This window comes from Astyanax mexicanus, unplaced genomic scaffold (assembly GCF_023375975.1).
Source record: "Astyanax mexicanus isolate ESR-SI-001 unplaced genomic scaffold, AstMex3_surface scaffold_35, whole genome shotgun sequence".
Taxonomy (NCBI): Eukaryota; Metazoa; Chordata; class Actinopteri; order Characiformes; family Acestrorhamphidae; genus Astyanax; species Astyanax mexicanus.
The window spans coordinates 2,866,379-3,154,736 of NW_026040045.1; the positions used below are offsets into that span (position 1 = coordinate 2,866,379).

At 39.0% G+C, this 288,358-nt stretch overlaps 1 protein-coding gene and 1 long non-coding RNA gene across 2 annotated transcripts; both read right to left on the reverse strand.

The window, feature by feature from the left end:
* Positions 1-20,641: 20,641 nt before the first annotated feature.
* On the reverse strand, positions 20,642-21,370 carry LOC125790234 (uncharacterized). Its single transcript, XR_007430033.1, has 2 exons — positions 21,051-21,370; positions 20,642-20,964 (listed from the first exon to the last, which is right to left on the reverse strand). It is a non-coding gene; the product is annotated as an uncharacterized LOC125790234 (long non-coding RNA).
* A 74,195-nt stretch (positions 21,371-95,565) lies between these two features.
* LOC125790260 (uncharacterized) lies at positions 95,566-96,957 on the reverse strand. The gene is made up of 2 exons (XM_049473243.1): positions 96,698-96,957; positions 95,566-96,611 (listed from the first exon to the last, which is right to left on the reverse strand). The coding sequence occupies exons 1-2, from the start codon at positions 96,954-96,956 to the stop codon at positions 95,923-95,925; spliced, it is 948 nt and encodes a 315-aa protein (XP_049329200.1). The 5' UTR covers position 96,957; the 3' UTR covers positions 95,566-95,922.
* Between the last annotated feature and the right edge of the window lie 191,401 nt (positions 96,958-288,358).

The following is a 288,358-nucleotide window of genomic DNA, read 5'->3' on the forward strand; positions in this document are numbered from 1 at the left end:
TATGTTACAATAAACGTAGTAATAAACTATGTTGTAACATATTTGCCTTTGCAAGGGTGTGAGCAATCTACCACACCAAATTAAAAAGGTAAACAGGTAATCATATTTTGCATTATGTATAGGATAAAAATATAAAAATATACATTGCAAACTTGTCAGTGTTAAATCACAATGTGAGTTTTAAATGTTACTTGATTTACATGTTGAATACAGAACCCCACGGAAAATGTCAGGGCACAGCATTTACCACAAATAGTTCTTTTCCACCATTGCGGAACGGGCTTTGTTCGTGTTCACGTGAGTGCGGAGGCAAGGAAAAACTCCCTCAGAGCTGCAGGAGGAGGAAGAAACCTTGGGAGGACCAAGACTCGCATTTAAGGGCGGGGGGCATCCTACCACTGGTCAAACGGCTTTTAAATTAATTTTAAAAAGTCTTTATACATCCACACAGGAGAGAGTATAGCAGTGCCACTAATGGAAGCAGTTAGAGTACATGTAAGCTTGGATGTAATCAGTAGTGGAGAGTAAGATGGATGATGAAGAGCTGATCTGTGGTGGGTGATGGAAAAGAGCTGACTTCAGAACTTCCATCAGTCTGGCCGGACAGAGGACATGAGAGCCTGGGGGTCCAACATCCATCGGTATCAGGTAAGACAGGTAGACAGTCAGTAACTCGGATGAAGGCAGAGAGATGGAATTAGTTTTAACTGGATTTATGCAAAAAAGAGAGTATAAAACATTATCAGAGTGTGGCTAATGACTCCGGCAGATCTAAATAAAACAGCCTAACTAAAGGGAGAGAGCCAAAAGACACAAAGGCTCCCTGAAACACCGTCATCCACCCACTCCACAAACCTGAGTGACCGTGTGCAGTGGGAGAACAACAGCACCAGCATCTCAGTTTACCCACAAATCCCTGTGTCCCTGAACCCCTGGATCTGCATCACTACTACATAACTACTAAGAAACCAGCCCTAGGGTTGGGCGGTATTGAAGTTTTTCATACCGACATACCGTCCTAAGATTATTTGGCAGTATAAGGTATTACAGGGGGGAAGGGGGGGGGGGGGATACAAAAAAATAAAATAAAATAAAATAATTATTCTTTATTTTTGTACCCGTGTGTACACTATTTCATTTCGCTCTTTTAGATTTCGTTAGATTATATTTCTTTTTGCATTTTGAGCTTAGCTTAGTTGGATATTTTCCTATTTTGTATCTATGTTTCTGTTTTTATTTAATGGTTTTGTAAGCTTCTAGCTTGTTGCTGCCTTCTTTGTTATGTAGCATACAGAACGTCTCACTGATCTTTTCAATGAATGTTTATTTAATCATTTAATAGCTGTATCAACATATTTTAAGACAGACAGACACTGTGTGAACTTTTAATCAGGTGCGGAGAGCTCATCTGCATGTTTGAATAGTGTGTCCTGTAGGAAAATGCACACAATATATATGCTGACATTAATCCACCTGTGGAGCTTTAAACGAGCGGATGAGGTGTAACCTTTTGATCAGCACAAAAATCCCAGTGTGATTTGTTCCATTAAACATAGTTCCATGTCACGCCACAGACCATTTTGTTCAGCCGAACCGACAGGGCGCCAGGAAAGCGGTGAGAATTGTCGCCGGCCCAAATTCAGGCATTGGGTCAGTAAAGCTGCGTTCAGGCTCGGGTTCGGGCAGACAATCTAATTTTCGTGTTTGTTAATTTATTTCTAAGCGCTGTTTCCACTACAGCAGTATAACAGCGTGTTGTGCCGTTTCTGCTGGTAAAGGGGAGCCGGTGTTCTCCGGGGGTCAGATTGCGACAACGTGCTGCAGCGCGCAGAGCACCTCATGGTCCACGGAATTACATATTTTTACAGCGCTGGAGTTTTTGCTGTATGATCTCCTCAGTGAGAATCCCTACCCCATAACCAGAGAGAGAGCTCCAACTTTTTACCCCTCCCACTGCTCTTTCATTGTGGATGCGCAGAATGTCTTAAATGTCCTGGCACGTCACGTCACGTGGTTAATATACCGTCACCATTTTACAATACCGTGGTATAACGAAATACCGTCATACCGCCCAACCCTAACCAGCACCCCGAGGTCTAAGTAATCGCAGGGGTTCATAATAGGAGGTCTTGCAAATACTCAGGAGGGAGCTCGTGTTGGGCTTTTTATGTTAATAGGAGAATTTTAAAGTCTATGCGGAATTTGACTGGAAGCCAGTGCAGTGCTGATAGTACTGGACTAATACGCTCAAATTTTCTAGTTTTAGTAAGGACCCTGGCTGCAGCATTTTGAACTAGCTGAAGTTTATTAAAGTTACTGCAGGAACATCCTGACAGTAGCACATTACAATAATCTAGCCTTGAGGTAATGAAGGCATGTACTAATTTTTCTGTGTCATGCAGGAATAGGGCATTTCTTAGCTTGGCAATATTATGTAGAGTAGAAAAGCTTTTTCTAGTAACATTAGATATGTGTTTATCGAATGCTAGATCTGAATCTATAATAACTGCTGAACCAGGTGGGATGGAGAAGTCGGACAGATTTAGCATTGAGTCTGATGATTTACTTCTAGCAGCTTTGGGGCCTAGTAGGAGTACTTCTGTTTTATCACTATTTAATAGGAGGAAGTTGTGCGACATCCATGATTTTACATCTTTTACACAATCCTCGATTTTATTAATTCTCACTCTGTCATTGAGAATCAATTGAGGCTCATATGAAGAGCTGCGTGTCATCCGCATAACAATGAAAATTTACGTCATGTTTTCTAACACAGCTGATCTATAATGTAGGGGAACCGCAATATAGGCCTGAGCAAAAAGGTGATGTAATTAGGAAGCACTGATGACCAACAAGTAACCTGATGAAGGTAATAATCATAACTTTGGGAAAATCCCAGAGAACTACACAGGAAGCAACAAGATGCCATAAACCTAGAGTAATGAAAATGTTTGCAGTATAATTTGATAAATGCCAGGATAACAAGTTTTTAAAAGATGGTTAACACAGTATTATACTATTTATTTATAATATATATTTATATTACATTTTTTATAAAACAGTTAAAAAAAAGCCAAAGCTACGTTAATGTAGATATAAGCTGCAAAAATAAGAATAATAAACCACACCACTTACTTTAAATTGTCCAGGATTGCATCATAGGTGGGAGTATATAAATACAATTTAGCATAATATAAAAACAAACATAATATTATAATAATAAATTATGTCAGACTTTATTATGTCTTTGAATCAGAAAATTGTGTGAGAAATACCTTTCTTGTAGCCGATTCCTTCTGTAAGGCATTCGGTTCAGGTCTTGAGTTCACAAATTCGAGCACCTGAAAAAATACAGTTCTAAAATAAATACTGATTTCTTTATATCAACTTTTAATTAAAAGGTACTTTTAAAATTACATAATCTTCTTGTTCATAATTTAGTTGTAGTGGAATAAATAGGAGGTCTCTATATTAAATGAATGACTCTGTAGTCAAAATTGTAGTCAACCTTTGCTGTTTTCTTTGGGTTATCACGAAGTGCAGTAGGTGTGATGTTTGATTGTGAATGTGATGTCTGAGTTCTAAATGTAACCTGTAAACATAAAACAGACTTCAAAGGTCCAAGGTGCATTTAATTCTCAACAATTTGTTAACAACTGTATGAGGCAAAATCAAAAGGGTGCAAAAATACCTTTCATTTAGGCTCGTATGTATGTGAAGACTTGCGTTCAGGTGCTAAAGCTAAAGGGAAGAATCAATAGAGCTCAGAAAAAGTGAGCTTACAACAAAAAAATAAAAGAAATGGGTGCCTGATGTCTAAGCAGAGCACACAGTATAATTTACTTTAACACTTGGCTGTAAGTACTGATCCACTTACTGCTCATGGCAATCAACAGACACATTTAGACAGCCACCTAAACAGTATCAAAGCTCAGGTTACGTCCCATTCAGATAATCTTGTGACCCTTTTGGAAATTCTTCAAACTTTTTGCACTACTTCAGCAAATCTGTGCACGTGTAAACAATAATACTTTTTAACTAGTAATTACAAATAAACCTTAACATGTGACTAACCTTTCCTTTCCTTTTGATGTTCTGCATTTATTCTTTATATTCAAAAAGATTTTATTTCCGTGTATTATTACATATATAATAAAATTACAATATTACAATGTTTTTATTAGTCCAAATAATGTAAGATACGTGTCACTATTGGAGAAATGTGTATAATTTTACCAAGGTATACTGTTTTCAGGAAATGTATAAATATATATCTTGTTTTGGACTATACAATATATACACATAAAAAATATACATCATTTATCTTACCATTGTTGTACATAAACAGTTCTTTTAAATAATGTATTGCACCTTGGAACTGCTATATTCATTACATACTACTTAAAACAAAAAGACACTGAGAATTTAAACTAAGGAAGCTTTGCACTGCTCTGATAGCTTGCTATCTAGGTTATCTTACTAGCTAGTTAGTTAGTTAGTTAGTTAGCAAACAAACGTTCGCAGTGGTCAGCTAGCTAACTAATGTTGACAGTGTTTAGTAAGCTAGCTAGTTAAAAAACAATCACATTCCTAGCTTAACGTTAAACATGTGGTCTTTTATCGGCATTTGCATTAAGATAACATCTTCTGAACTCTGTGCTACTTATTTACTAGTCCAGCATCAGATAACGTTTTCAAAAGCCGTTTACCAACACTTACTCAGCCACAGCATCCTACTGATAAGAGCCCAGCATATCCAGCGCAGCTCCCCGCAGCCTTCAGCTGCTCTGTCTCACCCAGGCCGAGGATGCGCTCTAATTAAATTAAAACTGCGAGCGCGAAGCGTTCAACCAGAAGCGCCAAAACTGCAGTTTCTCCTGTCCTGTACAATCCACAGCCAGAGGCACATGTTTTTATGATACTGGAAAAAAAGACAATACAAGACATACCTGCCATGTACAGTAAATATAAATACTGATGATTTTTTGCCCATATAATAAACAGATTAATATTCTGTTCGATTTTGTTTAGACAGTAAATTAAAAAAAGTGAAATATAAAAACTTTATAGAAGAGGACATTCAAGTTGTTTGAGGAGTTGCTTCATGAAGGTAAGAACTCTCCATCCATCCATCCATCTCAAACATATGAAATGTACACATAAGTAATATTGCAAAAATGTATAAACATGTTAAATGTGAAAACAGTTTAGCTTATCTTTACACGTCCTCTAATTGGAAAGCTGCATATTTAAACACAAATTTGCTGCTTTATTTCCAAATAGTGTAAATAATATATTGGTAACTAAATAAAGCATAAATATGCCCTGTGAAGATGTATTATCACATTTGTTAATTTAATTTAATTTTCTTTCTGTTTATTTTTAAAGTTGGAAGTGTAAAACTGCAACATACAGTACTACAAAACACTTACTTTTTTTGTATATATGTGAAGATGAATGTAAGAATGTTTTTACTAATACACCGATATTACATTACAGTAATGTACATTTCATTACCTGAATGTGAGGAGAACTTAACTAATGTGATTTTATGTGACACTTGATGACAATTTGCTTCAAAATGTGAATAAAGTTCATTCATTTTTTAAAATTGGATTAAAGTATAATATAAAATGCAAATCTTTCCATTTTTTTTATATTTAAAGTAATAACCTAAGAATGGTTTCACATTTAAATATACATTAAGTAAGTTTACTTAATTCATGACAAAAACAACACAGGACATTTATTTTCCAAATTGTACCAAAGCATACCGTGAAAGGTATTTTTTTTTATAAAATATACTTTTTTAAATAATATACTTAAATTAAATTGATATGTAAAACACTTTTGGTTAAATGTGATTCAGTATGTGACAAGAGTTCAAAGTGCATGTCTACAAAATATTTTTTTCAAATAATACACTTTAGCTGACATAATAATTAATTATACTTTTTTAAAGACATGTTTTATTACATGAGGAAATACATGATTTTAAGTATACTTCCTAAGTTGCACTAAAGCACACTTTAAAATACATTTCTTAAGGGTACACTGGTAGTACTTACCATACACTTGTTGTCACAATTTGATTTATGAGCCCTGATTGATGGCTTGATTTATGATCTTTTGATTTATGGTTTACTTTATGGCATGCTGACTGACAAGGCTTGGGACATGTCTGATTGACAGGCTGACATGTTTATTACCCCACCAGCAACCCCCCTCACCAGACGACCCCCGTCCACATTCACCCACTCCTAAGAACACCTGGCTTGTTACAGCGCGTTGGTGTGACAGTGGGTGGGGTTCTTGTTTGGGGGGCGGTGACATCAGTATATGTAGTATTTAAGCATTTTCTTTACCAAGTTAAGTGTGTTTTAACTACAGAAAATAAATCATGTCTTCTACATTCACTCCAGCCTTTAGAGCACATAGCTCTGATAACTTTATGTGTTTTGCGCCAAGAAAGAGAATCTACAACCAAGCGTTTACTAGCGACTCTCAAAAACAGTATAAGAGTGTTAAAATTAACCTCTACAATTCTCAGGCCTATGACGTTTGTGGGGAGGTGCATACAGAACAACCACCTTCTTCTGAAAACCTGTTCAAAGGAAATCATTCTACACTTCGGGTATTTGGTGACAAGACAGCCCTTAACACTCAAGGTGAAATGTATAAGAAGTTTTCTCCAGCAGACACTGCCAAAACTGACGGTGGCATCGCGGTCTACAACCACGAAGAGACGCCGATGTGTGACACGAGGTCTGTGGACAGCACTAGGACCATCACTGGTCATGATGTTAACACAGACGATGCAATGGTCTACGACGACGAGCGGTCGATGCCATTTACAACAATATCGGACAACAGCTGGTTGGATCGGCTTTGTGAGGATTTTGGGGGTATGAATTTGACATACCTACCACCAAACTATTATTCGCCAGAGCTGCCAGTGGAGTCTAGATACCAGACATTGCCAGCCGGCATTGAAGATGACGAAACATTGGTTGAAGCTCCTGAAGTCAAAACTGTACCTACAAAACCGGACGACGTGGATGGTCAAGTATGCGCCACGGGTTTAAAGCTTATAAAGTCTGCTGTCGTAGTGATTCTACAGCACATTATACACAACAAACTCAAGGAAACGTGTCTTGGATGTGAAGTGGATCACCCCAGTCAGCTTCGGCAGTTTGTTTGAGCCGGACATCTTCTTTTTCGAAAAGTACTACAATGATATAACACGTTTATTGTTCACGCCTGAGTTGAAACATGCCATAGCAGGACTTTTGAAGTGTTTTGGGATACAGCTACCTTTTCTAAAAATTCAAGGATGTGCTGAAACCCTTGTCTGTGAACTACAGAATGAGCCGTATATTGTGGAAAAACTGCAGGAAATGAGGGAAAGTCTACGTGATCACATATCCGATCAGTTTGTTTCTGATGCTGTTGACTGTTGGAAATCTGGTCCAATCACTGATTAAGACAGAATGGGTAATGTTTGCGGGGTTCAACGTCTGTCAGACATTGTGCTGAAATATCGCGTAAAGTTTGAAATGACAAATTTGTTGTATAAATGTATTGAGGACAGCGATGTTGATTTAACACATTTCAGTAGTGCACATGTTGTTAATGCTAAACGTTTGCAAAATTTTAAGAAACAGATGGGTATTGTGAAATCAGTATCAGATGACTGGTACAATTTGATACAAATATGTATAGAAAATAATGAGCCATTCCATGTGACAATCGGTAAGATTCTGTCCCTTATGCCTAAGACAGTGCGAGTCGGTCATGTACTATGTTTGTGTACATACATACTAGATATTTGTGTGATGCAACTTTTAACAAAGAAACCGATTAATGTTTGTAAAGGGGTTGAAACACTTGTTGAATATTTGCTTGAAAGAAATGTTGATGTATGTGTACAATTTCTGGATTACATTGATGCACAGTGAGTTGTGAATAAAATAGAGTGTCAAACATTTCCAGGGTCATTCTTTTCAGCAAACACCGTCTATCAACATGTCGGATCTTCTGAAAAAGGCTTATTACACGCCTTCTAGCGCTGGCTCATTAGGCGGTAAAAATCGTTTGAAACGATGTGTTTTCGAGGATACTGGTATGCGTTTATCTGATCAAGAGGTTTCAGACTGGTTAGCAGGCGAGGATGCATGCACACTTCACAAACCCATACGTCACAATTACAAAAGAAACCGAGTAATAGTGTACGGTATTGACTCACAATTCCAAGCTGATCTTGTTGATATGAGCGCGTATTCTAAGGAGAATGATGGATACAAATTTATGTTGACATGTATAGACGTATTAATTAAATATGCATGGGTCCGTTTGTTAAAAAATAAATCAGGTTTGGAGGTTGCTAATGCTTTTGCATCCATTCTAACGGAAGGTAGAATTCCTAAAAAGTTGCAGACTGACAGGGGTAAAGAGTTTTTCAACAAACATATTCAAAATATTATTTCAAAACATAGAATTACACATTTTGCCACGGGTAGCGAGCTAAAAGCAAGCGTCATAGAGCGCTTTAATAGAACTCTAAAAAGTTGGATGTGGCGCTATCTAACAGCAACGAATTCAAAAAGGTACGTCAATGTTTTACAAGACTTGATGAGTATCAAAATGAAACCTGGCGATGTAACCAAAGAAAATGAATCTACGGTTTTTAAAACATTGTATGGTGTGAAAAACAAACTAGAACAGAAACCTGTCTTTAGGTATAGGCTTGGTGATGTTGTGCGGATTTCTAAAGTCAGGGGTCCGTTTACAAAGGGATACGAGGAAAATTACACACATGAATTTTTTACCATATCAGAGTGCATCCATAGACAACCACCAGTTTATAGGTTAAAAGATTATGATGGTGATATTATACAAGGGTGTTTTTATGAAGAAGAGCTGCAAAAAATACACTTGCCTAAAGATAAAACATTTAAAGTTGAATAGATTTTAGATAAAAAGAAACAGGGTAAAAAATTAGTTTTAGTAAAATGGTTAGGTTGGCCTTCAAAATTCAACAGTTGGATTCCTGAAAATGATGTCGTGGACATACAAACGCCTTAAAATCTGTGCGCTTTGTGAAACTGTTCATTCGCACAAAACAACAATATGGGTGAGAGTGGTTTTTGTGTCACGTTGCCGTGTAATTCGTCAACATCTGTGTACCCTAATAATCAAATTTCTAACTATAGAACCAAACTAAGCAAGCCGTTAGATTTAAAAGGTGACTGGGAAGTAGGTATTATAGAGATTCAATACCCACGAACATGGACCACCTTTGGTGATGCAGATGCTACGTTTGTCGTGTTTGATAAAAAATCTGGAAAAAACAACCAAATAACGCTGCCTACCGGGTATTATAACAACATACCGACCCTGATTGGTGAGATTAATACACACTTAGTCGAACTATCAACAGCTCTTGGTTATGACCAAATAAGACACAGGGTTTTTATTAAGACACAAGCCGCTGTGGGGGTGACATTTTATGGGAAACTTGCTATCATCTTAGGTTTTAAACCAGGGGTGATTCTAGAATGTGGCGTTGCAGACATCTATGGGGGTTTCTACTCATTGTTTGTTTACACAGACATCATTGATTACCAGTCAGTTGGAGACTGTTTTGTACCCCTGTTAAGATGTGTACATATAACAGGGAACCATCACGACATTGTCACTATTAGATACAACAAGCCACACTACGTGTCAACAACTAAGACACACATTAATGATATAGCTATTGAGGTTAAAACTGATCCGAACCAGCATATTGATTTTTCCTACGGTAAAGTGGTTGTGAAACTACACTTTAGGCCTGTAAAACAAGCAATAGTATTTTAAATGGAATCTTTTAACATACACGCCATGGATCCTGAGCGCTATGTATCTTACTACCAAAATCAAGCCGGCGGGGGCATGCCGGGGTATGCCGGGAGCCCTGCAATGTATGGGGCTGGATTTGGTGGGGTTTTTAGAAATTTATTCAGAATGGCTATTCCGTTTTTTAAGAAGGGGATTAGTATAGCCAAACCGCATCTAAAAACTGCTGCTAAACATATTGTCAGTGATATTGTGAGCAATGGTCTGTCCCATGCCATGGGGAACAACCAAGATGGTTCAGGCATGTTAGTGATGGCTCGAAAATCTGTGAAACGTCCCCCTGGTAGGAGGCGTGGTCCATCTGCTAAGAAAACCAAGCGTGCCCCCAAAAAATATATAGTTTCAAAAAAGAAGAGAAAGGGGAAACAGACGAGGAGGCCGTCCTGTAAAAAAGCAGCTAACACTATTTTCTGATCATGGCACTGCTGCATCGCATGTCTGAGGAGTGTGTTAAGTCGGAGCTAGACTTGTTCACTGTACCATTGACACAAACTGCTATTGAAAAAAACACTTATGTGGAAATTCCACCGGTTTCGGCGATATCTGACACAGGCCCTTTGGAGTTTTTCATAGCCGGACATGGTGAAGATTATACGGATCTGAATAACACTTTGTTGTATCTACGTCTTAAAATCACAAATCCAGACGAAAGCAACATTGATGACGGTGCTGCTGTGGGTTTGATAAACTATCCGTGGGCCACCATATTTTCACAGGTCGATGTGTCTCTCGGTGACAGACTTATATCACAGAGTTCAAGTACCTATCCATACTGTAGTATCATAGAGTGCTTGGCCAACTATGGTCTAGATACCTTGGAAACTGTTTTTTCTGCGGGGCTCTTTTACCAGGATACGGCTGGACATATGGATGAGACAAACCCTGCAAGGAACAATAGTGGATTGAGAAAGAGGGCTACGTACACAAACGCTAGCAATGTAGTTGAATTATTGGCCCCCATTCATAGCGATATATTTTTTCAGCAGAAATTGATGCTCAACGGTGTTGATATAAAAGTTCGTATGACTCGTAGTAAAGACGATTTCTGTCTAATGCGTAATGATGCGGTAGCATACAAAATTAACATACTCACAGCATCTTTATTTGTGAAAAAGGTGACAGTATCACTGCCTGTAAGACTGGGTCATGCACAGGCGTTGTTGTCAACAACAGCAAAATACCCAATTGACAGAGTATGTATAAAAAATTTCTCTATACCTGGAGGAACACGGAGGTACGCTGCCAAAGTCTATGATTATAACGATGGTGGATAATGACGCTTTTACTGGCTCGTACACCAGAAATCCATTTGCTTTTAAACATTATGACTTGGAATTTCTTGCTGTCTATGTGGACGGTCAACAATACCCGGCTAAACCACATCAACCCAATTTTCACACTGGTTCCGCTGTTCGAGAGTTTTATCAGATGGCTTTAGCATCTGGAAGGCATCTGAAGAACCAAGCATTGCCTTTTGACAGGGAGGAATTTCTACAGGGCTACACTCTGTACGCATTTAACCTCACACCTGATGAAGAATGTGGTCAACATGTATCTTTGGTCAAATCAGGCAATATAAGACTGGAGGCTCGTTTCAGACAACCCCTTCCACACACAATAAATTTGTTTGTGTACGCTGTTTTTGACAGTATCATTGAAGTGTCTAACCGAAGACAAGTTTTGGTGTATTTTTTTACTAATGAACACTTTGGAGTTGACCGCAGTCATGGACAAAGTGTCCAATAACAAACATTTTCTTGGTGTGTTAGCATGTGATCAACTACCTACAAATGTTGTGTGGAATTTACCAACAATGGTAATTATTAACACACACATCTGATCTCCCTGGCGAACACTGGCTGGCCGTGTATATTAGTAAAGACCGTGTCGGATGTTTTTTTGATAGTTTTGGAAACAAACCCGACTATGACAGATTCCCTACGTCGATTAGAGACTTTCTTAACACATCATGCGTAGCCCAACAGTATTCGACCAGACAAGTACAAGATTTCACCTCGACTACGTGTGGACAACACTGTGTTTTTTTTCTATATCATATGGCTAAAGGTTGTAGCTATGAAGAAGTGATTTCTAAATATAGTTTTAATTTAATAAAAAATGATAATATGGTTTCAGCTTTTGTGAAAAAATTTTATCCGTGTGTTTGTAAAAATGTATAAATGTTAAAATGTGTGCAGCATGTTCAAACAGGACAAATGTTTGTGTAATATGTAACCTGCGTAATGTTTGATAAATAAAACAAACAAAATAAGAATTTCAACTCAAGAGTCATTTATTTACAAAATACAACATTTCAATCACTGTGAAACAATATTTACATAATTGACATTTTGTAAACAATACATACAAAAAAATACATAAAAAAGAAAACTAAAATAAACAAAAACAAACAACAATACATTAGAAGTTTAACCATTTACTAATGGTTTAGCGTTTTGAAAACACTCCATGAAAAACTTTGTGTTGCCTGGGTACATCTGTCTACCTAACACACCAACCTGGTTGTTGTCTCTAGGGTTTTTAAATAATATGAGGTAATTTGTGTTTAAACTAATTGTCCTACTAGACTTTCCTTGAAAAAACAAATTTTGGATAAGGTAGATAGCGCTTACATTTCGATGATGTACATACTGTGTGAAAACCTTTTCTACCTCAGAGTTATTACTGGCATCTTTCATAACGTCGTCAATAATTAACAAATTATTTCTGTTAAGCGGTAGAATAGTGTCGTCATTTAGTGTTGCCGGTATCCCTTGAACAAAATTAATATTTCTTATTTGTAACATTTCGTCATAAAGAGGTTGCCAACAATCGTAAATGTATACAATGTTTTCTATTTTGTTTGAAACCAGCTCATCAGTACGTTCAAGCAGTTGTTTAACAAAAAAGGTCTTTCCAGAATTTGACGGCCCGCTTATTACACAAGAAAAAGGGTGTTGTAATCTGAAATCAAACCCATCAACCTCTCGCACACCACGAAATTCGTGGGCATCTTTAGTAGCCATATGGAAGTGTTGAAAAATCAGACAACAGAACCCGTTTCTTGTAGACGACTTTAAAACGCTTCACCACGGACTTGTTTTTCAGTGTAAGGTTCTTTTTATTTCTAACAATGCCGTCTGCGCGAGCGAGTATGTGACGGGAACTATCGCAATGTACAACGTAATGATCAACAAGATCAACCAATGTGTCGAGCCGAATGACTTTTGAATTGTCAGAATTTAGTGTGATACCTTTAGCTTTCATACGTGTTTTTCCATCTGATGTACGATAACCATAGGTTTTGGGGCCGCCTGAACAGAACCTAGAGGTGGTTCCCAATCACCTTCACGAGAAACAAAAATTACGCTGTCAGTATCACTGTACAAAAGTCTGTCACCTACTCGGTCCATTAGATCAAACAGTTCTAGGCGTGCATGGGCTGTTGTAAATGCGCCTAAAAACACATTAATGTCACGGGTCGGGGAACTGTCTCCGGCAGAGTAACACCACTGGATCAACGCTGTTGTATCAGAAACAAATGAGAAGTGTTAAACATCGTACCCGTCACCAAATATGTGTTGTGAAAACTGTTAGGGATCTGTCAACATCTCTGACACAGGCAAATTTTCCCTCATAGAAAAACAACCCCACAAGCTATTCAACAACAATTTGTTAATAGATCGACGTGCTTGGTTGAGACATATTTTGTCTGGATTCAGTTTAATTTTCTCCTTTTCAAAATAATCCCTGATGTACTCTGCCCTTTCCTCCTCTGTGACGGCATTTGCGGGATACCCGCTTGCCTCCTGTTTGTACTGCAGAAAGGTTTTTACATATTCACAAAACAATGTTTCTGAACTGCCTGGAAAATGACATAGGTATAGCACCTTTGACATAGGATGGGCTTGGTTTGGTCTGTAACGACACTCATGACCATGGTGCATGCAACCATTAAATTCCAAAGCCTTACGTATACCATCCTTTTCATAATAACCATCCACATAATATGCACCAAACTTCACTTCTCCGTGAGTTAGGCCATGGTGCACATCAACATCTCTTGTACTCCTTACATACTCAAGCCATTCAATGGAGACATTAGAGAATGTCTTGTGTTGGGTGACATATGCATTGTTGTGTGTGAGTGCTAGCGTGTCCTTTGGTAAGAAATGTGTCTTGTACACGGCCATACAACATGATGCTAGTGTTGTGTAATTAAATGGATCTAGTTGTGTGCATTGAATGAACTCGTCACGGTACTTAATACATGCCTCACGTAGCAAAACAACATCATTTCTACCATAAACATAGAGTTCCTTTTTGAAATCAAACACACCACCAGAGACTGTGTTGTACCACTCGTCAAACTGTTGTTTGTCTTTGTCACTCATTGTGTCATAGCCGTAAATGATGTTATGTAATAACAAAAGTTTGGGAGAAGGACCACGCCCGAATTCTACGTTCTAACTCCACCCCGTATCAATCAACCGTCCTATAAATACCTCCCCTAACTAACTATCTCTCGTGACGAAAGTTCGCGTCAGTCGAATCTGCCGCATCCGCCTGCTGGCATTAGCTTGTTCTCCGTCATGGACCTTTAACTCACCGCCTCCGACGAGGACCTCTTCCCTCCTAGCCAGCCTGTCTCCACTCCTGCTCCACCTCGCCGGGCTCGTCGTCTGAATTCCGTAATCTCCATTCCGGCTACTCCTGGTTCTACTCCGGCTACTGCTTATTCTTCCTCCCGGGTCGGTCGTCCTCGCCAGTGCACCCCCGGATCTCAGCACTCCCGCCGCTCTTCTCCCCCTTCCCCTGCTCCTCCTGCGCGGGCTGGCCGCTCCGGACGCCCGTCTTCCTCGGCCGGCCTCGCCGGCCCTGGGCCCCTCTCTCCTAGTAAGTCCCAGCCTCCTCGCATGTCCGATTGGACTGTTGTTAAGCTGCAGCGGGTTTTTGAAGGACCGCGGCGTCCCTTTCCCCCGTTCTGCTCCAAAAGCGGAACTTTTCACTGAACCTCTGAACAGCGCACATGAGCCGCACCGGCGTCGCGGCCTGATGACGTCACCCGCTCTCTCGTCCCTCTTCCCCTCAGTCGTCCAACTCCCCCTCCCTCAGTCGTCCAACTCCCCCTCCCTCAGTCGTCCAACTCCCCCTCCCTCTGTCGTCCAACTCCCCCTCCCTCTGTCGTCCAACTCCCCCTCCCTCAGTTGTCCAAACCCCCTCGCCGCTGCTGCAGCTCTCGCACCCCTGGCGCGGCTCCAACTTCGCCTCAGCGCCTCGTCTCTCTCGTTTCCCTCTTCCCCTCAGTCGTTCAAACCCCCTCTCTCAGTCATCCTCCTTCTCCATTTCTGCGTTCCTCCTGCTGTTCTCCAACAGTGTTGCCAACTTGCCAACTTAGTTTTTGTTTGTTATTGAGGGTTTAAATAACACACATGCTCTTCAGTTTCTCCTCAGCGAGCAGCAGGTGCTGCCGCGAGCCCCGCCCACGACACTCACAGCGCAGTCTCAGTCAGACCACACACTCACACCGCCCTTCAAACACGCTGCAACGAACTGCGCATACCTAAAGCCGCCGCTGACTGTCAAAAAAAAAAAAAACTTAATCATGTAATTTACGTTAAAATTGAGTTATTTTCAGAAGTCTCTGCCTATTTATAAAAGCAACAGATGTAGTTCATTTGTTAGAGTTCATTTGTAACATTTCTAACATTTAAGGGGTTTTAATCACAAATTGCAGCCAATGGCTACTTTCCTTACTGAGCAGTTGGCAAGACTATTCTCCAACCCGTCCCTTCCAGCCAGCCTTTCTCCTTCCTTTACTCCGTCAATTCTCTCCCCGCCTCCTCTCTCGCCGTTTCTCACCGGGCTGCAGCACCCGCTCAGCTCCTTGCTGGAGCTTCATAACCTTCATTCTCCATCTACAGCGCCGCCCCCTCTCAGCTCGCGCTGCGGTTCATCTCCAACACTGGAACCCTGCTACATTCCAAGACGCCCCGGATCTGGAACTTCATTGACGTGTGTTTGCGGGACGAAGCTCCCCATCCCGCGATGGGCCTGGCTGTCTAAGGCTGACGTGGTTTCGGCTTTCAAAATCCTCCCTCTCCATCCTGACTCCTGGCGCCTTTTCAGAGTCCGTTTTTCAGTTCACCTTGCTTTCGGGCGCAAAGTAACCCCAAGCTTCGACTCCTTTGCTAAGGCGCTCTGCTGGATTTGCTTAACACGGGCCCCAGTTCGTGCTCCACCTCCTGGGTAACTTCGTCATCGGTCCTCCTTCCTCGCCCCTCTCGATGGGTCTTGAAGCCATGACCAGCGCTTTCACTCGCCTCCGTGCCCCGCCGTCGGAGAACTCCGTTGGTCCCTCCACATCTCTCGAGTTTCTTGGGATCTTTCTGGACTATGCCTCCTTTCAAGTCTCCCCGCCCGTACCTAGCACCGTCTTTCCCCCCTCGGCCACTTTATTCACAACCCAAAATCGAACCCAGGGTCGTTCTTTCATTTCCCGCCTCCTCCGCTTGGCTTTTTCGTCCGAGCCCTCCACCATTCGTTATGCTCAACTGATACTGCACGTCAGAGCTCCATTTCTGGCTGTGCCTCCTCTGCAATCGAACGGGTTTTTCTTCTACGCCAACGCAGCTTCTAGCTCTTTTGATATTAAGCTATTCACAGATGCCGCTCCTTCCTCTGGTCGCTTCTGCTTGGCCGGAGAACTTCATCTGCTCCGCCGCGCGATTCTTCTGCGCTCTCTGGACTTATATGCGGTCCTCGTCGCTGCCCTCCTTTGGGGACATGAATGGTCAAAATCTATTCTACTCCACTCTGATCAATCTCGCCGCAGTCCACATCAAAAAAAAAAATAAAAAGTTGCTCCAAATCGCTAGAAATCTTGCCTTTTATCCGTCGTCTCACTTGGCACTCCATTAAGCATCAGTTCACCACTAAAGCTGTTCACACCTCAGGTCCATTTAATTCTATCGCTGATAGAATTTAATTCTGTTCTTTTTCGTTTTCAGTTACAGAAATTCAGATCCTTGGCTCCGCATGCAAATGCAACCCAACCTCGGTACCTTCATTTTCACAAACTACACTTCACCTAACCCCCGTGTAAACGAACTGATCTTCCAAGCTCAACAAACCATCCTTTCAGCCGTCCTTCTACTTAGATTCCACAGATGCTCAGAATTTACTTCCCTTAAAATCTCCCACAACTCCTTCTCAGCCCCTAATTTCAGATCTCATCATCCTTGACTCAGATACCCTTACCTTCAAGAATGAAGCAAACGGACCAAATTGGCAAAAACCACGATCCTCTATCTATTCAAACTTGACTCACCCCTCAGCCCGTATGAACCACTCGTCCACCACTTAATCTCCGCCTCTTTCAACAAGCATCACCTTTAGATCCTCTGTTCACAACGGAATCTAGTAGTATAATCTCAAAGCACTGGTTACAACACATCTCCGTCGCATCCTTTCTCCCAGTAGTTACTCACCAGATCAATTCTCCGCCCACTCAGTTTACATCGTGCAGCATCCAACGCCTCCAGACAAGGAATCTCCGAGCACATGATCAAGCTCCCCGGCCGGTGGTCTTCCCAAGCTTATAACCTATACATCCGTTCCCAACCAGACGGTTTGAGACAGGCTCATTCCAAACTAGCTTCCACACAAGCTCCAATTTTGGGGATATAACTGCCCAAATTTCCCTGAGTTCCCTCCCCTTTTTCCTTCTTCTTTCTCTACTTCTTTAGGCGTGGTCCGCACTTAGCAAAATGATGTTATGTAATAACAAAAGTTTGGGAGAAGGACCACGCCCGAACTCTACGTTCTAACCCCACCCCGTATCAATCAACCGTCCTATAAATACCTCCCCTAACTAACTATCTCTCGTGACGAAAGTTCGCAACCCACCTCCTCCCCAACAACCCCCTTTTTCTACTCTTCCACTTCTCATTAAATAAAAAGGGGGGGATATAACTGCACGCTTCTTCAAGCACGCAGTTCAGAACTCCAGCCCAAATTTCCCTGAGTTCCCTCCCCTTTTTCCTTCTTCTTTCTCTACTTCTTTAGGCGTGGTCCGCACTTAGCAAAAAACTCTTGTCGGGGTATGGACCCACATAATTTTCGTTTTGTCTTAAATTAAATTTGTGTGGAAAATGCCCTTTCTCATCACATGTCAGGTTTAAAGCTGATGCTGTTTTAGCCAATCGCATTGGAATGAACGAGTAGGAGTAGCGCTGTCTGTATACATCGTCATACATGCATATCAACCTACACCCCATCATTGTGATTTTGACTGCTATGCCTACTTTAAAAAAATATTCCAATAATAGGAAGTTGTCAAACCCCGCAGCGTTGTGCGCCAACCCTTATATTTGGGTCGTCTAAACTCTTTGATGAGTTGTTCTACACAATCAGGACCCTCAGCCGTGAACTCTCTACCGTCAAATGTGATTGCACAGACAAAATTTGCTTCATGCTTGCCGTTTTCAAACCGAGTCTCAAAAAATATGTATGAACTACTTGGTTCTTTTAATTTGATTGGTTTTATGTAACATTCGTGTGTGGTGTCTGATATCAATTCCTCCTGACAGTGAAAACAACGCCCTGAGAAACACTTGTGTGGTTTTGGCTTTGCTAAACAAATATTATAACGACGACCACATTTTTTACAGAATTTGGTCAGATCACACGGGGCGGCCATCAAACCTGTGGTCGGCTGTTGTTTCTGTTCCTTATGCTTGTCATAACAGTAATCAGACTTACAATAGCGCAAACAATCGTCACAGTATTTGGGTCGGCGGGTTTTCTTGTGGCAGGAGACATCATGACACACATCACAGCTGTATTTACAGCTGTGATCTCTGGCACTAGTGTAACCCTTATAGCAAAACATGCAAACATACGGTGTGCCAATGAACGCTTTCAAATTTTTGATCATGTAATAATGGTTGTCGTGAAACACAGAAACACAGAAACACAGTCTTTGGGTGTGGTTTGTCTTTTGTTTGATATTTCTCTAGATTGCCAGAACAGCCTTTGTGGAAAACAACTACTTTAACGCCGTACTTGTATTCAAAACTACTGATGTCATTAAAACCAACTTTATGGTGACTCGTGTAGCCAACATCTGTCTGAATCTGTTCTGCTATGGTTTCTAATGCGTTGTGTGGCGTAGATGGATTTAAAAAATGTGCGATACAGATTGCAAAACACAGTTTGTTTGAGGTGTTTGTTGGACAAAAAAGGTTCATTCTGTTCCAGTCAATCACCTGATTGTGTGCAAGGTCACGCACCCTACGTCGTGCACCTCCATTTTTAACCATGGCTATCGAGACAGTCAACACCAAACTATTGTCTGTTTTAATACTATTGTTACTTTGCACAACCCTTTCAATAGCATCCAAAAACCTGTTCACATTATAACCGTCTCTGGAAGACAACACAGCGTTCACATCAGATGTTAAACTATGGCCTCTAAGGGTAATGTCAATAACACCGCCATTACCAGCCAACACTCTGGAGAATGACACTATTTGCGATAACACATTGTGCACATAAGTAGCGTACGAACCCATGTCTGTAGATGGCGCATGACGTAAATTCAATGACCTGTGTAACACAATACTATTAAACCGCGATCTCGGAACTATAGTGTAATCACCCACAACACCACCATTTCTCACTAACCCCGCAATATCGCTGTCAGATAAACCAAAGTTGGATGCTGTCGGATCGAGTGGCGGATGTCTATTTTCATGTGTACCACCACCTGCCTGATCTGTATGAATAGTTTGTAGACAGTTTTGTGTATCCCTCTCTACAGATTCTAAAACAAGGTTGACATTGTCCTGTAGAAAAGACAACTGCTCACTGTGCGACATCTGTTCCAAAACATCTGTCTGCCAACTATCACCAAACCTACAACGCTTTGATGCCGGGGCTTGTGTGGTACAATTTCTAAACAAGTCAACATCTGCATTACCCTGTGTGAATGTTACTTGTCGGTTATTACTTGGACCGCTAATAGGTGTATCATACGTATTACTTAGATACCGCATTTGTTCGTCAATGGTTAAATGATTAGACAAAACATAATGGTAGCCAAAGTGTTGTGTATCAATGTTTTGCTGAACATTAGGGTTAACATTCGTCTCATACATTTCGCTTAGACGCTGCAATTGTTCATCAATAGACAACTGGTTCAATGAATCATATTCATCTGTAACACACGGGTTGTTGTCTGACCCCCAAAATCTTTTAGATGCCATATTTGTCTGATTACTTGTTTTAGATGTAAATATACATTTGAAAATATGTGAAAATGTTGATTTCTGTAACAATGTGGAAAAACACTAGCCTCTAACTATTGGCAACACTAAACACGAGAGGATGGCCCCGCAACAGGCAGAAATGGCGATAATTTGATCTCTAACGCCTTTTGCATTTTAAACATTATTTGTATTAAAGATTTGAATTGATCTTTTGACACATTACCCGACATATCAAATTTTCTAAATTCTTCCAGATATATATTTAGTTGTTTGTGTATCTCTTGAATACCTTTTTCATGTCTACGGTTAACGGCAGATTGTCTACGTAGCTCAATTAAATTGTTCAAATTTTCTTGAGATATCTTTGCATTTAACTGTGACAACCTTTCGTTGTCTTGGGAAGATTTAATACAAGCTTCTGTTAGTTTTCTGTTTGATTCTGTGATTGTTTTGTTATCTAGCAATATTTTTCTGTTTTCTTCAGAAAGCTGTCTTAGAACAGTTAAAACCTCGCCAATACTGTTTAAATCACCATCGGGTCCTACCTGATCTTGATGCTCATGCTCTTGGTTTGATCGTAACTCATTTGCGTCAGTGTCTCTGTGTTTGTCCGAAGCGTTTATTCCAACATTCGGTGGTGCGGCAGCAACAGTTTTTTCGACTGGTTCGCTGAAACTGTTCTGATCCCAGATGTCCGTCAAATCCTCCGACCATTCGTCCTTGTTTAAAACATCCTGGACATCATTGTGCAACACATTTTCTCCATTCGTAGACTGTCCAGCGTTGTTCAAATCTGTGAATAGAGCACATTACATATGAGTCGCTAATCTTAAAGACAAAAGACAAATTGAAATATAAAGTATGTCGAAATGTATGTACCTGTATCTAACAGTATGCAGCTGTCTTCCAGCCTGATGCGTTTTCTGCTTGAAGATGGTTCCCTGTTGCAACGTTTACCAAGCAACACCTCCGGACTGCTCGTTAAGTTCGGCTTAAAGGCTCTCCTGTATCCGCTGTTGTTGGTTATATCCTGTAGTTGAGGATTTTTTGGCTGTTTGTACAAATTGTCGAATCCGGGTGGCATGATACTTTCCACTAAGCGTTTTAGACCTGCTATAGAAATAATATAAGTAACCATCAAGCAACAAACAACACAAATTAGAAAATTTGAAAAATTTGAAAATTAGAAATACTTACCAAGAGGGTCCACATGCGCCGATGTGTTCACAGACTCTGTGGAAATGTAAGAAAATGTTTCTAGTGAATGTCTAGATCTAAACAAAATGAATGAAAAGACATATATAATTTATACACACGTACCCTCACAAAGTTGAGATAAACCATCAATATTTTGAACGGCTTGGATTGTTTCCAGCTCACAGGTTCCTAGACCAAGAAAATACCTGTTAAGCAAGAATACATTTGTAACACTTTTAAATGACAAACAACAGAATGTATGTAAAACTTTGTTGTAAAAGTCATGCTTACCAAGAAAGCTTGCGTCCATCGTGGTTTTTTCAGGCTAGCGTCTGAATGGGTACCTCCAACAGAGTTGTGAGCCATCTATATACAAGGCCACATAGACCACTCCTACCGCTATTAACATATTTAAAACATTTAGCCTGTGATTGGTGTAGCTTTTGAAACGTAACTACCATGTAAATAGGTTTAGTAGATGTTGTATTATGTGTCGATACAGATTCTTAAAATTGTTAAACTGAAAATTAGATTATTTTTATTCACAGGTTTAGAATTTACACTTAAGAGATTACATTAAACATGTATCTTACTTTTAATGTGTTTAGGTAAAAGTGTGTTGTTTTACACAAATAACAATCCAAACATTTAACATCAACCACATTTAAAACATAACAAGTAAAAATGAAAATGTAGACCTTAAAAAAAAAAAAAACATCTTAATGTGGACAGACTAAAACTAAAAGGATTCCATACATTTACTTTACATTTAAAACATAATGTTCTGAAATGTATGCCTTAAAGACATCTCAAAATGAACAGACTAAACGTAAAAGACTGCTATACATTTAGCCTACATTTAAAACATAAGATCCTGAAATGTATGCCTTAAAGGCCTCTGAGTGTTCTCTCAAATGAAAAGAATCAAAGTAAAGTCTGACTTTCCATTTAGCATACATTTAAACCATGTGTGCCTAAAATGTAGACCTTAAAGACATCTCAAAAAGACAAAAAAGTAAAAGACCTGCGTAGATTGGTTAGGTGGTAAATGCGACCACACAATAGCTTTAAAAAACATTGAACAGTCCGATCATTTACAATGATTTAATTAACACCCATAATATAAAACATATATTTTAAATGTCTTCAAATTAAACAAAGCTTAAAGTCTCACACACCAAACCACAAGATCTGATACATAGTAGACAGCATGGCTACAGCATTGTTTTTGCATACAATTAACACTGAGGGGGACTCTTATCAAACAACTGTGAGATAATTTACATAGTGTTGGATGGTGTTTGTTAAGGGGTGCCTGTGTAGGTCGTAAAACAAGTTACATCCGGGTGGGTGTGAGGTGGCATCTGTGGCAGAAGACAAGGGTGGGGGTTGCTGGTGGGGTAATAAACATGTCAGCCTGTCAATCAGACATGTCCCAAGCCTTGTCAGTCAGCATGCCATAAAGTAAACCATAAATCAAAAGATCATAAATCAAGCCATCAATCAGGGGTCATAAATCAAATTGTGACAACAAGTGTATGGTAAGTACTACTTACACTTTTCAATTAATACATTTTAGTTTACATAACCATTAAGTACACTTTTGGTTAAACAGTATGTTTAGATTTAAATGTATTCTCTATCAACACAAGTGTAGTTTAAGATGTATTACTTTAAAAATGAACTGAGTTAAAATGTGACTGAGTTAGGCTCAATCACATTTTCTGACTACCTGAAACTAAATCAACTTCAGTCTGCATTCAAGACCACAGAATCCAAGCGAAGTGGCCAAAATCCTGCAGCACGAAAGAGTGGACTCCAATCAACACAGACCTCATGAACATCTTGAATAACCTAAGAGGAGCAGTTGACAAGAGACTGGAGAAAATGTGTGATCTTATCCACTCCTATGGAGTAGAAAGATTTGGACTAAAACAGCCAACAAGCCTGCGATGAGCCAAATACCTTAGAACTCAACGCAGGAGAAAGGAGAAGGCAGGAGCTTTATTCTAAGAAAAGTGGGTCTCTGAAGGTGGCAACAGAATCTGAAAGAAACCTATACAGACATTCACAGACTTAAACAAAGGAAAATACCCTCAGACATGCCAACAGTACGTCAGCCAGAATATCTTTTCAATGACAGTCCCCCACAGTGGAGTGAGGTTAAGAAGGCAAGGGCAGTGTCAGCTTCTGGACCAAATGGAGTCCCATACCAGCTGTGCAAAAATGCTCCAGATGTTCTGTAGTTTCTCTGGAAGCAGAAAAAGGTAGTTTTGAAAACGCAAACCACACCAAAAGCTTGGCATAGGGCAAGGGATATAATAGTATCTAGGGAAAGAGATGCCTGTAACATCAACCAATTTTGGCAGACCAGTCGGAAAACCTGTTATAAGTGTGGAAAATGCATCATGTTTTCAACATGTGTTTGGGTTCATTTGTGTGTTGAATGTAGTAAAGGATGTTTTTTGACATTTCTCTAAAGCCAAGCATTTTGTGCATAGAGCTGAGCTGCTGTCTCACTCCTCAGAAATATAAACTGCTTCAAGTGTTGTTTTAAACTGAAAACTTCTCTTTCGGTTGGAAATGAGTTTTCAAAACCTAAAATCTATTATTATAGTATATGGTAAAGGATGTTTTTGGAAAGTTCTCGTTGAGAGAAATATTTTGTGAATAGTGCTGAGCTCCTCTGTCACTCTCTAGATTGATCAACTGCTTCAAGTGTAGTTTTAAACAAAAAAAATCTCTTTCATTCAGATTTGACTTTTCAAGAGCTAAAACATATTAAAAAAATTGGGAAATACACTAACATTTAGTTTTTAAGTGAAAGTACAGCTGACAACAGGGGAAAGACTCTGTCACTGCATTGAAAGACAGCTGACCACAGTTAAATCCCTCAACGGGGCTAGCTACCCATGACGGCAGACTTCGTCACCTTAATGAATGAAATGAAGTCACCCTTGTTGCTACAGAATGTCCAAAGAGGAAGTCTGCAAAAGCAGATTATCAGGTTAGGCACCCTCAGTTTTACCCCTGTGATAATGCACCCTCCCACCCTCTTTTGATCCACAACCAGTTGCTGCTTTCTGAAAGTGATTTCACTGCTTGGCGGAGAGCCTGGACTTTGACAACCATTCTGTTCAGGAGCCTTGTTCTTGGCAACAAACTCTCTACACACCTTGGTATGCCAGCTGGGCTGTTCTTTTCTGGGCTGCTATTTCGGCCTTTCTGTTCATAAGCCTCTTCAATAGCAGCTTCCCATGGTACCATTAAGTTTGTATCTGCTTTTACGAAGGGAGTGAGCTTGATAATCCAGGTATTGGAGAGCATTAATGGTGGTTCTCCTTTCTTCAATTTAAAGGATGACTGCCACCTGCCGCAAGAACCGGTTGTGCCTCCAGGTATAGCGACCTTGGGACAGGCTGTTTCTAATGCCAATAAGGATATGTTGCAGGTGTTTGGCAAAGGGCACCTGTAGGTCATCTCCTACCTCAGTGCTGTAAGGTTTTAGGGGTAGGAAGAACATCGTAGATGGCTCTACTGCCTTCCATTTCTGCATTTGTAAATCATTCTGCTTCCTCCTGCCATCAAACCTGCTCAACCATCAGCTTTCTTCTCTCTGTGGATGAGGCCTTATGCCACACTGCTCGACTTTCACCAAAAACTGTTTTTCTCCGCTGGAAATGTTGCATGCAAGCTTGCGCTTGCTGCCCAGATGGTGTCCATTTCCTACCAGTTGTGAGGGCAGCTGCTCTTACTTCTGCATTGTGAGACTTTTAATTATGCATTGTGAGACTTTTTTAATTTTCAGTCTCATTTTAGCAGATTTGTACTCTTCAGTTAGGCTGGAGACGGGCAGTTCCAGAGCTCCACGTCCATACAACCTGATATTGCTGAGACAACCGTGGGAGACCAAGCCACTTATTTATGTAAGAACTCACTATTCTCTCCAATTTTTTTATGTTGGTGTTATGTGGTGGCCTTTATTCAAGTGTCTGATTGTCTTTATAGGTTTCTTTCAGATTGGTCTTTCTGTTCCATCTTTGTCATGTTCAGAGACCAATTCTACTATTTTACACACCTAATGGGATCCTTGTAGAATAAAGCTCTTGCCTTCTCCATTCTCTTGCGTTGAGTTCTAAGGTATTCGGTTATTCACAAGCTTGTTAACCGACCGTTAGGTTCCTCACGAAGGAGGTCAATGGCTACTCTCTCTCCTCCACTGGAGCATTCCTCGACCTCAGCTGTCGTCGTTCTTTGACAAGTTGACACAACTCATGCCTTCTGGACATGAGGGGGATTGGTGTTTCCTTATGTTTTTGGCTGTTTTAGTCCAAATCTTTTTAGTCGGATGAGATCACCCATTTTCTCCAGTCTGTTGTCAACTGCTATTCTTAGGTTTTTCAAGATATTCATGAGGTCTATGTTGATTGTCGCCCACTATTTCTTACTGCAGGAATTTGGCCATTTTGCATGGATTATGTGATCTTGGATGTTCTCCAATGCAGGCTGCAGTTGATTTGATATCAGCTTATCACAAAATGTGTTTGAACTCAGTCACTGGGTAGTGATGCTCGGTGGACTCTGGGTTGCATCCTACCGCTGAGCTTCACACGCATTAGACCTTTTCCATAACAGGAATGGTCAATGCAAGCGCCCGACCTTTGTTTTCTTCAAGACCTTCATTCGCCATTTCAGGCTTGGATGTGACCTTGCACCATTCGCAGATACATGTTTGGAGTTCTTGACCTGCAGCTGAGGTAGTAACCGTGCTGTTTCTTCTTTTGTGTAGTTTCCATGCGTAGGTTTGTTATCTCATGTCGCGTAGGTTCGACTCTTGCCACTTTTCAGACTTTTTGGCCAGTTTTTATGCGCTTCAACTGAGAACTCTTTTAGACTCTTTGGCTTGATTCTGACATCTAGCGGTCAAACTTTGAATCTCACATTATAAAAACCTGATTAACAGCGGGCCAACTTTCAATTTATTTGTAATATACCTCACGGGCCGCTCCAAAAACGGAAACGCGTTTACAGCGTTTATTTGTATAACACATAAATGAACCCAATCACCTTAACAAATGTTGAAAAAAAAAAACTTTTAGTGCTTTTCTATAGTAGATATTCGTTTTAGGTATAGAAAAGTCATTTCTAAAAGAAGTTCAATGTAAGTACTCAAAACTATGCGGAAAACACTTTACCCAGCCTAAATCACCATAAAACAGCGTTTACAACGTTTAACACACAAATGAACCCAATCTCTTAACAAATCTTGAGAACACAGTTTTAGTGCGTTTTCTTCGGTAGAAGTTTTCAGTTCGAAAAAACATTTGCCGCAGGTTATATCTCAAAGAAGTGAGTGAGTAGCTGAAAACTATGCAAAAACGCTTTACTCACCCTTCAGCGCCCAAAAACAGCGTTTACTGTGTTTAGCACACAAATTAACCCAATCTGTTAATAAATCTTGAGAACACAGTTTTAGAGCTTTTTCTTCGGTAGAAATACATTTTAGGTCTCGAAAAGTCATTTCTGAAGGAAAGAGAAGTTTTCAGTCGGAAAAAACATTTGCTGCAGGTTTTCTCTCTAAGCAGTTGGAGAGGAGCTGAAAACTATGAGAAAAACGCTTTTCCCAGCCTAAAGCGCCCCAAAACAGCGTTTACTTTGTTCAACACACAAATAAACCTAATCACTTAACAAATGTTGAGAACACAGTTTTAGTGCGTTTTCTTCGGTAGAAATACATTTTAGGTCTCGAAATGTCATTTCTGAAAGAAAGAGAAGTTTTCAGTTCGAAAAAACATTTGCTGCAGGTTTTCTCTCTAAGCAGTGAGTGAGGAGCTGAAAACTAGGCGGAAAACGCTTTACTCAGCCTAAAGCGCCCCAAAACAGCGTTTACTTTGTTCAACACACAAATAAATCCAATCACTTAACAAATGTTGAGAACACAGTTTTAGAGCTTTTTCTTCGGTAGAAATACATTTTAGGTCTCGAAATGTCATTTCTGAAAGAAAGAGAAGTTTTCAGTTCGAAAAAACACTTGCTGCAGGTTTTCTCTCTAAGCAGTTGGAGAGGAGCTGAAAACTATGAGAAAAAACGCTTTTCCCAGCCTAAAGCGCCCCAAAACAGCGTTTACTGTGTTCAACACACAAATAAACCCAATCACTTAACAAATGTTGAGAACACAGTTTTAGTGCGTTTTCTTCGGTAGAAATACATTTTAGGTCTCGAAATGTCATTTCTGAAAGAAAGAGAAGTTTTCAGTTCGAAAAAACACTTGCTGCAGGTTTTCTCTCTAAGCAGTTGGAGAGGAGCTGAAAACTATGAGAAAAAACGCTTTTCCTAGCCTAAAGCGCCCCAAAACAGCGTTTACTGTGTTCAACACACAAATAAACCTAATCACTTAACAAATGTTGAGAACACAGTTTTAGTGCGTTTTCTTCGGTAGAAATACATTTTAGGTCTCGAAATGTCATTTCTGAAAGAAAGAGAAGTTTTCAGTTGGAAAAAACATTTGCTGCAGGTTATCTCTCTAAGCAGTGAGTGAGGAGCTGAAAACTATGAGAAAAAACGCTTTCCCCAGCCTAAAGCGCCCCAAAATAGCGTTTACTGTGTTTTAACACACAAATAAACGCAATCGCTTAACAAATGTTGAGAACACAGTTTTAGTGCGTTTTCTTAGGTAGAAATACATTTTAGGTCTCGAAATGTCATTTCTGAAAGAAAGAGAAGTTTTCAGTTCGAAAAAACACTTGCTGCAGGTTTTCTCTCTAAGCAGTTGGAGAGGAGCTGAAAACTATGAGAAAAAACGCTTTTCCCAGCCTAAATCGCCCCAAAACAGCGTTTACTGTGTTCAACACACAAATAAACCTAATCACTTAACAAATGTTGAGAACACAGTTTTAGTGCGTTTTCTTCGGTAGAAATACATTTTAGGTCTCGAAATGTCATTTCTGAAAGAAAGAGAAGTTTTCAGTTCGAAAAAACATTTGCTGCAGGTTATCTCTCTAAGCAGTGAGTGAGGAGCTGAAAACTAGGCGGAAAACGCTTTACTCAGCCTAAAGCGCCCCAAAACAGCGTTTACTTTGTTCAACACACAAATAAACCCAATCACTTAACAAATGTTGAGAACACAGTTTTAGAGCTTTTTCTTCGGTAGAAATACATTTTAGGTCTCGAAATGTCATTTCTGAAAGAAAGAGAAGTTTTCAGTTCGAAAAAACACTTGCTGCAGGTTATCTCTCTAAGCAGTTGGAGAGGAGCTGAAAACTATGAGAAAAAACGCTTTTCCCAGCCTAAAGCGCCCCAAAACAGCGTTTACTTTGTTCAACACACAAATAAACCCAATCACTTAACAAATGTTGAGAACACAGTTTTAGAGCTTTTTCTTCGGTAGAAATACATTTTAGGTCTCGAAATGTCATTTATGAAAGAAAGAGAAGTTTTCAGTTCGAAAAAACACTTGCTGCAGGTTTTCTCTCTAAGCAGTTGGAGAGGAGCTGAAAACTATGAGAAAAAACGCTTTTCCCAGCCTAAATCGCCCCAAAACAGCGTTTACTGTGTTCAACACACAAATAAACCCAATCACTTAACAAATGTTGAGAACACAGTTTTAGTGCGTTTTCTTCGGTAGAAATACATTTTAGGTCTCGAAATGTCATTTCTGAAAGAAAGAGAAGTTTTCAGTTCGAAAAAACATTTGCTGCAGGTTATCTCTCTAAGCAGTGAGTGAGGAGCTGAAAACTAGGCGGAAAACGCTTTACTCAGCCTAAAGCGCCCAAAACAGCGTTTACTTTGTTCAACACACAAATAAACCCAATCACTTAACAAATGTTGAGAACACAGTTTTAGAGCTTTTTCTTCGGTAGAAATACATTTTAGGTCTCGAAATGTCATTTCTGAAAGAAAGAGAAGTTTTCAGTTCGAAAAAACACTTGCTGCAGGTTTTCTCTCTAAGCAGTTGGAGAGGAGCTGAAAACTATGAGAAAAAACGCTTTTTCCAGCCTAAAGCGCCCCAAAACAGCGTTTACTGTGTTCAACACACAAATAAACCTAATCACTTAACAAATGCTGAGAACACAGTTTTAGTGCGTTTTCTTCGGTAGAAATACATTTTAGGTCTCGAAATGTCATTTCTGAAAGAAAGAGAAGTTTTCAGTTGGAAAAAACATTTGCTGCAGGTTATCGCTCTAAGCAGTGAGTGAGGAGCTGAAAACTAGGCGGAAAACGTTTTACTCAGCCTAAAGCGCCCCAAAACAGCGTTTACTTTGTTCAACACACAAATAAACCCAATCACTTAACAAATGTTGAGAACACAGTTTTAGAGCTTTTTCTTCGGTAGAAATACATTTTAGGTCTCGAAATGTCATTTCTGAAAGAAAGAGAAGTTTTCAGTTCGAAAAAACATTTGCTGCAGGTTATCTCTCTAAGCAGTGAGTGAGGAGCTGAAAACTAGGCGGAAAACGCTTTACTCAGCCTAAAGCGCCCCAAAACAGCGTTTACTTTGTTCAACACACAAATAAATCCAATCACTTAACAAATGTTGAGAACACAGTTTTAGAGCTTTTTCTTCGGTAGAAATACATTTTAGGTCTCGAAATGTCATTTCTGAAAGAAAGAGAAGTTTTCAGTTCGAAAAAACATTTGCTGCAGGTTTTCTCTCTAAGCAGTTGGAGAGGAGCTGAAAACTATGAGAAAAAACGCTTTTCCCAGCCTAAAGCGCCCCAAAACAGCGTTTACTGTGTTCAACACACAAATAAACCCAATCACTTAACAAATGTTGAGAACACAGTTTTAGAGCTTTTTCTTCGGTAGAAATACATTTTATAGGTCTCGAAATGTCATTTCTGAAAGAAAGAGAAGTTTTCAGTTCGAAAAAACATTTGCTGCAGGTTATCTCTCTAAGCAGTGAACAAAGTAAACGCTGTTTTGGGGCGCTTTAGGCTGAGTAAAGCGTTTTCCGCCTAGTTTTCAGCTCCTCACTCACTGCTTAGAGAGATAACCTGCAGCAAATGTTTTTTCGAACTGAAAACTTCTCTTTCTTTCAGAAATGACATTTCGAGACCTAAAATGTATTTCTACCGAAGAAAAAGCTCTAAAACTGTGTTCTCAACATTTGTTAAGTGATTGGGTTTATTTGTGTGTTGAAGGAGCTGAAAACTAGGCGGAAAACGCTTTACTCAGCCTAAAGCGCCCCAAAACAGCGTTTACTTTGTTCAACACACAAATAAACCCAATCACTTAACAAATGTTGAGAACACAGTTTTAGAGCTTTTTCTTCGGTAGAAATACATTTTAGGTCTCGAAATGTCATTTCTGAAAGAAAGAGAAGTTTTCAGTTCGAAAAAACATTTGCTGCAGGTTATCTCTCTAAGCAGTGAGTGAGGAGCTGAAAACTAGGCGGAAAACGCTTTACTCAGCCTAAAGCGCCCCAAAACAGCGTTTACTTTGTTCAACACACAAATAAATCCAATCACTTAACAAATGTTGAGAACACAGTTTTAGTGCGTTTTCTTCGGTAGAAATACATTTTAGGTCTCGAAATGTCATTTCTGAAAGAAAGAGAAGTTTTCAGTTGGAAAAAACATTTGCTGCAGGTTATCTCTCTAAGCAGTGAGTGAGGAGCTGAAAACTAGGCGGAAAACGCTTTACTCAGCCTAAAGCGCCCCAAAACAGCGTTTACTTTGTTCAACACACAAATAAATCCAATCACTTAACAAATGTTGAGAACACAGTTTTAGAGCTTTTTCTTCGGTAGAAATACATTTTAGGTCTCGAAATGTCATTTCTGAAAGAAAGAGAACTTTTCAGTTCGAAAAAACACTTGCTGCAGGTTTTCTCTCTAAGCAGTTGGAGAGGAGCTGAAAACTATGAGAAAAAACGCTTTTCCCAGCCTGAAGCGCCCCAAAACAGCGTTTACTGTGTTTTAACACACAAATAAACGCAATCGCTTAACAAATGTTGAGAACACAGTTTTAGTGCGTTTTCTTAGGTAGAAATACATTTTAGGTCTCGAAATGTCATTTCTGAAAGAAATGACTGGTTTTCTGGTTTTCAGTTCGAAAAAACACTTGCTGCAGGTTTTCTCTCTAAGCAGTTGGAGAGGAGCTGAAAACTATGAGAAAAAACGCTTTTCCTAGCCTAAAGCGCCCCAAAACAGCGTTTACTGTGTTCAACACACAAATAAACCTAATCACTTAACAAATGTTGAGAACACAGTTTTAGTGCGTTTTCTTCGGTAGAAATACATTTTAGGTCTCGAAATGTCATTTCTGAAAGAAAGAGAAGTTTTCAGTTGGAAAAAACATTTGCTGCAGGTTATCTCTCTAAGCAGTGAGTGAGGAGCTGAAAACTATGAGAAAAAACGCTTTCCCCAGCCTAAAGCGCCCCAAAATAGCGTTTACTGTGTTTTAACACACAAATAAACGCAATCGCTTAACAAATGTTGAGAACACAGTTTTAGTGCGTTTTCTTAGGTAGAAATACATTTTAGGTCTCGAAATGTCATTTCTGAAAGAAAGAGAAGTTTTCAGTTCGAAAAAACACTTGCTGCAGGTTTTCTCTCTAAGCAGTTGGAGAGGAGCTGAAAACTATGAGAAAAAACGCTTTTCCCAGCCTAAATCGCCCCAAAACAGCGTTTACTGTGTTCAACACACAAATAAACCTAATCACTTAACAAATGTTGAGAACACAGTTTTAGTGCGTTTTCTTCGGTAGAAATACATTTTAGGTCTCGAAATGTCATTTCTGAAAGAAAGAGAAGTTTTCAGTTCGAAAAAACATTTGCTGCAGGTTATCTCTCTAAGCAGTGAGTGAGGAGCTGAAAACTAGGTGGAAAACGCTTTACTCAGCCTAAAGCGCCCCAAAACAGCGTTTACTTTGTTCAACACACAAATAAACCCAATCACTTAACAAATGTTGAGAACACAGTTTTAGAGCTTTTTCTTCGGTAGAAATACATTTTAGGTCTCGAAATGTCATTTCTGAAAGAAAGAGAAGTTTTCAGTTCGAAAAAACACTTGCTGCAGGTTATCTCTCTAAGCAGTTGGAGAGGAGCTGAAAACTATGAGAAAAAACGCTTTTCCCAGCCTAAAGCGCCCCAAAACAGCGTTTACTTTGTTCAACACACAAATAAACCCAATCACTTAACAAATGTTGAGAACACAGTTTTAGAGCTTTTTCTTCGGTAGAAATACATTTTAGGTCTCGAAATGTCATTTCTGAAAGAAAGAGAAGTTTTCAGTTCGAAAAAACACTTGCTGCAGGTTATCTCTCTAAGCAGTTGGAGAGGAGCTGAAAACTATGAGAAAAAACGCTTTTCCCAGCCTAAAGCGCCCCAAAACAGCGTTTACTGTGTTCAACACACAAATAAACCTAATCACTTAACAAATGTTCAGAACACAGTTTTAGTGCGTTTTCTTCGGTAGAAATACATTTTAGGTCTCGAAATGTCATTTCTGAAAGAAAGAGAAGTTTTCAGTTCGAAAAAACATTTGCTGCAGGTTATCTCTCTAAGCAGTGAGTGAGGAGCTGAAAACTAGGCGGAAAACGCTTTACTCAGCCTAAAGCGCCCCAAAACAGCGTTTACTTTGTTCAACACACAAATAAACCCAATCACTTAACAAATGTTGAGAACACAGTTTTAGAGCTTTTTCTTCGGTAGAAATACATTTTAGATCTCGAAATGTCATTTCTGAAAGAAAGAGAAGTTTTCAGTTCGAAAAAACACTTGCTGCAGGTTTTCTCTCTAAGCAGTTGGAGAGGAGCTGAAAACTATGAGAAAAAACGCTTTTCCCAGCCTAAAGCGCCCCAAAACAGCGTTTACTGTGTTCAACACACAAATAAACCTAATCACTTAACAAATGTTGAGAACACAGTTTTAGTGCGTTTTCTTCGGTAGAAACACATTTTAGGTCTCGAAATGTCATTTCTGAAAGAAAGAGAAGTTTTCAGTTCGAAAAAACACTTGCTGCAGGTTTTCTCTCTAAGCAGTTGGAGAGGAGCTGAAAACTATGAGAAAAAACGCTTTTCCCAGCCTAAAGCGCCCCAAAACAGCGTTTACTGTGTTCAACACACAAATAAACCCAATCACTTAACAAATGTTGAGAACACAGTTTTAGTGCGTTTTCTTCGGTAGAAATACATTTTAGGTCTCGAAATGTCATTTCTGAAAGAAAGAGAAGTTTTCAGTTCGAAAAAACACTTGCTGCAGGTTATCTCTCTGAGGGATTATAGGGATTATAGATGATCTAAGTAATAACTGATTATTAAAAGTATCTGTCTAAAACAGATAGATACAGATAGATGCAGGCAAAGACACTATTACAGCCAACAGTGCCAAACATCAGGGAATGTGTTTTATCAGTTCCTAATACTCCTGCCTGGATATCCAACTTTATAATCTTTTTTAAAAGCACCGTGTATGTAGTCAGCCTGTATGCTCTGTTTCAGTCACTATAGCTGCACACTGCACTTTTTGTTAAAATTATGAGATTTTATATTTGGATAAATAAACCTTTAATATATATAACTGTTTGTTTATTTAAATGTGTTATCAGTATTTCTTTTTTTCCCCAAAGGTACAAAGAGCCTTATAAGAGGCCGTGTGATGCTTTAGCTTGTGCTCTGCTTACTTCGACACATACCAGGGTGCAAAAATGTTTTCTCAAACTATAACATATTTTCAATGCACACTGCCTCTGACCCTACTATTTCAACTGGGGCTGATGAAGCAGGCTGAAGATCACTGCATGATTTAGAGCATGAGGGTGCCGGTGAGAGAAGAGGAACCTTTATTGCTGACACAACCTCCTTCAGTAAGAAAAACAAGAACATGATTAAATCATTTGCAGGATGTCAAATAAATTATTTTTTGTTGAAAAACAAATAATATGTACTCTGACATGTTACATACCTTTAGGTGCTGACACTATCTCCTCAATGAGCACAGATCTCTTTTTCAGAGGCTCCACAAAACTCTATTCACTTTCAGCATCTATCAGACTCTTTAACACAACAAACATTTTTATGTTACAATAAACGTAGTAATAAACTATGTTGTAACATATTTGCCTTTGCAAGGGTGTGAGCAATCTACCACACCAAATTAAAAAGGTAAACAGGTAATCATATTTTGCATTATGTATAGGATAAAAATATAAAAATATACATTGCAAACTTGTCAGTGTTAAATCACAATGTGAGTTTTAAATGTTACTTGATTTACATGTTGAATACAGAACCCCACGGAAAATGTCAGGGCACAGCATTTACCACAAATAGTTCTTTTCCACCATTGCGGAACGGGCTTTGTTCGTGTTCACGTGAGTGCGGAGGCAAGGAAAAACTCCCTCAGAGCTGCAGGAGGAGGAAGAAACCTTGGGAGGACCAAGACTCGCATTTAAGGGCGGGGGGCATCCTACCACTGGTCAAACGGCTTTTAAATTAATTTTAAAAAGTCTTTATACATCCACACAGGAGAGAGTATAGCAGTGCCACTAATGGAAGCAGTTAGAGTACATGTAAGCTTGGATGTAATCAGTAGTGGAGAGTAAGATGGATGATGAAGAGCTGATCTGTGGTGGGTGATGGAAAAGAGCTGACTTCAGAACTTCCATCAGTCTGGCCGGACAGAGGACATGAGAGCCTGGGGGTCCAACATCCATCGGTATCAGGTAAGACAGGTAGACAGTCAGTAACTCGGATGAAGGCAGAGAGATGGAATTAGTTTTAACTGGATTTATGCAAAAAAGAGAGTATAAAACATTATCAGAGTGTGGCTAATGACTCCGGCAGATCTAAATAAAACAGCCTAACTAAAGGGAGAGAGCCAAAAGACACAAAGGCTCCCTGAAACACCGTCATCCACCCACTCCACAAACCTGAGTGACCGTGTGCAGTGGGAGAACAACAGCACCAGCATCTCAGTTTACCCACAAATCCCTGTGTCCCTGAACCCCTGGATCTGCATCACTACTAAGAAACCAGCCCTAGGGTTGGGCGGTATTGAAGTTTTTCATACCGACATACCGTCCTAAGATTATTTGGCAGTATAAGGTATTACAGGGGGGAAGGGGGGGGGGATACAAAAAAATAAAATAAAATAAAATAATTATTCTTTATTTTTGTACCCGTGTGTACACTATTTCATTTCGCTCTTTTAGATTTCGTTAGATTATATTTCTTTTTGCATTTTGAGCTTAGCTTAGTTGGATATTTTCCTATTTTGTATCTATGTTTCTGTTTTTATTTAATGGTTTTGTAAGCTTCTAGCTTGTTGCTGCCTTCTTTGTTATGTAGCATACAGAACGTCTCACTGATCTTTTCAATGAATGTTGATTTAATCATTTAATAGCTGTATCAACATATTTTAAGACAGACAGACACTGTGTGATTTTTTAATCAGGTGCGGAGAGCTCATCCACATGTTTGAATGGTGTGTCCTGTAGGAAAATGCACACAATATATATGCTGACATTAATCCACCTGCGGAGCTTTAAACGAGCGGATGAGGTGTAACTTTTTGATCAGCACAAAAATCCCAGTGTGATTTGTTCCATTAAACATAGTTCCACGTCACGCCACAGACCATTTTGTTCAGCCGAACCGACAGGGTGCCAGGAAAGCGGTGAGAATTGTCGCCGGCCCAAATTCAGGCATTGGGTCAGTAAAGCTGCGTTCAGGCTCGGGTTCGGGCAGACAATCTAATTTTCGTGTTTGTTAATTTATTTCTAAGCGCTGTTTCCACTACAGCAGTATAACAGCGTGTTGTGCCGTTTCTGCTGGTAAAGGGGAGCCGGTGTTCTCCGGGGGTCAGATTGCGACAACGTGCTGCAGCGCGCAGAGCACCTCATGGTCCACGGAATTTTTTTTTTTTTTTTTTTTTTTACAGCGCTGGAGTTTTTGCTGTATGATCTCCTCAGTGAGAATCCCTACCCCATAACCAGAGAGAGAGCTCCAACTTTTTACCCCTCCCACTGCTCTTTCATTGTGGATGCGCAGAATGTCTTAAATGTCCTGGCACGTCACGTCACGTGGTTAATATACCGTCACCATTTTACAATACCGTGGTATAACGAAATACCGTCATACCGCCCAACCCTAACCAGCACCCCGAGGTCTAAGTAATCGCAGGGGTTCATAATAGGAGGTCTTGCAAATACTCAGGAGGGAGCTCGTGTTGGGCTTTTTATGTTAATAGGAGAATTTTAAAGTCTATGCGGAATTTGACTGGAAGCCAGTGCAGTGCTGATAGTACTGGACTAATACACTCAAATTTTCTAGTTTTAGTAAGGACCCTGGCTGCAGCATTTTGAACTAGCTGAAGTTTATTAAAGTTACTGCAGGAACATCCTGACAGTAGCACATTACAATAATCTAGCCTTGAGGTAATGAAGGCATGTACTAATTTTTCTGTGTCATGCAGGAATAGGGCATTTCTTAGCTTGGCAATATTATGTAGAGTAGAAAAGCTTTTTCTAGTAACATTAGATATGTGTTTATCGAATGCTAGATGTGAATCTGTAATAACTGCTGAACCAGGTGTGATGGAGAAGTAGGACAGATTTAGCATTGAGTCTGATGATTTACTTCTAGCAGCTTTGGGGCCTAGTAGAAGTACTTCTGTTTTATCACTATTTAATAGGAGGAAGTTGTGCGACATCCATGATTTTACATCTTTTACACAATCCTCGATTTTCTTAATTCTCACTCTGTGATTGAGAATCAATTGAGGCTCATATGAAGAGCTGCGTGTCATCTGCATAACAATAAAAATTTACGTCATGTTTTCTAACACAGCTGATATATAATGTAGGGGAACCGCAATGTAGGCCTGAGCAAAAAGGTGATGTAATTAGGAAGCACTGATGACCAACAAGTAACCTGATGAAGGTAATAATCATAACTTTGGGAAAATCCCAGAGAACTACACAGGAAGCAACAAGATGCCATAAACCTAGAGTAATGAAAATGTTTGCAGTATAATTTGATAAATGCCAGGATAAGTTTTTAAAAGATGGTTAACACAGTATTAGACTATTTATTTATAATATATATTTATATTACATTTTTTATAAAACAGTTAAAAAAAAGCCAAAGCTACGTTAATGTAGATATAAGCTGCAAAAATAAGAATAATAAACCTGAAACACCAGACAGATAGGGGTGACGCTTGCCGAATAAAAGGTAAAGACTGGTTTATTTACAGAGCCGTAAACAGGATAACACAACCAGATAACAGATTGAACAGAACTCACAGTATAAACAGAAGACGTAGTACAGGAAACAGTCCAAGAATCGAAGCCAGAGAGACAGTCCGATAATACAACAAATCCGATAAGGGCAAAGACAAAAGGCAAAATCCGTAATACAGGAAAAAGGGTCATAACAAAAGGGCAGTCAGAAAAGGGTTTGGAAAAACGCTCAGTACGCAACATGAGTCGGCAATACCTCGCAAGGAACCTATGCTAACAGAACCCTATATATACAAAACATAGAATTACTATGAACCGGAACAACTTAGAACACAGGTGAGTCTGAACGAGGGAGCGTGACGCGATTGGGTGAAGGTGAGCGGCTGACAGTGACGTCATCACCAGTGGGTTCATGGGAAATGGAGTTCGGGAGTGTGAAAGGAGAGAGGACCTGAAGCGGGGATAGCCTGGACAGGGACCCTGGTCCTGGGACGGCCCCTGGTCCTGGAGCCACGGACAGAACTGAGAGACCGAGTAGCAGCCGACCTACAGCGCCTACCCCTTCCAGGGTCAGGAGACCTCCTCCTCGGACGACCCCTAGGGCGTGGTGCTGGACGGGACGGGTGAGACCTGTGGAACTCTTCCACCAACAACGGGTCAAGGATGTCGGCTGCAGTAACCCAGCTTCTCTCCTCAGGTCCGTAACCTTCCCAATCCACCAGGTACTCTAGGGCACCCCTTCTCCTTCTGGAGTCTAACAGGCGCTCTACCGCGTAGACAGGTCCCCCATCCATGAGCACCGTCGGAGGAGGCAGCACAACATGCGAGGTTTCATCCAGCGGACCAGGGATAACCGGCTTAAGAAGAGAGACATGGAACTAAGAACAGATACGGTAATTAGAGGGCAGCTCAAGGCGATAAGTGACTTCATTGATGGATTTAATAATTTTAAAAGGACCAATAAACTTAACTGAGAGTTTTTTGTTTCCCTCAGGGAGCCGTAAATCCCTGGTAGATAGCCAAACACGATCCCCAGGGGAGTAGAGAGGAGCCTCACGGCAATGGCGATCAGCCTGTTGTTTATGTTGGGCTAGCACAGCCTCGATACGTCTGTAAGTTTCCTCCCACACTTCCTCACTACGGCGCATCCACTGATCCACAGCAGGGATGTCAGATGGTTCAGCTGACCATGGCATGAGAGGAGGTTGGTAGCCTAGAAAGCACTGGAAGGGAGTTAGTTTAGTAGAAGAACTGACTAGTGAGTTTTGTGCTAATTCTGCCCAGGGGAGATATTGAGCCCAGTCATGGATGTTATTAGAACAATAAATACGTAAAAAATTTCCTAGTTCCTGATTCATTCTTTCGCACTGCCCATTACTCTGGGGGTGATAACCAGAAGTCAAACTAACAGAAATGCCCAACCTATTCATAAAAGCTGACCAAACTTGTGATATGAACTGAGGACCACGATCGGAAACTATATGTTTGGGGATACCAAAAGCTCAAAAAACGTTATTAAAAAGAGTCTCTGCAGCTTCAAATGCTGTGGGTAATTTAGCAAAGGGGATGAACTTAACTCCACGCGAAAAACGATCTACAACCGTCATTATTACAGTGTTACCCAATAGTAGTTTACCAGCGGGTAAAGTACATGGAGTTTTACTTTGAGCGCACACGGTGCATGATGAAACAAATTCATGAATATCAGCGCGCATAGTTTCCCACCAAAAACGACTCTCTATTAATTGATGGGTGCGAGTCTCACCAGGATGCCCAGAAGTTAAAGAAATATGGGCCCATGTTATTAATTTACCCCTGCATTGATTAGGTACATACGTCTTGTCTGGAGGACATTCAGCAAGAGGGGGTGTGACTTCATTAATCTGACCGATCTCTTCTGAGATCTCCCACCTGATTGGGGCCAAGACTACCTCAGGTTTCAGAATTGTAGAGGGTTCAGAAGTAATAGAATTATTCTCATCATACATACGAGAAAGAGCGTCAGCTTTGGTATTTCTGGAACCTGGACGGTAGGTCACAGTAAAATTGAACCGGGAGAAAAACAGGGACCACCTAGCCTGACGGGAGTTCATGCATTTCATTGACTTCAAGAACTCTAAATTTCTATGATCAGTAATAACTACAAACGGATGCAAGGCCCCCTCCAACCAATGACGCCATTCATCTAGGGCTAATTTTATGGCCAGGAGTTCACGATCACCGATTCCGTAATTTTGTTCAGCTGGTGTGAGTTTGTGAGAGTAGTAGGCTACAGGATGCATTTTACACGGTGAGCCGAATCTTTGGGACAGAACGGCACCTACCCCAACACTAGAAGCGTCTACCTCTACTACAAAAGGTTCCTTAGGATCTGGATGTTTTAGCAGGGGAGCGGAGGTGAATTTCCCTTTAAGGGTAGCAAAAGCATCAGTAGCTTGCTCAGACCAAACCAGAGTTTTAGTTTTATGTCGCAGCTATAATCCCTCAGTGCAGAAAGATGTCTTTGCAAATACAGGTGTTTTTTCTTAGTCTTGATTTTTGTGAATTCAGATGATGTTTCCCATGCTGAAATCTGCCTGTATTTAAAAAAAAAAACATGAAACAACGTTTTATTTTGTTAATCTATGACCTATAGTCTATGACCAAGGACATTGAAACAAAATAAAATAATGTGATTTTTGTTCCCTTTTTCTTCAATACAATTACCCTGACTGCCATTAGGTACTGGGATGAAATCCTCAGACCCATTGTGATACCATATGCTGTGGGCCCTGGATTCCTTCATTTGTGTGTTGAATGCAGTAAAGGCTGTTTTTGGAAGTTTCAGGCTACAAGAAGCATTTTCCTCCTCTCTCGCTCAGCATTTTGAACTTAAAAGTTCTCTTCTATTCAGAAGCTGCTAGAAATAAATTATCAGACGTAATGTTAAATCTGGCCAACTTTTCAGTCACACCTGGATCATCATCTTAAAAATGTTGGCGTTAATCATGAATTTAAAAATTTGCTAAACACATATCTAATTTTACTAGAACAGCTTCATTACCGCAAGGCTAGACTATTGCGGAACTGCAGAACTGTCAGGATGTTAAAGAAACTTCAGTTCAAAATGTCGGGTATCGGGTAAGACAGGTAGACAGTCAGTAACTCGGATGAAGGCGATGGAATTAGTTTTAACTGGATTTATGCAAAAAAGAGAGTATAAAACATTATCAGAGTGTAGCTAATGACTCCGGCAGATCTAAATAAAACAGCCTAACTAAAGGGAGAGAGCCAAAAGACACAAAGGCTCCCTGAAACACCGTCATCCACCCACTCCACCGTCCACAAACCTGAGTGACCGTGTGCAGTGGGAGAACAACAGCACCAGCATCTCAGTTTACCCACAAATCCCTGTGTCCCTGAACCCCTGGATCCCTGGGGGGGATACAAAAAAATAAAATAAAATAATTATTTTTTATTTTTGTACTCGTGTGTACACTATTTCATTTCGCTCTTTTAGATTTCGTTAGATTATATTTCTTTTTGCATTTTGAGCTTAGTTTATTTTCCTATTTTGTATCTATGTTTCTGTTTTTATTTAATGGTTTTATAAGCTTCTAGCTTGTTGCTGCCTTCTTCGTTATGTAGCATACAGAACGTCTCACTGATCTTTTCAATGAATGTTTATTTAATCATTTAATAGCTGTATCAACATATTTTAAGACAGACAGACACTGTGTGAACTTTTAATCAGGTGCGGAGAGCTCATCTGCATGTTTGAATAGTGTGTCCTGTAGGAAAATGCACACAATATATATGCTGACATTAATCCACCTGTGGAGCTTTAAACGAGCGGATGAGGTGTAACCTTTTGATCAGCACAAAAATCCCAGTGTGATTTGTTCCATTAAACATAGTTCCATGTCACGCCACAGACCATTTTGTTCAGCCGAACCGACAGGGCGCCAGGAAAGCGGTGAGAATTGTCGCCGGCCCAAATTCAGGCATTGGGTCAGTAAAGCTGCGTTCAGGCTCGGGTTCGGGCAGACAATCTAATTTTCGTGTTTGTTAATTTATTTCTAAGCGCTGTTTCCACTACAGCAGTATAACAGCGTGTTGTGCCGTTTCTGCTGGTAAAGGGGAGCCGGTGTTCTCCGGGGGTCAGATTGCGACAACGTGCTGCAGCGCGCAGAGCACCTCATGGTCCACGGAATTACATATTTTTACAGCGCTGGAGTTTTTGCTGTATGATCTCCTCAGTGAGAATCCCTACCCCATAACCAGAGAGAGAGCTCCAACTTTTTACCCCTCCCACTGCTCTTTCATTGTGGATGCGCAGAATGTCTTAAATGTCCTGGCACGTCACGTCACGTGGTTAATATACCGTCACCATTTTACAATACCGTGGTATAACGAAATACCGTCATACCGCCCAACCCTAACCAGCACCCCGAGGTCTAAGTAATCGCAGGGGTTCATAATAGGAGGTCTGGCAAATACTCAGGAGGGAGCTCGTGTTGGGCTTTTTATGTTAATAGGAGAATTTTAAAGTCTATGCGGAATTTGACTGGAAGCCAGTGCAGTGCTGATAGTACTGGACTAATACACTCAAATTTTCTAGTTTTAGTAAGGACCCTGGCTGCAGCATTTTGAACTAGCTGAAGTTTATTAAAGTTACTGCAGGAACATCCTGACAGTAGCACATTACAATAATCTAGCCTTGAGGTAATGAAGGCATGTACTAATTTTTCTGTGTCATGCAGGAATAGGGCATTTCTTAGCTTGGCAATATTATGTAGAGTAGAAAAGCTTTTTCTAGTAACATTAGATATGTGTTTATCGGATGCTAGATCTGAATCTATAATAACTGCTGAACCAGGTGGGATGGAGAAGTCGGACAGATTTAGCATTGAGTCTGATGATTTACTTCTAGCAGCTTTGGGGCCTAGTAGGAGTACTTCTGTTTTATCACTATTTAATAGGAGGAAGTTGTGCGACATCCATGATTTTACATCTTTTACACAATCCTCGATTTTATTAATTCTCACTCTGTCATTGAGAATCAATTGAGGCTCATATGAAGAGCTGCGTGTCATCCGCATAACAATGAAAATTTACGTCATGTTTTCTAACACAGCTGATCTATAATGTAGGGGAACCGCAATATAGGCCTGAGCAAAAAGGTGATGTAATTAGGAAGCACTGATGACCAACAAGTAACCTGATGAAGGTAATAATCATAACTTTGGGAAAATCCCAGAGAACTACACAGGAAGCAACAAGATGCCATAAACCTAGAGTAATGAAAATGTTTGCAGTATAATTTGATAAATGCCAGGATAACAAGTTTTTAAAAGATGGTTAACACAGTATTATACTATTTATTTATAATATATATTTATATTACATTTTTTATAAAACAGTTAAAAAAAAGCCAAAGCTACGTTAATGTAGATATAAGCTGCAAAAATAAGAATAATAAACCACACCACTTACTTTAAATTGTCCAGGATTGCATCATAGGTGGGAGTATATAAATACAATTTAGCATAATATAAAAACAAACATAATATTATAATAATAAATTATGTCAGACTTTATTATGTCTTTGAATCAGAAAATTGTGTGAGAAATACCTTTCTTGTAGCCGATTCCTTCTGTAAGGCATTCGGTTCAGGTCTTGAGTTCACAAATTCGAGCACCTGAAAAAATACAGTTCTAAAATAAATACTGATTTCTTTATATCAACTTTTAATTAAAAGGTACTTTTAAAATTACATAATCTTCTTGTTCATAATTTAGTTGTAGTGGAATAAATAGGAGGTCTCTATATTAAATGAATGACTCTGTAGTCAAAATTGTAGTCAACCTTTGCTGTTTTCTTTGGGTTATCACGAAGTGCAGTAGGTGTGATGTTTGATTGTGAATGTGATGTCTGAGTTCTAAATGTAACCTGTAAACATAAAACAGACTTCAAAGGTCCAAGGTGCATTTAATTCTCAACAATTTGTTAACAACTGTATGAGGCAAAATCAAAAGGGTGCAAAAATACCTTTCATTTAGGCTCGTATGTATGTGAAGACTTGCGTTCAGGTGCTAAAGCTAAAGGGAAGAATCAATAGAGCTCAGAAAAAGTGAGCTTACAACAAAAAAATAAAAGAAATGGGTGCCTGATGTCTAAGCAGAGCACACAGTATAATTTACTTTAACACTTGGCTGTAAGTACTGATCCACTTACTGCTCATGGCAATCAACAGACACATTTAGACAGCCACCTAAACAGTATCAAAGCTCAGGTTACGTCCCATTCAGATAATCTTGTGACCCTTTTGGAAATTCTTCAAACTTCTTGCACTACTTCAGCAAATCTGTGCACGTGTAAACAATAATACTTTTTAACTAGTAATTACAAATAAAACTTAACATGTGACTAACCTTTCCTTTCCTTTTGATGTTCTGCATTTATTCTTTATATTCAAAAAGATTTTATTTCCGTGTATTATTACATATATAATAAAATTACAATATTACAATGTTTTTATTAGTCCAAATAATGTAAGATACGTGTCACTATTGGAGATATGTGTATAATTTTACCAAGGTATACTGTTTTCAGGAAATGTATAAATATATATCTTGTTTTGGACTATACAATATATACACATAAAAAATATACATCATTTATCTTACCATTGTTGTACATAAACAGTTCTTTTAAATAATGTATTGCACCTTGGAACTGCTATATTCATTACATACTACTTAAAACAAAAAGACACTGAGAATTTAAACTAAGGAAGCTTTGCACTGCTCTGATAGCTTGCTATCTAGGTTATCTTACTAGCTAGTTAGTTAGCAAACAAACGTTCGCAGTGGTCAGCTAGCTAACTAATGTTGACAGTGTTTAGTAAGCTAGCTAGTTAAAAAACAATCACATTCCTAGCTTAACGTTAAACATGTGGTCTTTTATCGGCATTTGCATTAAGATAACATCTTCTGAACTCTGTGCTACTTATTTACTAGTCCAGCATCAGATAACGTTTTCAAAAGCCGTTTACCAACACTTACTCAGCCACAGCATCCTACTGATAAGAGCCCAGCATATCCAGCGCAGCTCCCCGCAGCCTTCAGCTGCTCTGTCTCACCCAGGCCGAGGATGCGCTCTAATTAAATTAAAACTGCGAGCGCGAAGCGTTCAACCAGAAGCGCCAAAACTGCAGTTTCTCCTGTCCTGTACAATCCACAGCCAGAGGCACATGTTTTTATGATACTGGAAAAAAAGACAATACAAGACATACCTGCCATGTACAGTAAATATAAATACTGATGATTTTTTGCCCATATAATAAACAGATTAATATTCTGTTCGATTTTGTTTAGACAGTAAATTAAAAAAAGTGAAATATAAAAACTTTATAGAAGAGGACATTCAAGTTGTTTGAGGAGTTGCTTCATGAAGGTAAGAACTCTCCATCCATCCATCCATCTCAAACATATGAAATGTACACATAAGTAATATTGCAAAAATGTATAAACATGTTAAATGTGAAAACAGTTTAGCTTATCTTTACACGTCCTCTAATTGGAAAGCTGCATATTTAAACACAAATTTGCTGCTTTATTTCCAAATAGTGTAAATAATATATTGGTAACTAAATAAAGCATAAATATGCCCTGTGAAGATGTATTATCACATTTGTTAATTTAATTTAATTTTCTTTCTGTTTATTTTTAAAGTTGGAAGTGTAAAACTGCAACATACAGTACTACAAAACACTTACTTTTTTTGTATATATGTGAAGATGAATGTAAGAATGTTTTTACTAATACACCGATATTACATTACAGTAATGTACATTTCATTACCTGAATGTGAGGAGAACTTAACTAATGTGATTTTATGTGACACTTGATGACAATTTGCTTCAAAATGTGAATAAAGTTCATTCATTTTTTAAAATTGGATTAAAGTATAATATAAAATGCAAATCTTTCCATTTTTTTTATATTTAAAGTAATAACCTAAGAATGGTTTCACATTTAAATATACATTAAGTAAGTTTACTTAATTCATGACAAAAACAACACAGGACATTTATTTTCCAAATTGTACCAAAGCATACCGTGAAAGGTATTTTTTTTTATAAAATATACTTTTTTAAATAATATACTTAAATTAAATTGATATGTAAAACACTTTTGGTTAAATGTGATTCAGTATGTGACAAGAGTTCAAAGTGCATGTCTACAAAATATTTTTTTCAAATAATACACTTTAGCTGACATAATAATTAATTATACTTTTTTAAAGACATGTTTTATTACATGAGGAAATACATGATTTTAAGTATACTTCCTAAGTTGCACTAAAGCACACTTTAAAATACATTTCTTAAGGGTACACTGGTAGTACTTACCATACACTTGTTGTCACAATTTGATTTATGAGCCCTGATTGATGGCTTGATTTATGATCTTTTGATTTATGGTTTACTTTATGGCATGCTGACTGACAAGGCTTGGGACATGTCTGATTGACAGGCTGACATGTTTATTACCCCACCAGCAACCCCCCTCACCAGACGACCCCCGTCCACATTCACCCACTCCTAAGAACACCTGGCTTGTTACAGCGCGTTGGTGTGACAGTGGGTGGGGTTCTTGTTTGGGGGGCGGTGACATCAGTATATGTAGTATTTAAGCATTTTCTTTACCAAGTTAAGTGTGTTTTAACTACAGAAAATAAATCATGTCTTCTACATTCACTCCAGCCTTTAGAGCACATAGCTCTGATAACTTTATGTGTTTTGCGCCAAGAAAGAGAATCTACAACCAAGCGTTTACTAGCGACTCTCAAAAACAGTATAAGAGTGTTAAAATTAACCTCTACAATTCTCAGGCCTATGACGTTTGTGGGGAGGTGCATACAGAACAACCACCTTCTTCTGAAAACCTGTTCAAAGGAAATCATTCTACACTTCGGGTATTTGGTGACAAGACAGCCCTTAACACTCAAGGTGAAATGTATAAGAAGTTTTCTCCAGCAGACACTGCCAAAACTGACGGTGGCATCGCGGTCTACAACCACGAAGAGACGCCGATGTGTGACACGAGGTCTGTGGACAGCACTAGGACCATCACTGGTCATGATGTTAACACAGACGATGCAATGGTCTACGACGACGAGCGGTCGATGCCATTTACAACAATATCGGACAACAGCTGGTTGGATCGGCTTTGTGAGGATTTTGGGGGTATGAATTTGACATACCTACCACCAAACTATTATTCGCCAGAGCTGCCAGTGGAGTCTAGATACCAGACATTGCCAGCCGGCATTGAAGATGACGAAACATTGGTTGAAGCTCCTGAAGTCAAAACTGTACCTAAAAAACCGGACGACGTGGATGGTCAAGTATGCGCCACGGGTTTAAAGCTTATAAAGTCTGCTGTCGTAGTGATTCTACAGCACATTATACACAACAAACTCAAGGAAACGTGTCTTGGATGTGAAGTGGATCACCCCAGTCAGCTTCGGCAGTTTGTTTGAGCCGGACATCTTCTTTTTCGAAAAGTACTACAATGATATAACACGTTTATTGTTCACGCCTGAGTTGAAACATGCCATAGCAGGACTTTTGAAGTGTTTTGGGATACAGCTACCTTTTCTAAAAATTCAAGGATGTGCTGAAACCCTTGTCTGTGAACTACAGAATGAGCCGTATATTGTGGAAAAACTGCAGGAAATGAGGGAAAGTCTACGTGATCACATATCCGATCAGTTTGTTTCTGATGCTGTTGACTGTTGGAAATCTGGTCCAATCACTGATTAAGACAGAATGGGTAATGTTTGCGGGGTTCGGGATTCAAAACCCTGACGCTGGCCTACAAGGCAAAAAACGGACCAGCACCTTCATACCTGATGGCGATGGTCAAAGCCAGATCTGCACCAAGAGCTCTTAGAGCTTCCAGTACAGCTCGGCTCGAACCTCCATCACTCAAAACACACAGAAAACAGACATCCAGACTCTTCTCTATGCTGGCACCAAGGTGGTGGAATGAACTTCCACTGAATGTCAGAACAGCAGAGTCACTCACGGTCTTCAAACGTCGACTGAAGACACATCTTTTCAAAGAGTTCCTAAACTAATAAAAAAAAAAAAAAAAAAAAAAGGTTCCTAGGGTTCTTAACATGATTAAGCTCTATGTATCTCTTGATCCTAGTCTACAAACTAGCTTTGGATATCTTAAGTAACTTTGAAGCACTGTTGTAAGTCGCTCTGGATAAGGGCGTCTGCTAAATACCGTAAATGTAAATGTAAATGTAAATGTTCGACGTCTGTCAGACATTGTGCTGAAATATCGCGTAAAGTTTGAAATGACAAATTTGTTGTATAAATGTATTGAGGACAGCGATGTTGATTTAACACATTTCAGTAGTGCACATGTTGTTAATGCTAAACGTTTGCAAAATTTTAAGAAACAGATGGGTATTGTGAAATCAGTATCAGATGACTGGTACAATTTGATACAAATATGTATAGAAAATAATGAGCCATTCCATGTGACAATCGGTAAGATTCTGTCCCTTATGCCTAAGACAGTGCGAGTCGGTCATGTACTATGTTTGTGTACATACATACTAGATATTTGTGTGATGCAACTTTTAACAAAGAAACCGATTAATGTTTGTAAAGTGGTTGAAACACTTGTTGAATATTTGCTTGAAAGAAATGTTGATGTATGTGTACAATTTCTGGATTACATTGATGCACAGTGAGTTGTGAATAAAATAGCGTGTCAAACATTTCCAGGGTCATTCTTTTCAGCAAACACCGTCTATCAACATGTCGGATCTTCTGAAAAAGGCTTATTACACGCCTTCTAGCGCTGGCTCATTAGGCGGTAAAAATCGTTTGAAACGATGTGTTTTCGAGGATACTGGTATGCGTTTATCTGATCAAGAGGTTTCAGACTGGTTAGCAGGCGAGGATGCATGCACACTTCACAAACCCATACGTCACAATTACAAAAGAAACCGAGTAATAGTGTACGGTATTGACTCACAATTCCAAGCTGATCTTGTTGATATGAGCGCGTATTCTAAGGAGAATGATGGATACAAATTTATGTTGACATGTATGGACGTATTAATTAAATATGCATGGGTCCGTTTGTTAAAAAATAAATCAGGTTTGGAGGTTGCTAATGCTTTTGCATCCATTCTAACGGAAGGTAGAATTCCTAAAAAGTTGCAGACTGACAGGGGTAAAGAGTTTTTCAACAAACATTTTCAAAATATTATTTCAAAACATAGAATTACACATTTTGCCACGGCAACAGCAACTAACAGCAACGAATTCAAAAAGGTACGTCAATGTTTTACAAGACTTGATGAGTGGGTACAACAATAGTTACCACCATAGTATCAAAATGAAATCTGGCGATGTAACCAAAGAAAATGAATCTACGGTTTTTAAAACATTGTATGGTGTGAAAAACAAACTAGAACAGAAACCTGTCTTTAGGTATAGGCTTGGTGATGTTGTGCGGATTTCTAAAGTCAGGGGTCCGTTTACAAAGGGATACGAGGAAAATTACACACATGAATTTTTTACCATATCAGAGTGCATCCATAGACAACCACCAGTTTATAGGTTAAAAGATTATGATGGTGATATTATACAAGGGTGTTTTTATGAAGAAGAGCTGCAAAAAATACACTTGCCTAAAGATAAAACATTTAAAGTTGAAAAGATTTTAGATAAAAAGAAACAGGGTAAAAAATATTAGTTTTAGTAAAATGGTTAGGTTGGCCTTCAAAATTCAACAGTTGGATTCCTGAAAATGATGTCGTGGACATACAAACGCCTTAAAATCTGTGCGCTTTGTGAAACTGTTCATTCGCACAAAACAACAATATGGGTGAGAGTGTTTTTTGTGTCACGTTGCCGTGTAATTCGTCAACATCTGTGTACCCTAATAATCAAATTTCTAACTATAGAACCAAACTAAGCAAGCCGTTAGATTTAAAAGGTGACTGGGAAGTAGGTATTATAGAGATTCAATACCCACGAACATGGAACACCTTTGGTGATGCAGATGCTACGTTTGTCGTGTTTGATAAAAAATCTGGAAAAAACAACCAAATAACGCTGCCTACCGGGTATTATAACAACATACCGACCCTGATTGGTGAGATTAATACACACTTAGACGAACTATCAACAGCTCTTGGTTATGACCAAATAAGACACAGGGTTTTTATTAAGACACAAGCCGCTGTGGGGGTGACATTTTATGGGAAACTTGCTATCATCTTAGGTTTTAAACCAGGGGTGATTCTAGAATGTGGCGTTAAAGGAAATGATCTGGATGTTGTGCAGAGACAGTATGCACCACACCCTGCAGACATCTATGGGGGTTTCTACTCATTGTTTGTTTACACAGACATCATTGATTACCAGTCAGTTGGAGACTGTTTTGTACCCCTGTTAAGATGTGTACATATAACAGGGAACCATCATGACATTGTCACTATTAGATACAACAAGCCACACTACGTGTCAACAACTAAGACACACATTAATGATATAGCTATTGAGGTTAAAACTGATCCGAACCAGCATATTGATTTTTCCTACGGTAAAGTGGTTGTGAAACTACACTTTAGGCCTGTAAAACAAGCAATAGTATTTTAAATGGAATCTTTTAACATACACACCATGGACCCTGAGCGCTATGTATCTTACTACCAAAATCAAGCCGGCGGGGGCATGCCGGGGTATGCCGGGAGCCCTGCAATGTATGGGGCTGAATTTGGTGAGGTTTTTAGAAATTTATTCAGAATGGCTATTCCGTTTTTTAAGAAGGGGATTAGTATAGCCAAACCGCATCTAAAAACTGCTGCTAAACATATTGTCAGTGATATTGTGAGCAATGGTCTGTCCCATGCCATGGGGAACAACCAAGATGGTTCAGGCATGTTAGTGATGGCTCGAAAATCTGTGAAACGTCCCCCTGGTAGGAGGCGTGGTCCATCTGCTAAGAAAACCAAGCGTGCCCCCAAAAAACATATAGTTTCAAAAAAGAAGAGAAAGGGGAAACAGACGAGGAGGCCGTCCTGTAAAAAAGCAGCTAACACTATTTTCTGATCATGGCACTGCTGCATCGCATGTCTGAGGAGTGTGTTAAGTCGGAGCTAGACTTGTTCACTGTACCATTGACACAAACTGCTATTGAAAAAAACACTTATGTGGAAATTCCACCAGTTTCGGCGATATCTGACACAGGCCCTTTGGAGTTTTTCATAGCCGGACATGGTGAAGATTATACGGATCTGAATAACACTTTGTTGTATCTACGTCTTAAAATCACAAATCCAGACGAAAGCAACATTGATGACGGTGCTGCTGTGGGTTTGATAAACTATCCGGGGGCCACCATATTTTCACAGGTCGATGTGTCTCTCGGTGACAGACTTATATCACAGAGTTCAAGTACCTATCCATACTGTAGTATCATAGAGTGCTTGGCCAACTATGGTCTAGATACCTTGGAAACTGTTTTTTCTGCGGGGCTCTTTTACCAGGATACGGCTGGACATATGGATGAGACAAACCCTGCAAGGAACAATAGTGGATTGAGAAAGAGGGCTACGTACACAAATGCTAGCAATGTAGTTGAATTATTGGCGCCCATTCATAGCGATATATTTTTTCAGCAGAAATTGATGCTTAACGGTGTTGATATAAAAGTTCGTATGACTCGTAGTAAAGACGATTTCTGTCTAATGTGTAATGATGCGGTAGCATACAAAATTAACATACTCACAGCATCTTTATTTGTGAAAAAGGTGACAGTATCACTGCCTGTAAGACTGGGTCATGCACAGGCGTTGTTGTCAACAACAGCAAAATACCCAATTGACAGAGTATGTATAAAAAAATTCTCTATACCTGGAGGAACACGGAGGTACGCTGCCAAAGTCTATGATTATAACGATGGTGGATAATGACGCTTTTACTGGCTCGTACACCAGAAATCCATTTGCTTAAACATTATGACTTGGAATTTCTTGCTGTCTATGTGGACGGTCAACAATACCCGGCTAAACCACATCAACCCAATTTTCACACTGGTTCCGCTGTTCGAGAGTTTTATCAGATGGCTTTAGCATCTGGAAGGCATCTGAAGAACCAAGCATTGCCTTTTGACAGGGAGGAATTTCTACAGGGCTACACTCTGTACGCATTTAACCTCACACCTGATGAAGAATGTGGTCAACATGTATCTTTGGTCAAATCAGGCAATATAAGACTGGAGGCTCGTTTCAGACAACCCCTTCCACACACAATAAATTTGGTTGTGTACGCTGTTTTTGACAGTATCATTGAAGTGTCTAACCGAAGACAAGTTTTGGTGGATTTTTACTAATGAACACTTTGGAGTTGACCGCAGTCATGGACAAAGTGTCCAATAACAAACATTTTCTTGGTGTGTTAGCATGTGATCAACTACCTACAAATGTTGTGTGGAATTTACCAACAATGGTAATTATTAACACACACATCTGATCTCCCTGGCGAACACTGGCTGGCCGTGTATATTAGTAAAGACCGTGTCGGATGTTTTTTTGATAGTTTTGGAAACAAACCCGACTATGACAGATTCCCTACGTCGATTAGAGACTTTCTTAACACATCATGCGTAGCCCAACAGTATTCGACCAGACAAGTACAAGATTTCACCTCGACTACGTGTGGACAACACTGTGTTTTTTTTCTATATCATATGGCTAAAGGTTGTAGCTATGAAGAAGTGATTTCTAAATATAGTTTTAATTTAATAAAAAATGATAATATGGTTTCAGCTTTTGTGAAAAAATTTTATCCGTGTGTTTGTAAAAATGTATAAATGTTTAAATGTGTGCAGCATGTTCAAACAGGACAAATGTTTGTGTAATATGTAACCTGCGTAATGTTTGATAAATAAAACAAACAAAATAAGAATTTCAACTCAAGAGTCATTTATTTACAAAATACAACATTTCAATCACTGTGAAACAATATTTACATAATTGACATTTTGTAAACAATACATACAAAAAAATACATAAAAAAGAAAACTAAAATAAACAAAAACAAACAACAATACATTAGAAGTTTAACCATTTACTTCTGTCTATAACTGGTGAGATAAACACAGGGGTCTCACGATTCGTGCTTACTGTTTGATCTTTCACCGGTGAGGCATTATCAATAGATTTGTTATTTTTCAACAATACAATCTGTTGCCTAACATGTTTATTTGGAATGGTGGAAAGAGGTATATTTAGAACAGCAAACGCTTCTAGAAACTCAGCCCAACCCCGAGGTCTACGGTCATCACCAACCTTGTGCGGTGCTGTGACACTTTTTACCAAGTCCAGAATGTGTGACCCTGCAACAGTTTGCCCAAAGACAAATTCTCCCGACTCATTCCATGAAGACACATCTTTTGATTTAGACATTTTATCTAAAACATATTCAACATTCCTCTTACTTTGTATGGGTACATTCCTGAGTATATCTTTAACTACATCGTTTTTGTCATCAGACTTGTCTATAACACTTGTTTCCTTATTAACATTATCTCTGGGTGGTAATGACAATGTTAAAGCGTTGGTCTCCATATCCCCCTGTTTAGCGATAGTTAAATATCGTTGTAAAACTATTGTGTAAAGTTTTACTTTCTCGTGAGCATCAAGATCGACCCGGCCCAAAACATTTCTAATAGACCAATGTCCAAATCATTTTCTACAAGCTGTCTGATGGGGCCTCTCGAGGTTTCGTTCTTTAACTTGTCCAGCTGGTGTTGCGGTACCAAAAACATTTTTTCAGCGTGCTCCATCTCTTCAGTTTACTTTGGCGTTATCAAGCTTGTTATAAACAGTAAAGCTATACTTAACAACGGTAAAAGAAAACCGCCTTTCTGATTAATGACCTTCTTTTATTTTTCGGGAAACACCGATCTTTTTGTCTGCAATAAATTTAATTTCAGACTTCTTATTCTTTAACATGCGATATTGTGTTGGTGTGAGAGGTATGGTACCATTAAGCACATTAAGGGCCACCTCACACAGAGTTAAAACAAACTCGTTGGATGCTGTTTGTAAAATAACACGTCTCTGCGCTGGTTTAGCTTTAAATAAAAGTTTAAGAAGTGGTAGGTTTCTATACAGTCTGTCAGACATGGTAACCTATCGTCGTTTCTTCTGAACGTAAACAACAGGACTGCTTGAAAGCAGATCAGTTCTGAGACGAAAGTCTTCAGGTGTCTTTGCTTTATAATCAATCATAAGGTGCCCAAATGGTTTACTTACAGCGTTTTGAAAACACTCCATGAAAAACTTTGTGTTGCCTGGGTACATCTGTCTACCTAACACACCAACCTGGTTGTTGTCTCTAGGGTTTTTAAATAATATGAGGTAATTTGTGTTTAAACTAATTTGTCCTACTAGACTTTCCTTGAAAAAACAAATTTTGGATAAGGTAGATAGCGCTTACATTTCGATGATGTACATACTGTGTGAAAACCTTTTCTACCTCAGAGTTATTACTGGCATCTTTCATAACGTCGTCAATAATTAACAAATTATTTCTGTTAAGCGGTAGAATAGTGTCGTCATTTAGTGTTGCCGGTATCCCTTGAACAAAATTAATATTTCTTATTTGTAACATTTCGTCATAAAGAGGTTGCCAACAATCGTAAATGTATACAATGTTTTCTATTTTGTTTGAAACCAGCTCATCAGTACGTTCAAGCAGTTGTTTAACAAAAAAGGTCTTTCCAGAATTTGACGGCCCGCTTATTACACAAGAAAAAGGGTGTTGTAATCTGAAATCAAACCCATCAACCTCTCGCACACCACGAAATTCGTGGGCATCTTTAGTAGCCATATGGAAGTGTTGAAAAATCAGACAACAGAACCCGTTTCTTGTAGACGACTTTAAAACGCTTCACCACGGACTTGTTTTTCAGTGTAAGGTTCTTTTTATTTCTAACAATGCCGTCTGCGCGAGCGAGTATGTGACGGGAACTATCGCAATGTACAACGTAATGATCAACAAGATCAACCAATGTGTCGAGCCGAATGACTTTTGAATTGTCAGAATTTAGTGTGATACCTTTAGCTTTCATACGTGTTTTTCCATCTGATGTACGATAACCATAGGTTTTGGGACAGCCTGAACAGAACTCTGTAATGTAGCCACCGTCTCCAATCTCGTCTGTCAAAAGTAAGGCCCTAGAGGTGGTTCCCAATCACCTTCACGAGAAACAAAAATTACGCTGTCAGTATCACTGTACAAAAGTCTGTCACCTAATCGGTCCATTAGATCAATCAGTTCTAGGCGTGCATGCGCTGTTGTAAATGCACCTAAAAACACATTAATGTCACGGGTCGGGCAACTGTCTCCGGCAGAGTAACACCACTGGATCAACGCTGTTGTATCAGAAACAAATGAGAAGTGTTAAACATCATACCCGTCACCAAATATGTGTTGTGAAAACTGTTCGGGATCTGTCAACATCTCTGACATATTTTCCCTCATAGAAAAACGACCCCACAAGCTATTCAACAACAATTTGTTAATAGATCGACGTGCTTGGTTGAGACATATTTTGTCTGGATTCAGCTTAATTTTCTTCTTTTCAAAATAATCCCTGATGTACTCTGCCCTTTCCTCCTCTGTGACGGCATTTGCGGGATAACCGCTTGCCTCCTGTTTGTACTGCAGAAAGGTTTTTACATATTCACAAAACAATGTTTCTGAACTGCCTGGAAAATGACATAGGTATAGCACCTTTGACATAGGATGGGCTTGGTTTGGTCTGTAACGACACTCATGACCATGGTGCATGCAACCATTAAATTCCAAAGCCTTACGTATACCATCCTTTTCATAATAACCATCCACATAATATGCACCCAACTTCACTTCTCCGTGAGTTAGGCCATGGTGCACATCAACATCTCTTGTACTCCTGACATACTCAAGCCATTCAATGGAGACATTAGAGAATGTCTTGTGTTGGGTGACATATGCATTGTTGTGTGTGAGTGCTAGTGTGTCCTTTGGTAAGAAATGTGTCTTGTACACAGCCATACAACATGATGCTAGTGTTGTGTAATTAAATGGATCTAGTTGTGTGCATTGAATGAACTCGTCACGGTACTTAATACATGCCTCACGTAGCAAAACAACATCATTTCTACCATAAACATAGAGTTCCTTTTTGAAGTCAAACACACCACCAGAGACTGTGTTGTACCACTCGTCAAACTGTTGTTTGTCTTTGTCACTCATTGTGTCATAGCCGTAAAAACTCTTGTCGGGGTATGGACCCACATAATTTTCGTTTTGTCTTAAATTAAATTTGTGTGGAAAATGCCCTTTCTCATCACATATCAGGTTTAAAGCTGATGCTGTTTTAGCCAATCGCATTGGAATGAACGAGTAGGAGTCTATGTAGCGCTGTCTGTATACATCGTCATACATGCATATCAACCTACACCCCATCATTGTGATTTTGACTGCTATGCCTACTTTAAAAAAATATTCCAATAATAGGAAGTTGTCAAACCCCGCAGCGTTGTGCACCAACCATGTGTACCCCTTATATTTGGGTCGTCTAAACTCTTTGATGAGTTGTTCTACACAATCAGGACCCTCAGCCGTGAACTCTCTACCGTCAAATGTGATTGCACAGACAAAATTTCCTTCATGCTTGCCGTTTTCAAACCGAGTCTCAAAATCAAAAAATATGTATGAACTACTTGGTTCTTTTAATTTGATTGGTTGTATGTAACATTCGTGTGTGGTGTCTGATATCAATTCCTCCTGACAGTGAAAACAACGCCCTGAGAAACACTTGTGTGGTTTTGGCTTTGCTAAACAAATATTATAACGACGACCACATTTTTTACAGAATTTGGTCAGATCACACGGGGCGGCCATCAAACCTGTGGTCGGCTGTTGTTTCTGTTCCTTATGCTTGTCATAACAGTAATCAGACTTACAATAGCGCAAACAATCGTCACAGTATTTGGGTCGGCGGGTTTTCTTGTGGCAGGAGACATCATGACACACATCACAGCTGTATTTACAGCTGTGATCTCTGGCACTAGTGTAACCCTTATAGCAAAACACGCAAACATACGGTGTGCCAATGAACGCTTTCAAATTTTTGATCATGTAATAATGGTTGTCGTGAAACAGAGAAACACAGAAACACAGTCTTTGGGTGTGGTTTGTCTTTTGTTTGATATTTCTCTAGATTGCCAGAACAGCCTTTGTGGAAAACAACTACTTTTACGCCGTACTTGTATTCAAAACTACTGATGTCATTAAAACCAACTTTATGGTGACTCGTGTAGCCAACATCTGTCTGAATCTGTTCTGCTATGGTTTCTAATGCGTTGTGTGGCGTAGATGGATTTAAAAAATGTGCGATACAGATTGCAAAACACAGTTTGTTTGAGGTGTTTGTTGGACAAAAAAGGTTCATTCTGTTCCAGTCAATCACCTGATTGTGTGCAAGGTCACGCACCCTACGTCGTGCACCTCCATTTTTAACCATGGCTATCGAGACAGTCAACACCAAACTATTGTCTGTTTTAATACTATTGTTACTTTGCACAACCCTTTCAATAGCATCCAAAAACCTGTTCACATTATAACCGTCTCTGGAAGACAACACAGCGTTCACATCAGATGTTAAACTATGGCCTCTAAGGGTAATGTCAATAACACCGCCATTACCAGCCAACACTCTGGAGAATGACACTATTTGCGATAACACATTGTGCACATAAGTAGCATACGAACCCATGTCTGTAGATGGCGCATGACGTAAATTCAATGACCTGTGTAGCACAATACTATTAAACCGCGATCTCGGAACTATAGTGTAATCACCCACAACACCACCATTTCTCACTAACCCCGCAATATCGCTGTCAGATAAACCAAAGTTGGATGCTGTCGGATCGAGTGGCGGATGTCTATTTTCATGTGTACCACCACCTGCCTGATCTGTATGAATAGTTTGTAGACAGTTTTGTGTATCCCTCTCTACAGATTCTAAAACAAGGTTGACATTGTCCTGTAGAAAAGACGACTGCTCACTGTGCGACATCTGTTCCAAAACATCTGTCTGCCAACTATCACCAAACCTACAACGCTTTGATGCCGGGGCTTGTGTGGTACGATTTCTAAACAAGTCAACATCTGCATTACCCTGTGTGAATGTTACTTGTCGGTTATTACTTGGACCGCTAATAGGTGTATCATACGTATTACTTAGATACCGCATTTGTTCGTCAATGGTTAAATGATTAGACAAAACATAATGGTAGCCAAAGTGTTGTGTATCAATGTTTTGCTGAACATTAGGGTTAACATTCGTCTCATACATTTCGCTTAGACGCTGCAATTGTTCATCAATAGACAACTGGTTCAATGAATCATATTCATCTGTAACACACGGGTTGTTGTCTGACCCCCAAAATCTTTTAGATGCCATATTTGTCTGATTGCTTGTTTTAGATGTAAATATACATTTGAAAATATGTGAAAATGTTGATTTCTGTAACAATGTGGAAAAACACTAGCCTCTAACTATTGGCAACACTAAACACGAGAGGATGGCCCCGCAACAGGCAGAAATGGCGATAATTTGATCTCTAACGCCTTTTGCATTTTAAACATTATTTGTATTAAAGATTTGAATTGATCTTTTGACACATTAACCGACATATCAAATTTTCTAAATTCTTCCAGATATATATTTAGTTGTTTGTATATCTCTTGAATACCTTTTTCATGTCTACGGTTAACGGCAGATTGTCTACGTAGCTCAATTAAATTGTTCAAATTTTCTTGAGATATCTTTGCATTTAACTGTGACAACCTTTCGTTGTCTTGGGAAGATTTAATACAAGCTTCTGTTAGTTTTCTGTTTGATTCTGTGATTGTTTTGTTATCTAGCAATATTTTTCTGTTTTCTTCAGAAAGCTGTCCTAGAACAGTTAAAACCTCGCCAATACTGTTTAAATCACCATCGGTTCCTACCTGATCTTGATGCTCTTGGTTTGATCGTAACTCATTTGCGTCAGTGTCTCTGTGTTTGTCCGAAGCGTTTATTCCAACATTCGGTGGTGCGGCAGCAACAGTTTTTTCGACTGGTTCGCTGAAACTGTTCTGATCCCAAATGTCCGTCAAATCCTCCGACCATTCGTCCTTGTTTAAAACATCCTGGACATCATTGTGCAACACATTTTCTCCATTCGTAGACTGTCCAGCGTTGTTCAAATCTGTGAATAGAGCACATTACATATGAGTCGCTAATCTTAAAGACAAAAGACAAATTGAAATATAGAGTATGTCGAAATGTATGTACCTGTATCTAACAGTATGCAGCTGTCTTCCAGCCTGATGCGTTTTCTGCTTGAAGATGGTTCCCTGTTGCAACGTTTACCAAGCAACACCTCCGGACTGCTCGTTAAGTTCGGCTTAAAGGCTCTCCTGTATCCGCTGTTGTTGGTTATATCCTGTAGTTGAGGATTTTTTGGCTGTTTGTACAAATTGTCGAATCCGGGTGGCATGATACTTTCCACTAAGCGTTTTAGACCTGCTATAGAAATAATATAAGTAACCATCAAGCAACAAACAACACAAATTAGAAAATTAGAAAAATTTGAAAATTAGAAATACTTACCAAGAGGGTCCACATGCGCCGATGTGTTCACAGACTCTGTGGAAATGTAAGAAAATGTTTCTAGTGAATGTCTAGATCTAAACAAAAAGAATGAAAAGACATATATAATTTATACACACATACCCTCACAAAGTTGAGATAAACCATCAATATTTTGAACGGCTTGGATTGTTTCCAGCTCACAGGTTCCTAGACCAAGAAAATACCTGTTAAGCAAGAATACATTTGTAACACTTTTAAATGACAAACAACAGAATGTATGTAAAACTTTGTTGTAAAAGTCATGCTTACCAAGAAAGCTTGCGTCCATCGTGGTTTTTTCAGGCTAGCGTCTGAATGGGTACCTCCAACAGAGTTGTGAGCCATCTATATACAAGGCCACATAGACCACTCCTACCGCTATTAACATATTTAAAACATTTAGCCTGTGATTGGTGTAGCTTTTGAAACGTAACTACCATGTAAATAGGTTTAGTAGATGTTGTATTATGTGTCGATACAGATTCTTAAAATTGTTAAACTGAAAATTAGATTATTTTTATTCACAGGTTTAGAATTTACACTTAAGAGATTACATTAAACATGTATCTTACTTTTAATGTGTTTAGGTAAAAGTGTGTTGTTTTACACAAATAACAATCCAAACATTTAACATCAACCACATTTAAAACATAACAAGTAAAAATTAAAATGTAGACCTTAAAAAAACAAAAAAAAACATCTTAATGTGGACAGACTAAAACTAAAAGGATTCCATACATTTACTTTACATTTAAAACAATGTTCTGAAATGTATGCCTTAAAGACATCTCAAAATGAACAGACTAAACGTAAAAGACTGCTATACATTTAGCCTACATTTAAAACATAAGATCCTGAAATGTATGCCTTAAAGGCCTCTGAGTGTTCTCTCAAATGAAAAGAATCAAAGTAAAGTCTGACTTTCCATTTAGCGTACATTTAAACCATGTGTGCCTAAAATGTAGACCTTAAAGACATCTCAAAAAGACAAAAAAGTAAAAGACCTGCGTAGATTGGTTAGGTGGTAAATGCGACCACACAATAGCTTTAAAAAACATTGAACATTGATCATTTACAATGATTTAATTAACACCCATAATATAAAACATATATTTTAAATGTCTTCAAATTAAACAAAGCTTAAAGTCTCACACACCAAACCACAAGATCTGATACATAGTAGACAGCATGGCTACAGCATTGTTTTTGCATACAATTAACACTGAGGGGGACTCTTATCAAACAACTGTGAGATAATTTACATAGTGTTGGATGGTGTTTGTTAAGGGGTGCCTGTGTAGGTCGTAAAACAAGTTACATCCGGGTGGGTGTGAGGTGACATCTGTGGCAGAAGACAAGGGTGGGGGTTGCTGGTGGGGTAATAAACATGTCAGCCTGTCAATCAGACATGTCCCAAGCCTTGTCAGTCAGCATGCCATAAAGTAAACCATAAATCAAAAGATCATAAATCAAGCCATCAATCAGGGGTCATAAATCAAATTGTGACAACAAGTGTATGGTAAGTACTACTTACACTTTTCAATTAATACATTTTAGTTTACATAACCATTAAGTACACTTTTGGTTAAACAGTATGTTTAGATTTAAATGTATTCTCTATCAACACAAGTGTAGTTTAAGATGTATTACTTTAAAAATGAACTGAGTTAAAATGTGACTGAGTTAGGCTCAATCACATTTTCTGACTACCTGAAACTAAATCAACTTCAGTCTGCATTCAAGACCACAGAATCCAAGCGAAGTGGCCAAAATCCTGCAGCACGAAAGAGTGGACTCCAATCAACACAGACCTCATGAACATCTTGAATAACCTAAGAGGAGCAGTTGACAAGAGACTGGAGAAAATGTGTGATCTTATCCACTCCTATGGAGTAGAAAGATTTGGACTAAAACAGCCAACAAGCCTGCGATGAGCCAAATACCTTAGAACTCAACGCAGGAGAAAGGAGAAGGCAGGAGCTTTATTCTAAGAAAAGTGGGTCTCTGAAGGTGGCAACAGAATCTGAAAGAAACCTATACAGACATTCACAGACTTAAACAAAGGAAAATACCCTCAGACATGCCAACAGTACGTCAGCCAGAATATCTTTTCAATGACAGTCCCCCACAGTGGAGTGAGGTTAAGAAGGCAAGGGCAGTGTCAGCTTCTGGACCAAATGGAGTCCCATACCAGCTGTGCAAAAATGCTCCAGATGTTCTGTAGTTTCTCTGGAAGCAGAAAAAGGTAGTTTTGAAAACGCAAACCACACCAAAAGCTTGGCGTAGGGCAAGGGATATAATAGTATCTAGGGAAAGAGATGCCTGTAACATCAACCAATTTTGGCAGACCAGTCGGAAAACCTGTTATAAGTGTGGAAAATGCATCATTTTTTCAACATGTGTTTGGGTTCATTTGTGTGTTGAATGTAGTAAAGGATGTTTTTTGACATTTCTCTAAAGCCAAGCATTTTGTGCATAGAGCTGAGCTGCTGTCTCACTCCTCAGAAATATAAACTGCTTCAAGTGTTGTTTTAAACTGAAAACTTCTCTTTCGGTTGGAATTGAGTTTTCAAAACCTAAAAGCTATTATTATAGTATATAGTAAAAGATGTTTTTGGAAAGTTCTCGTTGAGAGAAATATTTTGTGAATAGTGCTGAGCTCCTCTGTCACTCTCTAGATTGATCAACTGCTTCAAGTGTAGTTTTAAACAAAAAAAATCTCTTTCATTCAGATTTGACTTTTCAAGAGCTAAAACATGTAAAAAAAATTGGGAAATACACTAACATTTAGTTTTTAAGTGAAAGTACAGCTGACAACAGGGGAAAGACTCTGTCACTGCATTGAAATACAGCTGACCACAGTTAAATCCCTCAACGGGGCTAGCTACCCATGACGGCAGACTTCGTCACCTTAATGAATGAAATGAAGTCACCCTTGTTGCTACAGAATGTCCAAAGAGGAAGTCTGCAAAAGCAGATTATCAGGTTAGGCACCCTCAGTTTTACCCCTGTGATAATGCACCCTCCCACCCTCTTTTGATCCACAACCAGTTGCTGCTTTCTGAAAGTGATTTCACTGCTTGGCAGAGAGCCTGGACTTTGACAACCATTCTGTTCAGGAGCCTTGTTCTTGGCAACAAACTCTCTACACACCTTGGTATGCCAGCTGGGCTGTTCTTTTCTGGGCTGCTATTTCGGCCTTTCCGTTCATAAGCCTCTTCAATAGCAGCTTCCCATGGTACCGTTAAGTTTGTACCTGCTTTTACGAAGGGAGTGAGCTTGATAATCCAGGTATTGGAGAGCATTAATGGTGGTTCTCCTTTCTTCAATTTAAAGGATGACTGCCACCTGCCGCAAGAACCGGTTGTGCCTCCAGGTATAGCGACCTTGGGACAGGCTGTTTCTAACGCCAATAAGGATATGTTGCAGGTGTTTGGCAAAGGACACCTGTAGGTCATCTCCTACCTCAGTGCTGTAAGGTTTTAGGGGTAGGAAGAACATCGTAGATGGCTCTACTGCCTTCCATTTCTGCATTTGTAAATCATTCTGCTTCCTCCTGCCATCAAACCATCAGCTTTCTTCTCTCTGTGGATGAGGCCTTATGCCACACTGCTCGACTTTCACCAAAAACTGTTTTTCTCCGCTGGAAATGTTGCATGATGTCTCCAAGCTTGCGCTTGCTGCCCAGATGGTGTCCATTTCCTACCAGTTGTGAGGGCAGCTGCTCTTACTTCTGCATTGTGAGACTTTTAATTATGCATTGTGAGACTTTTTTAATTTTCAGTCTCATTTTAGCAGATTTGTACTCTTCAGTTAGGCTGGAGACGGGCAGTTCCAGAGCTCCACGTCCATACAACCTGATATTGCTGAGACAACCGTGGGAGACCAAGCCACTTATTTATGTAAGAACTCACTATTCTCTCCAATTTTTTTATGTTGGTGTTATGTGGTGGCCTTTATTCAAGTGTCTGATTGTCTTTATAGGTTTCTTTCAGATTGGTCTTTCTGTTCCATCTTTGTCATGTTCAGAGACCAATTCTACTATTTTACACACCTAATGGGATCCTTGTAGAATAAAGCTCTTGCCTTCTCCATTCTCTTGCGTTGAGTTCTAAGGTATTCGGTTATTCACAAGCTTGTTAACCGACCGTTAGGTTCCTCACGAAGGAGGTCAATGGCTACTCTCTCTCCTCCACTGGAGCATTCCTCGACCTCAGCTGTCGTCGTTCTTTGACAAGTTGACACAACTCATGCCTTCTGGACATGAGGGGGATTGGTGTTTCCTTATGTTTTTGGCTGTTTTAGTCCAAATCTTTTTAGTCGGATGAGATCACCCATTTTCTCCAGTCTGTTGTCAACTGCTATTCTTAGGTTTTTCAAGATATTCATGAGGTCTATGTTGATTGTCGCCCACTATTTCTTACTGCAGGAATTTGGCCATTTTGCATGGATTATGTGATCTTGGATGTTCTCCAATGCAGGCTGCAGTTGATTTGATATCAGCTTATCACAAAATGTGTTTGAACTCAGTCACTGGGTAGTGATGCTCGGTGGACTCTGGGTTGCATCCTACCGCTGAGCTTCACACGCATTAGACCTTTTCCATAACAGGAATGGTCAATGCAAGCGCCCGACCTTTGTTTTCTTCAAGACCTTCATTCGCCATTTCAGGCTTGGATGTGACCTTGCACCATTCGCAGATACATGTTTGGAGTTCTTGACCTGCAGCTGAGGTAGTAACCGTGCTGTTTCTTCTTTTGTGTAGTTTCCATGCGTAGGTTTGTTATCTCATGTCGCGTAGGTTCGACTCTTGCCACTTTTCAGACTTTTTGGCCAGTTTTTATGCGCTTCAACTGAGAACTCTTTTAGACTCTTTGGCTTGATTCTGACATCTAGCGGTCAAACTTTGAATCTCACATTATAAAAACCTGATTAACAGCGGGCCAACTTTCAATTTATTTGTAATATACCTCACGGGCCGCTCCAAAAACGGAAACCAAAAACAGCGTTTACAGCGTTTATTTGTATAACACATAAATGAACCCAATCACCTTAACAAATGTTGAAAAAAAAAACTTTTAGTGCTTTTCTATAGTAGATATTCGTTTTAGGTATAGAAAAGTCATTTCTAAAAGAAGTTCAATGTAAGTACTCAAAACTATGCGGAAAACACTTTACCCAGCCTAAATCACCATAAAACAGCGTTTACAACGTTTAACACACAAATGAACCCAATCTCTTAACAAATCTTGAGAACACAGTTTTAGTGCGTTTTCTTCGGTAGAAGTTTTCAGTTCGAAAAAACATGTGCCGCAGGTTATATCTCAAAGAAGTGAGTGAGTAGCTGAAAACTATGCAAAAACGCTTTACTCACCCTTCAGCGCCCAAAAACAGCGTTTACTGTGTTTAGCACACAAATTAACCCAATCTGTTAATAAATCTTGAGAACACAGTTTTAGAGCTTTTTCTTCGGTAGAAATACATTTTAGGTCTCGAAAAGTCATTTCTGAAGGAAAGAGAAGTTTTCAGTCGGAAAAAACATTTGCTGCAGGTTATCTCTCTAAGCAGTGAGTGAGGAGCTGAAAACTAGGCGGAAAACGCTTTACTCAGCGTAAAGCGCCCCAAAACAGCGTTTACTGTGTTCAAAACACAAATAAACCCAATCACTTAACAAATGTTGAGAACACAGTTTTAGAGCTTTTTCTTCGGTAGAAATACATTTTAGGTCTCGAAATGTCATTTCTGAAAGAAAGAGAAGTTTTCAGTTCGAAAAAACATTTGCTGCAGGTTATCTCTCTAAGCAGTGAGTGAGGAGCTGAAAACTAGGCGGAAAACGCTTTACTCAGCCTAAAGCGCCCCAAAACAGCGTTTACTTTGTTCAACACACAAATGAACGCAATCACTTAACAAATGTTGAGAACACAGTTTTAGAGCTTTTTCTTCGGTAGATATACATTTTAGGTCTCGAAATGTCATTTCTGAAAGAAAGAGAAGTTTTCAGTTCGAAAAAACACTTGCTGCAGGTTTTCTCTCTAAGCAGTTGGAGAGGAGCTGAAAACTATGAGAAAAAACGCTTTTCCCAGCCTAAAGCGCCCCAAAACAGCGTTTACTGTGTTAAACACACAAATAAACCTAATCACTTAACAAATGTTGAGAACACAGTTTTAGTGCGTTTTCTTCGGTAGAAATACATTTTAGGTCTCGAAATGTCATTTCTGAAAGAAAGAGAAGTTTTCAGTTCGAAAAAACACTTGCTGCAGGTTTTCTCTCTAAGCAGTTGGAGAGGAGCTGAAAACTATGAGAAAAAACGCTTTCCCCAGCCTAAAGCGCCCCAAAACAGCGTTTACTGTGTTTTAACACACAAATAAACGCAATCGCTTAACAAATGTTGAGAACACAGTTTTAGTGCGTTTTCTTAGGTAGAAATACATTTTAGGTCTCGAAATGTCATTTCTGAAAGAAATGACTGGTTTTCTGGTTTTCAGTTCGAAAAAACACTTGCTGCAGGTTTTCTCTCTAAGCAGTTGGAGAGGAGCTGAAAACTATGAGAAAAAACGCTTTTCCCAGCCTAAAGCGCCCCAAAACAGCGTTTACTGTGTTCAACACACAAATAACCCTAATCACTTAACAAATGTTGAGAACACAGTTTTAGTGCGTTTTCTTCGGTAGAAATACATTTTAGGTCTCGAAATGTCATTTCTGAAAGAAAGAGAAGTTTTCAGTTGGAAAAAACATTTGCTGCAGGTTATCTCTCTAAGCAGTGAGTGAGGAGCTGAAAACTATGAGAAAAAACGCTTTCCCCAGCCTAAAGCGCCCCAAAATAGCGTTTACTGTGTTTTAACACACAAATAAACGCAATCGCTTAACAAATGTTGAGAACACAGTTTTAGTGCGTTTTCTTAGGTAGAAATACATTTTAGGTCTCGAAATGTCATTTCTGAAAGAAAGAGAAGTTTTCAGTTCGAAAAAACACTTGCTGCAGGTTTTCTCTCTAAGCAGTTGGAGAGGAGCTGAAAACTATGAGAAAAAACGCTTTTCCCAGCCTAAATCGCCCCAAAACAGCGTTTACTGTGTTCAACACACAAATAAACCCAATCACTTAACAAATGTTGAGAACACAGTTTTAGTGCGTTTTCTTCGGTAGAAATACATTTTAGGTCTCGAAATGTCATTTCTGAAAGAAAGAGAAGTTTTCAGTTCGAAAAAACATTTGCTGCAGGTTATCTCTCTAAGCAGTGAGTGAGGAGCTGAAAACTAGGCGGAAAACGCTTTACTCACCCTAAAGCGCCCCAAAACAGCGTTTACTTTGTTCAACACACAAATAAACCCAATCACTTAACAAATGTTGAGAACACAGTTTTAGAGCTTTTTCTTCGGTAGAAATACATTTTAGGTCTCGAAATGTCATTTCTGAAAGAAAGAGAAGTTTTCAGTTCGAAAAAACACTTGCTGCAGGTTATCTCTCTAAGCAGTTGGAGAGGAGCTGAAAACTATGAGAAAAAACGCTTTTCCCAGCCTAAAGCGCCCCAAAACAGCGTTTACTTTGTTCAACACACAAATAAACCCAATCACTTAACAAATGTTGAGAACACAGTTTTAGAGCTTTTTCTTCGGTAGAAATACATTTTAGGTCTCGAAATGTCATTTCTGAAAGAAAGAGAAGTTTTCAGTTCGAAAAAACACTTGCTGCAGGTTTTCTCTCTAAGCAGTTGGAGAGGAGCTGAAAACTATGAGAAAAAACGCTTTTCCCAGCCTAAAGCGCCCCAAAACAGCGTTTACTGTGTTAAACACACAAATAAACCTAATCACTTAACAAATGTTGAGAACACAGTTTTAGTGCGTTTTCTTCGGTAGAAATACATTTTAGGTCTCGAAATGTCATTTCTGAAAGAAAGAGAAGTTTTCAGTTCGAAAAAACACTTGCTGCAGGTTTTCTCTCTAAGCAGTTGGAGAGGAGCTGAAAACTATGAGAAAAAACGCTTTCCCCAGCCTAAAGCGCCCCAAAACAGCGTTTACTGTGTTTTAACACACAAATAAACGCAATCGCTTAACAAATGTTGAGAACACAGTTTTAGTGCGTTTTCTTAGGTAGAAATACATTTTAGGTCTCGAAATGTCATTTCTGAAAGAAATGACTGGTTTTCTGGTTTTCAGTTCGAAAAAACACTTGCTGCAGGTTTTCTCTCTAAGCAGTTGGAGAGGAGCTGAAAACTATGAGAAAAAACGCTTTTCCCAGCCTAAAGCGCCCCAAAACAGCGTTTACTGTGTTCAACACACAAATAAACCTAATCACTTAACAAATGTTGAGAACACAGTTTTAGAGCTTTTTCTTCGGTAGAAATACATTTTAGGTCTCGAAATGTCATTTCTGAAAGAAAGAGAAGTTTTCAGTTCGAAAAAACACTTGCTGCAGGTTTTCTCTCTAAGCAGTTGGAGAGGAGCTGAAAACTATGAGAAAAAACGCTTTTCCCGGCCTAAATCGCCCCAAAACAGCGTTTACTGTGTTCAACACACAAATAAACCCAATCACTTAACAAATGTTGAGAACACAGTTTTAGTGCGTTTTCTTCGGTAGAAATACATTTTAGGTCTCGAAATGTCATTTCTGAAAGAAAGAGAAGTTTTCAGTTCGAAAAAACATTTGCTGCAGGTTATCTCTCTAAGCAGTGAGTGAGGAGCTGAAAACTAGGCGGAAAACGCTTTACTCAGCCTAAAGCGCCCCAAAACAGCGTTTACTTTGTTCAACACACAAATAAACCCAATCACTTAACAAATGTTGAGAACACAGTTTTAGAGCTTTTTCTTCGGTAGAAATACATTTTAGGTCTCGAAATGTCATTTCTGAAAGAAAGAGAAGTTTTCAGTTCGAAAAAACACTTGCTGCAGGTTTTCTCTCTAAGCAGTTGGAGAGGAGCTGAAAACTATGAGAAAAAACGCTTTTCCCAGCCTAAAGCGCCCCAAAACAGCGTTTACTTTGTTCAACACACAAATAAACCCAATCACTTAACAAATGTTGAGAACACAGTTTTAGAGCTTTTTCTTCGGTAGAAATACATTTTAGGTCTCGAAATGTCATTTCTGAAAGAAAGAGAAGTTTTCAGTTCGAAAAAACACTTGCTGCAGGTTTTCTCTCTAAGCAGTTGGAGAGGAGCTGAAAACTATGAGAAAAAACGCTTTTCCCAGCCTAAAGCGCCCCAAAACAGCGTTTACTGTGTTCAACACATAAATAAACCCAATCACTTAACAAATGTTGAGAACACAGTTTTAGAGCTTTTTCTTCGGTAGAAATACATTTTAGGTCTCGAAATGTCATTTCTGAAAGAAAGAGAAGTTTTCAGTTAGAAAAAACACTTGCTGCAGGTTTTCTCTCTAAGCAGTTGGAGAGGAGCTGAAAACTATGAGAAAAAACGCTTTTCCCAGCCTAAAGCGCCCCAAAACAGCGTTTACTGTGTTCAACACACAAATAAACCTAATCACTTAACAAATGTTGAGAACACAGTTTTAGTGCGTTTTCTTCGGTAGAAATACATTTTAGGTCTCGAAATGTCATTTCTGAAAGAAAGAGAACTTTTCAGTTCGAAAAAACACTTGCTGCAGGTTTTCTCTCTAAGCAGTTGGAGAGGAGCTGAAAACTATGAGAAAAAACGCTTTTCCCAGCCTAAAGCGCCCCAAAACAGCGTTTACTGTGTTCAACACACAAATAAACCTAATCACTTAACAAATGTTGAGAACACAGTTTTAGTGCGTTTTCTTCGGTAGAAATACATTTTAGGTCTCGAAATGTCATTTCTGAAAGAAAGAGAAGTTTTCAGTTCGAAAAAACATTTGCTGCAGGTTATCTCTCTAAGCAGTGAGTGAGGAGCTGAAAACTAGGCGGAAAACGCTTTACTCAGCCTAAAGCGCCCCAAAACAGCGTTTACTTTGTTCAACACACAAATAAACCCAATCACTTAACAAATGTTGAGAACACAGTTTTAGAGCTTTTTCTTCGGTAGAAATACATTTTAGGTCTCGAAATGTCATTTCTGAAAGAAAGAGAAGTTTTCAGTTCGAAAAAACACTTGCTGCAGGTTTTCTCTCTAAGCAGTTGGAGAGGAGCTGAAAACTATGAGAAAAAACGCTTTTCCCAGCCTAAATCGCCCCAAAACAGCGTTTACTGTGTTCAACACACAAATAAACCCAATCACTTAACAAATGTTGAGAACACAGTTTTAGTGCGTTTTCTTCGGTAGAAATACATTTTAGGTCTCGAAAGGTCATTTCTGAAAGAAAGAGAAGTTTTCAGTTCGAAAAAACATTTGCTGCAGGTTTTCTCTCTAAGCAGTTGGAGAGGAGCTGAAAACTATGAGAAAAAACGCTTTTTCCAGCCTAAAGCGCCCCAAAACAGCGTTTACTGTGTTCAACACACAAATAAACCTAATCACTTAACAAATGTTGAGAACACAGTTTTAGTGCGTTTTCTTCGGTAGAAATACATTTTAGGTCTCGAAATGTCATTTCTGAAAGAAAGAGAAGTTTTCAGTTCGAAAAAACACTTGCTGCAGGTTTTCTCTCTAAGCAGTTGGAGAGGAGCTGAAAACTATGAGAAAAAACACTTTTCCCAGCCTAAAGCGCCCAAAACAGCGTTTACTTTGTTCAACACACAAATAAACCCAATCACTTAACAAATGTTGAGAACACAGTTTTAGAGCTTTTTCTTCGGTAGAAATACATTTTAGGTCTCGAAATGTCATTTCTGAAAGAAAGAGAAGTTTTCAGTTCGAAAAAACACTTGCTGCAGGTTTTCTCTCTAAGCAGTTGGAGAGGAGCTGAAAACTATGAGAAAAAACGCTTTTTCCAGCCTAAAGCGCCCCAAAACAGCGTTTACTGTGTTCAACACACAAATAAACCTAATCACTTAACAAATGTTGAGAACACAGTTTTAGTGCGTTTTCTTCGGTAGAAATACATTTTAGGTCTCGAAATGTCATTTCTGAAAGAAAGAGAAGTTTTCAGTTGGAAAAAACATTTGCTGCAGGTTATCTCTCTAAGCAGTGAGTGAGGAGCTGAAAACTAGGCGGAAAACGCTTTACTCAGCCTAAAGCGCCCCAAAACAGCGTTTACTTTGTTCAACACACAAATAAATCCAATCACTTAACAAATGTTGAGAACACAGTTTTAGAGCTTTTTCTTCGGTAGAAATACATTTTAGGTCTCGAAATGTCATTTCTGAAAGAAAGAGAACTTTTCAGTTCGAAAAAACACTTGCTGCAGGTTTTCTCTCTAAGCAGTTGGAGAGGAGCTGAAAACTATGAGAAAAAACGCTTTCCCCAGCCTAAAGCGCCCCAAAACAGCGTTTACTGTGTTTTAACACACAAATAAACGCAATCGCTTAACAAATGTTGAGAACACAGTTTTAGTGCGTTTTCTTAGGTAGAAATACATTTTAGGTCTCGAAATGTCATTTCTGAAAGAAATGACTGGTTTTCTGGTTTTCAGTTCGAAAAAACACTTGCTGCAGGTTTTCTCTCTAAGCAGTTGGAGAGGAGCTGAAAACTATGAGAAAAAACGCTTTTCCTAGCCTAAAGCGCCCCAAAACAGCGTTTACTGTGTTCAACACACAAATAAACCTAATCACTTAACAAATGTTGAGAACACAGTTTTAGTGCGTTTTCTTCGGTAGAAATACATTTTAGGTCTCGAAATGTCATTTCTGAAAGAAAGAGAAGTTTTCAGTTGGAAAAAACATTTGCTGCAGGTTATCTCTCTAAGCAGTGAGTGAGGAGCTGAAAACTATGAGAAAAAACGCTTTCCCCAGCCTAAAGCGCCCCAAAATAGCGTTTACTGTGTTTTAACACACAAATAAACGCAATCGCTTAACAAATGTTGAGAACACAGTTTTAGTGCGTTTTCTTAGGTAGAAATACATTTTAGGTCTCGAAATGTCATTTCTGAAAGAAAGAGAAGTTTTCAGTTCGAAAAAACACTTGCTGCAGGTTTTCTCTCTAAGCAGTTGGAGAGGAGCTGAAAACTATGAGAAAAAACGCTTTTCCCAGCCTAAAGCGCCCCAAAACAGCGTTTACTGTGTTCAACACACAAATAAACCTAATCACTTAACAAATGTTGAGAACACAGTTTTAGTGCGTTTTCTTCGGTAGAAATACATTTTAGGTCTCGAAATGTCATTTCTGAAAGAAAGAGAAGTTTTCAGTTGGAAAAAACATTTGCTGCAGGTTATCTCTCTAAGCAGTGAGTGAGGAGCTGAAAACTATGAGAAAAAACGCTTTCCCCAGCCTAAAGCGCCCCAAAATAGCGTTTACTGTGTTCAACACACAAATAAATCCAATCACTTAACAAATGTTGAGAACACAGTTTTAGAGCTTTTTCTTCGGTAGAAATACATTTTAGGTCTCGAAATGTCATTTCTGAAAGAAAGAGAAGTTTTCAGTTCGAAAAAACATTTGCTGCAGGTTATCTCTCTAAGCAGTTGGAGAGGAGCTGAAAACTATGAGAAAAAACGCTTTTCCCAGCCTAAAGCGCCCCAAAACAGCGTTTACTGTGTTCAACACACAAATAAACCCAATCACTTAACAAATGTTGAGAACACAGTTTTAGTGCGTTTTCTTCGGTAGAAATACATTTTATAGGTCTCGAAATGTCATTTCTGAAAGAAAGAGAAGTTTTCAGTTCGAAAAAACATTTGCTGCAGGTTATCTCTCTAAGCAGTGAACAAAGTAAACGCTGTTTTGGGGCGCTTTAGGCTGAGTAAAGCGTTTTCCGCCTAGTTTTCAGCTCCTCACTCACTGCTTAGAGAGATAACCTGCAGCAAATGTTTTTTCGAACTGAAAACTTCTCTTTCTTTCAGAAATGACATTTCGAGACCTAAAATGTATTTCTACCGAAGAAAAAGCTCTAAAACTGTGTTCTCAACATTTGTTAAGTGATTGGGTTTATTTGTGTGTTGAAGGAGCTGAAAACTAGGCGGAAAACGCTTTACTCAGCCTAAAGCGCCCCAAAACAGCGTTTACTGTGTTCAACACACAAATAAACCTAATCACTTAACAAATGTTGAGAACACAGTTTTAGTGCGTTTTCTTCGGTAGAAATACATTTTAGGTCTCGAAATGTCATTTCTGAAAGAAAGAGAAGTTTTCAGTTCGAAAAAACACTTGCTGCAGGTTTTCTCTCTAAGCAGTTGGAGAGGAGCTGAAAACTATGAGAAAAAACACTTTTCCCAGCCTAAAGCGCCCAAAACAGCGTTTACTTTGTTCAACACACAAATAAACCCAATCACTTAACAAATGTTGAGAACACAGTTTTAGTGCGTTTTCTTCGGTAGAAATACATTTTAGGTCTCGAAATGTCATTTCTGAAAGAAAGAGAAGTTTTCAGTTGGAAAAAACATTTGCTGCAGGTTATCTCTCTAAGCAGTGAGTGAGGAGCTGAAAACTAGGCGGAAAACGCTTTACTCAGCCTAAAGCGCCCCAAAACAGCGTTTACTTTGTTCAACACACAAATAAATCCAATCACTTAACAAATGTTGAGAACACAGTTTTAGAGCTTTTTCTTCGGTAGAAATACATTTTAGGTCTCGAAATGTCATTTCTGAAAGAAAGAGAACTTTTCAGTTCGAAAAAACACTTGCTGCAGGTTTTCTCTCTAAGCAGTTGGAGAGGAGCTGAAAACTATGAGAAAAAACGCTTTCCCCAGCCTAAAGCGCCCCAAAACAGCGTTTACTGTGTTTTAACACACAAATAAACGCAATCGCTTAACAAATGTTGAGAACACAGTTTTAGTGCGTTTTCTTAGGTAGAAATACATTTTAGGTCTCGAAATGTCATTTCTGAAAGAAATGACTGGTTTTCTGGTTTTCAGTTCGAAAAAACACTTGCTGCAGGTTTTCTCTCTAAGCAGTTGGAGAGGAGCTGAAAACTATGAGAAAAAACGCTTTTCCTAGCCTAAAGCGCCCCAAAACAGCGTTTACTGTGTTCAACACACAAATAAACCCAATCACTTAACAAATGTTGAGAACACAGTTTTAGTGCGTTTTCTTCGGTAGAAATACATTTTAGGTCTCGAAATGTCATTTCTGAAAGAAAGAGAAGTTTTCAGTTCGAAAAAACACTTGCTGCAGGTTATCTCTCTAAGCAGTTGGAGAGGAGCTGAAAACTATGAGAAAAAACGCTTTTCCCAGCCTAAAGCGCCCCAAAACAGCGTTTACTGTGTTCAACACACAAATAAACCTAATCACTTAACAAATGTTCAGAACACAGTTTTAGTGCGTTTTCTTCGGTAGAAATACATTTTAGGTCTCGAAATGTCATTTCTGAAAGAAAGAGAAGTTTTCAGTTCGAAAAAACATTTGCTGCAGGTTATCTCTCTAAGCAGTGAGTGAGGAGCTGAAAACTAGGCGGAAAACGCTTTACTCAGCCTAAAGCGCCCCAAAACAGCGTTTACTTTGTTCAACACACAAATAAACCTAATCACTTAACAAATGTTGAGAACACAGTTTTAGTGCGTTTTCTTCGGTAGAAATACATTTTAGGTCTCGAAATGTCATTTCTGAAAGAAAGAGAAGTTTTCAGTTCGAAAAAACACTTGCTGCAGGTTTTCTCTCTAAGCAGTTGGAGAGGAGCTGAAAACTATGAGAAAAAACACTTTTCCCAGCCTAAAGCGCCCCAAAACAGCGTTTACTGTGTTCAACACACAAATAAACCCAATCACTTAACAAATGTTGAGAACACAGTTTTAGTGCGTTTTCTTCGGTAGAAATACATTTTAGGTCTCGAAATGTCATTTCTGAAAGAAAGAGAAGTTTTCAGTTCGAAAAAACACTTGCTGCAGGTTATCTCTCTAAGCAGTTGGAGAGGAGCTGAAAACTATGAGAAAAAACGCTTTTCCCAGCCTAAAGCGCCCCAAAACAGCGTTTACTGTGTTCAACACACAAATAAACCTAATCACTTAACAAATGTTCAGAACACAGTTTTAGTGCGTTTTCTTCGGTAGAAATACATTTTAGGTCTCGAAATGTCATTTCTGAAAGAAAGAGAAGTTTTCAGTTCGAAAAAACATTTGCTGCAGGTTATCTCTCTAAGCAGTGAGTGAGGAGCTGAAAACTAGGCGGAAAACGCTTTACTCAGCCTAAAGCGCCCCAAAACAGCGTTTACTTTGTTCAACACACAAATAAACCCAATCACTTAACAAATGTTGAGAACACAGTTTTAGAGCTTTTTCTTCGGTAGAAATACATTTTAGATCTCGAAATGTCATTTCTGAAAGAAAGAGAAGTTTTCAGTTAGAAAAAACACTTGCTGCAGGTTTTCTCTCTAAGCAGTTGGAGAGGAGCTGAAAACTATGAGAAAAAACGCTTTTCCCAGCCTAAAGCGCCCCAAAACAGCGTTTACTGTGTTCAACACACAAATAAACCTAATCACTTAACAAATGTTGAGAACACAGTTTTAGTGCGTTTTCTTCGGTAGAAATACATTTTAGGTCTCGAAATGTCATTTCTGAAAGAAAGAGAAGTTTTCAGTTCGAAAAAACACTTGCTGCAGGTTATCTCTCTGAGGGATTATAGGGATTATAGATGATCTAAGTAATAACTGATTATTAAAAGTATCTGTCTAAAACAGATAGATACAGATAGATGCAGGCAAAGACACTATTACAGCCAACAGTGCCAAACATCAGGGAATGTGTTTTATCAGTTCCTAATACTCCTGCCTGGATATCCAACTTTATAATCTTTTTTAAAAGCACCGTGTATGTAGTCAGCCTGTATGCTCTGTTTCAGTCACTATAGCTGCACACTGCACTTTTTGTTAAAATTATGAGATTTTATATTTGGATAAATAAACCTTTAATATATATAACTGTTTGTTTATTTAAATGTGTTATCAGTATTTCTTTTTTTCCCCAAAGGTACAAAGAGCCTTATAAGAGGCCGTGTGATGCTTTAGCTTGTGCTCTGCTTACTTCGACACATACCAGGGTGCAAAAATGTTTTCTCAAACTATAACATATTTTCAATGCACACTGCCTCTGACCCTACTATTTCAACTGGGGCTGATGAAGCAGGCTGAAGATCACTGCATGATTTAGAGCATGAGGGTGCCGGTGAGAGAAGAGGAACCTTTATTGCTGACACAACCTCCTTCAGTAAGAAAAACAAGAACATGATTAAATCATTTGCAGGATGTCAAATAAATTATTTTTTGTTGAAAAACAAATAATATGTACTCTGACATGTTACATACCTTTAGGTGCTGACACTATCTCCTCAATGAGCACAGATCTCTTTTTCAGAGGCTCCACAAAACTCTATTCACTTTCAGCATCTATCAGACTCTTTAACACAACAAACATTTTTATGTTACAATAAACGTAGTAATAAACTATGTTGTAACATATTTGCCTTTGCAAGGGTGTGAGCAATCTACCACACCAAATTAAAAAGGTAAACAGGTAATCATATTTTGCATTATGTATAGGATAAAAATATAAAAATATACATTGCAAACTTGTCAGTGTTAAATCACAATGTGAGTTTTAAATGTTACTTGATTTACATGTTGAATACAGAACCCCACGGAAAATGTCAGGGCACAGCATTTACCACAAATAGTTCTTTTCCACCATTGCGGAACGGGCTTTGTTCGTGTTCACGTGAGTGCGGAGGCAAGGAAAAACTCCCTCAGAGCTGCAGGAGGAGGAAGAAACCTTGGGAGGACCAAGACTCGCATTTAAGGGCGGGGGGCATCCTACCACTGGTCAAACGGCTTTTAAATTAATTTTAAAAAGTCTTTATACATCCACACAGGAGAGAGTATAGCAGTGCCACTAATGGAAGCAGTTAGAGTACATGTAAGCTTGGATGTAATCAGTAGTGGAGAGTAAGATGGATGATGAAGAGCTGATCTGTGGTGGGTGATGGAAAAGAGCTGACTTCAGAACTTCCATCAGTCTGGCCGGACAGAGGACATGAGAGCCTGGGGGTCCAACATCCATCGGTATCAGGTAAGACAGGTAGACAGTCAGTAACTCGGATGAAGGCAGAGAGATGGAATTAGTTTTAACTGGATTTATGCAAAAAAGAGAGTATAAAACATTATCAGAGTGTGGCTAATGACTCCGGCAGATCTAAATAAAACAGCCTAACTAAAGGGAGAGAGCCAAAAGACACAAAGGCTCCCTGAAACACCGTCATCCACCCACTCCACAAACCTGAGTGACCGTGTGCAGTGGGAGAACAACAGCACCAGCATCTCAGTTTACCCACAAATCCCTGTGTCCCTGAACCCCTGGATCTGCATCACTACTACATAACTACTAAGAAACCAGCCCTAGGGTTGGGCGGTATTGAAGTTTTTCATACCGACATACCGTCCTAAGATTATTTGGCAGTATAAGGTATTACAGGGGGGAAGGGGGGGGGGGGGGATACAAAAAAATAAAATAAAATAAAATAATTATTCTTTATTTTTGTACCCGTGTGTACACTATTTCATTTCGCTCTTTTAGATTTCGTTAGATTATATTTCTTTTTGCATTTTGAGCTTAGCTTAGTTGGATATTTTCCTATTTTGTATCTATGTTTCTGTTTTTATTTAATGGTTTTGTAAGCTTCTAGCTTGTTGCTGCCTTCTTTGTTATGTAGCATACAGAACGTCTCACTGATCTTTTCAATGAATGTTTATTTAATCATTTAATAGCTGTATCAACATATTTTAAGACAGACAGACACTGTGTGAACTTTTAATCAGGTGCGGAGAGCTCATCTGCATGTTTGAATAGTGTGTCCTGTAGGAAAATGCACACAATATATATGCTGACATTAATCCACCTGTGGAGCTTTAAACGAGCGGATGAGGTGTAACCTTTTGATCAGCACAAAAATCCCAGTGTGATTTGTTCCATTAAACATAGTTCCATGTCACGCCACAGACCATTTTGTTCAGCCGAACCGACAGGGCGCCAGGAAAGCGGTGAGAATTGTCGCCGGCCCAAATTCAGGCATTGGGTCAGTAAAGCTGCGTTCAGGCTCGGGTTCGGGCAGACAATCTAATTTTCGTGTTTGTTAATTTATTTCTAAGCGCTGTTTCCACTACAGCAGTATAACAGCGTGTTGTGCCGTTTCTGCTGGTAAAGGGGAGCCGGTGTTCTCCGGGGGTCAGATTGCGACAACGTGCTGCAGCGCGCAGAGCACCTCATGGTCCACGGAATTACATATTTTTACAGCGCTGGAGTTTTTGCTGTATGATCTCCTCAGTGAGAATCCCTACCCCATAACCAGAGAGAGAGCTCCAACTTTTTACCCCTCCCACTGCTCTTTCATTGTGGATGCGCAGAATGTCTTAAATGTCCTGGCACGTCACGTCACGTGGTTAATATACCGTCACCATTTTACAATACCGTGGTATAACGAAATACCGTCATACCGCCCAACCCTAACCAGCACCCCGAGGTCTAAGTAATCGCAGGGGTTCATAATAGGAGGTCTTGCAAATACTCAGGAGGGAGCTCGTGTTGGGCTTTTTATGTTAATAGGAGAATTTTAAAGTCTATGCGGAATTTGACTGGAAGCCAGTGCAGTGCTGATAGTACTGGACTAATACGCTCAAATTTTCTAGTTTTAGTAAGGACCCTGGCTGCAGCATTTTGAACTAGCTGAAGTTTATTAAAGTTACTGCAGGAACATCCTGACAGTAGCACATTACAATAATCTAGCCTTGAGGTAATGAAGGCATGTACTAATTTTTCTGTGTCATGCAGGAATAGGGCATTTCTTAGCTTGGCAATATTATGTAGAGTAGAAAAGCTTTTTCTAGTAACATTAGATATGTGTTTATCGAATGCTAGATCTGAATCTATAATAACTGCTGAACCAGGTGGGATGGAGAAGTCGGACAGATTTAGCATTGAGTCTGATGATTTACTTCTAGCAGCTTTGGGGCCTAGTAGGAGTACTTCTGTTTTATCACTATTTAATAGGAGGAAGTTGTGCGACATCCATGATTTTACATCTTTTACACAATCCTCGATTTTATTAATTCTCACTCTGTCATTGAGAATCAATTGAGGCTCATATGAAGAGCTGCGTGTCATCCGCATAACAATGAAAATTTACGTCATGTTTTCTAACACAGCTGATCTATAATGTAGGGGAACCGCAATATAGGCCTGAGCAAAAAGGTGATGTAATTAGGAAGCACTGATGACCAACAAGTAACCTGATGAAGGTAATAATCATAACTTTGGGAAAATCCCAGAGAACTACACAGGAAGCAACAAGATGCCATAAACCTAGAGTAATGAAAATGTTTGCAGTATAATTTGATAAATGCCAGGATAACAAGTTTTTAAAAGATGGTTAACACAGTATTATACTATTTATTTATAATATATATTTATATTACATTTTTTATAAAACAGTTAAAAAAAAGCCAAAGCTACGTTAATGTAGATATAAGCTGCAAAAATAAGAATAATAAACCACACCACTTACTTTAAATTGTCCAGGATTGCATCATAGGTGGGAGTATATAAATACAATTTAGCATAATATAAAAACAAACATAATATTATAATAATAAATTATGTCAGACTTTATTATGTCTTTGAATCAGAAAATTGTGTGAGAAATACCTTTCTTGTAGCCGATTCCTTCTGTAAGGCATTCGGTTCAGGTCTTGAGTTCACAAATTCGAGCACCTGAAAAAATACAGTTCTAAAATAAATACTGATTTCTTTATATCAACTTTTAATTAAAAGGTACTTTTAAAATTACATAATCTTCTTGTTCATAATTTAGTTGTAGTGGAATAAATAGGAGGTCTCTATATTAAATGAATGACTCTGTAGTCAAAATTGTAGTCAACCTTTGCTGTTTTCTTTGGGTTATCACGAAGTGCAGTAGGTGTGATGTTTGATTGTGAATGTGATGTCTGAGTTCTAAATGTAACCTGTAAACATAAAACAGACTTCAAAGGTCCAAGGTGCATTTAATTCTCAACAATTTGTTAACAACTGTATGAGGCAAAATCAAAAGGGTGCAAAAATACCTTTCATTTAGGCTCGTATGTATGTGAAGACTTGCGTTCAGGTGCTAAAGCTAAAGGGAAGAATCAATAGAGCTCAGAAAAAGTGAGCTTACAACAAAAAAATAAAAGAAATGGGTGCCTGATGTCTAAGCAGAGCACACAGTATAATTTACTTTAACACTTGGCTGTAAGTACTGATCCACTTACTGCTCATGGCAATCAACAGACACATTTAGACAGCCACCTAAACAGTATCAAAGCTCAGGTTACGTCCCATTCAGATAATCTTGTGACCCTTTTGGAAATTCTTCAAACTTTTTGCACTACTTCAGCAAATCTGTGCACGTGTAAACAATAATACTTTTTAACTAGTAATTACAAATAAACCTTAACATGTGACTAACCTTTCCTTTCCTTTTGATGTTCTGCATTTATTCTTTATATTCAAAAAGATTTTATTTCCGTGTATTATTACATATATAATAAAATTACAATATTACAATGTTTTTATTAGTCCAAATAATGTAAGATACGTGTCACTATTGGAGAAATGTGTATAATTTTACCAAGGTATACTGTTTTCAGGAAATGTATAAATATATATCTTGTTTTGGACTATACAATATATACACATAAAAAATATACATCATTTATCTTACCATTGTTGTACATAAACAGTTCTTTTAAATAATGTATTGCACCTTGGAACTGCTATATTCATTACATACTACTTAAAACAAAAAGACACTGAGAATTTAAACTAAGGAAGCTTTGCACTGCTCTGATAGCTTGCTATCTAGGTTATCTTACTAGCTAGTTAGTTAGCAAACAAACGTTCGCAGTGGTCAGCTAGCTAACTAATGTTGACAGTGTTTAGTAAGCTAGCTAGTTAAAAAACAATCACATTCCTAGCTTAACGTTAAACATGTGGTCTTTTATCGGCATTTGCATTAAGATAACATCTTCTGAACTCTGTGCTACTTATTTACTAGTCCAGCATCAGATAACGTTTTCAAAAGCCGTTTACCAACACTTACTCAGCCACAGCATCCTACTGATAAGAGCCCAGCATATCCAGCGCAGCTCCCCGCAGCCTTCAGCTGCTCTGTCTCACCCAGGCCGAGGATGCGCTCTAATTAAATTAAAACTGCGAGCGCGAAGCGTTCAACCAGAAGCGCCAAAACTGCAGTTTCTCCTGTCCTGTACAATCCACAGCCAGAGGCACATGTTTTTATGATACTGGAAAAAAAGACAATACAAGACATACCTGCCATGTACAGTAAATATAAATACTGATGATTTTTTGCCCATATAATAAACAGATTAATATTCTGTTCGATTTTGTTTAGACAGTAAATTAAAAAAAGTGAAATATAAAAACTTTATAGAAGAGGACATTCAAGTTGTTTGAGGAGTTGCTTCATGAAGGTAAGAACTCTCCATCCATCCATCCATCTCAAACATATGAAATGTACACATAAGTAATATTGCAAAAATGTATAAACATGTTAAATGTGAAAACAGTTTAGCTTATCTTTACACGTCCTCTAATTGGAAAGCTGCATATTTAAACACAAATTTGCTGCTTTATTTCCAAATAGTGTAAATAATATATTGGTAACTAAATAAAGCATAAATATGCCCTGTGAAGATGTATTATCACATTTGTTAATTTAATTTAATTTTCTTTCTGTTTATTTTTAAAGTTGGAAGTGTAAAACTGCAACATACAGTACTACAAAACACTTACTTTTTTTGTATATATGTGAAGATGAATGTAAGAATGTTTTTACTAATACACCGATATTACATTACAGTAATGTACATTTCATTACCTGAATGTGAGGAGAACTTAACTAATGTGATTTTATGTGACACTTGATGACAATTTGCTTCAAAATGTGAATAAAGTTCATTCATTTTTTAAAATTGGATTAAAGTATAATATAAAATGCAAATCTTTCCATTTTTTTTATATTTAAAGTAATAACCTAAGAATGGTTTCACATTTAAATATACATTAAGTAAGTTTACTTAATTCATGACAAAAACAACACAGGACATTTATTTTCCAAATTGTACCAAAGCATACCGTGAAAGGTATTTTTTTTTATAAAATATACTTTTTTAAATAATATACTTAAATTAAATTGATATGTAAAACACTTTTGGTTAAATGTGATTCAGTATGTGACAAGAGTTCAAAGTGCATGTCTACAAAATATTTTTTTCAAATAATACACTTTAGCTGACATAATAATTAATTATACTTTTTTAAAGACATGTTTTATTACATGAGGAAATACATGATTTTAAGTATACTTCCTAAGTTGCACTAAAGCACACTTTAAAATACATTTCTTAAGGGTACACTGGTAGTACTTACCATACACTTGTCACAATTTGATTTATGAGCCCTGATTGATGGCTTGATTTATGATCTTTTGATTTATGGTTTACTTTATGGCATGCTGACTGACAAGGCTTGGGACATGTCTGATTGACAGGCTGACATGTTTATTACCCCACCAGCAACCCCCCTCACCAGACGACCCCCGTCCACATTCACCCACTCCTAAGAACACCTGGCTTGTTACAGCGCGTTGGTGTGACAGTGGGTGGGGTTCTTGTTTGGGGGGCGGTGACATCAGTATATGTAGTATTTAAGCATTTTCTTTACCAAGTTAAGTGTGTTTTAACTACAGAAAATAAATCATGTCTTCTACATTCACTCCAGCCTTTAGAGCACATAGCTCTGATAACTTTATGTGTTTTGCGCCAAGAAAGAGAATCTACAACCAAGCGTTTACTAGCGACTCTCAAAAACAGTATAAGAGTGTTAAAATTAACCTCTACAATTCTCAGGCCTATGACGTTTGTGGGGAGGTGCATACAGAACAACCACCTTCTTCTGAAAACCTGTTCAAAGGAAATCATTCTACACTTCGGGTATTTGGTGACAAGACAGCCCTTAACACTCAAGGTGAAATGTATAAGAAGTTTTCTCCAGCAGACACTGCCAAAACTGACGGTGGCATCGCGGTCTACAACCACGAAGAGACGCCGATGTGTGACACGAGGTCTGTGGACAGCACTAGGACCATCACTGGTCATGATGTTAACACAGACGATGCAATGGTCTACGACGACGAGCGGTCGATGCCATTTACAACAATATCGGACAACAGCTGGTTGGATCGGCTTTGTGAGGATTTTGGGGGTATGAATTTGACATACCTACCACCAAACTATTATTCGCCAGAGCTGCCAGTGGAGTCTAGATACCAGACATTGCCAGCCGGCATTGAAGATGACGAAACATTGGTTGAAGCTCCTGAAGTCAAAACTGTACCTACAAAACCGGACGACGTGGATGGTCAAGTATGCGCCACGGGTTTAAAGCTTATAAAGTCTGCTGTCGTAGTGATTCTACAGCACATTATACACAACAAACTCAAGGAAACGTGTCTTGGATGTGAAGTGGATCACCCCAGTCAGCTTCGGCAGTTTGTTTGAGCCGGACATCTTCTTTTTCGAAAAGTACTACAATGATATAACACGTTTATTGTTCACGCCTGAGTTGAAACATGCCATAGCAGGACTTTTGAAGTGTTTTGGGATACAGCTACCTTTTCTAAAAATTCAAGGATGTGCTGAAACCCTTGTCTGTGAACTACAGAATGAGCCGTATATTGTGGAAAAACTGCAGGAAATGAGGGAAAGTCTACGTGATCACATATCCGATCAGTTTGTTTCTGATGCTGTTGACTGTTGGAAATCTGGTCCAATCACTGATTAAGACAGAATGGGTAATGTTTGCGGGGTTCAACGTCTGTCAGACATTGTGCTGAAATATCGCGTAAAGTTTGAAATGACAAATTTGTTGTATAAATGTATTGAGGACAGCGATGTTGATTTAACACATTTCAGTAGTGCACATGTTGTTAATGCTAAACGTTTGCAAAATTTTAAGAAACAGATGGGTATTGTGAAATCAGTATCAGATGACTGGTACAATTTGATACAAATATGTATAGAAAATAATGAGCCATTCCATGTGACAATCGGTAAGATTCTGTCCCTTATGCCTAAGACAGTGCGAGTCGGTCATGTACTATGTTTGTGTACATACATACTAGATATTTGTGTGATGCAACTTTTAACAAAGAAACCGATTAATGTTTGTAAAGGGGTTGAAACACTTGTTGAATATTTGCTTGAAAGAAATGTTGATGTATGTGTACAATTTCTGGATTACATTGATGCACAGTGAGTTGTGAATAAAATAGCGTGTCAAACATTTCCAGGGTCATTCTTTTCAGCAAACACCGTCTATCAACATGTCGGATCTTCTGAAAAAGGCTTATTACACGCCTTCTAGCGCTGGCTCATTAGGCGGTAAAAATCGTTTGAAACGATGTGTTTTCGAGGATACTGGTATGCGTTTATCTGATCAAGAGGTTTCAGACTGGTTAGCAGGCGAGGATGCATGCACACTTCACAAACCCATACGTCACAATTACAAAAGAAACCGAGTAATAGTGTACGGTATTGACTCACAATTCCAAGCTGATCTTGTTGATATGAGCGCGTATTCTAAGGAGAATGATGGATACAAATTTATGTTGACATGTATAGACGTATTAATTAAATATGCATGGGTCCGTTTGTTAAAAAATAAATCAGGTTTGGAGGTTGCTAATGCTTTTGCATCCATTCTAACGGAAGGTAGAATTCCTAAAAAGTTGCAGACTGACAGGGGTAAAGAGTTTTTCAACAAACATATTCAAAATATTATTTCAAAACATAGAATTACACATTTTGCCACGGGTAGCGAGCTAAAAGCAAGCGTCATAGAGCGCTTTAATAGAACTCTAAAAAGTTGGATGTGGCGCTATCTAACAGCAACGAATTCAAAAAGGTACGTCAATGTTTTACAAGACTTGATGAGTATCAAAATGAAACCTGGCGATGTAACCAAAGAAAATGAATCTACGGTTTTTAAAACATTGTATGGTGTGAAAAACAAACTAGAACAGAAACCTGTCTTTAGGTATAGGCTTGGTGATGTTGTGCGGATTTCTAAAGTCAGGGGTCCGTTTACAAAGGGATACGAGGAAAATTACACACATGAATTTTTTACCATATCAGAGTGCATCCATAGACAACCACCAGTTTATAGGTTAAAAGATTATGATGGTGATATTATACAAGGGTGTTTTTATGAAGAAGAGCTGCAAAAAATACACTTGCCTAAAGATAAAACATTTAAAGTTGAATAGATTTTAGATAAAAAGAAACAGGGTAAAAAATTAGTTTTAGTAAAATGGTTAGGTTGGCCTTCAAAATTCAACAGTTGGATTCCTGAAAATGATGTCGTGGACATACAAACGCCTTAAAATCTGTGCGCTTTGTGAAACTGTTCATTCGCACAAAACAACAATATGGGTGAGAGTGGTTTTTGTGTCACGTTGCCGTGTAATTCGTCAACATCTGTGTACCCTAATAATCAAATTTCTAACTATAGAACCAAACTAAGCAAGCCGTTAGATTTAAAAGGTGACTGGGAAGTAGGTATTATAGAGATTCAATACCCACGAACATGGACCACCTTTGGTGATGCAGATGCTACGTTTGTCGTGTTTGATAAAAAATCTGGAAAAAACAACCAAATAACGCTGCCTACCGGGTATTATAACAACATACCGACCCTGATTGGTGAGATTAATACACACTTAGTCGAACTATCAACAGCTCTTGGTTATGACCAAATAAGACACAGGGTTTTTATTAAGACACAAGCCGCTGTGGGGGTGACATTTTATGGGAAACTTGCTATCATCTTAGGTTTTAAACCAGGGGTGATTCTAGAATGTGGCGTTGCAGACATCTATGGGGGTTTCTACTCATTGTTTGTTTACACAGACATCATTGATTACCAGTCAGTTGGAGACTGTTTTGTACCCCTGTTAAGATGTGTACATATAACAGGGAACCATCACGACATTGTCACTATTAGATACAACAAGCCACACTATGTGTCAACAACTAAGACACACATTAATGATATAGCTATTGAGGTTAAAACTGATCCGAACCAGCATATTGATTTTTCCTACGGTAAAGTGGTTGTGAAACTACACTTTAGGCCTGTAAAACAAGCAATAGTATTTTAAATGGAATCTTTTAACATACACGCCATGGATCCTGAGCGCTATGTATCTTACTACCAAAATCAAGCCGGCGGGGGCATGCCGGGGTATGCCGGGAGCCCTGCAATGTATGGGGCTGGATTTGGTGGGGTTTTTAGAAATTTATTCAGAATGGCTATTCCGTTTTTTAAGAAGGGGATTAGTATAGCCAAACCGCATCTAAAAACTGCTGCTAAACATATTGTCAGTGATATTGTGAGCAATGGTCTGTCCCATGCCATGGGGAACAACCAAGATGGTTCAGGCATGTTAGTGATGGCTCGAAAATCTGTGAAACGTCCCCCTGGTAGGAGGCGTGGTCCATCTGCTAAGAAAACCAAGCGTGCCCCCAAAAAATATATAGTTTCAAAAAAGAAGAGAAAGGGGAAACAGACGAGGAGGCCGTCCTGTAAAAAAGCAGCTAACACTATTTTCTGATCATGGCACTGCTGCATCGCATGTCTGAGGAGTGTGTTAAGTCGGAGCTAGACTTGTTCACTGTACCATTGACACAAACTGCTATTGAAAAAAACACTTATGTGGAAATTCCACCGGTTTCGGCGATATCTGACACAGGCCCTTTGGAGTTTTTCATAGCCGGACATGGTGAAGATTATACGGATCTGAATAACACTTTGTTGTATCTACGTCTTAAAATCACAAATCCAGACGAAAGCAACATTGATGACGGTGCTGCTGTGGGTTTGATAAACTATCCGTGGGCCACCATATTTTCACAGGTCGATGTGTCTCTCGGTGACAGACTTATATCACAGAGTTCAAGTACCTATCCATACTGTAGTATCATAGAGTGCTTGGCCAACTATGGTCTAGATACCTTGGAAACTGTTTTTTCTGCGGGGCTCTTTTACCAGGATACGGCTGGACATATGGATGAGACAAACCCTGCAAGGAACAATAGTGGATTGAGAAAGAGGGCTACGTACACAAACGCTAGCAATGTAGTTGAATTATTGGCCCCCATTCATAGCGATATATTTTTTCAGCAGAAATTGATGCTCAACGGTGTTGATATAAAAGTTCGTATGACTCGTAGTAAAGACGATTTCTGTCTAATGCGTAATGATGCGGTAGCATACAAAATTAACATACTCACAGCATCTTTATTTGTGAAAAAGGTGACAGTATCACTGCCTGTAAGACTGGGTCATGCACAGGCGTTGTTGTCAACAACAGCAAAATACCCAATTGACAGAGTATGTATAAAAAATTTCTCTATACCTGGAGGAACACGGAGGTACGCTGCCAAAGTCTATGATTATAACGATGGTGGATAATGACGCTTTTACTGGCTCGTACACCAGAAATCCATTTGCTTTTAAACATTATGACTTGGAATTTCTTGCTGTCTATGTGGACGGTCAACAATACCCGGCTAAACCACATCAACCCAATTTTCACACTGGTTCCGCTGTTCGAGAGTTTTATCAGATGGCTTTAGCATCTGGAAGGCATCTGAAGAACCAAGCATTGCCTTTTGACAGGGAGGAATTTCTACAGGGCTACACTCTGTACGCATTTAACCTCACACCTGATGAAGAATGTGGTCAACATGTATCTTTGGTCAAATCAGGCAATATAAGACTGGAGGCTCGTTTCAGACAACCCCTTCCACACACAATAAATTTGTTTGTGTACGCTGTTTTTGACAGTATCATTGAAGTGTCTAACCGAAGACAAGTTTTGGTGTATTTTTTTACTAATGAACACTTTGGAGTTGACCGCAGTCATGGACAAAGTGTCCAATAACAAACATTTTCTTGGTGTGTTAGCATGTGATCAACTACCTACAAATGTTGTGTGGAATTTACCAACAATGGTAATTATTAACACACACATCTGATCTCCCTGGCGAACACTGGCTGGCCGTGTATATTAGTAAAGACCGTGTCGGATGTTTTTTTGATAGTTTTGGAAACAAACCCGACTATGACAGATTCCCTACGTCGATTAGAGACTTTCTTAACACATCATGCGTAGCCCAACAGTATTCGACCAGACAAGTACAAGATTTCACCTCGACTACGTGTGGACAACACTGTGTTTTTTTTCTATATCATATGGCTAAAGGTTGTAGCTATGAAGAAGTGATTTCTAAATATAGTTTTAATTTAATAAAAAATGATAATATGGTTTCAGCTTTTGTGAAAAAATTTTATCCGTGTGTTTGTAAAAATGTATAAATGTTAAAATGTGTGCAGCATGTTCAAACAGGACAAATGTTTGTGTAATATGTAACCTGCGTAATGTTTGATAAATAAAACAAACAAAATAAGAATTTCAACTCAAGAGTCATTTATTTACAAAATACAACATTTCAATCACTGTGAAACAATATTTACATAATTGACATTTTGTAAACAATACATACAAAAAAATACATAAAAAAGAAAACTAAAATAAACAAAAACAAACAACAATACATTAGAAGTTTAACCATTTACTAATGGTTTAGCGTTTTGAAAACACTCCATGAAAAACTTTGTGTTGCCTGGGTACATCTGTCTACCTAACACACCAACCTGGTTGTTGTCTCTAGGGTTTTTAAATAATATGAGGTAATTTGTGTTTAAACTAATTGTCCTACTAGACTTTCCTTGAAAAAACAAATTTTGGATAAGGTAGATAGCGCTTACATTTCGATGATGTACATACTGTGTGAAAACCTTTTCTACCTCAGAGTTATTACTGGCATCTTTCATAACGTCGTCAATAATTAACAAATTATTTCTGTTAAGCGGTAGAATAGTGTCGTCATTTAGTGTTGCCGGTATCCCTTGAACAAAATTAATATTTCTTATTTGTAACATTTCGTCATAAAGAGGTTGCCAACAATCGTAAATGTATACAATGTTTTCTATTTTGTTTGAAACCAGCTCATCAGTACGTTCAAGCAGTTGTTTAACAAAAAAGGTCTTTCCAGAATTTGACGGCCCGCTTATTACACAAGAAAAAGGGTGTTGTAATCTGAAATCAAACCCATCAACCTCTCGCACACCACGAAATTCGTGGGCATCTTTAGTAGCCATATGGAAGTGTTGAAAAATCAGACAACAGAACCCGTTTCTTGTAGACGACTTTAAAACGCTTCACCACGGACTTGTTTTTCAGTGTAAGGTTCTTTTTATTTCTAACAATGCCGTCTGCGCGAGCGAGTATGTGACGGGAACTATCGCAATGTACAACGTAATGATCAACAAGATCAACCAATGTGTCGAGCCGAATGACTTTTGAATTGTCAGAATTTAGTGTGATACCTTTAGCTTTCATACGTGTTTTTCCATCTGATGTACGATAACCATAGGTTTTGGGGCCGCCTGAACAGAACCTAGAGGTGGTTCCCAATCACCTTCACGAGAAACAAAAATTACGCTGTCAGTATCACTGTACAAAAGTCTGTCACCTACTCGGTCCATTAGATCAAACAGTTCTAGGCGTGCATGGGCTGTTGTAAATGCGCCTAAAAACACATTAATGTCACGGGTCGGGGAACTGTCTCCGGCAGAGTAACACCACTGGATCAACGCTGTTGTATCAGAAACAAATGAGAAGTGTTAAACATCGTACCCGTCACCAAATATGTGTTGTGAAAACTGTTAGGGATCTGTCAACATCTCTGACACAGGCAAATTTTCCCTCATAGAAAAACAACCCCACAAGCTATTCAACAACAATTTGTTAATAGATCGACGTGCTTGGTTGAGACATATTTTGTCTGGATTCAGTTTAATTTTCTCCTTTTCAAAATAATCCCTGATGTACTCTGCCCTTTCCTCCTCTGTGACGGCATTTGCGGGATACCCGCTTGCCTCCTGTTTGTACTGCAGAAAGGTTTTTACATATTCACAAAACAATGTTTCTGAACTGCCTGGAAAATGACATAGGTATAGCACCTTTGACATAGGATGGGCTTGGTTTGGTCTGTAACGACACTCATGACCATGGTGCATGCAACCATTAAATTCCAAAGCCTTACGTATACCATCCTTTTCATAATAACCATCCACATAATATGCACCAAACTTCACTTCTCCGTGAGTTAGGCCATGGTGCACATCAACATCTCTTGTACTCCTTACATACTCAAGCCATTCAATGGAGACATTAGAGAATGTCTTGTGTTGGGTGACATATGCATTGTTGTGTGTGAGTGCTAGCGTGTCCTTTGGTAAGAAATGTGTCTTGTACACGGCCATACAACATGATGCTAGTGTTGTGTAATTAAATGGATCTAGTTGTGTGCATTGAATGAACTCGTCACGGTACTTAATACATGCCTCACGTAGCAAAACAACATCATTTCTACCATAAACATAGAGTTCCTTTTTGAAATCAAACACACCACCAGAGACTGTGTTGTACCACTCGTCAAACTGTTGTTTGTCTTTGTCACTCATTGTGTCATAGCCGTAAATGATGTTATGTAATAACAAAAGTTTGGGAGAAGGACCACGCCCGAATTCTACGTTCTAACTCCACCCCGTATCAATCAACCGTCCTATAAATACCTCCCCTAACTAACTATCTCTCGTGACGAAAGTTCGCGTCAGTCGAATCTGCCGCATCCGCCTGCTGGCATTAGCTTGTTCTCCGTCATGGACCTTTAACTCACCGCCTCCGACGAGGACCTCTTCCCTCCTAGCCAGCCTGTCTCCACTCCTGCTCCACCTCGCCGGGCTCGTCGTCTGAATTCCGTAATCTCCATTCCGGCTACTCCTGGTTCTACTCCGGCTACTGCTTATTCTTCCTCCCGGGTCGGTCGTCCTCGCCAGTGCACCCCCGGATCTCAGCACTCCCGCCGCTCTTCTCCCCCTTCCCCTGCTCCTCCTGCGCGGGCTGGCCGCTCCGGACGCCCGTCTTCCTCGGCCGGCCTCGCCGGCCCTGGGCCCCTCTCTCCTAGTAAGTCCCAGCCTCCTCGCATGTCCGATTGGACTGTTGTTAAGCTGCAGCGGGTTTTTGAAGGACCGCGGCGTCCCTTTCCCCCGTTCTGCTCCAAAAGCGGAACTTTTCACTGAACCTCTGAACAGCGCACATGAGCCGCACCGGCGTCGCGGCCTGATGACGTCACCCGCTCTCTCGTCCCTCTTCCCCTCAGTCGTCCAACTCCCCCTCCCTCAGTCGTCCAACTCCCCCTCCCTCAGTCGTCCAACTCCCCCTCCCTCTGTCGTCCAACTCCCCCTCCCTCTGTCGTCCAACTCCCCCTCCCTCAGTTGTCCAAACCCCCTCGCCGCTGCTGCAGCTCTCGCACCCCTGGCGCGGCTCCAACTTCGCCTCAGCGCCTCGTCTCTCTCGTTTCCCTCTTCCCCTCAGTCGTTCAAACCCCCTCTCTCAGTCATCCTCCTTCTCCATTTCTGCGTTCCTCCTGCTGTTCTCCAACAGTGTTGCCAACTTGCCAACTTAGTTTTTGTTTGTTATTGAGGGTTTAAATAACACACATGCTCTTCAGTTTCTCCTCAGCGAGCAGCAGGTGCTGCCGCGAGCCCCGCCCACGACACTCACAGCGCAGTCTCAGTCAGACCACACACTCACACCGCCCTTCAAACACGCTGCAACGAACTGCGCATACCTAAAGCCGCCGCTGACTGTCAAAAAAAAAAAAAACTTAATCATGTAATTTACGTTAAAATTGAGTTATTTTCAGAAGTCTCTGCCTATTTATAAAAGCAACAGATGTAGTTCATTTGTTAGAGTTCATTTGTAACATTTCTAACATTTAAGGGGTTTTAATCACAAATTGCAGCCAATGGCTACTTTCCTTACTGAGCAGTTGGCAAGACTATTCTCCAACCCGTCCCTTCCAGCCAGCCTTTCTCCTTCCTTTACTCCGTCAATTCTCTCCCCGCCTCCTCTCTCGCCGTTTCTCACCGGGCTGCAGCACCCGCTCAGCTCCTTGCTGGAGCTTCATAACCTTCATTCTCCATCTACAGCGCCGCCCCCTCTCAGCTCGCGCTGCGGTTCATCTCCAACACTGGAACCCTGCTACATTCCAAGACGCCCCGGATCTGGAACTTCATTGACGTGTGTTTGCGGGACGAAGCTCCCCATCCCGCGATGGGCCTGGCTGTCTAAGGCTGACGTGGTTTCGGCTTTCAAAATCCTCCCTCTCCATCCTGACTCCTGGCGCCTTTTCAGAGTCCGTTTTTCAGTTCACCTTGCTTTCGGGCGCAAAGTAACCCCAAGCTTCGACTCCTTTGCTAAGGCGCTCTGCTGGATTTGCTTAACACGGGCCCCAGTTCGTGCTCCACCTCCTGGGTAACTTCGTCATCGGTCCTCCTTCCTCGCCCCTCTCGATGGGTCTTGAAGCCATGACCAGCGCTTTCACTCGCCTCCGTGCCCCGCCGTCGGAGAACTCCGTTGGTCCCTCCACATCTCTCGAGTTTCTTGGGATCTTTCTGGACTATGCCTCCTTTCAAGTCTCCCCGCCCGTACCTAGCACCGTCTTTCCCCCCTCGGCCACTTTATTCACAACCCAAAATCGAACCCAGGGTCGTTCTTTCATTTCCCGCCTCCTCCGCTTGGCTTTTTCGTCCGAGCCCTCCACCATTCGTTATGCTCAACTGATACTGCACGTCAGAGCTCCATTTCTGGCTGTGCCTCCTCTGCAATCGAACGGGTTTTTCTTCTACGCCAACGCAGCTTCTAGCTCTTTTGATATTAAGCTATTCACAGATGCCGCTCCTTCCTCTGGTCGCTTCTGCTTGGCCGGAGAACTTCATCTGCTCCGCCGCGCGATTCTTCTGCGCTCTCTGGACTTATATGCGGTCCTCGTCGCTGCCCTCCTTTGGGGACATGAATGGTCAAAATCTATTCTACTCCACTCTGATCAATCTCGCCGCAGTCCACATCAAAAAAAAAAATAAAAAGTTGCTCCAAATCGCTAGAAATCTTGCCTTTTATCCGTCGTCTCACTTGGCACTCCATTAAGCATCAGTTCACCACTAAAGCTGTTCACACCTCAGGTCCATTTAATTCTATCGCTGATAGAATTTAATTCTGTTCTTTTTCGTTTTCAGTTACAGAAATTCAGATCCTTGGCTCCGCATGCAAATGCAACCCAACCTCGGTACCTTCATTTTCACAAACTACACTTCACCTAACCCCCGTGTAAACGAACTGATCTTCCAAGCTCAACAAACCATCCTTTCAGCCGTCCTTCTACTTAGATTCCACAGATGCTCAGAATTTACTTCCCTTAAAATCTCCCACAACTCCTTCTCAGCCCCTAATTTCAGATCTCATCATCCTTGACTCAGATACCCTTACCTTCAAGAATGAAGCAAACGGACCAAATTGGCAAAAACCACGATCCTCTATCTATTCAAACTTGACTCACCCCTCAGCCCGTATGAACCACTCGTCCACCACTTAATCTCCGCCTCTTTCAACAAGCATCACCTTTAGATCCTCTGTTCACAACGGAATCTAGTAGTATAATCTCAAAGCACTGGTTACAACACATCTCCGTCGCATCCTTTCTCCCAGTAGTTACTCACCAGATCAATTCTCCGCCCACTCAGTTTACATCGTGCAGCATCCAACGCCTCCAGACAAGGAATCTCCGAGCACATGATCAAGCTCCCCGGCCGGTGGTCTTCCCAAGCTTATAACCTATACATCCGTTCCCAACCAGACGGTTTGAGACAGGCTCATTCCAAACTAGCTTCCACACAAGCTCCAATTTTGGGGATATAACTGCCCAAATTTCCCTGAGTTCCCTCCCCTTTTTCCTTCTTCTTTCTCTACTTCTTTAGGCGTGGTCCGCACTTAGCAAAATGATGTTATGTAATAACAAAAGTTTGGGAGAAGGACCACGCCCGAACTCTACGTTCTAACCCCACCCCGTATCAATCAACCGTCCTATAAATACCTCCCCTAACTAACTATCTCTCGTGACGAAAGTTCGCAACCCACCTCCTCCCCAACAACCCCCTTTTTCTACTCTTCCACTTCTCATTAAATAAAAAGGGGGGGATATAACTGCACGCTTCTTCAAGCACGCAGTTCAGAACTCCAGCCCAAATTTCCCTGAGTTCCCTCCCCTTTTTCCTTCTTCTTTCTCTACTTCTTTAGGCGTGGTCCGCACTTAGCAAAAAACTCTTGTCGGGGTATGGACCCACATAATTTTCGTTTTGTCTTAAATTAAATTTGTGTGGAAAATGCCCTTTCTCATCACATGTCAGGTTTAAAGCTGATGCTGTTTTAGCCAATCGCATTGGAATGAACGAGTAGGAGTAGCGCTGTCTGTATACATCGTCATACATGCATATCAACCTACACCCCATCATTGTGATTTTGACTGCTATGCCTACTTTAAAAAAATATTCCAATAATAGGAAGTTGTCAAACCCCGCAGCGTTGTGCGCCAACCCTTATATTTGGGTCGTCTAAACTCTTTGATGAGTTGTTCTACACAATCAGGACCCTCAGCCGTGAACTCTCTACCGTCAAATGTGATTGCACAGACAAAATTTGCTTCATGCTTGCCGTTTTCAAACCGAGTCTCAAAAAATATGTATGAACTACTTGGTTCTTTTAATTTGATTGGTTTTATGTAACATTCGTGTGTGGTGTCTGATATCAATTCCTCCTGACAGTGAAAACAACGCCCTGAGAAACACTTGTGTGGTTTTGGCTTTGCTAAACAAATATTATAACGACGACCACATTTTTTACAGAATTTGGTCAGATCACACGGGGCGGCCATCAAACCTGTGGTCGGCTGTTGTTTCTGTTCCTTATGCTTGTCATAACAGTAATCAGACTTACAATAGCGCAAACAATCGTCACAGTATTTGGGTCGGCGGGTTTTCTTGTGGCAGGAGACATCATGACATACATCACAGCTGTATTTACAGCTGTGATCTCTGGCACTAGTGTAACCCTTATAGCAAAACATGCAAACATACGGTGTGCCAATGAACGCTTTCAAATTTTTGATCATGTAATAATGGTTGTCGTGAAACACAGAAACACAGAAACACAGTCTTTGGGTGTGGTTTGTCTTTTGTTTGATATTTCTCTAGATTGCCAGAACAGCCTTTGTGGAAAACAACTACTTTAACGCCGTACTTGTATTCAAAACTACTGATGTCATTAAAACCAACTTTATGGTGACTCGTGTAGCCAACATCTGTCTGAATCTGTTCTGCTATGGTTTCTAATGCGTTGTGTGGCGTAGATGGATTTAAAAAATGTGCGATACAGATTGCAAAACACAGTTTGTTTGAGGTGTTTGTTGGACAAAAAAGGTTCATTCTGTTCCAGTCAATCACCTGATTGTGTGCAAGGTCACGCACCCTACGTCGTGCACCTCCATTTTTAACCATGGCTATCGAGACAGTCAACACCAAACTATTGTCTGTTTTAATACTATTGTTACTTTGCACAACCCTTTCAATAGCATCCAAAAACCTGTTCACATTATAACCGTCTCTGGAAGACAACACAGCGTTCACATCAGATGTTAAACTATGGCCTCTAAGGGTAATGTCAATAACACCGCCATTACCAGCCAACACTCTGGAGAATGACACTATTTGCGATAACACATTGTGCACATAAGTAGCGTACGAACCCATGTCTGTAGATGGCGCATGACGTAAATTCAATGACCTGTGTAACACAATACTATTAAACCGCGATCTCGGAACTATAGTGTAATCACCCACAACACCACCATTTCTCACTAACCCCGCAATATCGCTGTCAGATAAACCAAAGTTGGATGCTGTCGGATCGAGTGGCGGATGTCTATTTTCATGTGTACCACCACCTGCCTGATCTGTATGAATAGTTTGTAGACAGTTTTGTGTATCCCTCTCTACAGATTCTAAAACAAGGTTGACATTGTCCTGTAGAAAAGACAACTGCTCACTGTGCGACATCTGTTCCAAAACATCTGTCTGCCAACTATCACCAAACCTACAACGCTTTGATGCCGGGGCTTGTGTGGTACAATTTCTAAACAAGTCAACATCTGCATTACCCTGTGTGAATGTTACTTGTCGGTTATTACTTGGACCGCTAATAGGTGTATCATACGTATTACTTAGATACCGCATTTGTTCGTCAATGGTTAAATGATTAGACAAAACATAATGGTAGCCAAAGTGTTGTGTATCAATGTTTTGCTGAACATTAGGGTTAACATTCGTCTCATACATTTCGCTTAGACGCTGCAATTGTTCATCAATAGACAACTGGTTCAATGAATCATATTCATCTGTAACACACGGGTTGTTGTCTGACCCCCAAAATCTTTTAGATGCCATATTTGTCTGATTGCTTGTTTTAGATGTAAATATACATTTGAAAATATGTGAAAATGTTGATTTCTGTAACAATGTGGAAAAACACTAGCCTCTAACTATTGGCAACACTAAACACGAGAGGATGGCCCCGCAACAGGCAGAAATGGCGATAATTTGATCTCTAACGCCTTTTGCATTTTAAACATTATTTGTATTAAAGATTTGAATTGATCTTTTGACACATTACCCGACATATCAAATTTTCTAAATTCTTCCAGATATATATTTAGTTGTTTGTGTATCTCTTGAATACCTTTTTCATGTCTACGGTTAACGGCAGATTGTCTACGTAGCTCAATTAAATTGTTCAAATTTTCTTGAGATATCTTTGCATTTAACTGTGACAACCTTTCGTTGTCTTGGGAAGATTTAATACAAGCTTCTGTTAGTTTTCTGTTTGATTCTGTGATTGTTTTGTTATCTAGCAATATTTTTCTGTTTTCTTCAGAAAGCTGTCTTAGAACAGTTAAAACCTCGCCAATACTGTTTAAATCACCATCGGGTCCTACCTGATCTTGATGCTCATGCTCTTGGTTTGATCGTAACTCATTTGCGTCAGTGTCTCTGTGTTTGTCCGAAGCGTTTATTCCAACATTCGGTGGTGCGGCAGCAACAGTTTTTTCGACTGGTTCGCTGAAACTGTTCTGATCCCAGATGTCCGTCAAATCCTCCGACCATTCGTCCTTGTTTAAAACATCCTGGACATCATTGTGCAACACATTTTCTCCATTCGTAGACTGTCCAGCGTTGTTCAAATCTGTGAATAGAGCACATTACATATGAGTCGCTAATCTTAAAGACAAAAGACAAATTGAAATATAGAGTATGTCGAAATGTATGTACCTGTATCTAACAGTATGCAGCTGTCTTCCAGCCTGATGCGTTTTCTGCTTGAAGATGGTTCCCTGTTGCAACGTTTACCAAGCAACACCTCCGGACTGCTCGTTAAGTTCGGCTTAAAGGCTCTCCTGTATCCGCTGTTGTTGGTTATATCCTGTAGTTGAGGATTTTTTGGCTGTTTGTACAAATTGTCGAATCCGGGTGGCATGATACTTTCCACTAAGCGTTTTAGACCTGCTATAGAAATAATATAAGTAACCATCAAGCAACAAACAACACAAATTAGAAAATTTGAAAAATTTGAAAATTAGAAATACTTACCAAGAGGGTCCACATGCGCCGATGTGTTCACAGACTCTGTGGAAATGTAAGAAAATGTTTCTAGTGAATGTCTAGATCTAAACAAAATGAATGAAAAGACATATATAATTTATACACACGTACCCTCACAAAGTTGAGATAAACCATCAATATTTTGAACGGCTTGGATTGTTTCCAGCTCACAGGTTCCTAGACCAAGAAAATACCTGTTAAGCAAGAATACATTTGTAACACTTTTAAATGACAAACAACAGAATGTATGTAAAACTTTGTTGTAAAAGTCATGCTTACCAAGAAAGCTTGCGTCCATCGTGGTTTTTTCAGGCTAGCGTCTGAATGGGTACCTCCAACAGAGTTGTGAGCCATCTATATACAAGGCCACATAGACCACTCCTACCGCTATTAACATATTTAAAACATTTAGCCTGTGATTGGTGTAGCTTTTGAAACGTAACTACCATGTAAATAGGTTTAGTAGATGTTGTATTATGTGTCGATACAGATTCTTAAAATTGTTAAACTGAAAATTAGATTATTTTTATTCACAGGTTTAGAATTTACACTTAAGAGATTACATTAAACATGTATCTTACTTTTAATGTGTTTAGGTAAAAGTGTGTTGTTTTACACAAATAACAATCCAAACATTTAACATCAACCACATTTAAAACATAACAAGTAAAAATGAAAATGTAGACCTTAAAAAAAAAAAAAACATCTTAATGTGGACAGACTAAAACTAAAAGGATTCCATACATTTACTTTACATTTAAAACATAATGTTCTGAAATGTATGCCTTAAAGACATCTCAAAATGAACAGACTAAACGTAAAAGACTGCTATACATTTAGCCTACATTTAAAACATAAGATCCTGAAATGTATGCCTTAAAGGCCTCTGAGTGTTCTCTCAAATGAAAAGAATCAAAGTAAAGTCTGACTTTCCATTTAGCATACATTTAAACCATGTGTGCCTAAAATGTAGACCTTAAAGACATCTCAAAAAGACAAAAAAGTAAAAGACCTGCGTAGATTGGTTAGGTGGTAAATGCGACCACACAATAGCTTTAAAAAACATTGAACAGTCCGATCATTTACAATGATTTAATTAACACCCATAATATAAAACATATATTTTAAATGTCTTCAAATTAAACAAAGCTTAAAGTCTCACACACCAAACCACAAGATCTGATACATAGTAGACAGCATGGCTACAGCATTGTTTTTGCATACAATTAACACTGAGGGGGACTCTTATCAAACAACTGTGAGATAATTTACATAGTGTTGGATGGTGTTTGTTAAGGGGTGCCTGTGTAGGTCGTAAAACAAGTTACATCCGGGTGGGTGTGAGGTGGCATCTGTGGCAGAAGACAAGGGTGGGGGTTGCTGGTGGGGTAATAAACATGTCAGCCTGTCAATCAGACATGTCCCAAGCCTTGTCAGTCAGCATGCCATAAAGTAAACCATAAATCAAAAGATCATAAATCAAGCCATCAATCAGGGGTCATAAATCAAATTGTGACAACAAGTGTATGGTAAGTACTACTTACACTTTTCAATTAATACATTTTAGTTTACATAACCATTAAGTACACTTTTGGTTAAACAGTATGTTTAGATTTAAATGTATTCTCTATCAACACAAGTGTAGTTTAAGATGTATTACTTTAAAAATGAACTGAGTTAAAATGTGACTGAGTTAGGCTCAATCACATTTTCTGACTACCTGAAACTAAATCAACTTCAGTCTGCATTCAAGACCACAGAATCCAAGCGAAGTGGCCAAAATCCTGCAGCACGAAAGAGTGGACTCCAATCAACACAGACCTCATGAACATCTTGAATAACCTAAGAGGAGCAGTTGACAAGAGACTGGAGAAAATGTGTGATCTTATCCACTCCTATGGAGTAGAAAGATTTGGACTAAAACAGCCAACAAGCCTGCGATGAGCCAAATACCTTAGAACTCAACGCAGGAGAAAGGAGAAGGCAGGAGCTTTATTCTAAGAAAAGTGGGTCTCTGAAGGTGGCAACAGAATCTGAAAGAAACCTATACAGACATTCACAGACTTAAACAAAGGAAAATACCCTCAGACATGCCAACAGTACGTCAGCCAGAATATCTTTTCAATGACAGTCCCCCACAGTGGAGTGAGGTTAAGAAGGCAAGGGCAGTGTCAGCTTCTGGACCAAATGGAGTCCCATACCAGCTGTGCAAAAATGCTCCAGATGTTCTGTAGTTTCTCTGGAAGCAGAAAAAGGTAGTTTTGAAAACGCAAACCACACCAAAAGCTTGGCATAGGGCAAGGGATATAATAGTATCTAGGGAAAGAGATGCCTGTAACATCAACCAATTTTGGCAGACCAGTCGGAAAACCTGTTATAAGTGTGGAAAATGCATCATGTTTTCAACATGTGTTTGGGTTCATTTGTGTGTTGAATGTAGTAAAGGATGTTTTTTGACATTTCTCTAAAGCCAAGCATTTTGTGCATAGAGCTGAGCTGCTGTCTCACTCCTCAGAAATATAAACTGCTTCAAGTGTTGTTTTAAACTGAAAACTTCTCTTTCGGTTGGAAATGAGTTTTCAAAACCTAAAATCTATTATTATAGTATATGGTAAAGGATGTTTTTGGAAAGTTCTCGTTGAGAGAAATATTTTGTGAATAGTGCTGAGCTCCTCTGTCACTCTCTAGATTGATCAACTGCTTCAAGTGTAGTTTTAAACAAAAAAAATCTCTTTCATTCAGATTTGACTTTTCAAGAGCTAAAACATATTAAAAAAATTGGGAAATACACTAACATTTAGTTTTTAAGTGAAAGTACAGCTGACAACAGGGGAAAGACTCTGTCACTGCATTGAAAGACAGCTGACCACAGTTAAATCCCTCAACGGGGCTAGCTACCCATGACGGCAGACTTCGTCACCTTAATGAATGAAATGAAGTCACCCTTGTTGCTACAGAATGTCCAAAGAGGAAGTCTGCAAAAGCAGATTATCAGGTTAGGCACCCTCAGTTTTACCCCTGTGATAATGCACCCTCCCACCCTCTTTTGATCCACAACCAGTTGCTGCTTTCTGAAAGTGATTTCACTGCTTGGCGGAGAGCCTGGACTTTGACAACCATTCTGTTCAGGAGCCTTGTTCTTGGCAACAAACTCTCTACACACCTTGGTATGCCAGCTGGGCTGTTCTTTTCTGGGCTGCTATTTCGGCCTTTCTGTTCATAAGCCTCTTCAATAGCAGCTTCCCATGGTACCATTAAGTTTGTATCTGCTTTTACGAAGGGAGTGAGCTTGATAATCCAGGTATTGGAGAGCATTAATGGTGGTTCTCCTTTCTTCAATTTAAAGGATGACTGCCACCTGCCGCAAGAACCGGTTGTGCCTCCAGGTATAGCGACCTTGGGACAGGCTGTTTCTAATGCCAATAAGGATATGTTGCAGGTGTTTGGCAAAGGGCACCTGTAGGTCATCTCCTACCTCAGTGCTGTAAGGTTTTAGGGGTAGGAAGAACATCGTAGATGGCTCTACTGCCTTCCATTTCTGCATTTGTAAATCATTCTGCTTCCTCCTGCCATCAAACCTGCTCAACCATCAGCTTTCTTCTCTCTGTGGATGAGGCCTTATGCCACACTGCTCGACTTTCACCAAAAACTGTTTTTCTCCGCTGGAAATGTTGCATGCAAGCTTGCGCTTGCTGCCCAGATGGTGTCCATTTCCTACCAGTTGTGAGGGCAGCTGCTCTTACTTCTGCATTGTGAGACTTTTAATTATGCATTGTGAGACTTTTTTAATTTTCAGTCTCATTTTAGCAGATTTGTACTCTTCAGTTAGGCTGGAGACGGGCAGTTCCAGAGCTCCACGTCCATACAACCTGATATTGCTGAGACAACCGTGGGAGACCAAGCCACTTATTTATGTAAGAACTCACTATTCTCTCCAATTTTTTTATGTTGGTGTTATGTGGTGGCCTTTATTCAAGTGTCTGATTGTCTTTATAGGTTTCTTTCAGATTGGTCTTTCTGTTCCATCTTTGTCATGTTCAGAGACCAATTCTACTATTTTACACACCTAATGGGATCCTTGTAGAATAAAGCTCTTGCCTTCTCCATTCTCTTGCGTTGAGTTCTAAGGTATTCGGTTATTCACAAGCTTGTTAACCGACCGTTAGGTTCCTCACGAAGGAGGTCAATGGCTACTCTCTCTCCTCCACTGGAGCATTCCTCGACCTCAGCTGTCGTCGTTCTTTGACAAGTTGACACAACTCATGCCTTCTGGACATGAGGGGGATTGGTGTTTCCTTGTGTTTTTGGCTGTTTTAGTCCAAATCTTTTTAGTCGGATGAGATCACCCATTTTCTCCAGTCTGTTGTCAACTGCTATTCTTAGGTTTTTCAAGATATTCATGAGGTCTATGTTGATTGTCGCCCACTATTTCTTACTGCAGGAATTTGGCCATTTTGCATGGATTATGTGATCTTGGATGTTCTCCAATGCAGGCTGCAGTTGATTTGATATCAGCTTATCACAAAATGTGTTTGAACTCAGTCACTGGGTAGTGATGCTCGGTGGACTCTGGGTTGCATCCTACCGCTGAGCTTCACACGCATTAGACCTTTTCCATAACAGGAATGGTCAATGCAAGCGCCCGACCTTTGTTTTCTTCAAGACCTTCATTCGCCATTTCAGGCTTGGATGTGACCTTGCACCATTCGCAGATACATGTTTGGAGTTCTTGACCTGCAGCTGAGGTAGTAACCGTGCTGTTTCTTCTTTTGTGTAGTTTCCATGCGTAGGTTTGTTATCTCATGTCGCGTAGGTTCGACTCTTGCCACTTTTCAGACTTTTTGGCCAGTTTTTATGCGCTTCAACTGAGAACTCTTTTAGACTCTTTGGCTTGATTCTGACATCTAGCGGTCAAACTTTGAATCTCACATTATAAAAACCTGATTAACAGCGGGCCAACTTTCAATTTATTTGTAATATACCTCACGGGCCGCTCCAAAAACGGAAACGCGTTTACAGCGTTTATTTGTATAACACATAAATGAACCCAATCACCTTAACAAATGTTGAAAAAAAAAAACTTTTAGTGCTTTTCTATAGTAGATATTCGTTTTAGGTATAGAAAAGTCATTTCTAAAAGAAGTTCAATGTAAGTACTCAAAACTATGCGGAAAACACTTTACCCAGCCTAAATCACCATAAAACAGCGTTTACAACGTTTAACACACAAATGAACCCAATCTCTTAACAAATCTTGAGAACACAGTTTTAGTGCGTTTTCTTCGGTAGAAGTTTTCAGTTCGAAAAAACATTTGCCGCAGGTTATATCTCAAAGAAGTGAGTGAGTAGCTGAAAACTATGCAAAAACGCTTTACTCACCCTTCAGCGCCCAAAAACAGCGTTTACTGTGTTTAGCACACAAATTAACCCAATCTGTTAATAAATCTTGAGAACACAGTTTTAGAGCTTTTTCTTCGGTAGAAATACATTTTAGGTCTCGAAAAGTCATTTCTGAAGGAAAGAGAAGTTTTCAGTCGGAAAAAACATTTGCTGCAGGTTTTCTCTCTAAGCAGTTGGAGAGGAGCTGAAAACTATGAGAAAAACGCTTTTCCCAGCCTAAAGCGCCCCAAAACAGCGTTTACTTTGTTCAACACACAAATAAACCTAATCACTTAACAAATGTTGAGAACACAGTTTTAGTGCGTTTTCTTCGGTAGAAATACATTTTAGGTCTCGAAATGTCATTTCTGAAAGAAAGAGAAGTTTTCAGTTCGAAAAAACATTTGCTGCAGGTTTTCTCTCTAAGCAGTGAGTGAGGAGCTGAAAACTAGGCGGAAAACGCTTTACTCAGCCTAAAGCGCCCCAAAACAGCGTTTACTTTGTTCAACACACAAATAAATCCAATCACTTAACAAATGTTGAGAACACAGTTTTAGAGCTTTTTCTTCGGTAGAAATACATTTTAGGTCTCGAAATGTCATTTCTGAAAGAAAGAGAAGTTTTCAGTTCGAAAAAACACTTGCTGCAGGTTTTCTCTCTAAGCAGTTGGAGAGGAGCTGAAAACTATGAGAAAAAACGCTTTTCCTAGCCTAAAGCGCCCCAAAACAGCGTTTACTGTGTTCAACACACAAATAAACCTAATCACTTAACAAATGTTGAGAACACAGTTTTAGTGCGTTTTCTTCGGTAGAAATACATTTTAGGTCTCGAAATGTCATTTCTGAAAGAAAGAGAAGTTTTCAGTTGGAAAAAACATTTGCTGCAGGTTATCTCTCTAAGCAGTGAGTGAGGAGCTGAAAACTATGAGAAAAAACGCTTTCCCCAGCCTAAAGCGCCCCAAAATAGCGTTTACTGTGTTTTAACACACAAATAAACGCAATCGCTTAACAAATGTTGAGAACACAGTTTTAGTGCGTTTTCTTAGGTAGAAATACATTTTAGGTCTCGAAATGTCATTTCTGAAAGAAAGAGAAGTTTTCAGTTCGAAAAAACACTTGCTGCAGGTTTTCTCTCTAAGCAGTTGGAGAGGAGCTGAAAACTATGAGAAAAAACGCTTTTCCCAGCCTAAATCGCCCCAAAACAGCGTTTACTGTGTTCAACACACAAATAAACCTAATCACTTAACAAATGTTGAGAACACAGTTTTAGTGCGTTTTCTTCGGTAGAAATACATTTTAGGTCTCGAAATGTCATTTCTGAAAGAAAGAGAAGTTTTCAGTTCGAAAAAACATTTGCTGCAGGTTATCTCTCTAAGCAGTGAGTGAGGAGCTGAAAACTAGGCGGAAAACGCTTTACTCAGCCTAAAGCGCCCCAAAACAGCGTTTACTTTGTTCAACACACAAATAAACCCAATCACTTAACAAATGTTGAGAACACAGTTTTAGAGCTTTTTCTTCGGTAGAAATACATTTTAGGTCTCGAAATGTCATTTCTGAAAGAAAGAGAAGTTTTCAGTTCGAAAAAACACTTGCTGCAGGTTATCTCTCTAAGCAGTTGGAGAGGAGCTGAAAACTATGAGAAAAAACGCTTTTCCCAGCCTAAAGCGCCCCAAAACAGCGTTTACTGTGTTCAACACACAAATAAACCCAATCACTTAACAAATGTTGAGAACACAGTTTTAGAGCTTTTTCTTCGGTAGAAATACATTTTAGGTCTCGAAATGTCATTTCTGAAAGAAAGAGAAGTTTTCAGTTCGAAAAAACACTTGCTGCAGGTTTTCTCTCTAAGCAGTTGGAGAGGAGCTGAAAACTATGAGAAAAAACGCTTTCCCCAGCCTAAAGCGCCCCAAAACAGCGTTTACTGTGTTTTAACACACAAATAAACGCAATCGCTTAACAAATGTTGAGAACACAGTTTTAGTGCGTTTTCTTAGGTAGAAATACATTTTAGGTCTCGAAATGTCATTTCTGAAAGAAATGACTGGTTTTCTGGTTTTCAGTTCGAAAAAACACTTGCTGCAGGTTTTCTCTCTAAGCAGTTGGAGAGGAGCTGAAAACTATGAGAAAAAACGCTTTTCCTAGCCTAAAGCGCCCCAAAACAGCGTTTACTGTGTTCAACACACAAATAAACCCAATCACTTAACAAATGTTGAGAACACAGTTTTAGTGCGTTTTCTTCGGTAGAAATACATTTTAGGTCTCGAAATGTCATTTCTGAAAGAAAGAGAAGTTTTCAGTTGGAAAAAACATTTGCTGCAGGTTATCTCTCTAAGCAGTGAGTGAGGAGCTGAAAACTATGAGAAAAAACGCTTTCCCCAGCCTAAAGCGCCCCAAAATAGCGTTTACTGTGTTTTAACACACAAATAAACGCAATCGCTTAACAAATGTTGAGAACACAGTTTTAGTGCGTTTTCTTAGGTAGAAATACATTTTAGGTCTCGAAATGTCATTTCTGAAAGAAAGAGAAGTTTTCAGTTCGAAAAAACACTTGCTGCAGGTTTTCTCTCTAAGCAGTTGGAGAGGAGCTGAAAACTATGAGAAAAAACGCTTTTCCCAGCCTAAATCGCCCCAAAACAGCGTTTACTGTGTTCAACACACAAATAAACCTAATCACTTAACAAATGTTGAGAACACAGTTTTAGTGCGTTTTCTTCGGTAGAAATACATTTTAGGTCTCGAAATGTCATTTCTGAAAGAAAGAGAAGTTTTCAGTTCGAAAAAACATTTGCTGCAGGTTATCTCTCTAAGCAGTGAGTGAGGAGCTGAAAACTAGGCGGAAAACGCTTTACTCAGCCTAAAGCGCCCCAAAACAGCGTTTACTTTGTTCAACACACAAATAAACCCAATCACTTAACAAATGTTGAGAACACAGTTTTAGAGCTTTTTCTTCGGTAGAAATACATTTTAGGTCTCGAAATGTCATTTATGAAAGAAAGAGAAGTTTTCAGTTCGAAAAAACACTTGCTGCAGGTTTTCTCTCTAAGCAGTTGGAGAGGAGCTGAAAACTATGAGAAAAAACGCTTTTCCCAGCCTAAATCGCCCCAAAACAGCGTTTACTGTGTTCAACACACAAATAAACCCAATCACTTAACAAATGTTGAGAACACAGTTTTAGTGCGTTTTCTTCGGTAGAAATACATTTTAGGTCTCGAAATGTCATTTCTGAAAGAAAGAGAAGTTTTCAGTTCGAAAAAACATTTGCTGCAGGTTATCTCTCTAAGCAGTGAGTGAGGAGCTGAAAACTAGGCGGAAAACGCTTTACTCAGCCTAAAGCGCCCAAAACAGCGTTTACTTTGTTCAACACACAAATAAACCCAATCACTTAACAAATGTTGAGAACACAGTTTTAGAGCTTTTTCTTCGGTAGAAATACATTTTAGGTCTCGAAATGTCATTTCTGAAAGAAAGAGAAGTTTTCAGTTCGAAAAAACACTTGCTGCAGGTTTTCTCTCTAAGCAGTTGGAGAGGAGCTGAAAACTATGAGAAAAAACGCTTTTTCCAGCCTAAAGCGCCCCAAAACAGCGTTTACTGTGTTCAACACACAAATAAACCTAATCACTTAACAAATGCTGAGAACACAGTTTTAGTGCGTTTTCTTCGGTAGAAATACATTTTAGGTCTCGAAATGTCATTTCTGAAAGAAAGAGAAGTTTTCAGTTGGAAAAAACATTTGCTGCAGGTTATCGCTCTAAGCAGTGAGTGAGGAGCTGAAAACTAGGCGGAAAACGTTTTACTCAGCCTAAAGCGCCCCAAAACAGCGTTTACTTTGTTCAACACACAAATAAACCCAATCACTTAACAAATGTTGAGAACACAGTTTTAGAGCTTTTTCTTCGGTAGAAATACATTTTAGGTCTCGAAATGTCATTTCTGAAAGAAAGAGAAGTTTTCAGTTCGAAAAAACATTTGCTGCAGGTTATCTCTCTAAGCAGTGAGTGAGGAGCTGAAAACTAGGCGGAAAACGCTTTACTCAGCCTAAAGCGCCCCAAAACAGCGTTTACTTTGTTCAACACACAAATAAATCCAATCACTTAACAAATGTTGAGAACACAGTTTTAGAGCTTTTTCTTCGGTAGAAATACATTTTAGGTCTCGAAATGTCATTTCTGAAAGAAAGAGAAGTTTTCAGTTCGAAAAAACATTTGCTGCAGGTTTTCTCTCTAAGCAGTTGGAGAGGAGCTGAAAACTATGAGAAAAAACGCTTTTCCCAGCCTAAAGCGCCCCAAAACAGCGTTTACTGTGTTCAACACACAAATAAACCCAATCACTTAACAAATGTTGAGAACACAGTTTTAGTGCGTTTTCTTCGGTAGAAATACATTTTATAGGTCTCGAAATGTCATTTCTGAAAGAAAGAGAAGTTTTCAGTTCGAAAAAACATTTGCTGCAGGTTATCTCTCTAAGCAGTGAACAAAGTAAACGCTGTTTTGGGGCGCTTTAGGCTGAGTAAAGCGTTTTCCGCCTAGTTTTCAGCTCCTCACTCACTGCTTAGAGAGATAACCTGCAGCAAATGTTTTTTCGAACTGAAAACTTCTCTTTCTTTCAGAAATGACATTTCGAGACCTAAAATGTATTTCTACCGAAGAAAAAGCTCTAAAACTGTGTTCTCAACATTTGTTAAGTGATTGGGTTTATTTGTGTGTTGAAGGAGCTGAAAACTAGGCGGAAAACGCTTTACTCAGCCTAAAGCGCCCCAAAACAGCGTTTACTTTGTTCAACACACAAATAAACCCAATCACTTAACAAATGTTGAGAACACAGTTTTAGAGCTTTTTCTTCGGTAGAAATACATTTTAGGTCTCGAAATGTCATTTCTGAAAGAAAGAGAAGTTTTCAGTTCGAAAAAACATTTGCTGCAGGTTATCTCTCTAAGCAGTGAGTGAGGAGCTGAAAACTAGGCGGAAAACGCTTTACTCAGCCTAAAGCGCCCCAAAACAGCGTTTACTTTGTTCAACACACAAATAAATCCAATCACTTAACAAATGTTGAGAACACAGTTTTAGTGCGTTTTCTTCGGTAGAAATACATTTTAGGTCTCGAAATGTCATTTCTGAAAGAAAGAGAAGTTTTCAGTTGGAAAAAACATTTGCTGCAGGTTATCTCTCTAAGCAGTGAGTGAGGAGCTGAAAACTAGGCGGAAAACGCTTTACTCAGCCTAAAGCGCCCCAAAACAGCGTTTACTTTGTTCAACACACAAATAAATCCAATCACTTAACAAATGTTGAGAACACAGTTTTAGAGCTTTTTCTTCGGTAGAAATACATTTTAGGTCTCGAAATGTCATTTCTGAAAGAAAGAGAACTTTTCAGTTCGAAAAAACACTTGCTGCAGGTTTTCTCTCTAAGCAGTTGGAGAGGAGCTGAAAACTATGAGAAAAAACGCTTTCCCCAGCCTGAAGCGCCCCAAAACAGCGTTTACTGTGTTTTAACACACAAATAAACGCAATCGCTTAACAAATGTTGAGAACACAGTTTTAGTGCGTTTTCTTAGGTAGAAATACATTTTAGGTCTCGAAATGTCATTTCTGAAAGAAAGAGAAGTTTTCAGTTCGAAAAAACACTTGCTGCAGGTTTTCTCTCTAAGCAGTTGGAGAGGAGCTGAAAACTATGAGAAAAAACGCTTTTCCCAGCCTAAATCGCCCCAAAACAGCGTTTACTGTGTTCAACACACAAATAAACCTAATCACTTAACAAATGTTGAGAACACAGTTTTAGTGCGTTTTCTTCGGTAGAAATACATTTTAGGTCTCGAAATGTCATTTCTGAAAGAAAGAGAAGTTTTCAGTTCGAAAAAACATTTGCTGCAGGTTATCTCTCTAAGCAGTGAGTGAGGAGCTGAAAACTAGGCGGAAAACGCTTTACTCAGCCTAAAGCGCCCCAAAACAGCGTTTACTTTGTTCAACACACAAATAAACCCAATCACTTAACAAATGTTGAGAACACAGTTTTAGTGCGTTTTCTTCGGTAGAAATACATTTTAGGTCTCGAAATGTCATTTCTGAAAGAAAGAGAAGTTTTCAGTTCGAAAAAACACTTGCTGCAGGTTATCTCTCTAAGCAGTTGGAGAGGAGCTGAAAACTATGAGAAAAAACGCTTTTCCCAGCCTAAAGCGCCCCAAAACAGCGTTTACTTTGTTCAACACACAAATAAACCCAATCACTTAACAAATGTTGAGAACACAGTTTTAGAGCTTTTTCTTCGGTAGAAATACATTTTAGGTCTCGAAATGTCATTTCTGAAAGAAAGAGAAGTTTTCAGTTCGAAAAAACACTTGCTGCAGGTTATCTCTCTAAGCAGTTGGAGAGGAGCTGAAAACTATGAGAAAAAACGCTTTTCCCAGCCTAAAGCGCCCCAAAACAGCGTTTACTGTGTTCAACACACAAATAAACCTAATCACTTAACAAATGTTGAGAACACAGTTTTAGTGCGTTTTCTTCGGTAGAAATACATTTTAGGTCTCGAAATGTCATTTCTGAAAGAAAGAGAAGTTTTCAGTTCGAAAAAACATTTGCTGCAGGTTATCTCTCTAAGCAGTGAGTGAGGAGCTGAAAACTAGGCGGAAAACGCTTTACTCAGCCTAAAGCGCCCCAAAACAGCGTTTACTTTGTTCAACACACAAATAAACCCAATCACTTAACAAATGTTGAGAACACAGTTTTAGAGCTTTTTCTTCGGTAGAAATACATTTTAGATCTCGAAATGTCATTTCTGAAAGAAAGAGAAGTTTTCAGTTAGAAAAAACACTTGCTGCAGGTTTTCTCTCTAAGCAGTTGGAGAGGAGCTGAAAACTATGAGAAAAAACGCTTTTCCCAGCCTAAAGCGCCCCAAAACAGCGTTTACTGTGTTCAACACACAAATAAACCTAATCACTTAACAAATGTTGAGAACACAGTTTTAGTGCGTTTTCTTCGGTAGAAACACATTTTAGGTCTCGAAATGTCATTTCTGAAAGAAAGAGAAGTTTTCAGTTCGAAAAAACACTTGCTGCAGGTTTTCTCTCTAAGCAGTTGGAGAGGAGCTGAAAACTATGAGAAAAAACACTTTTCCCAGCCTAAAGCGCCCCAAAACAGCGTTTACTGTGTTCAACACACAAATAAACCCAATCACTTAACAAATGTTGAGAACACAGTTTTAGTGCGTTTTCTTCGGTAGAAATACATTTTAGGTCTCGAAATGTCATTTCTGAAAGAAAGAGAAGTTTTCAGTTAGAAAAAACACTTGCTGCAGGTTTTCTCTCTAAGCAGTTGGAGAGGAGCTGAAAACTATGAGAAAAAACGCTTTTCCCAGCCTAAAGCGCCCCAAAACAGCGTTTACTGTGTTAAACACACAAATAAACCTAATCACTTAACAAATGTTGAGAACACAGTTTTAGTGCGTTTTCTTCGGTAGAAATACATTTTAGGTCTCGAAATGTCATTTCTGAAAGAAAGAGAAGTTTTCAGTTCGAAAAAACACTTGCTGCAGGTTATCTCTCTGAGGGATTATAGGGATTATAGATGATCTAAGTAATAACTGATTATTAAAAGTATCTGTCTAAAACAGATAGATACAGATAGATGCAGGCAAAGACACTATTACAGCCAACAGTGCCAAACATCAGGGAATGTGTTTTATCAGTTCCTAATACTCCTGCCTGGATATCCAACTTTATAATCTTTTTTAAAAGCACCGTGTATGTAGTCAGCCTGTATGCTCTGTTTCAGTCACTATAGCTGCACACTGCACTTTTTGTTAAAATTATGAGATTTTATATTTGGATAAATAAACCTTTAATATATATAACTGTTTGTTTATTTAAATGTGTTATCAGTATTTCTTTTTTTCCCCAAAGGTACAAAGAGCCTTATAAGAGGCCGTGTGATGCTTTAGCTTGTGCTCTGCTTACTTCGACACATACCAGGGTGCAAAAATGTTTTCTCAAACTATAACATATTTTCAATGCACACTGCCTCTGACCCTACTATTTCAACTGGGGCTGATGAAGCAGGCTGAAGATCACTGCATGATTTAGAGCATGAGGGTGCCGGTGAGAGAAGAGGAACCTTTATTGCTGACACAACCTCCTTCAGTAAGAAAAACAAGAACATGATTAAATCATTTGCAGGATGTCAAATAAATTATTTTTTGTTGAAAAACAAATAATATGTACTCTGACATGTTACATACCTTTAGGTGCTGACACTATCTCCTCAATGAGCACAGATCTCTTTTTCAGAGGCTCCACAAAACTCTATTCACTTTCAGCATCTATCAGACTCTTTAACACAACAAACATTTTTATGTTACAATAAACGTAGTAATAAACTATGTTGTAACATATTTGCCTTTGCAAGGGTGTGAGCAATCTACCACACCAAATTAAAAAGGTAAACAGGTAATCATATTTTGCATTATGTATAGGATAAAAATATAAAAATATACATTGCAAACTTGTCAGTGTTAAATCACAATGTGAGTTTTAAATGTTACTTGATTTACATGTTGAATACAGAACCCCACGGAAAATGTCAGGGCACAGCATTTACCACAAATAGTTCTTTTCCACCATTGCGGAACGGGCTTTGTTCGTGTTCACGTGAGTGCGGAGGCAAGGAAAAACTCCCTCAGAGCTGCAGGAGGAGGAAGAAACCTTGGGAGGACCAAGACTCGCATTTAAGGGCGGGGGGCATCCTACCACTGGTCAAACGGCTTTTAAATTAATTTTAAAAAGTCTTTATACATCCACACAGGAGAGAGTATAGCAGTGCCACTAATGGAAGCAGTTAGAGTACATGTAAGCTTGGATGTAATCAGTAGTGGAGAGTAAGATGGATGATGAAGAGCTGATCTGTGGTGGGTGATGGAAAAGAGCTGACTTCAGAACTTCCATCAGTCTGGCCGGACAGAGGACATGAGAGCCTGGGGGTCCAACATCCATCGGTATCAGGTAAGACAGGTAGACAGTCAGTAACTCGGATGAAGGCAGAGAGATGGAATTAGTTTTAACTGGATTTATGCAAAAAAGAGAGTATAAAACATTATCAGAGTGTGGCTAATGACTCCGGCAGATCTAAATAAAACAGCCTAACTAAAGGGAGAGAGCCAAAAGACACAAAGGCTCCCTGAAACACCGTCATCCACCCACTCCACAAACCTGAGTGACCGTGTGCAGTGGGAGAACAACAGCACCAGCATCTCAGTTTACCCACAAATCCCTGTGTCCCTGAACCCCTGGATCTGCATCACTACTAAGAAACCAGCCCTAGGGTTGGGCGGTATTGAAGTTTTTCATACCGACATACCGTCCTAAGATTATTTGGCAGTATAAGGTATTACAGGGGGGAAGGGGGGGGGGATACAAAAAAATAAAATAAAATAAAATAATTATTCTTTATTTTTGTACCCGTGTGTACACTATTTCATTTCGCTCTTTTAGATTTCGTTAGATTATATTTCTTTTTGCATTTTGAGCTTAGCTTAGTTGGATATTTTCCTATTTTGTATCTATGTTTCTGTTTTTATTTAATGGTTTTGTAAGCTTCTAGCTTGTTGCTGCCTTCTTTGTTATGTAGCATACAGAACGTCTCACTGATCTTTTCAATGAATGTTGATTTAATCATTTAATAGCTGTATCAACATATTTTAAGACAGACAGACACTGTGTGATTTTTTAATCAGGTGCGGAGAGCTCATCCACATGTTTGAATGGTGTGTCCTGTAGGAAAATGCACACAATATATATGCTGACATTAATCCACCTGCGGAGCTTTAAACGAGCGGATGAGGTGTAACTTTTTGATCAGCACAAAAATCCCAGTGTGATTTGTTCCATTAAACATAGTTCCACGTCACGCCACAGACCATTTTGTTCAGCCGAACCGACAGGGTGCCAGGAAAGCGGTGAGAATTCTCGCCGGCCCAAATTCAGGCATTGGGTCAGTAAAGCTGCGTTCAGGCTCGGGTTCGGGCAGACAATCTAATTTTCGTGTTTGTTAATTTATTTCTAAGCGCTGTTTCCACTACAGCAGTATAACAGCGTGTTGTGCCGTTTCTGCTGGTAAAGGGGAGCCGGTGTTCTCCGGGGGTCAGATTGCGACAACGTGCTGCAGCGCGCAGAGCACCTCATGGTCCACGGAATTTTTTTTTTTTTTTTTTTTTTTACAGCGCTGGAGTTTTTGCTGTATGATCTCCTCAGTGAGAATCCCTACCCCATAACCAGAGAGAGAGCTCCAACTTTTTACCCCTCCCACTGCTCTTTCATTGTGGATGCGCAGAATGTCTTAAATGTCCTGGCACGTCACGTCACGTGGTTAATATACCGTCACCATTTTACAATACCGTGGTATAACGAAATACCGTCATACCGCCCAACCCTAACCAGCACCCCGAGGTCTAAGTAATCGCAGGGGTTCATAATAGGAGGTCTTGCAAATACTCAGGAGGGAGCTCGTGTTGGGCTTTTTATGTTAATAGGAGAATTTTAAAGTCTATGCGGAATTTGACTGGAAGCCAGTGCAGTGCTGATAGTACTGGACTAATACACTCAAATTTTCTAGTTTTAGTAAGGACCCTGGCTGCAGCATTTTGAACTAGCTGAAGTTTATTAAAGTTACTGCAGGAACATCCTGACAGTAGCACATTACAATAATCTAGCCTTGAGGTAATGAAGGCATGTACTAATTTTTCTGTGTCATGCAGGAATAGGGCATTTCTTAGCTTGGCAATATTATGTAGAGTAGAAAAGCTTTTTCTAGTAACATTAGATATGTGTTTATCGAATGCTAGATGTGAATCTGTAATAACTGCTGAACCAGGTGTGATGGAGAAGTAGGACAGATTTAGCATTGAGTCTGATGATTTACTTCTAGCAGCTTTGGGGCCTAGTAGAAGTACTTCTGTTTTATCACTATTTAATAGGAGGAAGTTGTGCGACATCCATGATTTTACATCTTTTACACAATCCTCGATTTTCTTAATTCTCACTCTGTGATTGAGAATCAATTGAGGCTCATATGAAGAGCTGCGTGTCATCTGCATAACAATAAAAATTTACGTCATGTTTTCTAACACAGCTGATATATAATGTAGGGGAACCGCAATGTAGGCCTGAGCAAAAAGGTGATGTAATTAGGAAGCACTGATGACCAACAAGTAACCTGATGAAGGTAATAATCATAACTTTGGGAAAATCCCAGAGAACTACACAGGAAGCAACAAGATGCCATAAACCTAGAGTAATGAAAATGTTTGCAGTATAATTTGATAAATGCCAGGATAAGTTTTTAAAAGATGGTTAACACAGTATTAGACTATTTATTTATAATATATATTTATATTACATTTTTTATAAAACAGTTAAAAAAAAGCCAAAGCTACGTTAATGTAGATATAAGCTGCAAAAATAAGAATAATAAACCTGAAACACCAGACAGATAGGGGTGACGCTTGCCGAATAAAAGGTAAAGACTGGTTTATTTACAGAGCCGTAAACAGGATAACACAACCAGATAACAGATTGAACAGAACTCACAGTATAAACAGAAGACGTAGTACAGGAAACAGTCCAAGAATCGAAGCCAGAGAGACAGTCCGATAATACAACAAATCCGATAAGGGCAAAGACAAAAGGCAAAATCCGTAATACAGGAAAAAGGGTCATAACAAAAGGGCAGTCAGAAAAGGGTTTGGAAAAACGCTCAGTACGCAACATGAGTCGGCAATACCTCGCAAGGAACCTATGCTAACAGAACCCTATATATACAAAACATAGAATTACTATGAACCGGAACAACTTAGAACACAGGTGAGTCTGAACGAGGGAGCGTGACGCGATTGGGTGAAGGTGAGCGGCTGACAGTGACGTCATCACCAGTGGGTTCATGGGAAATGGAGTTCGGGAGTGTGAAAGGAGAGAGGACCTGAAGCGGGGATAGCCTGGACAGGGACCCTGGTCCTGGGACGGCCCCTGGTCCTGGAGCCACGGACAGAACTGAGAGACCGAGTAGCAGCCGACCTACAGCGCCTACCCCTTCCAGGGTCAGGAGACCTCCTCCTCGGACGACCCCTAGGGCGTGGTGCTGGACGGGACGGGTGAGACCTGTGGAACTCTTCCACCAACAACGGGTCAAGGATGTCGGCTGCAGTAACCCAGCTTCTCTCCTCAGGTCCGTAACCTTCCCAATCCACCAGGTACTCTAGGGCACCCCTTCTCCTTCTGGAGTCTAACAGGCGCTCTACCGCGTAGACAGGTCCCCCATCCATGAGCACCGTCGGAGGAGGCAGCACAACATGCGAGGTTTCATCCAGCGGACCAGGGATAACCGGCTTAAGAAGAGAGACATGGAACTAAGAACAGATACGGTAATTAGAGGGCAGCTCAAGGCGATAAGTGACTTCATTGATGGATTTAATAATTTTAAAAGGACCAATAAACTTAACTGAGAGTTTTTTGTTTCCCTCAGGGAGCCGTAAATCCCTGGTAGATAGCCAAACACGATCCCCAGGGGAGTAGAGAGGAGCCTCACGGCAATGGCGATCAGCCTGTTGTTTATGTTGGGCTAGCACAGCCTCGATACGTCTGTAAGTTTCCTCCCACACTTCCTCACTACGGCGCATCCACTGATCCACAGCAGGGATGTCAGATGGTTCAGCTGACCATGGCATGAGAGGAGGTTGGTAGCCTAGAAAGCACTGGAAGGGAGTTAGTTTAGTAGAAGAACTGACTAGTGAGTTTTGTGCTAATTCTGCCCAGGGGAGATATTGAGCCCAGTCATGGATGTTATTAGAACAATAAATACGTAAAAAATTTCCTAGTTCCTGATTCATTCTTTCGCACTGCCCATTACTCTGGGGGTGATAACCAGAAGTCAAACTAACAGAAATGCCCAACCTATTCATAAAAGCTGACCAAACTTGTGATATGAACTGAGGACCACGATCGGAAACTATATGTTTGGGGATACCAAAAGCTCAAAAAACGTTATTAAAAAGAGTCTCTGCAGCTTCAAATGCTGTGGGTAATTTAGCAAAGGGGATGAACTTAACTCCACGCGAAAAACGATCTACAACCGTCATTATTACAGTGTTACCCAATAGTAGTTTACCAGCGGGTAAAGTACATGGAGTTTTACTTTGAGCGCACACGGTGCATGATGAAACAAATTCATGAATATCAGCGCGCATAGTTTCCCACCAAAAACGACTCTCTATTAATTGATGGGTGCGAGTCTCACCAGGATGCCCAGAAGTTAAAGAAATATGGGCCCATGTTATTAATTTACCCCTGCATTGATTAGGTACATACGTCTTGTCTGGAGGACATTCAGCAAGAGGGGGTGTGACTTCATTAATCTGACCGATCTCTTCTGAGATCTCCCACCTGATTGGGGCCAAGACTACCTCAGGTTTCAGAATTGTAGAGGGTTCAGAAGTAATAGAATTATTCTCATCATACATACGAGAAAGAGCGTCAGCTTTGGTATTTCTGGAACCTGGACGGTAGGTCACAGTAAAATTGAACCGGGAGAAAAACAGGGACCACCTAGCCTGACGGGAGTTCATGCATTTCATTGACTTCAAGAACTCTAAATTTCTATGATCAGTAATAACTACAAACGGATGCAAGGCCCCCTCCAACCAATGACGCCATTCATCTAGGGCTAATTTTATGGCCAGGAGTTCACGATCACCGATTCCGTAATTTTGTTCAGCTGGTGTGAGTTTGTGAGAGTAGTAGGCTACAGGATGCATTTTACACGGTGAGCCGAATCTTTGGGACAGAACGGCACCTACCCCAACACTAGAAGCGTCTACCTCTACTACAAAAGGTTCCTTAGGATCTGGATGTTTTAGCAGGGGAGCGGAGGTGAATTTCCCTTTAAGGGTAGCAAAAGCATCAGTAGCTTGCTCAGACCAAACCAGAGTTTTAGTTTTATGTCGCAGCTATAATCCCTCAGTGCAGAAAGATGTCTTTGCAAATACAGGTGTTTTTTCTTAGTCTTGATTTTTGTGAATTCAGATGATGTTTCCCATGCTGAAATCTGCCTGTATTTAAAAAAAAAAACATGAAACAACGTTTTATTTTGTTAATCTATGACCTATAGTCTATGACCAAGGACATTGAAACAAAATAAAATAATGTGATTTTTGTTCCCTTTTTCTTCAATACAATTACCCTGACTGCCATTAGGTACTGGGATGAAATCCTCAGACCCATTGTGATACCATATGCTGTGGGCCCTGGATTCCTTCATTTGTGTGTTGAATGCAGTAAAGGCTGTTTTTGGAAGTTTCAGGCTACAAGAAGCATTTTCCTCCTCTCTCGCTCAGCATTTTGAACTTAAAAGTTCTCTTCTATTCAGAAGCTGCTAGAAATAAATTATCAGACGTAATGTTAAATCTGGCCAACTTTTCAGTCACACCTGGATCATCATCTTAAAAATGTTGGCGTTAATCATGAATTTAAAAATTTGCTAAACACATATCTAATTTTACTAGAACAGCTTCATTACCGCAAGGCTAGACTATTGCGGAACTGCAGAACTGTCAGGATGTTAAAGAAACTTCAGTTCAAAATGTCGGGTATCGGGTAAGACAGGTAGACAGTCAGTAACTCGGATGAAGGCGATGGAATTAGTTTTAACTGGATTTATGCAAAAAAGAGAGTATAAAACATTATCAGAGTGTAGCTAATGACTCCGGCAGATCTAAATAAAACAGCCTAACTAAAGGGAGAGAGCCAAAAGACACAAAGGCTCCCTGAAACACCGTCATCCACCCACTCCACCGTCCACAAACCTGAGTGACCGTGTGCAGTGGGAGAACAACAGCACCAGCATCTCAGTTTACCCACAAATCCCTGTGTCCCTGAACCCCTGGATCCCTGGGGGGGATACAAAAAAATAAAATAAAATAATTATTTTTTATTTTTGTACTCGTGTGTACACTATTTCATTTCGCTCTTTTAGATTTCGTTAGATTATATTTCTTTTTGCATTTTGAGCTTAGTTTATTTTCCTATTTTGTATCTATGTTTCTGTTTTTATTTAATGGTTTTATAAGCTTCTAGCTTGTTGCTGCCTTCTTCGTTATGTAGCATACAGAACGTCTCACTGATCTTTTCAATGAATGTTTATTTAATCATTTAATAGCTGTATCAACATATTTTAAGACAGACAGACACTGTGTGAACTTTTAATCAGGTGCGGAGAGCTCATCTGCATGTTTGAATAGTGTGTCCTGTAGGAAAATGCACACAATATATATGCTGACATTAATCCACCTGTGGAGCTTTAAACGAGCGGATGAGGTGTAACCTTTTGATCAGCACAAAAATCCCAGTGTGATTTGTTCCATTAAACATAGTTCCATGTCACGCCACAGACCATTTTGTTCAGCCGAACCGACAGGGCGCCAGGAAAGCGGTGAGAATTGTCGCCGGCCCAAATTCAGGCATTGGGTCAGTAAAGCTGCGTTCAGGCTCGGGTTCGGGCAGACAATCTAATTTTCGTGTTTGTTAATTTATTTCTAAGCGCTGTTTCCACTACAGCAGTATAACAGCGTGTTGTGCCGTTTCTGCTGGTAAAGGGGAGCCGGTGTTCTCCGGGGGTCAGATTGCGACAACGTGCTGCAGCGCGCAGAGCACCTCATGGTCCACGGAATTACATATTTTTACAGCGCTGGAGTTTTTGCTGTATGATCTCCTCAGTGAGAATCCCTACCCCATAACCAGAGAGAGAGCTCCAACTTTTTACCCCTCCCACTGCTCTTTCATTGTGGATGCGCAGAATGTCTTAAATGTCCTGGCACGTCACGTCACGTGGTTAATATACCGTCACCATTTTACAATACCGTGGTATAACGAAATACCGTCATACCGCCCAACCCTAACCAGCACCCCGAGGTCTAAGTAATCGCAGGGGTTCATAATAGGAGGTCTGGCAAATACTCAGGAGGGAGCTCGTGTTGGGCTTTTTATGTTAATAGGAGAATTTTAAAGTCTATGCGGAATTTGACTGGAAGCCAGTGCAGTGCTGATAGTACTGGACTAATACGCTCAAATTTTCTAGTTTTAGTAAGGACCCTGGCTGCAGCATTTTGAACTAGCTGAAGTTTATTAAAGTTACTGCAGGAACATCCTGACAGTAGCACATTACAATAATCTAGCCTTGAGGTAATGAAGGCATGTACTAATTTTTCTGTGTCATGCAGGAATAGGGCATTTCTTAGCTTGGCAATATTATGTAGAGTAGAAAAGCTTTTTCTAGTAACATTAGATATGTGTTTATCGGATGCTAGATCTGAATCTATAATAACTGCTGAACCAGGTGGGATGGAGAAGTCGGACAGATTTAGCATTGAGTCTGATGATTTACTTCTAGCAGCTTTGGGGCCTAGTAGGAGTACTTCTGTTTTATCACTATTTAATAGGAGGAAGTTGTGCGACATCCATGATTTTACATCTTTTACACAATCCTCGATTTTATTAATTCTCACTCTGTCATTGAGAATCAATTGAGGCTCATATGAAGAGCTGCGTGTCATCCGCATAACAATGAAAATTTACGTCATGTTTTCTAACACAGCTGATCTATAATGTAGGGGAACCGCAATATAGGCCTGAGCAAAAAGGTGATGTAATTAGGAAGCACTGATGACCAACAAGTAACCTGATGAAGGTAATAATCATAACTTTGGGAAAATCCCAGAGAACTACACAGGAAGCAACAAGATGCCATAAACCTAGAGTAATGAAAATGTTTGCAGTATAATTTGATAAATGCCAGGATAACAAGTTTTTAAAAGATGGTTAACACAGTATTATACTATTTATTTATAATATATATTTATATTACATTTTTTATAAAACAGTTAAAAAAAAGCCAAAGCTACGTTAATGTAGATATAAGCTGCAAAAATAAGAATAATAAACCACACCACTTACTTTAAATTGTCCAGGATTGCATCATAGGTGGGAGTATATAAATACAATTTAGCATAATATAAAAACAAACATAATATTATAATAATAAATTATGTCAGACTTTATTATGTCTTTGAATCAGAAAATTGTGTGAGAAATACCTTTCTTGTAGCCGATTCCTTCTGTAAGGCATTCGGTTCAGGTCTTGAGTTCACAAATTCGAGCACCTGAAAAAATACAGTTCTAAAATAAATACTGATTTCTTTATATCAACTTTTAATTAAAAGGTACTTTTAAAATTACATAATCTTCTTGTTCATAATTTAGTTGTAGTGGAATAAATAGGAGGTCTCTATATTAAATGAATGACTCTGTAGTCAAAATTGTAGTCAACCTTTGCTGTTTTCTTTGGGTTATCACGAAGTGCAGTAGGTGTGATGTTTGATTGTGAATGTGATGTCTGAGTTCTAAATGTAACCTGTAAACATAAAACAGACTTCAAAGGTCCAAGGTGCATTTAATTCTCAACAATTTGTTAACAACTGTATGAGGCAAAATCAAAAGGGTGCAAAAATACCTTTCATTTAGGCTCGTATGTATGTGAAGACTTGCGTTCAGGTGCTAAAGCTAAAGGGAAGAATCAATAGAGCTCAGAAAAAGTGAGCTTACAACAAAAAAATAAAAGAAATGGGTGCCTGATGTCTAAGCAGAGCACACAGTATAATTTACTTTAACACTTGGCTGTAAGTACTGATCCACTTACTGCTCATGGCAATCAACAGACACATTTAGACAGCCACCTAAACAGTATCAAAGCTCAGGTTACGTCCCATTCAGATAATCTTGTGACCCTTTTGGAAATTCTTCAAACTTTTTGCACTACTTCAGCAAATCTGTGCACGTGTAAACAATAATACTTTTTAACTAGTAATTACAAATAAAACTTAACATGTGACTAACCTTTCCTTTCCTTTTGATGTTCTGCATTTATTCTTTATATTCAAAAAGATTTTATTTCCGTGTATTATTACATATATAATAAAATTACAATATTACAATGTTTTTATTAGTCCAAATAATGTAAGATACGTGTCACTATTGGAGATATGTGTATAATTTTACCAAGGTATACTGTTTTCAGGAAATGTATAAATATATATCTTGTTTTGGACTATACAATATATACACATAAAAAATATACATCATTTATCTTACCATTGTTGTACATAAACAGTTCTTTTAAATAATGTATTGCACCTTGGAACTGCTATATTCATTACATACTACTTAAAACAAAAAGACACTGAGAATTTAAACTAAGGAAGCTTTGCACTGCTCTGATAGCTTGCTATCTAGGTTATCTTACTAGCTAGTTAGTTAGCAAACAAACGTTCGCAGTGGTCAGCTAGCTAACTAATGTTGACAGTGTTTAGTAAGCTAGCTAGTTAAAAAACAATCACATTCCTAGCTTAACGTTAAACATGTGGTCTTTTATCGGCATTTGCATTAAGATAACATCTTCTGAACTCTGTGCTACTTATTTACTAGTCCAGCATCAGATAACGTTTTCAAAAGCCGTTTACCAACACTTACTCAGCCACAGCATCCTACTGATAAGAGCCCAGCATATCCAGCGCAGCTCCCCGCAGCCTTCAGCTGCTCTGTCTCACCCAGGCCGAGGATGCGCTCTAATTAAATTAAAACTGCGAGCGCGAAGCGTTCAACCAGAAGCGCCAAAACTGCAGTTTCTCCTGTCCTGTACAATCCACAGCCAGAGGCACATGTTTTTATGATACTGGAAAAAAAGACAATACAAGACATACCTGCCATGTACAGTAAATATAAATACTGATGATTTTTTGCCCATATAATAAACAGATTAATATTCTGTTCGATTTTGTTTAGACAGTAAATTAAAAAAAGTGAAATATAAAAACTTTATAGAAGAGGACATTCAAGTTGTTTGAGGAGTTGCTTCATGAAGGTAAGAACTCTCCATCCATCCATCCATCTCAAACATATGAAATGTACACATAAGTAATATTGCAAAAATGTATAAACATGTTAAATGTGAAAACAGTTTAGCTTATCTTTACACGTCCTCTAATTGGAAAGCTGCATATTTAAACACAAATTTGCTGCTTTATTTCCAAATAGTGTAAATAATATATTGGTAACTAAATAAAGCATAAATATGCCCTGTGAAGATGTATTATCACATTTGTTAATTTAATTTAATTTTCTTTCTGTTTATTTTTAAAGTTGGAAGTGTAAAACTGCAACATACAGTACTACAAAACACTTACTTTTTTTGTATATATGTGAAGATGAATGTAAGAATGTTTTTACTAATACACCGATATTACATTACAGTAATGTACATTTCATTACCTGAATGTGAGGAGAACTTAACTAATGTGATTTTATGTGACACTTGATGACAATTTGCTTCAAAATGTGAATAAAGTTCATTCATTTTTTAAAATTGGATTAAAGTATAATATAAAATGCAAATCTTTCCATTTTTTTTATATTTAAAGTAATAACCTAAGAATGGTTTCACATTTAAATATACATTAAGTAAGTTTACTTAATTCATGACAAAAACAACACAGGACATTTATTTTCCAAATTGTACCAAAGCATACCGTGAAAGGTATTTTTTTTTATAAAATATACTTTTTTAAATAATATACTTAAATTAAATTGATATGTAAAACACTTTTGGTTAAATGTGATTCAGTATGTGACAAGAGTTCAAAGTGCATGTCTACAAAATATTTTTTTCAAATAATACACTTTAGCTGACATAATAATTAATTATACTTTTTTAAAGACATGTTTTATTACATGAGGAAATACATGATTTTAAGTATACTTCCTAAGTTGCACTAAAGCACACTTTAAAATACATTTCTTAAGGGTACACTGGTAGTACTTACCATACACTTGTTGTCACAATTTGATTTATGAGCCCTGATTGATGGCTTGATTTATGATCTTTTGATTTATGGTTTACTTTATGGCATGCTGACTGACAAGGCTTGGGACATGTCTGATTGACAGGCTGACATGTTTATTACCCCACCAGCAACCCCCCTCACCAGACGACCCCCGTCCACATTCACCCACTCCTAAGAACACCTGGCTTGTTACAGCGCGTTGGTGTGACAGTGGGTGGGGTTCTTGTTTGGGGGGCGGTGACATCAGTATATGTAGTATTTAAGCATTTTCTTTACCAAGTTAAGTGTGTTTTAACTACAGAAAATAAATCATGTCTTCTACATTCACTCCAGCCTTTAGAGCACATAGCTCTGATAACTTTATGTGTTTTGCGCCAAGAAAGAGAATCTACAACCAAGCGTTTACTAGCGACTCTCAAAAACAGTATAAGAGTGTTAAAATTAACCTCTACAATTCTCAGGCCTATGACGTTTGTGGGGAGGTGCATACAGAACAACCACCTTCTTCTGAAAACCTGTTCAAAGGAAATCATTCTACACTTCGGGTATTTGGTGACAAGACAGCCCTTAACACTCAAGGTGAAATGTATAAGAAGTTTTCTCCAGCAGACACTGCCAAAACTGACGGTGGCATCGCGGTCTACAACCACGAAGAGACGCCGATGTGTGACACGAGGTCTGTGGACAGCACTAGGACCATCACTGGTCATGATGTTAACACAGACGATGCAATGGTCTACGACGACGAGCGGTCGATGCCATTTACAACAATATCGGACAACAGCTGGTTGGATCGGCTTTGTGAGGATTTTGGGGGTATGAATTTGACATACCTACCACCAAACTATTATTCGCCAGAGCTGCCAGTGGAGTCTAGATACCAGACATTGCCAGCCGGCATTGAAGATGACGAAACATTGGTTGAAGCTCCTGAAGTCAAAACTGTACCTAAAAAACCGGACGACGTGGATGGTCAAGTATGCGCCACGGGTTTAAAGCTTATAAAGTCTGCTGTCGTAGTGATTCTACAGCACATTATACACAACAAACTCAAGGAAACGTGTCTTGGATGTGAAGTGGATCACCCCAGTCAGCTTCGGCAGTTTGTTTGAGCCGGACATCTTCTTTTTCGAAAAGTACTACAATGATATAACACGTTTATTGTTCACGCCTGAGTTGAAACATGCCATAGCAGGACTTTTGAAGTGTTTTGGGATACAGCTACCTTTTCTAAAAATTCAAGGATGTGCTGAAACCCTTGTCTGTGAACTACAGAATGAGCCGTATATTGTGGAAAAACTGCAGGAAATGAGGGAAAGTCTACGTGATCACATATCCGATCAGTTTGTTTCTGATGCTGTTGACTGTTGGAAATCTGGTCCAATCACTGATTAAGACAGAATGGGTAATGTTTGCGGGGTTCGGGATTCAAAACCCTGACGCTGGCCTACAAGGCAAAAAACGGACCAGCACCTTCATACCTGATGGCGATGGTCAAAGCCAGATCTGCACCAAGAGCTCTTAGAGCTTCCAGTACAGCTCGGCTCGAACCTCCATCACTCAAAACACACAGAAAACAGACATCCAGACTCTTCTCTATGCTGGCACCAAGGTGGTGGAATGAACTTCCACTGAATGTCAGAACAGCAGAGTCACTCACGGTCTTCAAACGTCGACTGAAGACACATCTTTTCAAAGAGTTCCTAAACTAATAAAAAAAAAAAAAAAAAAAAAAGGTTCCTAGGGTTCTTAACATGATTAAGCTCTATGTATCTCTTGATCCTAGTCTACAAACTAGCTTTGGATATCTTAAGTAACTTTGAAGCACTGTTGTAAGTCGCTCTGGATAAGGGCGTCTGCTAAATACCGTAAATGTAAATGTAAATGTAAATGTTCGACGTCTGTCAGACATTGTGCTGAAATATCGCGTAAAGTTTGAAATGACAAATTTGTTGTATAAATGTATTGAGGACAGCGATGTTGATTTAACACATTTCAGTAGTGCACATGTTGTTAATGCTAAACGTTTGCAAAATTTTAAGAAACAGATGGGTATTGTGAAATCAGTATCAGATGACTGGTACAATTTGATACAAATATGTATAGAAAATAATGAGCCATTCCATGTGACAATCGGTAAGATTCTGTCCCTTATGCCTAAGACAGTGCGAGTCGGTCATGTACTATGTTTGTGTACATACATACTAGATATTTGTGTGATGCAACTTTTAACAAAGAAACCGATTAATGTTTGTAAAGTGGTTGAAACACTTGTTGAATATTTGCTTGAAAGAAATGTTGATGTATGTGTACAATTTCTGGATTACATTGATGCACAGTGAGTTGTGAATAAAATAGCGTGTCAAACATTTCCAGGGTCATTCTTTTCAGCAAACACCGTCTATCAACATGTCGGATCTTCTGAAAAAGGCTTATTACACGCCTTCTAGCGCTGGCTCATTAGGCGGTAAAAATCGTTTGAAACGATGTGTTTTCGAGGATACTGGTATGCGTTTATCTGATCAAGAGGTTTCAGACTGGTTAGCAGGCGAGGATGCATGCACACTTCACAAACCCATACGTCACAATTACAAAAGAAACCGAGTAATAGTGTACGGTATTGACTCACAATTCCAAGCTGATCTTGTTGATATGAGCGCGTATTCTAAGGAGAATGATGGATACAAATTTATGTTGACATGTATGGACGTATTAATTAAATATGCATGGGTCCGTTTGTTAAAAAATAAATCAGGTTTGGAGGTTGCTAATGCTTTTGCATCCATTCTAACGGAAGGTAGAATTCCTAAAAAGTTGCAGACTGACAGGGGTAAAGAGTTTTTCAACAAACATTTTCAAAATATTATTTCAAAACATAGAATTACACATTTTGCCACGGCAACAGCAACTAACAGCAACGAATTCAAAAAGGTACGTCAATGTTTTACAAGACTTGATGAGTGGGTACAACAATAGTTACCACCATAGTATCAAAATGAAATCTGGCGATGTAACCAAAGAAAATGAATCTACGGTTTTTAAAACATTGTATGGTGTGAAAAACAAACTAGAACAGAAACCTGTCTTTAGGTATAGGCTTGGTGATGTTGTGCGGATTTCTAAAGTCAGGGGTCCGTTTACAAAGGGATACGAGGAAAATTACACACATGAATTTTTTACCATATCAGAGTGCATCCATAGACAACCACCAGTTTATAGGTTAAAAGATTATGATGGTGATATTATACAAGGGTGTTTTTATGAAGAAGAGCTGCAAAAAATACACTTGCCTAAAGATAAAACATTTAAAGTTGAAAAGATTTTAGATAAAAAGAAACAGGGTAAAAAATATTAGTTTTAGTAAAATGGTTAGGTTGGCCTTCAAAATTCAACAGTTGGATTCCTGAAAATGATGTCGTGGACATACAAACGCCTTAAAATCTGTGCGCTTTGTGAAACTGTTCATTCGCACAAAACAACAATATGGGTGAGAGTGTTTTTTGTGTCACGTTGCCGTGTAATTCGTCAACATCTGTGTACCCTAATAATCAAATTTCTAACTATAGAACCAAACTAAGCAAGCCGTTAGATTTAAAAGGTGACTGGGAAGTAGGTATTATAGAGATTCAATACCCACGAACATGGAACACCTTTGGTGATGCAGATGCTACGTTTGTCGTGTTTGATAAAAAATCTGGAAAAAACAACCAAATAACGCTGCCTACCGGGTATTATAACAACATACCGACCCTGATTGGTGAGATTAATACACACTTAGACGAACTATCAACAGCTCTTGGTTATGACCAAATAAGACACAGGGTTTTTATTAAGACACAAGCCGCTGTGGGGGTGACATTTTATGGGAAACTTGCTATCATCTTAGGTTTTAAACCAGGGGTGATTCTAGAATGTGGCGTTAAAGGAAATGATCTGGATGTTGTGCAGAGACAGTATGCACCACACCCTGCAGACATCTATGGGGGTTTCTACTCATTGTTTGTTTACACAGACATCATTGATTACCAGTCAGTTGGAGACTGTTTTGTACCCCTGTTAAGATGTGTACATATAACAGGGAACCATCATGACATTGTCACTATTAGATACAACAAGCCACACTACGTGTCAACAACTAAGACACACATTAATGATATAGCTATTGAGGTTAAAACTGATCCGAACCAGCATATTGATTTTTCCTACGGTAAAGTGGTTGTGAAACTACACTTTAGGCCTGTAAAACAAGCAATAGTATTTTAAATGGAATCTTTTAACATACACACCATGGACCCTGAGCGCTATGTATCTTACTACCAAAATCAAGCCGGCGGGGGCATGCCGGGGTATGCCGGGAGCCCTGCAATGTATGGGGCTGAATTTGGTGAGGTTTTTAGAAATTTATTCAGAATGGCTATTCCGTTTTTTAAGAAGGGGATTAGTATAGCCAAACCGCATCTAAAAACTGCTGCTAAACATATTGTCAGTGATATTGTGAGCAATGGTCTGTCCCATGCCATGGGGAACAACCAAGATGGTTCAGGCATGTTAGTGATGGCTCGGAAATCTGTGAAACGTCCCCCTGGTAGGAGGCGTGGTCCATCTGCTAAGAAAACCAAGCGTGCCCCCAAAAAACATATAGTTTCAAAAAAGAAGAGAAAGGGGAAACAGACGAGGAGGCCGTCCTGTAAAAAAGCAGCTAACACTATTTTCTGATCATGGCACTGCTGCATCGCATGTCTGAGGAGTGTGTTAAGTCGGAGCTAGACTTGTTCACTGTACCATTGACACAAACTGCTATTGAAAAAAACACTTATGTGGAAATTCCACCAGTTTCGGCGATATCTGACACAGGCCCTTTGGAGTTTTTCATAGCCGGACATGGTGAAGATTATACGGATCTGAATAACACTTTGTTGTATCTACGTCTTAAAATCACAAATCCAGACGAAAGCAACATTGATGACGGTGCTGCTGTGGGTTTGATAAACTATCCGGGGGCCACCATATTTTCACAGGTCGATGTGTCTCTCGGTGACAGACTTATATCACAGAGTTCAAGTACCTATCCATACTGTAGTATCATAGAGTGCTTGGCCAACTATGGTCTAGATACCTTGGAAACTGTTTTTTCTGCGGGGCTCTTTTACCAGGATACGGCTGGACATATGGATGAGACAAACCCTGCAAGGAACAATAGTGGATTGAGAAAGAGGGCTACGTACACAAATGCTAGCAATGTAGTTGAATTATTGGCGCCCATTCATAGCGATATATTTTTTCAGCAGAAATTGATGCTTAACGGTGTTGATATAAAAGTTCGTATGACTCGTAGTAAAGACGATTTCTGTCTAATGTGTAATGATGCGGTAGCATACAAAATTAACATACTCACAGCATCTTTATTTGTGAAAAAGGTGACAGTATCACTGCCTGTAAGACTGGGTCATGCACAGGCGTTGTTGTCAACAACAGCAAAATACCCAATTGACAGAGTATGTATAAAAAAATTCTCTATACCTGGAGGAACACGGAGGTACGCTGCCAAAGTCTATGATTATAACGATGGTGGATAATGACGCTTTTACTGGCTCGTACACCAGAAATCCATTTGCTTAAACATTATGACTTGGAATTTCTTGCTGTCTATGTGGACGGTCAACAATACCCGGCTAAACCACATCAACCCAATTTTCACACTGGTTCCGCTGTTCGAGAGTTTTATCAGATGGCTTTAGCATCTGGAAGGCATCTGAAGAACCAAGCATTGCCTTTTGACAGGGAGGAATTTCTACAGGGCTACACTCTGTACGCATTTAACCTCACACCTGATGAAGAATGTGGTCAACATGTATCTTTGGTCAAATCAGGCAATATAAGACTGGAGGCTCGTTTCAGACAACCCCTTCCACACACAATAAATTTGGTTGTGTACGCTGTTTTTGACAGTATCATTGAAGTGTCTAACCGAAGACAAGTTTTGGTGGATTTTTACTAATGAACACTTTGGAGTTGACCGCAGTCATGGACAAAGTGTCCAATAACAAACATTTTCTTGGTGTGTTAGCATGTGATCAACTACCTACAAATGTTGTGTGGAATTTACCAACAATGGTAATTATTAACACACACATCTGATCTCCCTGGCGAACACTGGCTGGCCGTGTATATTAGTAAAGACCGTGTCGGATGTTTTTTTGATAGTTTTGGAAACAAACCCGACTATGACAGATTCCCTACGTCGATTAGAGACTTTCTTAACACATCATGCGTAGCCCAACAGTATTCGACCAGACAAGTACAAGATTTCACCTCGACTACGTGTGGACAACACTGTGTTTTTTTTCTATATCATATGGCTAAAGGTTGTAGCTATGAAGAAGTGATTTCTAAATATAGTTTTAATTTAATAAAAAATGATAATATGGTTTCAGCTTTTGTGAAAAAATTTTATCCGTGTGTTTGTAAAAATGTATAAATGTTTAAATGTGTGCAGCATGTTCAAACAGGACAAATGTTTGTGTAATATGTAACCTGCGTAATGTTTGATAAATAAAACAAACAAAATAAGAATTTCAACTCAAGAGTCATTTATTTACAAAATACAACATTTCAATCACTGTGAAACAATATTTACATAATTGACATTTTGTAAACAATACATACAAAAAAATACATAAAAAAGAAAACTAAAATAAACAAAAACAAACAACAATACATTAGAAGTTTAACCATTTACTTCTGTCTATAACTGGTGAGATAAACACAGGGGTCTCACGATTCGTGCTTACTGTTTGATCTTTCACCGGTGAGGCATTATCAATAGATTTGTTATTTTTCAACAATACAATCTGTTGCCTAACATGTTTATTTGGAATGGTGGAAAGAGGTATATTTAGAACAGCAAACGCTTCTAGAAACTCAGCCCAACCCCGAGGTCTACGGTCATCACCAACCTTGTGCGGTGCTGTGACACTTTTTACCAAGTCCAGAATGTGTGACCCTGCAACAGTTTGCCCAAAGACAAATTCTCCCGACTCATTCCATGAAGACACATCTTTTGATTTAGACATTTTATCTAAAACATATTCAACATTCCTCTTACTTTGTATGGGTACATTCCTGAGTATATCTTTAACTACATCGTTTTTGTCATCAGACTTGTCTATAACACTTGTTTCCTTATTAACATTATCTCTGGGTGGTAATGACAATGTTAAAGCGTTGGTCTCCATATCCCCCTGTTTAGCGATAGTTAAATATCGTTGTAAAACTATTGTGTAAAGTTTTACTTTCTCGTGAGCATCAAGATCGACCCGGCCCAAAACATTTCTAATAGACCAATGTCCAAATCATTTTCTACAAGCTGTCTGATGGGGCCTCTCGAGGTTTCGTTCTTTAACTTGTCCAGCTGGTGTTGCGGTACCAAAAACATTTTTTCAGCGTGCTCCATCTCTTCAGTTTACTTTGGCGTTATCAAGCTTGTTATAAACAGTAAAGCTATACTTAACAACGGTAAAAGAAAACCGCCTTTCTGATTAATGACCTTCTTTTATTTTTCGGGAAACACCGATCTTTTTGTCTGCAATAAATTTAATTTCAGACTTCTTATTCTTTAACATGCGATATTGTGTTGGTGTGAGAGGTATGGTACCATTAAGCACATTAAGGGCCACCTCACACAGAGTTAAAACAAACTCGTTGGATGCTGTTTGTAAAATAACACGTCTCTGCGCTGGTTTAGCTTTAAATAAAAGTTTAAGAAGTGGTAGGTTTCTATACAGTCTGTCAGACATGGTAACCTATCGTCGTTTCTTCTGAACGTAAACAACAGGACTGCTTGAAAGCAGATCAGTTCTGAGACGAAAGTCTTCAGGTGTCTTTGCTTTATAATCAATCATAAGGTGCCCAAATGGTTTACTTACAGCGTTTTGAAAACACTCCATGAAAAACTTTGTGTTGCCTGGGTACATCTGTCTACCTAACACACCAACCTGGTTGTTGTCTCTAGGGTTTTTAAATAATATGAGGTAATTTGTGTTTAAACTAATTTGTCCTACTAGACTTTCCTTGAAAAAACAAATTTTGGATAAGGTAGATAGCGCTTACATTTCGATGATGTACATACTGTGTGAAAACCTTTTCTACCTCAGAGTTATTACTGGCATCTTTCATAACGTCGTCAATAATTAACAAATTATTTCTGTTAAGCGGTAGAATAGTGTCGTCATTTAGTGTTGCCGGTATCCCTTGAACAAAATTAATATTTCTTATTTGTAACATTTCGTCATAAAGAGGTTGCCAACAATCGTAAATGTATACAATGTTTTCTATTTTGTTTGAAACCAGCTCATCAGTACGTTCAAGCAGTTGTTTAACAAAAAAGGTCTTTCCAGAATTTGACGGCCCGCTTATTACACAAGAAAAAGGGTGTTGTAATCTGAAATCAAACCCATCAACCTCTCGCACACCACGAAATTCGTGGGCATCTTTAGTAGCCATATGGAAGTGTTGAAAAATCAGACAACAGAACCCGTTTCTTGTAGACGACTTTAAAACGCTTCACCACGGACTTGTTTTTCAGTGTAAGGTTCTTTTTATTTCTAACAATGCCGTCTGCGCGAGCGAGTATGTGACGGGAACTATCGCAATGTACAACGTAATGATCAACAAGATCAACCAATGTGTCGAGCCGAATGACTTTTGAATTGTCAGAATTTAGTGTGATACCTTTAGCTTTCATACGTGTTTTTCCATCTGATGTACGATAACCATAGGTTTTGGGACAGCCTGAACAGAACTCTGTAATGTAGCCACCGTCTCCAATCTCGTCTGTCAAAAGTAAGGCCCTAGAGGTGGTTCCCAATCACCTTCACGAGAAACAAAAATTACGCTGTCAGTATCACTGTACAAAAGTCTGTCACCTAATCGGTCCATTAGATCAATCAGTTCTAGGCGTGCATGCGCTGTTGTAAATGCACCTAAAAACACATTAATGTCACGGGTCGGGCAACTGTCTCCGGCAGAGTAACACCACTGGATCAACGCTGTTGTATCAGAAACAAATGAGAAGTGTTAAACATCATACCCGTCACCAAATATGTGTTGTGAAAACTGTTCGGGATCTGTCAACATCTCTGACATATTTTCCCTCATAGAAAAACGACCCCACAAGCTATTCAACAACAATTTGTTAATAGATCGACGTGCTTGGTTGAGACATATTTTGTCTGGATTCAGCTTAATTTTCTTCTTTTCAAAATAATCCCTGATGTACTCTGCCCTTTCCTCCTCTGTGACGGCATTTGCGGGATAACCGCTTGCCTCCTGTTTGTACTGCAGAAAGGTTTTTACATATTCACAAAACAATGTTTCTGAACTGCCTGGAAAATGACATAGGTATAGCACCTTTGACATAGGATGGGCTTGGTTTGGTCTGTAACGACACTCATGACCATGGTGCATGCAACCATTAAATTCCAAAGCCTTACGTATACCATCCTTTTCATAATAACCATCCACATAATATGCACCCAACTTCACTTCTCCGTGAGTTAGGCCATGGTGCACATCAACATCTCTTGTACTCCTGACATACTCAAGCCATTCAATGGAGACATTAGAGAATGTCTTGTGTTGGGTGACATATGCATTGTTGTGTGTGAGTGCTAGTGTGTCCTTTGGTAAGAAATGTGTCTTGTACACAGCCATACAACATGATGCTAGTGTTGTGTAATTAAATGGATCTAGTTGTGTGCATTGAATGAACTCGTCACGGTACTTAATACATGCCTCACGTAGCAAAACAACATCATTTCTACCATAAACATAGAGTTCCTTTTTGAAGTCAAACACACCACCAGAGACTGTGTTGTACCACTCGTCAAACTGTTGTTTGTCTTTGTCACTCATTGTGTCATAGCCGTAAAAACTCTTGTCGGGGTATGGACCCACATAATTTTCGTTTTGTCTTAAATTAAATTTGTGTGGAAAATGCCCTTTCTCATCACATATCAGGTTTAAAGCTGATGCTGTTTTAGCCAATCGCATTGGAATGAACGAGTAGGAGTCTATGTAGCGCTGTCTGTATACATCGTCATACATGCATATCAACCTACACCCCATCATTGTGATTTTGACTGCTATGCCTACTTTAAAAAAATATTCCAATAATAGGAAGTTGTCAAACCCCGCAGCGTTGTGCACCAACCATGTGTACCCCTTATATTTGGGTCGTCTAAACTCTTTGATGAGTTGTTCTACACAATCAGGACCCTCAGCCGTGAACTCTCTACCGTCAAATGTGATTGCACAGACAAAATTTCCTTCATGCTTGCCGTTTTCAAACCGAGTCTCAAAATCAAAAAATATGTATGAACTACTTGGTTCTTTTAATTTGATTGGTTGTATGTAACATTCGTGTGTGGTGTCTGATATCAATTCCTCCTGACAGTGAAAACAACGCCCTGAGAAACACTTGTGTGGTTTTGGCTTTGCTAAACAAATATTATAACGACGACCACATTTTTTACAGAATTTGGTCAGATCACACGGGGCGGCCATCAAACCTGTGGTCGGCTGTTGTTTCTGTTCCTTATGCTTGTCATAACAGTAATCAGACTTACAATAGCGCAAACAATCGTCACAGTATTTGGGTCGGCGGGTTTTCTTGTGGCAGGAGACATCATGACACACATCACAGCTGTATTTACAGCTGTGATCTCTGGCACTAGTGTAACCCTTATAGCAAAACACGCAAACATACGGTGTGCCAATGAACGCTTTCAAATTTTTGATCATGTAATAATGGTTGTCGTGAAACAGAGAAACACAGAAACACAGTCTTTGGGTGTGGTTTGTCTTTTGTTTGATATTTCTCTAGATTGCCAGAACAGCCTTTGTGGAAAACAACTACTTTTACGCCGTACTTGTATTCAAAACTACTGATGTCATTAAAACCAACTTTATGGTGACTCGTGTAGCCAACATCTGTCTGAATCTGTTCTGCTATGGTTTCTAATGCGTTGTGTGGCGTAGATGGATTTAAAAAATGTGCGATACAGATTGCAAAACACAGTTTGTTTGAGGTGTTTGTTGGACAAAAAAGGTTCATTCTGTTCCAGTCAATCACCTGATTGTGTGCAAGGTCACGCACCCTACGTCGTGCACCTCCATTTTTAACCATGGCTATCGAGACAGTCAACACCAAACTATTGTCTGTTTTAATACTATTGTTACTTTGCACAACCCTTTCAATAGCATCCAAAAACCTGTTCACATTATAACCGTCTCTGGAAGACAACACAGCGTTCACATCAGATGTTAAACTATGGCCTCTAAGGGTAATGTCAATAACACCGCCATTACCAGCCAACACTCTGGAGAATGACACTATTTGCGATAACACATTGTGCACATAAGTAGCATACGAACCCATGTCTGTAGATGGCGCATGACGTAAATTCAATGACCTGTGTAGCACAATACTATTAAACCGCGATCTCGGAACTATAGTGTAATCACCCACAACACCACCATTTCTCACTAACCCCGCAATATCGCTGTCAGATAAACCAAAGTTGGATGCTGTCGGATCGAGTGGCGGATGTCTATTTTCATGTGTACCACCACCTGCCTGATCTGTATGAATAGTTTGTAGACAGTTTTGTGTATCCCTCTCTACAGATTCTAAAACAAGGTTGACATTGTCCTGTAGAAAAGACGACTGCTCACTGTGCGACATCTGTTCCAAAACATCTGTCTGCCAACTATCACCAAACCTACAACGCTTTGATGCCGGGGCTTGTGTGGTACGATTTCTAAACAAGTCAACATCTGCATTACCCTGTGTGAATGTTACTTGTCGGTTATTACTTGGACCGCTAATAGGTGTATCATACGTATTACTTAGATACCGCATTTGTTCGTCAATGGTTAAATGATTAGACAAAACATAATGGTAGCCAAAGTGTTGTGTATCAATGTTTTGCTGAACATTAGGGTTAACATTCGTCTCATACATTTCGCTTAGACGCTGCAATTGTTCATCAATAGACAACTGGTTCAATGAATCATATTCATCTGTAACACACGGGTTGTTGTCTGACCCCCAAAATCTTTTAGATGCCATATTTGTCTGATTGCTTGTTTTAGATGTAAATATACATTTGAAAATATGTGAAAATGTTGATTTCTGTAACAATGTGGAAAAACACTAGCCTCTAACTATTGGCAACACTAAACACGAGAGGATGGCCCCGCAACAGGCAGAAATGGCGATAATTTGATCTCTAACGCCTTTTGCATTTTAAACATTATTTGTATTAAAGATTTGAATTGATCTTTTGACACATTAACCGACATATCAAATTTTCTAAATTCTTCCAGATATATATTTAGTTGTTTGTATATCTCTTGAATACCTTTTTCATGTCTACGGTTAACGGCAGATTGTCTACGTAGCTCAATTAAATTGTTCAAATTTTCTTGAGATATCTTTGCATTTAACTGTGACAACCTTTCGTTGTCTTGGGAAGATTTAATACAAGCTTCTGTTAGTTTTCTGTTTGATTCTGTGATTGTTTTGTTATCTAGCAATATTTTTCTGTTTTCTTCAGAAAGCTGTCCTAGAACAGTTAAAACCTCGCCAATACTGTTTAAATCACCATCGGTTCCTACCTGATCTTGATGCTCTTGGTTTGATCGTAACTCATTTGCGTCAGTGTCTCTGTGTTTGTCCGAAGCGTTTATTCCAACATTCGGTGGTGCGGCAGCAACAGTTTTTTCGACTGGTTCGCTGAAACTGTTCTGATCCCAAATGTCCGTCAAATCCTCCGACCATTCGTCCTTGTTTAAAACATCCTGGACATCATTGTGCAACACATTTTCTCCATTCGTAGACTGTCCAGCGTTGTTCAAATCTGTGAATAGAGCACATTACATATGAGTCGCTAATCTTAAAGACAAAAGACAAATTGAAATATAGAGTATGTCGAAATGTATGTACCTGTATCTAACAGTATGCAGCTGTCTTCCAGCCTGATGCGTTTTCTGCTTGAAGATGGTTCCCTGTTGCAACGTTTACCAAGCAACACCTCCGGACTGCTCGTTAAGTTCGGCTTAAAGGCTCTCCTGTATCCGCTGTTGTTGGTTATATCCTGTAGTTGAGGATTTTTTGGCTGTTTGTACAAATTGTCGAATCCGGGTGGCATGATACTTTCCACTAAGCGTTTTAGACCTGCTATAGAAATAATATAAGTAACCATCAAGCAACAAACAACACAAATTAGAAAATTAGAAAAATTTGAAAATTAGAAATACTTACCAAGAGGGTCCACATGCGCCGATGTGTTCACAGACTCTGTGGAAATGTAAGAAAATGTTTCTAGTGAATGTCTAGATCTAAACAAAAAGAATGAAAAGACATATATAATTTATACACACATACCCTCACAAAGTTGAGATAAACCATCAATATTTTGAACGGCTTGGATTGTTTCCAGCTCACAGGTTCCTAGACCAAGAAAATACCTGTTAAGCAAGAATACATTTGTAACACTTTTAAATGACAAACAACAGAATGTATGTAAAACTTTGTTGTAAAAGTCATGCTTACCAAGAAAGCTTGCGTCCATCGTGGTTTTTTCAGGCTAGCGTCTGAATGGGTACCTCCAACAGAGTTGTGAGCCATCTATATACAAGGCCACATAGACCACTCCTACCGCTATTAACATATTTAAAACATTTAGCCTGTGATTGGTGTAGCTTTTGAAACGTAACTACCATGTAAATAGGTTTAGTAGATGTTGTATTATGTGTCGATACAGATTCTTAAAATTGTTAAACTGAAAATTAGATTATTTTTATTCACAGGTTTAGAATTTACACTTAAGAGATTACATTAAACATGTATCTTACTTTTAATGTGTTTAGGTAAAAGTGTGTTGTTTTACACAAATAACAATCCAAACATTTAACATCAACCACATTTAAAACATAACAAGTAAAAATTAAAATGTAGACCTTAAAAAAACAAAAAAAAACATCTTAATGTGGACAGACTAAAACTAAAAGGATTCCATACATTTACTTTACATTTAAAACAATGTTCTGAAATGTATGCCTTAAAGACATCTCAAAATGAACAGACTAAACGTAAAAGACTGCTATACATTTAGCCTACATTTAAAACATAAGATCCTGAAATGTATGCCTTAAAGGCCTCTGAGTGTTCTCTCAAATGAAAAGAATCAAAGTAAAGTCTGACTTTCCATTTAGCGTACATTTAAACCATGTGTGCCTAAAATGTAGACCTTAAAGACATCTCAAAAAGACAAAAAAGTAAAAGACCTGCGTAGATTGGTTAGGTGGTAAATGCGACCACACAATAGCTTTAAAAAACATTGAACATTGATCATTTACAATGATTTAATTAACACCCATAATATAAAACATATATTTTAAATGTCTTCAAATTAAACAAAGCTTAAAGTCTCACACACCAAACCACAAGATCTGATACATAGTAGACAGCATGGCTACAGCATTGTTTTTGCATACAATTAACACTGAGGGGGACTCTTATCAAACAACTGTGAGATAATTTACATAGTGTTGGATGGTGTTTGTTAAGGGGTGCCTGTGTAGGTCGTAAAACAAGTTACATCCGGGTGGGTGTGAGGTGACATCTGTGGCAGAAGACAAGGGTGGGGGTTGCTGGTGGGGTAATAAACATGTCAGCCTGTCAATCAGACATGTCCCAAGCCTTGTCAGTCAGCATGCCATAAAGTAAACCATAAATCAAAAGATCATAAATCAAGCCATCAATCAGGGGTCATAAATCAAATTGTGACAACAAGTGTATGGTAAGTACTACTTACACTTTTCAATTAATACATTTTAGTTTACATAACCATTAAGTACACTTTTGGTTAAACAGTATGTTTAGATTTAAATGTATTCTCTATCAACACAAGTGTAGTTTAAGATGTATTACTTTAAAAATGAACTGAGTTAAAATGTGACTGAGTTAGGCTCAATCACATTTTCTGACTACCTGAAACTAAATCAACTTCAGTCTGCATTCAAGACCACAGAATCCAAGCGAAGTGGCCAAAATCCTGCAGCACGAAAGAGTGGACTCCAATCAACACAGACCTCATGAACATCTTGAATAACCTAAGAGGAGCAGTTGACAAGAGACTGGAGAAAATGTGTGATCTTATCCACTCCTATGGAGTAGAAAGATTTGGACTAAAACAGCCAACAAGCCTGCGATGAGCCAAATACCTTAGAACTCAACGCAGGAGAAAGGAGAAGGCAGGAGCTTTATTCTAAGAAAAGTGGGTCTCTGAAGGTGGCAACAGAATCTGAAAGAAACCTATACAGACATTCACAGACTTAAACAAAGGAAAATACCCTCAGACATGCCAACAGTACGTCAGCCAGAATATCTTTTCAATGACAGTCCCCCACAGTGGAGTGAGGTTAAGAAGGCAAGGGCAGTGTCAGCTTCTGGACCAAATGGAGTCCCATACCAGCTGTGCAAAAATGCTCCAGATGTTCTGTAGTTTCTCTGGAAGCAGAAAAAGGTAGTTTTGAAAACGCAAACCACACCAAAAGCTTGGCGTAGGGCAAGGGATATAATAGTATCTAGGGAAAGAGATGCCTGTAACATCAACCAATTTTGGCAGACCAGTCGGAAAACCTGTTATAAGTGTGGAAAATGCATCATTTTTTCAACATGTGTTTGGGTTCATTTGTGTGTTGAATGTAGTAAAGGATGTTTTTTGACATTTCTCTAAAGCCAAGCATTTTGTGCATAGAGCTGAGCTGCTGTCTCACTCCTCAGAAATATAAACTGCTTCAAGTGTTGTTTTAAACTGAAAACTTCTCTTTCGGTTGGAATTGAGTTTTCAAAACCTAAAAGCTATTATTATAGTATATAGTAAAAGATGTTTTTGGAAAGTTCTCGTTGAGAGAAATATTTTGTGAATAGTGCTGAGCTCCTCTGTCACTCTCTAGATTGATCAACTGCTTCAAGTGTAGTTTTAAACAAAAAAAATCTCTTTCATTCAGATTTGACTTTTCAAGAGCTAAAACATGTAAAAAAAATTGGGAAATACACTAACATTTAGTTTTTAAGTGAAAGTACAGCTGACAACAGGGGAAAGACTCTGTCACTGCATTGAAATACAGCTGACCACAGTTAAATCCCTCAACGGGGCTAGCTACCCATGACGGCAGACTTCGTCACCTTAATGAATGAAATGAAGTCACCCTTGTTGCTACAGAATGTCCAAAGAGGAAGTCTGCAAAAGCAGATTATCAGGTTAGGCACCCTCAGTTTTACCCCTGTGATAATGCACCCTCCCACCCTCTTTTGATCCACAACCAGTTGCTGCTTTCTGAAAGTGATTTCACTGCTTGGCAGAGAGCCTGGACTTTGACAACCATTCTGTTCAGGAGCCTTGTTCTTGGCAACAAACTCTCTACACACCTTGGTATGCCAGCTGGGCTGTTCTTTTCTGGGCTGCTATTTCGGCCTTTCCGTTCATAAGCCTCTTCAATAGCAGCTTCCCATGGTACCGTTAAGTTTGTACCTGCTTTTACGAAGGGAGTGAGCTTGATAATCCAGGTATTGGAGAGCATTAATGGTGGTTCTCCTTTCTTCAATTTAAAGGATGACTGCCACCTGCCGCAAGAACCGGTTGTGCCTCCAGGTATAGCGACCTTGGGACAGGCTGTTTCTAACGCCAATAAGGATATGTTGCAGGTGTTTGGCAAAGGACACCTGTAGGTCATCTCCTACCTCAGTGCTGTAAGGTTTTAGGGGTAGGAAGAACATCGTAGATGGCTCTACTGCCTTCCATTTCTGCATTTGTAAATCATTCTGCTTCCTCCTGCCATCAAACCATCAGCTTTCTTCTCTCTGTGGATGAGGCCTTATGCCACACTGCTCGACTTTCACCAAAAACTGTTTTTCTCCGCTGGAAATGTTGCATGATGTCTCCAAGCTTGCGCTTGCTGCCCAGATGGTGTCCATTTCCTACCAGTTGTGAGGGCAGCTGCTCTTACTTCTGCATTGTGAGACTTTTAATTATGCATTGTGAGACTTTTTTAATTTTCAGTCTCATTTTAGCAGATTTGTACTCTTCAGTTAGGCTGGAGACGGGCAGTTCCAGAGCTCCACGTCCATACAACCTGATATTGCTGAGACAACCGTGGGAGACCAAGCCACTTATTTATGTAAGAACTCACTATTCTCTCCAATTTTTTTATGTTGGTGTTATGTGGTGGCCTTTATTCAAGTGTCTGATTGTCTTTATAGGTTTCTTTCAGATTGGTCTTTCTGTTCCATCTTTGTCATGTTCAGAGACCAATTCTACTATTTTACACACCTAATGGGATCCTTGTAGAATAAAGCTCTTGCCTTCTCCATTCTCTTGCGTTGAGTTCTAAGGTATTCGGTTATTCACAAGCTTGTTAACCGACCGTTAGGTTCCTCACGAAGGAGGTCAATGGCTACTCTCTCTCCTCCACTGGAGCATTCCTCGACCTCAGCTGTCGTCGTTCTTTGACAAGTTGACACAACTCATGCCTTCTGGACATGAGGGGGATTGGTGTTTCCTTATGTTTTTGGCTGTTTTAGTCCAAATCTTTTTAGTCGGATGAGATCACCCATTTTCTCCAGTCTGTTGTCAACTGCTATTCTTAGGTTTTTCAAGATATTCATGAGGTCTATGTTGATTGTCGCCCACTATTTCTTACTGCAGGAATTTGGCCATTTTGCATGGATTATGTGATCTTGGATGTTCTCCAATGCAGGCTGCAGTTGATTTGATATCAGCTTATCACAAAATGTGTTTGAACTCAGTCACTGGGTAGTGATGCTCGGTGGACTCTGGGTTGCATCCTACCGCTGAGCTTCACACGCATTAGACCTTTTCCATAACAGGAATGGTCAATGCAAGCGCCCGACCTTTGTTTTCTTCAAGACCTTCATTCGCCATTTCAGGCTTGGATGTGACCTTGCACCATTCGCAGATACATGTTTGGAGTTCTTGACCTGCAGCTGAGGTAGTAACCGTGCTGTTTCTTCTTTTGTGTAGTTTCCATGCGTAGGTTTGTTATCTCATGTCGCGTAGGTTCGACTCTTGCCACTTTTCAGACTTTTTGGCCAGTTTTTATGCGCTTCAACTGAGAACTCTTTTAGACTCTTTGGCTTGATTCTGACATCTAGCGGTCAAACTTTGAATCTCACATTATAAAAACCTGATTAACAGCGGGCCAACTTTCAATTTATTTGTAATATACCTCACGGGCCGCTCCAAAAACGGAAACCAAAAACAGCGTTTACAGCGTTTATTTGTATAACACATAAATGAACCCAATCACCTTAACAAATGTTGAAAAAAAAAACTTTTAGTGCTTTTCTATAGTAGATATTCGTTTTAGGTATAGAAAAGTCATTTCTAAAAGAAGTTCAATGTAAGTACTCAAAACTATGCGGAAAACACTTTACCCAGCCTAAATCACCATAAAACAGCGTTTACAACGTTTAACACACAAATGAACCCAATCTCTTAACAAATCTTGAGAACACAGTTTTAGTGCGTTTTCTTCGGTAGAAGTTTTCAGTTCGAAAAAACATGTGCCGCAGGTTATATCTCAAAGAAGTGAGTGAGTAGCTGAAAACTATGCAAAAACGCTTTACTCACCCTTCAGCGCCCAAAAACAGCGTTTACTGTGTTTAGCACACAAATTAACCCAATCTGTTAATAAATCTTGAGAACACAGTTTTAGAGCTTTTTCTTCGGTAGAAATACATTTTAGGTCTCGAAAAGTCATTTCTGAAGGAAAGAGAAGTTTTCAGTCGGAAAAAACATTTGCTGCAGGTTATCTCTCTAAGCAGTGAGTGAGGAGCTGAAAACTAGGCGGAAAACGCTTTACTCAGCGTAAAGCGCCCCAAAACAGCGTTTACTGTGTTCAAAACACAAATAAACCCAATCACTTAACAAATGTTGAGAACACAGTTTTAGAGCTTTTTCTTCGGTAGAAATACATTTTAGGTCTCGAAATGTCATTTCTGAAAGAAAGAGAAGTTTTCAGTTCGAAAAAACATTTGCTGCAGGTTATCTCTCTAAGCAGTGAGTGAGGAGCTGAAAACTAGGCGGAAAACGCTTTACTCAGCCTAAAGCGCCCCAAAACAGCGTTTACTTTGTTCAACACACAAATAAACCCAATCACTTAACAAATGTTGAGAACACAGTTTTAGAGCTTTTTCTTCGGTAGAAATACATTTTAGGTCTCGAAATGTCATTTCTGAAAGAAAGAGAAGTTTTCAGTTCGAAAAAACATTTGCTGCAGGTTATCTCTCTAAGCAGTGAGTGAGGAGCTGAAAACTAGGCGGAAAACGCTTTACTCACCCTAAAGCGCCCCAAAACAGCGTTTACTTTGTTCAACACACAAATAAACGCAATCACTTAACAAATGTTGAGAACACAGTTTTAGAGCTTTTTCTTCGGTAGAAATACATTTTAGGTCTCGAAATGTCATTTCTGAAAGAAAGAGAAGTTTTCAGTTCGAAAAAACACTTGCTGCAGGTTTTCTCTCTAAGCAGTTGGAGAGGAGCTGAAAACTATGAGAAAAAACGCTTTTCCCAGCCTAAAGCGCCCCAAAACAGCGTTTACTGTGTTAAACACACAAATAAACCTAATCACTTAACAAATGTTGAGAACACAGTTTTAGTGCGTTTTCTTCGGTAGAAATACATTTTAGGTCTCGAAATGTCATTTCTGAAAGAAAGAGAAGTTTTCAGTTCGAAAAAACACTTGCTGCAGGTTTTCTCTCTAAGCAGTTGGAGAGGAGCTGAAAACTATGAGAAAAAACGCTTTCCCCAGCCTAAAGCGCCCCAAAACAGCGTTTACTGTGTTTTAACACACAAATAAACGCAATCGCTTAACAAATGTTGAGAACACAGTTTTAGTGCGTTTTCTTAGGTAGAAATACATTTTAGGTCTCGAAATGTCATTTCTGAAAGAAATGACTGGTTTTCTGGTTTTCAGTTCGAAAAAACACTTGCTGCAGGTTTTCTCTCTAAGCAGTTGGAGAGGAGCTGAAAACTATGAGAAAAAACGCTTTTCCCAGCCTAAAGCGCCCCAAAACAGCGTTTACTGTGTTCAACACACAAATAACCCTAATCACTTAACAAATGTTGAGAACACAGTTTTAGTGCGTTTTCTTCGGTAGAAATACATTTTAGGTCTCGAAATGTCATTTCTGAAAGAAAGAGAAGTTTTCAGTTCGAAAAAACATTTGCTGCAGGTTATCTCTCTAAGCAGTGAGTGAGGAGCTGAAAACTAGGCGGAAAACGCTTTACTCACCCTAAAGCGCCCCAAAACAGCGTTTACTTTGTTCAACACACAAATAAACCCAATCACTTAACAAATGTTGAGAACACAGTTTTAGAGCTTTTTCTTCGGTAGAAATACATTTTAGGTCTCGAAATGTCATTTCTGAAAGAAAGAGAAGTTTTCAGTTCGAAAAAACACTTGCTGCAGGTTATCTCTCTAAGCAGTTGGAGAGGAGCTGAAAACTATGAGAAAAAACGCTTTTCCCAGCCTAAAGCGCCCCAAAACAGCGTTTACTTTGTTCAACACACAAATAAACCCAATCACTTAACAAATGTTGAGAACACAGTTTTAGAGCTTTTTCTTCGGTAGAAATACATTTTAGGTCTCGAAATGTCATTTCTGAAAGAAAGAGAAGTTTTCAGTTCGAAAAAACACTTGCTGCAGGTTATCTCTCTAAGCAGTTGGAGAGGAGCTGAAAACTATGAGAAAAAACGCTTTTCCCAGCCTAAAGCGCCCCAAAACAGCGTTTACTTTGTTCAACACACAAATAAACCCAATCACTTAACAAATGTTGAGAACACAGTTTTAGAGCTTTTTCTTCGGTAGAAATACATTTTAGGTCTCGAAATGTCATTTCTGAAAGAAAGAGAAGTTTTCAGTTCGAAAAAACACTTGCTGCAGGTTTTCTCTCTAAGCAGTTGGAGAGGAGCTGAAAACTATGAGAAAAAACGCTTTTCCCAGCCTAAAGCGCCCCAAAACAGCGTTTACTGTGTTCAACACATAAATAAACCCAATCACTTAACAAATGTTGAGAACACAGTTTTAGAGCTTTTTCTTCGGTAGAAATACATTTTAGATCTCGAAATGTCATTTCTGAAAGAAAGAGAAGTTTTCAGTTAGAAAAAACACTTGCTGCAGGTTTTCTCTCTAAGCAGTTGGAGAGGAGCTGAAAACTATGAGAAAAAACGCTTTTCCCAGCCTAAAGCGCCCCAAAACAGCGTTTACTGTGTTCAACACACAAATAAACCTAATCACTTAACAAATGTTGAGAACACAGTTTTAGTGCGTTTTCTTCGGTAGAAATACATTTTAGGTCTCGAAATGTCATTTCTGAAAGAAAGAGAACTTTTCAGTTCGAAAAAACACTTGCTGCAGGTTTTCTCTCTAAGCAGTTGGAGAGGAGCTGAAAACTATGAGAAAAAACGCTTTTCCCAGCCTAAAGCGCCCCAAAACAGCGTTTACTGTGTTCAACACACAAATAAACCTAATCACTTAACAAATGTTGAGAACACAGTTTTAGTGCGTTTTCTTCGGTAGAAATACATTTTAGGTCTCGAAATGTCATTTCTGAAAGAAAGAGAAGTTTTCAGTTCGAAAAAACACTTGCTGCAGGTTTTCTCTCTAAGCAGTTGGAGAGGAGCTGAAAACTATGAGAAAAAACGCTTTTCCCAGCCTAAAGCGCCCCAAAACAGCGTTTACTGTGTTCAACACACAAATAAACCTAATCACTTAACAAATGTTGAGAACAGAGTTTTAGTGCGTTTTCTTCGGTAGAAATACATTTTAGGTCTCGAAATGTCATTTCTGAAAGAAAGAGAAGTTTTCAGTTCGAAAAAACATTTGCTGCAGGTTATCTCTCTAAGCAGTGAGTGAGGAGCTGAAAACTAGGCGGAAAACGCTTTACTCAGCCTAAAGCGCCCCAAAACAGCGTTTACTTTGTTCAACACACAAATAAACCCAATCACTTAACAAATGTTGAGAACACAGTTTTAGAGCTTTTTCTTCGGTAGAAATACATTTTAGGTCTCGAAATGTCATTTCTGAAAGAAAGAGAAGTTTTCAGTTCGAAAAAACACTTGCTGCAGGTTTTCTCTCTAAGCAGTTGGAGAGGAGCTGAAAACTAGGCGGAAAACGCTTTACTCAGCCTAAAGCGCCCCAAAACAGCGTTTACTGTGTTCAACATACAAATGACCCCAATCACTTATCAAATTTTGAAAAAAAAAATATCTTGGTTCGTTTTCTTCGGTAGAAATTCGTTTTAGGTCTCGAAAAGTCATTTCTGAAGGAAAGAGAAGTTTTCAGTTCGAAAAAACATTTCCTGAATGTTATATCTCGAAGCCTTGAATAAGAAGTTGAAAACTATGCGGAAAACGCTTTCCCCAGCCTAAAAGCGCCCCAAAACAGCGTTTACTGTTTAACACACAAATGAACCCAGTCACTTATCCCATTTTGAAAAAAATGATCTTGCTTCGTTTTCTACGGTAGAAATACATTTTAGGTCTCGAAAGGTCATTTCTGAAAGAAAGAGAAGTTTTCAGTTCGAAAAAACACTTGCTGCAGGTTATCTCTCTAAGCAGTTGGAGAGGAGCTGAAAACTATGAGAAAAAACGCTTTTCCCAGCCTAAAGCGATTAAAAACAGCGTTTACTAAGTTTAACACACAAATGAACCCAATCACTTAACAAATGTTTAGAACACAGTTTTAGTGCGTTTTCTTCGGTAGAAATACGTTTTAGGTCTCGAAAAGTCATTTCTGAAGGAAAGAGAAGTTTTCAGTTCGAAAAAACATTTGCTGCATGTTATATCTCGAAGCCTTGAGTGAGAAGTTGAAAACTATGCGGAAAACGCTTTCCCCAGCCTAAAGCGCCCCAAAACAGCGACTCGTTTTACACAGTCATAATACGTGTTTGGTTTAAAAAAATAATTTATGAACGAAAGAGATTTAAAACAACACTTGATGCAGGTTATCTCTCTACGCAGAACCCAGAAACCCAGAGAATGCTCAAACCCTTGGCAAAACACTTTCCTCAGGCTGAATCGTTTAAAAAACAGACTTCACACAAAAAAACCCAAACACTTAAGACATGTTTAATACACAATGTCAGAAAATATATATACAGTCAAATTAAATGTATTTACACAGGTTTAATACATCCATGTGTATAGCAATATGAGTAATGAAAAGAGTTCTTGTAAACTTCGATGCGGTCTCGCAAAAACTCATGTAGGACCCGTGTAAGGCTGTATACTTTAACAGGACAATTTTATAGTCTATGCGGACTGTAAACCAGTGCAGTGCTGATAGGACTGCACTAATATGCTCAATTTATTTTGGGTTGAGGAACAACCTTGGCAGCGACATTTTGAACTGAAGTTTCTTTAACATCCTTACAGTTCTGCATTATAATAGTCTAGCCTTGGGGTAATGAAGCTGTTCTAGTAAAATTAGATATGTGTTTAGAAAATTTTTAAATTCATGATTAACGCCAACATTTTCTGAATAGAAGAGAACTTTTAAGTTCAAAATGCTGAGCGAGAGAGGAGGAAAATGCTTCTTGTAGCCTGAAACTTCCAAAAACAGCCTTTATTGCTTTCAACACACAAATGAAGGAATCAAGGGCCCACAGCATATGGTATCACAATGGGTCTGAGGATTTCATCCCAGTGCAGTCAGGGTAATTGTATTGAAGAAAAAGGGAACAAAAATCACATTATTTTATTTCATGTTTTTTTTTAAATACAGGCAGATTTCAGCATGGGAAACATCATCTGAATTCACAAAAATCAAGACTAAGAAAAAACACCTTTATTTGCAAAGACATCTTTCTGTACTGAGGGATTATAGGGATTATAGATGATCTAAGTAATAACTGATTATTAAAAGTATCTGTCTAAAACAGATAGATACAGATAGATGCAGGCAAAGACACTATTACAGCCAACAGTGCCAAACATCAGGGAATGTGTTTTATCAGTTCCTAATACTCCTGCCTGGATATCCAACTTTATAATCTTTTTTAAAAGCACCGTGTATGTAGTCAGCCTGTATGCTCTGTTTCAGTCACTATAGCTGCACACTGCACTTTTTGTTAAAATTATGAGATTTTATATTTGGATAAATAAACCTTTAATATATATAACTGTTTGTTTATTTAAATGTGTTATCAGTATTTCTTTTTTTCCCCAAAGGTACAAAGAGCCTTATAAGAGGCCGTGTGATGCTTTAGCTTGTGCTCTGCTTTTCCAGCCATTCTCATAAATGTTACTTCGACACATACCAGGGTGCAAAAATGTTTTCTCAAACTATAACATATTTTCAATGCACACTGCCTCTGACCCTACTATTTCAACTGGGGCTGATGAAGCAGGCTGAAGATCACTGCATGATTTAGAGCATGAGGGTGCCGGTGAGAGAAGAGGAACCTTTATTGCTGACACAACCTCCTTCAGTAAGAAAAACAAGAACATGATTAAATCATTTGCAGGATGTCAAATAAATTATTTTTTGTTGAAAAACAAATAATATGTACTCTGACATGTTACATACCTTTAGGTGCTGACACTATCTCCTCAATGAGCACAGATCTCTTTTTCAGAGGCTCCACAAAACTCTATTCACTTTCAGCATCTATCAGACTCTTTAACACAACAAACATTTTTATGTTACAATAAACGTAGTAATAAACTATGTTGTAACATATTTGCCTTTGCAAGGGTGTGAGCAATCTACCACACCAAATTAAAAAGGTAAACAGGTAATCATATTTTGCATTATGTATAGGATAAAAATATAAAAATATACATTGCAAACTTGTCAGTGTTAAATCACAATGTGAGTTTTAAATGTTACTTGATTTACATGTTGAATACAGAACCCCACGGAAAATGTCAGGGCACAGCATTTACCACAAATAGTTCTTTTCCACCATTGCGGAACGGGCTTTGTTCGTGTTCACGTGAGTGCGGAGGCAAGGAAAAACTCCCTCAGAGCTGCAGGAGGAGGAAGAAACCTTGGGAGGACCAAGACTCGCATTTAAGGGCGGGGGGCATCCTACCACTGGTCAAACGGCTTTTAAATTAATTTTAAAAAGTCTTTATACATCCACACAGGAGAGAGTATAGCAGTGCCACTAATGGAAGCAGTTAGAGTACATGTAAGCTTGGATGTAATCAGTAGTGGAGAGTAAGATGGATGATGAAGAGCTGATCTGTGGTGGGTGATGGAAAAGAGCTGACTTCAGAACTTCCATCAGTCTGGCCGGACAGAGGACATGAGAGCCTGGGGGTCCAACATCCATCGGTATCAGGTAAGACAGGTAGACAGTCAGTAACTCGGATGAAGGCAGAGAGATGGAATTAGTTTTAACTGGATTTATGCAAAAAAGAGAGTATAAAACATTATCAGAGTGTGGCTAATGACTCCGGCAGATCTAAATAAAACAGCCTAACTAAAGGGAGAGAGCCAAAAGACACAAAGGCTCCCTGAAACACCGTCATCCACCCACTCCACAAACCTGAGTGACCGTGTGCAGTGGGAGAACAACAGCACCAGCATCTCAGTTTACCCACAAATCCCTGTGTCCCTGAACCCCTGGATCTGCATCACTACTACATATTAAGAAACCAGCCCTAGGGTTGGGCGGTATTGAAGTTTTTCATACCGACATACCGTCCTAAGATTATTTGGCAGTATAAGGTATTACAGGGGGGAAGGGGGGGGGGATACAAAAAAATAAAATAAAATAAAATAATTATTCTTTATTTTTGTACCCGTGTGTACACTATTTAATTTCGCTCTTTTAGATTTCGTTAGATTATATTTCTTTTTGCATTTTGAGCTTAGTTGGATATTTTCCTATTTTGTATCTATGTTTCTGTTTTTATTTAATGGTTTTGTAAGCTTCTAGCTTGTTGCTGCCTTCTTTGTTATGTAGCATACAGAACGTCTCACTGATCTTTTCAATGAATGTTGATTTAATCATTTAATAGCTGTATCAACATATTTTAAGACAGACAGACACTGTGTGATTTTTTAATCAGGTGCGGAGAGCTCATCCACATGTTTGAATGGTGTGTCCTGTAGGAAAATGCACACAATATATATGCTGACATTAATCCACCTGCGGAGCTTTAAACGAGCGGATGAGGTGTAACTTTTTGATCAGCACAAAAATCCCAGTGTGATTTGTTCCATTAAACATAGTTCCACGTCACGCCACAGACCATTTTGTTCAGCCGAACCGACAGGGTGCCAGGAAAGCGGTGAGAATTGTCGCCGGCCCAAATTCAGGCATTGGGTCAGTAAAGCTGCGTTCAGGCTCGGGTTCGGGCAGACAATCTAATTTTCGTGTTTGTTAATTTATTTCTAAGCGCTGTTTCCACTACAGCAGTATAACAGCGTGTTGTGCCGTTTCTGCTGGTAAAGGGGAGCCGGTGTTCTCCGGGGGTCAGATTGCGACAACGTGCTGCAGCGCGCAGAGCACCTCATGGTCCACGGAATTTTTTTTTTTTTTTTTTTTTTTTACAGCGCTGGAGTTTTTGCTGTATGATCTCCTCAGTGAGAATCCCTACCCCATAACCAATGAGTGAGCTCCAACTTTTTACCCCTCCCACTGCTCTTTCATTGTGGATGCGCAGAATGTCTTAAATGTCCTGGCACGTCACGTCACGTGGTTAATATACCGTCACCATTTTACAATACCGTGGTATAACGAAATACCGTCATACCGCCCAACCCTAACCAGCACCCCGAGGTCTAAGTAATCGCAGGGGTTCATAATAGGAGGTCTTGCAAATACTCAGGAGGGAGCTCGTGTTGGGCTTTTTATGTTAATAGGAGATTTTTAAAGTCTATGCGGAATTTGACTGGAAGCCAGTGCAGTGCTGATAGTACTGGACTAATACACTCAAATTTTCTAGTTTTAGTAAGGACCCTGGCTGCAGCATTTTGAACTAGCTGAAGTTTATTAAAGTTACTGCAGGAACATCCTGACAGTAGCACATTACAATAATCTAGCCTTGAGGTAATGAAGGCATGTACTAATTTTTCTGTGTCATGCAGGAATAGGGCATTTCTTAGCTTGGCAATATTATGTAGAGTAGAAAAGCTTTTTCTAGTAACATTAGATATGTGTTTATCGAATGCTAGATGTGAATCTGTAATAACTGCTGAACCAGGTGTGATGGAGAAGTAGGACAGATTTAGCATTGAGTCTGATGATTTACTTCTAGCAGCTTTGGGGCCTAGTAGAAGTACTTCTGTTTTATCACTATTTAATAGGAGGAAGTTGTGCGACATCCATGATTTTACATCTTTTACACAATCCTCGATTTTCTTAATTCTCACTCTGTGATTGAGAATCAATTGAGGCTCATATGAAGAGCTGCGTGTCATCTGCATAACAATAAAAATTTACGTCATGTTTTCTAACACAGCTGATATATAATGTAGGGGAACCGCAATGTAGGCCTGAGCAAAAAGGTGATGTAATTAGGAAGCACTGATGACCAACAAGTAACCTGATGAAGGTAATAATCATAACTTTGGGAAAATCCCAGAGAACTACACAGGAAGCAACAAGATGCCATAAACCTAGAGTAATGAAAATGTTTGCAGTATAATTTGATAAATGCCAGGATAAGTTTTTAAAAGATGGTTAACACAGTATTAGACTATTTATTTATAATATATATTTATATTACATTTTTTATAAAACAGTTAAAAAAAAGCCAAAGCTACGTTAATGTAGATATAAGCTGCAAAAATAAGAATAATAAACCTGAAACACCAGACAGATAGGGGTGACGCTTGCCGAATAAAAGGTAAAGACTGGTTTATTTACAGAGCCGTAAACAGGATAACACAACCAGATAACAGATTGAACAGAACTCACAGTATAAACAGAAGACGTAGTACAGGAAACAGTCCAAGAATCGAAGCCAGAGAGACAGTCCGATAATACAACAAATCCGATAAGGGCAAAGACAAAAGGCAAAATCCGTAATACAGGAAAAAGGGTCATAACAAAAGGGCAGTCAGAAAAGGGTTTGGAAAAACGCTCAGTACGCAACATGAGTCGGCAATACCTCGCAAGGAACCTATGCTAACAGAACCCTATATATACAAAACATAGAATTACTATGAACCGGAACAACTTAGAACACAGGTGAGTCTGAACGAGGGAGCGTGACGCGATTGGGTGAAGGTGAGCGGCTGACAGTGACGTCATCACCAGTGGGTTCATGGGAAATGGAGTTCGGGAGTGTGAAAGGAGAGAGGACCTGAAGCGGGGATAGCCTGGACAGGGACCCTGGTCCTGGGACGGCCCCTGGTCCTGGAGCCACGGACAGAACTGAGAGACCGAGTAGCAGCCGACCTACAGCGCCTACCCCTTCCAGGGTCAGGAGACCTCCTCCTCGGACGACCCCTAGGGCGTGGTGCTGGACGGGACGGGTGAGACCTGTGGAACTCTTCCACCAACAACGGGTCAAGGATGTCGGCTGCAGTAACCCAGCTTCTCTCCTCAGGTCCGTAACCTTCCCAATCCACCAGGTACTCTAGGGCACCCCTTCTCCTTCTGGAGTCTAACAGGCGCTCTACCGCGTAGACAGGTCCCCCATCCATGAGCACCGTCGGAGGAGGCAGCACAGCATGCGAGGTTTCATCCAGCGGACCAGGGATAACCGGCTTAAGAAGAGAGACATGGAACTAAGAACAGATACGGTAATTAGAGGGCAGCTCAAGGCGATAAGTGACTTCATTGATGGATTTAATAATTTTAAAAGGACCAATAAACTTAACTGAGAGTTTTTTGTTTCCCTCAGGGAGCCGGAAATCCCTGGTAGATAGCCAAACACGATCCCCAGGGGAGTAGAGAGGAGCCTCACGGCAATGGCGATCAGCCTGTTGTTTATGTTGGGCTAGCACAGCCTCGATACGTCTGTAAGTTTCCTCCCACACTTCCTCACTACGGCGCATCCACTGATCCACAGCAGGGATGTCAGATGGTTCAGCTGACCATGGCATGAGAGGAGGTTGGTAGCCTAGAAAGCACTGGAAGGGAGTTAGTTTAGTAGAAGAACTGACTAGTGAGTTTTGTGCTAATTCTGCCCAGGGGAGATATTGAGCCCAGTCATGGATGTTATTAGAACAATAAATACGTAAAAAATTTCCTAGTTCCTGATTCATTCTTTCGCACTGCCCATTACTCTGGGGGTGATAACCAGAAGTCAAACTAACAGAAATGCCCAACCTATTCATAAAAGCTGACCAAACTTGTGATATGAACTGAGGACCACGATCGGAAACTATATGTTTGGGGATACCAAAAGCTCAAAAAACGTTATTAAAAAGAGTCTCTGCAGCTTCAAATGCTGTGGGTAATTTAGCAAAGGGGATGAACTTAACTCCACGCGAAAAACGATCTACAACCGTCATTATTACAGTGTTACCCAATAGTAGTTTACCAGCGGGTAAAGTACATGGAGTTTTACTTTGAGCGCACACGGTGCATGATGAAACAAATTCATGAATATCAGCGCGCATAGTTTCCCACCAAAAACGACTCTCTATTAATTGATGGGTGCGAGTCTCACCAGGATGCCCAGAAGTTAAAGAAGTATGGGCCCATGTTATTAATTTACCCCTGCATTGATTAGGTACATACGTCTTGTCTGGAGGACATTCAGCAGGAGGGGGTGTGACTTCATTAATCTGACCGATCTCTTCTGAGATCTCCCACCTGATTGGGGCCAAGACTACCTCAGGTTTCAGAATTGTAGAGGGTTCAGAAGTAATAGAATTATTCTCATCATACATACGAGAAAGAGCGTCAGCTTTGGTATTTCTGGAACCTGGACGGTAGGTCACAGTAAAATTGAACCGGGAGAAAAACAGGGACCACCTAGCCTGACGGGAGTTCATGCATTTCATTGACTTCAAGAACTCTAAATTTCTATGATCAGTAATAACTACAAACGGATGCAAGGCCCCCTCCAACCAATGACGCCATTCATCTAGGGCTAATTTTATGGCCAGGAGTTCACGATCACCGATTCCGTAATTTTGTTCAGCTGGTGTGAGTTTGTGAGAGTAGTAGGCTACAGGATGCATTTTACACGGTGAGCCGAATCTTTGGGACAGAACGGCACCTACCCCAACACTAGAAGCGTCTACCTCTACTACAAAAGGTTCCTTAGGATCTGGATGTTTTAGCAGGGGAGCGGAGGTGAATTTCCCTTTAAGGGTAGCAAAAGCATCAGTAGCTTGCTCAGACCAAACCAGAGTTTTAGTTTTATGTCGCAGCTATAATCCCTCAGTGCAGAAAGATGTCTTTGCAAATACAGGTGTTTTTTCTTAGTCTTGATTTTTGTGAATTCAGATGATGTTTCCCATGCTGAAATCTGCCTGTATTTAAAAAAAAAACATGAAACAACGTTTTATTTTGTTAATCTATGACCTATAGTCTATGACCAAGGACATTGAAACAAAATAAAATAATGTGATTTTTGTTCCCTTTTTCTTCAATACAATTACCCTGACTGCCATTAGGTACTGGGATGAAATCCTCAGACCCATTGTGATACCATATGCTGTGGGCCCTGGATTCCTTCATTTGTGTGTTGAATGCAGTAAAGGCTGTTTTTGGAAGTTTCAGGCTACAAGAAGCATTTTCCTCCTCTCTCGCTCAGCATTTTGAACTTAAAAGTTCTCTTCTATTCAGAAGCTGCTAGAAATAAATTATCAGACGTAATGTTAAATCTGGCCAACTTTTCAGTCACACCTGGATCATCATCTTAAAAATGTTGGCGTTAATCATGAATTTAAAAATTTGCTAAACACATATCTAATTTTACTAGAACAGCTTCATTACCGCAAGGCTAGACTATTGCGGAACTGCAGAACTGTCAGGATGTTAAAGAAACTTCAGTTCAAAATGTCGGGTATCGGGTAAGACAGGTAGACAGTCAGTAACTCGGATGAAGGCGATGGAATTAGTTTTAACTGGATTTATGCAAAAAAGAGAGTATAAAACATTATCAGAGTGTAGCTAATGACTCCGGCAGATCTAAATAAAACAGCCTAACTAAAGGGAGAGAGCCAAAAGACACAAAGGCTCCCTGAAACACCGTCATCCACCCACTCCACCGTCCACAAACCTGAGTGACCGTGTGCAGTGGGAGAACAACAGCACCAGCATCTCAGTTTACCCACAAATCCCTGTGTCCCTGAACCCCTGGATCCCTGGGGGGGATACAAAAAAATAAAATAAAATAATTATTTTTTATTTTTGTACTCGTGTGTACACTATTTCATTTCGCTCTTTTAGATTTCGTTAGATTATATTTCTTTTTGCATTTTGAGCTTAGTTTATTTTCCTATTTTGTATCTATGTTTCTGTTTTTATTTAATGGTTTTATAAGCTTCTAGCTTGTTGCTGCCTTCTTCGTTATGTAGCATACAGAACGTCTCACTGATCTTTTCAATGAATGTTTATTTAATCATTTAATAGCTGTATCAACATATTTTAAGACAGACAGACACTGTGTGAACTTTTAATCAGGTGCGGAGAGCTCATCTGCATGTTTGAATAGTGTGTCCTGTAGGAAAATGCACACAATATATATGCTGACATTAATCCACCTGTGGAGCTTTAAACGAGCGGATGAGGTGTAACCTTTTGATCAGCACAAAAATCCCAGTGTGATTTGTTCCATTAAACATAGTTCCATGTCACGCCACAGACCATTTTGTTCAGCCGAACCGACAGGGCGCCAGGAAAGCGGTGAGAATTGTCGCCGGCCCAAATTCAGGCATTGGGTCAGTAAAGCTGCGTTCAGGCTCGGGTTCGGGCAGACAATCTAATTTTCGTGTTTGTTAATTTATTTCTAAGCGCTGTTTCCACTACAGCAGTATAACAGCGTGTTGTGCCGTTTCTGCTGGTAAAGGGGAGCCGGTGTTCTCCGGGGGTCAGATTGCGACAACGTGCTGCAGCGCGCAGAGCACCTCATGGTCCACGGAATTACATATTTTTACAGCGCTGGAGTTTTTGCTGTATGATCTCCTCAGTGAGAATCCCTACCCCATAACCAGAGAGAGAGCTCCAACTTTTTACCCCTCCCACTGCTCTTTCATTGTGGATGCGCAGAATGTCTTAAATGTCCTGGCACGTCACGTCACGTGGTTAATATACCGTCACCATTTTACAATACCGTGGTATAACGAAATACCGTCATACCGCCCAACCCTAACCAGCACCCCGAGGTCTAAGTAATCGCAGGGGTTCATAATAGGAGGTCTGGCAAATACTCAGGAGGGAGCTCGTGTTGGGCTTTTTATGTTAATAGGAGAATTTTAAAGTCTATGCGGAATTTGACTGGAAGCCAGTGCAGTGCTGATAGTACTGGACTAATACGCTCAAATTTTCTAGTTTTAGTAAGGACCCTGGCTGCAGCATTTTGAACTAGCTGAAGTTTATTAAAGTTACTGCAGGAACATCCTGACAGTAGCACATTACAATAATCTAGCCTTGAGGTAATGAAGGCATGTACTAATTTTTCTGTGTCATGCAGGAATAGGGCATTTCTTAGCTTGGCAATATTATGTAGAGTAGAAAAGCTTTTTCTAGTAACATTAGATATGTGTTTATCGGATGCTAGATCTGAATCTATAATAACTGCTGAACCAGGTGGGATGGAGAAGTCGGACAGATTTAGCATTGAGTCTGATGATTTACTTCTAGCAGCTTTGGGGCCTAGTAGGAGTACTTCTGTTTTATCACTATTTAATAGGAGGAAGTTGTGCGACATCCATGATTTTACATCTTTTACACAATCCTCGATTTTATTAATTCTCACTCTGTCATTGAGAATCAATTGAGGCTCATATGAAGAGCTGCGTGTCATCCGCATAACAATGAAAATTTACGTCATGTTTTCTATCACAGCTGATCTATAATGTAGGGGAACCGCAATATAGGCCTGAGCAAAAAGGTGATGTAATTAGGAAGCACTGATGACCAACAAGTAACCTGATGAAGGTAATAATCATAACTTTGGGAAAATCCCAGAGAACTACACAGGAAGCAACAAGATGCCATAAACCTAGAGTAATGAAAATGTTTGCAGTATAATTTGATAAATGCCAGGATAACAAGTTTTTAAAAGATGGTTAACACAGTATTATACTATTTATTTATAATATATATTTATATTACATTTTTTATAAAACAGTTAAAAAAAAGCCAAAGCTACGTTAATGTAGATATAAGCTGCAAAAATAAGAATAATAAACCACACCACTTACTTTAAATTGTCCAGGATTGCATCATAGGTGGGAGTATATAAATACAATTTAGCATAATATAAAAACAAACATAATATTATAATAATAAATTATGTCAGACTTTATTATGTCTTTGAATCAGAAAATTGTGTGAGAAATACCTTTCTTGTAGCCGATTCCTTCTGTAAGGCATTCGGTTCAGGTCTTGAGTTCACAAATTCGAGCACCTGAAAAAATACAGTTCTAAAATAAATACTGATTTCTTTATATCAACTTTTAATTAAAAGGTACTTTTAAAATTACATAATCTTCTTGTTCATAATTTAGTTGTAGTGGAATAAATAGGAGGTCTCTATATTAAATGAATGACTCTGTAGTCAAAATTGTAGTCAACCTTTGCTGTTTTCTTTGGGTTATCACGAAGTGCAGTAGGTGTGATGTTTGATTGTGAATGTGATGTCTGAGTTCTAAATGTAACCTGTAAACATAAAACAGACTTCAAAGGTCCAAGGTGCATTTAATTCTCAACAATTTGTTAACAACTGTATGAGGCAAAATCAAAAGGGTGCAAAAATACCTTTCATTTAGGCTCGTATGTATGTGAAGACTTGCGTTCAGGTGCTAAAGCTAAAGGGAAGAATCAATAGAGCTCAGAAAAAGTGAGCTTACAACAAAAAAATAAAAGAAATGGGTGCCTGATGTCTAAGCAGAGCACACAGTATAATTTACTTTAACACTTGGCTGTAAGTACTGATCCACTTACTGCTCATGGCAATCAACAGACACATTTAGACAGCCACCTAAACAGTATCAAAGCTCAGGTTACGTCCCATTCAGATAATCTTGTGACCCTTTTGGAAATTCTTCAAACTTTTTGCACTACTTCAGCAAATCTGTGCACGTGTAAACAATAATACTTTTTAACTAGTAATTACAAATAAAACTTAACATGTGACTAACCTTTCCTTTCCTTTTGATGTTCTGCATTTATTCTTTATATTCAAAAAGATTTTATTTCCGTGTATTATTACATATATAATAAAATTACAATATTACAATGTTTTTATTAGTCCAAATAATGTAAGATACGTGTCACTATTGGAGATATGTGTATAATTTTACCAAGGTATACTGTTTTCAGGAAATGTATAAATATATATCTTGTTTTGGACTATACAATATATACACATAAAAAATATACATCATTTATCTTACCATTGTTGTACATAAACAGTTCTTTTAAATAATGTATTGCACCTTGGAACTGCTATATTCATTACATACTACTTAAAACAAAAAGACACTGAGAATTTAAACTAAGGAAGCTTTGCACTGCTCTGATAGCTTGCTATCTAGGTTATCTTACTAGCTAGTTAGTTAGTTAGTTAGCAAACAAACGTTCGCAGTGGTCAGCTAGCTAACTAATGTTGACAGTGTTTAGTAAGCTAGCTAGTTAAAAAACAATCACATTCCTAGCTTAACGTTAAACATGTGGTCTTTTATCGGCATTTGCATTAAGATAACATCTTCTGAATTCTGTGCTACTTATTTACTAGTCCAGCATCAGATAACGTTTTCAAAAGCCGTTTACCAACACTTACTCAGCCACAGCATCCTACTGATAAGAGCCCAGCATATCCAGCGCAGCTCCCCGCAGCCTTCAGCTGCTCTGTCTCACCCAGGCCGAGGATGCGCTCTAATTAAATTAAAACTGCGAGCGCGAAGCGTTCAACCAGAAGCGCCAAAACTGCAGTTTCTCCTGTCCTGTACAATCCACAGCCAGAGGCACATGTTTTTATGATACTGGAAAAAAAGACAATACAAGACATACCTGCCATGTACAGTAAATATAAATACTGATGATTTTTTGCCCATATAATAAACAGATTAATATTCTGTTCGATTTTGTTTAGACAGTAAATTAAAAAAAGTGAAATATAAAAACTTTATAGAAGAGGACATTCAAGTTGTTTGAGGAGTTGCTTCATGAAGGTAAGAACTCTCCATCCATCCATCCATCTCAAACATATGAAATGTACACATAAGTAATATTGCAAAAATGTATAAACATGTTAAATGTGAAAACAGTTTAGCTTATCTTTACACGTCCTCTAATTGGAAAGCTGCATATTTAAACACAAATTTGCTGCTTTATTTCCAAATAGTGTAAATAATATATTGGTAACTAAATAAAGCATAAATATGCCCTGTGAAGATGTATTATCACATTTGTTAATTTAATTTAATTTTCTTTCTGTTTATTTTTAAAGTTGGAAGTGTAAAACTGCAACATACAGTACTACAAAACACTTACTTTTTTTGTATATATGTGAAGATGAATGTAAGAATGTTTTTACTAATACACCGATATTACATTACAGTAATGTACATTTCATTACCTGAATGTGAGGAGAACTTAACTAATGTGATTTTATGTGACACTTGATGACAATTTGCTTCAAAATGTGAATAAAGTTCATTCATTTTTTAAAATTGGATTAAAGTATAATATAAAATGCAAATCTTTCCATTTTTTTTATATTTAAAGTAATAACCTAAGAATGGTTTCACATTTAAATATACATTAAGTAAGTTTACTTAATTCATGACAAAAACAACACAGGACATTTATTTTCCAAATTGTACCAAAGCATACCGTGAAAGGTATTTTTTTTTATAAAATATACTTTTTTAAATAATATACTTAAATTAAATTGATATGTAAAACACTTTTGGTTAAATGTGATTCAGTATGTGACAAGAGTTCAAAGTGCATGTCTACAAAATATTTTTTTCAAATAATACACTTTAGCTGACATAATAATTAATTATACTTTTTTAAAGACATGTTTTATTACATGAGGAAATACATGATTTTAAGTATACTTCCTAAGTTGCACTAAAGCACACTTTAAAATACATTTCTTAAGGGTACACTGGTAGTACTTACCATACACTTGTTGTCACAATTTGATTTATGAGCCCTGATTGATGGCTTGATTTATGATCTTTTGATTTATGGTTTACTTTATGGCATGCTGACTGACAAGGCTTGGGACATGTCTGATTGACAGGCTGACATGTTTATTACCCCACCAGCAACCCCCCTCACCAGACGACCCCCGTCCACATTCACCCACTCCTAAGAACACCTGGCTTGTTACAGCGCGTTGGTGTGACAGTGGGTGGGGTTCTTGTTTGGGGGGCGGTGACATCAGTATATGTAGTATTTAAGCATTTTCTTTACCAAGTTAAGTGTGTTTTAACTACAGAAAATAAATCATGTCTTCTACATTCACTCCAGCCTTTAGAGCACATAGCTCTGATAACTTTATGTGTTTTGCGCCAAGAAAGAGAATCTACAACCAAGCGTTTACTAGCGACTCTCAAAAACAGTATAAGAGTGTTAAAATTAACCTCTACAATTCTCAGGCCTATGACGTTTGTGGGGAGGTGCATACAGAACAACCACCTTCTTCTGAAAACCTGTTCAAAGGAAATCATTCTACACTTCGGGTATTTGGTGACAAGACAGCCCTTAACACTCAAGGTGAAATGTATAAGAAGTTTTCTCCAGCAGACACTGCCAAAACTGACGGTGGCATCGCGGTCTACAACCACGAAGAGACGCCGATGTGTGACACGAGGTCTGTGGACAGCACTAGGACCATCACTGGTCATGATGTTAACACAGACGATGCAATGGTCTACGACGACGAGCGGTCGATGCCATTTACAACAATATCGGACAACAGCTGGTTGGATCGGCTTTGTGAGGATTTTGGGGGTATGAATTTGACATACCTACCACCAAACTATTATTCGCCAGAGCTGCCAGTGGAGTCTAGATACCAGACATTGCCAGCCGGCATTGAAGATGACGAAACATTGGTTGAAGCTCCTGAAGTCAAAACTGTACCTAAAAAACCGGACGACGTGGATGGTCAAGTATGCGCCACGGGTTTAAAGCTTATAAAGTCTGCTGTCGTAGTGATTCTACAGCACATTATACACAACAAACTCAAGGAAACGTGTCTTGGATGTGAAGTGGATCACCCCAGTCAGCTTCGGCAGTTTGTTTGAGCCGGACATCTTCTTTTTCGAAAAGTACTACAATGATATAACACGTTTATTGTTCACGCCTGAGTTGAAACATGCCATAGCAGGACTTTTGAAGTGTTTTGGGATACAGCTACCTTTTCTAAAAATTCAAGGATGTGCTGAAACCCTTGTCTGTGAACTACAGAATGAGCCGTATATTGTGGAAAAACTGCAGGAAATGAGGGAAAGTCTACGTGATCACATATCCGATCAGTTTGTTTCTGATGCTGTTGACTGTTGGAAATCTGGTCCAATCACTGATTAAGACAGAATGGGTAATGTTTGCGGGGTTCGGGATTCAAAACCCTGACGCTGGCCTACAAGGCAAAAAACGGACCAGCACCTTCATACCTGATGGCGATGGTCAAAGCCAGATCTGCACCAAGAGCTCTTAGAGCTTCCAGTACAGCTCGGCTCGAACCTCCATCACTCAAAACACACAGAAAACAGACATCCAGACTCTTCTCTATGCTGGCACCAAGGTGGTGGAATGAACTTCCACTGAATGTCAGAACAGCAGAGTCACTCACGGTCTTCAAACGTCGACTGAAGACACATCTTTTCAAAGAGTTCCTAAACTAATAAAAAAAAAAAAAAAAAAAAAAGGTTCCTAGGGTTCTTAACATGATTAAGCTCTATGTATCTCTTGATCCTAGTCTACAAACTAGCTTTGGATATCTTAAGTAACTTTGAAGCACTGTTGTAAGTCGCTCTGGATAAGGGCGTCTGCTAAATACCGTAAATGTAAATGTAAATGTAAATGTTCGACGTCTGTCAGACATTGTGCTGAAATATCGCGTAAAGTTTGAAATGACAAATTTGTTGTATAAATGTATTGAGGACAGCGATGTTGATTTAACACATTTCAGTAGTGCACATGTTGTTAATGCTAAACGTTTGCAAAATTTCAAGAAACAGATGGGTATTGTGAAATCAGTATCAGATGACTGGTACAATTTGATACAAATATGTATAGAAAATAATGAGCCATTCCATGTGACAATCGGTAAGATTCTGTCCCTTATGCCTAAGACAGTGCGAGTCGGTCATGTACTATGTTTGTGTACATACATACTAGATATTTGTGTGATGCAACTTTTAACAAAGAAACCGATTAATGTTTGTAAAGTGGTTGAAACACTTGTTGAATATTTGCTTGAAAGAAATGTTGATGTATGTGTACAATTTCTGGATTACATTGATGCACAGTGAGTTGTGAATAAAATAGCGTGTCAAACATTTCCAGGGTCATTCTTTTCAGCAAACACCGTCTATCAACATGTCGGATCTTCTGAAAAAGGCTTATTACACGCCTTCTAGCGCTGGCTCATTAGGCGGTAAAAATCGTTTGAAACGATGTGTTTTCGAGGATACTGGTATGCGTTTATCTGATCAAGAGGTTTCAGACTGGTTAGCAGGCGAGGATGCATGCACACTTCACAAACCCATACGTCACAATTACAAAAGAAACCGAGTAATAGTGTACGGTATTGACTCACAATTCCAAGCTGATCTTGTTGATATGAGCGCGTATTCTAAGGAGAATGATGGATACAAATTTATGTTGACATGTATGGACGTATTAATTAAATATGCATGGGTCCGTTTGTTAAAAAATAAATCAGGTTTGGAGGTTGCTAATGCTTTTGCATCCATTCTAACGGAAGGTAGAATTCCTAAAAAGTTGCAGACTGACAGGGGTAAAGAGTTTTTCAACAAACATTTTCAAAATATTATTTCAAAACATAGAATTACACATTTTGCCACGGCAACAGCAACTAACAGCAACGAATTCAAAAAGGTACGTCAATGTTTTACAAGACTTGATGAGTGGGTACAACAATAGTTACCACCATAGTATCAAAATGAAACCTGGCGATGTAACCAAAGAAAATGAATCTACGGTTTTTAAAACATTGTATGGTGTGAAAAACAAACTAGAACAGAAACCTGTCTTTAGGTATAGGCTTGGTGATGTTGTGCGGATTTCTAAAGTCAGGGGTCCGTTTACAAAGGGATACGAGGAAAATTACACACATGAATTTTTTACCATATCAGAGTGCATCCATAGACAACCACCAGTTTATAGGTTAAAAGATTATGATGGTGATATTATACAAGGGTGTTTTTATGAAGAAGAGCTGCAAAAAATACACTTGCCTAAAGATAAAACATTTAAAGTTGAAAAGATTTTAGATAAAAAGAAACAGGGTAAAAAATATTAGTTTTAGTAAAATGGTTAGGTTGGCCTTCAAAATTCAACAGTTGGATTCCTGAAAATGATGTCGTGGACATACAAACGCCTTAAAATCTGTGCGCTTTGTGAAACTGTTCATTCGCACAAAACAACAATATGGGTGAGAGTGTTTTTTGTGTCACGTTGCCGTGTAATTCGTCAACATCTGTGTACCCTAATAATCAAATTTCTAACTATAGAACCAAACTAAGCAAGCCGTTAGATTTAAAAGGTGACTGGGAAGTAGGTATTATAGAGATTCAATACCCACGAACATGGAACACCTTTGGTGATGCAGATGCTACGTTTGTCGTGTTTGATAAAAAATCTGGAAAAAACAACCAAATAACGCTGCCTACCGGGTATTATAACAACATACCGACCCTGATTGGTGAGATTAATACACACTTAGACGAACTATCAACAGCTCTTGGTTATGACCAAATAAGACACAGGGTTTTTATTAAGACACAAGCCGCTGTGGGGGTGACATTTTATGGGAAACTTGCTATCATCTTAGGTTTTAAACCAGGGGTGATTCTAGAATGTGGCGTTAAAGGAAATGATCTGGATGTTGTGCAGAGACAGTATGCACCACACCCTGCAGACATCTATGGGGGTTTCTACTCATTGTTTGTTTACACAGACATCATTGATTACCAGTCAGTTGGAGACTGTTTTGTACCCCTGTTAAGATGTGTACATATAACAGGGAACCATCACGACATTGTCACTATTAGATACAACAAGCCACACTACGTGTCAACAACTAAGACACACATTAATGATATAGCTATTGAGGTTAAAACTGATCCGAACCAGCATATTGATTTTTCCTACGGTAAAGTGGTTGTGAAACTACACTTTAGGCCTGTAAAACAAGCAATAGTATTTTAAATGGAATCTTTTAACATACACACCATGGACCCTGAGCGCTATGTATCTTACTACCAAAATCAAGCCGGCGGGGGCATGCCGGGGTATGCCGGGAGCCCTGCAATGTATGGGGCTGAATTTGGTGAGGTTTTTAGAAATTTATTCAGAATGGCTATTCCGTTTTTTAAGAAGGGGATTAGTATAGCCAAACCGCATCTAAAAACTGCTGCTAAACATATTGTCAGTGATATTGTGAGCAATGGTCTGTCCCATGCCATGGGGAACAACCAAGATGGTTCAGGCATGTTAGTGATGGCTCGAAAATCTGTGAAACGTCCCCCTGGTAGGAGGCGTGGTCCATCTGCTAAGAAAACCAAGCGTGCCCCCAAAAAACATATAGTTTCAAAAAAGAAGAGAAAGGGGAAACAGACGAGGAGGCCGTCCTGTAAAAAAGCAGCTAACACTATTTTCTGATCATGGCACTGCTGCATCGCATGTCTGAGGAGTGTGTTAAGTCGGAGCTAGACTTGTTCACTGTACCATTGACACAAACTGCTATTGAAAAAAACACTTATGTGGAAATTCCACCAGTTTCGGCGATATCTGACACAGGCCCTTTGGAGTTTTTCATAGCCGGACATGGTGAAGATTATACGGATCTGAATAACACTTTGTTGTATCTACGTCTTAAAATCACAAATCCAGACGAAAGCAACATTGATGACGGTGCTGCTGTGGGTTTGATAAACTATCCGGGGGCCACCATATTTTCACAGGTCGATGTGTCTCTCGGTGACAGACTTATATCACAGAGTTCAAGTACCTATCCATACTGTAGTATCATAGAGTGCTTGGCCAACTATGGTCTAGATACCTTGGAAACTGTTTTTTCTGCAGGGCTCTTTTACCAGGATACGGCTGGACATATGGATGAGACAAACCCTGCAAGGAACAATAGTGGATTGAGAAAGAGGGCTACGTACACAAATGCTAGCAATGTAGTTGAATTATTGGCGCCCATTCATAGCGATATATTTTTTCAGCAGAAATTGATGCTTAACGGTGTTGATATAAAAGTTCGTATGACTCGTAGTAAAGACGATTTCTGTCTAATGCGTAATGATGCGGTAGCATACAAAATTAACATACTCACAGCATCTTTATTTGTGAAAAAGGTGACAGTATCACTGCCTGTAAGACTGGGTCATGCACAGGCGTTGTTGTCAACAACAGCAAAATACCCAATTGACAGAGTATGTATAAAAAATTTCTCTATACCTGGAGGAACACGGAGGTACGCTGCCAAAGTCTATGATTATAACGATGGTGGATAATGACGCTTTTACTGGCTCGTACACCAGAAATCCATTTGCTTAAACATTATGACTTGGAATTTCTTGCTGTCTATGTGGACGGTCAACAATACCCGGCTAAACCACATCAACCCAATTTTCACACTGGTTCCGCTGTTCGAGAGTTTTATCAGATGGCTTTAGCATCTGGAAGGCATCTGAAGAACCAAGCATTGCCTTTTGACAGGGAGGAATTTCTACAGGGCTACACTCTGTACGCATTTAACCTCACACCTGATGAAGAATGTGGTCAACATGTATCTTTGGTCAAATCAGGCAATATAAGACTGGAGGCTCGTTTCAGACAACCCCTTCCACACACAATAAATTTGGTTGTGTACGCTGTTTTTGACAGTATCATTGAAGTGTCTAACCGAAGACAAGTTTTGGTGGATTTTTACTAATGAACACTTTGGAGTTGACCGCAGTCATGGACAAAGTGTCCAATAACAAACATTTTCTTGGTGTGTTAGCATGTGATCAACTACCTACAAATGTTGTGTGGAATTTACCAACAATGGTAATTATTAACACACACATCTGATCTCCCTGGCGAACACTGGCTGGCCGTGTATATTAGTAAAGACCGTGTCGGATGTTTTTTTGATAGTTTTGGAAACAAACCCGACTATGACAGATTCCCTACGTCGATTAGAGACTTTCTTAACACATCATGCGTAGCCCAACAGTATTCGACCAGACAAGTACAAGATTTCACCTCGACTACGTGTGGACAACACTGTGTTTTTTTTCTATATCATATGGCTAAAGGTTGTAGCTATGAAGAAGTGATTTCTAAATATAGTTTTAATTTAATAAAAAATGATAATATGGTTTCAGCTTTTGTGAAAAAATTTTATCCGTGTGTTTGTAAAAATGTATAAATGTTTAAATGTGTGCAGCATGTTCAAACAGGACAAATGTTTGTGTAATATGTAACCTGCGTAATGTTTGATAAATAAAACAAACAAAATAAGAATTTCAACTCAAGAGTCATTTATTTACAAAATACAACATTTCAATCACTGTGAAACAATATTTACATAATTGACATTTTGTAAACAATACATACAAAAAAATACATAAAAAAGAAAACTAAAATAAACAAAAACAAACAACAATACATTAGAAGTTTAACCATTTACTTCTGTCTATAACTGGTGAGATAAACACAGGGGTCTCACGATTCGTGCTTACTGTTTGATCTTTCACCGGTGAGGCATTATCAATAGATTTGTTATTTTTCAACAATACAATCTGTTGCCTAACATGTTTATTTGGAATGGTGGAAAGAGGTATATTTAGAACAGCAAACGCTTCTAGAAACTCAGCCCAACCCCGAGGTCTACGGTCATCACCAACCTTGTGCGGTGCTGTGACACTTTTTACCAAGTCCAGAATGTGTGACCCTGCAACAGTTTGCCCAAAGACAAATTCTCCCGACTCATTCCATGAAGACACATCTTTTGATTTAGACATTTTATCTAAAACATATTCAACATTCCTCTTACTTCGTATGGGTACATTCCTGAGTATATCTTTAACTACATCGTTTTTGTCATCAGACTTGTCTATAACACTTGTTTCCTTATTAACATTATCTCTGGGTGGTAATGACAATGTTAAAGCGTTGGTCTCCATATCCCCCTGTTTAGCGATAGTTAAATATCGTTGTAAAACTATTGTGTAAAGTTTTACTTTCTCGTGAGCATCAAGATCGACCCGGCCCAAAACATTTCTAATAGACCAATGTCCAAATCATTTTCTACAAGCTGTCTGATGGGGCCTCTCGAGGTTTCGTTCTTTAACTTGTCCAGCTGGTGTTGCGGTACCAAAAACATTTTTTCAGCGTGCTCCATCTCTTCAGTTTACTTTGGCGTTATCAAGCTTGTTATAAACAGTAAAGCTATACTTAACAACGGTAAAAGAAAACCGCCTTTCTGATTAATGACCTTCTTTTATTTTTCGGGAAACACCGATCTTTTTGTCTGCAATAAATTTAATTTCAGACTTCTTATTCTTTAACATGCGATATTGTGTTGGTGTGAGAGGTATGGTACCATTAAGCACATTAAGGGCCACCTCACACAGAGTTAAAACAAACTCGTTGGATGCTGTTTGTAAAATAACACGTCTCTGCGCTGGTTTAGCTTTAAATAAAAGTTTAAGAAGTGGTAGGTTTCTATACAGTCTGTCAGACATGGTAACCTATCGTCGTTTCTTCTGAACGTAAACAACAGGACTGCTTGAAAGCAGATCAGTTCTGAGACGAAAGTCTTCAGGTGTCTTTGCTTTATAATCAATCATAAGGTGCCCAAATGGTTTACTTACAGCGTTTTGAAAACACTCCATGAAAAACTTTGTGTTGCCTGGGTACATCTGTCTACCTAACACACCAACCTGGTTGTTGTCTCTAGGGTTTTTAAATAATATGAGGTAATTTGTGTTTAAACTAATTTGTCCTACTAGACTTTCCTTGAAAAAACAAATTTTGGATAAGGTAGATAGCGCTTACATTTCGATGATGTACATACTGTGTGAAAACCTTTTCTACCTCAGAGTTATTACTGGCATCTTTCATAACGTCGTCAATAATTAACAAATTATTTCTGTTAAGCGGTAGAATAGTGTCGTCATTTAGTGTTGCCGGTATCCCTTGAACAAAATTAATATTTCTTATTTGTAACATTTCGTCATAAAGAGGTTGCCAACAATCGTAAATGTATACAATGTTTTCTATTTTGTTTGAAACCAGCTCATCAGTACGTTCAAGCAGTTGTTTAACAAAAAAGGTCTTTCCAGAATTTGACGGCCCGCTTATTACACAAGAAAAAGGGTGTTGTAATCTGAAATCAAACCCATCAACCTCTCGCACACCACGAAATTCGTGGGCATCTTTAGTAGCCATATGGAAGTGTTGAAAAATCAGACAACAGAACCCGTTTCTTGTAGACGACTTTAAAACGCTTCACCACGGACTTGTTTTTCAGTGTAAGGTTCTTTTTATTTCTAACAATGCCGTCTGCGCGAGCGAGTATGTGACGGGAACTATCGCAATGTACAACGTAATGATCAACAAGATCAACCAATGTGTCGAGCCGAATGACTTTTGAATTGTCAGAATTTAGTGTGATACCTTTAGCTTTCATACGTGTTTTTCCATCTGATGTACGATAACCATAGGTTTTGGGACAGCCTGAACAGAACTCTGTAATGTAGCCACCGTCTCCAATCTCGTCTGTCAAAAGTAAGGCCCTAGAGGTGGTTCCCAATCACCTTCACGAGAAACAAAAATTACGCTGTCAGTATCACTGTACAAAAGTCTGTCACCTAATCGGTCCATTAGATCAATCAGTTCTAGGCGTGCATGCGCTGTTGTAAATGCGCCTAAAAACACATTAATGTCACGGGTCGGGCAACTGTCTCCGGCAGAGTAACACCACTGGATCAACGCTGTTGTATCAGAAACAAATGAGAAGTGTTAAACATCATACCCGTCACCAAATATGTGTTGTGAAAACTGTTCGGGATCTGTCAACATCTCTGACATATTTTCCCTCATAGAAAAACGACCCCACAAGCTATTCAACAACAATTTGTTAATAGATCGACGTGCTTGGTTGAGACATATTTTGTCTGGATTCAGCTTAATTTTCTTCTTTTCAAAATAATCCCTGATGTACTCTGCCCTTTCCTCCTCTGTGACGGCATTTGCGGGATAACCGCTTGCCTCCTGTTTGTACTGCAGAAAGGTTTTTACATATTCACAAAACAATGTTTCTGAACTGCCTGGAAAATGACATAGGTATAGCACCTTTGACATAGGATGGGCTTGGTTTGGTCTGTAACGACACTCATGACCATGGTGCATGCAACCATTAAATTCCAAAGCCTTACGTATACCATCCTTTTCATAATAACCATCCACATAATATGCACCCAACTTCACTTCTCCGTGTCTTGTGTTGGGTGACATATGCATTGTTGTGTGTGAGTGCTAGTGTGTCCTTTGGTAAGAAATGTGTCTTGTACACAGCCATACAACATGATGCTAGTGTTGTGTAATTAAATGGATCTAGTTGTGTGCATTGAATGAACTCGTCACGGTACTTAATACATGCCTCACGTAGCAAAACAACATCATTTCTACCATAAACATAGAGTTCCTTTTTGAAGTCAAACACACCACCAGAGACTGTGTTGTACCACTCGTCAAACTGTTGTTTGTCTTTGTCACTCATTGTGTCATAGCCGTAAAAACTCTTGTCGGGGTATGGACCCACATAATTTTCGTTTTGTCTTAAATTAAATTTGTGTGGAAAATGCCCTTTCTCATCACATATCAGGTTTAAAGCTGATGCTGTTTTAGCCAATCGCATTGGAATGAACGAGTAGGAGTCTATGTAGCGCTGTCTGTATACATCGTCATACATGCATATCAACCTACACCCCATCATTGTGATTTTGACTGCTATGCCTACTTTAAAAAAATATTCCAATAATAGGAAGTTGTCAAACCCCGCAGCGTTGTGCACCAACCATGTGTACCCCTTATATTTGGGTCGTCTAAACTCTTTGATGAGTTGTTCTACACAATCAGGACCCTCAGCCGTGAACTCTCTACCGTCAAATGTGATTGCACAGACAAAATTTCCTTCATGCTTGCCGTTTTCAAACCGAGTCTCAAAATCAAAAAATATGTATGAACTACTTGGTTCTTTTAATTTGATTGGTTGTATGTAACATTCGTGTGTGGTGTCTGATATCAATTCCTCCTGACAGTGAAAACAACGCCCTGAGAAACACTTGTGTGGTTTTGGCTTTGCTAAACAAATATTATAACGACGACCACATTTTTTACAGAATTTGGTCAGATCACACGGGGCGGCCATCAAACCTGTGGTCGGCTGTTGTTTCTGTTCCTTATGCTTGTCATAACAGTAATCAGACTTACAATAGCGCAAACAATCGTCACAGTATTTGGGTCGGCGGGTTTTCTTGTGGCAGGAGACATCATGACACACATCACAGCTGTATTTACAGCTGTGATCTCTGGCACTAGTGTAACCCTTATAGCAAAACACGCAAACATACGGTGTGCCAATGAACGCTTTCAAATTTTTGATCATGTAATAATGGTTGTCGTGAAACAGAGAAACACAGAAACACAGTCTTTGGGTGTGGTTTGTCTTTTGTTTGATATTTCTCTAGATTGCCAGAACAGCCTTTGTGGAAAACAACTACTTTTACGCCGTACTTGTATTCAAAACTACTGATGTCATTAAAACCAACTTTATGGTGACTCGTGTAGCCAACATCTGTCTGAATCTGTTCTGCTATGGTTTCTAATGCGTTGTGTGGCGTAGATGGATTTAAAAAATGTGCGATACAGATTGCAAAACACAGTTTGTTTGAGGTGTTTGTTGGACAAAAAAGGTTCATTCTGTTCCAGTCAATCACCTGATTGTGTGCAAGGTCACGCACCCTACGTCGTGCACCTCCATTTTTAACCATGGCTATCGAGACAGTCAACACCAAACTATTGTCTGTTTTAATACTATTGTTACTTTGCACAACCCTTTCAATAGCATCCAAAAACCTGTTCACATTATAACCGTCTCTGGAAGACAACACAGCGTTCACATCAGATGTTAAACTATGGCCTCTAAGGGTAATGTCAATAACACCGCCATTACCAGCCAACACTCTGGAGAATGACACTATTTGCGATAACACATTGTGCACATAAGTAGCATACGAACCCATGTCTGTAGATGGCGCATGACGTAAATTCAATGACCTGTGTAGCACAATACTATTAAACCGCGATCTCGGAACTATAGTGTAATCACCCACAACACCACCATTTCTCACTAACCCCGCAATATCGCTGTCAGATAAACCAAAGTTGGATGCTGTCGGATCGAGTGGCGGATGTCTATTTTCATGTGTACCACCACCTGCCTGATCTGTATGAATAGTTTGTAGACAGTTTTGTGTATCCCTCTCTACAGATTCTAAAACAAGGTTGACATTGTCCTGTAGAAAAGACGACTGCTCACTGTGCGACATCTGTTCCAAAACATCTGTCTGCCAACTATCACCAAACCTACAACGCTTTGATGCCGGGGCTTGTGTGGTACGATTTCTAAACAAGTCAACATCTGCATTACCCTGTGTGAATGTTACTTGTCGGTTATTACTTGGACCGCTAATAGGTGTATCATACGTATTACTTAGATACCGCATTTGTTCGTCAATGGTTAAATGATTAGACAAAACATAATGGTAGCCAAAGTGTTGTGTATCAATGTTTTGCTGAACATTAGGGTTAACATTCGTCTCATACATTTCGCTTAGACGCTGCAATTGTTCATCAATAGACAACTGGTTCAATGAATCATATTCATCTGTAACACACGGGTTGTTGTCTGACCCCCAAAATCTTTTAGATGCCATATTTGTCTGATTGCTTGTTTTAGATGTAAATATACATTTGAAAATATGTGAAAATGTTGATTTCTGTAACAATGTGGAAAAACACTAGCCTCTAACTATTGGCAACACTAAACACGAGAGGATGGCCCCGCAACAGGCAGAAATGGCGATAATTTGATCTCTAACGCCTTTTGCATTTTAAACATTATTTGTATTAAAGATTTGAATTGATCTTTTGACACATTACCCGACATATCAAATTTTCTAAATTCTTCCAGATATATATTTAGTTGTTTGTATATCTCTTGAATACCTTTTTCATGTCTACGGTTAACGGCAGATTGTCTACGTAGCTCAATTAAATTGTTCAAATTTTCTTGAGATATCTTTGCATTTAACTGTGACAACCTTTCGTTGTCTTGGGAAGATTTAATACAAGCTTCTGTTAGTTTTCTGTTTGATTCTGTGATTGTTTTGTTATCTAGCAATATTTTTCTGTTTTCTTCAGAAAGCTGTCCTAGAACAGTTAAAACCTCGCCAATACTGTTTAAATCACCATCGGTTCCTACCTGATCTTGATGCTCTTGGTTTGATCGTAACTCATTTGCGTCAGTGTCTCTGTGTTTGTCCGAAGCGTTTATTCCAACATTCGGTGGTGCGGCAGCAACAGTTTTTTCGACTGGTTCGCTGAAACTGTTCTGATCCCAAATGTCCGTCAAATCCTCCGACCATTCGTCCTTGTTTAAAACATCCTGGACATCATTGTGCAACACATTTTCTCCATTCGTAGACTGTCCAGCGTTGTTCAAATCTGTGAATAGAGCACATTACATATGAGTCGCTAATCTTAAAGACAAAAGACAAATTGAAATATAGAGTATGTCGAAATGTATGTACCTGTATCTAACAGTATGCAGCTGTCTTCCAGCCTGATGCGTTTTCTGCTTGAAGATGGTTCCCTGTTGCAACGTTTACCAAGCAACACCTCCGGACTGCTCGTTAAGTTCGGCTTAAAGGCTCTCCTGTATCCGCTGTTGTTGGTTATATCCTGTAGTTGAGGATTTTTTGGCTGTTTGTACAAATTGTCGAATCCGGGTGGCATGATACTTTCCACTAAGCGTTTTAGACCTGCTATAGAAATAATATAAGTAACCATCAAGCAACAAACAACACAAATTAGAAAATTAGAAAAATTTGAAAATTAGAAATACTTACCAAGAGGGTCCACATGCGCCGATGTGTTCACAGACTCTGTGGAAATGTAAGAAAATGTTTCTAGTGAATGTCTAGATCTAAACAAAAAGAATGAAAAGACATATATAATTTATACACACATACCCTCACAAAGTTGAGATAAACCATCAATATTTTGAACGGCTTGGATTGTTTCCAGCTCACAGGTTCCTAGACCAAGAAAATACCTGTTAAGCAAGAATACATTTGTAACACTTTTAAATGACAAACAACAGAATGTATGTAAAACTTTGTTGTAAAAGTCATGCTTACCAAGAAAGCTTGCGTCCATCGTGTTTTTTTCAGGCTAGCGTCTGAATGGGTACCTCCAACAGAGTTGTGAGCCATCTATATACAAGGCCACATAGACCACTCCTACCGCTATTAACATATTTAAAACATTTAGCCTGTGATTGGTGTAGCTTTTGAAACGTAACTACCATGTAAATAGGTTTAGTAGATGTTGTATTATGTGTCGATACAGATTCTTAAAATTGTTAAACTGAAAATTAGATTATTTTTATTCACAGGTTTAGAATTTACACTTAAGAGATTACATTAAACATGTATCTTACTTTTAATGTGTTTAGGTAAAAGTGTGTTGTTTTACACAAATAACAATCCAAACATTTAACATCAACCACATTTAAAACATAACAAGTAAAAATTAAAATGTAGACCTTAAAAAAACAAAAAAAAACATCTTAATGTGGACAGACTAAAACTAAAAGGATTCCATACATTTACTTTACATTTAAAACAATGTTCTGAAATGTATGCCTTAAAGACATCTCAAAATGAACAGACTAAACGTAAAAGACTGCTATACATTTAGCCTACATTTAAAACATAAGATCCTGAAATGTATGCCTTAAAGGCCTCTGAGTGTTCTCTCAAATGAAAAGAATCAAAGTAAAGTCTGACTTTCCATTTAGCGTACATTTAAACCATGTGTGCCTAAAATGTAGACCTTAAAGACATCTCAAAAAGACAAAAAAGTAAAAGACCTGCGTAGATTGGTTAGGTGGTAAATGCGACCACACAATAGCTTTAAAAAACATTGAACATTGATCATTTACAATGATTTAATTAACACCCATAATATAAAACATATATTTTAAATGTCTTCAAATTAAACAAAGCTTAAAGTCTCACACACCAAACCACAAGATCTGATACATAGTAGACAGCATGGCTACAGCATTGTTTTTGCATACAATTAACACTGAGGGGGACTCTTATCAAACAACTGTGAGATAATTTACATAGTGTTGGATGGTGTTTGTTAAGGGGTGCCTGTGTAGGTCGTAAAACAAGTTACATCCGGGTGGGTGTGAGGTGACATCTGTGGCAGAAGACAAGGGTGGGGGTTGCTGGTGGGGTAATAAACATGTCAGCCTGTCAATCAGACATGTCCCAAGCCTTGTCAGTCAGCATGCCATAAAGTAAACCATAAATCAAAAGATCATAAATCAAGCCATCAATCAGGGGTCATAAATCAAATTGTGACAACAAGTGTATGGTAAGTACTACTTACACTTTTCAATTAATACATTTTAGTTTACATAACCATTAAGTACACTTTTGGTTAAACAGTATGTTTAGATTTAAATGTATTCTCTATCAACACAAGTGTAGTTTAAGATGTATTACTTTAAAAATGAACTGAGTTAAAATGTGACTGAGTTAGGCTCAATCACATTTTCTGACTACCTGAAACTAAATCAACTTCAGTCTGCATTCAAGACCACAGAATCCAAGCGAAGTGGCCAAAATCCTGCAGCACGAAAGAGTGGACTCCAATCAACACAGACCTCATGAACATCTTGAATAACCTAAGAGGAGCAGTTGACAAGAGACTGGAGAAAATGTGTGATCTTATCCACTCCTATGGAGTAGAAAGATTTGGACTAAAACAGCCAACAAGCCTGCGATGAGCCAAATACCTTAGAACTCAACGCAGGAGAAAGGAGAAGGCAGGAGCTTTATTCTAAGAAAAGTGGGTCTCTGAAGGTGGCAACAGAATCTGAAAGAAACCTATACAGACATTCACAGACTTAAACAAAGGAAAATACCCTCAGACATGCCAACAGTACGTCAGCCAGAATATCTTTTCAATGACAGTCCCCCACAGTGGAGTGAGGTTAAGAAGGCAAGGGCAGTGTCAGCTTCTGGACCAAATGGAGTCCCATACCAGCTGTGCAAAAATGCTCCAGATGTTCTGTAGTTTCTCTGGAAGCAGAAAAAGGTAGTTTTGAAAACGCAAACCACACCAAAAGCTTGGCGTAGGGCAAGGGATATAATAGTATCTAGGGAAAGAGATGCCTGTAACATCAACCAATTTTGGCAGACCAGTCGGAAAACCTGTTATAAGTGTGGAAAATGCATCATTTTTTCAACATGTGTTTGGGTTCATTTGTGTGTTGAATGTAGTAAAGGATGTTTTTTGACATTTCTCTAAAGCCAAGCATTTTGTGCATAGAGCTGAGCTGCTGTCTCACTCCTCAGAAATATAAACTGCTTCAAGTGTTGTTTTAAACTGAAAACTTCTCTTTCGGTTGGAATTGAGTTTTCAAAACCTAAAAGCTATTATTATAGTATATAGTAAAAGATGTTTTTGGAAAGTTCTCGTTGAGAGAAATATTTTGTGAATAGTGCTGAGCTCCTCTGTCACTCTCTAGATTGATCAACTGCTTCAAGTGTAGTTTTAAACAAAAAAAATCTCTTTCATTCAGATTTGACTTTTCAAGAGCTAAAACATATAAAAAAAATTGGGAAATACACTAACATTTAGTTTTTAAGTGAAAGTACAGCTGACAACAGGGGAAAGACTCTGTCACTGCATTGAAAGACAGCTGACCACAGTTAAATCCCTCAACGGGGCTAGCTACCCATGACGGCAGACTTCGTCACCTTAATGAATGAAATGAAGTCACCCTTGTTGCTACAGAATGTCCAAAGAGGAAGTCTGCACACACACAAATGAACCCAATCTCTTAACAAATCTTGAGAACACAGTTTTAGTGCGTTTTCTTCGGTAGAAGTTTTCAGTTCGAAAAAACATTTGCCGCAGGTTATATCTCAAAGAAGTGAGTGAGTAGCTGAAAACTATGCAAAAACGCTTTACTCACCCTTCAGCGCCCCAAAACAACGTTTACTGTGTTCAAAACACAAATAAACCCAATCACTTAACAAATGTTGAGAACACAGTTTTAGAGCTTTTTCTTCGGTAGAAATACATTTTAGGTCTCGAAATGTCATTTCTGAAAGAAAGAGAAGTTTTCAGTTCGAAAAAACATTTGCTGCAGGTTATCTCTCTAAGCAGTGAGTGAGGAGCTGAAAACTAGGCGGAAAACGCTTTACTCAGCCTAAAGCGCCCCAAAACAGCGTTTACTTTGTTCAACACACAAATAAACCCAATCACTTAACAAATGTTGAGAACACAGTTTTAGAGCTTTTTCTTCGGTAGAAATACATTTTAGGTCTCGAAATGTCATTTCTGAAAGAAAGAGAAGTTTTCAGTTCGAAAAAACACTTGCTGCAGGTTTTCTCTCTAAGCAGTTGGAGAGGAGCTGAAAACTATGAGAAAAAACGCTTTTCCCGGCCTAAATCGCCCCAAAACAGCGTTTACTGTGTTCAACACACAAATAAACTCAATCACTTAACAAATGTTGAGAACACAGTTTTAGTGCGTTTTCTTCGGTAGAAATACATTTTAGGTCTCGAAATGTCATTTCTGAAAGAAAGAGAAGTTGTCAGTTCGAAAAAACATTTGCTGCAGGTTATCTCTCTAAGCAGTGAGTGAGGAGCTGAAAACTAGGCGGAAAACGCTTTACTCAGCCTAAAGCGCCCCAAAACAGCGTTTACTTTGTTCAACACACAAATAAACGCAATCACTTAACAAATGTTGAGAACACAGTTTTAGAGCTTTTTCTTCGGTAGATATACATTTTAGGTCTCGAAATGTCATTTCTGAAAGAAAGAGAAGTTTTCAGTTCGAAAAAACACTTGCTGCAGGTTTTCTCTCTAAGCAGTTGGAGAGGAGCTGAAAACTATGAGAAAAAACGCTTTTCCCAGCCTAAAGCGCCCCAAAACAGCGTTTACTGTGTTAAACACACAAATAAACCTAATCACTTAACAAATGTTGAGAACACAGTTTTAGTGCGTTTTCTTCGGTAGAAATACATTTTAGGTCTCGAAATGTCATTTCTGAAAGAAAGAGAAGTTTTCAGTTCGAAAAAACACTTGCTGCAGGTTTTCTCTCTAAGCAGTTGGAGAGGAGCTGAAAACTATGAGAAAAAACGCTTTCCCCAGCCTAAAGCGCCCCAAAACAGCGTTTACTGTGTTTTAACACACAAATAAACGCAATCGCTTAACAAATGTTGAGAACACAGTTTTAGTGCGTTTTCTTAGGTAGAAATACATTTTAGGTCTCGAAATGTCATTTCTGAAAGAAATGACTGGTTTTCTGGTTTTCAGTTCGAAAAAACACTTGCTGCAGGTTTTCTCTCTAAGCAGTTGGAGAGGAGCTGAAAACTATGAGAAAAAACGCTTTTCCTAGCCTAAATCGCCCCAAAACAGCGTTTACTGTGTTCAACACACAAATAAACCTAATCACTTAACAAATGTTGAGAACACAGTTTTAGTGCGTTTTCTTCGGTAGAAATACATTTTAGGTCTCGAAATGTCATTTCTGAAAGAAAGAGAAGTTTTCAGTTCGAAAAAACATTTGCTGCAGGTTATCTCTCTAAGCAGTGAGTGAGGAGCTGAAAACTAGGCGGAAAACGCTTTACTCAGCCTAAAGCGCCCCAAAACAGCGTTTACTTTGTTCAACACACAAATAAACCCAATCACTTAACAAATGTTGAGAACACAGTTTTAGAGCTTTTTCTTCGGTAGAAATACATTTTAGGTCTCGAAATGTCATTTCTGAAAGAAAGAGAAGTTTTCAGTTCGAAAAAACACTTGCTGCAGGTTTTCTCTCTAAGTAGTTGGAGAGGAGCTGAAATCTATGAGAAAAAACGCTTTTCCCAGCCTAAAGCGCCCCAAAACAGCGTTTACTTTGTTCAACACACAAATAAACCCAATCACTTAACAAATGTTGAGAACACAGTTTTAGAGCTTTTTCTTCGGTAGAAATACATTTTAGGTCTCGAAATGTCATTTCTGAAAGAAAGAGAAGTTTTCAGTTCGAAAAAACACTTGCTGCAGGTTTTCTCTCTAAGCAGTTGGAGAGGAGCTGAAAACTATGAGAAAAAACGCTTTTCCCGGCCTAAATCGCCCCAAAACAGCGTTTACTGTGTTCAACACACAAATAAACTCAATCACTTAACAAATGTTGAGAACACAGTTTTAGTGCGTTTTCTTCGGTAGAAATACATTTTAGGTCTCGAAATGTCATTTCTGAAAGAAAGAGAAGTTTTCAGTTCGAAAAAACATTTGCTGCAGGTTATCTCTCTAAGCAGTGAGTGAGGAGCTGAAAACTAGGCGGAAAACGCTTTACTCAGCCTAAAGCGCCCCAAAACAGCGTTTACTTTGTTCAACACACAAATAAACGCAATCACTTAACAAATGTTGAGAACACAGTTTTAGAGCTTTTTCTTCGGTAGATATACATTTTAGGTCTCGAAATGTCATTTCTGAAAGAAAGAGAAGTTTTCAGTTCGAAAAAACACTTGCTGCAGGTTTTCTCTCTAAGCAGTTGGAGAGGAGCTGAAAACTATGAGAAAAAACGCTTTTCCCAGCCTAAAGCGCCCCAAAACAGCGTTTACTGTGTTAAACACACAAATAAACCTAATCACTTAACAAATGTTGAGAACACAGTTTTAGTGCGTTTTCTTCGGTAGAAATACATTTTAGGTCTCGAAATGTCATTTCTGAAAGAAAGAGAAGTTTTCAGTTCGAAAAAACACTTGCTGCAGGTTTTCTCTCTAAGCAGTTGGAGAGGAGCTGAAAACTATGAGAAAAAACGCTTTCCCCAGCCTAAAGCGCCCCAAAACAGCGTTTACTGTGTTTTAACACACAAATAAACGCAATCGCTTAACAAATGTTGAGAACACAGTTTTAGTGCGTTTTCTTAGGTAGAAATACATTTTAGGTCTCGAAATGTCATTTCTGAAAGAAATGACTGGTTTTCTGGTTTTCAGTTCGAAAAAACACTTGCTGCAGGTTTTCTCTCTAAGCAGTTGGAGAGGAGCTGAAAACTATGAGAAAAAACGCTTTTCCCAGCCTAAAGCGCCCCAAAACAGCGTTTACTGTGTTCAACACACAAATAAACCTAATCACTTAACAAATGTTGAGAACACAGTTTTAGTGCGTTTTCTTCGGTAGAAATACATTTTAGGTCTCGAAATGTCATTTCTGAAAGAAAGAGAAGTTTTCAGTTGGAAAAAACATTTGCTGCAGGTTATCTCTCTAAGCAGTGAGTGAGGAGCTGAAAACTATGAGAAAAAACGCTTTCCCCAGCCTAAAGCGCCCCAAAATAGCGTTTACTGTGTTTTAACACACAAATAAACGCAATCGCTTAACAAATGTTGAGAACACAGTTTTAGTGCGTTTTCTTAGGTAGAAATACATTTTAGGTCGCGAAATGTCATTTCTGAAAGAAAGAGAACTCTTCAGTTCGAAAAAACACTTGCTGCAGGTTTTCTCTCTAAGCAGTTGGAGAGGAGCTGAAAACTAGGAGAAAAAACGCTTTTCCTAGCCTAAATCGCCCCAAAACAGCGTTTACTGTGTTCAACACACAAATAAACCTAATCACTTAACAAATGTTGAGAACACAGTTTTAGTGCGTTTTCTTCGGTAGAAATACATTTTAGGTCTCGAAATGTCATTTCTGAAAGAAAGAGAAGTTTTCAGTTCGAAAAAACATTTGCTGCAGGTTATCTCTCTAAGCAGTGAGTGAGGAGCTGAAAACTAGGCGGAAAACGCTTTACTCAGCCTAAAGCGCCCCAAAACAGCGTTTACTTTGTTCAACACACAAATAAACGCAATCACTTAACAAATGTTGAGAACACAGTTTTAGAGCTTTTTCTTCGGTAGAAATACATTTTAGGTCTCGAAATGTCATTTCTGAAAGAAAGAGAAGTTTTCAGTTCGAAAAAACATTTGCTGCAGGTTATCTCTCTAAGCAGTGAGTGAGGAGCTGAAAACTAGGCGGAAAACGCTTTACTCAGCCTAAAGCGCCCCAAAACAGCGTTTACTTTGTTCAACACACAAATAAACGCAATCACTTAACAAATGTTGAGAACACAGTTTTAGAGCTTTTTCTTCGGTAGATATACATTTTAGGTCTCGAAATGTCATTTCTGAAAGAAAGAGAAGTTTTCAGTTCGAAAAAACACTTGCTGCAGGTTTTCTCTCTAAGCAGTTGGAGAGGAGCTGAAAACTATGAGAAAAAACGCTTTTCCCGGCCTAAATCGCGCCAAAACAGCGTTTACTGTGTTCAACACACAAATAAACCTAATCACTTAACAAATGTTGAGAACACAGTTTTAGTGCGTTTTCTTCGGTAGAAATACATTTTAGGTCTCGAAATGTCATTTCTGAAAGAAAGAGAAGTTTTCAGTTCGAAAAAACATTTGCTGCAGGTTATCTCTCTAAGCAGTGAGTGAGGAGCTGAAAACTAGGCGGAAAACGCTTTACTCAGCCTAAAGCGCCCCAAAACAGCGTTTACTTTGTTCAACACACAAATAAACCCAATCACTTAACAAATGTTGAGAACACAGTTTTAGAGCTTTTTCTTCGGTAGAAATACATTTTAGGTCTCGAAATGTCATTTCTGAAAGAAAGAGAAGTTTTCAGTTCGAAAAAACACTTGCTGCAGGTTATCTCTCTAAGCAGTTGGAGAGGAGCTGAAAACTATGAGAAAAAACGCTTTTCCCAGCCTAAAGCGCCCCAAAACAGCGTTTACTTTGTTCAACACACAAATAAACCCAATCACTTAACAAATGTTGAGAACACAGTTTTAGAGCTTTTTCTTCGGTAGAAATACATTTTAGGTCTCGAAATGTCATTTCTGAAAGAAAGAGAAGTTTTCAGTTCGAAAAAACATTTGCTGCAGGTTATCTCTCTAAGCAGTGAGTGAGGAGCTGAAAACTAGGCGGAAAACGCTTTACTCAGCCTAAAGCGCCCCAAAACAGCGTTTACTTTGTTCAACACACAAATAAACCCAATCACTTAACAAATGTTGAGAACACAGTTTTAGAGCTTTTTCTTCGGTAGAAATACATTTTAGATCTCGAAATGTCATTTCTGAAAGAAAGAGAAGTTTTCAGTTAGAAAAAACACTTGCTGCAGGTTTTCTCTCTAAGCAGTTGGAGAGGAGCTGAAAACTATGAGAAAAAAACGCTTTTCCCAGCCTAAAGCGCCCCAAAACAGCGTTTACTTTGTTCAACACACAAATAAACCCAATCACTTAACAAATGTTGAGAACACAGTTTTAGAGCTTTTTCTTCGGTAGAAATACATTTTAGATCTCGAAATGTCATTTCTGAAAGAAAGAGAAGTTTTCAGTTAGAAAAAACACTTGCTGCAGGTTTTCTCTCTAAGCAGTTGGAGAGGAGCTGAAAACTATGAGAAAAAACGCTTTTCCCAGCCTAAAGCGCCCCAAAACAGCGTTTACTGTGTTCAACACACAAATAAACCTAATCACTTAACAAATGTTGAGAACACAGTTTTAGTGCGTTTTCTTCGGTAGAAATACATTTTAGGTCTCGAAATGTCATTTCTGAAAGAAAGAGAAGTTTTCAGTTCGAAAAAACACTTGCTGCAGGTTTTCTCTCTAAGCAGTTGGAGAGGAGCTGAAAACTATGAGAAAAAACGCTTTTCCCAGCCTAAAGCGCCCCAAAACAGCGTTTACTGTGTTCAACACACAAATAAACCTAATCACTTAACAAATGTTGAGAACACAGTTTTAGTGCGTTTTCTTCGGTAGAAATACATTTTAGGTCTCGAAATGTCATTTCTGAAAGAAAGAGAAGTTTTCAGTTCGAAAAAACACTTGCTGCAGGTTTTCTCTCTAAGCAGTTGGAGAGGAGCTGAAAACTATGAGAAAAAACGCTTTTCCCAGCCTAAAGCGCCCCAAAACAGCGTTTACTGTGTTCAACACACAAATAAACCCAATCACTTAACAAATGTTGAGAACACAGTTTTAGTGCGTTTTCTTCGGTAGAAATACATTTTATAGGTCTCGAAATGTCATTTCTGAAAGAAAGAGAAGTTTTCAGTTCGAAAAAACATTTGCTGCAGGTTATCTCTCTAAACAGTGAGTGAGGAGCTGAAAACTAGGCGGAAAACGCTTTACTCAGCCTAAAGCACCCCAAAACAGCGTTTACTTTGTTCAACACACAAATAAACCCAATCACTTAACAAATGTTGAGAACACAGTTTTAGAGCTTTTTCTTCTGTAGAAATACATTTTAGGTCTCGAAATGTCATTTCTGAAAGAAAGAGAAGTTTTCAGTTCGAAAAAACACTTGCTGCAGGTTTTCTCTCTAAGCAGTTGGAGAGGAGCTGAAAACTATGAGAAAAAACGCTTTTCCCAGCCTAAAGCGCCCCAAAACAGCGTTTACTGTGTTCAACACACAAATAAACCCAATCACTTAACAAATGTTGAGAACACAGTTTTAGAGCTTTTTCTTCGGTAGAAATACATTTTAGGTCTCGAAATGTCATTTCTGAAAGAAAGAGAAGTTTTCAGTTCGAAAAAACATTTGCTGCAGGTTATCTCTCTAAGCAGTGAGTGAGGAGCTGAAAACTAGGCGGAAAACGCTTTACTCAGCCTAAAGCGCCCCAAAACAGCGTTTACTTTGTTCAACACACAAATAAACCCAATCACTTAACAAATGTTGAGAACACAGTTTTAGAGCTTTTTCTTCGGTAGAAATACATTTTAGATCTCGAAATGTCATTTCTGAAAGAAAGAGAAGTTTTCAGTTAGAAAAAACACTTGCTGCAGGTTTTCTCTCTAAGCAGTTGGAGAGGAGCTGAAAACTATGAGAAAAAACGCTTTTCCCAGCCTAAAGCGCCCCAAAACAGCGTTTACTTTGTTCAACACACAAATAAACCCAATCACTTAACAAATGTTGAGAACACAGTTTTAGAGCTTTTTCTTCGGTAGAAATACATTTTAGATCTCGAAATGTCATTTCTGAAAGAAAGAGAAGTTTTCAGTTAGAAAAAACACTTGCTGCAGGTTTTCTCTCTAAGCAGTTGGAGAGGAGCTGAAAACTATGAGAAAAAACGCTTTTCCCAGCCTAAAGCGCCCCAAAACAGCGTTTACTGTGTTCAACACACAAATAAACCTAATCACTTAACAAATGTTGAGAACACAGTTTTAGTGCGTTTTCTTCGGTAGAAATACATTTTAGGTCTCGAAATGTCATTTCTGAAAGAAAGAGAAGTTTTCAGTTCGAAAAAACACTTGCTGCAGGTTTTCTCTCTAAGCAGTTGGAGAGGAGCTGAAAACTATGAGAAAAAACGCTTTTCCCAGCCTAAAGCGCCCCAAAACAGCGTTTACTGTGTTCAACACACAAATAAACCTAATCACTTAACAAATGTTGAGAACACAGTTTTAGTGCGTTTTCTTCGGTAGAAATACATTTTAGGTCTCGAAATGTCATTTCTGAAAGAAAGAGAAGTTTTCAGTTCGAAAAAACACTTGCTGCAGGTTTTCTCTCTAAGCAGTTGGAGAGGAGCTGAAAACTATGAGAAAAAACGCTTTTCCCAGCCTAAAGCGCCCCAAAACAGCGTTTACTGTGTTCAACACACAAATAAACCCAATCACTTAACAAATGTTGAGAACACAGTTTTAGTGCGTTTTCTTCGGTAGAAATACATTTTATAGGTCTCGAAATGTCATTTCTGAAAGAAAGAGAAGTTTTCAGTTCGAAAAAACATTTGCTGCAGGTTATCTCTCTAAACAGTGAGTGAGGAGCTGAAAACTAGGCGGAAAACGCTTTACTCAGCCTAAAGCGCCCCAAAACAGCGTTTACTTTGTTCAACACACAAATAAACCCAATCACTTAACAAATGTTGAGAACACAGTTTTAGAGCTTTTTCTTCTGTAGAAATACATTTTAGGTCTCGAAATGTCATTTCTGAAAGAAAGAGAAGTTTTCAGTTCGAAAAAACACTTGCTGCAGGTTTTCTCTCTAAGCAGTTGGAGAGGAGCTGAAAACTATGAGAAAAAACGCTTTTCCCAGCCTAAAGCGCCCCAAAACAGCGTTTACTGTGTTCAACACACAAATAAACCAAATCACTTAACAAATGTTGAGAACACAGTTTTAGAGCTTTTTCTTCGGTAGAAATACATTTTAGATCTCGAAATGTCATTTCTGAAAGAAAGAGAAGTTTTCAGTTAGAAAAAACACTTGCTGCAGGTTTTCTCTCTAAGCAGTTGGAGAGGAGCTGAAATCTATGAGAAAAAACGCTTTTCCCAGCCTAAAGCGCCCCAAAACAGCGTTTACTTTGTTCAACACACAAATAAACCCAATCACTTAACAAATGTTGAGAACACAGTTTTAGTGCGTTTTCTTCGGTAGAAATACATTTTAGGTCTCGAAATGTCATTTCTGAAAGAAAGAGAAGTTTTCAGTTCGAAAAAACACTTGCTGCAGGTTTTCTCTCTAAGCAGTTGGAGAGGAGCTGAAAACTATGAGAAAAAACGCTTTTCCCGGCCTAAATCGCCCCAAAACAGCGTTTACTGTGTTCAACACACAAATAAACTCAATCACTTAACAAATGTTGAGAACACAGTTTTAGTGCGTTTTCTTCGGTAGAAATACATTTTAGGTCTCGAAATGTCATTTCTGAAAGAAAGAGAAGTTTTCAGTTCGAAAAAACATTTGCTGCAGGTTATCTCTCTAAGCAGTGAGTGAGGAGCTGAAAACTAGGCGGAAAACGCTTTACTCAGCCTAAAGCGCCCCAAAACAGCGTTTACTTTGTTCAACACACAAATAAACGCAATCACTTAACAAATGTTGAGAACACAGTTTTAGAGCTTTTTCTTCGGTAGATATACATTTTAGGTCTCGAAATGTCATTTCTGAAAGAAAGAGAAGTTTTCAGTTCGAAAAAACACTTGCTGCAGGTTTTCTCTCTAAGCAGTTGGAGAGGAGCTGAAAACTATGAGAAAAAACGCTTTTCCTAGCCTAAATCGCCCCAAAACAGCGTTTACTGTGTTCAACACACAAATAAACCTAATCACTTAACAAATGTTGAGAACACAGTTTTAGTGCGTTTTCTTCGGTAGAAATACATTTTAGGTCTCGAAATGTCATTTCTGAAAGAAAGAGAAGTTTTCAGTTCGAAAAAACACTTGCTGCAGGTTATCTCTCTAAGCAGTTGGAGAGGAGCTGAAAACTATGAGAAAAAACGCTTTTCCCAGCCTAAAGCGCCCCAAAACAGCGTTTACTTTGTTCAACACACAAATAAACCCAATCACTTAACAAATGTTGAGAACACAGTTTTAGAGCTTTTTCTTCGGTAGAAATACATTTTAGGTCTCGAAATGTCATTTCTGAAAGAAAGAGAAGTTTTCAGTTCGAAAAAACATTTGCTGCAGGTTATCTCTCTAAGCAGTGAGTGAGGAGCTGAAAACTAGGCGGAAAACGCTTTACTCAGCCTAAAGCGCCCCAAAACAGCGTTTACTTTGTTCAACACACAAATAAACCCAATCACTTAACAAATGTTGAGAACACAGTTTTAGAGCTTTTTCTTCGGTAGAAATACATTTTAGATCTCGAAATGTCATTTCTGAAAGAAAGAGAAGTTTTCAGTTAGAAAAAACACTTGCTGCAGGTTTTCTCTCTAAGCAGTTGGAGAGGAGCTGAAAACTATGAGAAAAAACGCTTTTCCCAGCCTAAAGCGCCCCAAAACAGCGTTTACTTTGTTCAACACACAAATAAACCCAATCACTTAACAAATGTTGAGAACACAGTTTTAGAGCTTTTTCTTCGGTAGAAATACATTTTAGATCTCGAAATGTCATTTCTGAAAGAAAGAGAAGTTTTCAGTTAGAAAAAACACTTGCTGCAGGTTTTCTCTCTAAGCAGTTGGAGAGGAGCTGAAAACTATGAGAAAAAACGCTTTTCCCAGCCTAAAGCGCCCCAAAACAGCGTTTACTGTGTTCAACACACAAATAAACCTAATCACTTAACAAATGTTGAGAACACAGTTTTAGTGCGTTTTCTTCGGTAGAAATACATTTTAGGTCTCGAAATGTCATTTCTGCAAGAAAGAGAAGTTTTCAGTTCGAAAAAACACTTGCTGCAGGTTTTCTCTCTAAGCAGTTGGAGAGGAGCTGAAAACTATGAGAAAAAACGCTTTTCCCAGCCTAAAGCGCCCCAAAACAGCGTTTACTGTGTTCAACACACAAATAAACCTAATCACTTAACAAATGTTGAGAACACAGTTTTAGTGCGTTTTCTTCGGTAGAAATACATTTTAGGTCTCGAAATGTCATTTCTGAAAGAAAGAGAACTTTTCAGTTCGAAAAAACACTTGCTGCAGGTTTTCTCTCTAAGCAGTTGGAGAGGAGCTGAAAACTATGAGAAAAAACGCTTTTCCCAGCCTAAAGCGCCCCAAAACAGCGTTTACTGTGTTCAACACACAAATAAACCTAATCACTTAACAAATGTTGAGAACACAGTTTTAGTGCGTTTTCTTCGGTAGAAATACATTTTAGGTCTCGAAATGTCATTTCTGAAAGAAAGAGAAGTTTTCAGTTCGAAAAAACACTTGCTGCAGGTTTTCTCTCTAAGCAGTTGGAGAGGAGCTGAAAACTATGAGAAAAAACGCTTTTCCCAGCCTAAAGCGCCCCAAAACAGCGTTTACTGTGTTCAACACACAAATAAACCCAATCACTTAACAAATGTTGAGAACAGAGTTTTAGTGCGTTTTCTTCGGTAGAAATACATTTTAGGTCTCGAAATGTCATTTCTGAAAGAAAGAGAAGTTTTCAGTTCGAAAAAACATTTGCTGCAGGTTATCTCTCTAAGCAGTGAGTGAGGAGCTGAAAACTAGGCGGAAAACGCTTTACTCAGCCTAAAGCGCCCCAAAACAGCGTTTACTTTGTTCAACACACAAATAAACCCAATCACTTAACAAATGTTGAGAACACAGTTTTAGAGCTTTTTCTTCGGTAGAAATACATTTTAGGTCTCGAAATGTCATTTCTGAAAGAAAGAGAAGTTTTCAGTTCGAAAAAACACTTGCTGCAGGTTTTCTCTCTAAGCAGTTGGAGAGGAGCTGAAAACTATGAGAAAAAACACTTTTCCCAGCCTAAAGCGCCCCAAAACAGCGTTTACTGTGTTCAACACACAAATAAACCCAATCACTTAACAAATGTTGAGAACACAGTTTTAGTGCGTTTTCTTCGGTAGAAATACATTTTATAGGTCTCGAAATGTCATTTCTGAAAGAAAGAGAAGTTTTCAGTTCGAAAAAACATTTGCTGCAGGTTATCTCTCTAAGCAGTGAGTGAGGAGCTGAAAACTAGGCGGAAAACGCTTTACTCAGCCTAAAGCGCCCCAAAACAGCGTTTACTTTGTTCAACACACAAATAAACCCAATCACTTAACAAATGTTGAGAACACAGTTTTAGAGCTTTTTCTTCGGTAGAAATACATTTTAGATCTCGAAATGTCATTTCTGAAAGAAAGAGAAGTTTTCAGTTAGAAAAAACACTTGCTGCAGGTTTTCTCTCTAAGCAGTTGGAGAGGAGCTGAAAACTATGAGAAAAAACGCTTTTCCCAGCCTAAAGCGCCCCAAAACAGCGTTTACTTTGTTCAACACACAAATAAACCCAATCACTTAACAAATGTTGAGAACACAGTTTTAGAGCTTTTTCTTCGGTAGAAATACATTTTAGATCTCGAAATGTCATTTCTGAAAGAAAGAGAAGTTTTCAGTTAGAAAAAACACTTGCTGCAGGTTTTCTCTCTAAGCAGTTGGAGAGGAGCTGAAAACTATGAGAAAAAACGCTTTTCCCAGCCTAAAGCGCCCCAAAACAGCGTTTACTGTGTTCAACACACAAATAAACCTAATCACTTAACAAATGTTGAGAACACAGTTTTAGTGCGTTTTCTTCGGTAGAAATACATTTTAGGTCTCGAAATGTCATTTCTGAAAGAAAGAGAAGTTTTCAGTTCGAAAAAACACTTGCTGCAGGTTTTCTCTCTAAGCAGTTGGAGAGGAGCTGAAAACTATGAGAAAAAACACTTTTCCCAGCCTAAAGCGCCCCAAAACAGCGTTTACTGTGTTCAACACACAAATAAACCTAATCACTTAACAAATGTTGAGAACACAGTTTTAGTGCGTTTTCTTCGGTAGAAATACATTTTAGGTCTCGAAATGTCATTTCTGAAAGAAAGAGAAGTTTTCAGTTCGAAAAAACATTTGCTGCAGGTTATCTCTCTAAGCAGTGAGTGAGGAGCTGAAAACTAGGCGGAAAACGCTTTACTCAGCCTAAAGCGCCCCAAAACAGCGTTTACTGTGTTCAACACACAAATAAACCCAATCACTTAACAAATGTTGAGAACACAGTTTTAGTGCGTTTTCTTCGGTAGAAATACATTTTATAGGTCTCGAAATGTCATTTCTGAAAGAAAGAGAAGTTTTCAGTTCGAAAAAACATTTGCTGCAGGTTATCTCTCTAAACAGTGAGTGAGGAGCTGAAAACTAGGCGGAAAACGCTTTACTCAGCCTAAAGCGCCCCAAAACAGCGTTTACTTTGTTCAACACACAAATAAACCCAATCACTTAACAAATGTTGAGAACACAGTTTTAGAGCTTTTTCTTCTGTAGAAATACATTTTAGGTCTCGAAATGTCATTTCTGAAAGAAAGAGAAGTTTTCAGTTCGAAAAAACACTTGCTGCAGGTTTTCTCTCTAAGCAGTTGGAGAGGAGCTGAAAACTATGAGAAAAAACGCTTTTCCCAGCCTAAAGCGCCCCAAAACAGCGTTTACTGTGTTCAACACACAAATAAACCCAATCACTTAACAAATGTTGAGAACACAGTTTTAGAGCTTTTTCTTCGGTAGAAATACATTTTAGATCTCGAAATGTCATTTCTGAAAGAAAGAGAAGTTTTCAGTTAGAAAAAACACTTGCTGCAGGTTTTCTCTCTAAGCAGTTGGAGAGGAGCTGAAAACTATGAGAAAAAACGCTTTTCCCAGCCTAAAGCGCCCCAAAACAGCGTTTACTGTGTTCAACACACAAATAAACCTAATCACTTAACAAATGTTGAGAACACAGTTTTAGTGCGTTTTCTTCGGTAGAAATACATTTTAGGTCTCGAAATGTCATTTCTGCAAGAAAGAGAAGTTTTCAGTTCGAAAAAACACTTGCTGCAGGTTTTCTCTCTAAGCAGTTGGAGAGGAGCTGAAAACTATGAGAAAAAACGCTTTTCCCAGCCTAAAGCGCCCCAAAACAGCGTTTACTGTGTTCAACACACAAATAAACCTAATCACTTAACAAATGTTGAGAACACAGTTTTAGTGCGTTTTCTTCGGTAGAAATACATTTTAGGTCTCGAAATGTCATTTCTGAAAGAAAGAGAACTTTTCAGTTCGAAAAAACACTTGCTGCAGGTTTTCTCTCTAAGCAGTTGGAGAGGAGCTGAAAACTATGAGAAAAAACGCTTTTCCCAGCCTAAAGCGCCCCAAAACAGCGTTTACTGTGTTCAACACACAAATAAACCTAATCACTTAACAAATGTTGAGAACACAGTTTTAGTGCGTTTTCTTCGGTAGAAATACATTTTAGGTCTCGAAATGTCATTTCTGAAAGAAAGAGAAGTTTTCAGTTCGAAAAAACACTTGCTGCAGGTTTTCTCTCTAAGCAGTTGGAGAGGAGCTGAAAACTATGAGAAAAAACGCTTTTCCCAGCCTAAAGCGCCCCAAAACAGCGTTTACTGTGTTCAACACACAAATAAACCCAATCACTTAACAAATGTTGAGAACAGAGTTTTAGTGCGTTTTCTTCGGTAGAAATACATTTTAGGTCTCGAAATGTCATTTCTGAAAGAAAGAGAAGTTTTCAGTTCGAAAAAACATTTGCTGCAGGTTATCTCTCTAAGCAGTGAGTGAGGAGCTGAAAACTAGGCGGAAAACGCTTTACTCAGCCTAAAGCGCCCCAAAACAGCGTTTACTTTGTTCAACACACAAATAAACCCAATCACTTAACAAATGTTGAGAACACAGTTTTAGAGCTTTTTCTTCGGTAGAAATACATTTTAGGTCTCGAAATGTCATTTCTGAAAGAAAGAGAAGTTTTCAGTTCGAAAAAACACTTGCTGCAGGTTTTCTCTCTAAGCAGTTGGAGAGGAGCTGAAAACTATGAGAAAAAACACTTTTCCCAGCCTAAAGCGCCCCAAAACAGCGTTTACTGTGTTCAACACACAAATAAACCCAATCACTTAACAAATGTTGAGAACACAGTTTTAGTGCGTTTTCTTCGGTAGAAATACATTTTATAGGTCTCGAAATGTCATTTCTGAAAGAAAGAGAAGTTTTCAGTTCGAAAAAACATTTGCTGCAGGTTATCTCTCTAAGCAGTGAGTGAGGAGCTGAAAACTAGGCGGAAAACGCTTTACTCAGCCTAAAGCGCCCCAAAACAGCGTTTACTGTGTTCAACATACAAATGACCCCAATCACTTATCAAATTTTGAAAAAAAAAATATCTTGGTTCGTTTTCTTCGGTAGAAATTCGTTTTAGGTCTCGAAAAGTCATTTCTGAAGGAAAGAGAAGTTTTCAGTTCGAAAAAACATTTCCTGAATGTTATATCTCGAAGCCTTGAATAAGAAGTTGAAAACTATGCGGAAAACGCTTTCCCCAGCCTAAAAGCGCCCCAAAACAGCGTTTACTGTTTAACACACAAATGAACCCAGTCACTTATCCCATTTTGAAAAAAATGATCTTGCTTCGTTTTCTACGGTAGAAATACATTTTAGGTCTCGAAAGGTCATTTCTGAAAGAAAGAGAAGTTTTCAGTTCGAAAAAACACTTGCTGCAGGTTATCTCTCTAAGCAGTTGGAGAGGAGCTGAAAACTATGAGAAAAAACGCTTTTCCCAGCCTAAAGCGATTAAAAACAGCGTTTACTAAGTTTAACACACAAATGAACCCAATCACTTAACAAATGTTTAGAACACAGTTTTAGTGCGTTTTCTTCGGTAGAAATACGTTTTAGGTCTCGAAAAGTCATTTCTGAAGGAAAGAGAAGTTTTCAGTTCGAAAAAACATTTGCTGCATGTTATATCTCGAAGCCTTGAGTGAGAAGTTGAAAACTATGCGGAAAACGCTTTCCCCAGCCTAAAGCGCCCCAAAACAGCGACTCGTTTTACACAGTCATAATACGTGTTTGGTTTAAAAAAATAATTTATGAACGAAAGAGATTTAAAACAACACTTGATGCAGGTTATCTCTCTACGCAGAACCCAGAAACCCAGAGAATGCTCAAACCCTTGGCAAAACACTTTCCTCAGGCTGAATCGTTTAAAAAACAGACTTCACACAAAAAAACCCAACCACTTAAGACATGTTTAATACACAATGTCAGAAAATATATATACAGTCAAATTAAATGTATTTACACAGGTTTAATACATCCATGTGTATAGCAATATGAGTAATGAAAAGAGTTCTTGTAAACTTCGATGCGGTCTCGCAAAAACTCATGTAGGACCCGTGTAAGGCTGTATACTTTAACAGGACAATTTTATAGTCTATGCGGACTGTAAACCAGTGCAGTGCTGATAGGACTGCACTAATATGCTCAATTTATTTTGGGTTGAGGAACAACCTTGGCAGCGACATTTTGAACTGAAGTTTCTTTAACATCCTTACAGTTCTGCATTATAATAGTCTAGCCTTGGGGTAATGAAGCTGTTCTAGTAAAATTAGATATGTGTTTAGAAAATTTTTAAATTCATGATTAACGCCAACATTTTCTGAATAGAAGAGAACTTTTAAGTTCAAAATGCTGAGCGAGAGAGGAGGAAAATGCTTCTTGTAGCCTGAAACTTCCAAAAACAGCCTTTATTGCTTTCAACACACAAATGAAGGAATCAAGGGCCCACAGCATATGGTATCACAATGGGTCTGAGGATTTCATCCCAGTGCAGTCAGGGTAATTGTATTGAAGAAAAAGGGAACAAAAATCACATTATTTTATTTCATGTTTTTTTTTAAATACAGGCAGATTTCAGCATGGGAAACATCATCTGAATTCACAAAAATCAAGACTAAGAAAAAACACCTTTATTTGCAAAGACATCTTTCTGTACTGAGGGATTATAGGGATTATAGATGATCTAAGTAATAACTGATTATTAAAAGTATCTGTCTAAAACAGATAGATACAGATAGATGCAGGCAAAGACACTATTACAGCCAACAGTGCCAAACATCAGGGAATGTGTTTTATCAGTTCCTAATACTCCTGCCTGGATATCCAACTTTATAATCTTTTTTAAAAGCACCGTGTATGTAGTCAGCCTGTATGCTCTGTTTCAGTCACTATAGCTGCACACTGCACTTTTTGTTAAAATTATGAGATTTTATATTTGGATAAATAAACCTTTAATATATATAACTGTTTGTTTATTTAAATGTGTTATCAGTATTTCTTTTTTTCCCCAAAGGTACAAAGAGCCTTATAAGAGGCCGTGTGATGCTTTAGCTTGTGCTCTGCTTTTCCAGCCATTCTCATAAATGTTACTTCGACACATACCAGGGTGCAAAAATGTTTTCTCAAACTATAACATATTTTCAATGCACACTGCCTCTGACCCTACTATTTCAACTGGGGCTGATGAAGCAGGCTGAAGATCACTGCATGATTTAGAGCATGAGGGTGCCGGTGAGAGAAGAGGAACCTTTATTGCTGACACAACCTCCTTCAGTAAGAAAAACAAGAACATGATTAAATCATTTGCAGGATGTCAAATAAATTATTTTTTGTTGAAAAACAAATAATATGTACTCTGACATGTTACATACCTTTAGGTGCTGACACTATCTCCTCAATGAGCACAGATCTCTTTTTCAGAGGCTCCACAAAACTCTATTCACTTTCAGCATCTATCAGACTCTTTAACACAACAAACATTTTTATGTTACAATAAACGTAGTAATAAACTATGTTGTAACATATTTGCCTTTGCAAGGGTGTGAGCAATCTACCACACCAAATTAAAAAGGTAAACAGGTAATCATATTTTGCATTATGTATAGGATAAAAATATAAAAATATACATTGCAAACTTGTCAGTGTTAAATCACAATGTGAGTTTTAAATGTTACTTGATTTACATGTTGAATACAGAACCCCACGGAAAATGTCAGGGCACAGCATTTACCACAAATAGTTCTTTTCCACCATTGCGGAACGGGCTTTGTTCGTGTTCACGTGAGTGCGGAGGCAAGGAAAAACTCCCTCAGAGCTGCAGGAGGAGGAAGAAACCTTGGGAGGACCAAGACTCGCATTTAAGGGCGGGGGGCATCCTACCACTGGTCAAACGGCTTTTAAATTAATTTTAAAAAGTCTTTATACATCCACACAGGAGAGAGTATAGCAGTGCCACTAATGGAAGCAGTTAGAGTACATGTAAGCTTGGATGTAATCAGTAGTGGAGAGTAAGATGGATGATGAAGAGCTGATCTGTGGTGGGTGATGGAAAAGAGCTGACTTCAGAACTTCCATCAGTCTGGCCGGACAGAGGACATGAGAGCCTGGGGGTCCAACATCCATCGGTATCAGGTAAGACAGGTAGACAGTCAGTAACTCGGATGAAGGCAGAGAGATGGAATTAGTTTTAACTGGATTTATGCAAAAAAGAGAGTATAAAACATTATCAGAGTGTGGCTAATGACTCCGGCAGATCTAAATAAAACAGCCTAACTAAAGGGAGAGAGCCAAAAGACACAAAGGCTCCCTGAAACACCGTCATCCACCCACTCCACAAACCTGAGTGACCGTGTGCAGTGGGAGAACAACAGCACCAGCATCTCAGTTTACCCACAAATCCCTGTGTCCCTGAACCCCTGGATCTGCATCACTACTACATATTAAGAAACCAGCCCTAGGGTTGGGCGGTATTGAAGTTTTTCATACCGACATACCGTCCTAAGATTATTTGGCAGTATAAGGTATTACAGGGGGGAAGGGGGGGGGGGATACAAAAAAATAAAATAAAATAAAATAATTATTCTTTATTTTTGTACCCGTGTGTACACTATTTCATTTCGCTCTTTTAGATTTCGTTAGATTATATTTCTTTTTGCATTTTGAGCTTAGCTTAGTTGGATATTTTCCTATTTTGTATCTATGTTTCTGTTTTTATTTAATGGTTTTGTAAGCTTCTAGCTTGTTGCTGCCTTCTTTGTTATGTAGCATACAGAACGTCTCACTGATCTTTTCAATGAATGTTGATTTAATCATTTAATAGCTGTATCAACATATTTTAAGACAGACAGACACTGTGTGATTTTTTAATCAGGTGCGGAGAGCTCATCCACATGTTTGAATGGTGTGTCCTGTAGGAAAATGCACACAATATATATGCTGACATTAATCCACCTGCGGAGCTTTAAACGAGCGGATGAGGTGTAACTTTTTGATCAGCACAAAAATCCCAGTGTGATTTGTTCCATTAAACATAGTTCCACGTCACGCCACAGACCATTTTGTTCAGCCGAACCGACAGGGTGCCAGGAAAGCGGTGAGAATTCTCGCCGGCCCAAATTCAGGCATTGGGTCAGTAAAGCTGCGTTCAGGCTCGGGTTCGGGCAGACAATCTAATTTTCGTGTTTGTTAATTTATTTCTAAGCGCTGTTTCCACTACAGCAGTATAACAGCGTGTTGTGCCGTTTCTGCTGGTAAAGGGGAGCCGGTGTTCTCCGGGGGTCAGATTGCGACAACGTGCTGCAGCGCGCAGAGCACCTCATGGTCCACGGAATTTTTTTTTTTTTTTTTTTTTTTACAGCGCTGGAGTTTTTGCTGTATGATCTCCTCAGTGAGAATCCCTACCCCATAACCAATGAGTGAGCTCCAACTTTTTACCCCTCCCACTGCTCTTTCATTGTGGATGCGCAGAATGTCTTAAATGTCCTGGCACGTCACGTCACGTGGTTAATATACCGTCACCATTTTACAATACCGTGGTATAACGAAATACCGTCATACCGCCCAACCCTAACCAGCACCCCGAGGTCTAAGTAATCGCAGGGGTTCATAATAGGAGGTCTTGCAAATACTCAGGAGGGAGCTCGTGTTGGGCTTTTTATGTTAATAGGAGAATTTTAAAGTCTATGCGGAATTTGACTGGAAGCCAGTGCAGTGCTGATAGTACTGGACTAATACACTCAAATTTTCTAGTTTTAGTAAGGACCCTGGCTGCAGCATTTTGAACTAGCTGAAGTTTATTAAAGTTACTGCAGGAACATCCTGACAGTAGCACATTACAATAATCTAGCCTTGAGGTAATGAAGGCATGTACTAATTTTTCTGTGTCATGCAGGAATAGGGCATTTCTTAGCTTGGCAATATTATGTAGAGTAGAAAAGCTTTTTCTAGTAACATTAGATATGTGTTTATCGAATGCTAGATGTGAATCTGTAATAACTGCTGAACCAGGTGTGATGGAGAAGTAGGACAGATTTAGCATTGAGTCTGATGATTTACTTCTAGCAGCTTTGGGGCCTAGTAGAAGTACTTCTGTTTTATCACTATTTAATAGGAGGAAGTTGTGCGACATCCATGATTTTACATCTTTTACACAATCCTCGATTTTCTTAATTCTCACTCTGTGATTGAGAATCAATTGAGGCTCATATGAAGAGCTGCGTGTCATCTGCATAACAATAAAAATTTACGTCATGTTTTCTAACACAGCTGATATATAATGTAGGGGAACCGCAATGTAGGCCTGAGCAAAAAGGTGATGTAATTAGGAAGCACTGATGACCAACAAGTAACCTGATGAAGGTAATAATCATAACTTTGGGAAAATCCCAGAGAACTACACAGGAAGCAACAAGATGCCATAAACCTAGAGTAATGAAAATGTTTGCAGTATAATTTGATAAATGCCAGGATAAGTTTTTAAAAGATGGTTAACACAGTATTAGACTATTTATTTATAATATATATTTATATTACATTTTTTATAAAACAGTTAAAAAAAAGCCAAAGCTACGTTAATGTAGATATAAGCTGCAAAAATAAGAATAATAAACCTGAAACACCAGACAGATAGGGGTGACGCTTGCCGAATAAAAGGTAAAGACTGGTTTATTTACAGAGCCGTAAACAGGATAACACAACCAGATAACAGATTGAACAGAACTCACAGTATAAACAGAAGACGTAGTACAGGAAACAGTCCAAGAATCGAAGCCAGAGAGACAGTCCGATAATACAACAAATCCGATAAGGGCAAAGACAAAAGGCAAAATCCGTAATACAGGAAAAAGGGTCATAACAAAAGGGCAGTCAGAAAAGGGTTTGGAAAAACGCTCAGTACGCAACATGAGTCGGCAATACCTCGCAAGGAACCTATGCTAACAGAACCCTATATATACAAAACATAGAATTACTATGAACCGGAACAACTTAGAACACAGGTGAGTCTGAACGAGGGAGCGTGACGCGATTGGGTGAAGGTGAGCGGCTGACAGTGACGTCATCACCAGTGGGTTCATGGGAAATGGAGTTCGGGAGTGTGAAAGGAGAGAGGACCTGAAGCGGGGATAGCCTGGACAGGGACCCTGGTCCTGGGACGGCCCCTGGTCCTGGAGCCACGGACAGAACTGAGAGACCGAGTAGCAGCCGACCTACAGCGCCTACCCCTTCCAGGGTCAGGAGACCTCCTCCTCGGACGACCCCTAGGGCGTGGTGCTGGACGGGACGGGTGAGACCTGTGGAACTCTTCCACCAACAACGGGTCAAGGATGTCGGCTGCAGTAACCCAGCTTCTCTCCTCAGGTCCGTAACCTTCCCAATCCACCAGGTACTCTAGGGCACCCCTTCTCCTTCTGGAGTCTAACAGGCGCTCTACCGCGTAGACAGGTCCCCCATCCATGAGCACCGTCGGAGGAGGCAGCACAACATGCGAGGTTTCATCCAGCGGACCAGGGATAACCGGCTTAAGAAGAGAGACATGGAACTAAGAACAGATACGGTAATTAGAGGGCAGCTCAAGGCGATAAGTGACTTCATTGATGGATTTAATAATTTTAAAAGGACCAATAAACTTAACTGAGAGTTTTTTGTTTCCCTCAGGGAGCCGGAAATCCCTGGTAGATAGCCAAACACGATCCCCAGGGGAGTAGAGAGGAGCCTCACGGCAATGGCGATCAGCCTGTTGTTTATGTTGGGCTAGCACAGCCTCGATACGTCTGTAAGTTTCCTCCCACACTTCCTCACTACGGCGCATCCACTGATCCACAGCAGGGATGTCAGATGGTTCAGCTGACCATGGCATGAGAGGAGGTTGGTAGCCTAGAAAGCACTGGAAGGGAGTTAGTTTAGTAGAAGAACTGACTAGTGAGTTTTGTGCTAATTCTGCCCAGGGGAGATATTGAGCCCAGTCATGGATGTTATTAGAACAATAAATACGTAAAAAATTTCCTAGTTCCTGATTCATTCTTTCGCACTGCCCATTACTCTGGGGGTGATAACCAGAAGTCAAACTAACAGAAATGCCCAACCTATTCATAAAAGCTGACCAAACTTGTGATATGAACTGAGGACCACGATCGGAAACTATATGTTTGGGGATACCAAAAGCTCAAAAAACGTTATTAAAAAGAGTCTCTGCAGCTTCAAATGCTGTGGGTAATTTAGCAAAGGGGATGAACTTAACTCCACGCGAAAAACGATCTACAACCGTCATTATTACAGTGTTACCCAATAGTAGTTTACCAGCGGGTAAAGTACATGGAGTTTTACTTTGAGCGCACGCGGTGCATGATGAAACAAATTCATGAATATCAGCGCGCATAGTTTCCCACCAAAAACGACTCTCTATTAATTGATGGGTGCGAGTCTCACCAGGATGCCCAGAAGTTAAAGAAGTATGGGCCCATGTTATTAATTTACCCCTGCATTGATTAGGTACATACGTCTTGTCTGGAGGACATTCAGCAGGAGGGGGTGTGACTTCATTAATCTGACCGATCTCTTCTGAGATCTCCCACCTGATTGGGGCCAAGACTACCTCAGGTTTCAGAATTGTAGAGGGTTCAGAAGTAATAGAATTATTCTCATCATACATACGAGAAAGAGCGTCAGCTTTGGTATTTCTGGAACCTGGACGGTAGGTCACAGTAAAATTGAACCGGGAGAAAAACAGGGACCACCTAGCCTGACGGGAGTTCATGCATTTCATTGACTTCAAGAACTCTAAATTTCTATGATCAGTAATAACTACAAACGGATGCAAGGCCCCCTCCAACCAATGACGCCATTCATCTAGGGCTAATTTTATGGCCAGGAGTTCACGATCACCGATTCCGTAATTTTGTTCAGCTGGTGTGAGTTTGTGAGAGTAGTAGGCTACAGGATGCATTTTACACGGTGAGCCGAATCTTTGGGACAGAACGGCACCTACCCCAACACTAGAAGCGTCTACCTCTACTACAAAAGGTTCCTTAGGATCTGGATGTTTTAGCAGGGGAGCGGAGGTGAATTTCCCTTTAAGGGTAGCAAAAGCATCAGTAGCTTGCTCAGACCAAACCAGAGTTTTAGTTTTATGTCGCAGCTATAATCCCTCAGTGCAGAAAGATGTCTTTGCAAATACAGGTGTTTTTTCTTAGTCTTGATTTTTGTGAATTCAGATGATGTTTCCCATGCTGAAATCTGCCTGTATTTAAAAAAAAAACATGAAACAACGTTTTATTTTGTTAATCTATGACCTATAGTCTATGACCAAGGACATTGAAACAAAATAAAATAATGTGATTTTTGTTCCCTTTTTCTTCAATACAATTACCCTGACTGCCATTAGGTACTGGGATGAAATCCTCAGACCCATTGTGATACCATATGCTGTGGGCCCTGGATTCCTTCATTTGTGTGTTGAATGCAGTAAAGGCTGTTTTTGGAAGTTTCAGGCTACAAGAAGCATTTTCCTCCTCTCTCGCTCAGCATTTTGAACTTAAAAGTTCTCTTCTATTCAGAAGCTGCTAGAAATAAATTATCAGACGTAATGTTAAATCTGGCCAACTTTTCAGTCACACCTGGATCATCATCTTAAAAATGTTGGCGTTAATCATGAATTTAAAAATTTGCTAAACACATATCTAATTTTACTAGAACAGCTTCATTACCGCAAGGCTAGACTATTGCGGAACTGCAGAACTGTCAGGATGTTAAAGAAACTTCAGTTCAAAATGTCGGGTATCGGGTAAGACAGGTAGACAGTCAGTAACTCGGATGAAGGCGATGGAATTAGTTTTAACTGGATTTATGCAAAAAAGAGAGTATAAAACATTATCAGAGTGTAGCTAATGACTCCGGCAGATCTAAATAAAACAGCCTAACTAAAGGGAGAGAGCCAAAAGACACAAAGGCTCCCTGAAACACCGTCATCCACCCACTCCACCGTCCACAAACCTGAGTGACCGTGTGCAGTGGGAGAACAACAGCACCAGCATCTCAGTTTACCCACAAATCCCTGTGTCCCTGAACCCCTGGATCCCTGGGGGGGATACAAAAAAATAAAATAAAATAATTATTTTTTATTTTTGTACTCGTGTGTACACTATTTCATTTCGCTCTTTTAGATTTCGTTAGATTATATTTCTTTTTGCATTTTGAGCTTAGTTTATTTTCCTATTTTGTATCTATGTTTCTGTTTTTATTTAATGGTTTTATAAGCTTCTAGCTTGTTGCTGCCTTCTTCGTTATGTAGCATACAGAACGTCTCACTGATCTTTTCAATGAATGTTTATTTAATCATTTAATAGCTGTATCAACATATTTTAAGACAGACAGACACTGTGTGAACTTTTAATCAGGTGCGGAGAGCTCATCTGCATGTTTGAATAGTGTGTCCTGTAGGAAAATGCACACAATATATATGCTGACATTAATCCACCTGTGGAGCTTTAAACGAGCGGATGAGGTGTAACCTTTTGATCAGCACAAAAATCCCAGTGTGATTTGTTCCATTAAACATAGTTCCATGTCACGCCACAGACCATTTTGTTCAGCCGAACCGACAGGGCGCCAGGAAAGCGGTGAGAATTGTCGCCGGCCCAAATTCAGGCATTGGGTCAGTAAAGCTGCGTTCAGGCTCGGGTTCGGGCAGACAATCTAATTTTCGTGTTTGTTAATTTATTTCTAAGCGCTGTTTCCACTACAGCAGTATAACAGCGTGTTGTGCCGTTTCTGCTGGTAAAGGGGAGCCGGTGTTCTCCGGGGGTCAGATTGCGACAACGTGCTGCAGCGCGCAGAGCACCTCATGGTCCACGGAATTACATATTTTTACAGCGCTGGAGTTTTTGCTGTATGATCTCCTCAGTGAGAATCCCTACCCCATAACCAGAGAGAGAGCTCCAACTTTTTACCCCTCCCACTGCTCTTTCATTGTGGATGCGCAGAATGTCTTAAATGTCCTGGCACGTCACGTCACGTGGTTAATATACCGTCACCATTTTACAATACCGTGGTATAACGAAATACCGTCATACCGCCCAACCCTAACCAGCACCCCGAGGTCTAAGTAATCGCAGGGGTTCATAATAGGAGGTCTGGCAAATACTCAGGAGGGAGCTCGTGTTGGGCTTTTTATGTTAATAGGAGAATTTTAAAGTCTATGCGGAATTTGACTGGAAGCCAGTGCAGTGCTGATAGTACTGGACTAATACGCTCAAATTTTCTAGTTTTAGTAAGGACCCTGGCTGCAGCATTTTGAACTAGCTGAAGTTTATTAAAGTTACTGCAGGAACATCCTGACAGTAGCACATTACAATAATCTAGCCTTGAGGTAATGAAGGCATGTACTAATTTTTCTGTGTCATGCAGGAATAGGGCATTTCTTAGCTTGGCAATATTATGTAGAGTAGAAAAGCTTTTTCTAGTAACATTAGATATGTGTTTATCAAATGCTAGATCTGAATCTATAATAACTGCTGAACCAGGTGGGATGGAGAAGTCGGACAGATTTAGCATTGAGTCTGATGATTTACTTCTAGCAGCTTTGGGGCCTAGTAGGAGTACTTCTGTTTTATCACTATTTAATAGGAGGAAGTTGTGCGACATCCATGATTTTACATCTTTTACACAATCCTCGATTTTATTAATTCTCACTCTGTCATTGAGAATCAATTGAGGCTCATATGAAGAGCTGCGTGTCATCCGCATAACAATGAAAATTTACGTCATGTTTTCTAACACAGCTGATCTATAATGTAGGGGAACCGCAATATAGGCCTGAGCAAAAAGGTGATGTAATTAGGAAGCACTGATGACCAACAAGTAACCTGATGAAGGTAATAATCATAACTTTGGGAAAATCCCAGAGAACTACACAGGAAGCAACAAGATGCCATAAACCTAGAGTAATGAAAATGTTTGCAGTATAATTTGATAAATGCCAGGATAACAAGTTTTTAAAAGATGGTTAACACAGTATTATACTATTTATTTATAATATATATTTATATTACATTTTTTATAAAACAGTTAAAAAAAAGCCAAAGCTACGTTAATGTAGATATAAGCTGCAAAAATAAGAATAATAAACCACACCACTTACTTTAAATTGTCCAGGATTGCATCATAGGTGGGAGTATATAAATACAATTTAGCATAATATAAAAACAAACATAATATTATAATAATAAATTATGTCAGACTTTATTATGTCTTTGAATCAGAAAATTGTGTGAGAAATACCTTTCTTGTAGCCGATTCCTTCTGTAAGGCATTCGGTTCAGGTCTTGAGTTCACAAATTCGAGCACCTGAAAAAATACAGTTCTAAAATAAATACTGATTTCTTTATATCAACTTTTAATTAAAAGGTACTTTTAAAATTACATAATCTTCTTGTTCATAATTTAGTTGTAGTGGAATAAATAGGAGGTCTCTATATTAAATGAATGACTCTGTAGTCAAAATTGTAGTCAACCTTTGCTGTTTTCTTTGGGTTATCACGAAGTGCAGTAGGTGTGATGTTTGATTGTGAATGTGATGTCTGAGTTCTAAATGTAACCTGTAAACATAAAACAGACTTCAAAGGTCCAAGGTGCATTTAATTCTCAACAATTTGTTAACAACTGTATGAGGCAAAATCAAAAGGGTGCAAAAATACCTTTCATTTAGGCTCGTATGTATGTGAAGACTTGCGTTCAGGTGCTAAAGCTAAAGGGAAGAATCAATAGAGCTCAGAAAAAGTGAGCTTACAACAAAAAAATAAAAGAAATGGGTGCCTGATGTCTAAGCAGAGCACACAGTATAATTTACTTTAACACTTGGCTGTAAGTACTGATCCACTTACTGCTCATGGCAATCAACAGACACATTTAGACAGCCACCTAAACAGTATCAAAGCTCAGGTTACGTCCCATTCAGATAATCTTGTGACCCTTTTGGAAATTCTTCAAACTTTTTGCACTACTTCAGCAAATCTGTGCACGTGTAAACAATAATACTTTTTAACTAGTAATTACAAATAAAACTTAACATGTGACTAACCTTTCCTTTCCTTTTGATGTTCTGCATTTATTCTTTATATTCAAAAAGATTTTATTTCCGTGTATTATTACATATATAATAAAATTACAATATTACAATGTTTTTATTAGTCCAAATAATGTAAGATACGTGTCACTATTGGAGATATGTGTATAATTTTACCAAGGTATACTGTTTTCAGGAAATGTATAAATATATATCTTGTTTTGGACTATACAATATATACACATAAAAAATATACATCATTTATCTTACCATTGTTGTACATAAACAGTTCTTTTAAATAATGTATTGCACCTTGGAACTGCTATATTCATTACATACTACTTAAAACAAAAAGACACTGAGAATTTAAACTAAGGAAGCTTTGCACTGCTCTGATAGCTTGCTATCTAGGTTATCTTACTAGCTAGTTAGTTAGTTAGTTAGCAAACAAACGTTCGCAGTGGTCAGCTAGCTAACTAATGTTGACAGTGTTTAGTAAGCTAGCTAGTTAAAAAACAATCACATTCCTAGCTTAACGTTAAACATGTGGTCTTTTATCGGCATTTGCATTAAGATAACATCTTCTGAATTCTGTGCTACTTATTTACTAGTCCAGCATCAGATAACGTTTTCAAAAGCCGTTTACCAACACTTACTCAGCCACAGCATCCTACTGATAAGAGCCCAGCATATCCAGCGCAGCTCCCCGCAGCCTTCAGCTGCTCTGTCTCACCCAGGCCGAGGATGCGCTCTAATTAAATTAAAACTGCGAGCGCGAAGCGTTCAACCAGAAGCGCCAAAACTGCAGTTTCTCCTGTCCTGTACAATCCACAGCCAGAGGCACATGTTTTTATGATACTGGAAAAAAAGACAATACAAGACATACCTGCCATGTACAGTAAATATAAATACTGATGATTTTTTGCCCATATAATAAACAGATTAATATTCTGTTCGATTTTGTTTAGACAGTAAATTAAAAAAAGTGAAATATAAAAACTTTATAGAAGAGGACATTCAAGTTGTTTGAGGAGTTGCTTCATGAAGGTAAGAACTCTCCATCCATCCATCCATCTCAAACATATGAAATGTACACATAAGTAATATTGCAAAAATGTATAAACATGTTAAATGTGAAAACAGTTTAGCTTATCTTTACACGTCCTCTAATTGGAAAGCTGCATATTTAAACACAAATTTGCTGCTTTATTTCCAAATAGTGTAAATAATATATTGGTAACTAAATAAAGCATAAATATGCCCTGTGAAGATGTATTATCACATTTGTTAATTTAATTTAATTTTCTTTCTGTTTATTTTTAAAGTTGGAAGTGTAAAACTGCAACATACAGTACTACAAAACACTTACTTTTTTTGTATATATGTGAAGATGAATGTAAGAATGTTTTTACTAATACACCGATATTACATTACAGTAATGTACATTTCATTACCTGAATGTGAGGAGAACTTAACTAATGTGATTTTATGTGACACTTGATGACAATTTGCTTCAAAATGTGAATAAAGTTAATTCATTTTTTAAAATTGGATTAAAGTATAATATAAAATGCAAATCTTTCCATTTTTTTTATATTTAAAGTAATAACCTAAGAATGGTTTCACATTTAAATATACATTAAGTAAGTTTACTTAATTCATGACAAAAACAACACAGGACATTTATTTTCCAAATTGTACCAAAGCATACCGTGAAAGGTATTTTTTTTTATAAAATATACTTTTTTAAATAATATACTTAAATTAAATTGATATGTAAAACACTTTTGGTTAAATGTGATTCAGTATGTGACAAGAGTTCAAAGTGCATGTCTACAAAATATTTTTTTCAAATAATACACTTTAGCTGACATAATAATTAATTATACTTTTTTAAAGACATGTTTTATTACATGAGGAAATACATGATTTTAAGTATACTTCCTAAGTTGCACTAAAGCACACTTTAAAATACATTTCTTAAGGGTACACTGGTAGTACTTACCATACACTTGTTGTCACAATTTGATTTATGAGCCCTGATTGATGGCTTGATTTATGATCTTTTGATTTATGGTTTACTTTATGGCATGCTGACTGACAAGGCTTGGGACATGTCTGATTGACAGGCTGACATGTTTATTACCCCACCAGCAACCCCCCTCACCAGACGACCCCCGTCCACATTCACCCACTCCTAAGAACACCTGGCTTGTTACAGCGCGTTGGTGTGACAGTGGGTGGGGTTCTTGTTTGGGGGGCGGTGACATCAGTATATGTAGTATTTAAGCATTTTCTTTACCAAGTTAAGTGTGTTTTAACTACAGAAAATAAATCATGTCTTCTACATTCACTCCAGCCTTTAGAGCACATAGCTCTGATAACTTTATGTGTTTTGCGCCAAGAAAGAGAATCTACAACCAAGCGTTTACTAGCGACTCTCAAAAACAGTATAAGAGTGTTAAAATTAACCTCTACAATTCTCAGGCCTATGACGTTTGTGGGGAGGTGCATACAGAACAACCACCTTCTTCTGAAAACCTGTTCAAAGGAAATCATTCTACACTTCGGGTATTTGGTGACAAGACAGCCCTTAACACTCAAGGTGAAATGTATAAGAAGTTTTCTCCAGCAGACACTGCCAAAACTGACGGTGGCATCGCGGTCTACAACCACGAAGAGACGCCGATGTGTGACACGAGGTCTGTGGACAGCACTAGGACCATCACTGGTCATGATGTTAACACAGACGATGCAATGGTCTACGACGACGAGCGGTCGATGCCATTTACAACAATATCGGACAACAGCTGGTTGGATCGGCTTTGTGAGGATTTTGGGGGTATGAATTTGACATACCTACCACCAAACTATTATTCGCCAGAGCTGCCAGTGGAGTCTAGATACCAGACATTGCCAGCCGGCATTGAAGATGACGAAACATTGGTTGAAGCTCCTGAAGTCAAAACTGTACCTAAAAAAACGGACGACGTGGATGGTCAAGTATGCGCCACGGGTTTAAAGCTTATAAAGTCTGCTGTCGTAGTGATTCTACAGCACATTATACACAACAAACTCAAGGAAACGTGTCTTGGATGTGAAGTGGATCACCCCAGTCAGCTTCGGCAGTTTGTTTGAGCCGGACATCTTCTTTTTCGAAAAGTACTACAATGATATAACACGTTTATTGTTCACGCCTGAGTTGAAACATGCCATAGCAGGACTTTTGAAGTGTTTTGGGATACAGCTACCTTTTCTAAAAATTCAAGGATGTGCTGAAACCCTTGTCTGTGAACTACAGAATGAGCCGTATATTGTGGAAAAACTGCAGGAAATGAGGGAAAGTCTACGTGATCACATATCCGATCAGTTTGTTTCTGATGCTGTTGACTGTTGGAAATCTGGTCCAATCACTGATTAAGACAGAATGGGTAATGTTTGCGGGGTTCGGGATTCAAAACCCTGACGCTGGCCTACAAGGCAAAAAACGGACCAGCACCTTCATACCTGATGGCGATGGTCAAAGCCAGATCTGCACCAAGAGCTCTTAGAGCTTCCAGTACAGCTCGGCTCGAACCTCCATCACTCAAAACACACAGAAAACAGACATCCAGACTCTTCTCTATGCTGGCACCAAGGTGGTGGAATGAACTTCCACTGAATGTCAGAACAGCAGAGTCACTCACGGTCTTCAAACGTCGACTGAAGACACATCTTTTCAAAGAGTTCCTAAACTAATAAAAAAAAAAAAAAAAAAAAGGTTCCTAGGGTTCTTAACATGATTAAGCTCTATGTATCTCTTGATCCTAGTCTACAAACTAGCTTTGGATATCTTAAGTAACTTTGAAGCACTGTTGTAAGTCGCTCTGGATAAGGGCGTCTGCTAAATACCGTAAATGTAAATGTAAATGTAAATGTTCGACGTCTGTCAGACATTGTGCTGAAATATCGCGTAAAGTTTGAAATGACAAATTTGTTGTATAAATGTATTGAGGACAGCGATGTTGATTTAACACATTTCAGTAGTGCACATGTTGTTAATGCTAAACGTTTGCAAAATTTTAAGAAACAGATGGGTATTGTGAAATCAGTATCAGATGACTGGTACAATTTGATACAAATATGTATAGAAAATAATGAGCCATTCCATGTGACAATCGGTAAGATTCTGTCCCTTATGCCTAAGACAGTGCGAGTCGGTCATGTACTATGTTTGTGTACATACATACTAGATATTTGTGTGATGCAACTTTTAACAAAGAAACCGATTAATGTTTGTAAAGTGGTTGAAACACTTGTTGAATATTTGCTTGAAAGAAATGTTGATGTATGTGTACAATTTCTGGATTACATTGATGCACAGTGAGTTGTGAATAAAATAGCGTGTCAAACATTTCCAGGGTCATTCTTTTCAGCAAACACCGTCTATCAACATGTCGGATCTTCTGAAAAAGGCTTATTACACGCCTTCTAGCGCTGGCTCATTAGGCGGTAAAAATCGTTTGAAACGATGTGTTTTCGAGGATACTGGTATGCGTTTATCTGATCAAGAGGTTTCAGACTGGTTAGCAGGCGAGGATGCATGCACACTTCACAAACCCATACGTCACAATTACAAAAGAAACCGAGTAATAGTGTACGGTATTGACTCACAATTCCAAGCTGATCTTGTTGATATGAGCGCGTATTCTAAGGAGAATGATGGATACAAATTTATGTTGACATGTATGGACGTATTAATTAAATATGCATGGGTCCGTTTGTTAAAAAATAAATCAGGTTTGGAGGTTGCTAATGCTTTTGCATCCATTCTAACGGAAGGTAGAATTCCTAAAAAGTTGCAGACTGACAGGGGTAAAGAGTTTTTCAACAAACATTTTCAAAATATTATTTCAAAACATAGAATTACACATTTTGCCACGGCAACAGCAACTAACAGCAACGAATTCAAAAAGGTACGTCAATGTTTTACAAGACTTGATGAGTGGGTACAACAATAGTTACCACCATAGTATCAAAATGAAACCTGGCGATGTAACCAAAGAAAATGAATCTACGGTTTTTAAAACATTGTATGGTGTGAAAAACAAACTAGAACAGAAACCTGTCTTTAGGTATAGGCTTGGTGATGTTGTGCGGATTTCTAAAGTCAGGGGTCCGTTTACAAAGGGATACGAGGAAAATTACACACATGAATTTTTTACCATATCAGAGTGCATCCATAGACAACCACCAGTTTATAGGTTAAAAGATTATGATGGTGATATTATACAAGGGTGTTTTTATGAAGAAGAGCTGCAAAAAATACACTTGCCTAAAGATAAAACATTTAAAGTTGAAAAGATTTTAGATAAAAAGAAACAGGGTAAAAAATATTAGTTTTAGTAAAATGGTTAGGTTGGCCTTCAAAATTCAACAGTTGGATTCCTGAAAATGATGTCGTGGACATACAAACGCCTTAAAATCTGTGCGCTTTGTGAAACTGTTCATTCGCACAAAACAACAATATGGGTGAGAGTGTTTTTTGTGTCACGTTGCCGTGTAATTCGTCAACATCTGTGTACCCTAATAATCAAATTTCTAACTATAGAACCAAACTAAGCAAGCCGTTAGATTTAAAAGGTGACTGGGAAGTAGGTATTATAGAGATTCAATACCCACGAACATGGAACACCTTTGGTGATGCAGATGCTACGTTTGTCGTGTTTGATAAAAAATCTGGAAAAAACAACCAAATAACGCTGCCTACCGGGTATTATAACAACATACCGACCCTGATTGGTGAGATTAATACACACTTAGACGAACTATCAACAGCTCTTGGTTATGACCAAATAAGACACAGGGTTTTTATTAAGACACAAGCCGCTGTGGGGGTGACATTTTATGGGAAACTTGCTATCATCTTAGGTTTTAAACCAGGGGTGATTCTAGAATGTGGCGTTAAAGGAAATGATCTGGATGTTGTGCAGAGACAGTATGCACCACACCCTGCAGACATCTATGGGGGTTTCTACTCATTGTTTGTTTACACAGACATCATTGATTACCAGTCAGTTGGAGACTGTTTTGTACCCCTGTTAAGATGTGTACATATAACAGGGAACCATCACGACATTGTCACTATTAGATACAACAAGCCACACTACGTGTCAACAACTAAGACACACATTAATGATATAGCTATTGAGGTTAAAACTGATCCGAACCAGCATATTGATTTTTCCTACGGTAAAGTGGTTGTGAAACTACACTTTAGGCCTGTAAAACAAGCAATAGTATTTTAAATGGAATCTTTTAACATACACACCATGGACCCTGAGCGCTATGTATCTTACTACCAAAATCAAGCCGGCGGGGGCATGCCGGGGTATGCCGGGAGCCCTGCAATGTATGGGGCTGAATTTGGTGAGGTTTTTAGAAATTTATTCAGAATGGCTATTCCGTTTTTTAAGAAGGGGATTAGTATAGCCAAACCGCATCTAAAAACTGCTGCTAAACATATTGTCAGTGATATTGTGAGCAATGGTCTGTCCCATGCCATGGGGAACAACCAAGATGGTTCAGGCATGTTAGTGATGGCTCGAAAATCTGTGAAACGTCCCCCTGGTAGGAGGCGTGGTCCATCTGCTAAGAAAACCAAGCGTGCCCCCAAAAAACATATAGTTTCAAAAAAGAAGAGAAAGGGGAAACAGACGAGGAGGCCGTCCTGTAAAAAAGCAGCTAACACTATTTTCTGATCATGGCACTGCTGCATCGCATGTCTGAGGAGTGTGTTAAGTCGGAGCTAGACTTGTTCACTGTACCATTGACACAAACTGCTATTGAAAAAAACACTTATGTGGAAATTCCACCAGTTTCGGCGATATCTGACACAGGCCCTTTGGAGTTTTTCATAGCCGGACATGGTGAAGATTATACGGATCTGAATAACACTTTGTTGTATCTACGTCTTAAAATCACAAATCCAGACGAAAGCAACATTGATGACGGTGCTGCTGTGGGTTTGATAAACTATCCGGGGGCCACCATATTTTCACAGGTCGATGTGTCTCTCGGTGACAGACTTATATCACAGAGTTCAAGTACCTATCCATACTGTAGTATCATAGAGTGCTTGGCCAACTATGGTCTAGATACCTTGGAAACTGTTTTTTCTGCAGGGCTCTTTTACCAGGATACGGCTGGACATATGGATGAGACAAACCCTGCAAGGAACAATAGTGGATTGAGAAAGAGGGCTACGTACACAAATGCTAGCAATGTAGTTGAATTATTGGCGCCCATTCATAGCGATATATTTTTTCAGCAGAAATTGATGCTTAACGGTGTTGATATAAAAGTTCGTATGACTCGTAGTAAAGACGATTTCTGTCTAATGCGTAATGATGCGGTAGCATACAAAATTAACATACTCACAGCATCTTTATTTGTGAAAAAGGTGACAGTATCACTGCCTGTAAGACTGGGTCATGCACAGGCGTTGTTGTCAACAACAGCAAAATACCCAATTGACAGAGTATGTATAAAAAAATTCTCTATACCTGGAGGAACACGGAGGTACGCTGCCAAAGTCTATGATTATAACGATGGTGGATAATGACGCTTTTACTGGCTCGTACACCAGAAATCCATTTGCTTAAACATTATGACTTGGAATTTCTTGCTGTCTATGTGGACGGTCAACAATACCCGGCTAAACCACATCAACCCAATTTTCACACTGGTTCCGCTGTTCGAGAGTTTTATCAGATGGCTTTAGCATCTGGAAGGCATCTGAAGAACCAAGCATTGCCTTTTGACAGGGAGGAATTTCTACAGGGCTACACTCTGTACGCATTTAACCTCACACCTGATGAAGAATGTGGTCAACATGTATCTTTGGTCAAATCAGGCAATATAAGACTGGAGGCTCGTTTCAGACAACCCCTTCCACACACAATAAATTTGGTTGTGTACGCTGTTTTTGACAGTATCATTGAAGTGTCTAACCGAAGACAAGTTTTGGTGGATTTTTACTAATGAACACTTTGGAGTTGACCGCAGTCATGGACAAAGTGTCCAATAACAAACATTTTCTTGGTGTGTTAGCATGTGATCAACTACCTACAAATGTTGTGTGGAATTTACCAACAATGGTAATTATTAACACACACATCTGATCTCCCTGGCGAACACTGGCTGGCCGTGTATATTAGTAAAGACCGTGTCGGATGTTTTTTTGATAGTTTTGGAAACAAACCCGACTATGACAGATTCCCTACGTCGATTAGAGACTTTCTTAACACATCATGCGTAGCCCAACAGTATTCGACCAGACAAGTACAAGATTTCACCTCGACTACGTGTGGACAACACTGTGTTTTTTTTCTATATCATATGGCTAAAGGTTGTAGCTATGAAGAAGTGATTTCTAAATATAGTTTTAATTTAATAAAAAATGATAATATGGTTTCAGCTTTTGTGAAAAAATTTTATCCGTGTGTTTGTAAAAATGTATAAATGTTTAAATGTGTGCAGCATGTTCAAACAGGACAAATGTTTGTGTAATATGTAACCTGCGTAATGTTTGATAAATAAAACAAACAAAATAAGAATTTCAACTCAAGAGTCATTTATTTACAAAATACAACATTTCAATCACTGTGAAACAATATTTACATAATTGACATTTTGTAAACAATACATACAAAAAAATACATAAAAAAGAAAACTAAAATAAACAAAAACAAACAACAATACATTAGAAGTTTAACCATTTACTTCTGTCTATAACTGGTGAGATAAACACAGGGGTCTCACGATTCGTGCTTACTGTTTGATCTTTCACCGGTGAGGCATTATCAATAGATTTGTTATTTTTCAACAATACAATCTGTTGCCTAACATGTTTATTTGGAATGGTGGAAAGAGGTATATTTAGAACAGCAAACGCTTCTAGAAACTCAGCCCAACCCCGAGGTCTACGGTCATCACCAACCTTGTGCGGTGCTGTGACACTTTTTACCAAGTCCAGAATGTGTGACCCTGCAACAGTTTGCCCAAAGACAAATTCTCCCGACTCATTCCATGAAGACACATCTTTTGATTTAGACATTTTATCTAAAACATATTCAACATTCCTCTTACTTCGTATGGGTACATTCCTGAGTATATCTTTAACTACATCGTTTTTGTCATCAGACTTGTCTATAACACTTGTTTCCTTATTAACATTATCTCTGGGTGGTAATGACAATGTTAAAGCGTTGGTCTCCATATCCCCCTGTTTAGCGATAGTTAAATATCGTTGTAAAACTATTGTGTAAAGTTTTACTTTCTCGTGAGCATCAAGATCGACCCGGCCCAAAACATTTCTAATAGACCAATGTCCAAATCATTTTCTACAAGCTGTCTGATGGGGCCTCTCGAGGTTTCGTTCTTTAACTTGTCCAGCTGGTGTTGCGGTACCAAAAACATTTTTTCAGCGTGCTCCATCTCTTCAGTTTACTTTGGCGTTATCAAGCTTGTTATAAACAGTAAAGCTATACTTAACAACGGTAAAAGAAAACCGCCTTTCTGATTAATGACCTTCTTTTATTTTTCGGGAAACACCGATCTTTTTGTCTGCAATAAATTTAATTTCAGACTTCTTATTCTTTAACATGCGATATTGTGTTGGTGTGAGAGGTATGGTACCATTAAGCACATTAAGGGCCACCTCACACAGAGTTAAAACAAACTCGTTGGATGCTGTTTGTAAAATAACACGTCTCTGCGCTGGTTTAGCTTTAAATAAAAGTTTAAGAAGTGGTAGGTTTCTATACAGTCTGTCAGACATGGTAACCTATCGTCGTTTCTTCTGAACGTAAACAACAGGACTGCTTGAAAGCAGATCAGTTCTGAGACGAAAGTCTTCAGGTGTCTTTGCTTTATAATCAATCATAAGGTGCCCAAATGGTTTACTTACAGCGTTTTGAAAACACTCCATGAAAAACTTTGTGTTGCCTGGGTACATCTGTCTACCTAACACACCAACCTGGTTGTTGTCTCTAGGGTTTTTAAATAATATGAGGTAATTTGTGTTTAAACTAATTTGTCCTACTAGACTTTCCTTGAAAAAACAAATTTTGGATAAGGTAGATAGCGCTTACATTTCGATGATGTACATACTGTGTGAAAACCTTTTCTACCTCAGAGTTATTACTGGCATCTTTCATAACGTCGTCAATAATTAACAAATTATTTCTGTTAAGCGGTAGAATAGTGTCGTCATTTAGTGTTGCCGGTATCCCTTGAACAAAATTAATATTTCTTATTTGTAACATTTCGTCATAAAGAGGTTGCCAACAATCGTAAATGTATACAATGTTTTCTATTTTGTTTGAAACCAGCTCATCAGTACGTTCAAGCAGTTGTTTAACAAAAAAGGTCTTTCCAGAATTTGACGGCCCGCTTATTACACAAGAAAAAGGGTGTTGTAATCTGAAATCAAACCCATCAACCTCTCGCACACCACGAAATTCGTGGGCATCTTTAGTAGCCATATGGAAGTGTTGAAAAATCAGACAACAGAACCCGTTTCTTGTAGACGACTTTAAAACGCTTCACCACGGACTTGTTTTTCAGTGTAAGGTTCTTTTTATTTCTAACAATGCCGTCTGCGCGAGCGAGTATGTGACGGGAACTATCGCAATGTACAACGTAATGATCAACAAGATCAACCAATGTGTCGAGCCGAATGACTTTTGAATTGTCAGAATTTAGTGTGATACCTTTAGCTTTCATACGTGTTTTTCCATCTGATGTACGATAACCATAGGTTTTGGGACAGCCTGAACAGAACTCTGTAATGTAGCCACCGTCTCCAATCTCGTCTGTCAAAAGTAAGGCCCTAGAGGTGGTTCCCAATCACCTTCACGAGAAACAAAAATTACGCTGTCAGTATCACTGTACAAAAGTCTGTCACCTAATCGGTCCATTAGATCAATCAGTTCTAGGCGTGCATGCGCTGTTGTAAATGCACCTAAAAACACATTAATGTCACGGGTCGGGCAACTGTCTCCGGCAGAGTAACACCACTGGATCAACGCTGTTGTATCAGAAACAAATGAGAAGTGTTAAACATCATACCCGTCACCAAATATGTGTTGTGAAAACTGTTCGGGATCTGTCAACATCTCTGACATATTTTCCCTCATAGAAAAACGACCCCACAAGCTATTCAACAACAATTTGTTAATAGATCGACGTGCTTGGTTGAGACATATTTTGTCTGGATTCAGCTTAATTTTCTTCTTTTCAAAATAATCCCTGATGTACTCTGCCCTTTCCTCCTCTGTGACGGCATTTGCGGGATAACCGCTTGCCTCCTGTTTGTACTGCAGAAAGGTTTTTACATATTCACAAAACAATGTTTCTGAACTGCCTGGAAAATGACATAGGTATAGCACCTTTGACATAGGATGGGCTTGGTTTGGTCTGTAACGACACTCATGACCATGGTGCATGCAACCATTAAATTCCAAAGCCTTACGTATACCATCCTTTTCATAATAACCATCCACATAATATGCACCCAACTTCACTTCTCCGTGTCTTGTGTTGGGTGACATATGCATTGTTGTGTGTGAGTGCTAGTGTGTCCTTTGGTAAGAAATGTGTCTTGTACACAGCCATACAACATGATGCTAGTGTTGTGTAATTAAATGGATCTAGTTGTGTGCATTGAATGAACTCGTCACGGTACTTAATACATGCCTCACGTAGCAAAACAACATCATTTCTACCATAAACATAGAGTTCCTTTTTGAAGTCAAACACACCACCAGAGACTGTGTTGTACCACTCGTCAAACTGTTGTTTGTCTTTGTCACTCATTGTGTCATAGCCGTAAAAACTCTTGTCGGGGTATGGACCCACATAATTTTCGTTTTGTCTTAAATTAAATTTGTGTGGAAAATGCCCTTTCTCATCACATATCAGGTTTAAAGCTGATGCTGTTTTAGCCAATCGCATTGGAATGAACGAGTAGGAGTCTATGTAGCGCTGTCTGTATACATCGTCATACATGCATATCAACCTACACCCCATCATTGTGATTTTGACTGCTATGCCTACTTTAAAAAAATATTCCAATAATAGGAAGTTGTCAAACCCCGCAGCGTTGTGCACCAACCATGTGTACCCCTTATATTTGGGTCGTCTAAACTCTTTGATGAGTTGTTCTACACAATCAGGACCCTCAGCCGTGAACTCTCTACCGTCAAATGTGATTGCACAGACAAAATTTCCTTCATGCTTGCCGTTTTCAAACCGAGTCTCAAAATCAAAAAATATGTATGAACTACTTGGTTCTTTTAATTTGATTGGTTGTATGTAACATTCGTGTGTGGTGTCTGATATCAATTCCTCCTGACAGTGAAAACAACGCCCTGAGAAACACTTGTGTGGTTTTGGCTTTGCTAAACAAATATTATAACGACGACCACATTTTTTACAGAATTTGGTCAGATCACACGGGGCGGCCATCAAACCTGTGGTCGGCTGTTGTTTCTGTTCCTTATGCTTGTCATAACAGTAATCAGACTTACAATAGCGCAAACAATCGTCACAGTATTTGGGTCGGCGGGTTTTCTTGTGGCAGGAGACATCATGACACACATCACAGCTGTATTTACAGCTGTGATCTCTGGCACTAGTGTAACCCTTATAGCAAAACACGCAAACATACGGTGTGCCAATGAACGCTTTCAAATTTTTGATCATGTAATAATGGTTGTCGTGAAACAGAGAAACACAGAAACACAGTCTTTGGGTGTGGTTTGTCTTTTGTTTGATATTTCTCTAGATTGCCAGAACAGCCTTTGTGGAAAACAACTACTTTTACGCCGTACTTGTATTCAAAACTACTGATGTCATTAAAACCAACTTTATGGTGACTCGTGTAGCCAACATCTGTCTGAATCTGTTCTGCTATGGTTTCTAATGCGTTGTGTGGCGTAGATGGATTTAAAAAATGTGCGATACAGATTGCAAAACACAGTTTGTTTGAGGTGTTTGTTGGACAAAAAAGGTTCATTCTGTTCCAGTCAATCACCTGATTGTGTGCAAGGTCACGCACCCTACGTCGTGCACCTCCATTTTTAACCATGGCTATCGAGACAGTCAACACCAAACTATTGTCTGTTTTAATACTATTGTTACTTTGCACAACCCTTTCAATAGCATCCAAAAACCTGTTCACATTATAACCGTCTCTGGAAGACAACACAGCGTTCACATCAGATGTTAAACTATGGCCTCTAAGGGTAATGTCAATAACACCGCCATTACCAGCCAACACTCTGGAGAATGACACTATTTGCGATAACACATTGTGCACATAAGTAGCATACGAACCCATGTCCGTAGATGGCGCATGACGTAAATTCAATGACCTGTGTAGCACAATACTATTAAACCGCGATCTCGGAACTATAGTGTAATCACCCACAACACCACCATTTCTCACTAACCCCGCAATATCGCTGTCAGATAAACCAAAGTTAGATGCTGTCGGATCGAGTGGCGGATGTCTATTTTCATGTGTACCACCACCTGCCTGATCTGTATGAATAGTTTGTAGACAGTTTTGTGTATCCCTCTCTACAGATTCTAAAACAAGGTTGACATTGTCCTGTAGAAAAGACGACTGCTCACTGTGCGACATCTGTTCCAAAACATCTGTCTGCCAACTATCACCAAACCTACAACGCTTTGATGCCGGGGCTTGTGTGGTACGATTTCTAAACAAGTCAACATCTGCATTACCCTGTGTGAATGTTACTTGTCGGTTATTACTTGGACCGCTAATAGGTGTATCATACGTATTACTTAGATACCGCATTTGTTCGTCAATGGTTAAATGATTAGACAAAACATAATGGTAGCCAAAGTGTTGTGTATCAATGTTTTGCTGAACATTAGGGTTAACATTCGTCTCATACATTTCGCTTAGACGCTGCAATTGTTCATCAATAGACAACTGGTTCAATGAATCATATTCATCTGTAACACACGGGTTGTTGTCTGACCCCCAAAATCTTTTAGATGCCATATTTGTCTGATTGCTTGTTTTAGATGTAAATATACATTTGAAAATATGTGAAAATGTTGATTTCTGTAACAATGTGGAAAAACACTAGCCTCTAACTATTGGCAACACTAAACACGAGAGGATGGCCCCGCAACAGGCAGAAATGGCGATAATTTGATCTCTAACGCCTTTTGCATTTTAAACATTATTTGTATTAAAGATTTGAATTGATCTTTTGACACATTAACCGACATATCAAATTTTCTAAATTCTTCCAGATATATATTTAGTTGTTTGTATATCTCTTGAATACCTTTTTCATGTCTACGGTTAACGGCAGATTGTCTACGTAGCTCAATTAAATTGTTCAAATTTTCTTGAGATATCTTTGCATTTAACTGTGACAACCTTTCGTTGTCTTGGGAAGATTTAATACAAGCTTCTGTTAGTTTTCTGTTTGATTCTGTGATTGTTTTGTTATCTAGCAATATTTTTCTGTTTTCTTCAGAAAGCTGTCCTAGAACAGTTAAAACCTCGCCAATACTGTTTAAATCACCATCGGTTCCTACCTGATCTTGATGCTCTTGGTTTGATCGTAACTCATTTGCGTCAGTGTCTCTGTGTTTGTCCGAAGCGTTTATTCCAACATTCGGTGGTGCGGCAGCAACAGTTTTTTCGACTGGTTCGCTGAAACTGTTCTGATCCCAAATGTCCGTCAAATCCTCCGACCATTCGTCCTTGTTTAAAACATCCTGGACATCATTGTGCAACACATTTTCTCCATTCGTAGACTGTCCAGCGTTGTTCAAATCTGTGAATAGAGCACATTACATATGAGTCGCTAATCTTAAAGACAAAAGACAAATTGAAATATAGAGTATGTCGAAATGTATGTACCTGTATCTAACAGTATGCAGCTGTCTTCCAGCCTGATGCGTTTTCTGCTTGAAGATGGTTCCCTGTTGCAACGTTTACCAAGCAACACCTCCGGACTGCTCGTTAAGTTCGGCTTAAAGGCTCTCCTGTATCCGCTGTTGTTGGTTATATCCTGTAGTTGAGGATTTTTTGGCTGTTTGTACAAATTGTCGAATCCGGGTGGCATGATACTTTCCACTAAGCGTTTTAGACCTGCTATAGAAATAATATAAGTAACCATCAAGCAACAAACAACACAAATTAGAAAATTTGAAAAATTTGAAAATTAGAAATACTTACCAAGAGGGTCCACATGCGCCGATGTGTTCACAGACTCTGTGGAAATGTAAGAAAATGTTTCTAGTGAATGTCTAGATCTAAACAAAAAGAATGAAAAGACATATATAATTTATACACACATACCCTCACAAAGTTGAGATAAACCATCAATATTTTGAACGGCTTGGATTGTTTCCAGCTCACAGGTTCCTAGACCAAGAAAATACCTGTTAAGCAAGAATACATTTGTAACACTTTTAAATGACAAACAACAGAATGTATGTAAAACTTTGTTGTAAAAGTCATGCTTACCAAGAAAGCTTGCGTCCATCGTGGTTTTTTCAGGCTAGCGTCTGAATGGGTACCTCCAACAGAGTTGTGAGCCATCTATATACAAGGCCACATAGACCACTCCTACCGCTATTAACATATTTAAAACATTTAGCCTGTGATTGGTGTAGCTTTTGAAACGTAACTACCATGTAAATAGGTTTAGTAGATGTTGTATTATGTGTCGATACAGATTCTTAAAATTGTTAAACTGAAAATTAGATTATTTTTATTCACAGGTTTAGAATTTACACTTAAGAGATTACATTAAACATGTATCTTACTTTTAATGTGTTTAGGTAAAAGTGTGTTGTTTTACACAAATAACAATCCAAACATTTAACATCAACCACATTTAAAACATAACAAGTAAAAATTAAAATGTGGACCTTAAAAAAACAAAAAAAAACATCTTAATGTGGACAGACTAAAACTAAAAGGATTCCATACATTTACTTTACATTTAAAACATAATGTTCTGAAATGTATGCCTTAAAGACATCTCAAAATGAACAGACTAAACGTAAAAGACTGCTATACATTTAGCCTACATTTAAAACATAAGATCCTGAAATGTATGCCTTAAAGGCCTCTGAGTGTTCTCTCAAATGAAAAGAATCAAAGTAAAGTCTGACTTTCCATTTAGCATACATTTAAACCATGTGTGCCTAAAATGTAGACCTTAAAGACATCTCAAAAAGACAAAAAAGTAAAAGACCTGCGTAGATTGGTTAGGTGGTAAATGCGACCACACAATAGCTTTAAAAAACATTGAACAGTCCGATCATTTACAATGATTTAATTAACACCCATAATATAAAACATATATTTTAAATGTCTTCAAATTAAACAAAGCTTAAAGTCTCACACACCAAACCACAATATCTGATACATAGTAGACAGCATGGCTACAGCATTGTTTTTGCATACAATTAACACTGAGGGGGACTCTTATCAAACAACTGTGAGATAATTTACATAGTGTTGGATGGTGTTTGTTAAGGGGTGCCTGTGTAGGTCGTAAAACAAGTTACATCCGGGTGGGTGTGAGGTGACATCTGTGGCAGAAGACAAGGGTGGGGGTTGCTGGTGGGGTAATAAACATGTCAGCCTGTCAATCAGACATGTCCCAAGCCTTGTCAGTCAGCATGCCATAAAGTAAACCATAAATCAAAAGATCATAAATCAAGCCATCAATCAGGGGTCATAAATCAAATTGTGACAACAAGTGTATGGTAAGTACTACTTACACTTTTCAATTAATACATTTTAGTTTACATAACCATTAAGTACACTTTTGGTTAAACAGTATGTTTAGATTTAAATGTATTCTCTATCAACACAAGTGTAGTTTAAGATGTATTACTTTAAAAATGAACTGAGTTAAAATGTGACTGAGTTAGGCTCAATCACATTTTCTGACTACCTGAAACTAAATCAACTTCAGTCTGCATTCAAGACCACAGAATCCAAGCGAAGTGGCCAAAATCCTGCAGCACGAAAGAGTGGACTCCAATCAACACAGACCTCATGAACATCTTGAATAACCTAAGAGGAGCAGTTGACAAGAGACTGGAGAAAATGTGTGATCTTATCCACTCCTATGGAGTAGAAAGATTTGGACTAAAACAGCCAACAAGCCTGCGATGAGCCAAATACCTTAGAACTCAACGCAGGAGAAAGGAGAAGGCAGGAGCTTTATTCTAAGAAAAGTGGGTCTCTGAAGGTGGCAACAGAATCTGAAAGAAACCTATACAGACATTCACAGACTTAAACAAAGGAAAATACCCTCAGACATGCCAACAGTACGTCAGCCAGAATATCTTTTCAATGACAGTCCCCCACAGTGGAGTGAGGTTAAGAAGGCAAGGGCAGTGTCAGCTTCTGGACCAAATGGAGTCCCATACCAGCTGTGCAAAAATGCTCCAGATGTTCTGTAGTTTCTCTGGAAGCAGAAAAAGGTAGTTTTGAAAACGCAAACCACACCAAAAGCTTGGCGTAGGGCAAGGGATATAATAGTATCTAGGGAAAGAGATGCCTGTAACATCAACCAATTTTGGCAGACCAGTCGGAAAACCTGTTATAAGTGTGGAAAATGCATCATTTTTTCAACATGTGTTTGGGTTCATTTGTGTGTTGAATGTAGTAAAGGATGTTTTTTGACATTTCTCTAAAGCCAAGCATTTTGTGCATAGAGCTGAGCTGCTGTCTCACTCCTCAGAAATATAAACTGCTTCAAGTGTTGTTTTAAACTGAAAACTTCTCTTTCGGTTGGAATTGAGTTTTCAAAACCTAAAAGCTATTATTATAGTATATAGTAAAAGATGTTTTTGGAAAGTTCTCGTTGAGAGAAATATTTTGTGAATAGTGCTGAGCTCCTCTGTCACTCTCTAGATTGATCAACTGCTTCAAGTGTAGTTTTAAACAAAAAAAATCTCTTTCATTCAGATTTGACTTTTCAAGAGCTAAAACATATAAAAAAAATTGGGAAATACACTAACATTTAGTTTTTAAGTGAAAGTACAGCTGACAACAGGGGAAAGACTCTGTCACTGCATTGAAAGACAGCTGACCACAGTTAAATCCCTCAACGGGGCTAGCTACCCATGACGGCAGACTTCGTCACCTTAATGAATGAAATGAAGTCACCCTTGTTGCTACAGAATGTCCAAAGAGGAAGTCTGCACACACACAAATGAACCCAATCTCTTAACAAATCTTGAGAACACAGTTTTAGTGCGTTTTCTTCGGTAGAAGTTTTCAGTTCGAAAAAACATTTGCCGCAGGTTATATCTCAAAGAAGTGAGTGAGTAGCTGAAAACTATGCAAAAACGCTTTACTCACCCTTCAGCGCCCAAAAACAGCGTTTACTGTGTTTAGCACACAAATTAACCCAATCTGTTAATAAATCTTGAGAACACAGTTTTAGAGCTTTTTCTTCGGTAGAAATACATTTTAGGTCTCGAAAAGTCATTTCTGAAGGAAAGAGAAGTTTTCAGTCGGAAAAAACATTTGCTGCAGGTTATCTCTCTAAGCAGTGAGTGAGGAGCTGAAAACTAGGCGGAAAACGCTTTACTCAGCGTAAAGCGCCCCAAAACAACGTTTACTGTGTTCAAAACACAAATAAACCCAATCACTTAACAAATGTTGAGAACACAGTTTTAGAGCTTTTTCTTCGGTAGAAATACATTTTAGGTCTCGAAATGTCATTTCTGAAAGAAAGAGAAGTTTTCAGTTCGAAAAAACATTTGCTGCAGGTTATCTCTCTAAGCAGTGAGTGAGGAGCTGAAAACTAGGCGGAAAACGCTTTACTCAGCCTAAAGCGCCCCAAAACAGCGTTTACTTTGTTCAACACACAAATAAACGCAATCACTTAACAAATGTTGAGAACACAGTTTTAGAGCTTTTTCTTCGGTAGATATACATTTTAGGTCTCGAAATGTCATTTCTGAAAGAAAGAGAAGTTTTCAGTTCGAAAAAACACTTGCTGCAGGTTTTCTCTCTAAGCAGTTGGAGAGGAGCTGAAAACTATGAGAAAAAACGCTTTTCCCAGCCTAAAGCGCCCCAAAACAGCGTTTACTGTGTTAAACACACAAATAAACCTAATCACTTAACAAATGTTGAGAACACAGTTTTAGTGCGTTTTCTTCGGTAGAAATACATTTTAGGTCTCGAAATGTCATTTCTGAAAGAAAGAGAAGTTTTCAGTTCGAAAAAACACTTGCTGCAGGTTTTCTCTCTAAGCAGTTGGAGAGGAGCTGAAAACTATGAGAAAAAACGCTTTTCCTAGCCTAAATCGCCCCAAAACAGCGTTTACTGTGTTCAACACACAAATAAACCTAATCACTTAACAAATGTTGAGAACACAGTTTTAGTGCGTTTTCTTCGGTAGAAATACATTTTAGGTCTCGAAATGTCATTTCTGAAAGAAAGAGAAGTTTTCAGTTCGAAAAAACATTTGCTGCAGGTTATCTCTCTAAGCAGTGAGTGAGGAGCTGAAAACTAGGCGGAAAACGCTTTACTCAGCCTAAAGCGCCCCAAAACAGCGTTTACTTTGTTCAACACACAAATAAACCCAATCACTTAACAAATGTTGAGAACACAGTTTTAGAGCTTTTTCTTCGGTAGAAATACATTTTAGGTCTCGAAATGTCATTTCTGAAAGAAAGAGAAGTTTTCAGTTCGAAAAAACACTTGCTGCAGGTTTTCTCTCTAAGCAGTTGGAGAGGAGCTGAAAACTATGAGAAAAAACGCTTTTCCCAGCCTAAAGCGCCCCAAAACAGCGTTTACTTTGTTCAACACACAAATAAACCCAATCACTTAACAAATGTTGAGAACACAGTTTTAGAGCTTTTTCTTCGGTAGAAATACATTTTAGGTCTCGAAATGTCATTTCTGAAAGAAAGAGAAGTTTTCAGTTCGAAAAAACACTTGCTGCAGGTTTTCTCTCTAAGCAGTTGGAGAGGAGCTGAAATCTTTGAGAAAAAACGCTTTTCCCAGCCTAAAGCGCCCCAAAACAGCGTTTACTTTGTTCAACACACAAATAAACCCAATCACTTAACAAATGTTGAGAACACAGTTTTAGAGCTTTTTCTTCGGTAGAAATACATTTTAGGTCTCGAAATGTCATTTCTGAAAGAAAGAGAAGTTTTCAGTTCGAAAAAACACTTGCTGCAGGTTTTCTCTCTAAGCAGTTGGAGAGGAGCTGAAAACTATGAGAAAAAACGCTTTTCCCGGCCTAAATCGCCCCAAAACAGCGTTTACTGTGTTCAACACACAAATAAACTCAATCACTTAACAAATGTTGAGAACACAGTTTTAGAGCTTTTTCTTCGGTAGATATACATTTTAGGTCTCGAAATGTCATTTCTGAAAGAAAGAGAAGTTTTCAGTTCGAAAAAACACTTGCTGCAGGTTTTCTCTCTAAGCAGTTGGAGAGGAGCTGAAAACTATGAGAAAAAACGCTTTTCCCAGCCTAAAGCGCCCCAAAACAGCGTTTACTGTGTTAAACACACAAATAAACCTAATCACTTAACAAATGTTGAGAACACAGTTTTAGTGCGTTTTCTTCGGTAGAAATACATTTTAGGTCTCGAAATGTCATTTCTGAAAGAAAGAGAAGTTTTCAGTTCGAAAAAACACTTGCTGCAGGTTTTCTCTCTAAGCAGTTGGAGAGGAGCTGAAAACTATGAGAAAAAACGCTTTCCCAGCCTAAAGCGCCCCAAAACAGCGTTTACTGTGTTTTAACACACAAATAAACGCAATCGCTTAACAAATGTTGAGAACACAGTTTTAGTGCGTTTTCTTAGGTAGAAATACATTTTAGGTCTCGAAATGTCATTTCTGAAAGAAATGACTGGTTTTCTGGTTTTCAGTTCGAAAAAACACTTGCTGCAGGTTTTCTCTCTAAGCAGTTGGAGAGGAGCTGAAAACTATGAGAAAAAACGCTTTTCCCAGCCTAAAGCGCCCCAAAACAGCGTTTACTGTGTTCAACACACAAATAAACCTAATCACTTAACAAATGTTGAGAACACAGTTTTAGTGCGTTTTCTTCGGTAGAAATACATTTTAGGTCTCGAAATGTCATTTCTGAAAGAAAGAGAAGTTTTCAGTTGGAAAAAACATTTGCTGCAGGTTATCTCTCTAAGCAGTGAGTGAGGAGCTGAAAACTATGAGAAAAAACGCTTTCCCCAGCCTAAAGCGCCCCAAAATAGCGTTTACTGTGTTTTAACACACAAATAAACGCAATCGCTTAACAAATGTTGAGAACACAGTTTTAGTGCGTTTTCTTAGGTAGAAATACATTTTAGGTCTCGAAATGTCATTTCTGAAAGAAAGAGAAGTTTTCAGTTCGAAAAAACACTTGCTGCAGGTTTTCTCTCTAAGCAGTTGGAGAGGAGCTGAAAACTATGAGAAAAAACGCTTTTCCTAGCCTAAATCGCCCCAAAACAGCGTTTACTGTGTTCAACACACAAATAAACCTAATCACTTAACAAATGTTGAGAACACAGTTTTAGTGCGTTTTCTTCGGTAGAAATACATTTTAGGTCTCGAAATGTCATTTCTGAAAGAAAGAGAAGTTTTCAGTTCGAAAAAACATTTGCTGCAGGTTATCTCTCTAAGCAGTGAGTGAGGAGCTGAAAACTAGGCGGAAAACGCTTTACTCAGCCTAAAGCGCCCCAAAACAGCGTTTACTTTGTTCAACACACAAATAAACCCAATCACTTAACAAATGTTGAGAACACAGTTTTAGAGCTTTTTCTTCGGTAGAAATACATTTTAGGTCTCGAAATGTCATTTCTGAAAGAAAGAGAAGTTTTCAGTTCGAAAAAACACTTGCTGCAGGTTTTCTCTCTAAGCAGTTGGAGAGGAGCTGAAATCTATGAGAAAAAACGCTTTTCCCAGCCTAAAGCGCCCCAAAACAGCGTTTACTTTGTTCAACACACAAATAAACTCAATCACTTAACAAATGTTGAGAACACAGTTTTAGTGCGTTTTCTTCGGTAGAAATACATTTTAGGTCTCGAAATGTCATTTCTGAAAGAAAGAGAAGTTTTCAGTTCGAAAAAACATTTGCTGCAGGTTATCTCTCTAAGCAGTGAGTGAGGAGCTGAAAACTAGGCGGAAAACGCTTTACTCAGCCTAAAGCGCCCCAAAACAGCGTTTACTTTGTTCAACACACAAATAAACGCAATCACTTAACAAATGTTGAGAACACAGTTTTAGAGCTTTTTCTTCGGTAGATATACATTTTAGGTCTCGAAATGTCATTTCTGAAAGAAAGAGAAGTTTTCAGTTCGAAAAAACACTTGCTGCAGGTTTTCTCTCTAAGCAGTTGGAGAGGAGCTGAAAACTATGAGAAAAAACGCTTTTCCCAGCCTAAAGCGCCCCAAAACAGCGTTTACTGTGTTAAACACACAAATAAACCTAATCACTTAACAAATGTTGAGAACACAGTTTTAGTGCGTTTTCTTCGGTAGATATACATTTTAGGTCTCGAAATGTCATTTCTGAAAGAAAGAGAAGTTTTCAGTTCGAAAAAACACTTGCTGCAGGTTTTCTCTCTAAGCAGTTGGAGAGGAGCTGAAAACTATGAGAAAAAACGCTTTCCCCAGCCTAAAGCGCCCCAAAACAGCGTTTACTGTGTTTTAACACACAAATAAACGCAATCGCTTAACAAATGTTGAGAACACAGTTTTAGTGCGTTTTCTTAGGTAGAAATACATTTTAGGTCTCGAAATGTCATTTCTGAAAGAAATGACTGGTTTTCTGGTTTTCAGTTCGAAAAAACACTTGCTGCAGGTTTTCTCTCTAAGCAGTTGGAGAGGAGCTGAAAACTATGAGAAAAAACGCTTTTCCCAGCCTAAAGCGCCCCAAAACAGCGTTTACTGTGTTCAACACACAAATAAACCTAATCACTTAACAAATGTTGAGAACACAGTTTTAGTGCGTTTTCTTCGGTAGAAATACATTTTAGGTCTCGAAATGTCATTTCTGAAAGAAAGAGAAGTTTTCAGTTGGAAAAAACATTTGCTGCAGGTTATCTCTCTAAGCAGTGAGTGAGGAGCTGAAAACTATGAGAAAAAACGCTTTCCCCAGCCTAAATCGCCCCAAAACAGCGTTTACTGTGTTCAACACACAAATAAACCTAATCACTTAACAAATGTTGAGAACACAGTTTTAGTGCGTTTTCTTCGGTAGAAATACATTTTAGGTCTCGAAATGTCATTTCTGAAAGAAAGAGAAGTTTTCAGTTCGAAAAAACATTTGCTGCAGGTTATCTCTCTAAGCAGTGAGTGAGGAGCTGAAAACTAGGCGGAAAACGCTTTACTCAGCCTAAAGCGCCCCAAAACAGCGTTTACTTTGTTCAACACACAAATAAACCCAATCACTTAACAAATGTTGAGAACACAGTTTTAGAGCTTTTTCTTCGGTAGAAATACATTTTAGGTCTCGAAATGTCATTTCTGAAAGAAAGAGAAGTTTTCAGTTCGAAAAAACACTTGCTGCAGGTTTTCTCTCTAAGCAGTTGGAGAGGAGCTGAAAACTATGAGAAAAAACGCTTTCCCCAGCCTAAAGCGCCCCAAAACAGCGTTTACTGTGTTTTAACACACAAATAAACGCAATCGCTTAACAAATGTTGAGAACACAGTTTTAGTGCGTTTTCTTATGTAGAAATACATTTTAGGTCTCGAAATGTCATTTCTGAAAGAAATGACTGGTTTTCTGGTTTTCAGTTCGAAAAAACACTTGCTGCAGGTTTTCTCTCTAAGCAGTTGGAGAGGAGCTGAAAACTATGAGAAAAAACGCTTTTCCCAGCCTAAAGCGCCCCAAAACAGCGTTTACTGTGTTCAACACACAAATAAACCTAATCACTTAACAAATGTTGAGAACACAGTTTTAGTGCGTTTTCTTCGGTAGAAATACATTTTAGGTCTCGAAATGTCATTTCTGAAAGAAAGAGAAGTTTTCAGTTGGAAAAAACATTTGCTGCAGGTTATCTCTCTAAGCAGTGAGTGAGGAGCTGAAAACTATGAGAAAAAACGCTTTCCCCAGCCTAAAGCGCCCCAAAATAGCGTTTACTGTGTTTTAACACACAAATAAACGCAATCGCTTAACAAATGTTGAGAACACAGTTTTAGTGCGTTTTCTTAGGTAGAAATACATTTTAGGTCTCGAAATGTCATTTCTGAAAGAAAGAGAAGTTTTCAGTTCGAAAAAACACTTGCTGCAGGTTTTCTCTCTAAGCAGTTGGAGAGGAGCTGAAAACTATGAGAAAAAACGCTTTTCCTAGCCTAAATCGCCCCAAAACAGCGTTTACTGTGTTCAACACACAAATAAACCTAATCACTTAACAAATGTTGAGAACACAGTTTTAGTGCGTTTTCTTCGGTAGAAATACATTTTAGGTCTCGAAATGTCATTTCTGAAAGAAAGAGAAGTTTTCAGTTCGAAAAAACATTTGCTGCAGGTTATCTCTCTAAGCAGTGAGTGAGGAGCTGAAAACTAGGCGGAAAACGCTTTACTCAGCCTAAAGCGCCCCAAAACAGCGTTTACTTTGTTCAACACACAAATAAACCCAATCACTTAACAAATGTTGAGAACACAGTTTTAGAGCTTTTTCTTCGGTAGAAATACATTTTAGGTCTCGAAATGTCATTTCTGAAAGAAAGAGAAGTTTTCAGTTCGAAAAAACACTTGCTGCAGGTTATCTCTCTAAGCAGTTGGAGAGGAGCTGAAAACTAGGCGGAAAACGCTTTACTCAGCCTAAAGCGCCCCAAAACAGCGTTTACTTTGTTCAACACACAAATAAACCCAATCACTTAACAAATGTTGAGAACACAGTTTTAGAGCTTTTTCTTCGGTAGAAATACATTTTAGATCTCGAAATGTCATTTCTGAAAGAAAGAGAAGTTTTCAGTTAGAAAAAACACTTGCTGCAGGTTTTCTCTCTAAGCAGTTGGAGAGGAGCTGAAAACTATGAGAAAAAACGCTTTTCCCAGCCTAAAGCGCCCCAAAACAGCGTTTACTGTGTTCAACACACAAATAAACCTAATCACTTAACAAATGATGAGAACACAGTTTTAGTGCGTTTTCTTCGGTAGAAATACATTTTAGGTCTCGAAATGTCATTTCTGAAAGAAAGAGAAGTTTTCAGTTCGAAAAAACACTTGCTGCAGGTTTTCTCTCTAAGCAGTTGGAGAGGAGCTGAAAACTATGAGAAAAAACGCTTTTCCCAGCCTAAAGCGCCCCAAAACAGGGTTTACTGTGTTCAACACACAAATAAACCTAATCACTTAACAAATGTTGAGAACACAGTTTTAGTGCGTTTTCTTCGGTAGAAATACATTTTAGGTCTCGAAATGTCATTTCTGAAAGAAAGAGAAGTTTTCAGTTCGAAAAAACACTTGCTGCAGGTTATCTCTCTAAGCAGTTGGAGAGGAGCTGAAAACTATGAGAAAAAACGCTTTTCCCAGCCTAAAGCGCCCCAAAACAGCGTTTACTGTGTTCAACACACAAATAAACCCAATCACTTAACAAATGTTGAGAACACAGTTTTAGTGCGTTTTCTTCGGTAGAAATACATTTTATAGGTCTCGAAATGTCATTTCTGAAAGAAAGAGAAGTTTTCAGTTCGAAAAAACATTTGCTGCAGGTTATCTCTCTAAGCAGTGAGTGAGGAGCTGAAAACTAGGCGGAAAACGCTTTACTCAGCCTAAAGCGCCCCAAAACAGCGTTTACTTTGTTCAACACACAAATAAACCCAATCACTTAACAAATGTTGAGAACACAGTTTTAGAGCTTTTTCTTCTGTAGAAATACATTTTAGGTCTCGAAATGTCATTTCTGAAAGAAAGAGAAGTTTTCAGTTCGAAAAAACACTTGCTGCAGGTTTTCTCTCTAAGCAGTTGGAGAGGAGCTGAAAACTATGAGAAAAAACGCTTTTCCCAGCCTAAAGCGCCCCAAAACAGCGTTTACTGTGTTCAACACACAAATAAACCTAATCACTTAACAAATGTTGAGAACACAGTTTTAGTGCGTTTTCTTCGGTAGAAATACATTTTAGGTCTCGAAATGTCATTTCTGCAAGAAAGAGAAGTTTTCAGTTCGAAAAAACACTTGCTGCAGGTTTTCTCTCTAAGCAGTTGGAGAGGAGCTGAAAACTATGAGAAAAAACGCTTTTCCCAGCCTAAAGCGCCCCAAAACAGCGTTTACTGTGTTCAACACACAAATAAACCTAATCACTTAACAAATGTTGAGAACACAGTTTTAGTGCGTTTTCTTCGGTAGAAATACATTTTAGGTCTCGAAATGTCATTTCTGAAAGAAAGAGAAGTTTTCAGTTCGAAAAAACACTTGCTGCAGGTTTTCTCTCTAAGCAGTTGGAGAGGAGCTGAAAACTATGAGAAAAAACGCTTTTCCCAGCCTAAAGCGCCCCAAAACAGCGTTTACTGTGTTCAACACACAAATAAACCTAATCACTTAACAAATGTTGAGAACAGAGTTTTAGTGCGTTTTCTTCGGTAGAAATACATTTTAGGTCTCGAAATGTCATTTCTGAAAGAAAGAGAAGTTTTCAGTTCGAAAAAACATTTGCTGCAGGTTATCTCTCTAAGCAGTGAGTGAGGAGCTGAAAACTAGGCGGAAAACGCTTTACTCAGCCTAAAGCGCCCCAAAACAGCGTTTACTTTGTTCAACACACAAATAAACCCAATCACTTAACAAATGTTGAGAACACAGTTTTAGAGCTTTTTCTTCGGTAGAAATACATTTTAGGTCTCGAAATGTCATTTCTGAAAGAAAGAGAAGTTTTCAGTTCGAAAAAACACTTGCTGCAGGTTTTCTCTCTAAGCAGTTGGAGAGGAGCTGAAAACTATGAGAAAAAACACTTTTTCCAGCCTAAAGCGCCCCAAAACAGCGTTTACTGTGTTCAACACACAAATAAACCCAATCACTTAACAAATGTTGAGAACACAGTTTTAGTGCGTTTTCTTCGGTAGAAATACATTTTATAGGTCTCGAAATGTCATTTCTGAAAGAAAGAGAAGTTTTCAGTTCGAAAAAACATTTGCTGCAGGTTATCTCTCTAAGCAGTGAGTGAGGAGCTGAAAACTAGGCGGAAAACGCTTTACTCAGCCTAAAGCGCCCCAAAACAGCGTTTACTGTGTTCAACATACAAATGACCCCAATCACTTATCAAATTTTGAAAAAAAAAATATCTTGGTTCGTTTTCTTCGGTAGAAATTCGTTTTAGGTCTCGAAAAGTCATTTCTGAAGGAAAGAGAAGTTTTCAGTTCGAAAAAACATTTCCTGAATGTTATATCTCGAAGCCTTGAATAAGAAGTTGAAAACTATGCGGAAAACGCTTTCCCCAGCCTAAAAGCGCCCCAAAACAGCGTTTACTGTTTAACACACAAATGAACCCAGTCACTTATCCCATTTTGAAAAAAAATGATCTTGCTTCGTTTTCTACGGTAGAAATACATTTTAGGTCTCGAAAGGTCATTTCTGAAAGAAAGAGAAGTTTTCAGTTCGAAAAAACACTTGCTGCAGGTTATCTCTCTAAGCAGTTGGAGAGGAGCTGAAAACTATGAGAAAAAACGCTTTTCCCAGCCTAAAGCGATTAAAAACAGCGTTTACTAAGTTTAACACACAAATGAACCCAATCACTTAACAAATGTTTAGAACACAGTTTTAGTGCGTTTTCTTCGGTAGAAATACGTTTTAGGTCTCGAAAAGTCATTTCTGAAGGAAAGAGAAGTTTTCAGTTCGAAAAAACATTTGCTGCATGTTATATCTCGAAGCCTTGAGTGAGAAGTTGAAAACTATGCGGAAAACGCTTTCCCCAGCCTAAAGCGCCCCAAAACAGCGACTCGTTTTACACAGTCATAATACGTGTTTGGTTTAAAAAAATAATTTATGAACGAAAGAGATTTAAAACAACACTTGATGCAGGTTATCTCTCTACGCAGAACCCAGAAACCCAGAGAATGCTCAAACCCTTGGCAAAACACTTTCCTCAGGCTGAATCGTTTAAAAAACAGACTTCACACAAAAAAACCCAAACACTTAAGACATGTTTAATACACAATGTCAGAAAATATATATACAGTCAAATTAAATGTATTTACACAGGTTTAATACATCCATGTGTATAGCAATATGAGTAATGAAAAGAGTTCTTGTAAACTTCGATGCGGTCTCGCAAAAACTCATGTAGGACCCGTGTAAGGCTGTATACTTTAACAGGACAATTTTATAGTCTATGCGGACTGTAAACCAGTGCAGTGCTGATAGGACTGCACTAATATGCTCAATTTATTTTGGGTTGAGGAACAACCTTGGCAGCGACATTTTGAACTGAAGTTTCTTTAACATCCTTACAGTTCTGCATTATAATAGTCTAGCCTTGGGGTAATGAAGCTGTTCTAGTAAAATTAGATATGTGTTTAGAAAATTTTTAAATTCATGATTAACGCCAACATTTTCTGAATAGAAGAGAACTTTTAAGTTCAAAATGCTGAGCGAGAGAGGAGGAAAATGCTTCTTGTAGCCTGAAACTTCCAAAAACAGCCTTTATTGCTTTCAACACACAAATGAAGGAATCAAGGGCCCACAGCATATGGTATCACAATGGGTCTGAGGATTTCATCCCAGTGCAGTCAGGGTAATTGTATTGAAGAAAAAGGGAACAAAAATCACATTATTTTATTTCATGTTTTTTTTTAAATACAGGCAGATTTCAGCATGGGAAACATCATCTGAATTCACAAAAATCAAGACTAAGAAAAAACACCTTTATTTGCAAAGACATCTTTCTGTACTGAGGGATTATAGGGATTATAGATGATCTAAGTAATAACTGATTATTAAAAGTATCTGTCTAAAACAGATAGATACAGATAGATGCAGGCAAAGACACTATTACAGCCAACAGTGCCAAACATCAGGGAATGTGTTTTATCAGTTCCTAATACTCCTGCCTGGATATCCAACTTTATAATCTTTTTTAAAAGCACCGTGTATGTAGTCAGCCTGTATGCTCTGTTTCAGTCACTATAGCTGCACACTGCACTTTTTGTTAAAATTATGAGATTTTATATTTGGATAAATAAACCTTTAATATATATAACTGTTTGTTTATTTAAATGTGTTATCAGTATTTCTTTTTTTCCCCAAAGGTACAAAGAGCCTTATAAGAGGCCGTGTGATGCTTTAGCTTGTGCTCTGCTTTTCCAGCCATTCTCATAAATGTTACTTCGACACATACCAGGGTGCAAAAATGTTTTCTCAAACTATAACATATTTTCAATGCACACTGCCTCTGACCCTACTATTTCAACTGGGGCTGATGAAGCAGGCTGAAGATCACTGCATGATTTAGAGCATGAGGGTGCCGGTGAGAGAAGAGGAACCTTTATTGCTGACACAACCTCCTTCAGTAAGAAAAACAAGAACATGATTAAATCATTTGCAGGATGTCAAATAAATTATTTTTTGTTGAAAAACAAATAATATGTACTCTGACATGTTACATACCTTTAGGTGCTGACACTATCTCCTCAATGAGCACAGATCTCTTTTTCAGAGGCTCCACAAAACTCTATTCACTTTCAGCATCTATCAGACTCTTTAACACAACAAACATTTTTATGTTACAATAAACGTAGTAATAAACTATGTTGTAACATATTTGCCTTTGCAAGGGTGTGAGCAATCTACCACACCAAATTAAAAAGGTAAACAGGTAATCATATTTTGCATTATGTATAGGATAAAAATATAAAAATATACATTGCAAACTTGTCAGTGTTAAATCACAATGTGAGTTTTAAATGTTACTTGATTTACATGTTGAATACAGAACCCCACGGAAAATGTCAGGGCACAGCATTTACCACAAATAGTTCTTTTCCACCATTGCGGAACGGGCTTTGTTCGTGTTCACGTGAGTGCGGAGGCAAGGAAAAACTCCCTCAGAGCTGCAGGAGGAGGAAGAAACCTTGGGAGGACCAAGACTCGCATTTAAGGGCGGGGGGCATCCTACCACTGGTCAAACGGCTTTTAAATTAATTTTAAAAAGTCTTTATACATCCACACAGGAGAGAGTATAGCAGTGCCACTAATGGAAGCAGTTAGAGTACATGTAAGCTTGGATGTAATCAGTAGTGGAGAGTAAGATGGATGATGAAGAGCTGATCTGTGGTGGGTGATGGAAAAGAGCTGACTTCAGAACTTCCATCAGTCTGGCCGGACAGAGGACATGAGAGCCTGGGGGTCCAACATCCATCGGTATCAGGTAAGACAGGTAGACAGTCAGTAACTCGGATGAAGGCAGAGAGATGGAATTAGTTTTAACTGGATTTATGCAAAAAAGAGAGTATAAAACATTATCAGAGTGTGGCTAATGACTCCGGCAGATCTAAATAAAACAGCCTAACTAAAGGGAGAGAGCCAAAAGACACAAAGGCTCCCTGAAACACCGTCATCCACCCACTCCACAAACCTGAGTGACCGTGTGCAGTGGGAGAACAACAGCACCAGCATCTCAGTTTACCCACAAATCCCTGTGTCCCTGAACCCCTGGATCTGCATCACTACTAAGAAACCAGCCCTAGGGTTGGGCGGTATTGAAGTTTTTCATACCGACATACCGTCCTAAGATTATTTGGCAGTATAAGGTATTACAGGGGGGAAGGGGGGGGGGATACAAAAAAATAAAATAAAATAAAATAATTATTCTTTATTTTTGTACCCGTGTGTACACTATTTCATTTCGCTCTTTTAGATTTCGTTAGATTATATTTCTTTTTGCATTTTGAGCTTAGCTTAGTTGGATATTTTCCTATTTTGTATCTATGTTTCTGTTTTTATTTAATGGTTTTGTAAGCTTCTAGCTTGTTGCTGCCTTCTTTGTTATGTAGCATACAGAACGTCTCACTGATCTTTTCAATGAATGTTGATTTAATCATTTAATAGCTGTATCAACATATTTTAAGACAGACAGACACTGTGTGATTTTTTAATCAGGTGCGGAGAGCTCATCCACATGTTTGAATGGTGTGTCCTGTAGGAAAATGCACACAATATATATGCTGACATTAATCCACCTGCGGAGCTTTAAACGAGCGGATGAGGTGTAACTTTTTGATCAGCACAAAAATCCCAGTGTGAATTGTTCCATTAAACATAGTTCCACGTCACGCCACAGACCATTTTGTTCAGCCGAACCGACAGGGTGCCAGGAAAGCGGTGAGAATTCTCGCCGGCCCAAATTCAGGCATTGGGTCAGTAAAGCTGCGTTCAGGCTCGGGTTCGGGCAGACAATCTAATTTTCGTGTTTGTTAATTTATTTCTAAGCGCTGTTTCCACTACAGCAGTATAACAGCGTGTTGTGCCGTTTCTGCTGGTAAAGGGGAGCCGGTGTTCTCCGGGGGTCAGATTGCGACAACGTGCTGCAGCGCGCAGAGCACCTCATGGTCCACGGAATTTTTTTTTTTTTTTTTTTTTTTACAGCGCTGGAGTTTTTGCTGTATGATCTCCTCAGTGAGAATCCCTACCCCATAACCAGAGAGAGAGCTCCAACTTTTTACCCCTCCCACTGCTCTTTCATTGTGGATGCGCAGAATGTCTTAAATGTCCTGGCACGTCACGTCACGTGGTTAATATACCGTCACCATTTTACAATACCGTGGTATAACGAAATACCGTCATACCGCCCAACCCTAACCAGCACCCCGAGGTCTAAGTAATCGCAGGGGTTCATAATAGGAGGTCTTGCAAATACTCAGGAGGGAGCTCGTGTTGGGCTTTTTATGTTAATAGGAGAATTTTAAAGTCTATGCGGAATTTGACTGGAAGCCAGTGCAGTGCTGATAGTACTGGACTAATACACTCAAATTTTCTAGTTTTAGTAAGGACCCTGGCTGCAGCATTTTGAACTAGCTGAAGTTTATTAAAGTTACTGCAGGAACATCCTGACAGTAGCACATTACAATAATCTAGCCTTGAGGTAATGAAGGCATGTACTAATTTTTCTGTGTCATGCAGGAATAGGGCATTTCTTAGCTTGGCAATATTATGTAGAGTAGAAAAGCTTTTTCTAGTAACATTAGATATGTGTTTATCGAATGCTAGATGTGAATCTGTAATAACTGCTGAACCAGGTGTGATGGAGAAGTAGGACAGATTTAGCATTGAGTCTGATGATTTACTTCTAGCAGCTTTGGGGCCTAGTAGAAGTACTTCTGTTTTATCACTATTTAATAGGAGGAAGTTGTGCGACATCCATGATTTTACATCTTTTACACAATCCTCGATTTTCTTAATTCTCACTCTGTGATTGAGAATCAATTGAGGCTCATATGAAGAGCTGCGTGTCATCTGCATAACAATAAAAATTTACGTCATGTTTTCTAACACAGCTGATATATAATGTAGGGGAACCGCAATGTAGGCCTGAGCAAAAAGGTGATGTAATTAGGAAGCACTGATGACCAACAAGTAACCTGATGAAGGTAATAATCATAACTTTGGGAAAATCCCAGAGAACTACACAGGAAGCAACAAGATGCCATAAACCTAGAGTAATGAAAATGTTTGCAGTATAATTTGATAAATGCCAGGATAAGTTTTTAAAAGATGGTTAACACAGTATTAGACTATTTATTTATAATATATATTTATATTACATTTTTTATAAAACAGTTAAAAAAAAGCCAAAGCTACGTTAATGTAGATATAAGCTGCAAAAATAAGAATAATAAACCTGAAACACCAGACAGATAGGGGTGACGCTTGCCGAATAAAAGGTAAAGACTGGTTTATTTACAGAGCCGTAAACAGGATAACACAACCAGATAACAGATTGAACAGAACTCACAGTATAAACAGAAGACGTAGTACAGGAAACAGTCCAAGAATCGAAGCCAGAGAGACAGTCCGATAATACAACAAATCCGATAAGGGCAAAGACAAAAGGCAAAATCCGTAATACAGGAAAAAGGGTCATAACAAAAGGGCAGTCAGAAAAGGGTTTGGAAAAACGCTCAGTACGCAACATGAGTCGGCAATACCTCGCAAGGAACCTATGCTAACAGAACCCTATATATACAAAACATAGAATTACTATGAACCGGAACAACTTAGAACACAGGTGAGTCTGAACGAGGGAGCGTGACGCGATTGGGTGAAGGTGAGCGGCTGACAGTGACGTCATCACCAGTGGGTTCATGGGAAATGGAGTTCGGGAGTGTGAAAGGAGAGAGGACCTGAAGCGGGGATAGCCTGGACAGGGACCCTGGTCCTGGGACGGCCCCTGGTCCTGGAGCCACGGACAGAACTGAGAGACCGAGTAGCAGCCGACCTACAGCGCCTACCCCTTCCAGGGTCAGGAGACCTCCTCCTCGGACGACCCCTAGGGCGTGGTGCTGGACGGGACGGGTGAGACCTGTGGAACTCTTCCACCAACAACGGGTCAAGGATGTCGGCTGCAGTAACCCAGCTTCTCTCCTCAGGTCCGTAACCTTCCCAATCCACCAGGTACTCTAGGGCACCCCTTCTCCTTCTGGAGTCTAACAGGCGCTCTACCGCGTAGACAGGTCCCCCATCCATGAGCAACGTCGGAGGAGGCAGCACAACATGCGAGGTTTCATCCAGCGGACCAGGGATAACCGGCTTAAGAAGAGAGACATGGAACTAAGAACAGATACGGTAATTAGAGGGCAGCTCAAGGCGATAAGTGACTTCATTGATGGATTTAATAATTTTAAAAGGACCAATAAACTTAACTGAGAGTTTTTTGTTTCCCTCAGGGAGCCGTAAATCCCTGGTAGATAGCCAAACACGATCCCCAGGGGAGTAGAGAGGAGCCTCACGGCAATGGCGATCAGCCTGTTGTTTATGTTGGGCTAGCACAGCCTCGATACGTCTGTAAGTTTCCTCCCACACTTCCTCACTACGGCGCATCCACTGATCCACAGCAGGGATGTCAGATGGTTCAGCTGACCATGGCATGAGAGGAGGTTGGTAGCCTAGAAAGCACTGGAAGGGAGTTAGTTTAGTAGAAGAACTGACTAGTGAGTTTTGTGCTAATTCTGCCCAGGGGAGATATTGAGCCCAGTCATGGATGTTATTAGAACAATAAATACGTAAAAAATTTCCTAGTTCCTGATTCATTCTTTCGCACTGCCCATTACTCTGGGGGTGATAACCAGAAGTCAAACTAACAGAAATGCCCAACCTATTCATAAAAGCTGACCAAACTTGTGATATGAACTGAGGACCACGATCGGAAACTATATGTTTGGGGATACCAAAAGCTCAAAAAACGTTATTAAAAAGAGTCTCTGCAGCTTCAAATGCTGTGGGTAATTTAGCAAAGGGGATGAACTTAACTCCACGCGAAAAACGATCTACAACCGTCATTATTACAGTGTTACCCAATAGTAGTTTACCAGCGGGTAAAGTACATGGAGTTTTACTTTGAGCGCACACGGTGCATGATGAAACAAATTCATGAATATCAGCGCGCATAGTTTCCCACCAAAAACGACTCTCTATTAATTGATGGGTGCGAGTCTCACCAGGATGCCCAGAAGTTAAAGAAATATGGGCCCATGTTATTAATTTACCCCTGCATTGATTAGGTACATACGTCTTGTCTGGAGGACATTCAGCAGGAGGGGGTGTGACTTCATTAATCTGACCGATCTCTTCTGAGATCTCCCACCTGATTGGGGCCAAGACTACCTCAGGTTTCAGAATTGTAGAGGGTTCAGAAGTAATAGAATTATTCTCATCATACATACGAGAAAGAGCGTCAGCTTTGGTATTTCTGGAACCTGGACGGTAGGTCACAGTAAAATTGAACCGGGAGAAAAACAGGGACCACCTAGCCTGACGGGAGTTCATGCATTTCATTGACTTCAAGAACTCTAAATTTCTATGATCAGTAATAACTACAAACGGATGCAAGGCCCCCTCCAACCAATGACGCCATTCATCTAGGGCTAATTTTATGGCCAGGAGTTCACGATCACCGATTCCGTAATTTTGTTCAGCTGGTGTGAGTTTGTGAGAGTAGTAGGCTACAGGATGCATTTTACACGGTGAGCCGAATCTTTGGGACAGAACGGCACCTACCCCAACACTAGAAGCGTCTACCTCTACTACAAAAGGTTCCTTAGGATCTGGATGTTTTAGCAGGGGAGCGGAGGTGAATTTCCCTTTAAGGGTAGCAAAAGCATCAGTAGCTTGCTCAGACCAAACCAGAGTTTTAGTTTTATGTCGCAGCTATAATCCCTCAGTGCAGAAAGATGTCTTTGCAAATACAGGTGTTTTTTCTTAGTCTTGATTTTTGTGAATTCAGATGATGTTTCCCATGCTGAAATCTGCCTGTATTTAAAAAAAAAAACATGAAACAACGTTTTATTTTGTTAATCTATGACCTATAGTCTATGACCAAGGACATTGAAACAAAATAAAATAATGTGATTTTTGTTCCCTTTTTCTTCAATACAATTACCCTGACTGCCATTAGGTACTGGGATGAAATCCTCAGACCCATTGTGATACCATATGCTGTGGGCCCTGGATTCCTTCATTTGTGTGTTGAATGCAGTAAAGGCTGTTTTTGGAAGTTTCAGGCTACAAGAAGCATTTTCCTCCTCTCTCGCTCAGCATTTTGAACTTAAAAGTTCTCTTCTATTCAGAAGCTGCTAGAAATAAATTATCAGACGTAATGTTAAATCTGGCCAACTTTTCAGTCACACCTGGATCATCATCTTAAAAATGTTGGCGTTAATCATGAATTTAAAAATTTGCTAAACACATATCTAATTTTACTAGAACAGCTTCATTACCGCAAGGCTAGACTATTGCGGAACTGCAGAACTGTCAGGATGTTAAAGAAACTTCAGTTCAAAATGTCGGGTATCGGGTAAGACAGGTAGACAGTCAGTAACTCGGATGAAGGCGATGGAATTAGTTTTAACTGGATTTATGCAAAAAAGAGAGTATAAAACATTATCAGAGTGTAGCTAATGACTCCGGCAGATCTAAATAAACCAGCCTAACTAAAGGGAGAGAGCCAAAAGACACAAAGGCTCCCTGAAACACCGTCATCCACCCACTCCACCGTCCACAAACCTGAGTGACCGTGTGCAGTGGGAGAACAACAGCACCAGCATCTCAGTTTACCCACAAATCCCTGTGTCCCTGAACCCCTGGATCCCTGGGGGGGATACAAAAAAATAAAATAAAATAATTATTTTTTATTTTTGTACTCGTGTGTACACTATTTCATTTCGCTCTTTTAGATTTCGTTAGATTATATTTCTTTTTGCATTTTGAGCTTAGTTTATTTTCCTATTTTGTATCTATGTTTCTGTTTTTATTTAATGGTTTTATAAGCTTCTAGCTTGTTGCTGCCTTCTTCGTTATGTAGCATACAGAACGTCTCACTGATCTTTTCAATGAATGTTTATTTAATCATTTAATAGCTGTATCAACATATTTTAAGACAGACAGACACTGTGTGAACTTTTAATCAGGTGCGGAGAGCTCATCTGCATGTTTGAATAGTGTGTCCTGTAGGAAAATGCACACAATATATATGCTGACATTAATCCACCTGTGGAGCTTTAAACGAGCGGATGAGGTGTAACCTTTTGATCAGCACAAAAATCCCAGTGTGATTTGTTCCATTAAACATAGTTCCATGTCACGCCACAGACCATTTTGTTCAGCCGAACCGACAGGGCACCAGGAAAGCGGTGAGAATTGTCGCCGGCCCAAATTCAGGCATTGGGTCAGTAAAGCTGCGTTCAGGCTCGGGTTCGGGCAGACAATCTAATTTTCGTGTTTGTTAATTTATTTCTAAGCGCTGTTTCCACTACAGCAGTATAACAGCGTGTTGTGCCGTTTCTGCTGGTAAAGGGGAGCCGGTGTTCTCCGGGGGTCAGATTGCGACAACGTGCTGCAGCGCGCAGAGCACCTCATGGTCCACGGAATTACATATTTTTACAGCGCTGGAGTTTTTGCTGTATGATCTCCTCAGTGAGAATCCCTACCCCATAACCAGAGAGAGAGCTCCAACTTTTTACCCCTCCCACTGCTCTTTCATTGTGGATGCGCAGAATGTCTTAAATGTCCTGGCACGTCACGTCACGTGGTTAATATACCGTCACCATTTTACAATACCGTGGTATAACGAAATACCGTCATACCGCCCAACCCTAACCAGCACCCCGAGGTCTAAGTAATCGCAGGGGTTCATAATAGGAGGTCTGGCAAATACTCAGGAGGGAGCTCGTGTTGGGCTTTTTATGTTAATAGGAGAATTTTAAAGTCTATGCGGAATTTGACTGGAAGCCAGTGCAGTGCTGATAGTACTGGACTAATATGGTCAAATTTTCTAGTTTTAGTAAGGACCCTGGCTGCAGCATTTTGAACTAGCTGAAGTTTATTAAAGTTACTGCAGGAACATCCTGACAGTAGCACATTACAATAATCTAGCCTTGAGGTAATGAAGGCATGTACTAATTTTTCTGTGTCATGCAGGAATAGGGCATTTCTTAGCTTGGCAATATTATGTAGAGTAGAAAAGCTTTTTCTAGTAACATTAGATATGTGTTTATCGAATGCTAGATCTGAATCTATAATAACTGCTGAACCAGGTGGGATGGAGAAGTCGGACAGATTTAGCATTGAGTCTGATGATTTACTTCTAGCAGCTTTGGGGCCTAGTAGGAGTACTTCTGTTTTATCACTATTTAATAGGAGGAAGTTGTGCGACATCCATGATTTTACATCTTTTACACAATCCTCGATTTTATTAATTCTCACTCTGTCATTGAGAATCAATTGAGGCTCATATGAAGAGCTGCGTGTCATCCGCATAACAATGAAAATTTACGTCATGTTTTCTAACACAGCTGATCTATAATGTAGGGGAACCGCAATATAGGCCTGAGCAAAAAGGTGATGTAATTAGGAAGCACTGATGACCAACAAGTAACCTGATGAAGGTAATAATCATAACTTTGGGAAAATCCCAGAGAACTACACAGGAAGCAACAAGATGCCATAAACCTAGAGTAATGAAAATGTTTGCAGTATAATTTGATAAATGCCAGGATAACAAGTTTTTAAAAGATGGTTAACACAGTATTATACTATTTATTTATAATATATATTTATATTACATTTTTTATAAAACAGTTAAAAAAAAGCCAAAGCTACGTTAATGTAGATATAAGCTGCAAAAATAAGAATAATAAACCACACCACTTACTTTAAATTGTCCAGGATTGCATCATAGGTGGGAGTATATAAATACAATTTAGCATAATATAAAAACAAACATAATATTATAATAATAAATTATGTCAGACTTTATTATGTCTTTGAATCAGAAAATTGTGTGAGAAATACCTTTCTTGTAGCCGATTCCTTCTGTAAGGCATTCGGTTCAGGTCTTGAGTTCACAAATTCGAGCACCTGAAAAAATACAGTTCTAAAATAAATACTGATTTCTTTATATCAACTTTTAATTAAAAGGTACTTTTAAAATTACATAATCTTCTTGTTCATAATTTAGTTGTAGTGGAATAAATAGGAGGTCTCTATATTAAATGAATGACTCTGTAGTCAAAATTGTAGTCAACCTTTGCTGTTTTCTTTGGGTTATCACGAAGTGCAGTAGGTGTGATGTTTGATTGTGAATGTGATGTCTGAGTTCTAAATGTAACCTGTAAACATAAAACAGACTTCAAAGGTCCAAGGTGCATTTAATTCTCAACAATTTGTTAACAACTGTATGAGGCAAAATCAAAAGGGTGCAAAAATACCTTTCATTTAGGCTCGTATGTATGTGAAGACTTGCGTTCAGGTGCTAAAGCTAAAGGGAAGAATCAATAGAGCTCAGAAAAAGTGAGCTTACAACAAAAAAATAAAAGAAATGGGTGCCTGATGTCTAAGCAGAGCACACAGTATAATTTACTTTAACACTTGGCTGTAAGTACTGATCCACTTACTGCTCATGGCAATCAACAGACACATTTAGACAGCCACCTAAACAGTATCAAAGCTCAGGTTACGTCCCATTCAGATAATCTTGTGACCCTTTTGGAAATTCTTCAAACTTTTTGCACTACTTCAGCAAATCTGTGCACGTGTAAACAATAATACTTTTTAACTAGTAATTACAAATAAAACTTAACATGTGACTAACCTTTCCTTTCCTTTTGATGTTCTGCATTTATTCTTTATATTCAAAAAGATTTTATTTCCGTGTATTATTACATATATAATAAAATTACAATATTACAATGTTTTTATTAGTCCAAATAATGTAAGATACGTGTCACTATTGGAGATATGTGTATAATTTTACCAAGGTATACTGTTTTCAGGAAATGTATAAATATATATCTTGTTTTGGACTATACAATATATACACATAAAAAATATACATCATTTATCTTACCATTGTTGTACATAAACAGTTCTTTTAAATAATGTATTGCACCTTGGAACTGCTATATTCATTACATACTACTTAAAACAAAAAGACACTGAGAATTTAAACTAAGGAAGCTTTGCACTGCTCTGATAGCTTGCTATCTAGGTTATCTTACTAGCTAGTTAGTTAGTTAGTTAGTTAGCAAACAAACGTTCGCAGTGGTCAGCTAGCTAACTAATGTTGACAGTGTTTAGTAAGCTAGCTAGTTAAAAAACAATCACATTCCTAGCTTAACGTTAAACATGTGGTCTTTTATCGGCATTTGCATTAAGATAACATCTTCTGAATTCTGTGCTACTTATTTACTAGTCCAGCATCAGATAACGTTTTCAAAAGCCGTTTACCAACACTTACTCAGCCACAGCATCCTACTGATAAGAGCCCAGCATATCCAGCGCAGCTCCCCGCAGCCTTCAGCTGCTCTGTCTCACCCAGGCCGAGGATGCGCTCTAATTAAATTAAAACTGCGAGCGCGAAGCGTTCAACCAGAAGCGCCAAAACTGCAGTTTCTCCTGTCCTGTACAATCCACAGCCAGAGGCACATGTTTTTATGATACTGGAAAAAAAGACAATACAAGACATACCTGCCATGTACAGTAAATATAAATACTGATGATTTTTTGCCCATATAATAAACAGATTAATATTCTGTTCGATTTTGTTTAGACAGTAAATTAAAAAAAGTGAAATATAAAAACTTTATAGAAGAGGACATTCAAGTTGTTTGAGGAGTTGCTTCATGAAGGTAAGAACTCTCCATCCATCCATCCATCTCAAACATATGAAATGTACACATAAGTAATATTGCAAAAATGTATAAACATGTTAAATGTGAAAACAGTTTAGCTTATCTTTACACGTCCTCTAATTGGAAAGCTGCATATTTAAACACAAATTTGCTGCTTTATTTCCAAATAGTGTAAATAATATATTGGTAACTAAATAAAGCATAAATATGCCCTGTGAAGATGTATTATCACATTTGTTAATTTAATTTAATTTTCTTTCTGTTTATTTTTAAAGTTGGAAGTGTAAAACTGCAACATACAGTACTACAAAACACTTACTTTTTTTGTATATATGTGAAGATGAATGTAAGAATGTTTTTACTAATACACCGATATTACATTACAGTAATGTACATTTCATTACCTGAATGTGAGGAGAACTTAACTAATGTGATTTTATGTGACACTTGATGACAATTTGCTTCAAAATGTGAATAAAGTTCATTCATTTTTTAAAATTGGATTAAAGTATAATATAAAATGCAAATCTTTCCATTTTTTTTATATTTAAAGTAATAACCTAAGAATGGTTTCACATTTAAATATACATTAAGTAAGTTTACTTAATTCATGACAAAAACAACACAGGACATTTATTTTCCAAATTGTACCAAAGCATACCGTGAAAGGTATTTTTTTTTATAAAATATACTTTTTTAAATAATATACTTAAATTAAATTGATATGTAAAACACTTTTGGTTAAATGTGATTCAGTATGTGACAAGAGTTCAAAGTGCATGTCTACAAAATATTTTTTTCAAATAATACACTTTAGCTGACATAATAATTAATTATACTTTTTTAAAGACATGTTTTATTACATGAGGAAATACATGATTTTAAGTATACTTCCTAAGTTGCACTAAAGCACACTTTAAAATACATTTCTTAAGGGTACACTGGTAGTACTTACCATACACTTGTTGTCACAATTTGATTTATGAGCCCTGATTGATGGCTTGATTTATGATCTTTTGATTTATGGTTTACTTTATGGCATGCTGACTGACAAGGCTTGGGACATGTCTGATTGACAGGCTGACATGTTTATTACCCCACCAGCAACCCCCCTCACCAGACGACCCCCGTCCACATTCACCCACTCCTAAGAACACCTGGCTTGTTACAGCGCGTTGGTGTGACAGTGGGTGGGGTTCTTGTTTGGGGGGCGGTGACATCAGTATATGTAGTATTTAAGCATTTTCTTTACCAAGTTAAGTGTGTTTTAACTACAGAAAATAAATCATGTCTTCTACATTCACTCCAGCCTTTAGAGCACATAGCTCTGATAACTTTATGTGTTTTGCGCCAAGAAAGAGAATCTACAACCAAGCGTTTACTAGCGACTCTCAAAAACAGTATAAGAGTGTTAAAATTAACCTCTACAATTCTCAGGCCTATGACGTTTGTGGGGAGGTGCATACAGAACAACCACCTTCTTCTGAAAACCTGTTCAAAGGAAATCATTCTACACTTCGGGTATTTGGTGACAAGACAGCCCTTAACACTCAAGGTGAAATGTATAAGAAGTTTTCTCCAGCAGACACTGCCAAAACTGACGGTGGCATCGCGGTCTACAACCACGAAGAGACGCCGATGTGTGACACGAGGTCTGTGGACAGCACTAGGACCATCACTGGTCATGATGTTAACACAGACGATGCAATGGTCTACGACGACGAGCGGTCGATGCCATTTACAACAATATCGGACAACAGCTGGTTGGATCGGCTTTGTGAGGATTTTGGGGGTATGAATTTGACATACCTACCACCAAACTATTATTCGCCAGAGCTGCCAGTGGAGTCTAGATACCAGACATTGCCAGCCGGCATTGAAGATGACGAAACATTGGTTGAAGCTCCTGAAGTCAAAACTGTACCTAAAAAACCGGACGACGTGGATGGTCAAGTATGCGCCACGGGTTTAAAGCTTATAAAGTCTGCTGTCGTAGTGATTCTACAGCACATTATACACAACAAACTCAAGGAAACGTGTCTTGGATGTGAAGTGGATCACCCCAGTCAGCTTCGGCAGTTTGTTTGAGCCGGACATCTTCTTTTTCGAAAAGTACTACAATGATATAACACGTTTATTGTTCACGCCTGAGTTGAAACATGCCATAGCAGGACTTTTGAAGTGTTTTGGGATACAGCTACCTTTTCTAAAAATTCAAGGATGTGCTGAAACCCTTGTCTGTGAACTACAGAATGAGCCGTATATTGTGGAAAAACTGCAGGAAATGAGGGAAAGTCTACGTGATCACATATCCGATCAGTTTGTTTCTGATGCTGTTGACTGTTGGAAATCTGGTCCAATCACTGATTAAGACAGAATGGGTAATGTTTGAGGGGTTCGGGATTCAAAACCCTGACGCTGGCCTACAAGGCAAAAAACGGACCAGCACCTTCATACCTGATGGCGATGGTCAAAGCCAGATCTGCACCAAGAGCTCTTAGAGCTTCCAGTACAGCTCGGCTCGAACCTCCATCACTCAAAACACACAGAAAACAGACATCCAGACTCTTCTCTATGCTGGCACCAAGGTGGTGGAATGAACTTCCACTGAATGTCAGAACAGCAGAGTCACTCACGGTCTTCAAACGTCGACTGAAGACACATCTTTTCAAAGAGTTCCTAAACTAATAAAAAAAAAAAAAAAAAAAAAGGTTCCTAGGGTTCTTAACATGATTAAGCTCTATGTATCTCTTGATCCTAGTCTACAAACTAGCTTTGGATATCTTAAGTAACTTTGAAGCACTGTTGTAAGTCGCTCTGGATAAGGGCGTCTGCTAAATACCGTAAATGTAAATGTAAATGTAAATGTTCGACGTCTGTCAGACATTGTGCTGAAATATCGCGTAAAGTTTGAAATGACAAATTTGTTGTATAAATGTATTGAGGACAGCGATGTTGATTTAACACATTTCAGTAGTGCACATGTTGTTAATGCTAAACGTTTGCAAAATTTTAAGAAACAGATGGGTATTGTGAAATCAGTATCAGATGACTGGTACAATTTGATACAAATATGTATAGAAAATAATGAGCCATTCCATGTGACAATCGGTAAGATTCTGTCCCTTATGCCTAAGACAGTGCGAGTCGGTCATGTACTATGTTTGTGTACATACATACTAGATATTTGTGTGATGCAACTTTTAACAAAGAAACCGATTAATGTTTGTAAAGTGGTTGAAACACTTGTTGAATATTTGCTTGAAAGAAATGTTGATGTATGTGTACAATTTCTGGATTACATTGATGCACAGTGAGTTGTGAATAAAATAGCGTGTCAAACATTTCCAGGGTCATTCTTTTCAGCAAACACCGTCTATCAACATGTCGGATCTTCTGAAAAAGGCTTATTACACGCCTTCTAGCGCTGGCTCATTAGGCGGTAAAAATCGTTTGAAACGATGTGTTTTCGAGGATACTGGTATGCGTTTATCTGATCAAGAGGTTTCAGACTGGTTAGCAGGCGAGGATGCATGCACACTTCACAAACCCATACGTCACAATTACAAAAGAAACCGAGTAATAGTGTACGGTATTGACTCACAATTCCAAGCTGATCTTGTTGATATGAGCGCGTATTCTAAGGAGAATGATGGATACAAATTTATGTTGACATGTATGGACGTATTAATTAAATATGCATGGGTCCGTTTGTTAAAAAATAAATCAGGTTTGGAGGTTGCTAATGCTTTTGCATCCATTCTAACGGAAGGTAGAATTCCTAAAAAGTTGCAGACTGACAGGGGTAAAGAGTTTTTCAACAAACATTTTCAAAATATTATTTCAAAACATAGAATTACACATTTTGCCACGGCAACAGCAACTAACAGCAACGAATTCAAAAAGGTACGTCAATGTTTTACAAGACTTGATGAGTGGGTACAACAATAGTTACCACCATAGTATCAAAATGAAACCTGGCGATGTAACCAAAGAAAATGAATCTACGGTTTTTAAAACATTGTATGGTGTGAAAAACAAACTAGAACAGAAACCTGTCTTTAGGTATAGGCTTGGTGATGTTGTGCGGATTTCTAAAGTCAGGGGTCCGTTTACAAAGGGATACGAGGAAAATTACACACATGAATTTTTTACCATATCAGAGTGCATCCATAGACAACCACCAGTTTATAGGTTAAAAGATTATGATGGTGATATTATACAAGGGTGTTTTTATGAAGAAGAGCTGCAAAAAATACACTTGCCTAAAGATAAAACATTTAAAGTTGAAAAGATTTTAGATAAAAAGAAACAGGGTAAAAAATATTAGTTTTAGTAAAATGGTTAGGTTGGCCTTCAAAATTCAACAGTTGGATTCCTGAAAATGATGTCGTGGACATACAAACGCCTTAAAATCTGTGCGCTTTGTGAAACTGTTCATTCGCACAAAACAACAATATGGGTGAGAGTGTTTTTTGTGTCACGTTGCCGTGTAATTCGTCAACATCTGTGTACCCTAATAATCAAATTTCTAACTATAGAACCAAACTAAGCAAGCCGTTAGATTTAAAAGGTGACTGGGAAGTAGGTATTATAGAGATTCAATACCCACGAACATGGAACACCTTTGGTGATGCAGATGCTACGTTTGTCGTGTTTGATAAAAAATCTGGAAAAAACAACCAAATAACGCTGCCTACCGGGTATTATAACAACATACCGACCCTGATTGGTGAGATTAATACACACTTAGACGAACTATCAACAGCTCTTGGTTATGACCAAATAAGACACAGGGTTTTTATTAAGACACAAGCCGCTGTGGGGGTGACATTTTATGGGAAACTTGCTATCATCTTAGGTTTTAAACCAGGGGTGATTCTAGAATGTGGCGTTAAAGGAAATGATCTGGATGTTGTGCAGAGACAGTATGCACCACACCCTGCAGACATCTATGGGGGTTTCTACTCATTGTTTGTTTACACAGACATCATTGATTACCAGTCAGTTGGAGACTGTTTTGTACCCCTGTTAAGATGTGTACATATAACAGGGAACCATCACGACATTGTCACTATTAGATACAACAAGCCACACTACGTGTCAACAACTAAGACACACATTAATGATATAGCTATTGAGGTTAAAACTGATCCGAACCAGCATATTGATTTTTCCTACGGTAAAGTGGTTGTGAAACTACACTTTAGGCCTGTAAAACAAGCAATAGTATTTTAAATGGAATCTTTTAACATACACACCATGGACCCTGAGCGCTATGTATCTTACTACCAAAATCAAGCCGGCGGGGGCATGCCGGGGTATGCCGGGAGCCCTGCAATGTATGGGGCTGAATTTGGTGAGGTTTTTAGAAATTTATTCAGAATGGCTATTCCGTTTTTTAAGAAGGGGATTAGTATAGCCAAACCGCATCTAAAAACTGCTGCTAAACATATTGTCAGTGATATTGTGAGCAATGGTCTGTCCCATGCCATGGGGAACAACCAAGATGGTTCAGGCATGTTAGTGATGGCTCGAAAATCTGTGAAACGTCCCCCTGGTAGGAGGCGTGGTCCATCTGCTAAGAAAACCAAGCGTGCCCCCAAAAAACATATAGTTTCAAAAAAGAAGAGAAAGGGGAAACAGACGAGGAGGCCGTCCTGTAAAAAAGCAGCTAACACTATTTTCTGATCATGGCACTGCTGCATCGCATGTCTGAGGAGTGTGTTAAGTCGGAGCTAGACTTGTTCACTGTACCATTGACACAAACTGCTATTGAAAAAAACACTTATGTGGAAATTCCACCAGTTTCGGCGATATCTGACACAGGCCCTTTGGAGTTTTTCATAGCCGGACATGGTGAAGATTATACGGATCTGAATAACACTTTGTTGTATCTACGTCTTAAAATCACAAATCCAGACGAAAGCAACATTGATGACGGTGCTGCTGTGGGTTTGATAAACTATCCGGGGGCCACCATATTTTCACAGGTCGATGTGTCTCTCGGTGACAGACTTATATCACAGAGTTCAAGTACCTATCCATACTGTAGTATCATAGAGTGCTTGGCCAACTATGGTCTAGATACCTTGGAAACTGTTTTTTCTGCGGGGCTCTTTTACCAGGATACGGCTGGACATATGGATGAGACAAACCCTGCAAGGAACAATAGTGGATTGAGAAAGAGGGCTACGTACACAAATGCTAGCAATGTAGTTGAATTATTGGCGCCCATTCATAGCGATATATTTTTTCAGCAGAAATTGATGCTTAACGGTGTTGATATAAAAGTTCGTATGACTCGTAGTAAAGACGATTTCTGTCTAATGCGTAATGATGCGGTAGCATACAAAATTAACATACTCACAGCATCTTTATTTGTGAAAAAGGTGACAGTATCACTGCCTGTAAGACTGGGTCATGCACAGGCGTTGTTGTCAACAACAGCAAAATACCCAATTGACAGAGTATGTATAAAAAAATTCTCTATACCTGGAGGAACACGGAGGTACGCTGCCAAAGTCTATGATTATAACGATGGTGGATAATGACGCTTTTACTGGCTCGTACACCAGAAATCCATTTGCTTAAACATTATGACTTGGAATTTCTTGCTGTCTATGTGGACGGTCAACAATACCCGGCTAAACCACATCAACCCAATTTTCACACTGGTTCCGCTGTTCGAGAGTTTTATCAGATGGCTTTAGCATCTGGAAGGCATCTGAAGAACCAAGCATTGCCTTTTGACAGGGAGGAATTTCTACAGGGCTACACTCTGTACGCATTTAACCTCACACCTGATGAAGAATGTGGTCAACATGTATCTTTGGTCAAATCAGGCAATATAAGACTGGAGGCTCGTTTCAGACAACCCCTTCCACACACAATAAATTTGGTTGTGTACGCTGTTTTTGACAGTATCATTGAAGTGTCTAACCGAAGACAAGTTTTGGTGGATTTTTACTAATGAACACTTTGGAGTTGACCGCAGTCATGGACAAAGTGTCCAATAACAAACATTTTCTTGGTGTGTTAGCATGTGATCAACTACCTACAAATGTTGTGTGGAATTTACCAACAATGGTAATTATTAACACACACATCTGATCTCCCTGGCGAACACTGGCTGGCCGTGTATATTAGTAAAGACCGTGTCGGATGTTTTTTTGATAGTTTTGGAAACAAACCCGACTATGACAGATTCCCTACGTCGATTAGAGACTTTCTTAACACATCATGCGTAGCCCAACAGTATTCGACCAGACAAGTACAAGATTTCACCTCGACTACGTGTGGACAACACTGTGTTTTTTTTCTATATCATATGGCTAAAGGTTGTAGCTATGAAGAAGTGATTTCTAAATATAGTTTTAATTTAATAAAAAATGATAATATGGTTTCAGCTTTTGTGAAAAAATTTTATCCGTGTGTTTGTAAAAATGTATAAATGTTAAAATGTGTGCAGCATGTTCAAACAGGACAAATGTTTGTGTAATATGTAACCTGCGTAATGTTTGATAAATAAAACAAACAAAATAAGAATTTCAACTCAAGAGTCATTTATTTACAAAATACAACATTTCAATCACTGTGAAACAATATTTACATAATTGACATTTTGTAAACAATACATACAAAAAAATACATAAAAAAGAAAACTAAAATAAACAAAAACAAACAACAATACATTAGAAGTTTAACCATTTACTAATGGTTTAGCGTTTTGAAAACACTCCATGAAAAACTTTGTGTTGCCTGGGTACATCTGTCTACCTAACACACCAACCTGGTTGTTGTCTCTAGGGTTTTTAAGTAATTTGTGTTTAAACTAATTGTCCTACTAGACTTTCCTTGAAAAAACAAATTTTGGATAAGGTAGATAGCGCTTACATTTCGATGATGTACATACTGTGTGAAAACCTTTTCTACCTCAGAGTTATTACTGGCATCTTTCATAACGTCGTCAATAATTAACAAATTATTTCTGTTAAGCGGTAGAATAGTGTCGTCATTTAGTGTTGCCGGTATCCCTTGAACAAAATTAATATTTCTTATTTGTAACATTTCGTCATAAAGAGGTTGCCAACAATCGTAAATGTATACAATGTTTTCTATTTTGTTTGAAACCAGCTCATCAGTACGTTCAAGCAGTTGTTTAACAAAAAAGGTCTTTCCAGAATTTGACGGCCCGCTTATTACACAAGAAAAAGGGTGTTGTAATCTGAAATCAAACCCATCAACCTCTCGCACACCACGAAATTCGTGGGCATCTTTAGTAGCCATATGGAAGTGTTGAAAAATCAGACAACAGAACCCGTTTCTTGTAGACGACTTTAAAACGCTTCACCACGGACTTGTTTTTCAGTGTAAGGTTCTTTTTATTTCTAACAATGCCGTCTGCGCGAGCGAGTATGTGACGGGAACTATCGCAATGTACAACGTAATGATCAACAAGATCAACCAATGTGTCGAGCCGAATGACTTTTGAATTGTCAGAATTTAGTGTGATACCTTTAGCTTTCATACGTGTTTTTCCATCTGATGTACGATAACCATAGGTTTTGGGGCCGCCTGAACAGAACCTAGAGGTGGTTCCCAATCACCTTCACGAGAAACAAAAATTACGCTGTCAGTATCACTGTACAAAAGTCTGTCACCTACTCGGTCCATTAGATCAAACAGTTCTAGGCGTGCATGCGCTGTTGTAAATGCGCCTAAAAACACATTAATGTCACGGGTCGGGGAACTGTCTCCGGCAGAGTAACACCACTGGATCAACGCTGTTGTATCAGAAACAAATGAGAAGTGTTAAACATCGTACCCGTCACCAAATATGTGTTGTGAAAACTGTTAGGGATCTGTCAACATCTCTGACACAGGCAAATTTTCCCTCATAGAAAAACAACCCCACAAGCTATTCAACAACAATTTGTTAATAGATCGACGTGCTTGGTTGAGACATATTTTGTCTGGATTCAGTTTAATTTTCTCCTTTTCAAAATAATCCCTGATGTACTCTGCCCTTTCCTCCTCTGTGACGGCATTTGCGGGATACCCGCTTGCCTCCTGTTTGTACTGCAGAAAGGTTTTTACATATTCACAAAACAATGTTTCTGAACTGCCTGGAAAATGACATAGGTATAGCACCTTTGACATAGGATGGGCTTGGTTTGGTCTGTAACGACACTCATGACCATGGTGCATGCAACCATTAAATTCCAAAGCCTTACGTATACCATCCTTTTCATAATAACCATCCACATAATATGCACCAAACTTCACTTCTCCGTGAGTTAGGCCATGGTGCACATCAACATCTCTTGTACTCCTTACATACTCAAGCCATTCAATGGAGACATTAGAGAATGTCTTGTGTTGGGTGACATATGCATTGTTGTGTGTGAGTGCTAGCGTGTCCTTTGGTAAGAAATGTGTCTTGTACACGGCCATACAACATGATGCTAGTGTTGTGTAATTAAATGGATCTAGTTGTGTGCATTGAATGAACTCGTCACGGTACTTAATACATGCCTCACGTAGCAAAACAACATCATTTCTACCATAAACATAGAGTTCCTTTTTGAAATCAAACACACCACCAGAGACTGTGTTGTACCACTCGTCAAACTGTTGTTTGTCTTTGTCACTCATTGTGTCATAGCCGTAAATGATGTTATGTAATAACAAAAGTTTGGGAGAAGGACCACGCCCGATTCTACGTTCTAACTCCACCCCGTATCAATCAACCGTCCTATAAATACCTCCCCTAACTAACTATCTCTCGTGACGAAAGTTCGCGTCAGTCGAATCTGCCGCATCCGCCTGCTGGCATTAGCTTGTTCTCCGTCATGGACCTTTAACTCACCGCCTCCGACGAGGACCTCTTCCCTCCTAGCCAGCCTGTCTCCACTCCTGCTCCACCTCGCCGGGCTCGTCGTCTGAATTCCGTAATCTCCATTCCGGCTACTCCTGGTTCTACTCCGGCTACTGCTTATTCTTCCTCCCGGGTCGGTCGTCCTCGCCAGTGCACCCCCTGATCTCAGCACTCCCGCCGCTCTTCTCCCCCTTCCCCTGCTCCTCCTGCGCGGGCTCGCCGCTCCGGACGCCCGTCTTCCTCGGCCGGCCTCGCCGGCCCTGGGCCCCTCTCTCCTAGTAAGTCCCAGCCTCCTCGCATGTCCGATTGGACTGTTGTTAAGCTGCAGCGGGTTTTTGAAGGACCGCGGCGTCCCTTTCCCCCGTTCTGCTCCAAAAGCGGAACTTTTCACTGAACCTCTGAACAGCGCACATGAGCCGCACCGGCGTCGCGGCCTGATGACGTCACCCGCTCTCTCGTCCCTCTTCCCCTCAGTCGTCCAACTCCCCCTCCCTCAGTCGTCCAACTCCCCCTCCCTCAGTCGTCCAACTCCCCCTCCCTCTGTCGTCCAACTCCCCCTCCCTCTGTCGTCCAACTCCCCCTCCCTCAGTTGTCCAAACCCCCTCGCCGCTGCTGCAGCTCTCGCACCCCTGGCGCGGCTCCAACTTCGCCTCAGCGCCTCGTCTCTCTCGTTTCCCTCTTCCCCTCAGTCGTTCAAACCCCCTCTCTCAGTCATCCTCCTTCTCCATTTCTGCGTTCCTCCTGCTGTTCTCCAACAGTGTTGCCAACTTGCCAACTTAGTTTTTGTTTGTTATTGAGGGTTTAAATAACACACATGCTCTTCAGTTTCTCCTCAGCGAGCAGCAGGTGCTGCCGCGAGCCCCGCCCACGACACTCACAGCGCAGTCTCAGTCAGACCACACACTCACACCGCCCTTCAAACACGCTGCAACGAACTGCGCATACCTAAAGCCGCCGCTGACTGTCAAAAAAAAAAAAAACTTAATCATGTAATTTACGTTAAAATTGAGTTATTTTCAGAAGTCTCTGCCTATTTATAAAAGCAACAGATGTAGTTCATTTGTTAGAGTTCATTTGTAACATTTCTAACATTTAAGGGGTTTTAATCACAAATTGCAGCCAATGGCTACTTTCCTTACTGAGCAGTTGGCAAGACTATTCTCCAACCCGTCCCTTCCAGCCAGCCTTTCTCCTTCCTTTACTCCGTCAATTCTCTCCCCGCCTCCTCTCTCGCCGTTTCTCACCGGGCTGCAGCACCCGCTCAGCTCCTTGCTGGAGCTTCATAACCTTCATTCTCCATCTACAGCGCCGCCCCCTCTCAGCTCGCGCTGCGGTTCATCTCCAACACTGGAACCCTGCTACATTCCAAGACGCCCCGGATCTGGAACTTCATTGACGTGTGTTTGCGGGACGAAGCTCCCCATCCCGCGATGGGCCTGGCTGTCTAAGGCTGACGTGGTTTCGGCTTTCAAAATCCTCCCTCTCCATCCTGACTCCTGGCGCCTTTTCAGAGTCCGTTTTTCAGTTCACCTTGCTTTCGGGCGCAAAGTAACCCCAAGCTTCGACTCCTTTGCTAAGGCGCTCTGCTGGATTTGCTTAACACGGGCCCCAGTTCGTGCTCCACCTCCTGGGTAACTTCGTCATCGGTCCTCCTTCCTCGCCCCTCTCGATGGGTCTTGAAGCCATGACCAGCGCTTTCACTCGCCTCCGTGCCCCGCCGTCGGAGAACTCCGTTGGTCCCTCCACATCTCTCGAGTTTCTTGGGATCTTTCTGGACTATGCCTCCTTTCAAGTCTCCCCGCCCGTACCTAGCACCGTCTTTCCCCCCTCGGCCACTTTATTCACAACCCAAAATCGAACCCAGGGTCGTTCTTTCATTTCCCGCCTCCTCCGCTTGGCTTTTTCGTCCGAGCCCTCCACCATTCGTTATGCTCAACTGATACTGCACGTCAGAGCTCCATTTCTGGCTGTGCCTCCTCTGCAATCGAACGGGTTTTTCTTCTACGCCAACGCAGCTTCTAGCTCTTTTGATATTAAGCTATTCACAGATGCCGCTCCTTCCTCTGGTCGCTTCTGCTTGGCCGGAGAACTTCATCTGCTCCGCCGCGCGATTCTTCTGCGCTCTCTGGACTTATATGCGGTCCTCGTCGCTGCCCTCCTTTGGGGACATGAATGGTCAAAATCTATTCTACTCCACTCTGATCAATCTCGCCGCAGTCCACATCAAAAAAAAAAAAAAAAAGTTGCTCCAAATCGCTAGAAATCTTGCCTTTTATCCGTCGTCTCACTTGGCACTCCATTAAGCATCAGTTCACCACTAAAGCTGTTCACACCTCAGGTCCATTTAATTCTATCGCTGATAGAATTTAATTCTGTTCTTTTTCGTTTTCAGTTACAGAAATTCAGATCCTTGGCTCCGCATGCAAATGCAACCCAACCTCGGTACCTTCATTTTCACAAACTACACTTCACCTAACCCCCGTGTAAACGAACTGATCTTCCAAGCTCAACAAACCATCCTTTCAGCCGTCCTTCTACTTAGATTCCACAGATGCTCAGAATTTACTTCCCTTAAAATCTCCCACAACTCCTTCTCAGCCCCTAATTTCAGATCTCATCATCCTTGACTCAGATACCCTTACCTTCAAGAATGAAGCAAACGGACCAAATTGGCAAAAACCACGATCCTCTATCTATTCAAACTTGACTCACCCCTCAGCCCGTATGAACCACTCGTCCACCACTTAATCTCCGCCTCTTTCAACAAGCATCACCTTTAGATCCTCTGTTCACAACGGAATCTAGTAGTATAATCTCAAAGCACTGGTTACAACACATCTCCGTCGCATCCTTTCTCCCAGTAGTTACTCACCAGATCAATTCTCCGCCCACTCAGTTTACATCGTGCAGCATCCAACGCCTCCAGACAAGGAATCTCCGAGCACATGATCAAGCTCCCCGGCCGGTGGTCTTTCCAAGCTTATAACCTATACATCCGTTCCCAACCAGACGGTTTGAGACAGGCTCATTCCAAACTAGCTTCCACACAAGCTCCAATTTTGGGGATATAACTGCCCAAATTTCCCTGAGTTCCCTCCCCTTTTTCCTTCTTCTTTCTCTACTTCTTTAGGCGTGGTCCGCACTTAGCAAAATGATGTTATGTAATAACAAAAGTTTTGGAGAAGGACCACGCCCGAACTCTACGTTCTAACCCCACCCCGTATCAATCAACCGTCCTATAAATACCTCCCCTAACTAACTATCTCTCGTGACGAAAGTTCGCAACCCACCTCCTCCCCAACAACCCCCTTTTTCTACTCTTCCACTTCTCATTAAATAAAAAGGGGGGGATATAACTGCACGCTTCTTCAAGCACGCAGTTCAGAACTCCAGCCCAAATTTCCCTGAGTTCCCTCCCCTTTTTCCTTCTTCTTTCTCTACTTCTTTAGGCGTGGTCCGCACTTAGCAAAAAACTCTTGTCGGGGTATGGACCCACATAATTTTCGTTTTGTCTTAAATTAAATTTGTGTGGAAAATGCCCTTTCTCATCACATGTCAGGTTTAAAGCTGATGCTGTTTTAGCCAATCGCATTGGAATGAACGAGTAGGAGTAGCGCTGTCTGTATACATCGTCATACATGCATATCAACCTACACCCCATCATTGTGATTTTGACTGCTATGCCTACTTTAAAAAAATATTCCAATAATAGGAAGTTGTCAAACCCCGCAGCGTTGTGCGCCAACCCTTATATTTGGGTCGTCTAAACTCTTTGATGAGTTGTTCTACACAATCAGGACCCTCAGCCGTGAACTCTCTACCGTCAAATGTGATTGCACAGACAAAATTTGCTTCATGCTTGCCGTTTTCAAACCGAGTCTCAAAAAATATGTATGAACTACTTGGTTCTTTTAATTTGATTGGTTTTATGTAACATTCGTGTGTGGTGTCTGATATCAATTCCTCCTGACAGTGAAAACAACGCCCTGAGAAACACTTGTGTGGTTTTGGCTTTGCTAAACAAATATTATAACGACGACCACATTTTTTACAGAATTTGGTCAGATCACACGGGGCGGCCATCAAACCTGTGGTCGGCTGTTGTTTCTGTTCCTTATGCTTGTCATAACAGTAATCAGACTTACAATAGCGCAAACAATCGTCACAGTATTTGGGTCGGCGGGTTTTCTTGTGGCAGGAGACATCATGACACACATCACAGCTGTATTTACAGCTGTGATCTCTGGCACTAGTGTAACCCTTATAGCAAAACATGCAAACATACGGTGTGCCAATGAACGCTTTCAAATTTTTGATCATGTAATAATGGTTGTCGTGAAACACAGAAACACAGAAACACAGTCTTTGGGTGTGGTTTGTCTTTTGTTTGATATTTCTCTAGATTGCCAGAACAGCCTTTGTGGAAAACAACTACTTTAACGCCGTACTTGTATTCAAAACTACTGATGTCATTAAAACCAACTTTATGGTGACTCGTGTAGCCAACATCTGTCTGAATCTGTTCTGCTATGGTTTCTAATGCGTTGTGTGGCGTAGATGGATTTAAAAAATGTGCGATACAGATTGCAAAACACAGTTTGTTTGAGGTGTTTGTTGGACAAAAAAGGTTCATTCTGTTCCAGTCAATCACCTGATTGTGTGCAAGGTCACGCACCCTACGTCGTGCACCTCCATTTTTAACCATGGCTATCGAGACAGTCAACACCAAACTATTGTCTGTTTTAATACTATTGTTACTTTGCACAACCCTTTCAATAGCATCCAAAAACCTGTTCACATTATAACCGTCTCTGGAAGACAACACAGCGTTCACATCAGATGTTAAACTATGGCCTCTAAGGGTAATGTCAATAACACCGCCATTACCAGCCAACACTCTGGAGAATGACACTATTTGCGATAACACATTGTGCACATAAGTAGCGTACGAACCCATGTCTGTAGATGGCGCATGACGTAAATTCAATGACCTGTGTAACACAATACTATTAAACCGCGATCTCGGAACTATAGTGTAATCACCCACAACACCACCATTTCTCACTAACCCCGCAATATCGCTGTCAGATAAACCAAAGTTGGATGCTGTCGGATCGAGTGGCGGATGTCTATTTTCATGTGTACCACCACCTGCCTGATCTGTATGAATAGTTTGTAGACAGTTTTGTGTATCCCTCTCTACAGATTCTAAAACAAGGTTGACATTGTCCTGTAGAAAAGACAACTGCTCACTGTGCGACATCTGTTCCAAAACATCTGTCTGCCAACTATCACCAAACCTACAACGCTTTGATGCCGGGGCTTGTGTGGTACAATTTCTAAACAAGTCAACATCTGCATTACCCTGTGTGAATGTTACTTGTCGGTTATTACTTGGACCGCTAATAGGTGTATCATACGTATTACTTAGATACCGCATTTGTTCGTCAATGGTTAAATGATTAGACAAAACATAATGGTAGCCAAAGTGTTATGTATCAATGTTTTGCTGAACATTAGGGTTAACATTCGTCTCATACCATTCGCTTAGACGCTGCAATTGTTCATCAATAGACAACTGGTTCAATGAATCATATTCATCTGTAACACACGGGTTGTTGTCTGACCCCCAAAATCTTTTAGATGCCATATTTGTCTGATTACTTGTTTTAGATGTAAATATACATTTGAAAATATGTGAAAATGTTGATTTCTGTAACAATGTGGAAAAACACTAGCCTCTAACTATTGGCAACACTAAACACGAGAGGATGGCCCCGCAACAGGCAGAAATGGCGATAATTTGATCTCTAACGCCTTTTGCATTTTAAACATTATTTGTATTAAAGATTTGAATTGATCTTTTGACACATTACCCGACATATCAAATTTTCTAAATTCTTCCAGATATATATTTAGTTGTTTGTGTATCTCTTGAATACCTTTTTCATGTCTACGGTTAACGGCAGATTGTCTACGTAGCTCAATTGAATTGTTCAAATTTTCTTGAGATATCTTTGCATTTAACTGTGACAACCTTTCGTTGTCTTGGGAAGATTTAATACAAGCTTCTGTTAGTTTTCTGTTTGATTCTGTGATTGTTTTGTTATCTAGCAATATTTTTCTGTTTTCTTCAGAAAGCTGTCTTAGAACAGTTAAAACCTCGCCAATACTGTTTAAATCACCATCGGGTCCTACCTGATCTTGATGCTCATGCTCTTGGTTTGATCGTAACTCATTTGCGTCAGTGTCTCTGTGTTTGTCCGAAGCGTTTATTCCAACATTCGGTGGTGCGGCAGCAACAGTTTTTTCGACTGGTTCGCTGAAACTGTTCTGATCCCAGATGTCCGTCAAATCCTCCGACCATTCGTCCTTGTTTAAAACATCCTGGACATCATTGTGCAACACCCTTTCTCCATTCGTAGACTGTCCAGCGTTGTTCAAATCTGTGAATAGAGCACATTACATATGAGTCACTAATCTTAAAGACAAAAGACAAATTGAAATATAGAGTATGTCGAAATGTATGTACCTATATCTAACAGTATGCAGCTGTCTTCCAGCCTGATGCGTTTTCTGCTTGAAGATGGTTCCCTGTTGCAACGTTTACCAAGCAACACCTCCGGACTGCTCGTTAAGTTCGGCTTAAAGGCTCTCCTGTATCCGCTGTTGTTGGTTATATCCTGTAGTTGAGGATTTTTTGGCTGTTTGTACAAATTGTCGAATACGGGTGGCATGATACTTTCCACTAAGCGTTTTAGACCTGCTATAGAAATAATATAAGTAACCATCAAGCAACAAACAACACAAATTAGAAAATTAGAAAAATTTGAAAATTAGAAATACTTACCAAGAGGGTCCACATGCGCCGATGTGTTCACAGACTCTGTGGAAATGTAAGAAAATGTTTCTAGTGAATGTCTAGATCTAAACAAAAAGAATGAAAAGACATATATAATTTATACACACGTACCCTCACAAAGTTGAGATAAACCATCAATATTTTGAACGGCTTGGATTGTTTCCAGCTCACAGGTTCCTGGACCAAGAAAATACCTGTTAAGCAAGAATACATTTGTAACACTTTTAAATGACAAACAACAGAATGTATGTAAAACTTTGTTGTAAAAGTCATGCTTACCAAGAAAGCTTGCGTCCATCGTGGTTTTTTCAGGCTAGCGTCTGAATGGGTACCTCCAACAGAGTTGTGAGCCATCTATATACAAGGCCACATAGACCACTCCTACCGCTATTAACATATTTAAAACATTTAGCCTGTGATTGGTGTAGCTTTTGAAACGTAACTACCATGTAAATAGGTTTAGTAGATGTTGTATTATGTGTCGATACAGATTCTTAAAATTGTTAAACTGAAAATTAGATTATTTTTATTCACAGGTTTAGAATTTACACTTAAGAGATTACATTAAACATGTATCTTACTTTTAATGTGTTTAGGTAAAAGTGTGTTGTTTTACACAAATAACAATCCAAACATTTAACATCAACCACATTTAAAACATAACAAGTAAAAATGAAAATGTAGACCTTAAAAAAAAAAAAAAACATCTTAATGTGGACAGACTAAAACTAAAAGGATTCCATACATTTACTTTACATTTAAAACATAATGTTCTGAAATGTATGCCTTAAAGACATCTCAAAATGAACAGACTAAACGTAAAAGACTGCTATACATTTAGCCTACATTTAAAACATAAGATCCTGAAATGTATGCCTTAAAGGCCTCTGAGTGTTCTCTCAAATGAAAAGAATCAAAGTAAAGTCTGACTTTCCATTTAGCATACATTTAAACCATGTGTGCCTAAAATGTAGACCTTAAAGACATCTCAAAAAGACAAAAAAGTAAAAGACCTGCGTAGATTGGTTAGGTGGTAAATGCGACCACACAATAGCTTTAAAAAACATTGAACAGTCCAATCATTTACAATGATTTAATTAACACCCATAATATAAAACATATATTTTAAATGTCTTCAAATTAAACAAAGCTTAAAGTCTCACACACCAAACCACAAGATCTGATACATAGTAGACAGCATGGCTACAGCATTGTTTTTGCATACAATTAACACTGAGGGGGACTCTTATCAAACAACTGTGAGATAATTTACATAGTGTTGGATGGTGTTTGTTAAGGGGTGCCTGTGTAGGTCGTAAAACAAGTTACATCCGGGTGGGTGTGAGGTGACATCTGTGGCAGAAGACAAGGGTGGGGGTTGCTGGTGGGGTAATAAACATGTCAGCCTGTCAATCAGACATGTCCCAAGCCTTGTCAGTCAGCATGCCATAAAGTAAACCATAAATCAAAAGATCATAAATCAAGCCATCAATCAGGGGTCATAACTCTAATTGTGACAACAAGTGTATGGTAAGTACTACTTACACTTTTCAATTAATACATTTTAGTTTACATAACCATTAAGTACACTTTTGGTTAAACAGTATGTTTAGATTTAAATGTATTCTCTATCAACACAAGTGTAGTTTAAGATGTATTACTTTAAAAATGAACTGAGTTAAAATGTGACTGAGTTAGGCTCAATCACATTTTCTGACTACCTGAAACTAAATCAACTTCAGTCTGCATTCAAGACCACAGAATCCAAGCGAAGTGGCCAAAATCCTGCAGCACGAAAGAGTGGACTCCAATCAACACAGACCTCATGAACATCTTGAATAACCTAAGAGGAGCAGTTGACAAGAGACTGGAGTAAATGTGTGATCTTATCCACTCCTATGGAGTAGAAAGATTTGGACTAAAACAGCCAACAAGCCTGCGATGAGCCAAATACCTTAGAACTCAACGCAGGAGAAAGGAGAAGGCAGGAGCTTTATTCTAAGAAAAGTGGGTCTCTGAAGGTGGCAACAGAATCTGAAAGAAACCTATACAGACATTCACAGACTTAAACAAAGGAAAATACCCTCAGACATGCCAACAGTACGTCAGCCAGAATATCTTTTCAATGACAGTCCCCCACAGTGGAGTGAGGTTAAGAAGGCAAGGGCAGTGTCAGCTTCTGGACCAAATGGAGTCCCATACCAGCTGTGCAAAAATGCTCCAGATGTTCTGTAGTTTCTCTGGAAGCAGAAAAAGGTAGTTTTGAAAACGCAAACCACACCAAAAGCTTGGCATAGGGCAAGGGATATAATAGTATCTAGGGAAAGAGATGCCTGTAACATCAACCAATTTTGGCAGACCAGTCGGAAAACCTATTATAAGTGTTGAAAATGCATCATGTTTTCAACATGTGTTTGGGTTCATTTGTGTGTTGAATGTAGTAAAGGATGTTTTTTGACATTTCTCTAAAGCCAAGCATTTTGTGCATAGAGCTGAGCTGCTGTCTCACTCCTCAGAAATATAAACTGCTTCAAGTGTTGTTTTAAACTGAAAACTTCTCTTTCGGTTGGAAATGAGTTTTCAAAACCTAAAATCTATTATTATAGTATATGGTAAAGGATGTTTTTGGAAAGTTCTCGTTGAGAGAAATATTTTGTGAATAGTGCTGAGCTCCTCTGTCACTCTCTAGATTGATCAACTGCTTCAAGTGTAGTTTTAAACAAAAAAAATCTCTTTCATTCAGATTTGACTTTTCAAGAGCTAAAACATATTAAAAAAATTGGGAAATACACTAACGTTTAGTTTTTAAGTGAAAGTACAGCTGACAACAGGGGAAAGACTCTGTCACTGCATTGAAAGACAGCTGACCACAGTTAAATCCCTCAACGGGGCTAGCTACCCATGACGGCAGACTTCGTCACCTTAATGAATGAAATGAAGTCACCCTTGTTGCTACAGAATGTCCAAAGAGGAAGTCTGCAAAAGCAGATTATCAGGTTAGGCACCCTCAGTTTTACCCCTGTGATAATGCACCCTCCCACCCTCTTTTGATCCACAACCAGTTGCTGCTTTCTGAAAGTGATTTCACTGCTTGGCGGAGAGCCTGGACTTTGACAACCATTCTGTTCAGGAGCCTTGTTCTTGGCAACAAACTCTCTACACACCTTGGTATGCCAGCTGGGCTGTTCTTTTCTGGGCTGCTATTTCGGCCTTTCTGTTCATAAGCCTCTTCAATAGCAGCTTCCCATGGTACCATTAAGTTTGTATCTGCTTTTACGAAGGGAGTGAGCTTGATAATCCAGGTATTGGAGAGCATTAATGGTGGTTCTCCTTTCTTCAATTTAAAGGATGACTGCCACCTGCCGCAAGAACCGGTTGTGCCTCCAGGTATAGCGACCTTGGGACAGGCTGTTTCTAATGCCAATAAGGATATGTTGCAGGTGTTTGGCAAAGGGCACCTGTAGGTCATCTCCTACCTCAGTGCTGTAAGGTTTTAGGGGTAGGAAGAACATCGTAGATGGCTCTACTGCCTTCCATTTCTGCATTTGTAAATCATTCTGCTTCCTCCTGCCATCAAACCTGCTCAACCATCAGCTTTCTTCTCTCTGTGGATGAGGCCTTATGCCACACTGCTCGACTTTCACCAAAAACTGTTTTTCTCCGCTGGAAATGTTGCATGCAAGCTTGCGCTTGCTGCCCAGATGGTGTCCATTTCCTACCAGTTGTGAGGGCAGCTGCTCTTACTTCTGCATTGTGAGACTTTTAATTATGCATTGTGAGACTTTTTTAATTTTCAGTCTCATTTTAGCAGATTTGTACTCTTCAGTTAGGCTGGAGACGGGCAGTTCCAGAGCTCCACGTCCATACAACCTGATATTGCTGAGACAACCGTGGGAGACCAAGCCACTTATTTATGTAAGAACTCACTATTCTCTCCAATTTTTTTATGTTGGTGTTATGTGGTGGCCTTTATTCAAGTGTCTGATTGTCTTTATAGGTTTCTTTCAGATTGGTCTTTCTGTTCCATCTTTGTCATGTTCAGAGACCAATTCTACTATTTTACACACCTAATGGGATCCTTGTAGAATAAAGCTCTTGCCTTCTCCATTCTCTTGCGTTGAGTTCTAAGGTATTCGGTTATTCACAAGCTTGTTAACCGACCGTTAGGTTCCTCACGAAGGAGGTCAATGGCTACTCTCTCTCCTCCACTGGAGCATTCCTCGACCTCAGCTGTCGTCGTTCTTTGACAAGTTGACACAACTCATGCCTTGAGGGGGATTGGTGTTTCCTTATGTTTTTGGCTGTTTTAGTCCAAATCTTTTTAGTCGGATGAGATCACCCATTTTCTCCAGTCTGTTGTCAACTGCTATTCTTAGGTTTTTCAAGATATTCATGAGGTCTATGTTGATTGTCGCCCACTATTTCTTACTGCAGGAATTTGGCCATTTTGCATGGATTATGTGATCTTGGATGTTCTCCAATGCAGGCTGCAGTTGATTTGATATCAGCTTATCACAAAATGTGTTTGAACTCAGTCACTGGGTAGTGATGCTCGGTGGACTCTGGGTTGCATCCTACCGCTGAGCTTCACACGCATTAGACCTTTTCCATAACAGGAATGGTCAATGCAAGCGCCCGACCTTTGTTTTCTTCAAGACCTTCATTCGCCATTTCAGGCTTGGATGTGACCTTGCACCATTCGCAGATACATGTTTGGAGTTCTTGACCTGCAGCTGAGGTAGTAACCGTGCTGTTTCTTCTTTTGTGTAGTTTCCATGCGTAGGTTTGTTATCTCATGTCGCGTAGGTTCGACTCTTGCCACTTTTCAGACTTTTTGGCCAGTTTTTATGCGCTTCAACTGAGAACTCTTTTAGACTCTTTGGCTTGATTCTGACATCTAGCGGTCAAACTTTGAATCTCACATTATAAAAACCTGATTAACAGCGGGCCAACTTTCAATTTATTTGTAATATACCTCACGGGCCGCTCCAAAAACGGAAACGCGTTTACAGCGTTTATTTGTATAACACATAAATGAACCCAATCACCTTAACAAATGTTGAAAAAAAAAACTTTTAGTGCTTTTCTATAGTAGATATTCGTTTTAGGTATAGAAAAGTCATTTCTAAAAGAAGTTCAATGTAAGTACTCAAAACTATGCGGAAAACACTTTACCCAGCCTAAATCACCATAAAACAGCGTTTACAACGTTTAACACACAAATGAACCCAATCTCTTAACAAATCTTGAGAACACAGTTTTAGTGCGTTTTCTTCGGTAGAAGTTTTCAGTTCGAAAAAACATTTGCCGCAGGTTATATCTCAAAGAAGTGAGTGAGTAGCTGAAAACTATGCAAAAACGCTTTACTCACCCTTCAGCGCCCAAAAACAGCGTTTACGGTGTTTAGCACACAAATTAACCCAATCTGTTAATAAATCTTGAAAACACAGTTTTAGAGCTTTTTCTTCGGTAGAAATACATTTTAGGTCTCGAAAAGTCATTTCTGAAGGAAAGAGAAGTTTTCAGTCGGAAAAAACATTTGCTGCAGGTTATCTCTCTAAGCAGTGAGTGAGGAGCTGAAAACTAGGCGGAAAACGCTTTACTCAGCGTAAAGCGCCCCAAAACAGCGTTTACTGTGTTCAAAACACAAATAAACCCAATCACTTAACAAATGTTGAGAACACAGTTTTAGAGCTTTTTCTTCGGTAGAAATACATTTTAGGTCTCGAAATGTCATTTCTGAAAGAAAGAGAAGTTTTCAGTTCGAAAAAACACTTGCTGCAGGTTTTCTCTCTAAGCAGTTGGAGAGGAGCTGAAAACTATGAGAAAAAACGCTTTTCCCGGCCTAAATCGCCCCAAAACAGCGTTTACTGTGTTCAACACACAAATAAACCCAATCACTTAACAAATGTTGAGAACACAGTTTTAGTGCGTTTTCTTCGGTAGAAATACATTTTAGGTCTCGAAATGTCATTTCTGAAAGAAAGAGAAGTTTTCAGTTCGAAAAAACATTTGCTGCAGGTTATCTCTCTAAGCAGTGAGTGAGGAGCTGAAAACTAGGCGGAAAACGCTTTACTCAGCCTAAAGCGCCCCAAAACAGCGTTTACTTTGTTCAACACACAAATAAACCCAATCACTTAACAAATGTTGAGAACACAGTTTTAGAGCTTTTTCTTCGGTAGAAATACATTTTAGGTCTCGAAATGTCATTTCTGAAAGAAAGAGAAGTTTTCAGTTCGAAAAAACACTTGCTGCAGGTTATCTCTCTAAGCAGTTGGAGAGGAGCTGAAAACTATGAGAAAAAACGCTTTTCCCAGCCTAAAGCGATTAAAAACAGCGTTTACTGTGTTCAACACACAAATAAACCTAATCACTTAACAAATGTTGAGAACACAGTTTTAGTGCGTTTTCTTCGGTAGAAATACATTTTAGGTCTCGAAATATCATTTCTGAAAGAAAGAGAAGTTTTCAGTTCGAAAAAACATTTGCTGCAGGTTATCTCTCTAAGCAGTGAGTGAGGAGCTGAAAACTAGGCGGAAAACGCTTTACTCAGCCTAAAGCGCCCCAAAACAGCGTTTACTTTGTTCAACACACAAATAAACCCAATCACTTAACAAATGTTGAGAACACAGTTTTAGAGCTTTTTCTTCGGTAGAAATACATTTTAGGTCTCGAAATGTCATTTCTGAAAGAAAGAGAAGTTTTCAGTTCGAAAAAACATTTGCTGCAGGTTATCTCTCTAAGCAGTGAGTGAGGAGCTGAAAACTAGGCGGAAAACGCTTTACTCAGCCTAAAGCGCCCCAAAACAGCGTTTACTTTGTTCAACACACAAATAAACCCAATCACTTAACAAATGTTGAGAACACAGTTTTAGAGCCTTTTCTTCGGTAGAAATACATTTTAGGTCTCGAAATGTCATTTCTGAAAGAAAGAGAAGTTTTCAGTTCGAAAAAACACTTGCTGCAGGTTATCTCTCTAAGCAGTTGGAGAGGAGCTGAAAACTATGAGAAAAAACGCTTTTCCCAGCCTAAAGCGCCCCAAAACAGCGTTTACTTTGTTCAACACACAAATAAACCCAATCACTTAACAAATGTTGAGAACACAGTTTTAGAGCTTTTTCTTCGGTAGAAATACATTTTAGGTCTCGAAATGTCATTTCTGAAAGAAAGAGAAGTTTTCAGTTCGAAAAAACACGTTGCAGGTTATCTCTCTAAGCAGTTGGAGAGGAGCTGAAAACTAAGCGGAAAACGCTTTCCCCAGCCTAAAGCGCCCCAAAACAGCGTTTACTTTGTTTAACATACAAATGAACCCAATCACTTATCAAATTTTGAAAAAAAAAAAATTATCTTGGTTCGTTTTCTTGGGTAGAAATTCGTTTTAGGTCTCGAAAAGTCATTTCTGTAGGAAAGAGAAGTTTTCAGTTCGAAAAAACATTTGCTGCAGGTTATCTCTCTAAGCAGTGAGTGAGGAGCTGAAAACTAGGCGGAAAACGCTTTACTCAGCCTAAAGCGCCCCAAAACAGCGTTTACTTTGTTCAACACACAAATAAACCCAATCACTTAACAAATGTTGAGAACACAGTTTTAGAGCTTTTTCTTCGGTAGAAATACATTTTAGGTCTCGAAATGTCATTTCTGAAAGAAAGAGAACTTTTCAGTTTGAAAAAACACTTGCTGCAGGTTATCTCTCTAAGCAGTTGGAGAGGAGCTGAAAACTATGAGAAAAAACGCTTTTCCCAGCCTAAAGCGCCCCAAAACAGCGTTTGCTGTGTTCAACACACAAATAAACCTAATCACTTAACAAATGTTGAGAACACAGTTTTAGTGCGTTTTCTTCGGTAGAAATACATTTTAGGTCTCGAAATGTCATTTCTGAAAGAAAGAGAAGTTTTCAGTTCGAAAAAACACTTGCTGCAGGTTTTCTCTCTAAGCAGTTGGAGAGGAGCTGAAAACTATGAGAAAAAACGCTTTCCCCAGCCTAAAGCGCCCCAAAACAGCGTTTACTGTGTTTTAACACACAAATAAACGCAATCGCTTAACAAATGTTGAGAACACAGTTTTAGTGCGTTTTCTTAGGTAGAAATACATTTTAGGTCTCGAAATGTCATTTCTGAAAGAAATGACTGGTTTTCTGGTTTTCAGTTCGAAAAAACACTTGCTGCAGGTTTTCTCTCTAAGCAGTTGGAGAGGAGCTGAAAACTATGAGAAAAAACGCTTTTCCCAGCCTAAAGCGCCCCAAAACAGCGTTTACTGTGTTCAACACACAAATAAACCTAATCACTTAACAAATGTTGAGAACACAGTTTTAGTGCGTTTTCTTCGGTAGAAATACATTTTAGGTCTCGAAATGTCATTTCTGAAAGAAAGAGAAGTTTTCAGTTGGAAAAAACATTTGCTGCAGGTTATCTCTCTAAGCAGTGAGTGAGGAGCTGAAAACTATGAGAAAAAACGCTTTCCCCAGCCTAAAGCGCCCCAAAATAGCGTTTACTGTGTTTTAACACACAAATAAACGCAATCGCTTAACAAATGTTGAGAACACAGTTTTAGTGCGTTTTCTTAGGTAGAAATACATTTTAGGTCTCGAAATGTCATTTCTGAAAGAAAGAGAAGTTTTCAGTTCGAAAAAACACTTGCTGCAGGTTTTCTCTCTAAGCAGTTGGAGAGGAGCTGAAAACTATGAGAAAAAACGCTTTTCCCAGCCTAAATCGCCCCAAAACAGCGTTTACTGTGTTCAACACACAAATAAACCTAATCACTTAACAAATGTTGAGAACACAGTTTTAGTGCGTTTTCTTCGGTAGAAATACATTTTAGGTCTCGAAATGTCATTTCTGAAAGAAAGAGAAGTTTTCAGTTCGAAAAAACATTTGCTGCAGGTTATCTCTCTAAGCAGTGAGTGAGGAGCTGAAAACTAGGCGGAAAACGCTTTTCCCAGCCTAAAGCGCCCCAAAACAGCGTTTACTTTGTTCAACACACAAATAAACCCAATCACTTAACAAATGTTGAGAACACAGTTTTAGAGCTTTTTCTTCGGTAGAAATACATTTTAGGTCTCGAAATGTCATTTCTGAAAGAAAGAGAAGTTTTCAGTTCGAAAAAACACTTGCTGCAGGTTATCTCTCTAAGCAGTTGGAGAGGAGCTGAAAACTATGAGAAAAACGCTTTTCCCAGCCTAAAGCGCCCCAAAACAGCGTTTACTGTGTTCAACACACAAATAAACCTAATCACTTAACAAATGTTGAGAACACAGTTTTAGTGCGTTTTCTTCGGTAGAAATACATTTTAGGTCTCGAAATATCATTTCTGAAAGAAAGAGAAGTTTTCAGTTCGAAAAAACATTTGCTGCAGGTTATCTCTCTAAGCAGTGAGTGAGGAGCTGAAAACTAGGCGGAAAACGCTTTACTCAGCCTAAAGCGCCCCAAAACAGCGTTTACTTTGTTCAACACACAAATAAACCCAATCACTTAACAAATGTTGAGAACACAGTTTTAGAGCTTTTTCTTCGGTAGAAATACATTTTAGGTCTCGAAATGTCATTTCTGAAAGAAAGAGAAGTTTTCAGTTCGAAAAAACATTTGCTGCAGGTTATCTCTCTAAGCAGTGAGTGAGGAGCTGAAAACTAGGCGGAAAACGCTTTACTCAGCCTAAAGCGCCCCAAAACAGCGTTTACTTTGTTCAACACACAAATAAACCCAATCACTTAACAAATGTTGAGAACACAGTTTTAGAGCCTTTTCTTCGGTAGAAATACATTTTAGGTCTCGAAATGTCATTTCTGAAAGAAAGAGAAGTTTTCAGTTCGAAAAAACACTTGCTGCAGGTTATCTCTCTAAGCAGTTGGAGAGGAGCTGAAAACTATGAGAAAAAACGCTTTTCCCAGCCTAAAGCGCCCCAAAACAGCGTTTACTTTGTTCAACACACAAATAAACCCAATCACTTAACAAATGTTGAGAACACAGTTTTAGAGCTTTTTCTTCGGTAGAAATACATTTTAGGTCTCGAAATGTCATTTCTGAAAGAAAGAGAAGTTTTCAGTTCGAAAAAACACGTTGCAGGTTTTCTCTCTAAGCAGTTGGAGAGGAGCTGAAAACTATGAGAAAAAACGCTTTCCCCAGCCTAAAGCGCCCCAAAACAGCGTTTACTGTGTTTTAACACACAAATAAACGCAATCGCTTAACAAATGTTGAGAACACAGTTTTAGTGCGTTTTCTTAGGTAGAAATACATTTTAGGTCTCGAAATGTCATTTCTGAAAGAAATGACTGGTTTTCTGGTTTTCAGTTCGAAAAAACACTTGCTGCAGGTTTTCTCTCTAAGCAGTTGGAGAGGAGCTGAAAACTATGAGAAAAAACGCTTTTCCCAGCCTAAAGCGCCCCAAAACAGCGTTTACTGTGTTCAACACACAAATAAACCTAATCACTTAACAAATGTTGAGAACACAGTTTTAGTGCGTTTTCTTCGGTAGAAATACATTTTAGGTCTCGAAATGTCATTTCTGAAAGAAAGAGAAGTTTTCAGTTGGAAAAAACATTTGCTGCAGGTTATCTCTCTAAGCAGTGAGTGAGGAGCTGAAAACTATGAGAAAAAACGCTTTCCCCAGCCTAAAGCGCCCCAAAATAGCGTTTACTGTGTTTTAACACACAAATAAACGCAATCGCTTAACAAATGTTGAGAACACAGTTTTAGTGCGTTTTCTTAGGTAGAAATACATTTTAGGTCTCGAAATGTCATTTCTGAAAGAAAGAGAAGTTTTCAGTTCGAAAAAACATTTGCTGCAGGTTATCTCTCTAAGCAGTGAGTGAGGAGCTGAAAACTAGGCGGAAAACGCTTTTCCCAGCCTAAAGCGCCCCAAAACAGCGTTTACTTTGTTCAACACACAAATAAACCCAATCACTTAACAAATGTTGAGAACACAGTTTTAGAGCTTTTTCTTCGGTAGAAATACATTTTAGGTCTCGAAATGTCATTTCTGAAAGAAAGAGAAGTTTTCAGTTCGAAAAAACACTTGCTGCAGGTTATCTCTCTAAGCAGTTGGAGAGGAGCTGAAAACTATGAGAAAAACGCTTTTCCCAGCCTAAAGCGCCCCAAAACAGCGTTTACTGTGTTCAACACACAAATAAACCTAATCACTTAACAAATGTTGAGAACACAGTTTTAGTGCGTTTTCTTCGGTAGAAATACATTTTAGGTCTCGAAATATCATTTCTGAAAGAAAGAGAAGTTTTCAGTTCGAAAAAACATTTGCTGCAGGTTATCTCTCTAAGCAGTGAGTGAGGAGCTGAAAACTAGGCGGAAAACGCTTTACTCAGCCTAAAGCGCCCCAAAACAGCGTTTACTTTGTTCAACACACAAATAAACCCAATCACTTAACAAATGTTGAGAACACAGTTTTAGAGCTTTTTCTTCGGTAGAAATACATTTTAGGTCTCGAAATGTCATTTCTGAAAGAAAGAGAAGTTTTCAGTTCGAAAAAACATTTGCTGCAGGTTATCTCTCTAAGCAGTGAGTGAGGAGCTGAAAACTAGGCGGAAAACGCTTTACTCAGCCTAAAGCGCCCCAAAACAGCGTTTACTTTGTTCAACACACAAATAAACCCAATCACTTAACAAATGTTGAGAACACAGTTTTAGAGCCTTTTCTTCGGTAGAAATACATTTTAGGTCTCGAAATGTCATTTCTGAAAGAAAGAGAAGTTTTCAGTTCGAAAAAACACTTGCTGCAGGTTATCTCTCTAAGCAGTTGGAGAGGAGCTGAAAACTATGAGAAAAAACGCTTTTCCCAGCCTAAAGCGCCCCAAAACAGCGTTTACTTTGTTCAACACACAAATAAACCCAATCACTTAACAAATGTTGAGAACACAGTTTTAGAGCTTTTTCTTCGGTAGAAATACATTTTAGGTCTCGAAATGTCATTTCTGAAAGAAAGAGAAGTTTTCAGTTCGAAAAAACACGTTGCAGGTTTTCTCTCTAAGCAGTTGGAGAGGAGCTGAAAACTATGAGAAAAAACGCTTTCCCCAGCCTAAAGCGCCCCAAAACAGCGTTTACTGTGTTTTAACACACAAATAAACGCAATCGCTTAACAAATGTTGAGAACACAGTTTTAGTGCGTTTTCTTAGGTAGAAATACATTTTAGGTCTCGAAATGTCATTTCTGAAAGAAATGACTGGTTTTCTGGTTTTCAGTTCGAAAAAACACTTGCTGCAGGTTTTCTCTCTAAGCAGTTGGAGAGGAGCTGAAAACTATGAGAAAAAACGCTTTTCCCAGCCTAAAGCGCCCCAAAACAGCGTTTACTGTGTTCAACACACAAATAAACCTAATCACTTAACAAATGTTGAGAACACAGTTTTAGTGCGTTTTCTTCGGTAGAAATACATTTTAGGTCTCGAAATGTCATTTCTGAAAGAAAGAGAAGTTTTCAGTTGGAAAAAACATTTGCTGCAGGTTATCTCTCTAAGCAGTGAGTGAGGAGCTGAAAACTATGAGAAAAAACGCTTTCCCCAGCCTAAAGCGCCCCAAAATAGCGTTTACTGTGTTTTAACACACAAATAAACGCAATCGCTTAACAAATGTTGAGAACACAGTTTTAGTGCGTTTTCTTAGGTAGAAATACATTTTAGGTCTCGAAATGTCATTTCTGAAAGAAAGAGAAGTTTTCAGTTCGAAAAAACACTTGCTGCAGGTTTTCTCTCTAAGCAGTTGGAGAGGAGCTGAAAACTATGAGAAAAAACGCTTTTCCCAGCCTAAATCGAACCAAAACAGCGTTTACTGTGTTCAACACACAAATAAACCTAATCACTTAACAAATGTTGAGAACACAGTTTTAGTGCGTTTTCTTCGGTAGAAATACATTTTAGGTCTCGAAATGTCATTTCTGAAAGAAAGAGAAGTTTTCAGTTCGAAAAAACATTTGCTGCAGGTTATCTCTCTAAGCAGTGAGTGAGGAGCTGAAAACTAGGCGGAAAACGCTTTACTCAGCCTAAAGCGCCCCAAAACAGCGTTTACTTTGTTCAACACACAAATAAACCCAATCACTTAACAAATGTTGAGAACACAGTTTTAGAGCTTTTTCTTCGGTAGAAATACATTTTAGATCTCGAAATGTCATTTCTGAAAGAAAGAGAAGTTTTCAGTTCGAAAAAACACTTGCTGCAGGTTATCTCTCTAAGCAGTTGGAGAGGAGCTGAAAACTATGAGAAAAAACGCTTTTCCCAGCCTAAAGCGCCCCAAAACAGCGTTTACTTTGTTCAACACACAAATAAACCCAATCACTTAACAAATGTTGAGAACACAGTTTTAGAGCTTTTTCTTCGGTAGAAATACATTTTAGGTCTCGAAATGTCATTTCTGAAAGAAAGAGAAGTTTTCAGTTCGAAAAAACATTTGCTGCAGGTTATCTCTCTAAGCAGTGAGTGAGGAGCTGAAAACTAGGCGGAAAACGCTTTACTCAGCCTAAAGCGCCCCAAAACAGCGTTTACTTTGTTCAACACACAAATAAACCCAATCACTTAACAAATGTTGAGAACACAGTTTTAGAGCTTTTTCTTCGGTAGAAATACATTTTAGGTCTCGAAATGTCATTTCTGAAAGAAAGAGAAGTTTTCAGTTCAAAAAAACACTTGCTGCAGGTTTTCTCTCTAAGCAGTTGGAGAGGAGCTGAAAACTATGAGAAAAAACACTTTTCCCAGCCTAAAGCGCCCCAAAACAGCGTTTACTGTGTTCAACACACAAATAAACCCAATCACTTAACAAATGTTGAGAACACAGTTTTAGTGCGTTTTCTTCGGTAGAAATACATTTTAGGTCTCGAAATGTCATTTCTGAAAGAAAGAGAAGTTTTCAGTTCGAAAAAACACTTGCTGCAGGTTATCTCTCTGAGGGATTATAGGGATTATAGATGATCTAAGTAATAACTGATTATTAAAAGTATCTGTCTAAAACAGATAGATACAGATAGATGCAGGCAAAGACACTATTACAGCCAACAGTGCCAAACATCAGGGAATGTGTTTTATCAGTTCCTAATACTCCTGCCTGGATATCCAACTTTATAATCTTTTTTAAAAGCACCGTGTATGTAGTCAGCCTGTATGCTCTGTTTCAGTCACTATAGCTGCACACTGCACTTTTTGTTAAAATTATGAGATTTTATATTTGGATAAATAAACCTTTAATATATATAACTGTTTGTTTATTTAAATGTGTTATCAGTATTTCTTTTTTTCCCCAAAGGTACAAAGAGCCTTATAAGAGGCCGTGTGATGCTTTAGCTTGTGCTCTGCTTTTCCAGCCATTCTCATAAATGTTACTTCGACACATACCAGGGTGCAAAAATGTTTTCTCAAACTATAACATATTTTCAATGCACACTGCCTCTGACCCTACTATTTCAACTGGGGCTGATGAAGCAGGCTGAAGATCACTGCATGATTTAGAGCATGAGGGTGCCGGTGAGAGAAGAGGAACCTTTATTGCTGACACAACCTCCTTCAGTAAGAAAAACAAGAACATGATTAAATCATTTGCAGGATGTCAAATAAATTATTTTTTGTTGAAAAACAAATAATATGTACTCTGACATGTTACATACCTTTAGGTGCTGACACTATCTCCTCAATGAGCACAGATCTCTTTTTCAGAGGCTCCACAAAACTCTATTCACTTTCAGCATCTATCAGACTCTTTAACACAACAAACATTTTTATGTTACAATAAACGTAGTAATAAACTATGTTGTAACATATTTGCCTTTGCAAGGGTGTGAGCAATCTACCACACCAAATTAAAAAGGTAAACAGGTAATCATATTTTGCATTATGTATAGGATAAAAATATAAAAATATACATTGCAAACTTGTCAGTGTTAAATCACAATGTGAGTTTTAAATGTTACTTGATTTACATGTTGAATACAGAACCCCACGGAAAATGTCAGGGCACAGCATTTACCACAAATAGTTCTTTTCCACCATTGCGGAACGGGCTTTGTTCGTGTTCACGTGAGTGCGGAGGCAAGGAAAAACTCCCTCAGAGCTGCAGGAGGAGGAAGAAACCTTGGGAGGACCAAGACTCGCATTTAAGGGCGGGGGGCATCCTACCACTGGTCAAACGGCTTTTAAATTAATTTTAAAAAGTCTTTATACATCCACACAGGAGAGAGTATAGCAGTGCCACTAATGGAAGCAGTTAGAGTACATGTAAGCTTGGATGTAATCAGTAGTGGAGAGTAAGATGGATGATGAAGAGCTGATCTGTGGTGGGTGATGGAAAAGAGCTGACTTCAGAACTTCCATCAGTCTGGCCGGACAGAGGACATGAGAGCCTGGGGGTCCAACATCCATCGGTATCAGGTAAGACAGGTAGACAGTCAGTAACTCGGATGAAGGCAGAGAGATGGAATTAGTTTTAACTGGATTTATGCAAAAAAGAGAGTATAAAACATTATCAGAGTGTGGCTAATGACTCCGGCAGATCTAAATAAAACAGCCTAACTAAAGGGAGAGAGCCAAAAGACACAAAGGCTCCCTGAAACACCGTCATCCACCCACTCCACAAACCTGAGTGACCGTGTGCAGTGGGAGAACAACAGCACCAGCATCTCAGTTTACCCACAAATCCCTGTGTCCCTGAACCCCTGGATCTGCATCACTACTAAGAAACCAGCCCTAGGGTTGGGCGGTATTGAAGTTTTTCATACCGACATACCGTCCTAAGATTATTTGGCAGTATAAGGTATTACAGGGGGGAAGGGGGGGGGGATACAAAAAAATAAAATAAAATAAAATAATTATTCTTTATTTTTGTACCCGTGTGTACACTATTTCATTTCGCTCTTTTAGATTTCGTTAGATTATATTTCTTTTTGCATTTTGAGCTTAGCTTAGTTGGATATTTTCCTATTTTGTATCTATGTTTCTGTTTTTATTTAATGGTTTTGTAAGCTTCTAGCTTGTTGCTGCCTTCTTTGTTATGTAGCATACAGAACGTCTCACTGATCTTTTCAATGAATGTTGATTTAATCATTTAATAGCTGTATCAACATATTTTAAGACAGACAGACACTGTGTGATTTTTTAATCAGGTGCGGAGAGCTCATCCACATGTTTGAATGGTGTGTCCTGTAGGAAAATGCACACAATATATATGCTGACATTAATCCACCTGCGGAGCTTTAAACGAGCGGATGAGGTGTAACTTTTTGATCAGCACAAAAATCCCAGTGTGAATTGTTCCATTAAACATAGTTCCACGTCACGCCACAGACCATTTTGTTCAGCCGAACCGACAGGGTGCCAGGAAAGCGGTGAGAATTCTCGCCGGCCCAAATTCAGGCATTGGGTCAGTAAAGCTGCGTTCAGGCTCGGGTTCGGGCAGACAATCTAATTTTCGTGTTTGTTAATTTATTTCTAAGCGCTGTTTCCACTACAGCAGTATAACAGCGTGTTGTGCCGTTTCTGCTGGTAAAGGGGAGCCGGTGTTCTCCGGGGGTCAGATTGCGACAACGTGCTGCAGCGCGCAGAGCACCTCATGGTCCACGGAATTACATATTTTTACAGCGCTGGAGTTTTTGCTGTATGATCTCCTCAGTGAGAATCCCTACCCCATAACCAGAGAGAGAGCTCCAACTTTTTACCCCTCCCACTGCTCTTTCATTGTGGATGCGCAGAATGTCTTAAATGTCCTGGCACGTCACGTCACGTGGTTAATATACCGTCACCATTTTACAATACCGTGGTATAACGAAATACCGTCATACCGCCCAACCCTAACCAGCACCCCGAGGTCTAAGTAATCGCAGGGGTTCATAATAGGAGGTCTGGCAAATACTCAGGAGGGAGCTCGTGTTGGGCTTTTTATGTTAATAGGAGAATTTTAAAGTCTATGCGGAATTTGACTGGAAGCCAGTGCAGTGCTGATAGTACTGGACTAATACGCTCAAATTTTCTAGTTTTAGTAAGGACCCTGGCTGCAGCATTTTGAACTAGCTGAAGTTTATTAAAGTTACTGCAGGAACATCCTGACAGTAGCACATTACAATAATCTAGCCTTGAGGTAATGAAGGCATGTACTAATTTTTCTGTGTCATGCAGGAATAGGGCATTTCTTAGCTTGGCAATATTATGTAGAGTAGAAAAGCTTTTTCTAGTAACATTAGATATGTGTTTATCAAATGCTAGATCTGAATCTATAATAACTGCTGAACCAGGTGGGATGGAGAAGTCGGACAGATTTAGCATTGAGTCTGATGATTTACTTCTAGCAGCTTTGGGGCCTAGTAGGAGTACTTCTGTTTTATCACTATTTAATAGGAGGAAGTTGTGCGACATCCATGATTTTACATCTTTTACACAATCCTCGATTTTATTAATTCTCACTCTGTCATTGAGAATCAATTGAGGCTCATATGAAGAGCTGCGTGTCATCCGCATAACAATGAAAATTTACGTCATGTTTTCTAACACAGCTGATCTATAATGTAGGGGAACCGCAATATAGGCCTGAGCAAAAAGGTGATGTAATTAGGAAGCACTGATGACCAACAAGTAACCTGATGAAGGTAATAATCATAACTTTGGGAAAATCCCAGAGAACTACACAGGAAGCAACAAGATGCCATAAACCTAGAGTAATGAAAATGTTTGCAGTATAATTTGATAAATGCCAGGATAACAAGTTTTTAAAAGATGGTTAACACAGTATTATACTATTTATTTATAATATATATTTATATTACATTTTTTATAAAACAGTTAAAAAAAAGCCAAAGCTACGTTAATGTAGATATAAGCTGCAAAAATAAGAATAATAAACCACACCACTTACTTTAAATTGTCCAGGATTGCATCATAGGTGGGAGTATATAAATACAATTTAGCATAATATAAAAACAAACATAATATTATAATAATAAATTATGTCAGACTTTATTATGTCTTTGAATCAGAAAATTGTGTGAGAAATACCTTTCTTGTAGCCGATTCCTTCTGTAAGGCATTCGGTTCAGGTCTTGAGTTCACAAATTCGAGCACCTGAAAAAATACAGTTCTAAAATAAATACTGATTTCTTTATATCAACTTTTAATTAAAAGGTACTTTTAAAATTACATAATCTTCTTGTTCATAATTTAGTTGTAGTGGAATAAATAGGAGGTCTCTATATTAAATGAATGACTCTGTAGTCAAAATTGTAGTCAACCTTTGCTGTTTTCTTTGGGTTATCACGAAGTGCAGTAGGTGTGATGTTTGATTGTGAATGTGATGTCTGAGTTCTAAATGTAACCTGTAAACATAAAACAGACTTCAAAGGTCCAAGGTGCATTTAATTCTCAACAATTTGTTAACAACTGTATGAGGCAAAATCAAAAGGGTGCAAAAATACCTTTCATTTAGGCTCGTATGTATGTGAAGACTTGCGTTCAGGTGCTAAAGCTAAAGGGAAGAATCAATAGAGCTCAGAAAAAGTGAGCTTACAACAAAAAAATAAAAGAAATGGGTGCCTGATGTCTAAGCAGAGCACACAGTATAATTTACTTTAACACTTGGCTGTAAGTACTGATCCACTTACTGCTCATGGCAATCAACAGACACATTTAGACAGCCACCTAAACAGTATCAAAGCTCAGGTTACGTCCCATTCAGATAATCTTGTGACCCTTTTGGAAATTCTTCAAACTTCTTGCACTACTTCAGCAAATCTGTGCACGTGTAAACAATAATACTTTTTAACTAGTAATTACAAATAAAACTTAACATGTGACTAACCTTTCCTTTCCTTTTGATGTTCTACATTTATTCTTTATATTCAAAAAGATTTTATTTCCGTGTATTATTACATATATAATAAAATTACAATATTACAATGTTTTTATTAGTCCAAATAATGTAAGATACGTGTCACTATTGGAGAAATGTGTATAATTTTACCAAGGTATACTGTTTTCAGGAAATGTATAAATATATATCTTGTTTTGGACTATACAATATATACACATAAAAAATATACATCATTTATCTTACCATTGTTGTACATAAACAGTTCTTTTAAATAATGTATTGCACCTTGGAACTGCTATATTCATTACATACTACTTAAAACAAAAAGACACTGAGAATTTAAACTAAGGAAGCTTTGCACTGCTCTGATAGCTTGCTATCTAGGTTATCTTACTAGCTAGTTAGTTAGTTAGTTAGTTAGCAAACAAACGTTCGCAGTGGTCAGCTAGCTAACTAATGTTGACAGTGTTTAGTAAGCTAGCTAGTTAAAAAACAATCACATTCCTAGCTTAACGTTAAACATGTGGTCTTTTATCGGCATTTGCATTAAGATAACATCTTCTGAATTCTGTGCTACTTATTTACTAGTCCAGCATCAGATAACGTTTTCAAAAGCCGTTTACCAACACTTACTCAGCCACAGCATCCTACTGATAAGAGCCCAGCATATCCAGCGCAGCTCCCCGCAGCCTTCAGCTGCTCTGTCTCACCCAGGCCGAGGATGCGCTCTAATTAAATTAAAACTGCGAGCGCGAAGCGTTCAACCAGAAGCGCCAAAACTGCAGTTTCTCCTGTCCTGTACAATCCACAGCCAGAGGCACATGTTTTTATGATACTGGAAAAAAAGACAATACAAGACATACCTGCCATGTACAGTAAATATAAATACTGATGATTTTTTGCCCATATAATAAACAGATTAATATTCTGTTCGATTTTGTTTAGACAGTAAATTAAAAAAAGTGAAATATAAAAACTTTATAGAAGAGGACATTCAAGTTGTTTGAGGAGTTGCTTCATGAAGGTAAGAACTCTCCATCCATCCATCCATCTCAAACATATGAAATGTACACATAAGTAATATTGCAAAAATGTATAAACATGTTAAATGTGAAAACAGTTTAGCTTATCTTTACACGTCCTCTAATTGGAAAGCTGCATATTTAAACACAAATTTGCTGCTTTATTTCCAAATAGTGTAAATAATATATTGGTAACTAAATAAAGCATAAATATGCCCTGTGAAGATGTATTATCACATTTGTTAATTTAATTTAATTTTCTTTCTGTTTATTTTTAAAGTTGGAAGTGTAAAACTGCAACATACAGTACTACAAAACACTTACTTTTTTTGTATATATGTGAAGATGAATGTAAGAATGTTTTTACTAATACACCGATATTACATTACAGTAATGTACATTTCATTACCTGAATGTGAGGAGAACTTAACTAATGTGATTTTATGTGACACTTGATGACAATTTGCTTCAAAATGTGAATAAAGTTCATTCATTTTTTAAAATTGGATTAAAGTATAATATAAAATGCAAATCTTTCCATTTTTTTTATATTTAAAGTAATAACCTAAGAATGGTTTCACATTTAAATATACATTAAGTAAGTTTACTTAATTCATGACAAAAACAACACAGGACATTTATTTTCCAAATTGTACCAAAGCATACCGTGAAAGGTATTTTTTTTTATAAAATATACTTTTTTAAATAATATACTTAAATTAAATTGATATGTAAAACACTTTTGGTTAAATGTGATTCAGTATGTGACAAGAGTTCAAAGTGCATGTCTACAAAATATTTTTTTCAAATAATACACTTTAGCTGACATAATAATTAATTATACTTTTTTAAAGACATGTTTTATTACATGAGGAAATACATGATTTTAAGTATACTTCCTAAGTTGCACTAAAGCACACTTTAAAATACATTTCTTAAGGGTACACTGGTAGTACTTACCATACACTTGTTGTCACAATTTGATTTATGAGCCCTGATTGATGGCTTGATTTATGATCTTTTGATTTATGGTTTACTTTATGGCATGCTGACTGACAAGGCTTGGGACATGTCTGATTGACAGGCTGACATGTTTATTACCCCACCAGCAACCCCCCTCACCAGACGACCCCCGTCCACATTCACCCACTCCTAAGAACACCTGGCTTGTTACAGCGCGTTGGTGTGACAGTGGGTGGGGTTCTTGTTTGGGGGGCGGTGACATCAGTATATGTAGTATTTAAGCATTTTCTTTACCAAGTTAAGTGTGTTTTAACTACAGAAAATAAATCATGTCTTCTACATTCACTCCAGCCTTTAGAGCACATAGCTCTGATAACTTTATGTGTTTTGCGCCAAGAAAGAGAATCTACAACCAAGCGTTTACTAGCGACTCTCAAAAACAGTATAAGAGTGTTAAAATTAACCTCTACAATTCTCAGGCCTATGACGTTTGTGGGGAGGTGCATACAGAACAACCACCTTCTTCTGAAAACCTGTTCAAAGGAAATCATTCTACACTTCGGGTATTTGGTGACAAGACAGCCCTTAACACTCAAGGTGAAATGTATAAGAAGTTTTCTCCAGCAGACACTGCCAAAACTGACGGTGGCATCGCGGTCTACAACCACGAAGAGACGCCGATGTGTGACACGAGGTCTGTGGACAGCACTAGGACCATCACTGGTCATGATGTTAACACAGACGATGCAATGGTCTACGACGACGAGCGGTCGATGCCATTTACAACAATATCGGACAACAGCTGGTTGGATCGGCTTTGTGAGGATTTTGGGGGTATGAATTTGACATACCTACCACCAAACTATTATTCGCCAGAGCTGCCAGTGGAGTCTAGATACCAGACATTGCCAGCCGGCATTGAAGATGACGAAACATTGGTTGAAGCTCCTGAAGTCAAAACTGTACCTAAAAAACCGGACGACGTGGATGGTCAAGTATGCGCCACGGGTTTAAAGCTTATAAAGTCTGCTGTCGTAGTGATTCTACAGCACATTATACACAACAAACTCAAGGAAACGTGTCTTGGATGTGAAGTGGATCACCCCAGTCAGCTTCGGCAGTTTGTTTGAGCCGGACATCTTCTTTTTCGAAAAGTACTACAATGATATAACACGTTTATTGTTCACGCCTGAGTTGAAACATGCCATAGCAGGACTTTTGAAGTGTTTTGGGATACAGCTACCTTTTCTAAAAATTCAAGGATGTGCTGAAACCCTTGTCTGTGAACTACAGAATGAGCCGTATATTTGTGGAAAAACTGCAGGAAATGAGGGAAAGTCTACGTGATCACATATCCGATCAGTTTGTTTCTGATGCTGTTGACTGTTGGAAATCTGGTCCAATCACTGATTAAGACAGAATGGGTAATGTTTGCGGGGTTCGGGATTCAAAACCCTGACGCTGGCCTACAAGGCAAAAAACGGACCAGCACCTTCATACCTGATGGCGATGGTCAAAGCCAGATCTGCACCAAGAGCTCTTAGAGCTTCCAGTACAGCTCGGCTCGAACCTCCATCACTCAAAACACACAGAAAACAGACATCCAGACTCTTCTCTATGCTGGCACCAAGGTGGTGGAATGAACTTCCACTGAATGTCAGAACAGCAGAGTCACTCACGGTCTTCAAACGTCGACTGAAGACACATCTTTTCAAAGAGTTCCTAAACTAATAAAAAAAAAAAAAAAAAAAAAGGTTCCTAGGGTTCTTAACATGATTAAGCTCTATGTATCTCTTGATCCTAGTCTACAAACTAGCTTTGGATATCTTAAGTAACTTTGAAGCACTGTTGTAAGTCGCTCTGGATAAGGGCGTCTGCTAAATACCGTAAATGTAAATGTAAATGTAAATGTTCGACGTCTGTCAGACATTGTGCTGAAATATCGCGTAAAGTTTGAAATGACAAATTTGTTGTATAAATGTATTGAGGACAGCGATGTTGATTTAACACATTTCAGTAGTGCACATGTTGTTAATGCTAAACGTTTGCAAAATTTTAAGAAACAGATGGGTATTGTGAAATCAGTATCAGATGACTGGTACAATTTGATACAAATATGTATAGAAAATAATGAGCCATTCCATGTGACAATCGGTAAGATTCTGTCCCTTATGCCTAAGACAGTGCGAGTCGGTCATGTACTATGTTTGTGTACATACATACTAGATATTTGTGTGATGCAACTTTTAACAAAGAAACCGATTAATGTTTGTAAAGTGGTTGAAACACTTGTTGAATATTTGCTTGAAAGAAATGTTGATGTATGTGTACAATTTCTGGATTACATTGATGCACAGTGAGTTGTGAATAAAATAGCGTGTCAAACATTTCCAGGGTCATTCTTTTCAGCAAACACCGTCTATCAACATGTCGGATCTTCTGAAAAAGGCTTATTACACGCCTTCTAGCGCTGGCTCATTAGGCGGTAAAAATCGTTTGAAACGATGTGTTTTCGAGGATACTGGTATGCGTTTATCTGATCAAGAGGTTTCAGACTGGTTAGCAGGCGAGGATGCATGCACACTTCACAAACCCATACGTCACAATTACAAAAGAAACCGAGTAATAGTGTACGGTATTGACTCACAATTCCAAGCTGATCTTGTTGATATGAGCGCGTATTCTAAGGAGAATGATGGATACAAATTTATGTTGACATGTATGGACGTATTAATTAAATATGCATGGGTCCGTTTGTTAAAAAATAAATCAGGTTTGGAGGTTGCTAATGCTTTTGCATCCATTCTAACGGAAGGTAGAATTCCTAAAAAGTTGCAGACTGACAGGGGTAAAGAGTTTTTCAACAAACATTTTCAAAATATTATTTCAAAACATAGAATTACACATTTTGCCACGGCAACAGCAACTAACAGCAACGAATTCAAAAAGGTACGTCAATGTTTTACAAGACTTGATGAGTGGGTACAACAATAGTTACCACCATAGTATCAAAATGAAACCTGGCGATGTAACCAAAGAAAATGAATCTACGGTTTTTAAAACATTGTATGGTGTGAAAAACAAACTAGAACAGAAACCTGTCTTTAGGTATAGGCTTGGTGATGTTGTGCGGATTTCTAAAGTCAGGGGTCCGTTTACAAAGGGATACGAGGAAAATTACACACATGAATTTTTTACCATATCAGAGTGCATCCATAGACAACCACCAGTTTATAGGTTAAAAGATTATGATGGTGATATTATACAAGGGTGTTTTTATGAAGAAGAGCTGCAAAAAATACACTTGCCTAAAGATAAAACATTTAAAGTTGAAAAGATTTTAGATAAAAAGAAACAGGGTAAAAAATATTAGTTTTAGTAAAATGGTTAGGTTGGCCTTCAAAATTCAACAGTTGGATTCCTGAAAATGATGTCGTGGACATACAAACGCCTTAAAATCTGTGCGCTTTGTGAAACTGTTCATTCGCACAAAACAACAATATGGGTGAGAGTGTTTTTTGTGTCACGTTGCCGTGTAATTCGTCAACATCTGTGTACCCTAATAATCAAATTTCTAACTATAGAACCAAACTAAGCAAGCCGTTAGATTTAAAAGGTGACTGGGAAGTAGGTATTATAGAGATTCAATACCCACGAACATGGAACACCTTTGGTGATGCAGATGCTACGTTTGTCGTGTTTGATAAAAAATCTGGAAAAAACAACCAAATAACGCTGCCTACCGGGTATTATAACAACATACCGACCCTGATTGGTGAGATTAATACACACTTAGACGAACTATCAACAGCTCTTGGTTATGACCAAATAAGACACAGGGTTTTTATTAAGACACAAGCCGCTGTGGGGGTGACATTTTATGGGAAACTTGCTATCATCTTAGGTTTTAAACCAGGGGTGATTCTAGAATGTGGCGTTAAAGGAAATGATCTGGATGTTGTGCAGAGACAGTATGCACCACACCCTGCAGACATCTATGGGGGTTTCTACTCATTGTTTGTTTACACAGACATCATTGATTACCAGTCAGTTGGAGACTGTTTTGTACCCCTGTTAAGATGTGTACATATAACAGGGAACCATCATGACATTGTCACTATTAGATACAACAAGCCACACTACGTGTCAACAACTAAGACACACATTAATGATATAGCTATTGAGGTTAAAACTGATCCGAACCAGCATATTGATTTTTCCTACGGTAAAGTGGTTGTGAAACTACACTTTAGGCCTGTAAAACAAGCAATAGTATTTTAAATGGAATCTTTTAACATACACACCATGGACCCTGAGCGCTATGTATCTTACTACCAAAATCAAGCCGGCGGGGGCATGCCGGGGTATGCCGGGAGCCCTGCAATGTATGGGGCTGAATTTGGTGAGGTTTTTAGAAATTTATTCAGAATGGCTATTCCGTTTTTTAAGAAGGGGATTAGTATAGCCAAACCGCATCTAAAAACTGCTGCTAAACATATTGTCAGTGATATTGTGAGCAATGGTCTGTCCCATGCCATGGGGAACAACCAAGATGGTTCAGGCATGTTAGTGATGGCTCGAAAATCTGTGAAACGTCCCCCTGGTAGGAGGCGTGGTCCATCTGCTAAGAAAACCAAGCGTGCCCCCAAAAAACATATAGTTTCAAAAAAGAAGAGAAAGGGGAAACAGACGAGGAGGCCGTCCTGTAAAAAAGCAGCTAACACTATTTTCTGATCATGGCACTGCTGCATCGCATGTCTGAGGAGTGTGTTAAGTCGGAGCTAGACTTGTTCACTGTACCATTGACACAAACTGCTATTGAAAAAAACACTTATGTGGAAATTCCACCAGTTTCGGCGATATCTGACACAGGCCCTTTGGAGTTTTTCATAGCCGGACATGGTGAAGATTATACGGATCTGAATAACACTTTGTTGTATCTACGTCTTAAAATCACAAATCCAGACGAAAGCAACATTGATGACGGTGCTGCTGTGGGTTTGATAAACTATCCGGGGGCCACCATATTTTCACAGGTCGATGTGTCTCTCGGTGACAGACTTATATCACAGAGTTCAAGTACCTATCCATACTGTAGTATCATAGAGTGCTTGGACAACTATGGTCTAGATACCTTGGAAACTGTTTTTTCTGCGGGGCTCTTTTACCAGGATACGGCTGGACATATGGATGAGACAAACCCTGCAAGGAACAATAGTGGATTGAGAAAGAGGGCTACGTACACAAATGCTAGCAATGTAGTTGAATTATTGGCGCCCATTCATAGCGATATATTTTTTCAGCAGAAATTGATGCTTAACGGTGTTGATATAAAAGTTCGTATGACTCGTAGTAAAGACGATTTCTGTCTAATGCGTAATGATGCGGTAGCATACAAAATTAACATACTCACAGCATCTTTATTTGTGAAAAAGGTGACAGTATCACTGCCTGTAAGACTGGGTCATGCACAGGCGTTGTTGTCAACAACAGCAAAATACCCAATTGACAGAGTATGTATAAAAAATTTCTCTATACCTGGAGGAACACGGAGGTACGCTGCCAAAGTCTATGATTATAACGATGGTGGATAATGACGCTTTTACTGGCTCGTACACCAGAAATCCATTTGCTTAAACATTATGACTTGGAATTTCTTGCTGTCTATGTGGACGGTCAACAATACCCGGCTAAACCACATCAACCCAATTTTCACACTGGTTCCGCTGTTCGAGAGTTTTATCAGATGGCTTTAGCATCTGGAAGGCATCTGAAGAACCAAGCATTGCCTTTTGACAGGGAGGAATTTCTACAGGGCTACACTCTGTACGCATTTAACCTCACACCTGATGAAGAATGTGGTCAACATGTATCTTTGGTCAAATCAGGCAATATAAGACTGGAGGCTCGTTTCAGACAACCCCTTCCACACACAATAAATTTGGTTGTGTACGCTGTTTTTGACAGTATCATTGAAGTGTCTAACCGAAGACAAGTTTTGGTGGATTTTTACTAATGAACACTTTGGAGTTGACCGCAGTCATGGACAAAGTGTCCAATAACAAACATTTTCTTGGTGTGTTAGCATGTGATCAACTACCTACAAATGTTGTGTGGAATTTACCAACAATGGTAATTATTAACACACACATCTGATCTCCCTGGCGAACACTGGCTGGCCGTGTATATTAGTAAAGACCGTGTCGGATGTTTTTTTGATAGTTTTGGAAACAAACCCGACTATGACAGATTCCCTACGTCGATTAGAGACTTTCTTAACACATCATGCGTAGCCCAACAGTATTCGACCAGACAAGTACAAGATTTCACCTCGACTACGTGTGGACAACACTGTGTTTTTTTTCTATATCATATGGCTAAAGGTTGTAGCTATGAAGAAGTGATTTCTAAATATAGTTTTAATTTAATAAAAAATGATAATATGGTTTCAGCTTTTGTGAAAAAATTTTATCCGTGTGTTTGTAAAAATGTATAAATGTTTAAATGTGTGCAGCATGTTCAAACAGGACAAATGTTTGTGTAATATGTAACCTGCGTAATGTTTGATAAATAAAACAAACAAAATAAGAATTTCAACTCAAGAGTCATTTATTCACAAAATACAACATTTCAATCACTGTGAAACAATATTTACATAATTGACATTTTGTAAACAATACATACAAAAAAATACATAAAAAAGAAAACTAAAATAAACAAAAACAAACAACAATACATTAGAAGTTTAACCATTTACTTCTGTCTATAACTGGTGAGATAAACACAGGGGTCTCACGATTCGTGCTTACTGTTTGATCTTTCACCGGTGAGGCATTATCAATAGATTTGTTATTTTTCAACAATACAATCTGTTGCCTAACATGTTTATTTGGAATGGTGGAAAGAGGTATATTTAGAACAGCAAACGCTTCTAGAAACTCAGCCCAACCCCGAGGTCTACGGTCATCACCAACCTTGTGCGGTGCTGTGACACTTTTTACCAAGTCCAGAATGTGTGACCCTGCAACAGTTTGCCCAAAGACAAATTCTCCCGACTCATTCCATGAAGACACATCTTTTGATTTAGACATTTTATCTAAAACATATTCAACATTCCTCTTACTTCGTATGGGTACATTCCTGAGTATATCTTTAACTACATCGTTTTTGTCATCAGACTTGTCTATAACACTTGTTTCCTTATTAACATTATCTCTGGGTGGTAATGACAATGTTAAAGCGTTGGTCTCCATATCCCCCTGTTTAGCGATAGTTAAATATCGTTGTAAAACTATTGTGTAAAGTTTTACTTTCTCGTGAGCATCAAGATCGACCCGGCCCAAAACATTTCTAATAGACCAATGTCCAAATCATTTTCTACAAGCTGTCTGATGGGGCCTCTCGAGGTTTCGTTCTTTAACTTGTCCAGCTGGTGTTGCGGTACCAAAAACATTTTTTCAGCGTGCTCCATCTCTTCAGTTTACTTTGGCGTTATCAAGCTTGTTATAAACAGTAAAGCTATACTTAACAACGGTAAAAGAAAACCGCCTTTCTGATTAATGACCTTCTTTTATTTTTCGGGAAACACCGATCTTTTTGTCTGCAATAAATTTAATTTCAGACTTCTTATTCTTTAACATGCGATATTGTGTTGGTGTGAGAGGTATGGTACCATTAAGCACATTAAGGGCCACCTCACACAGAGTTAAAACAAACTCGTTGGATGCTGTTTGTAAAATAACACGTCTCTGCGCTGGTTTAGCTTTAAATAAAAGTTTAAGAAGTGGTAGGTTTCTATACAGTCTGTCAGACATGGTAACCTATCGTCGTTTCTTCTGAACGTAAACAACAGGACTGCTTGAAAGCAGATCAGTTCTGAGACGAAAGTCTTCAGGTGTCTTTGCTTTATAATCAATCATAAGGTGCCCAAATGGTTTACTTACAGCGTTTTGAAAACACTCCATGAAAAACTTTGTGTTGCCTGGGTACATCTGTCTACCTAACACACCAACCTGGTTGTTGTCTCTAGGGTTTTTAAATAATATGAGGTAATTTGTGTTTAAACTAATTTGTCCTACTAGACTTTCCTTGAAAAAACAAATTTTGGATAAGGTAGATAGCGCTTACATTTCGATGATGTACATACTGTGTGAAAACCTTTTCTACCTCAGAGTTATTACTGGCATCTTTCATAACGTCGTCAATAATTAACAAATTATTTCTGTTAAGCGGTAGAATAGTGTCGTCATTTAGTGTTGCCGGTATCCCTTGAACAAAATTAATATTTCTTATTTGTAACATTTCGTCATAAAGAGGTTGCCAACAATCGTAAATGTATACAATGTTTTCTATTTTGTTTGAAACCAGCTCATCAGTACGTTCAAGCAGTTGTTTAACAAAAAAGGTCTTTCCAGAATTTGACGGCCCGCTTATTACACAAGAAAAAGGGTGTTGTAATCTGAAATCAAACCCATCAACCTCTCGCACACCACGAAATTCGTGGGCATCTTTAGTAGCCATATGGAAGTGTTGAAAAATCAGACAACAGAACCCGTTTCTTGTAGACGACTTTAAAACGCTTCACCACGGACTTGTTTTTCAGTGTAAGGTTCTTTTTATTTCTAACAATGCCGTCTGCGCGAGCGAGTATGTGACGGGAACTATCGCAATGTACAACGTAATGATCAACAAGATCAACCAATGTGTCGAGCCGAATGACTTTTGAATTGTCAGAATTTAGTGTGATACCTTTAGCTTTCATACGTGTTTTTCCATCTGATGTACGATAACCATAGGTTTTGGGACAGCCTGAACAGAACTCTGTAATGTAGCCACCGTCTC

Coding starts and splice junctions, on each gene's coding strand:
- LOC125790260 (XM_049473243.1), bottom strand. CDS start 96,956: ATGGTTACTTATATTATTTCTATAGCAGGTCTAAAACGCTTAGTGGAA. Junction 96,612..96,697: donor CTGCATACTGTTAGATACAG/GTACATACATTT, acceptor CTCTATTCACAG/ATTTGAACAACGCTGGACAG.